General features: G+C 37.9%; 4 protein-coding genes and 1 pseudogene across 6 annotated transcripts in view; 2 read left to right on the forward strand and 3 right to left on the reverse strand.

Moving 5' to 3' along the window:
* SPIC (Spi-C transcription factor) overlaps window positions 1-3,482 on the reverse strand; it is an 8,976-nt gene extending 5,494 nt beyond the window's left edge. The window contains exons 1-4 of one of the 2 annotated variants that reach the window (XM_037848218.1): window positions 3,397-3,482; window positions 2,023-2,048; window positions 1,103-1,196; window positions 283-395 (exon numbers count right to left, since the gene is read on the reverse strand). In XM_037848218.1, coding sequence (XP_037704146.1) covers window positions 283-395; window positions 1,103-1,196; window positions 2,023-2,025 — 210 coding nt within the window. In that variant the 5' untranslated portion in view covers window positions 2,026-2,048; window positions 3,397-3,482. Of the gene's footprint in view, window positions 1-282; window positions 396-1,102; window positions 1,197-1,296; window positions 1,451-2,022; window positions 2,049-3,396 lie in introns of those variants that run through there. The other variant, XM_037848217.1, reaches the window with a different exon arrangement.
* A 52,222-nt stretch (window positions 3,483-55,704) lies between these two features.
* Window positions 55,705-57,423, forward strand: LOC119542580 (annotated as a pseudogene).
* Window positions 57,424-81,477: 24,054 nt separating this feature from the next.
* On the forward strand, window positions 81,478-92,258 carry ARL1 (ADP ribosylation factor like GTPase 1). Its single transcript, XM_037846924.1, has 6 exons — window positions 81,478-81,758; window positions 83,365-83,502; window positions 85,455-85,536; window positions 86,150-86,261; window positions 88,881-89,059; window positions 89,791-92,258. Exons 1-6 carry the CDS (start codon window positions 81,755-81,757, stop codon window positions 89,819-89,821), a joined length of 546 nt encoding a protein of 181 aa, XP_037702852.1. The 5' UTR covers window positions 81,478-81,754; the 3' UTR covers window positions 89,822-92,258.
* An 11,113-nt stretch (window positions 92,259-103,371) lies between these two features.
* UTP20 (UTP20 small subunit processome component) lies at window positions 103,372-220,216 on the reverse strand. 2 transcript variants are annotated; one of them, XM_037846286.1, is made up of 62 exons: window positions 220,016-220,216; window positions 218,983-219,063; window positions 215,802-215,868; window positions 215,557-215,689; window positions 214,922-215,110; window positions 212,994-213,075; window positions 211,935-212,072; window positions 211,321-211,476; window positions 210,587-210,733; window positions 210,351-210,485; window positions 201,238-201,315; window positions 189,941-190,119; window positions 185,927-186,082; window positions 185,696-185,784; window positions 183,262-183,367; window positions 181,947-182,097; window positions 181,259-181,321; window positions 179,957-180,115; window positions 175,425-175,501; window positions 172,652-172,731; window positions 172,179-172,422; window positions 168,762-168,947; window positions 166,122-166,212; window positions 164,973-165,058; window positions 164,258-164,383; window positions 158,434-158,600; window positions 156,630-156,838; window positions 151,579-151,722; window positions 150,761-150,840; window positions 144,288-144,514; window positions 143,835-143,979; window positions 142,612-142,699; window positions 138,228-138,371; window positions 137,981-138,031; window positions 137,718-137,870; window positions 136,362-136,517; window positions 135,870-136,010; window positions 135,287-135,424; window positions 131,401-131,540; window positions 131,030-131,112; window positions 130,603-130,853; window positions 129,416-129,555; window positions 129,044-129,200; window positions 125,108-125,206; window positions 124,076-124,243; window positions 122,331-122,497; window positions 121,528-121,669; window positions 119,863-119,979; window positions 118,313-118,483; window positions 117,920-118,051; window positions 117,439-117,549; window positions 115,499-115,578; window positions 114,439-114,508; window positions 114,123-114,305; window positions 111,865-111,996; window positions 111,231-111,363; window positions 109,494-109,681; window positions 108,680-108,751; window positions 106,083-106,361; window positions 105,672-105,798; window positions 104,321-104,466; window positions 103,372-104,040 (listed from the first exon to the last, which is right to left on the reverse strand). In XM_037846286.1, exons 1-62 carry the CDS (start codon window positions 220,058-220,060, stop codon window positions 103,885-103,887), a joined length of 8,331 nt encoding a protein of 2,776 aa, XP_037702214.1. In that variant the 5' UTR covers window positions 220,061-220,216; the 3' UTR covers window positions 103,372-103,884. The 2 variants fall into 2 exon arrangements, with proteins under 2 accessions (XP_037702214.1, XP_037702213.1); XM_037846285.1 differs by having other exon boundaries at window positions 130,603-130,874.
* Window positions 114,680-115,229, reverse strand: LOC119541926 (60S ribosomal protein L32). The gene has a single exon (XM_037846287.1). It carries the CDS (start codon window positions 115,168-115,170, stop codon window positions 114,763-114,765), a length of 408 nt encoding a protein of 135 aa, XP_037702215.1. The 5' UTR covers window positions 115,171-115,229; the 3' UTR covers window positions 114,680-114,762.
* Window positions 220,217-241,434: the final 21,218 nt, after the last annotated feature.

Genomic DNA, 241,434 nt, shown 5'->3' on the forward strand with positions numbered 1-241,434 from the left:
GGTTGCCATGACCTCAGGACCCTGAAAACAGCACCTCTTTGCATGATTGCTTTATAGAAATAATTCAAACCAGTCTGAGGCTAGATGAAGAGCAAAGACAAAGCGTAATCTCCTTCTTGACAGCATTGCTGATTATCAACCATGTTGATTGTCCAGTTGAGACCACTACTGATGGCCATGAATAAGCATTTTCACAGTCAGTTCTATCTTTAAGCTGGGTGGCCAGAGCAAACAGGAAATATACTTGCTACTGAGGGGTAGTCTCCTGGTAAATATACTCACGATTACAGTTCTCCAATTATAGACAGGTTCCTCTGTAGGCAGCATGCCATGGCAGGTGGAATTTCCCCTGACATGAGGGCAATGGTTGATGAAAGCCAGGTAATTTTTGTAATCTAATTAAAAATCAGAAAGAAACAGAAAAAGTCAAGGTCTACATTTGTTTATATGTAAAACAGCTTTCCTGGAGCAATTGCTCCCTCCTATGCCCCTAACCACTTTGTACTTCTCCTGTAGTTTATATCACATTACGCTGGAGTTACCGATACTTGTTTATATATCCCATTTCCCTTGTATGTTCCTTGCAGGCTGAGAGCCCATGATTCCTTTTATCTTGGTATCCCCCCCACCCACCATTTCCCTGTATAAATTCAAAAGGCAAAATATTTGCATCTCATTTAGACTCTATCTCTAGAGTCTAGAAAATTGTGAGAGGGTGTCTTGTTCTTCTGAATAGAATATATTTTGGGTGGGTGGAAGGTCTCTAACATAAATTATAACAATTGAAAAGTCTTTTCTGAACAGTTGAAATAATGTCTACTAGATAAATAAATGCCAACAAGATATCCTTAATAGCAGATAATTACATGTTTTTGTATTCTTGTGTGCAATGTCATTCTCTATATTCTCTGCATTTTTCTATGTGAGTCTTTAAATTTAATTAGGCTGGGTAACCCTGGATGCTTTTTGCCTGTGTTCAAGTTCATCCTAGAAGCTTTAGGTAAAAATGATCTCTTCTGTTTGGGTCATTATTGTTACATATGTAGGTGAATGACAAACCATTTAATGTACCAATGGAAGGAGGGAAATGGCTTATCTTTACCTGGGGAGAACTGAAGATCTCCGGTTGAATGCTGCCTCAGTATTTCAAAAGCATCTTCAAATGCTTGACCCAGCTTGTCTTGTTCAACACAAGTCTGTTGGAACAATGGCAGAACCCTGGGGTTATGAAATTATGAATTAAACTTAATTTCCCTGATATAAAATTGTATCAAGTCTGTAGGAGTGTTACTCAACCTCAGCACTATAGACGTATTGGGCTGAATAAATCTTCATTGTGGGTACTGTCCTGTGCATTGTAGGCTGGTTAGCAGCATCCCTGGCTTCTACCCACTAGATGCCAGTAGCTCCCCCCAACAGCAGACATTGCCAAATGTTCCTCGGAAGGAAAAAATCGACCGCGGTTGAGAACCACTGGTCTATAGAATAGTATACAGAAAATAGTATTCATTCTATAGTATAGTCTTTAACAATCTTGTAACATTTTAGAAAGAAGTTATAGAACAGAGAAGGCTGATTTGGGAAAAGGGATCAAGGAAATATCTTTAATCAAACAGAAGCTGTAAAACATTACTTAAAAGTGAAATGCTCTTAATTTCAAAAGCACCTCTTTAAGACCCAGAATTGAACTGTTTTACAAACCACTTCATCCCCTTATTAATAAGACCCAAATGTTTTAACTTTAAAATGGAGTGAGATTATTATTCTTGTTATTTTTGTGTGTGTGCTAATGAAGGTGTCAGGGATTGATTTAGGTGATGAATGTACAACTATGTAATGGTACTGTAAACAATCGAAAGTACAATTTGTTTTGTATGACTGCGTGGTATGTGAATATATCTCAATAAAATGATGATTAAAAAAAAAAAAAAAAAAAAAAAAAAAAAAAAAAAAAAAAAAAAAAAAAAAAAAAAATAAAATGGAGTGAGAGTAGAGAAAGGAGATTTTAAAATGCCAACTTACCATCCTTCATTAATAAATTGATGATTCTGAAAAAGTTTAATATTTAAAAAGCAAAATTAAATACAGTCTCTAATTTGTCTCTGAATCAAAAGATCTTGCTCAAAAATATTTTCTGAAAATATCTTATATAAACCAAAAGTACTTTACGAATTTCCTCTGATGAGTACAAAGTTTTTTTCTACAAAATTTCCTGCAAACATTTCTTTTTGCTTTTCTATCATTACAAAAAATTTCAATGTTAAAATGGCTAAATAAAGAGATTTAATTGACATTAAATTTTATTATCTAAATTGCTTAATTTATTCAGAGAATATAAGAGAAATAACTTAGGAGTAAACACCAAAACATTTAAGAAATTTCAAAATTTCTGAAGCATCAAAATCCTTTTTGCTTTGCATAGCTCTCCACTTATAACGATTTCTTTCTTAACCTCTTTGGTGTAATGGGGCCCTTTGACAAGCTGATGAAAGGCAAGCTTCTTTTCTCATGAAGAGTGCATTTACATCACAAATAAAATTTAGCCTACGAAGTCCATCCATGGGCTCCCCAGAATCCTATATTAAGAATCCCAGTCTATAGTTTTACAATATCTACCTTCTTTTTCCTGTAAATAATTTAGATTGTGTTTTAAATAAACAGTTGTTCTCACACAGTCCCACATTAAATGCTATTTAACTCTATGTTGTATAGAACTACACAAAAATCAAACAAACAAACCCACATTAGAAAGAGTGTGCAGTGGGTGCCAACATTCCTTATCAATCAGTTTAGCACATCTAGCAACTTTATTTATCCAACTTCTTAACATTTAACCTGCAAACACAATAAGCTTACTCTTACATATTTAACACTGTGCAATACACTGAGATAACATGATTAACATCAATAATATACATATCCATAATATATCAATTTAAACTCAAATATCAAAATTCTATTCCGCTCTTTGAAATCACTATATCAGCTAAAAGACAGTAGGAAAATAAAATGCACAAATCACTCTTTGGAGTCTGGTCCCTAATGAGTGTTATCAGTAGCACATATTTTTTTAAAAGTCACATCAATGTCTTTCAATCAATTGTGCCTCGATTTGTAAGCACCAAAGCAAGTACATAACATAAGCACAGTACTTTGAATTAAATACATGAAGCTGCTCTCTTTGACTAAAATTCCCCTAGTTCACTAACACAATCAAGTCTCTTTAAAGTTGCAAACTCAAAAGGAAGAAAAAAGCTTGAAAACATTATTGATGATTTCAATAACCCAATATTTCCTGAAACAGAAGAGGCAATCAATGAGAAATACTTATTAGGACAAAGAAAAAATTGAACAGTTACAATAATGTATTTTGAAATACATAAGCTGAACACTTACCAGGGAGTCAATTCCACCCTTTACAAAGATGTTTCATTAAAATCGGAATTGTAAAAGACAGAATTGTTCAAGAGCACTGGCAGAGTTGCATTAAATAGCTGTTTTTAAGGAAGTGCTACAAAGGGGAATTTTTTTTAAAAGATACAGTGCCTTATAATTTCTATTTCATGATACAGCCAGCAGACAACAGGGGCTATTATTTTGAAGGGGTGCATCATCTTCTACATCCTACGGGTCCAAAGCTCATAACTGAAACCCCTGCCCAGCACAGGTTGCAGCTTCTCTGGCCTATACAGCCTGAACTTTTCACTTGTACAACTCACATCCCTCCCTTCTTTATTATTTCTATTACTTCCCCCCATTTCTGGACCCTATCTTGCCTGGACTCTTAACAGTCTTCATTCTGGCCTCCCCAGCTTGGTCTCTTCTCTCCTACATCACTTGACTCATCACAGTTCACTGACCATGTTACTCAGAGATCTTCAAGGCTTAGAGCCCTTGGCATAGCATTTGAGGCTCTTTGTGTCTGGTCTCAGCCTTGTTTCCTACCACTCATTTCACAGGAGAGAAGTGAATCCAGGCTACTGTCCTCCCTCCACACCTATACCCAACAGAGGCTCCAGAGGCTCCAGAGGGACTGGGAGAAGCTTATAAGTGGCCCTCTGGTAGGACATGCCTTGAAGCTGCTGCATGTGCAGAGCAAGCCCAGTTGTATAATTGAGCTTAAGGGCTTACTTGGGATATCTTTTGGTGTCTCTGATAGAAATTGGGGGCGGAGGGGGTGCTCAAACCTGCCACCAAGCTACCTCCAGGCACTGCCCTGTAAACTCCTGACTCGCCGGTCTAGGCGCTGCTCCCTCCACCTGTAACACTCTCTTCTCAGTCCACGCACCTGCCCGTTCACCCATTCTATCTTACCTGTCCATCAGAGTCCAGTATAGCGTGCACATGTGCCAGTTGGAGATAACCTTCTCTTCTGAAACACGTTTCTGCATCTCCCTTACCTAACTCATAACCTTCTGCCATTTTAATGACTGTCACATTTGGCCAGAGGGGAAACTGCCTGAAGTTTTTTGGTAAACCTCCTGGGTGGGGAGGGCTTAGGAGGGGGGTGCGATTTCAAAGCTGCCAGAGATTTTCTGTTTTGCATTGTTGGAACCTGAGCTCACCTATGATATGGGACTATTGTTCTAGACCAACTTCTTTTTTAAGCCAATTTGTTATGCAAATGCAAGCACGCAGCCCCTCTTGTGAAATGTAGATGTTAACAATAACAAGTATGAAACCCTAAGCGCTAATGGTGATTAGTTTTTTAATCTGTACTAGCCCTTTGTTTACACCCTTGCGTTTCTTTCATTCATTCAGTAAATATTTATTCTGAGCACTGGACTTTGCTGGGCATTGCCCTGCATCTAGGAATACAGTCCTGAAAAAGTTCTGGTGAGAGGTGATAAACAAATAAGCAAGTGAGAAAATGATCAGAGAGTGATAAGTGCTGAGAAAATGATTGAACAGAGAAAGGTGACTGAAAGAATGTGTGGAGTTGTGGTGAATGGCCAGAAAAAAATCTCTGAGAAGTGAATGTGTGAGCTGAAACCAGAGGAGTAAGCAAAAGAAAAGCAGATTCAAAGGTCCAGAAGTTGCGCCTCCTAGTAGGGAAATGGCAGGTGCAAAAAGCCTCAGATGGAAACGTGGTTGGCTTTTCCAAGGCACAAAAAGAAAACTAGTGGGGCTGAAGCAAAATGAGCCTGGGGGCTGAGAGGAATATTATTCACCTGTGAAAAAAGAACGAAGTTCTGATACATGTGAAAACATGGATGAACCTTGATGACATCATGTTGTGTGAAATAAGCCAGACACAAAAGGACCAATATTATAGGAGCTCACTGACATGAAATTAGAATAAGCAAATTCATAGTCAGAAATTAAGAATACAGGTTGTCAGGAGCAGGAGTGGGAGGAGGAAATGATGAGTTAATTCTTAATTGATGCTGAGTTTCTGTTTGGAATGCTGGAAATGTTTTGGTAATGTTTACTGGTGATGGTAACAAAACATTGTGAATATAATTAACACCACTGATTCATATATTTGAATGTGGTTAAAGGGGGAAGTTTTAGACGGTACATTTGTTGCTAGCATAAGAAAATAACAACTACCAAAAACAACCGTAGGACTGTACAACACAAACAGCAAACCTTAATGTAAACTATGGACTATAATTAATAGTACAATTATAATAATATTCTTTCATCAGTTGTAACAATGGCACCACATTAATGCAAACTGTTAAAAGTGGGGGCAGATAAATGGGAGGTCTGTATTTAGTACAGGATCTTTCTTTAAACCTAGTCAAAAAAAAAAAAAAAAAAGATTGGAGAGGAAGGAGAATCTAGATCTCCATCCATCAAGCCTAAAAAGAATCAAAATTCACATATGGTAGCTGTTGCCTCCATAACCCCATTTCACAGATGAAGAATCTAAACCAAGGCTCAAAGATGTTCATTGATTTTCCTAAGGTCCAATTGCCAATGAGAGGTAGACTGGGCTGGATTCACACCTGGGTCCTTTTGACTTCAAGCACATGCTCTCAGCCCCTGAGCTGGAGCCCTGGGCCTGCAGTTCAGGTTCAATTCCAGCAGGGTTCTCACTCTAAGACAGCTTCACAGCCGCCGGCAGAAGCTTGCCACCTAGTACAGGCTTGGGTAAGTATTTGAGCTGAAGGAAAAAACAAACAAGTGAACTTTCTAAACCAGCATTTCCTCAGCTGAAGTCTCCAGAGTTTTCTTCTACAGGATATTAGTAAATAGACCCTGAGAAAATTGTTGGTGGAAGCCAAGATCACTGCTTACAACTTCTTTAGTGAAGCCATTGAGTACATTGAATGTGTTTTGATACAACCCTATACTAGAGATGAGGAAAGAGAAATGCAGTTTTTGGGTCCTTTGTAGAGCTAACCTGGGAAGATGCTTTCAGCAACTGGAAGAGAATATGTGATGGTCCTTTTAGCATTTTAGACATCAAACCTCCCCCTTCCTTTAGAATCTTATGAAAGACTTCTCTCCCCAGAAAAATACCTTTAGCACATGTTTTCAGGCAAATGCTCCTAGTAGCATCCATGGGCCCTAGTTGAGGAGCCCCTGCTATATTTTATTTTCAGAGGCCTCTTATTTAAGCACTAAGGTCTGCCTCTTGAGATATTAGCACACAACACACACACACAGCATTTTGGGGGGTGGGGGAAGAAGGGTAATGGAGAGGGCAAGTATATCATTTCAGAAGTGAGTTCTGAAGAGAAGACAGATTCTCTATTGCAGAAGTTCATTGTCCTCAGTGGCAACTGAGATTATTTTAGAAAATCTTAATCAACAGAAGTGTTAGTGTCTAAATCATATGGTGCCAAGCTTCAGGTGGAAGACTGCATTTCTGAGAACAGGGAATGAAATAGCAGAGGAAAAGGGAGACTAAGTTTGAGCTCTTATCATTTCTTGCAATTTCTATTTAAATAATTCAATTATTTAGGGTTTTAAAACCTGTGTCTTAATCTTGGTAAGATCCCTGGAAATCTAATAAACAAATAGTAACAATTGTTAGCAGACTGGGGAGAAGGTGCCAGAAAATTTCCCATGTTAGAGTAAGAGAACTCAGAACCCTGATTTTAATAATTACTTGTCATAGATTATTCTTTGGAGTATATTGAGAGTTATTTTGTGACCCAACATAGTCTATCTTGATGAATGTTACATTTACAAATGAAATAATATGTATTTTACAGTAATTGTATGTAATGTCCTATAAAAATCACTTAGATCTAGGTGGCTGATAATGTTCAAATCCTATCCTTACAGGTTTTCGTGTTTGTTTTTTGTTTGTTTGTTTTTTGGTCTTTTGCTTCATGTCTTTTGAAGTTCTGTCATTAGGTGCACACTCATTTATAATCATTATATGTTTGATGAACTAAGACTTTCATAATCATAAAAGTTCTGGATTTCATTCTGGTAACCCTCCACCTCTCGAAGGTTACTTTGATATTAACTCTATCAACTTTCTCATCCTTAACGTTTGCATGATACATATTTTTACTTTCAACCTGTCCAACTTATCTGTGTCTTATATTTAAAGTATGACTTTTTAAGTAGTATATGATTGGGTATTTTTTTTTTTTTATCGAGTTTGACAATCTCTTTTTAGTGTTTAGTCCAATTTAGTAACTACTGATATGGTTGGGTTTAGGTCTGCCAACTTGCTGTTTTTTATTTGTTCCATTTATTTTTTGTTCTTTTGTTCTTCCTTTCCTGCCTTCTTTTGCATTAAATATTTTTATTTTGTTTTATTTCCTCTGTTAGCTTTTTATAATGTGACATGATATACTTATGTAATTTTTGTGGTTCCTCCAGGGATTACAAAATGCACCCCTAATTTATCACAGTCTACTTTGTGTTATTATACCATTTTATGTATAATATAAGAACCTTATTACAGTGCAATTCATTTACAGCCCCTCCCATCCTTTGCGCTACTCTTGTCATATATTTACTTCTACCTATGTTATTGCAATATGTTATTTAAACCTCCTGATAGAGCTGTGAGGTAGGATTATCATCCCTGAGTTCAAATTGTGGCTCCGCACCTCTTAGCTGTGTAAACTTGGACAAGTTACTTAACCTCTCAGTTTCCCCTTTTATAAAATGTGAATAATAATTTTACTTACCACATAGGATTACTGTGAAATTTATCTGAGTGAATCCATATAATGCTCTTGGGACAGTCCTGGCATTTAATAAATGTCTAACAAATGTTAGCTCCAATTTATAATTATCCCTGTTTTACAGATGAGGAAACAAGAGGCTCAGGAAGTTAAGTAAATTACCCAAGGTCACACAGCTAGTGAGTGGTAGAGGTGAAGGTTTTCAAACCAGTTTTACCTGACTCCAACCAAAGACTTAACCATTCTACCTGACTTTGCTTCCTTATCTATTGCGAAAGAATGAGAATGTGATAATGGCCTTATGAGAGGTTTTGCTGAAATAGTGCATAAGAAGGGTGGTAAATATACACTATGGTAGTTGTTACTACCACCAAAATTGCTAAAAATTTTACCTGATCTGGGACAGGCTGATCAGGTGATAGATGGCAGAGCCACAACTCAAACCTAGATCTTCTTTTGCCAAATCTGGTGCCTGTTCCCAAGAAGGTGGATGCCCAAATAGTCTTCATAGTCTCTATGTACTTACTCTTTTTACTTTAATAGCCCCTACCAGTGTTCATAGCAATGGAAGAGATGCCTCTGACTCAAGGGCTAGTAGAAAACCACCCAACTCCACAGAGGTTGAATCAACAGAACTACGGTCACGTCCACACAGAGGCACCAATGAGGTAATGATGTGTAAGTCCTTGTGTTCTGCACCTCGACTAATCCTGTGCAAGGAAACTCTCTGGTCTTCCCAAAACAGCTAAGCTCTGACAACCTATTGGTATGCCCGATGGCCTTCTAGGCAGCAAGAGATGAGCTAAACCCCAGGCAAAGACTTTATGCATTTTGTATCCTGGACCTGAAGAGAATGCACATCTCTCCACTGTAGCCCTTCAGGACTCAGAAGCTTCTAACCCTAAATCGACCACCAGCCTGGGAAAGAGAAGAGGGGAGTGATACCTCCTTCCTTTTTTGTGGGTTCAAAATGCTTATTTTCATTTTCTAATTCACTAAGAAGACAGGCTTGCAAATGATTCCTTTCGGTTAGTAATATTTTTTCTAGCAATTTATGAATGGCAACTCTCTAAGATTAGCAGCATCCCATTCCTATAGAAGTTAGCTGGTTAACTGTGGATGGGGAAGTAAAAAAATCACGTCTTATCAAAATATCATAAGAGAATATGATTAATACCACTGAATTGCATACAGGAGAGTGGTTAAAATGAGAAATTTTGTGTATATATTTCCTAAGTTGGTAGGGAAATACTTATTTATAAGTAAAGTTTATTGCACAGATTCACTCTCAATAAAATTTAAAAACACACACACATATGATAGACTACAACACAAAGAATGAACCCTAGTGTAAACCTTGGACTCTAGTTAATAGTATAATTATAATTATAATAATATTGGCTCATCACTTAAAAAAAAATGTTCCACACTAATGCAAAATGTTAATGATAGGGAAAACTGTGAGGGTGGTATATGGGAGCTCTACTTTCTGCATGATTTTTCTATAAAACTATATCAGCAATAACTAATTGCATAACTAAATAAATAAATAGAAAAATAATACCATGAGAGTATAATGCCCAGAATGGATTAGCTGAGCTCTATTTGAAGTGTTAATTGGTTTACACTATGTTGTATACCAAGTAAGATGGCTTCCAGTAAGAGCAGCCTGTGGCAGGCTCTTGGGGAAGGACTTGACTATTTCAATGGTCAGAAACTACTACATTGCAGCCCACCTGGGGAACTGGGAATACTCAGGAGCTGCCAGATTGTCAATAAATTCTTCATGACCAGATGCTCAGGACTTTCTGTTCGGAAACAATTTCACCAACTTATTTTGTTTTTGTTTTTAAAGCTGTGGTTTTGTATTGCTTTTAGTGATGTTGTTGAGATTAACCAAAATTAAGACGTTTGTCCAAATAACTGGAGATGTGGATTGGTGGGAATTCTTCACATTACTTCCATATTGGTGGAAGTCTAAATTGGTAGGAAAATAATTATTTATAAGTCAAGTTTAGTGCCAAATCCACTCTCAGGCCTATACTTAAGAAATAACTCTTGCACATGAGCATAGAAGGATGGTGCTGAAAGTCATGTTTATAATGGAAAAAACTGCAAACAACTAAATATACACATATGCACACGCTGACAACTACACATACACACAGGAGAATGAATAAACAAATTGTGGTATGTTCATGTGATGGAATGATATAGAACCATGAAAACGAAGGAATTACAGATAAATGCAATGACAGGGAAGAATCTTGGACATATAATGTTCATTCAAAAAAGGAAGACCTAGGAAGCTACTTACAATATGATAGAGTTTCCACAAAGCTCAAAAACAAGCAAAACTAAACAGTATATTTTTAGCCTGCCATATATTTGTGTGTGTCTATGTGTCTGTGTGTGTGTATGTATAAAGCAAGGAAATGATAAGCACAAAATTTGGAGCTGTGGATACATGTGGGAATAGGGAGGTGGGAAGATGGTCTAGGGAGTAATACATGATTTAGTAAAAATATTTTAACTATTATTCCATTATATGAACACCCCACAACATTGTTAATGTAGTTAATGCCACTGAATTGTACACTTACAAATGGTTAAAATGGCAAATTTTATGTTATGCATACATTACCACAATAAAAAAAAAATTGTGTGCACCAAATAGATGCTGTTCTGGATGATTGGGGTACCTCAGGATAAAGCAGACAGAGACCCCTGTGTTTGCATTTTTGCAAATACAGCTAACAATCATGGGCATGATGAACCCATAAATTACATAGCAGAGTAGAACATCTTCTACTAAGTAGTTTTTGGGAAAAAAAAGTAGAAGCTCAGCGTGATAAGGAGAATCAAGAATAGTGGATTCCCTTCTAAAATAGGGTCACCCCATCCCTGCCCCACAGCTTATTAAACCTTATCAAACTACATATAGTCCTGTCCTCAGGAGGAATTCTAATAAATGTATCCCACCACCACCACCACCCCCCACCTCCCCAATCTCCTTACATTTGTAGTAACAGTTCTTTGTAGATTGCTATTCCCGGATTTTGCCTTCCTGGCCCTTCCTTAATCTGGCTTTGTATCTCACAATGAGGATAGTCTCCTTAGTGATTCCTGAAATATTCTAAAAGCCATTGGCTACCACGCCCTACATCCACCTCAATCGCGGTGACTTTGCCCAGAAACAGGGTACTTGCTTCTGGGGGACAGAGTTTGGATAGTTTTCCAAAAGGCTCCTCCCTCTGGTTTCATGATTAGCAGCCTTCCTTCTGAATGACTCATTCATTCTCTTTTTGGATATTCTTCTGGCCACTTTCTTTCAGCAGACTTTGCAGGTTGGTTTTATTCTCCTTGCTGTGTAATCTAATGGGGCAATGTTGCCTTTCCCTTTTTCAAGTTCCTGAGAGACTCTCCCCTTGGATCTCAATCGATGACAGTCCTTTCAGGCACAGGTGCATTCAGGCTTGTTCGTATCCATTACCACCAATGCCAGCGTTTGAATGGAGTTCTTTCTCTTTTTCACCCAAACTGGGGGATTTATTTCACGCATGCAAAAGGAAAATAATTTAACTCTTTTTTTTCTCATTAAATATTTTTTGTCTCTTTTTTCCCCTCATTAAACAAAATAGAGCATAGATGCCTTACCAATATGTTTAAAATGTGTAGGCATATTTGATTTTAAATTATTCCATTGTGACACACCAAGAAACACGAATGTAGAGAGTCCATATATTAGATGGTGAAATTATTCCCATTTGTATATAGAGCCTTAAACAAGAACTATCCATTTGGAATTTATTAAGGGCTGAGATTGGGGGGCAGAATCCATTTTCCAAATTGTCACAGTTTGTTTCTGTCATAAATTTGCAGAGATTATATTTTCTTTTTTAAGACTTCACTTACTTTTTAAGTTGACCCTCTTTTATCCCGTTTCTTTTGTCTGTTGTTTTTATTAATTGAATGTGTTATTTGAAGCACAGAAAAGCATATGTGTAACACTTTAAAAAAAAAGTGTGATGAGCTTTGGGGCAGGGATGGGAAGTGAAACCCCTGAGATACATATTCCTGTATCCACAGAGGTCTCTTACTCATTCAACAAAAATCTCAAAATGTGGTATATACATTAAGTGGAATATCCTTCAGCCATAAAAAGGAATGAAGTTCTAATACATGCTTCAACATGGATGAAACTTGAAAACATGATGCTAAGTGAAAGAAGCCAGACACAAAAGGACAAATATTCTATGATTCCACTGACATGAAATATCTAGAATAAGCAAACTCAGAGGCATAACGTAGATTAGAGGTTGCCAGGGGCTGCAGGGAGAGGGGAATGGGGAGTTATTGCTTAATGGGTACAGAGTTTTTGTTTGAAGTGATGAAAAAGTTTTGGTAATGGATAGTGGTGATGGTTGCACAACATTGTTAATGTAATGTAGTGTTAATGGCACTGAATTGTATACTTAAAATAGTTAAAACAGTTAAAATGACAAATTTTATGTTATGTATATCTTACCACAATAAAAAACAAAAACAAAAAAATTATTGCACTCCAAATAGATGCTGTTCTAAATCCTTTGTGTACATCAATGGACAGAGCAGTCAGAACTCTCTGTCTATGACATTGCATTTTTTTCCAGGGTACAGATAAGCTTGGGCATGATGAGTAAGTAAATTACATAGCGTAAGTAGTTCATGAAAAAACTAGAAAGCTCAGCAGGGTAAGGAGAATCAGGAATGGGGGGGTAGTTCCCCTTTAAAATAGGGTCATCAGGCCATGCCACGTTAAGAAGATGACATCTGAGCAAAGACTTGAAGGTGGGAGGAGTGAAGCACATGGACATCTGTGGGAAGACAATCCAGGCCAAGGGAGTAGCAGGTGAGATTGCAGGTCATTGGCTGAGAGGGGGAATGGGGTCAGAAGACTAGGTTGCCTTCTTAGGGAGGGAGTGTCTGGTTAATTACAGGATTGTTCTGGTTGCTTGGGGGCAATGATGAAAGTGATCTTTATTCCACCCTTGCTGCAGGCAGAACTCACTTCTGAATACTTTAAATGTTGTATGGATATTTAAGGAATCTCGGTTTGAGAGTGCACCAAATTAGAAGTCTGCTCAACGTCCATTTGTTTCCATCTCTCCTAATGCCATTAAGCGTACAATGTGACTTGCTCAGATTCCAGGCTCTCCAAACACCCTCTGAAGGAGATTTAGCTTCTCTTCCGAGGTCAGAGAATGCGCTGACTAGATAGATGGACCACAACTATTTTAGATCCTATGATGGTGCATTCTCATCACAAATAATTCCATGGATTTGGATCATGATTTGGTTTCCTGTGAAGCCAACGATGGCATTGTGATAACACCAAGGGGGGATCAAAGCAGACATTCTGAATTTCACATCTATGCTCTTTCAGCCATGCCCTGTGGCCCAAGGGGCACCTGTCTTCCAGATAATGGATCTTTTCATGGCAGTTTGGTCAAACTTAACAGTTGGGCATTTATTCCACACTCTCAGCTATGGTCAGCTGGCCAATTTGTATATCTCTTTGCCAATGTCTCAGTGACTAAATCACTGTTGTTCCATAATGTCTTGATATTTTCTATGGTAGATCCCCTCTCCTTATTCAGAATAAGGTTACTCTCATCCCTTGTTCTTCCATATAAATTTGAGAATCAACTCCCAAAGTTCCATGGAAAATCCTTTTAGTTTGGGGATTGATAGCTTTATGATAGTAAGTCTTTCTACAGATGAACACAGGCTAGCGTTTCCTCTATTTAAAGTTCTTAATGTTTTTCAGCAAGATTTTATGATTTTTTGGCATGGAAATCTTACCAATTCCTTATTAAAGTCATTGTAATGCATGCTACAACATGAATGAACCTTGAAGACGTGTTCAGTGAAATAAGCCAGACATAAAAGGACAAATATTGTATGACCTCACTTATATGAAATAATTAGAATATACGTATTAATAGTGTCAGATATTAGAATACAGTTAATAGGTGGCAGGGGAGAGGGTGGGGAATAGGGAGTTAATGCTTAATTGGTACAGGATATCTCTTTGAGGTGATGGAAAAGTTTAGGATATGGATGATGTTGGTGGTAGGACAACATGGTGAATGTAGTTTGCAGCCTGAATTGTATACTTGAAAGTGGTTAAAATGAGAAAATTTATGTTGCATATATGTTACCACAAGAAAAAAATTTAAAACCCAAGAACTGTACAACCCAAAAAGTAAACCCTAATATAAACTATAGATTTTAGTTTATAATATAACTTTTATAATATTGGTTCATCAGTTGTAACTAATGTACCACGCTAATGCAAAGTGTTAATAACAGGGAAAACTGTGGAGAGGGGGGATATGGGAACTCTGTACTTTCTGCATGACTTTTCTGTAAACTGACAATGGCTCTGAAAAATTAATTTTAAAAATTTATTCCAAAATACTTTCTATTATAGACAATGTCTTTTTAATGATGCTGGTGCTTAGAAATACAATTGATCTCCAGAAATTGTCCAAAAATTCCTTCTAGCCCATCTTTCACTGAAGACAACTAGAAATGCTGGAGAAAAAAAAATTAACTTCTGTTTGGAGGTATCAAAGCTAACAAGGAAATGAAGAATTATTATACCATGAATCAGGAGAGGAAGGAAATCCAGACATGAGCCTTCTGGGGAGCATTTGCTGATTCTGGAAAAGTTGACTGAGAGCCGGAGCACAGCTTGTGACATCTCACAGGGATAGAGGGATGAAAGTTGGAGTCCAGGGCCCGCCAAGGGTTGGGGAGAGCTAAACTGCCCCTCTAGCGCTTTGGGTCAGAAGTCTGAGATCTTCACTTTAGGATTAACGTTGACCTAGAAGTAGACCTGCCCTCCCAGAAACTGCAGCCAGGGTTTGTACTTATCATCCCTGAAATTAGATTAAGACTATGGCTGTTGCCCGTGCCTGTAGGCACTTCCCGGCAGGAGATAACATCGTGGCCTCAAATATCCCTAGGCAGTTTCACAAATAATGACTACTCTACATTTAAAAAAAACAGGTTGCCAAAATTGGAACAACCTATTTGTCCATCAACTGATGAATGGATAAACAAAATGTGGAATATACATATGATGGAATATTACTCAGCAGTAAGAAGGAATGAAGTCCTGAAGCACGTGACAACATGGATGAGCCTTGAGGACATAGTGCTGAGTGAAACGTCAGACACAACAGGACAAATATTGTATGATTTCACTAATATGAACGAATTATAATTTGTAAACTCATAGTCATAAAATCTAGAATACAGGTTAACAAGATAGAATGAGGCTAGAGAATGAGGAGCAGTTACTTAATAAGTATAGAATTTTTAACTAGGTTGAAAAACGTTTGGAAATGGATAGAGGTGGTGGCAGCATGTTATTGGGAATATAATAGTGCTGAATTGTCTGTGAACGTGTTGAAAGGGGTAGTTTAGAGTCATGTATGTCACCAGAAAAAAAGCTAGAGGTTAAAATATGGGAATGTGTAACACAGTGAACTTGTGGTGGACGATGTCTCTGAATAACACTACAAATATAAATAAGTTCTTTCATGAACCAGAACAAACGTACAGCACTTTTATGAAGAGTTAATAATAGAATGATTTATGGGGGGAAAAATGTACCTATTACAAACTATGGACTATAGTTAACAGCAATATCTTAATGTCCTCTCATCAACAGGAACAAATGTACCACACCAATACTAGGGTCAACAATGGGGAGGGCGGTAAGGGGTTTGGGGTGTTTGGTCTATTTTTTATTTTTCTTTTTGGAGTAATAAAAATGCTCTAAAATTGATTGTGGTGGTGATTGCACAGCTATGTGATGATACTGTGAGCCATTGATTGTGTACTTTGGATAGATTACATGGCATGTGAATATATCTCAATAAAATTTGCATTAAAAATGCACATAAGAACATCAGGCAAATTAAAGGAGAACCAGTAATAAAAATGGACAATAAAAAATCCACACAAGGGCTCCAGATATTGGGGTTGTCCCCCACAGACTTTTAATTAGTTATATGTGCAAGGAGTTAAAACTCAAGAGGGAGAATTTCAGCAGAGAATTGGCAACTAATTTTTTTAATGACAAGGGGTGGAAGGACACGGCAGACGTGAAAAAGAACCAAATAAATTCTACAACTGAAAAATGCAGTAAGCAAAAATAAGAACTAAATACATCTGTTCATGCCTTTTCTGTTTTATAAAACAAAACTCTTTTGATGATCTTTTTAAACATTTTGACTTTGTTGATACTCGTTTCTTTTCTTCTATTCATTCTCACCTGTATTATCATCTTCCTTATAGTCTCTCTGGATTTATTCTATTTCTTTTCTAATTCCTTAATTGGGATATATGCCATTAGTTTTCAGCATTTTAAAAAAACTGATATAAGCATTTAAGGCTAAAGTATCATTTTCATTGTATCCCACAAATTCAGATAGAGAACATTTTCATTATCATTCAGTTCAAACTATTTATTAAGTGTCCATTATGGTTTCTTGTTTGACCCAGGAGTTATTTATAAGTATTTTTAAAATTTCTAGTATATCATGGTTTTCAAATATGTTTTTGTTATTAATTTTTAACTGAATACTGAGTGATTAAAGAATGTGATCTATAGCAGGGGTCTGCAAACTTTCTGTAAAGAGCCAAATAGTAAATAGTTTAGGTTTTGCAGACAGAATATAAGCTCTGTTACATATGCTTCTTGCTTATTTTTTACAACTTTTAAAAAACGTAAAATACAATCTTAGTGCCTACGCTACAGAAAACCAGACTATGGGCTGGATTTGGCCTATGGGCTATAGTTTACCAACTCCTAGTCTGTAGGCATATTTTCTTTGAAATAGTTTGTAACTTACATAACTTATAAATGATCATATTTTGTTAATATTCCATGTGCACTTGAGAAGAATTGTTGGATGCAGAATTTTAGATATGTCCATTAGATAAAGCTTGTTAATACATTTTTAAACTTTTATCTTTGCTTATTTTTTTGTCTGCTTGAACAATCAATAATTGAGAAACGTACTGAAATCTCCTACTATGATGGAGACTTTATCTGATTTTCCCTATAGTTTTATCAATTTTTACTCTGTTTATTTTGAGGATATTTTATTAGGTACACACAGGTTTAAAAATATCATTATCTTCCTAATGAATTGAACTTGGTATCATTATGTAGCAACTTTTATGGGTTGAATCATGTCTCCTACAAGACATGTTCAAGCCCTAACCCTCAGTCCTGGGAGTGTGAACTCATTTGTAAGTAAGATCCTCGAAGATCCTATAAAGATGAGGCCAAGTTGAATCAGGGTCGGTCTTAATTCCATACAACCATAGTCCTTATATCTAAAGGAAATCTGGGCACAGAACTAAAAACCCCTGCTGGAAAAAGAAACAGATGGCCACATCAGGAAGAGAGAGATTGATTGCCAGCAAGTCATCACCAGAATGGCTTCAGATTTAAGGGAAGGCATGACCTTCTGATACTTTGATGTTGGACTTCTAGCCTTCAAAACTGTGAGACAATAAATTCCTGTTGTTGAAGCCAGTCGATTGGGTTATTTGTCATAGCAGCCCTGGCAAACTAACACAATAACCCTCTATCCCTAATGACTTTTTGTCTTGAAAATCTGCTTTGCCTATTATTGCTATAACCCTTCCAATTTCCTTTTGCCTAATATTTGACTAATACTTGGAAATATGGAAGAAATCATTGAGGGGAAAAGAGACTGTTTAATAAATGGGGACAGAGAAAATGGTTATCCTTCTGGAATAAAAATGAAATGACTTCCTTGCCACATACCAAATTAAGAATCAAATCCAGATGGAGTAAGAACTTAAATGTAAAAACAGAACTTTTAACTTTTAACAGAAAATATGGTAAATATCATTATATCTTGAGGATTGAAAAGAATTTCTTTAAGGAAGACCCACACAACAAATACTAATTCAAATAAAATCCATACATTTCCCTCTAATATGGAGGACTTCTATATCAGTCAGCAAGAAATAGATGGCAAATTCAAATTAAGATGATTCAAGGAGGGTTTATTTATAAAGAGATTAATAACAAAAGAATGGGCAAGGTGTTGGGAAACCATAAAAAGCAATGCAGGAAGCTTGGGGTTGGCAGTAAGGGAGCTGCTACCACACCAAGACCAAAGAGAAAACAAGGAGGGAGGGGTAAGAGGGGTAATGTGAACCTGAAAGAGGCAGAATCTTCTAGAGGAGGACTTTTGTCAAGGAACACAGCACCTAACAGGGAAGGAGCCAGGAAGATAGAAAGCTTGATCTCCTTCCCTCCAGTTTCCTGCTGGGGCTCCTCTTACAGATCAAACCCAATGAGAAACTGGGAAGTATGAAGCCTTTTGATAGGGTCCATACATGTCAGCCTCCTGGGGCAGAGAGCAAGTGGAGGTGGATCTAGAGAGGCAAACATAACTTACATTAATTAAAAAGCATCTTAAAGAAAGTGAAAAGATGCATCTAGGAGAAGACAACCCAAAGGAAATTCAGATATCAAAGGTAGAAGTGTTAATTGGTACAATCATTTTGGAACATAGTTTGGTATTTTACAATTTTGAGCATTCACAAATAATCACATATAGCAAAAAGAAGGAAATAACTCAGATGTCCATTGACCGAATCATGGGTAAGTTGGACTTACGCTGCCACAAATCAAGGAATGCCTGGCGCCACCAGGAGCTGGAAGAGGAAAGAATATTCTTCTATAGGTCCTTCAGTCTTCGAGGCTTCAGGATTGTGAGCAAATGGTTTCCATTGTTTGAAGCCACCAATTAGGTAGAACTGCTATGGCAGCCCTTGGAGAGTGACACTTCCCCTTCCTCTGGTGAAAAGCCATAGAGGAGATGTGAGTGCTGTAAATGCTGTTGCGAATTTATTTTAATGCTTAGAAGAAAATTAGAACATGATGTACTTACAGAACATTTTATTTTATACTCTGTAAACAACTGAATAACAATTACCAGTCACTTTAAATTTGTAAAAAGGAAAAGTAATAAGGTATGTAAAACTTACTTGCCACTTTCATTTCAATTTCTTCACAGCAAGACCAAATTAATTAAACATAAAAAAAGAAAAGATATTCTAAATAGTTGAAGCTGAGACTTTTTTATACTAACTGGAATTGATACTGTTCTTAGACACATAGTTCAAGGAAATTGACTCCAAATTATTTTTGTGTCTCGATGCTATAAACCAGTGGTATATTACTAGAAAAAAATATATCATGTATCAATGTGGTTTAGCTACCAAAACTCAGAACTCAGAATTGAAAGTAAAGATTCATGAAAGTCTACATTCATGATTAAATTGTAGAAAATTATATATGTTTTAAAACAAGAGGTTACTGACTTCTCAAAAAGGTAACAATGGATCTGTATTAATAAAGAGTAGTTTTTAACATTATCAACATTTGTCTTCATTTATGGCTGTATTCCCATTTATGGACAGCTTTTTCAAACAATTCTTAAAGTTCATCTTCTGTTAAATTTTCTCTTTTTGTGCTTTCTGTACCACCTCACCATCAAATACTTTGAAAACCTTCACTGTTTTTTCTTTTTTATATTTCCCAATTATTTTCACACTTATAGTAATAATAAAAATTCTCCAGGTTAATGATGCCAATAACTTCTTTCTCAACCTCAGCTATCATTGTTTTTGTTTCTTTTATTTTTTAGCTCAGATCTAGGCTTAAATCCTGAATTGCAATCTTCAATTCTTCTGCATCTATGATTCCATGCCCATCTCTCTTTTTTTTTTAAAAAAAAGTCTTTTAATTCTTTCATTTGGTGTTGCATTCAATTCAATTTTTTTAAATCATTGTTGTTTATATATAATTAACATGTGATAAAGTTTATATATTTTATGCATACAACTCTATTCAAGATTTTGTGGAAGGACATAAACCAGTGTAATAAGGCAACAAAAAGGAATAAAGGGCATACAGATTGGTAAAGCAGTAAAAATATCTATTTGAAGATTAGCTATGCATAAAATCCTAAGAAATCCTCATAAAAGCTGCTAGTATTAGTAAATTAATTTAGTATATTGAACATTAAATTTTAGCAACAATTGAACATTAAAATTTTAAAACGTGATATCATTTACAGCATTTAAAAAATATAAAATACTTATGGATAAATATATGTAAGACTTGTACACTGAAAACTATAAAACATTGTATAGAGAAATTAAATAGCACCTAAATAAAAGGATAAATATAAAATGTTCATGAATTAGAAGACTCAATATTGTTAAGATGTTTGTGCTCCACAAATTTATTTACAGACTCATGACAAATCTAATAAAAATCTCTGCATATGTCTTGTAGAAATTTACAGGTGATTGTAAAATTTATATGAAAGTGCAAAAAGCCTAGAATAACCAAAACAATTTTTCAAAAGAAGAACAATTGGAGACTTCATGTAAGGATAGATAAATAGGGCAATGTAATAGAGTCCAGAAATAGTACCTACGCATGTATGGTTGATAAATTTTTGATAAAGATACAAATGTTATTCAAGCAAGAAAGAATGTTTTAAGCAAATGAAATTGCAAAAATTTTATATCTATATGGAAAAAATAATGGCCCTTGACCTTTATCTCATATCATATTTGAAAATTAGTTCAAGATGGTTCAAAGATATAAAGGTAAGAGGTAAGAAAATAAAACTTTACTGAAAACATAAGAGAAAATATTTGGGACCTTTTGTTAGACAAATATTTGGAAAATAGGACACAAAAATTACAAAACTTGAAAGAAATGATAAATTGAACCTCATCAAAATTTAATCTTTGCTCTCAAAAGATAAGAAAATTAAAAGGCAAGCCATAAACTGGGAGATCATATATATGCAAAACATATTTCTGATAAAAGTCATATACACAATACATAAAAACTCTAAAATTTACTGAAAAGATGAAAGCCTAAGTTTTAAAGAGGGGCAAAATATTTGAACAGACACTTTGCTAAAGAAAATATATGAATCACATATAAATACATGAAAAGATGCTCAACAACATTTGTCATTAGGGAAATACAAATTAAAGCAAGAGATGCCTCAACACACTTACTATAATCAAAAAGATTGACACCACCAAGTGTTACAAAGGATATGAACCAATTAGAACTCATACATGGCTGGTGGGAATGTAAAATGGTACAGCCACTTTTGGGAATCATTTGTTAGTTTCTTTTGAGGTTGGACATGTACCTACCATGTGACCCACTGCTAGGTATTTACCCAAGAGAAATGAAAACATATGTCAACACAAAGACTTTTATGAAAATGAACATAGCAGCTTTATTCATAATAGAAAAAAACTGGAAACAACCCAAATTTCCATCAACTCATGAATCAATAAACAAATTGTGGTGTAGTATATCCATGCAATGGAATTTTACTCAGTGAAAAAAAGGAAACAAACTATTGATACAGGCAATAATGTGGATGAATCTCAAAAGCATTATGCTAAGTGAAAGAAGCCAGACACAAAAGACTATGTACTGCAAGATTCAATTTCTCAGAAAATTAAGTATAGAACTATCATATGACCAGGCTGGCAATTTCATTCCTAGGCATATACTGAAGGGAATAGAAAACAGGGATTCAAACAGATATTTGTACAACAATGTTCATACCAGCAGGATTCACAATAGCCAAAAGGTAGAAATAACTCAAATGTCCATCAACAGATGAAAAGATCAACAAAATGTGATATATAAATACAATGGAATACTGTTCAGCCATAAAAAGAAATTAAGTCATGATATGTGTTATAACATGGATGAACCTTGAAAGCATTTTGCTAAGGGAAATAGGCCAGACACAAAAGAACATATATTATATGATTCTACTTATATGAAATATCAAGAGTAAGCAAATTCATAGAGATAGAAGGTAGATTAGAGGTTACCAGGCAGAATGGAGAGTTATGGCTTAATGGGTAAAGAGTTTCTGTTTTGAGCAATGAATAAGTTTTAGTAATGGAAGTGGTGATGATTATATATATACATATATATATATATATGTATGTATGTATGTAAGCACAATTTAAAAAGAAATTAGGATGAAAACGGCAGACTCCAAGAATGGTTTATTTCCCCCTTTTGCCTTGTTCTTGCAATTCCCTATTTGCCTTTTGTAGAAAATCAAATATTACTTAATATATATCTATGAACATTCAATAGTGGATAGGAGAGGAAGATAAGCCTCTGTATTGAATTTTTATTTTCCTAAAACAGAAAAGTACTAAATAAATTATGCTCCTACCCATATTTTTTTACTTTATTTAAAAGGATGAAGTTTCTAGAAGATAAATACTGTAAAATCTAGAGCTAAAATTTTAATCCATAAATTACTGACCTTGCTTTTGCAAAATCTGTATTCATACTTTGAAGCAAAACTCATTTACATCTATAATTTCTCCTGTACTTCCTCTAATATCTTTTCTCAATTTAAGAAATCGAGAAAAAATGGTTAAGAGCTCAGGCTTTAGAGACAAACCCCTGGTTGGTTGAAATTTCAGCTCTGTCACTTACCAAATTCAACCCTTTCTATGCCTAATATTAAAACTGTATCAATGACAATATTATGGACTGCATTTATTATGAGGCACAGAGAGGATAAGCACTTGCCCAAGGTCACATTGCATGGTCTACCTAAGGAAAAGTCTCACCCCTATAGAAATACTTTGAAGAGGCAAATTACTCCTGATCCTTTCATAACCAGGAAAGCAAAATTCAATTCAACCCACAAGCATTGACTGAGCATCGTTTAGGGACACATGCCAATACAAGTAGGACAAGGCTTCTGCCTTTTAGGCTCTGATAGCTTCTACGGAGGTGAATGAGGAAACAGCCTGAATAATTCAGCACAAGAAACAGATACGGGAAAAGAGTTTTGGGGAATGAGTTATGCATGGAGCCAGGGCTGGAATGAATCAGGGAGGAGAAATATCAGAAAGAAAATTTCATAAAATATACTGTTCAGAATCTTCTCAAACCATGGACTCTGCAAACATGGAACACAGTAATAGTTCTTCCAAAGTGAGTGGCAGAACTAGAGTGGTATACATAGGGTGACTAGCTGTCCCTGTTTGCCTGGGACTGAGGAATTTACCAAGACATGGGATTTTCAGTTTTATAACTAGGGCATCCCAAGCAAACCAAGATGGGTCCATCACCCCGTGTGTATGTATTATAGCTGTGACAAGACCAGCTAGAATTTTTTGATTACTTACAATGTGCCAGTTCCTCTTGCATGTATTATCTCATTTAATCTTCCCCCAAATCCCTCAAGGTCAGTACTATCATTAGCCTTATTACAAATTGAAGGAAACTGAGGCACCCAGTTTTCCTAAGTCACACAGCTAGCAAATGGGGACCAGAAAGTCTCATTCTAGAGTCCACACTCTTCACTACTGTGCTATCCTGCTGGGCAAATGTCAAAATAGTCAGCTGTGTTTGGCCCCTGAGAATCCTGGACACCCCCCTCCCCCAAGAACCCCCCAGGAACATCAGAACAGACTGACTTGAGAACCAACACATTCAAAAGGTCCTCAGTATGGCAGGTGAGAGTGATCTGAACCTAGTTTAAACAGGTTGCTTTTCCAGGGCAAAATTCCTCCTGCTTTTGAAGTTCTAGGTCTTGGGAACACTTTGGCCTTACTCATTCCCAGATAACTGGTTTAGGTAGGAGACCATGCAACTTTGCTCAGCCATTAATTTTATTTTATCTTTTAAAAAAAAAAATCTCTTTGTTAATTGAGAACATACTATGTGCCAGACATTGTTCTAAGCACCTTATACATACATATTAAATAATTTATTTTATATTTCTGTGCTGGTAATAAATATGCCTGCCAAAGAAGAAATATTTGGAAGTTAGTTTCTCATTTCCTTTCAGAAATGACAATGGCTGGCTGACAAATATATTAAATAAATCCTTGGAAAATGGGAAATACGTCTATCCTTCAGTATTTTTCCTCATATATAAATGCTTTTTTCTCATAGCTAACTTCTGCTTTTGCAATATTCTGATTTATAACCTATTTGTGTCCCTTTCAAAACATAATTTCCCTTTTTTTGTTTGAGGTCTCCTATGAACTTGTTCTTGGTGATTCGGAAACTCTGTGACTGATGAAAAGGGGCTTTGGAAATGTCGATGTTTGTTTGCTTGTTTTTAATAGGTCTTACCAGGCAGTTTTTGTGCCCAATGGAATCACGCTTTAGGGGAGTTTCTGTGGTCTTTGGTGAGTTATCATCTTCATGCCTTAATGCTTTGAGGGAGAATGGATTCAAAGGGAAGTGACAGTTTTTCCAATTCTCAGTCATTCCACCAGAGCCTTGAATTTCTGCTGCCAGAATGCCTTTGCTTACAAAGGGGATTTCCATTTCTCTTCAATTTTTATATTACCAGAGAACTAACAGTCATAAAAATTCATGGCCCTGCCTAACCACCCCATTTCAGAAGCTTCACTTTTCCCCTTTCAAAATCTCCAGGGAAGGGGAAACTACAACCTTCCGTTGGATACCAGATCTAGTGAATTAACAGCCCTTACAGTAAAGAAAGGCAATGGCAGCTCAGATTCCAGTGAGTTCCATCAACAACAGCAAATTATGTTTATATCATTCTGTACCTGGTACCAACCAGGTTGCCAGTAAGTCCTTCTCCTTTTTTTAAACTTTTTATTTTGAAATAATTTCAAACTTTGAAAAGTTGTAAGAATAGCATTGATTCAACAATTCCTAATGTTTTGCTACATTTTCTTATCTCATTTTTTATTTTATTTAGACATATCATGTTTTATGAACTATTTGAAAGCAAGCTTCAGAATCATGTCCCTTTATGTCTAAATATCTCAGGATGCATTTCTTATGAGTAACGGCATTCTCTTATGCAACTAAAATATAATCATAATATTTGGGAAATTTAATATTTTTACCATACTATTATTTAATATATTGTATACAGTCAAATTTCACCAACTGTCCTTTACGGGATTTTGCCACCCATCCCCCAGTCTAAGATCCAATTCAAAATCATGCATTGTGCATTGTGATTGCTCTTTTAGTATCTTTACATCTGGAGGATAGCCTCAATTTCCTCATCCTTTATCTTTAATGATATTGGCTTTTTTTTTTCATTTAAAAAATTTTATTCAGGTAAGATTTATAATATAAAACCATTTATGTTACATTTTAACCATTTTTTAAGTGTACAGTATAGTAGCATTAATCATTTACAATGGTGTACAAGCATTACCATTATCTGGTACCAAATTTAAAAATAAACGCTTTTACCAAAAACCCAAACAGAAACTCCGCACCCATTAAACAATAACTCCCCATATCCTCCCCCATCAAGTCCTGGTAACCTCTAATCTGTGTCTATGAATTTGCCTATTTTAGACATTTCAGGTGAGTGAAATCATACAGTATTTGTCCTTTTGTGTCTGACTTCTTTCACATTGCCTAATGTTTTCAAGTTTCATCCATGTTGTAGCATGTTTAATTATTTCATTCATTTTATGGCTGAATAGCATTCCATCATATGTGTGCACCACATTTTATTTATCCATTCACCTGGGGATGGGTACTTAGGTTTTTTTCCACCTTTTGGCTGTTGTGCAAAATAATACTATGGACACTGGTGTGCATCTGTTTTCATTTCTTTGGGGTATGTACTTAGAATCTAAGTTTAATTGCTGAGTTGAGACACTGGCATTTTTGAAGAGTGCAGGCCAGTTGTTTTGCAGGCTGTCCCTCAATTTGCATTTTCTCATGATTAGATTCAGATAATGCATTGGGAACAGGAATGATACACACAAATTTGTATCTTCAGTGTATCACATCAGAAAGAACACGATCTTTGTTTTCTCCATTATTTTTAGTGATATTAATGTTAGATGCTTCTTGAACAGAGGTTATTTATAATCACACAAATGGATCTTATAATCCTTTCCTATCCTGTATTTGTGATATGAAAAAACAATATGGCTTTTTTCCAAACCTTATACCGATAAAACATATGTGGGATTGAGGCTGGGTGGCTAAACTCGCAGACTTTGGTGCCAGATTGTTTCAAATCCCTGATCCCACTTATCAACTGTGACCTTGATTAATCCCTTAGTTTCCGTATTTGGAAATTGAGCACAATGAGAGTACCTGCAGTTCATTAGCCTCCAATGAGGATTAAATGAAGCGATGAACGTAATAAAGCATTTAGCACTTGGCCTGGAACAAAGTAAGTGTTCAATAAATATTCATGATTGTTACTATAATTAACCCAAACAAGGGCAAGCAGAGACAGTTCTCACTGAATAAACAAGTGCTCCTCTACCTTTCTCAGCCTCTTTTGCCGTTAGGATGGGTTCATATGATTAATTCTGGCCAAAGGACTCTGCGTGGAAGTGCCATCTGTCACTTCCAGGCTGAGACCCTTAAAAGCTGGTGTGCAGCCTCATCTCGCTTTTCCCCTGCTGTTGACCTTGGAGGCTGCATATTCCAGCTGGACTAGCTACAAGATGAAGATAGGTTGCCCATCCCATGTAGAATTTAGAAGAATAAGAAGTCACCCTTTTATATCTTAAGCCAATGAGATTTCAATATTTATATTTTATTGCAGCAGAACATAACATTTCCTTGACTAATTTAAATAGCATGCCACCATAATGTGTGGATAACTTGACAGTTATTCAAAAGACTAAATATACTGTTGATTGCATGTTTATTGATACTCATTAATTGATCCATTCAACAAATATTCATTGAGCACTAACCAAGTGCCTGACACTGTTCTGGCAAACAATGAGCAAACCCATGCAGGGTTCCTACCATTGTGAAGGGAATAGTCTATTGGGGGAGGCAGGCACTGGTCAAATAACAATGTAAACGGATGCACAGTTGTAGCAGATGTTATGCTATGAAAAAGCTATGAAGAAGAGAGAGGACTGTTGTGCTGCTGAGAAATAAGGTCTATTATTAACTTGGTAATCTTGAACTTCTTATTTAACGTCAATAAAACTGTTTCTCTTACTGTCAAATGAGTACCTTGATCTAGATGATCCCTTCTAGCTCAACACTGTGTATTTCTTTGTGAAGTTCTCTTTTTCCCTATTTGTATGTGCACTTTTTCAACCAACAACAACAAAAATTGAATTTAGCAGAAACTTTGGCTAGCAGACAAGGAAATGCAGCACTTTCATACTGCTGATTTAAATAGAACAGTCTTATGTGGCCTCCGTCAATGTTTTTGCTGAAACTTTGGGATAATGCTTACTAATCATTTTCAGGGGGACTTTGTGAGCTATGAGTAAGCAAATTTCTCGAGTAAGAAAGGCAGACAGCTTATGTCTATTTATCTTCGAGGGAGAATTTGAAAAGTACCTGAAGAAAACTGGGGGTGGGAGGAATATCTTTTTCTCCCAGTACCTGAAATCTCATATTATCCATAACTCTTCAGAAAGTCTTTGGATGACTATGAAAGTGTTTGCTTCAGAATGCCACCTTTTTCTTTTTCTTTCTAATATTTGAGAATGAATGTGTTGATTAAATTATAGCTGGAAATCTCTGAGGAATGGGTAAGGGAAGGAGCTCAGAAAGATGTGGAGTATGAGGGACATGGTCAGAGAATGCAGATGTGGGTGGGGGTGCAGATGGGATGCCCTAGGTAGGCCTTGGCTGCCAAGCTGAGCAGACCACCGAAAATGAAGGATCAAAAAATAACTTCCCATCCCACCATTTCCAAGGGCCAACAGTAAGTACTTGGCAAGTTCATATCCAAATAAGTCCGCTACCTATTCCAAGTACCATAATAATGTGGAATAGTGGTCTTATACAGTCTAAAGAAAGAAACATAATCTAAGTCTTTCAAGCAAGAGTAGAAAGGAGTGTGATTTTTTTTTTTTTTATTTAATGCAATGACTGAAGGACTTTGCTACAAGAGTTTTGTATCATCCACATACTCTAGATAGGTGTCAGAGAGGAAAAGAATAGGAAAAATTAGCACAAACTTGAATTCATGTGACTTTGATTCCCACGGTGATGCTAGCAAAAAAGTCAATACGTAACTGAAAAATAAATTTTAAAAAATTACATGACTAAGCAAAACTGGTATTTATAAGCCAGTTCTTCTTTTTCTAAAGGACTCGAAACTTGCTAACATAATAGGAGCAGTTTTCTCATGCCCATAGCACCATTTTCACATCCCACATTTTGCCAGTTTGGTATTTCCTTCCGTATTGCTTAAAAGATTGTCAGATATTGTGAAAGGGGAAAAGAAGTCAATTAAAATGCATGTACACTGTTCTTGAAAAATTCTGACAGGACAAGGAGAATTTAAAACATCAAAAACAATTATATGTGGGATTTGGGGGAGGGCAAGGAATTTTGATTAATGGTCCGTCTCCTGGGACAAATGTTATATTTATATTAAATAAATTAAATATTAAGTATTTTTTGCATTCATTCAAGTGAAGTAATTCACTTTATTGCATATTAATCTTGAGTTGCCTCAAATGTTATGTCACATATAACTTGTAAGGAAGTCTAAGAAAAAAGAAAAAAAATTCCCATAGTAATAAACTTGCCTATTATCACAGAAGGAACTTTGGGGATCTGGTCATTTTCAAACTTTTTTTTAATTTTTTAACCAGTGGAACTCATTCTTAGAACAGATGCCCATATGGAGGGGGGCCTGAGGACCTGCAACCCCGTCCGGCCCTCTAGGGGCACCAAAGAATTGTTTGCAAAACATTAATATCACACACATGGGTAAACTGTGTCACAGAAAGGTTAAAGGGCTTACTCAAAGACTTAAAGGTAGTTAGGAAGAGAACCTGGGACTAAAAACCTTGGTCTTTAGATTCTCAATCCTGTATACATTTCAAAGAAACTTTATTTGCTTCACTGCTTTATCACCAGAATAGCACAGGAGCACAGGCACCTAATAAAGACTTACTAAACATTTGTTGAAAGATTATATTAGGCTGCCTCTATCAATATCAAATAGAGATCATTATGAGGCATATTAGTAACTTTATAAAAATAAATAAATAATACAATATAAACTATTTTTAGTGTATTTTTAATAATATTTCAGGTCAGGGAATAGTTAGTCTCAAAATAAGCTTTAGTCCTTGGCAAAGAAATGTGGATTCATTTTCATTTGAGAAATATGTCTGAAGCTCAATATTGTGCCATGCTGAAGTGAATCGAAAAGAGCAAGTAGCTGCTGCCGACTTTGCCTGGACACTCTTGGTCTTGGCATGACCTGCTCCTTCTCATCTTTCACTTTTCAGGATTCAGTCTTTGAGGCCTTCCCTGACCCTTCTACCTAAAATAGTCCCTTCTCCCCAGCCCATTGTATTTTCTCACCTTACCCTACCCATTTCCTCTACAGCACTTAAATGCAACCTGTAGGCATCTTGTTTATTTATTTGTTTGCATAACAAGTTATATTAAGCTATATTTTCCACATCCCACCAGAGATTGAACCTCCTTTGGAGCAAGGCAGACCTATCGCTAGGCCTCAGCAAACATTTATTGACTGAATAAGTAATCAAACATGTAAAGGGCATGCAGCTACCCAGTGATGAGCTTAGAATTTAATAGGAATTTGAATAGAGGTCGTGCTTAAAGGGCTGTAGGATGGAAGTTCCCCAGCTCTGGGGAGGCAATTTAGAGGAAAAGAAGACTAATATCAGGCACTTGCATGAACACCCCAGCCTCCCTTCTTTCCACCGAGGGCACTTAACTTCTCCAAACCTCTATTTCCTCAGCTGTAAAATAAGAACAATAACATCAACTTTAATGTCCATAAATAAAAGTTCTTTTCTCCATGTGTGCCATCCCGTGAGAAGAGCTGACTTACACGAGTGGGTCATTGTGTGTGTTTGGGGGGGTGGGAGGTAGAGAGTAGGGTGACTCAACTTAAGCCAATGAATATAGCTGCATTTAAACTATTGAGACCCAACTGGGAATGTTCTGAAGTTAGTTGGGGTGGGCCCACCAGATGTCTATTTCCATGAAAGATCCAGGAGCTTCTGGGGAAGACTCTTACTCCAATGGAAAGGAGACACTAGTTTCTAGAGAAGAAAGCCAATTTGAGTGTCGCATGTTGTTTATTGCTCAGATTTGAAGAACTTGCACACATATCAAAACCAAAAACTGAACAATTCTTTTTGATGCAAAAGTTTCATCAGGACATAGTGGGGAAAGGGAAAACTTGCTGTCCTGTATGGTGCGGATATAGGATGGCGTGAACCTCCCTGTGTGATAAGACTTGTGATCTTATCTTACCAAGAGGACGTGTCTGTGGGCTTTCCAGGAGGTAGCTAAGAACCTTCAGAAGACAGAGCCTGAGAAATACTGTTTATTGCAATGAATGAATTTCCACCTTTTCATTTCACTTCTTTCTCCCATGCCTCCCCGATAAAATATTTTGCAGCTGTTAAAAAGAATGAGGAAAATCTACATGTACTGATACAGAATATTTGTCAAAACATATTGTTAAGTATAAGCAGGTACTGAGCAATGGAAACAGTATGCTACCATTTATATCAAAGAAAAAATACATATATATGTATATGTGCCTAGAATACATTTAGAAGGATACACAACATACCACATTAATAGTGATTAATTCTGCAAAGGTGACTGCAGGTATGGAAGTCAGTGTGGGAGAGAGACTGAATTTTCATTCTTTACATACATTCTTTCATACTGTTTGAATTTTTGTTTTGGCCATATGTACATATTACTTTTTAAGAACTTTGCACTGCAGAAATAAAATTTAAATTTAAAATGGATTTTCTCATATTGGCTATGTACTAGTCATACCAAATAAAATGAAAACAAGATCACTCTGTTTAGAAAATAGTATGTAAATCTTTCCATATATTTATATACCTATACTGAGAAATATATAACATTTTTTTTTTCAATAATGGCACTTCTTATTTTGGGCAGACCAATTTCTTTTCCAGAAGCAAAACAGCAATTGTGCTTAAGTGGTCGCATTCTGAAATCAAATCATTTGGAATCCAATCTTCGTTTTCACACTTACTACCCATGCATCTTTGCAAATTACTTACTTGAGCTTCAATTTCATTGTCTTTAAGATGTAGGAGAATAATGGTATCTACTCTATAGGATTGTTTATGAGAACTGAGTAATGTAATGCACTTGAAGCTGTTAGCACACTGATTGACCCAAGGTTAGCACTTGATAAATGTTGGTGGCTGTTATTAGAAAGTATATGTGATGACAACATAGTACACACAGCAGTGAGGAGGTTTGGGGGAATAAAGTCAACATTTGTTTTCCTTTTTGAAATATGTGGACATGACAATGACAAATAAAGAGAACAAAACACATTTCCATTTGTGTAATTAACAATCTAGGAATTTCCAGTCACAGGTTGGTATTTAAATCTTTCCAGCAGGGAGACACAGGTGGTAGACTTTAAAAAAAGGTGTCTTTTGATTTTCAATTCAATATATTGGCAGTGGGCAAGAGTGGGGAATGGATAGGAATAAAATGGCAGCCATATGGAAGAGACTTTATATTACCTCTTTCATCTACTTGTGTTTGTTGACCCTCTTACTACTCTTACTTTTCCCATGTGCCACTTAGTAAAATGGAAAGAATAACGAACTGAAGACAAGGATAAGAGGAGGTCAGCCCTGACTCTGTAACTATTGGGCGGGGTGACCTCAGGGTCAGTGTCTCCATATATAAAACAAGTAGACTGGACCAGATGATCTCAGGTTCTTCTAGCTCTAATAACTCTATAAAAATGTCATGTCTGCTTCAGCCCTTCTGGTCTCCACCAATTCTGTGCCCTGTGTTGCTCTATTCTGATGAACTCAGATTAGGAGCTGACCCAGAGCTTTGCAAAATCCTAACTAAAAATAACCTCCTCCCATAAATATTTTAGCAGAAGCTAGAGAACCCAATAAAATTAAATAACAATAATCAAAAATCAGTATCAATGCCTGTTTTATGAGATTTTTCACTTCACATATTTATTTTGTGGAGGGAAGTATTCAAGATGGGTGCACTGAAGAATGCCAATCCTTTGGCATTCAAACAAAACACACTATTTTAAATTACAAAATTCTACTAAGAATAAGATTGTATTTGTATCTTTGAACCAAGTGATACACTATATTTACTAAGTTTACTTGTTTAGCATATATTTTTTAACATTTGGCAGACATGTTATACCTTATGGAACAGATGATAATAAAGATTAAAATGTGTTACATTTGTGGAGCTAGGGCTTTACAGTTTACCAATAGCTTTCACAACAAATTTCAATTTTAATAACTTACATACAAACATCTTTCTGGTCAAGAATTTGATAATATACTATATATCTCTTTTCTCTTGCTAAAAATCATAAATCAATATGTTGGTTAAAGTTTATCTTATAAAACAAATGGTGCCAGATGGTTTAAAAAAAAAATGGTTCAATGGAAATGCAAAATAGAGTGGTATAGTTTGAAACGCTCTAACTCATTTCCCACAATAGTGAGTTAGGCAATATTCAAAGAACTTCCTTATTTTAACTTTAAAATCTAAAACAACTTCTCTATATCAATACTAAAGATTCTTTGTTTTTCACTAGACAGGGAGTTCACTTCATTATATGATATGCAACATGGTATTTACTTTAAGGCGGGTTGTTTAACCTGTCAAAAACCTAAGACCAATCTTTTATTCTATGTAATTGCAAGTTTTCAGGCATAATACATTATGTGTTTTGGTTTGGAAGAGTGGAAAAGAAATAGCAGATGAAAAATTTTTTTTCATAAATGGAAGAGAGAAATTTGAATTTTAACACAAACTAATTTTTAATATCATTAACTTTTGAATAAATTTAAATGCTGTTGCCTAATTTAAATAGACTGGGAAAATTCCATTGACTATCTCCTCCATGTTCTGAAAAACAACAATATAGAACAATCAAACATTAGATTTCTCTCTGGAGTAGTAATGCTGTTAAGTCATTCAATCTTTCATTCATTCACTTATTCAACAATGATTTATTGAGTCCTTATTACATATTGCACCACACCTTAAAGCAAAGAAAAAGAAGTACAAAACTGGGACTTACATATGCACAATGACAACCAGTAATTAATGGTCATAGATGGCGAGTGTCAAATTCAGACTACCAATAGTGGAAAGAAAGATTGAGGGCTGCAGCTAGAGCAGTCAGGAAGATTTTGCCCAGGAGAAAGTTTGAAAAGATGGATTCATATAGAAAGAAATAAATGGAGAAAGCATTCCAGGGAGGAGAAGCACTGTACAGAATGTGATAGCATCAGGCACGCAGAAAACATGTCCAGAAGGCAGCAAATAGGCATGGAAACACAGAATGTTATAACTACCTAAAGGATGGGTCATGCACTAGCGGTATCACTACTCCTCAGGAGCTTGTAGAAATGCAAGATCAGAATCTGATTCTGCATGTTCAAGATCTTTGGGTGCTTTGCACATGCAGTAAAGACTCAGGAGTTCTAATCTAGGCCAACCCTTCATTTTGTGGAGGAATCTGAACGTCAGAAAGGTTGGTTGGCTTCTCTGATGATAATAGCACACCTTACTTTAGAACTGAAAGCTAGAGAGTCCTAGAAACAGTTTAGTTTTCCTCCGGTTCCACAATGTTTGCCTCGATTGGCAAGAAGTTGTGAGTTGTACCTGATTATGGATGATTTTGAATGCCAATTAAGAAGCTTATTAATTTAACAAGTACTTACTGAATTCCAATGTGGTAGCATTGGGCCCTGTCCTTAAGGAGGCTACAGTCTTCAGAGAGAGAAAGTAAGTAACCAAAATTATAAACACCTTTATGCAGTGAATTTTAAAGATTTATAGCAGAATTACCTGTAGAATTACTAAAATAATTTATTTAAAGAATTAACAAGAACTATTCAGCAAACTTTTATTGAGTACCTAGTACATGCCAGACTTGTATTAGATGCAAAATGGTGGTGTTCGGTGGTATTTGAGAGGAGGGCACATAAGGAGATGAATCAGTTATGTGGCTACTGTCCAAGAGTAGGAATTGATGAAAGAATGAATAGGGTTTGTTCACTGTGAGGTGGATGGGAGGCCAAAGAAAGGAGCAAGTCTGTGCTAACCCTGAGGTGGTAAGATTGGAGGTAAAATTTGTACCACTGTGAGTGGGAAGTTGGGAGAGTAACCCAGATTTGGGGACTGTTTGTTTGTTTTACTTTTTAGAAAGAGGAGAGATAGATACTTTGGATGGATTTCATGGTGTGTGAATATATCTCAATAAAACTGCATTAAAAAAAAAAAAGAGGTCTAGCCTTTGTCCTGGCTCCTGGGGAGGTAACTTCTACATCCTTGGAATTTCCTGTGATAGTTGTGTATTTTTGTTATTCATGGAGGGCCCCAGACCACACCTGCTAGTTCATATGCTAATGAGATTCCAGAATTGATAAGATACATCATTGTGCTGGGAGGGTGACAAATCCCAACTCCATGTTGAGAGGACAGGGGACAGGGACGATTGGGTTGGAGAACCTCCCAGACCTCGCTCTATGCATCTCTTCTTGTGGTGTCTTTTGATTTGTATCCTTTTACTAAAATAATACTATAATTGAAAGTATAGTGCTTTCAGTGAGTACTATAAGTCAATAGAGGATGCTGAAGAGACATTGCAACAGGAAGAGATTTTCCTTCTGGTTCCAAGATGCTTGCTTGGCAGGCTCCTGTAATGCCTGCAAGGTCTCCAGCATCCAGCTCCCACAGGGTACAGCAGTCAGCAGCACCCAGTGCCCAGCAGATTTCCCTGGTTCTTCCTTCAGGAGGGTTAAGATACTTCCACCTTATCCTGGTACTCTAAAGGGCAGATTTGTCATTCTCCCCTCCCGCCCTCCAGAGCCCAGAGTCAAACACTGTCTGATTTCTATCACCATCGAATAGTTTTACTAGAATTTCATGTAAATGAAATTAAATGGCAGGCACTCTTTTGTGTCTGACTTTTTTTCATTCAACATCATGTTTCTGAGTCATCCATGTAGTTGTAGGTATCAGTAGTTAATTTCATTTATTATTGAAAGGTATCCTATTATGTGACTGTACTGTAATTTGTTAATCTGTTCATCTGTTGGTGGAAATCTGGCTTGTTTCCAATTTTTGTCTACTATGAATGAAGCTGCCATGAATATATTTTTTGAGTACCATGAATATTCTTGTATAAGTATTTTGTAGAAATATATTTTCATTTTTATTGGGTAAATAACTTAGGAGTGGAATTGCTGGGTTCAAAGTTGATGTTGTTGGTGGGGATATGTTTAACTTTACAAGAAACTGTCAAACTATATTTTTAAAAAGTTTGTAGCATTTTTTTCATTCCTGCCAGTTACATATGAGAGTTCTAGCTGTTCAACATTCTTCTAAGGTTTGATATTGTCAGTCTTTTCAAGTTAAGCTATTTTGGTGGGTGTGAGACTATCTCTTTGTGGTTTTGAATTGCATTTCCCTCATGACTAGTGATGTTTAACACTTTTCCATATGCCTATTGGTCATTTATATCTTCTTTTGTAAAGGTATGTCTGCAACTTTTGTCTACTGCATTGTCATTTTATTGAGTTGTAGGAGTTGTTCTTCATTTATTCTTGATACAACTTCTTTGTCAAACATATATATTGTATTTTCTCCCAATCTGTGTCATGGCTTTTCATTTTTTTAAATCATGACTAATGATGAGCAGAAATGTTTTGATTTTGATGAAGTCAATTTATCAATTCTTTTTTTTTTATGGTTAGTGATTTTCAGTCTTAAGAAATCTTTGCCTGCTCCAAAGTTGTGAAGACATTCACCTATATTTCCCTCTAGAACTTTTATTTTGTTTTAGATTTAGATCCTTTATCTGTCTCAAATTAATGGTCCAAGGTACACTGCTGCTGAATATTTGCCTCTTATGGGAAAAAATTATACAAACTGACAATGTAGTGTTAACTTAAAGACCTTCCTCCAAATTTTGACAGTACCTCCAACAACTTATAACTTGGATAGTTGAACAAGAATTTACATTCACAAATGTTGAACATGCCAGTACATTAAGAGAGAGTACCTGCTACATAAGAAATTTCGGAAAGTTCTGTTTTATTTATCCCTCCTTGCAGTTTGGGGTGAAAGAAAAATCATGTGTGAGCCTATATCCTGAGATTCATTCATAAAATATTGTGATCTTTTTTCTTTCTGGAAGAAAGAGATGCAAAAAGTCACACTATGCTTAGAATTCAGATTGTGTGCTTTAGACTGAAATTGACTCATAATTTCATATAACTTTGTGACTGATTTGCAAATATTAAGTTGAAGAATATTTTGATTTAATCTTATCCTTCCTAAAGTATACTGTTACATCAGTGATCCCCCATGATTCACATGTTCACATGTCTGTTGTGGTTACTCCACCCAAAATCTGGTTCCATGTCAAGACTGATGACACCACACACACACACACACACACACACACACACACACACACACAGAGTATGAAAAGACTTATTACTCACATAATGAGGTTTTCTGGGAGAAAGCAGGGTGGCTCCCAAGCATATCCAAAATGGCTTGAGGGAACAAGGAAAGGCTCTTGGCTAGGGGGGTTATGATGCTTAGGAGCAGCTGAGGGTTCCCAAGCATGGTTTGAACTTATCGTTAGTGCCAAAGGCAGTGCCAGATATGGAGTAATGGGAGATGAGGAAGGGATGAGACTTAACAGTTGTCAAAAGTCAAGCATCAAAAAAGGAGTCAGGCTTTAATCTTAGGCAGTCAACTTCCACATTTATTCTGTGTTTGGACATGTGACTCGCTTTGGCCAAGGGGACATCAGCAAATGTGATGCAAACAGTGGGACTTGCCAGATAGAAAAAAGTTTTTTTTTCTAGCCTCCAATAACATTCCCTCACTGCCTTGCTATCTTCATTATTTTGTTTGCCATTTTCTCCAGCTTTCACCAATAGCCTTTTCACTATTTTCCCACTCTTCACCCACCATCTGGTTCCAAAGCCAATGGCGTGTATTTTAAATTCTTATGCACTCCACTTGGGTTCCAATAACTGTGTCAGTTATCTATTGCTGTGCAAAAAAATGTTTAAAAATTTAGGGGGCTAACAAAAGAATAATGTATTATTTCTCACAATTATAAGGATTTGCTGGGCACTTCTTTTTCTGGTCTGGCTTGGAGTTACTCACATAGCTGTATTCAACTGGTAGACTGGTTGGGTTAGTTGGCCTCTCTCTCCATGTGGTCTTGTATCCTCAAGAAGGCAAAAGTGATCTTGACAAGGCTCTGGCAGTGCTCCAAGAGGGCATGTTCCAGTGTGCAAGCACTGATCAAGTCTCTGCTTCCATGGGAAGGATGTTCAATTTTTGGGAAGAATTTAGAGGAAATAGAGGGCTCCGGACTTGCTGAGTTGGAAAATAAAAGTATTCTTAAAATACATGCCATTGGCTTTGGAACCAGATGGTGGGTGAAGGCTGGGAAAATAGTGAAAAGGCTATTGGTGAAAGCTGGAGAAAATGGCAAACAAAATAATGAAGATAGCAAGGCAGTGAGGGAATGTTATTGGAGGCTAGAAAAAAAAAGTGAACTGTTGTGGAATAAATGGAATGTTGCCCCTATGGTAATGTGATGTATAGATAATATACCGAATGAACTTGTGGTGCTAGCTAAGCGATTTCAAGGCAAAATATTGAAAGTGTCAATTGGCTGCTTAAAGCTGCACATAATAAAGCACGAGAAGAGAGAGGCACTTGTTCTGAATTAGTAAATTGGATTTTAAATTTGGGTCCTGGTAGAGGTTGGGCGCAACACAATGGGAAAAAGGCTATAATGTATGAGAAAAGGTAGTGCATTTCTCACAAGCCCCAGGGGCGGGGGGGTGCCATGAGAGGCTGATGGGATGTGCAGTCAGCTCAGGTGGCTCAGTCAACAGGTAGGGAGCAGGAAAGCAGAGCAAGAGGAACCTATGGGCCTGTACCTTTATTGTGGTCCAGGAATGGAGGTTAGTAGATTTCCTGCAGGAGTTAAGGATTAGTTAGTTTAAAGCAAACGTGGGCAGAAAGGGAAAAGGACTGGGGTTCCGATTGTGGTGGGGATGCTTGGCTTATCATTTGGGCTTTAGGTGAGGTATATGGGTGGTATGGGTGGCGACTGCAAATGTGGGTTTGGGTTCTGGTGAGATTTATTATGTCCCAGAGCTGGAAAGCTGTTCATTTACTAGTCCAAAGGTCAGTGTTGAAGCAAGTGGCTTAGCCAAAGTAAAATGAAGGTCAAGGCATCACACAAAAAAATTTTATAGTTACAATGGCACTAAAGAGAGAACTGTTCATTTGGTAAGAATTTGGAGGAAATGGAGAGGGCCCAGGGCTTACTGAGTTGGAAAATAAAACTCTTCCTCATCCCAGGCCTGTCCAGCTAGCAAGAATCTCAAAATTGAAATGGACTCAGGATGAGATAAAATCAACAGTATGACACTAAGACTCTGTGTTAAGACATCAGAAAGATTTACAGTTGTGGTTGTTAGACCCTCTCAGGTAGATAAAAAGACTTTTAAAAATTTTAAGTGGATTGTTCAACATCAGCCTGACACTTCCTAAGAGGTCTGTTTCTTAAAGAATTATGAATGTGGTTTTTGGGGCATGGAATGATTCTCAGTAAGATTCTATGGCAGGCCACAAAGTTTTTAAGAGAGTCATATTGTTGAACTCATTGCCAGTTTAGACTAAAAGGGACAGAAACAATTCCAAATGAAAAGAGACTTGTGAGCCCACAACATACTAGAGGCAAGAAGCAGGTGAAAAGTTACTCAATTCCAAAAGGAACCATTTCTCAGGGTGGAGCCAATTGCCCAGAGGGTAGTACCAGGAGCCACAGATTACAATGGATTGCAGAGAGCAGAACTGTATCATAATCTGAGGGACCTTCCCTGTTCCTGGAGAAGGGGGTCTTGATAGTGTCTAGCAGTATTTCAAATTTCTATAATCCATAATCTAATCCAGTGCCAAACCTTCCACTCCTCCTCTAACTGAATGGGAGTGTCTATTGTAGTTTTCCTCTTTGCCTCAACCACTGAAGGTTGGGAGAATGAGCACCTTATTTGCATCCAGAATTGATGCAGATCACAAAATCAGGATTTCAAATTAATCCATGATTGGATGAAACTTTTGGGGTCTTGGGAGGGAGGCAGTATATTTTGTCTGTGGGAAGTGTGTGAATTATTGAGACCACAGAGTAGACCGTGTAGTACATTACACAATTGTTACAAATAATAGCTCCCAATGGCTCACTCTTCCAAGTAGCCTGTGTACACTTATCCCACACTGAGTCCAGGCTTGGCCATGGGGGCATCAGCAAACATGATGCAAACAGAGACTTGATAAGTGTTTTCACTCTGGGGTTTGCCCTCTTGGAATGCTGCTATAACCATGTGACAAAGTTCTATACTCTTCTTTTTTGAAAAGCATTTGTTAACATTTAATGAACACCCCCCACCCCCCGCCCCATGTGGTTTCAAGCTACCAGGGCACAGTTTCCCTCTTATACACTTAATCTTCTCCTCATCTGCCAAAGCATTTGGGCTTCAAGATGACAGGCTGCTTTGGGAGCTTTCCCCTCCTCAGACTTTGTAGTAGCCTGATTGTGTCATATCATGGATGGGTGCAGCTCCGGTTTTGTATTTGGCAGCATTTACCTATGTCTGCTCACTGACCAAGGTCCACAATTTATCAAGGTTGACAGTTGGGCAGAACCTCTGGTTCCTCTTCAAGTGATGATATCTCTTCATAAGCCTCTCCAAAGTAACCTGGGTGAGAAGATATTTGTCAAAGTTGATCTCGTGGTGATGCTTGCCGCTAATTACCCTGGCCTCCGGGGTGCTTCCAATACAGCTGTGGTGTGGTTCATGTGGCCCCAGAGTTTATGGGTCCTTCTGAATCTGGACGGCATGTCATTGGCTGAGGTGAAAGAGCTGTGTACTCTTCTTGAGGATGAAAGACTTCATGGACAGTGGCCAGCTACTCTAACCAAACACATCAGCTGAATGTAGTTGCATGAATAAGGCTTGGCAAGATGAGCAAATAAATGACTCAATCCATGTAATCAGAAATAAATTGTATTATTAGTTTTGGAGGAGTCTGTTATGCAGCCATAAATAATTGAAATGCCCCCATTTCTATAATGATAATTAGAAGAAAGTCAAGTCCTGAGAGAGAAGCACCCACTGCTGGTGCAATAACCTGTTAGAGAGAAAAGCTAGCCTTGTCCTTAGGAAGAGGAGGAAGGTTGGGGAGGTTGGTTGGAGTCTTAAAGAAGAGAGTCTCTGTAATAAGGATCTGAGACCATAGGCCTTGGGCTACTGTAGCTTATGTTGTGTCCTCCTGTAAAACAGAGGACCTGAGATCCAGTCCTGCTTCCTCAGCTCTCAGGAGCAATGAGGAACATAATAGCTAGTTGTAATCTAGGCAGAGCCATTAATACTGTACTTTCTGCCAGACACATCTACTCCAAGGGACAAATACTACTATTAGAAAATACTAATATTGGGAGGAGGATGGCAGGTGCAAATAATAGGAATATGGATGAAACAAGAATGTCTATGAGGGGATGACTGTTACGGGTGGGTGCTAGGTATATGATGGTTTAGTGTAATTAGATGTATTAGTCAGAGCTCACCAAGTGTGCCAGTTTGACTTACTATGTCCCCCCAAATGCCATTATCTTTGATGTAAGCTTGTGTGGGTGGACCTATCAGTGTTAATTAGATTGTAATTCTTTGAGTGTTTCTGTGGAGATGCGCTCCACCCGACTGTGGGTGATGACTCTGATTGGATAGTTTCCATGGAGGTGTTGGCCCGCCCACTGGGTGGGTCTGAATTAAATTACTGGTTCACTATATAAGAACAGACAGAAGGAGCGAGCCTGCTACAGCCAAGAGGGACACTTTGAAGAAAGCACAGGAGCTGCAGATGAGAGACAGTTTGAAGACGGCCATTGAAAGCAGACTCTTGCTCCGGAGAAGCTAAGAGAGGACAAATATCCCAGGTGCAATTAAGAGTGACATTTTTGAGGAACTGCAGCCTAGAGAGGAACATCCTGGGAGAAAGCCATTTTGAAACCAGAACTTTAGAGCAGATGCCAGCCACGTGGCTTCCCAGCTAACAGAGGTTTTCTGGACACCACTGGCCATCTTCCAGTGAAGGTACCCAATTGCTGATGTGTTTACCTTGGACACTTTATGGCCTTAAGACTGTAACTGTGTAACCAAATAAACCCCCTTTTATAAAAGCCAATCCGTCTCTGGTGTTTTGCATTCCGGCAGCATTAGCAAACTAGAACACCAAGGAAACAGAACCATAGGAATTTAAGGAATTGATTCATGTGATAGTGGGGGCTGGCAAGTCTTGAAATTAGTAGGGCAGGCTGGTAGGCTGGCAACTCAGGCATGAGTTAATGTTGCACTCTTGAGGCAGAATTTCCTCTTCTCCAGGAAACCTTAGTTTTTGGTATTAAGGCTTTCCACTGATTGGATGGGGCCAACCCACATTATTGAGGAGGATAACCTCCTTTACATAAAGTCAACTGACTGTAGATGCTAATCACATCTACAAAATACCTTCACAGCAACACCTGGATTCATATTTGATTAAATAGCTGGGTGCTTACTATATAGCCTAGACAAGTTGACACATAAAACTAACAAACACACTTGTCTAATTTTTGTATTTAACATTTTTCATAATTTAAAGTTTTCTAAAAACCTAAATTGTTAATTTTTTGTTGTGCCAAACTACATTTATTTTTCAAGATAAATTTTTTTTAATGAATAAATAAATATTCTCATTCCTATGTGGAAGAATCATGCTCAGAAGTAATAAAATCCTTGCTCTGGAAATTTCATATGCTAAAGCATCCTCCATCTTTAACATAAAGGGGAAAAATTTTTATTCCTACATATAACCTAGAATGAAAGTACTTAGCATAGTATAAAGGAATAGTTCTTAAACTTTTCTGGGTCAAAAAGAGATCTTTTGAGAATTTGATGGAAATTCTGGACTGTTCTTCTTAAAAAATATATGCATGTAGACACACAGATAAAATTCTGGAAACAATTTCAGTAGGTTTGCAGGCTCCTAGAAGTCTATCTATGGACCCATAGGTTGCCAGGTTAAAAACCCTTAGTCTCAAAAAGAATAAAATACTTAGGAATAAACTCAACCAAAGAAGTGTCAGACCTGTACACCTGTAAACTGCTGAAAGAAATTTAAGAAGTTCTAAATAAATGGAAAGACATTTGCACCCATGGATTGAAAGACAATACTATTAAGACAGCAATACTAGTCAAATTGATCCCCAGATTCAATGCAATCCCTATGAAAATTTCAGGAGCCTTTTTTTGCAGAAATGTATAAGCTGATCCTAGAATTCATATGGATTACTGTTTCATCAAAGACATTCTTAAAAGAGTCTTTTTTAAAAAATTTTAATTGCGAGTGCAGAGTGGTGAAGAATACAGTGACCATGGTACAGTTTGGTGCCACTGCATAGCTTGTACTAAGATGCCAGCAGTTTTACTCACTATTGCATTTGCACTTTTCATGCAAATGTCAACACAGTGAAAAAGGCAAATAATGTTTTATTATTGTTATGAAGATAGTTCTGATCTTGCAGATTCCCTGAAAGGGCCCCCATCCTCCCCCCAAAATTCATATATAAATTCAAAGCACCCAGAACAGCCAGAATAATAATGAAAAAGAACAAAGTTGGAGGACTCAACTTCCCGATTTCCTGATTTCAAAACTTATTGCAAAGCTACAGTAATCAAGATAGTGTGGAATTGGCGTAAGAATAGACATATGAACCAATGGAATAGAATGGAAAGTCCAGAAATAAATCCACATATCTATGGTCAATTTTTTTTTTGAATTCCAATAGGATTGCTTTATTTTTACTGAATAGCTAAAATAATTTGTGCTGAGGAAGTAGGAGATGGGAATTCTATGCGAGGAGGGTAATGCTGGAGAATGGAAAACTTTGAGGGTGAGGCAGGTCTGGGGAGTGGAGCTCTGTAGTTGGGGTGCAGTAGTTTGAATTATGTACCCCAACATAATCATGTTCTTTATCCTAATCCACATTCCTGTGGGTTTGAACCCATTGTATATAGGATCTCTTGCAGGTATTTATTTTTAGTCAAATTGTGGCCCAACTGAATGAGGGTGGCTCTTAATCTGGATTACTGGAGGACTTCTAAAGAGAACCCAAAAGTCACAGAAGCCAGAAAGGAGAGGACATCTCCACATGATGTGAGGCAGAAATACAAGTCAAGAGATCCCAAAGATTGCAGCAAGTCAGCACTAGAATGCAGTAGACCACAGGAGGAAGTAAACTTTCTAGCCTCCGAAACCATGAGACAATAAATACTGGTTGTTTAAGCCAACCCACTACATGGCATTTGTCATAGCAGACCGGAAAATATGCATGAGGCTTAAAGTACATGCTACCGGGTCTCTAAGGAGGGGAACCCCAGGATATTGGAGAAGAGTGAAGTGAGGCAGAAAGATGTCAAAGAACTTTGAATTTTTAAACTTTGTGTATAGGATTGGCCCTAGATGCAAGGAGAGTTGGAATCTCTTTCTCCTGCTGTCCTCTCCCATTCCGTTTGGCCTCCTGGTATTAGCACCCAAAACTCAGGTTGTTTTTATTAATACTAAGATTTATCTGCATTTGAGTCAAGTAGACATTTACAGTCTAGCTGGGAAACTAGCCATACTATATGACATTGCTTTTTTTTAATCCTATTTTTTATTGTAGAATATAACATATATACATAGAAGTGATAATTTTCCAAGTGCAATTTAACAAGTAGTTAGCAAATTTCAAAGAATATTATAGGTTACAGTTCCACAATTTCAGTTATTTCCTTATTATGAATTATAACATATATACAAAAAGGTATAACTTTCAAATTACAATTTAACAAGTAGCTATAGAAAAAATTTCAAAGGATAGTATGTTACAGCTCCACCATTCCAATTCTTTCCTTCTAGCTATTCTAATACCCAAGCAATTAAGAAAAAGAAAATGATGTGAAGATTCAGTATTCATAATCCTTTGTTAAATTCCATCTTGTCTGTTGCTACCCCTTCCTCTAGTTTAATCACTTTCCCAATCTTCAGGAATGTCTAGGCAGTGAGCACCCTAACCTGTTCATGTTGAAAAGGGGTGTCAACTTTATGAGCAAAGGGGACACATCTAGTTGACGTTCTTGAAGAGGCTACTGCTTCTGGGTTTTGGGACTTAGCTGGCACAGGAGCTCACTGAAGGATTTAAGTTTCTGAAGAATAAACTTAGTGAGTGAAACTTTTATAGAGTCTCAAATAGGGTATTCTGTAAATTTTTCGGGACTACTGTTGATTTGGGCTTATCATATTGTGGTCATTTGGCATATCTAGGTGAAGCTTGCATAGGAGTAACCTCCAGGACAGCCTCTTGACTCTGTTAGAATTCTCTCAGCCACTAAAACCTTATTCTGTTGCTTTTCTTTTCCCCCTTTTGGTCAAACAGGCATTCTCAATCCCTCAATGCCAGGGTTAGGCTTATTCCTGGAATCCATGTCCCATGTTGCTAGGAAGGCTTATTCATCTTGGAGGTCCTGTCCCATGTCAGGGGGAGGGTGATGAATTTATTTGCAGAGTTAAGCGTAGAGAGAAAGTCCACATTTGAGCAACAAAAGAGGTTCTCTGGAGGTGACTCCTAGGCATAATTATTGGTAGGCCAATTGATTTTTGACAAAGGAACTGAGACCGTTTGATGGAGAAAGTATAGTGTCTTCAACAAATGGTGCCAAGAAAACCAGATAACCACATGTAAAAGAAAATATGAACCCCTATCTCATATCATATAACAAAATTTATTCAAAATGGATCAAAGTCATAAATATAAGAGTTAAAATTATAAAACACTTGGAAAAAAACACAGGTGTAAATCTTCATGACCTTGGATTAGGCAATGGTTTCTTAGATATGACACCAAAAGCACGAGAAACCAAATAAAAATAGATCATTTAGACTTTATCAAAAACAAAAGCTTTCGTGCATCAAAGGACACTATCAACAGAGTGAAAAGACCAGCTCCAGAATGAAAGAAAATATGTGCACATTATATATCTGGTAAGGGTCTAGTATTCAGAATACATAAAGAACTCTTATACATCAACAATAAAAAAGACAAACAATCCAATTAAAAATGGGCAAAGGATTTGAAAAGACATTTCTCCAAAGAAGCTATACATATGGCCATTAAGTGTGTGAAAAGATGATCAATATCATCAGTCATCAGAACAACTGAAATCAAAACCACAATGAAATACCCCTTCACATCCACAAGGATAGCTATAATTAAAAAAACGAAAAGAAAAGAAAAGAACAAGTGGTGGTGAGCATGTGGAGAAATCAGAGCCCTCATACATTGCTGGTGGGATTCTAAAATGGTGCACCTGCTATAGAAAAGAGTTTTGGCAGTTCCTCAAACAATTAAACATAGAGTTACCATTTGACCCTGCAATTCCATTTGTAGGATATAACCAAGATCTTTGAAAATATGTGTTCCTGCAAAAACCTGTACATGAATATTTATAGCAACATTATTAAAAATCATCAAAAAGTGGGAAAAACCCAAACAAATAAAATGTGGCACATCCATACAATGGAATGTTATTCAGCCATAGGAAAGAAGTAAATACAGATACATTCTACAATGTGAAATGAAACTTGAAAACAGCATGCTAAATGAAAGAAAAAAGAGCAACATATTGCAGGATTCCATTTATATGAAATGTCTAGAACAAGCAAATCAATATTGACAGAAGCAGATTAGTGGTTGCCAGGGACTGGGAGGGGTGGGGGGAATGGGAGTGACTATTATAGGGTAGGGGGTATCTTTTTGCAGTAGATAAAAACATTCTAGAATTAAACAGTGGTAGTAGCGGAAAATCTAAATATCTTTAAATATTTTAATCTGTAAATATACTAAAAACCACTGAATTGTACACTTAATTATAGTGAATTTTATTGTATGTTAATTTAAAAAAACTCAATCTAAAGAGAAATTCTGTTGTTAGCAAAGTACATTAAAAGAAAACATTTGAAATACTATGCATATCCTGATTTGTGAAAAGCACACACCTAGTATTTCAAAAAAGCTCCTAATTTAAAAATACAAGTATAAATATAATTACAAATAAATTATATTTCATAGATTTTTGTTTCACAGAATAAAATCTGAGCAAAAGAATACAACTTCCACAACAATGGAACACACAGAGATATTAAGTTCTTAACTTTGGGAAAACTAGTAAATTCTTGAGGCATGGTCACGTATTTGAAAATCAGTTTACAAATGTATAGATCATGGCTCCATTACAGAAGGCAGCATAATCTAGTTACTCCAGACCTGGAAGTCAAATAACCAAGGTTGTCCTGGCTCTGTCAGTTTGTTTCCGCTGCTTCATTCATATATAAAGTGGCTGGAATTGTGTCTGAGGTCCCTTCTAGCTTTAAAATTGTGAACTTATATGATCTTATTGTGACTTTTTAGTCACAGGAGTTTTGGAATTGCTTTACTTGCTTTGACTGCTTTAAAACATTACATTTTAAAAATTTAGTAGTTGTTAGACTGTAAGACCCGAAAAGGACTAAATTATCCATTTACCTTTTACTAAACTGGACCAATTGACATACTTGTATTGAGAATTGCAGTCTAAAGCAACAGCACCACCTGGTGACTTCCTTCAAATCTGATGCCTCCCTTGAAAAGGATAGTTTGACCTCTCCTATCAAATTATAGCAGGTGGCTCAGATACGCCTATTTTGGGCTTAATAATATTGCAGAATACAGCTTTAAGAATTTAATACTTATGGCAATGTCTTCAAAAATTTATTCAATAATTCAACAAATTCTTTTAACAAATATTTGTTTAGTGCCTATATGCAAGAACCAAATAGTTTTCGTGATGGATGGTGGTGATGGTAGCTCATTTTTGAATGTAATTAACACCATTGAATGGTGTATTTGAAAGTGGTTAAAATGGTAAATGTTAAATTGTATGTATGTTGCCACTATAATATTTTTTTTTAATCTTCATTTTATTGAGATATATTCACATACCACGCAGTCATACAAAACAAATCGTACTTTCGATTGTTTACAGTACCATTACATAGTGGTACATTCATCACCCAAATCAATCCCTGACACCTTCATTAGCACACACACAAAAATAACAAGAATAATAATTAGAGTGAAAAAGAGCAATTGAAGTAAAAAAGAACACTGGGTACCTTTGTCTGTTTGTTTCCTTCCCCTATTTTTCTACTCATCCATCCATAAACTAGACAAAGTGGAGTGTGGTCCTTATGGCTTTCCCAATCCCATTGTCACCCTCATAAGCTACATTTTTATACAACTGTCTTCGAGATTCATGGGTTCTGGGTTGTAGTTTGATAGTTTCAGGTATCCACCACCAGCTACCCCAATTCTTTAGAACCTAAAAAGGGTTGTCTAAAGTGTGCATAAGAGTGCCCACCAGAGTGACCTCTCAGCTCGTTTTGGAATCTCTCTGCCACTGAAGCTTATTTCATTTCCTTTCACATCCCCCTTTTGGTCAAGAAGATGTTCTTCGTCCCACGATGCCGGGTCTACATTCCTTCCCGGGAGTCATATTCCACGTTGCCAGGGAGATTCACTCCCCTGGGTGTCTGATCCCACGTAGGGGGGAGGGCAGTGATTTCACCTTTCAAGTTGGCTTAGCTAGAGAGACAGGGCCACATCTGAGCAACAAACGCATTCGGGAGGAGGCTCTTAGGCACAACCATAGGGAGGCTTAGCCTCTCCTTTTCAGCAACCGTCCTCCCAAGGGCAAAACCCGTGGTAGAGGGCCCAACCCATCAAACCACCAGTCCCCCACGTCTGTGGTCATGCCAGCAACCATGGAGTGGGGTAGGCGAATACCCCTGCATTCTCCACAGGCTCCTCAAGGGGGCACTACATCTTTTTTTTTTCCTTGTTTCTCTTTTTTTTTTTTTTAACTTTCCCTTCTTTTTTAAATCAACTGTATGAAAAAAAAAAGTTAAAAAGAAAACAAACATACAATAAAAGAACATTTCAAAGAGACCATAACAAGGGAGTAAGAAAAAGACAACTAACCTAAGATAACTGCTTAACTTCCAACATGTTCCTACTTTACCCCAAGAAAGTTACCTAATATAGCAACATTTCTGTGAACTTGCTCCTACTATATCCATCAGAAATTAACAGACCATAGTCATTCCTGGGCATCCCCAGAACGTTAAATAGCTTATCTGTTCTTCTTGGATTATTGTTCCCCCTTCCTTAATTGCTCTCTATTGCTAGTTCCCCTACATTCTACATTATAAACCATTTGTTTTACATTTTTCAAAGTTCACATTAGTGGTAGCATATAATATTTCTCTTTTTGTGCCTGGCTTATTTCGCTCAGCATTATGTCTTCAAGGTTCATCCATGTTGTCATATGTTTCACGAGATCGTTCCTTCTTACTGCCGCGTAGTATTCCATCGTGTGTATATACCACATTTTATTTATCCACTCATCTGTTGAAGGACATTTGGGTTGTTTCCATCTCTTGGCAATTGTGAATAATGCTGCTATGAACATTGGCGTGCAGATATCTGTTCGTGTCACTGCTTTCCGACCTTCCGGGTATATACCGAGAAGTGCAATCGCTGGATCGAATGGTAGCTCTATATCTAGTTTTCTAAGGAACTGCCAGACTGACTTCCAGAGTGGCTGAACCATTATACAGTCCCACCAACAATGAATAAGAGTTCCAATTTCTCCACATCCCCTCCAGCATTTGTAGTTTCCTGTTTGTTTAATGGCAACCATTCTAACCGGTGTTAGATGGTATCTCATTGTGGTCTTAATTTGCATCTCTCTAATAGCTAGTGAAGCTTAACATTTTTTCATGTGTTTCTTGGCCATTTGTATTTCCTCTTCAGAGAACTGTCTTTTCATATCTTTTGCCCATTTTATAATTGGGCCGACTGTACTATTGTCATTGAGTTGTAGGATTTCTTTATATATGCAAGATATCAGTCTTTTGTCAGATACATGGTTTCCAAAAATTTTTTCCCATTGAGTTGGCTGCCTCTTTACCTTTTTGAGAAATTCCTTTGAGGTGCAGAAACTTCTAAGCTTGAGGAGTTCCCATTTATCTATTTTCTCTTTTGTTGCTTGTGCTTTGGGTGTAAAGTCTAGGAAGTGGCCGCCTAATACAAGGTCTTGAAGATGTTTTCCTACATTATCTTCTAGGAGTTTTATGGTACTTTCTTTTATATTGAGATCTTTGGTCCATTTTGAGTTAATTTTTGTGTAGGGGGTGAGGTAGGGGTCCTCTTTCATTCTTTTGGATATGGATATCCAACTCTCCCAGCCCCATTTGTTGAAAAGACCATTATGACTCAGTTCAGTGACTTTGGGGGCCTTATCAAAGATCAGTCGGCCATAGATCTGAGGGTCTATCTCCGAATTCTCAATTCGATTCCATTGATCTATATGTCTATCTTTGTGCCAGTACCATGCTGTTTTGGCAACTGTGGCTTTATAATAAGCTTCAAAGTCAGGGAGTGTAAGTCCTCCCACTTCGTTTTTCTTTTTTAGAGTGTCTTTAGCAATTCGAGGCATCTTCCCTTTCCAAAGAAATTTGATAACTAGCTTTTCCAAGTCTGCAAAGTAGGTTGTTGGAATTTTGATTGGGATTGCATTGAATCTGTAGATGAGTTTGGGTAGAATTGACATCTTAATGACATTTAGCCTTCCTATCCATGAACATGGAATATTTTTCCATCTTTTAAGGTCCCTTTCTATTTCTTTTAGTAGAGTTATGTAGTTTTCTTTGTATAGGTCTTTTACATCTTTGGTTAAGTTGATTCCTAGGTACTTGATTTTTTTAGTTGCTATTGAAAATGGTATCTTTTTCTTGAGTGTCTCTTCAGTTTGTTCATTTCTAGCATATAGAAACATTACTGACTTATGTGCATTAACCTTGTATCCCGCTACTTTGCTAAATTTGTTTATTAGCTCTAGTAGCTGTATCGTCGATTTCTCAGGGTTTTCTAGATATAAGATCATATCATCTGCAAACAATGACAGTTTTACTTCTTCTTTTCCAATTTGAATGCCTTTTATTTCTTTGTCTTGCCGGACTGCCCTGGCTAGCACTTCCAGCACAATGTTGAATAACAGTGGTGACAGCGGGCATCCTTGTCTTGTTCCTGATCTTAGAGGGAAGGCTTTCAGTCTCTCACCGTTGAGTACTATGCTGGCTGTGGGTTTTTCATATATGCTCTTTACCATGTTGAGGAAGTTTCCTTCAATTCCTACCTTTTGAAGTGTTTTTATCAAAAAGGGATGTTGGATTTTGTCAAATGCTTTTTCAGCATCCATTGAGATGATCAATTGATTTTTCCCTTTTGACTTGTTAATGTGTTGTAATACATTGATTGATTTTCTTATGTTGAACCATCCTTGCATGCCTGGAATAAACCCCACTTGGTCATGGTGTATGATTTTTTTAATGTGTCTTTGGATTCGATTTGCAAGTATTTTGTTGAGGATTTTTGCATCTATATTCATTAGGGAGATTGGCCGGTAGTTTTCCTTTTTTGTAGCATCTTTGCCTGGTTTTGGTATTAGATTGATGTTAGCTTCATAAAATGAGTTAGGTAGTGTTCCATTTTTTTCAATGTTTTGAAAGAGTTTGAGTAAGATTGGTGTCAGTTCTTTCTGGAAAGTTTGGTAGAATTCCCCTGTGAAGCCATCTGGCCCTGGGCATTTATTTGTGGGAAGATTTTTGATGACTGATTGGATCTCTTTGCTTGTGATGGGTTGGTTGAGGTCTTCTATTTCTTCTCTGGTCAGTCTAGGTTGTTCATATGTTTCCAGGAAATTGTCCATTTCCTCTACATTATCCAGTTTGTTGGCATACAGTTGTTCATAGTATCCTCTTATAATTTTTTAAATTTCTTCAGGATCTGCAGTTATGTCACCTTTTTCATTCATTATTTTGTTTATATGGGTCTTCTCTCTTTTTGATTTTGTCAGTCTAGCTAGGGGCTTGTCAATCTTGTTGATCTTCTCAAAGAACCAACTTTTGGTGATATTTATCCTCTCTATGGTTTTTTTGTTCTCTATGCCATTTATTTCTGCTTTAATCCTTGTTATTTCTCTTCTTCTACTTGGTTTAGGATTGGTTTGCTGTTCATTTTCTAGCTTCTTCAGTTGATCCATTAGTTCTTTGATTTTGGCTCTTTCTTCCTTTTTAATATATGAGTTTAGTGCTATAAATTTCCCCCTTAGCACTGCTTTTGCTGCATCCCATAGGTTTTGGTATGTTGTGTTCTCATTTTCATTCGTCTCTATATATTTAGCAACTTCTCTTGCTATTTCTTCTTTAACCCACTGATTGTTTAGGAGTGTGTTGTTTAACCTCCAGGTATTTGTGAATTTTCTAAGTCTCTGATGCTTATTGACTTCTAATTGTATTCCATTGTGGTTGGAGAATGTGCTTTGAATAATTTCAATCTTTTTAAATTTATTGAGGCTTTTTTTATGTCCCAGCATATGATCTATTCTGGAGAAAGTTCCGTGAGCACTAGAAAAGTATGTGTATCCTGGTGATTTGGGATGTAATGTCCTGTATATGTCTGTTAAATCTAATTCATTTATCAGATTGTTTAGGTTTTCAATTTCCTTATTGGTCTTCTGTCTGGTTGATCTATCTATAGGAGAGAGTGATGTGTTGAAGTCTCCCACAATTATTGTGGAAACATCAATTGCTTCCTTTAGTTTTGCCAGTGTTTCTCTCATGTATTTTGTGGCACCTTGATTGTGTGCATAGACATTTACGATTGTTATTTGTTCTTGTTGAATTGCCCCTTTTATTAGTATGTAGTGGCCTTCTTTGTCTCTCAAAACATCCCTGCATTTAAAGTCTATTTTATCTGAGATTAATATTGCTACACCTGCTTTCTTTTGGCTGTAGCTTGCATGAAATATTTTTTTCCATCCTTTCACTTTCAATTTCTTCATGTCCCTGTGTCTAAGATGAGTCTCTTGTTTTCGTGATGGATGGTGGTGATGGTAGCACATTTTTGAATGTAATTAACACCATTGAATGGTGTATTTGAAAGTGGTTAAAATGGTAAATGTTAAATTGTATGTATGTTGCCACTATAATATTTTTTAAAAAAAGGACAAAATAGTGAACAAAATAGACAAATGTATCACCTCCATATATCTTATATTCTAGTGAGGGGAGACAGGCAATAAATATTAAGCATAATAAGTAAATTATAATATGTTCGGTAAGAAGTTCTATAAAAAGTCAGGATTTTGGAAGATGGGCTAGGTTGCGATTTTAAATAGGATAACACTGAAGCAAAGACTTGAAGGAAGTGAGGTCAATTTTCAATGGTTGTCTGAAGAATAAAATACAATTATTTAGAATCTTAATATGTAGTTTTAATTCTAGCATGCTGTTATAATTCTGCTTCATCAAAGATTTCTTTTTAATAAGTGGAACTCTAACATCAGGTCAATTTCAACAGGAATTACTACTTAAATTTTTTTTTTTTAATGAAAGCAGTTGTTAAGTTTACAAAAACATTATGCAGAAAGTACAGGTTTCCCATATACTCCCTCTCACACACACTGCTTTCCCTATTATTATTATTAATGTTTTGCATTAGTGTGTTACCTTCATTACAATTCCTGAAACAATATTATAATTACCCTATTAACTTTAGCACACTGTTTACATTAGGGTTCACTCATGTTGTACAGTTTATGGGTTTGTGTGTGTTATGTACAACCTAAAATTTCCCTTTGCAAACACATAATTCAGGGGTTTTAGTTACATATGCAAAGCTGTGCCTCCGTCCCCATCATCCATTGCCAAAACTTTTCTATCAGCCCAAACAGAAACTCCACTCGACCACTGAGGAAAGACTACATTTTGAAAAATGATGTTGCCCTAAAAATACATTTCTTTCCTACAGAGTGATAGCCATCTCTAGTTAATGTAGTGGGTTGAATCACGTCCCCCCAAAATTCATGTCTACCTGGAACCTCAGAAAGTGATTTATTTGGAAATAGGGACTTTTTAATTGTAATTATTAAGATGAGGTCATACAGGATAAGGATAGGCCCTAAATTCAATAATGGGTATCATTTTGAGAAAAAGAGAGGACAGATAGAATACACACATGGAGGAGGAGAATGCCAGGTGAAGACAGAGACAGACAAAGGAGTGATGTGTCTATAAGCCAAGGAATGCCAAGAATTGTCAGCAGTCACCAGAAGTGGGGAGACAGGCATGGAACAGACTTTTCCTCAGAGCCTCCACAAGGAATGAACCTTGCTGACATTCCAGATTTTGGACTTCTGGCCCCCTGAACTGTGAAGGCAAAAATTTATGTTTTAAGTCACTATGTTTGTGGTAATTGGTTACAGCAGCCCTAAGCCACTAATACAGTTAGTATGAGGAAATATGGAGGAAATGGCAGTTTTATTGTCATATTTTTTCACTGCCTTAACTTGACCTTTATGTATTGAAAATTGTGCTCCCATAAAATTAGGAACTTTGATCTAGTTTTATAAATTGAAAGTTTTATAAATTGGATGCTGGGTGTTGGAAGGGCTGGAAGGAGGTAAATGACATGGTGGAATTGTAGCCTATAGCATCCTTTGGGATTTGCTCTATAGCTGCTCGTCGAATTGTGCCTTGAAGGTCTTCACCTTTCTGTATATACCTTGTATTGCAAAATAGGGAAGGGACTGAGACTGAAACTGTAACATAAAGTGGTTTTTGAAATTACCTATATAACTGCTTGTTGAGCTGTACCTTGAGAGTTGACACATTTCTGTATGTATGTTATATTTTACAATAATGGAAATGGCTGAAGTTGTGGAACTGTGATCCATGACATTCTTTGAAATTTGCTAACAACTTGTGAAATTGTACTTTGAAAGTTATCACTGTTATGTATATTTTAAAATTCACAATAAATTTTTTTTAATCCCCAAAAAATAATCTTAGAAGAGTTAATACTGGCAAATTCAATGTAAATTAAGTAGAGGTAAAGTCAGAATGGTACCTAATTGAACTTATAAGCACTCAAAAGGTATGAAGTATGTGTTCTTAAGACAAAATTTAGACAGAGATCAGTAGAAAAATAGCTAGCAGTATTGCGCCAATGCAAGACAAAATATACTCTATTGTGACAGCAAATGCTCACAGTGCTGTAGGTACGGCATGCTACCAGGAATCTGCATATCATCAAAGACAAGTATATGCAAACAAATGGGAATGAAACCTAGTTTCTTAATGCTTGAAGATTTAGTTACTGGTAAAAGGAGAATGAGAAGAAACTGTGTCCATTTATATCAAATGCAGTATTATATTTACTTAGAGACCTATGCCTCTAACCAAGATAGCCCAAAGGCAAATAAGAGGAACTTAGTCTTAACTGTACTTAGAAGTCACTCCTAGTATCAAAGACAGGAAGATTTCACTAATTAAACTTAGGCAAATTTCTTTCCATGTAAAGACCTAGAAAATGAGCACTGAAAATTCCATTGATTCATTTAAATTATTAGTCAACCTTCATGCCATTTTGTCACCGCCCGAGGAGGCTTTACCAGTCAAAAGACCAAAGAAAACGTCCAGCATCTGTTGAAACATGGACTTTATTTAGGGCTGACTCAAAGGGAGACAGAATTTAAACAGCCTTTCTCACACCCGGCAGCTACCCCTTTCGCAGGGAAAATCAGCCGTGCAATTCAGAGAACAGCAAGCCCTTTTATACGGGTTTTAGACAAAGACATTCCTAAGGGTGGGGGGAGCATAGATGCAGGAACAGGTCACTCTGACCTGAGTGCACGAAGGACTAGAATAACACTTGAACAATTACATTTTGCTCTTTTTGTGAGACTAAGAGTCTCTCACTTCCTGCCTGCTTCCCATAAAGTTACATTTGAAGGTCGATTTACCCTTTTTCTCCTTACTGGCTTACAAAGACAATAGGTTAAACATTTAGCTGCCTTGGTCATGCAGACTGCTGTGCACCAAAGATCTGCAGGCCTGTTTTGCTCAGGCTTGCCACAATCCACCCCTGCACAACAGTTTGCATTGACCATAGGACAGACTTTACATTCATAATTTACAACAACAATAAAATAAACAACATAGTAATAATATACTGGTACAGAGAGATGATAAACCTGTTACCAAGTGGTGCTATGGCGAGGTTAATGAGTTCTACCATTTAGCACAAGTACCGCCTGGGCTAAAATAGCTCAAGGATAACACTACCAGGCATTCTGCTTTATTCTACATCTAGTTTCCTTCCATGCCTGCCATTGGTGGGTATTCTGCCACCCTAGCATGGCATCCCAGGTGGTTTGGATGGCCAGAGTGATTGTCCACGGGAGGCCAGTGATGCCCAATGATGGCAATTCAGCACATACACAGCACTGGTACCTATTGTGGGCTGAGGTTACAGCAGAAGCCCACCATAGAAATGTATTTCCTGCAGTGCTATGGGCGAAAAGAAAGATGTTTGTGGGGTACAATAAGGGGTAAATCTTGGTGATTTAACAATACACAATATGTTTCCATCCATAGATAACAGTGTTCCAGGCAAAGGAGCATTGTGTGGGGGTTTGAGATACCACACCTTTTCCCCGAGGTTGTACAAGGTTTTCAGGGGTTAGATCTAAAGTTAACCGGGGCATAATGAAAGTCCACATAGTAATACACATTGTTCCCTGGGGTATAGGGGGCCCAGGATTAATAATATACACCACTTTAGGCATTTTTTTTAATAAATTGTGGTCGAATATTCAAGTTTTGGGCAACCCCGACCCCCCATGGGCTTAGGATGCCCAGCCAATGAGGCTGCATAGGCCAGGACCAGGGCCAATTGACCTTATTCTCCCCAATTTCTAGTGTTTGTGGCACAGGCAAGAGCAGGTTATTATCGTTGCCTTGCTGCGGCTTGAGAGCAGCTTGCCCTTTTATATGAATTCGTAAGGCCTGCATGGGCCCTGCGGTTACCATTTCCACAGGAGCAGGAGCAGCTGCTCTGGGTCTGGAGTTAATGTTAATCAGAGCTGGATGCAGTCGTCGAGTCCATTGTTGTAGGGAGTTTTCATCATCCTTTAAGTGTTCCTTTAAAAGACCATTCATTCTTTCAATTAACCCTGCTGCTGTGGGGTTATAGGGCAAGTGAAACATCCAAAGGACATCCTGTTTTGTAGCCTAGGCCTGGGTTAACTGCCCGGTGAAGGGGGTCCCCCATTTGCTGTCTACATGTGTGGGGACCCCAAAAAAGGCATTTAACTTTTCTAAACTATGTATGGCAGCTTTTTGGTTGGCTTTTCCTACTGGGAAAGCTAATAAAAATCCCGCAGTGAGAGGAGAGCAGTGGAAAGAACAGGGTGTACCAAAAAGCAGGTGCAGTTAGAGCTAGGCTAGCAGAAAGCGAACCAAAACAAGAGTAAGATTAAAAGTATTAGGAAAGTCAGAAGAGGTTGGTCTCAGGGAGATGGAGGAAGACAGCAAGGAAGGAGTGAATATCTTCATGAAGAGCTGCAAACCAGCCAAGCATGCAGTGGGAGCCGGACCTGTGAGGACGTAGTGACGCCACCACTGCCGCAACAGAGTTATTTGGGCTCCCCCATGGCCACGTCTGTGGATTTTAAAACTTACGTGGATCAGGCATGTAGAGCTGCAGAGGAATTTGTCAATGTTTACTATGAGACAATGGACAAAAGACGTCGGGCGCTAACCAGGCTGTATCTGGACAAGGCCACTTTACTATGGAATGGAAATGTTACTGGGCTGGAAGCCCTGGCTAATTTTTTTGAAATGTTGCTTCTAGTGAGTTCCAGGTCAATATGTTAGATTGCCAGCCAGTTCATGAGCAAGCTACCCAGTCCCAGACTACAGTTCTTGCTGTGACCAGTGGAACTGTGAAGTTTGATGGAAACAAACAACACTACTTCAACCAGAACTTCCTACTGACTCATCAGTCCACTCCTAACAACACTGTGGAAGATTGCAAGTGATTGCTTCCATTTTCAGGATTGGGCTAGTTGTTAAAAAGGGCAAAAAGTACATTCTCCTTTGGTCCATTAATGCCAGCAAGAGAAATTTATGTGAATTAATTCATTTCATTGTAGAAGCACTGTAAACTGGTATTTGCTGAAATTAAATTTCTTTAATGTTTTTTGATTCCTAGAAGGACCTTTTCTAGCAGCTGCCAGTTTGGATTGTTGCCATTAACAGCTTTAATGCTAGTTTCTTACCTGCCTTATATACATTCCACTACTAATGTTGTTATAGTAATATTAAACCTATGATCTCTGTACTAACATACTCACTGTGAACCCAACCTACACAAAAATGAAACTCTCTTATAATACCATTTATGGTCTATCAGCACAATATAACTCTCTGGGGTAAAGTGGTCTTTTTGGTTATTACATTAATTTTGTTATAAAACACATGCCTACTTTCAGAAAACACTGGTAATATGGTTTTAATATATGGCTTTTTCATACCAGTTCAATGAGAAAACTACTAATTTTGGGTTTGCATAACTATTCTTGATATGTTGGAATTGCACATAGACCTGTACAGTAGTCATCTTTTTTCATGTTAAGTAATGTTTTTTGTTGGCATGTTTTTTTTGTGAAGTCACTTAATTGACCAGAAAGGTACAAAATGATCTAAATTGATAACCTGAGTATCGGATACATTTAATGGCTTAAAAGCAAAGCTTCTTAAAAAGATTTTTCTTGGCATTTCCAGGTCTTTAATTTTAGGTAATAAATGGTAGTAAGATTGATGGCTTTATGGAGTAGATGGGGAATAAGTAATTTAGAGATTTGTGGTTGGAGCTAAAATTGAGGATGGCTGGCCAAATGCTAAATTTTCGGTACTTTTTCTACCTCCTAAAACTGTAACCTATTTTTAGGATTTAAATCACTAAGGTAATAAATTGTCCTTGCCAAATGGTCATAAGTGTTATTTTTGTTCTAAGAATGATTTTTTTAAGGTTTTTATATTTCACCTTATACCAAACCAATGTCCATCTTAATTTGTTCAAGAACTCGTAGGGGTAAAATTGTCAGCAATAAGCCTAACCTTGGCAGCTGGAGTCTAACATGAAAGCTGGAAACAAAGCCATTGGCAGTAACATCAGGACACATCTCTTTAAGGTACCCTGAACTTCTAAGTCTTCTATGTGAACTTTAGACCAAATATTTCCCATATATTAATCGCCCACAAAATAAGTGACTTTTTCTCTGTATTTTTACACTGTCAATTGCATTATCTTTTCTTAAAGTTTAAAATTTTTTAATTTTATGAATTGTTCTTCCATATGACATTAAGCATATCTTAGTCTATTAGAAAGCACTTTTTACTAAAGAGAAAATGAACCCATAAACTTCAAAGAAACAAATTAACCCATAAACTTCAAAGAAACAAATTGATTAATTTGATGTCTGAACTTTTAAAGGGAAAAAAAAGTCACTGTGGTTAAACTTTAAATGTTTTTTTTCCTCCATTTTTTTTTTCATTTTTATTGAAATTGTTCAGATACCATACAATTATCCAAAGATCCAAAGTGTACAATCACTTGCCCCTGGATACCCTCATACAGCTGTGCATACATCACACTTAATTTTGTTCAATTTTTAGAAACTTTTCATTACTCCAGACAAGAAATAAAGTGAAAGATGAAAAAAGAAAAAAAGAAAAGGAAACTCTAATCCTCCCCTATCCCTAATCAACCCCCCTCAATTGTTGACTCGTAGTATTGATATAGTACATTTGTTACTGTTCATGAAAAAATGTTGAAATACTACTAATTGTAGTATATAGTTTGTAATAGGTATATAGTTCTTCCCTATATGCCCCTCTATTATTAACTTCTAATTGTATTGTCATACACTTGTTCTGGTTCATGGAAGTGATTTCTAGTATTTGTGCAGTCGATCATGGACATTGCCCACCATAGGATTCAGTTTTATACATTCTCATCTTTTGACCTCCAACTTTCCTTCTGGTGACATATATGACTCTGAGCTTCCCCTTTCCACCTCATTCACACACCATTCAGCGCTGTTAGTTATTCTCACATCTTGCTACCAACACCCCTGTTCATTTCCAAACATTTAAGTTCATCCTAATTGAACATTCTGCTCATACTAAGCAACCACTCCCCATTCTTAAGCCTCGTTCTATATCTTGGTACCTTATATTTCATGTCTATGAGTTTACATATTATAATTAGTTCCTATCAGTGAGACCCTGCAATAATTGTCCTAATGTGTCTGGCTTATTTCACTCAGTATATTGCCCTCGAGGTTTTGTCATCAATCCATTTTTTTTTAATATGGTTTTGTTCACTCACCATACATTGCATCCCAAGTAAATAATGGATGGTTTTCTGCATGGTCATACATTTATGTGTTCACCACCTTCACCACTATCTATATAAGAGCATCTACATTTCTTCCACAAGGCAGGAGGGAGAGTCAAAGAAGGTAGAGAGGCAAAAGAAAGAGGAAAAAAAAATGACAGCTAGGAAGCAGCAAAAGAAAAAATAACCTTAAATCAAAGTAGAATAAAGAATCAGACAATACCACCAATGTCAAGTGTCTAACATGCCTCCCCTATCCCCCCCTCTTATCTGCATTCACCTTGGTATATCACCTTTGTTACATTAAAGGAAGCATAATACAATGATTCTATTAGTTACAGTCTCTAGTTTATGCTGATTGCATCCCTCCCCCAATGCCTCCCTATTTTTAACAGCTTGCAAGGTTGACATTTGCTTGTTCTCCCTCATAAAAGAACATATTTGTACATTTTATCACAATTGTTGAATACTCTAGATTTCACCAAGTTACACAGTCCCAGTCGTTATCTTTTCTCCTTTCTTGTGGTGTCTCACATGCTCCCCACCTTCCTCTCTCAACCGTATTCATAGTTACCCTTGTTCAGTGTACTTATGTTGTTGTGCTACCATCTCCCAAAATTGTGTTCCAAACCACGCACTCCTGTCTTCTATCACCCTGTGGTGCTGCCTTTAGTATTTCCTGTAGGACAGGTGTCTTGTTCACAAAGTCTCTCATTGTTTGTCAGAAAATATTTTGAGCTCTCCCTCATATTTGAAGGACAGCTTTGCTGGATACAGGATTCTTGGTTGGCGGTTTTTCTCTTTCAGTATCTTAAATATATCACACCACTTCCTTCTTGCCTCCATGGTTTCTGCTGAGAGATCTGCACATAGTCTTATTAAGCTTCCTTTGTATGTAATGGATCACTTTTCTCTTGCTGCTTTCAGGATTCTCTCTTTGTCTTTGATATTTGATAATCTGATTATTAAGTGTCTTGGCGTAGGCCTATACATATCTCTTCTGTTTGGAGTATGCTGTGCTTCTTGGATCTGTAATTTTATGTTTTTCATAAGAGATGGGAAATTTTCATTAATTATTTCCTCTATTATTGCTTCTGCCCCCTTTCCCTTCTCTTCTCCTTCTGGGACATCAATGATATGTACATTATTGTACTTTGTTTCATCCTTGAGTTCCCGGAGACGTTGCTCATATTTTTTCATTCTTTTCTCCATCTGCTCCTTTGTGTGTAGGCTTTCAGGTGTTTTGTTCTCCAGTTCCTGAGTGTTTTCTTCTGCCTCTTGAGATCTGCTGTTGTGTGTTTCCATTGTGTCTTTCATCTCATGTTGTGCCTTTCATTTCCATAGATTCTACTAGTAGTTTTTTTGAACTTTTAATTTCTGCCGTATACATGCCCAGTGCTTCCTTTACAGCCTCTATCTCTTTTGCGATATCTTCTCTAAACTTTTTGAATTGATTTAGCATTAGTTGTTTAAATTCCTGTATCTCAGTTGAAGTGTACGTTTGTTCCTTTGACTGGGCCATAACTTTGTTTTTATTAGTGTAAGTTGTAATTTTCTGTTGTCTAGGCATGGTTTCCTTGGTTATCCAAATCAGGTTTTCCCAGACCAGAACAGGCTCAAGTCCCAGAGGGAAGAAATATTCAGTATCTGGTTTCCCTGCAGGTGTGTCTTAGAAAATTGCTCCACCCTTTGATGCCTCGGGTCACTGTGCTTTTCTGCCCAGCGGATGATGCCTGTTAGCCTATAATTCTTGACTGGTGTGAGGAGGTATGGCCGTGTTCCCCCAGGCTCTGGGGTCTGGTTCTGAATGGAAAGGGCCCCACCCCTTACCTCTTAGAGAAGATAGACCCCCTAGGGGGAGGTCATTAGCATTTCAATGGTCCTTCTCTCTCTGCTTGTGCTGTCTCCGCCCTTCCCGGAGTCACAGCCCTGGAAACTGAAAATGACTGGGCTTTCTCCACTGAGCCAAGAAAGAAACAGATAGTCCCCTTCAGACCCAGTCCAAGGCGACCCTCCAGCTCTCCCAGGTCAGTCGTCACCCAAAGCCTCTGTCTGTTTTTTGGGGATGCATACCTGTAGTGAGCAGTTCACACTCGCTGCTTAAAACCCCAGTTGGAGCTCAGCTGAGCTATATTTGCTTGCTGGGAGAGAGCTTCTCCCTGGCACCACCAGGCTTTGCAGCTCGGGCTATGGGGGAGGGGGTCTCAGGACTTGGATCCGCAGGTTTTACTTACAGATTTTATGCTGTGTTCTTGGGCATTCCTCCCAATTCAGGTTGGTGTATGATGAGTGGATGGCCTCGTTTGTCCCCCCACAGTTGCTCTGGGTTATTTACTAGTTGTTTCTGGTTTTTTGTAGTTGTTCCAGGGGGACTACTTAGCTTCCACTCCTCTCTATGCCGCCATCTTGCCCAAGCCTCTCCTCCATTTTTTTTTTTTTTTTTTTTTGAGACAAAATAAATGTATTTTTAAAAATTCACTGAGTTAGAAGCATTTAAATTGGGCATCATCTTGCATGAAGACTTTTGTAGAATATATTGCATACATTCCTGCATAATTAAATGAAATATCCTAAGAATTGTTTTCCCCTTTCTTGAGAACTCAGGCATCATATCAGTTTTCATACTAGGTTTTTTTTTTTTTTTTTTTTTTTTTTTTTTTTTTTTTTTTTAATCATCATTTTATTGAGATATATTCACATACCACGCAGTCATACAAAACAAATTGTACCTTCGATTGTTTACAGTACCATTACATAGTTGTACATTCATCACCTAAATCAATCCCTGACACCTTCATTAGCACACACACAAAAATAACAAGAATAATAATTAGAGTGAAAAAGAGCAATTGAAGTAAAAAAGAACACTGGGTACCTTTGTCTGTTTGTTTCCTTCCCCTACTTTTCTACACATCCATCCATAAACTAGACAAAGTGGTGTTTGGTCCTTATGGCTTTCCCAATCCCATTGTCACCCCTCATAAGCTACATTTTTATACAACTGTCTTCGAGATTCATGGGTTCTGGGTTGTAGTTTGATAGTTTCAGGTATCCACCACCAGCTACCCCAATTCTTTAGAACCTAAAAAGGGTTGTCTAAAGTGTGCATAAGAGTGCCCACCAGAGTGACCTCTCGGCTCCTTTTGGAATCTCTCTGCCACTGAAGCTTATTTCATTTCCTTTCACATCCCCCTTTTGGTCAAGAAGATGTTCTCCGTCCCACGGTGCCAGGTCTACATTCCTCCCTGGGAGTCATATTCCACGTTGCCAGGGAGATTCACTTCCCTGGGTGTCTGATCCCACGTAGGGGGGAGGGCAGTGATTTCACCTTTCAAGTTGGCTTAGCCAGAGAGAGAGGGCCACATCTGAGCAACAAAGAGGCATTCAGGAGGAGACTCTTAGGCACAAATACAGGGAGGCCTAGCCTCTCCTTTGCAGCAACCGTCTTCCCAAGGGTAAAACTTATGGTAGAGGGCTCAACCCATCAAACCACCAGTCCCCTATGTCTGTGGTCATGTTAGCAACCATGGAGGTGGGGTAGGCGAATACCCCTGCATTCTCCACAGGCTCCTCAAGGGGGCACTACATCTTTTTTTTTTTTTTTTTCCCTTGTTTGTCTTTTTTCTTTTTTTTTTTTTTTTTTTTTTAACTTTCCCTTCTTTTTTCAAATCACCTGTATGAAAAAAAAAGTTAAAAAGAAAACAAACATACAATACAAGAGCATTTCAAAGAGACCATAGCAAGGGAGTAAGAAAAAGACAACTAACCTAAGATAACTGCTTAACTTCCAACATGTTCCTACTTTACCCCAAGAAAGTTACATAATATAGCAACATTTCAGTGAACTTGTTCCTACTACAACCATCAGAAATTAACAGACCATAGTCATTTCTGGGCATCCCCAGAACGTTAAATAGCTTATCTGTTCTTCCTGGATTATTGTTCCCCCTTCCTTAATTGCTCTCTATTGCTAGTTCCCCTACATTCTACATTATAAACCATTTGTTTTGCATTTTTCAAAGTTCACATTAGTGGTAGCATATAATATTTCTCTTTTTGTGCCTGGCTTATTTCGCTCAGCATTATGTCTTCAAGGTTCATCCATGTTGTCATATGTTTCACCAGATCGTTCCTTCTTACTGCCGCGTAGTATTCCATCGTGTGTATATACCACATTTTATTTATCCACTCATCTGTTGAAGGACATTTGGGTTGTTTCCATCTCTTGGCAATTGTGAATAATGCTGCTATGAACATTGGCGTGCAGATATCTGTTCGTGTCACTGCTTTCCGATCTTCCGGGTATATACCGAGGAGTGCAATCGCTGGATCGAATGGTAGCTCTATATCTAGTTTTCTAAGGAACTGCCAGACTGACTTCCAGAGTGGCTGAACCATTATACAGTCCCACCAACAATGAATAAGAGTTCCAATTTCTCCACATCCCCTCCAGCATTTGTAGTTTCCTGTTTGTTTAATGGCAGCCATTCTAACCGGTGTTAGATGGTATCTCATTGTGGTCTTAATTTGCATCTCTCTAATAGCTAGTGAAGCTGAACATTTTTTCATGTGTTTCTTGGTCATTTGTATTTCCTCTTCAGAGAACTGTCTTTTCATATCTTTTGCCCATTTTATAATTGGGCTGTCTGTACTATTGTCATTGAGTTGTAGGATTTCTTTGTATATGCAAGATATCAGTCTTTTGTCAGATACATGGTTTCCAAAAATTTTTTCCCATTGAGTTGGCTGCCTCTTTACCTTTTTGAGAAATTCCTTTGAGGTGCAGAAACTTCTAAGCTTGAGGAGTTCCCATTTATCTATTTTCTCTTTTGTTGCTTGTGCTTTGGGTGTAAAGTCTAGGAAGTGGCCTCCTAATACAAGGTCTTGAAGATGTTTTCCTACATTATCTTCTAGGAGTTTTATGGTACTTTCTTTTATATTGAGATCTTTGGTCCATTTTGAGTTAATTTTTGTGTAGGGGGTGAGGTAGGGGTCCTCTTTCATTCTTTTGGATATGGATATCCAACTCTCCCAGCCCCATTTGTTGAAAGACCATTATGGCTCAGTTCGGTGACTTTGGGGGCCTTATCAAAGATCAGTCGGCCATAGATCTGAGGGTCTATCTCTGAATTCTCAATTCGATTCCATTGATCTATATGTCTATCTTTGTGCCAGTACCATGCTGTCTTGGCAACTGTGGCTTTATAATAAGCTTCAAAGTCAGGGAGTGTAAGTCCTCCCACTTCATTTTTCTTTTTTAGAGTGTCTTTAGCAATTCGAGGCATCTTCCCTTTCCAAATAAATTTGATAACTAGCTTTTCCAAGTCTGCAAAGTAGGTTGTTGGAATTTTGATTGGGATTGCATTGAATCTGTAGATGAGTTTGGGTAGAATTGACATCTTAATGACATTTAGCCTTCCTATCCATGAACATGGAATATTTTTCCATCTTTTAAGGTCCCCTTCTATTTCTTTTAGTAGAGTTATGTAGTTTTCTTTGTATAGGTCTTTTACATCTTTGGTTAAGTTGATTCCTAGGTACTTGATTTTTTTAGTTGCTATTGAAAATGGTATCTTTTTCTTGAGTGTCTCTTCAGTTTGTTCATTTCTAGCATATAGAAACATTACTGACTTATGTGCATTAATCTTGTATCCCGCTACTTTGCTAAATTTGTTTATTAGCTCTAGTAGGTGTATCGTTGATTTCTCAGGGTTTTCTAGATATAAGATCATATCATCTGCAAACAATGACAGTTTTACTTCTTCTTTTCCAATTTGGATGCCTTTTATTTCTTTGTCTTGCCGGATTGCCCTGGCTAGCACTTCCAGCACAATGTTGAATAACAGTGGTGACAGCGGGCATCCTTGTCTTGTTCCTGATCTTAGAGGGAGGGCTTTCAGTCTCTCACCATTGAGTACTATGCTGGCTGTGGGTTTTTCATATATGCTCTTTATCATGTTGAGGAAGTTTCCTTCAATTCCTACCTTTTGAAGTGTTTTTATCAAAAAGGGATGTTGGATTTTGTCAAATGCTTTTTCAGCATCTATTGAGATGATCAATTGATTTTTTCCTTTCGAGTTTTTAATGTGTTGTAATACATTGATTGTTTTTTTTTTTTTTTTTTTTTTTTTTTTTTTTTTTTTTTTGCCTTTTCAACTGATTTTATTGTTCTGTATCTTTTTTTTTTTTTTTTTTTTTTTTTTTTTTTTTTTTTTAAATCATCATTTTATTGAGATATATTCACATACCACGCAGTCATACAAAACAAATTGTACTTTCGATTGTTTACAGTACCATTACATAGTTGTACATTCATCACCTAAATCAATCCCTGACACCTTCATTAGCACACACACAAAAATAACAAGAATAATAATTAGAGTGAAAAAGAGCAATTGAAGTAAAAAAGAACACTGGGTACCTTTGTCTGTCTGTTTCCCTCCCCTACTTTTCTACACATCCATCCATAAACTAGACAAAGTGGTGTTTGGTCCTTATGGCTTTCCCAATCCCATTGTCACCCCTCATAAGCTACATTTTTATACAACTGTCTTCGAGATTCATGGGTTCTGGGTTGTAGTTTGATAGTTTCAGGTATCCACCACCAGCTACCCCAATTCTTTAGAACCTAAAAAGGGTTGTCTAAAGTGTGCGTAAGAGTGCCCACCAGAGTGACCTCTCGGCTCGTTTTGGAATCTCTCTGCCACTGAAGCTTATTTCATTTCCTTTCACATCCCCCTTTTGGTCAAGAAGATGTTCTCCGTCCCACGATGCCGGGTCTACATTCCTCCCCGGGAGTCATATTCCACGTTGCCAGGGAGATTCACTTCCCTGGGTGTCTGATCCCACGTAGGGGGGAGGGCAGTGATTTCACCTTTCAAGTTGGCTTAGCCAGAGAGAGAGGGCCACATCTGAGCAACAAAGAGGCATTCAGGAGGAGACTCTTAGGCACAAATACAGGGAGGCCTAGCCTCTCCTTTGCAGCAACCGTCTTCCCAAGGGTAAAACTTATGGTAGAGGGCTCAACCCATCAAACCACCAGTCCCCTATGTCTGTGGTCATGTTAGCAACCATGGAGGTGGGGTAGGCGAATATCCCTGCATTCTCCACAGGCTCCTCAAGGGGGCACTACATCTTTTTTTTTTTTTTTTTTCCCCTTGTTTGTCTTTTTTCTTTTTTTTTTTTAACTTTCCCTTCTTTTTTCAAATCACCTGTATGAAAAAAAAAAGTTAAAAAGAAAACAAACATACAATAAAAGAGCATTTCAAAGAGACCATAGCAAGGGAGTAAGAAAAAGACAACTAACCTAAGATAACTGCTTAACTTCCAACATGTTCCTACTTTACCCCAAGAAAGTTACATAATATAGCAACATTTCAGTGAACTTGTTCCTACTACAACCATCAGAAATTAACAGACCATAGTCATTTCTGGGCATCCCCAGAACGTTAAATAGCTTATCTGTTCTTCCTGGATTATTGTTCCCCCCTTCCTTAATTGCTCTCTATTGCTAGTTCCCCTACATTCTACATTATAAACCATTTGTTTTGCATTTTTCAAAGTTCACATTAGTGGTAGCATATAATATTTCTCTTTTTGTGCCTGGCTTATTTCGCTCAGCATTATGTCTTCAAGGTTCATCCATGTTGTCATATGTTTCACCAGATCGTTCCTTCTTACTGCCGCGTAGTATTCCATCGTGTGTATATACCACATTTTATTTATCCACTCATCTGTTGAAGGACATTTGGGTTGTTTCCATCTCTTGGCAATTGTGAATAATGCTGCTATGAACATTGGCGTGCAGATATCTGTTCGTGTCACTGCTTTCCGATCTTCCGGGTATATACCGAGGAGTGCAATCGCTGGATCGAATGGTAGCTCTATATCTAGTTTTCTAAGGAACTGCCAGACTGACTTCCAGAGTGGCTGAACCATTATACAGTCCCACCAACAATGAATAAGAGTTCCAATTTCTCCACATCCCCTCCAGCATTTGTAGTTTCCTGTTTGTTTAATGGCAGCCATTCTAACCGGTGTTAGATGGTATCTCATTGTGGTCTTAATTTGCATCTCTCTAATAGCTAGTGAAGCTGAACATTTTTTTCATGTGTTTCTTGGTCATTTGTATTTCCTCTTCAGAGAACTGTCTTTTCATATCTTTTGCCCATTTTATAATTGGGCTGTCTGTACTATTGTCATTGAGTTGTAGGATTTCTTTGTATATGCAAGATATCAGTCTTTTGTCAGATACATGGTTTCCAAAAATTTTTTCCCATTGAGTTGGCTGCCTCTTTACCTTTTTGAGAAATTCCTTTGAGGTGCAGAAACTTCTAAGCTTGAGGAGTTCCCATTTATCTATTTTCTCTTTTGTTGCTTGTGCTTTGGGTGTAAAGTCTAGGAAGTGGCCTCCTAATACAAGGTCTTGAAGATGTTTTCCTACATTATCTTCTAGGAGTTTTATGGTACTTTCTTTTATATTGAGATCTTTGGTCCATTTTGAGTTAATTTTGTGTAGGGGGTGAGGTAGGGGTCCTCTTTCATTCTTTTGGATATGGATATCCAACTCTCCCAGCCCCATTTGTTGAAAAGACCATTATGGCTCAGTTCGGTGACTTTGGGGGGCCTTATCAAAGATCAGTCGGCCATAGATCTGAGGGTCTATCTCTGAATTCTCAATTCGATTCCATTGATCTATATGTCTATCTTTGTGCCAGTACCATGCTGTCTTGGCAACTGTGGCTTTATAATAAGCTTCAAAGTCAGGGAGTGTAAGTCCTCCCACTTCATTTTTCTTTTTTAGAGTGTCTTTAGCAATTCGAGGCATCTTCCCTTTCCAAATAAATTTGATAACTAGCTTTTCCAAGTCTGCAAAGTAGGTTGTTGGAATTTTGATTGGGATTGCATTGAATCTGTAGATGAGTTTGGGTAGAATTGACATCTTAATGACATTTAGCCTTCCTATCCATGAACATGGAATATTTTTCCATCTTTTAAGGTCCCCTTCTATTTCTTTTAGTAGAGTTATGTAGTTTTCTTTGTATAGGTCTTTTACATCTTTGGTTAAGTTGATTCCTAGGTACTTGATTTTTTTAGTTGCTATTGAAAATGGTATCTTTTTCTTGAGTGTCTCTTCAGTTTGTTCATTTCTAGCATATAGAAACATTACTGACTTATGTGCATTAATCTTGTATCCCGCTACTTTGCTAAATTTGTTTATTAGCTCTAGTAGGTGTATCGTTGATTTCTCAGGGTTTTCTAGATATAAGATCATATCATCTGCAAACAATGACAGTTTTACTTCTTCTTTTCCAATTTGGATGCCTTTTATTTCTTTGTCTTGCCGGATTGCCCTGGCTAGCACTTCCAGCACAATGTTGAATAACAGTGGTGACAGCGGGCATCCTTGTCTTGTTCCTGATCTTAGAGGGAGGGCTTTCAGTCTCTCACCATTGAGTACTATGCTGGCTGTGGGTTTTTCATATATGCTCTTTATCATGTTGAGGAAGTTTCCTTCAATTCCTACCTTTTGAAGTGTTTTTATCAAAAGGGATGTTGGATTTTGTCAAATGCTTTTTCAGCATCTATTGAGATGATCAATTGATTTTTTCCTTTCGAGTTTTTAATGTGTTGTAATACATTGATTGTTTTTCTGATGTTGAACCATCCTTGCATGCCTGGAATGAACCCCACTTGGTCATGGTGTATGATTTTTTTAATGTGTCTTTGGATTCGATTTGCAAGTATTTTGTTGAGGATTTTTGCATCTATATTCATTAGGGAGATTGGCCGGTAGTTTTCCTTTTTTGTAGCATCTTTGCCTGGTTTTGGTATTAGATTGATGTTAGCTTCATAAAATGAGTTAGGTAGTGTTCCATTTTTTTCAATGTTTTGAAAGAGTTTGAGTAAGATTGGTGTCAGTTCTTTCTGGAAAGTTTGGTAGAATTCCCCTGTGAAGCCATCTGGCCCTGGGCATTTATTTGTGGGAAGATTTTTGATGACTGATTGGATCTCTTTGCTTGTGATGGGTTGGTTGAGGTCTTCTATTTCTTCTCTGGTCAGTCTAGGTTGTTCATATGTTTCCAGGAAATTGTCCATTTCTTCTACATTATCCAGTTTGTTGCCATACAGTTGTTCATAATATCCTCTTATAATTTTTTTAATTTCTTCAGGATCTGCAGTTATGTCACCTTTTTCATTCATTATTTTGTTTATATGGGTCTTCTCTCTTTTTGATTTTGTCAGTCTAGCTAGGGGCTTGTCAATCTTGTTGATCTTCTCAAAGAACCAACTTTTGGTGATATTTATCCTTTCTATTGTTTTTTTGTTCTCTATGTCATTTATTTCTGCTTTAATCCTTGTTATTTCTTTTCTTCTACTTGGTTTAGGATTGGTTTGCTGTTCATTTTCTAGCTTCTTCAGTTGATCCATTAGTTCTTTGATTTTGGCTCTTTCTTCCTTTTTAATATATGCGTTTAGTGCTATAAATTTCCCCCTTAGCACTGCTTTTGCTGCATCCCATAGGTTTTGGTATGTTGTGTTCTCATTTTCATTCGTCTCTATATATTTAGCAATTTCTCTTGCTATTTCTTCTTTAACCCACTGATTGTTTAGGAGTGTGTTGTTTAACCTCCAGGTATTTGTGAATTTTCTAAGTCTCTGATGGTTATTGACTTCTAATTGTATTCCATTGTGGTCAGAGAATGTGCTTTGAATAATTTCAATCTTTTTAAATTTATTGAGGCTTGTTTTATGTCCCAGCATATGATCTATTCTGGAGAAAGTTCCGTGAGCACTAGAAAAGTATGTGTATCCTGGTGATTTGGGATGTAATGTCCTGTAGATGTCTGTTAAATCTAATTCATTTATCAGATTGTTTAGGTTTTCAATTTCCTTATTGGTCTCCTGTCTGGTTGATCTATCTATAGGAGAGAGTGATGTGTTGAAGTCTCCCACAATTATTGTGGAAACATCAATTGCTTCCTTTAGTTTTGCCAATGTTTCTCTCATGTATTTTGTGGCACCTTGATTGGGTGCATAGACATTTACGATTGTTATTTCTTCTTGCTGAATTGCCCCTTTTATTAGTATGTAGTGGCCTTCTTTGTCTCTCAAAACATCCCTGCATTTGAAGTCTATTTTATCTGAGATTAATATTGCTACACCTGCTTTCTTTTGGCTGTAGCTTGCATGAAATATTTTTTTCCATCCTTTCACTTTCAATTTCTTTGTGTCCCTGTGTCTAAGATGAGTCTCTTGTATGCAACATATTGATGGTTCATTTTTTTTGATCCATTCTGCGAATCTATATCTTTTAATTGGGGAGTTTAATCCATTTACATTCAACGTTAAAACCGTGAAGGCATTTCTTGAATCGGCCATCTTATCCTTTGGATTATGTTTGCCATATTTTTCCCTCTCCCTATTAATATCCTTTATTGTACCCATACCGAATCTCTTTAGTACTGAACCTTTCTCCAAGTCTCTCTGTCCTGTCTTTGTTTCTCTGTCTGTAGGGCTCCCTTTAGTATCTCCAGTAGGGCAGGTCTCTTGTTAGCAAATTCTCTCAGCATTTCTTTGTCTGTGAAAAATTTAAGCTCTCCCTCAAATTTGAAGGAGAGCTTTGCTGGATAAAGTATTCTTGGCTGGAAATTCCTCTCTCTCAGAATTTTAAATATATCGTGCCATTGCCTTCTCGCCTCCATGGTGGCTGCTGAGTAGTCACTACTTAGTCTTATGCTGTTTCCTTTGTATGTGGTGAATTGCTTTTCTCTTGCTGCTTTCAGAACTTGCTCCTTCTCTTCTATGTTTGACAGTGTGATCAGTATATGTCTCGGAGTGGGTTTTTTTGGATTTATTCTATTTGGAGTTCGCTGAGCATTTATGATTTGTGTATTTATGTTGTTTAGAAGATTTGGGAAGTTTTCCCCAACAATTTCTTTGAATACTCTTCCTAGACCTTTACCCTTTTCTTCCCCTTCTGGGACACCAATGAGTCTTATATTCGGACGCTTCATATTATCTATCATATCCCTGAGGTCCATTTCGAGTTTTTCAATTTTTTTCCCCATTCTTTCTTTTATGCTTTCATTTTCCATTCTGTCATCTTCCAGGTCACTGATTCGTTGTTCAACTTCCTCTAGTCTTGTACTATGAGTGTCCAGAATCTTTTTAATTTGGTCAACAGTTTCTTTAATTTCCATAAGATCATCCATTTTTTTATTTAGTCTTGCAATGTCTTCTTTATGCTCTTCTAGGGTCTTCTTGATTTCCTTCATATCCCGTACTAGGGTCTCATTGTTCATCTTTAGTTCTTTGAGTAGCTGCTCTAGGTGTGTCTCTTCTGGTCTTTTGATTTGGGTGCTTGGGCTTGGGTTATCCATATCGTCTGGTTTTTTCATATGCTTTATAATTTTCTGTTGTTTTTGGCCTCGTGGCATTTGCTGTCCTTGATAGGGTTCTTTTAGGGTTTGTAGACCAGTTGAAGTCCTTATCTCTAATTTATCAGATCTACAGCTTCGTGGAGTACACTTTCTCTAACTAACCAGCAGGTGGCGTCCACGAGCCACCTGTTCTCCACAAGCCAGATCTCCCCTGCTTAGCCTTTTTGGTGAGTGGGGGAGTGAGTCTTGTGGGGCCCAATTGGTGTCCCAAGCTTGCGTGTGTAGTTGGTGTTGCCTGCCCTGTATGTGGGGCGTGTTTCTGGGCAGTCGGGGAGGGGGGGTGGCCCTAACAATCAAATCTCCCTGATGATCCTAGAGTTTTAAAGCTACTGCAATAGTCTAATCCTTCAGTTCAGTCCTGCCACAGTTTGTCTCTGCCAGTGACCCACAAGTCTTTGGTATTGGCGTATGGCTCCTGAGACTTGCAAGTGGGCCCCTCTTCCAGGCTGTGCACCCCGGGTCCTCTGTTGAGGGATGACTGTGCTATGTCACAGGTGAGTGCCGTCCCCCCAGGGCAGTTCTGGGCTGCTGGGCTGTGTAGGGAGGCTCCCAGTCTGCTCAAATGATGGCTGAATGGGGCTCTGTTAATTCACACTGCTCCCCCTTCCCAGCTCTGGGACATTCAGCTGAGGTTGCAGGGAAGGCTAATGTCCACGCCCAGTTTTGTGGTGTGTGCCTGTTATTTGAAGCACTTCCGTCACACTGGGTTGTCTGGGGCAGCTCTGGGCTATGGGGCTGGCGATGGGCAGGAGTGTTTCCTGTCCACCAGGATGGTGGCTGTGAGCGGACACCCCCCTTTTCTTGGGAAGTTGTGTTGTTTAGTGAATTTTCTCAGCCACTGGATTATTGCCTTTTGTCTCAGAGCTCTCTTATTTCTGCTCTTGACTTGACGTGCCCAAATTTCAATTCTTTGAAGCTTTCTGTATTGAGCTTCTTAGAGTAATTGTTTTAGAAAAAGCAAAAAGGATTTAAAAAAAAAAAAAAAAAAACAAAACGGCCCTCCTCAGAGATCTAATGGGTTATTGAAATGCTAATAGACAAAGCAACCAGGGCCATTAAGGAAAGGTGCCCTGGGCAGAGAGATCAGCCTTGCTTCGGGATTTGCATATGCGCCTCAAGGCCTGATCTCCGCCCTTCCCCTTTCTGTGTTCACCAGAACTCCAAAAATCCTCTGCTTTTACTTTGGAGCTTCTCGTGTTGTTTTCCTTCTATGCCCGTCTCCTCTCTGCTGGGCTGGCTGCTCTCAGAGTCTCTGGTGTCTGGCCTCAGTCTATCTATGGTTGGAGTTTGAATCAGTAGAATGAGTTTCCGATGAGAGCAGCCACTGCAATTCTCCCTTCTCCTTCCTGGAGCTGACAGCCCCTCCTCCCCCGGGACTGAGCCTGGCAGGGAGGGGCGCGGGTCCCCTGGCCGCAAAAACTTACAGATTTCGCTGATCTCAGCAGTTCCACGTTTTCATGAGTGTTGTATGAAGTATGCCCAAAGACAGATTGCTCTGTGGTGTCCAGTCCACGCAGTTCCTGGCTTTTTACCTACTTTCCTGGAGGAGTAACTAAAACATACAGCTCACCAGTCTGCCATCTTGCCCCGCCTCTCTCCTCCATTTTTAAATGTGCTTTTAAAAATGTTTTTAAGTTAGATGTGCCAACTTTGTTTCTATATTACAACTCAAAATTAATGTTTCTTATCAATTATAAAACCAGTAAGTCATTTCCTCTTGCTCCATTATATTTCTGATAATACTAACAAAATAGAACTAAATATAAAAAGGGGCTGAAACTGAAGTTTAGAAATTATCCACTCCTTATGGTACTGATCAAAACTTACATGTTATATTTTACTCAGAGTTAAACTTATTTTTCATTTGGAATGGCTTTTTAAAACCACAGCTTAAGCAGCAGCAATTAGAATACCATAAAATTATCCTTTCCATTATGGAGAACAGTCTCAAGTAGTAACTGAATATACCTGGCAATAACTGAATCAAACAGTTGTGTATTATTCACAAATTGTTCTATGTTTTAAAACATCTATGAGTTGCTTTCTCCAAGTTCTATAGAACTTTAAATGGCTGGAACTACTCTTATGTGGACTAGACTATGTTTCTGACATGCTCATATTTTTGTAACTTGGAAAAAAATAAAATTTGCCTTATGAAAAGTTTTCTCAAAAAAAAAAAAAAAAAAGTCCCTTAGCTGTGTCTACAGCCGTAAAACCATACCTTGCACCTTCTGATAGAAGAAGCGGCCTGATGTAGTCTACTTGCCACCAAGTAACAGGAATTTGGTCCCGGCCGATGTGTCCAAGTTGGTGAGGAAGCATTCTGGGCCATTGTATTGAACAGGAAGGACAGGCATCTACTACCTTTTTTAGTTTCTGCCAAGTAATGGGCAACTGGAACTGCTGTGCCAGTTTCCATAGAGTTAGGCGCCCTTGGTGCCCAGTTTTCTGATGTAGCCATTCAGCTGCCTCATGTGTCATTGGTGCCAAACTGTGGATTTTCGTCAGGGCATCTGCTTTGATGTTGCCAGGCAAGGAGTTAGCATTATGGGCTGATACATGGAAAACAGTTATCTTATGCCTTTGGCAGGCTGTCCAGATGTCTTCCCACATTTCTTTCCCCTATAAGGGGTGACCGACCACTGTCCATTGTTCTTGCTTCCATGTAGCCATCCATACTGTCAGGCCTCGGTAAACAGCCCAATTATCTGTACAACAGTTAAAGCATCCCCCAGCTCATGGACAATCACCATCCACACTGCCCATAACTCTGCCCATTGGCTGCTTTGCAGAGTTCCCGTTTCCCACCAGATGGTATCAGTGCCTGGCTGGACAGCCACTGCTGTCCAGTTAGTTGGCTGCCCATGGGCCAACCCATCTGTATACCAAGCAGAGTCAGGTACACTTCCCTGTCCATCAACGGTGGGCATTGGGGGAGGAGCTACCTCAGGAACCTGGGAGGTAGCAAGATAAACTGTTCTTCTATATAGGAGACTGGTCTCTGGATTTCATGCATTTCTGCACTTAAAGGGCTGTTGTTGAAAACACTGCATTGTAAGAGGCAAGCTTTCCACTTTGTTAATGTGCTCAACTGAGCACTCCCAGGATGTGGTTTGCTTATGGTGTCACAGATCAACCCTTGTATAGGTACGGCTGTTTGTAAAGTCACAGGACATTTTTGAGTTAGCCCTTCTACTTATAATAGGGCATTATAAGCAGCACACAATTGCTTCTCTAAAGGACTATATTGAAACTCTGCACTTTTCCATAGTTGAGACCAAAGTCTGATAGATACATGTTTAGCATGTTGCCTTTGCCACAAACCCCACCCAAAGCCAATGTCAATACTGACCACATCCAATTCACAAGGCACATCAGGACCCACCCCCCTTAAGGCTTGTGCCTGTGCCACAGCATGCTTTGATGTCTCAAAAGCAGCCTGTTGGGGAATGTCCCAGTCCCACGTTTTTCCCTTTCAAACTAACAAATACAAAGGTTTAAGAATTTGTGCCAGGTGAGGTATAAAAGACCTCCAATAACCCAATAGCCCTAAATAAGCCATTAATTGTTTGAGGGGTACATGGGGTAGGGTAATTCTGCACTTTAACAATAACAGCAAAAGGAATAGTTTTTGTCTTACCCAACCAGACAACACCAAAAAATTTAATAGAACACCCAGGTCCTTGCATTTTTTTCTCAGTTGGTCACCCATCATCTATTCTCAAAGTGGGTCACCACTGTTTTAGCAGCCTCTTCCAGGTCTGGAAGAGAATTGCTAGTTAACATTATATCATCAATAAATGGAACACAGTGACAGCACCAGGAAGCGTCCATTTTGTTAAATCTCTAGCCACTAGGCTGTGGCAAATAGTGGAGCTGTGAATATACCCTTTTGGCAACACTGTGAAAGTCCAATGTTGTCCTTCCCATGGGAAGGCAAACACAGTTTGACTGGAAGAATTTAGAGGAATGCTGAAGAAGGCATTGGCAAGATCTAACACAAAATGAAACAAGCCTAATTTTGTGCTAATATCTTGGAGCAATGTGGCGATATTCAGCACCGCTGCAAAGGAGAGGTTACCTTATTTAGCTCTCTATAATCAACAGTCATTTTCCAAGAGCAATCAGACTTCTTTACTGGCCAAACCAGACTGTTGAAGGGGCTATGGGTGGGAATAATAATACCCACCCTTTCTAACTCCTTTATCATAGCTACAATTTCCTGGTGTCGTCCAGGTAACTTGTACTGGCGAATGGCAACTGTGCGCCTAGGAGGAGGCACCTTTACCGGTGACCATTTAGCGTGTCCTCTCAGAACTGTTTTTACAACTTGACACCGGAGGCAGAATTCTCCTATAGTGGTCTGCAGGGTGACATTCTGCAGAATATCAATCCCCAGGATATATTCCGGAATAGGGGATATATATGTACTGTGTAAGTTTGGGGTGGTAGCCGGCCAATTTGCATTAGAACCTGTTTTTGAGTTGCTTTAACTCCTTGGCCTCCATAACTGGCAATAGTTAGTGTGGGGCCTCCACTTCTTCGTTTCCTCCCATATATGAGGGTACATTCTGCTCCTGTGTCTACAAGGGCTAAAACTCTATGTTCATTAGTGGGAGACCAAAAAATAGTTAATTCAATGTGTGGCCTCCGATCCCCAGTGCTCCCATCAATTGCTCTTATTTGGGAATCTCAGCCTCGCCCCTAATCCAGGGGAAATGAGGCCTCCCAAACCTCCTCTGCTGGTGGAGGAGAGGGCTCTGCTCATGTACCACGTGCCTTATAGCCTAATGCAACTTTTTTTCCTGAAGGTTTAATTTACTGCTTAGTAAACTTCTGCTCTTGGGGCAATTTACTCCACAGTTTAACTAGTACAGGATTTGGCTGCCCATCAATTTCTTCTATTTCTGTTGTAGCTGCTATGAGATCCGCCCACATTTGCTTATGTACACCCTATTTGGCCCGTCATGCTCTCTGGGGACTTGTCTCTTTGCTCTAAACCCAGCCTTGTTTTTCCTCAGATGGTCTGTTTCTCCCAACTCCGCAATCTCTTGGGCAACTTCCACAAGAGGCTTTCCTATTAGGGGCTTGAGGAGGGGCATTAAAGTTCCATACCATTGATTAGTGGCCGTGTGCAGAATTGTTCCACACAAACCTCGAGTGAAAGTGACATCATCTGGTCCCACAGTTGCATTAGCATAAATTGAATGTTTCATGCCTAAACCCTGAAGTATATCCTGAAGCTCCTCTATGCTATTCCATTGTAGCGGGATGTGGGGTAAGTCCCCTTCCTGTGGCCACACAATTTTACATTGACTAGCCACTGAAAAAGTGAATGAGTCTGTATGGTAGTTCCAAGTGAGTACAATCACTGGTGTAGGGAGGGGTGAATGGAAGTGGTGGCTAACTTACTCATTTCCCACACAGTGAGCAGAGTGCTGTCTGCACCATCATCCCATAGCCGTAGCAACCAGTTTACTAATGGCTCTCTAGGCTTTTGTCGATATTGATTCCCAATATCCCTTAATTCTGCTGGGGAGAATTCCCGTGATGTGACAAGTACCTTTGGCTCATCAGGGGCCTGCTCTGCCTCACCCTCCTCTCCTTCAGTAGAGCCCACTGGCCGTTCTGATTTAATTTTGCGTTGGACCAAAGGACAAACAAGCTTATGCTCCTCTTCAACCTCCCATTCTGACTGTGACTCTTCCTCTGAAGAGAAATCCATAAGGTCCCAAACCTTAGGATCCCAGTCATGTGAGTATAGGATGCGTCTGACTTGCATTTTGTGCAGCTTGCACCCTTTCACTTTAGCATAACAGCATGCAAGCATGGCTAAATTTTTATCTACTCACTTTAACCTTTCATTCAAAGCATCCCTCAGCTCGGCTTGTGCCAGCCGCATATCCCTTTCCAGGTTTAGTTTATCCTTCAGGTGACGTATGGCTGCCTTTTCTTCCTCAGTAGTGGCACGTAAGGCTTCTAACAACAGCCATCCCACCGCAGCTGCAATCTGGCAGCCCCTTTTATCCTTCTGGATTCCCAAGGCACCTGCCACCTGCTGCAGGATATCTAATAGTCCCACCAGGGAGATGCACATGCCTCCATAGTCCCTCAGCGGCCCCCATTCATCCAGGAGGGTAGCTACCCCTCCCCACATTGAAGTGTCAGACCACCCTGGTATCCCCCCCGGGGTCTCTCCCTTCCCCAGGTTCATGCCTGCAGAAGTGGGGGCCCCTTTGGTCTCCTGGCTGGGTCGCCAATTGTCACAGCCCAAGGAGTGTTTACCAGTCAAAAGACCAAAGAGAATGCCCAGCATCTGCTGAAACATGAGCTTTATTTAGGGTTTACTCACAGGGAGACAGAGTTTAAATGGCTTTTCTCACGCCAGGCAGGTACCGCTTTCGCAGGGAAAATCGGCCCTGTGATTCAGAGAACAGCAAGCCCTTTTATATGGGCTTTTAGACAAAGACATTCCTAAGGGTGGGGGGAGCATAGATGCAGGAACAGGTCACTCTGACCTGAGGGGTGGTGCAGGAAGGACTAGAATAACACTTGAACAATTACATTTTGCTCTTATTGTGAGACTAAGAGTCTCTCACTTCCTGCTTGCTTCCCATAAAGTTACATTTGAAAGTCAATTTACCCTTTTTCTCCTTACTGGCTTATAAAGACAATAGGTTAAACATTTAGCTGCCTTGGTCACACAGACTACTGTGCACCAAAAATCTGCAGGCCTGTGTTACTCAGGCCATGGTTTGCCACACATTTGTTCTGCTGGAAGCAAATACTAGAATATCAAAAAATACCTGGGTAAAGAAACAGTTACATTTTAATACTTAATGTCATAAACTGTGGGCTAAAATAACACCCTGAGTGAAACTTGATCCTTTTCTACTGAGGGGACCAAGTACAGTTTCAATTTCAGTAGCTAAACTTCTAAGGGAAGATCTGAGCAAATAATGCTAATGAGAGAGATCCAGTCTTTTATGAAACTATTAGGCCCTACAGACTGTCAAAAAAAAAAAAGTTCCTCTAAAACTTACACATTTTATGAGATGACTATTTTCACATACTCCATAGGCCTAGCATAGGCCTTGGACTTAGTAAGTGGTTTGCTAAAATTTTAAAGGGTGACAACTTAATGTCCTGGGATTTTTTGTTTTTAGATCAAAAGTTTCCATGAATGATGAAGAGGTTTTTGTTTTTTTTGTTTCCTTTTAATTCATCCAGGAAATTCGACCAGACCTTTATAGACTAAGCAAAGGATCAAACTGGTAAATTTTGAAAAATCAAGTTTTTGATCAAATTGCTTAATGGGTTTTTGTTTGGTCTCTATCATCTCACTACTGTTTGGACAGTTGTTTGTAATTAAGTGCTTAATATTATGAGAGGCTTAAATGCCACCTAATGGTCAGTTTTAGCAATACTGTTCATCTGTATACAGCACTTCAGTTTACAAAGCTTCCTCAGTTATTTGGTTCAGAATATATAGTCTGAATAGAAAGTCTGCAGCATATCTTTCCTTTCAACTCTCTTCTAAAGGAAATCTATATTCTAACGGAACTTTGTGCATTGCATTCGAAACATAAATCTGACATGGGCATAGGTTTGAAGCAGCAATGTCCAAGAACAGTCAAATGGCAGTAGCTGATCTAGGCAAAGAGAAGGTTCATGAAGGTGGATAAAAAAATAGGTGAGAAAAGTTAATGCAATAGTAAGCAACCTGAGATCCAACAGTTGGGCAAAGTCAATGCAATCGTAAGCAACCTGAGATCCAACAGTTGGGCAAAACATTGCTTACAAAGGACAGTCTTAAAAAGAGCCATAAGGTCCAGGTGTTTAGGTAAGGAGTCACACTCCCCTTTTAAACAACAAAACAAAAATAAAAAACAAACAAAAATGTTCCTTGCAAGGAAAATGTCTGTGAACCCATGATTTGCAGGGCAGGGTGGGGAGGTAGTAAGCAAATCTAGTTTAGTAGAAAGGTTTGCTAATCAGTTCAAAAACAAAACAGGCAGCCTGTTACGGTGCTCGCGAGTTAAAGTACGAGACAGCCAAACAGAATTTAAAGAGCCTTTATTAGCCGGCCAGCAACTGCTCACCGTCACTCCACGCAGGGAGTTCAGTAAGCAGCCCTGACCTGTGTGTGCTGGTGACTTATATAGACAGAAACCATATCCTGGAAATGCAAGCAAGCCATTTTAACAGAAGCAGAGTTGGCAGTTAGCTATTAGTTACAAAAGACAATTTAGCAAGGTTTAGCTAAGAAAAATGTCACAAAAAGTTTCACTTGGAACTGGTGCAGTTATTGATTGTTAAAGGGTTATGCTTGGCTGATGCGTGCAACCGCAGTTTCACCTCCCCTAGACGGTAAAGTCTCACTTCCTCCTCCTCGTGGCCTAGTCCCGTTTACACAACATTTTTACTTTGCAGATGTTATAGGATTAAGGGGAAAGGGGCCCCACTTCACAGCCCATGTGCTTCTGTTGAATGGATGAAGATCTCTACTAAAAATAAACCCCAAATCTCCAAAGATTTTATATGGAATATCTGGAAGGAGACCCAAGAAAGTGTTAACAGTGCTTACTTCTGGGGAGAACTGGGAGCCTAGGAGTTAGGAAGGAAACGGACCTTTCTGAATTTTTAAAATGACAGCTCAATCTTTCAAAAATAAGAGCATAGGGAAATCCCCTCTCCCAGCCCTTCAGGTGTTGCTTCATTCTTTCTCCAGACACACCTCAACTGTCAAAATCTATATTACCCCCAGTTGATCTTCCTCGAGGGAATAGGCTCCCAGTGGCAATGATCAGGACTAGCAGGTCCAAGCTGAAAATCCTGGAAAGGTGGCCAAGTAACCGAAATAGGGGGAGAGGGCCTCTAACGCTGACCCTTTAGGCCACCGCGACGCTACAGAGTTCCACGGTTAGCGGTCGCAGGAGTAAAGCGACTCTGCATTGGTGGCGCTGAGATCTTCCTGTTATTATTACGTAGTCCTATTTCCTCTTTAAAGAGAACTCCTGGGGAAAGTCGGGCTGCCCCCGCAGGGCGCTTCAGAATCTGCAGCCTCTCAGATGCCGCAGTCTGCGCCAGTGACCTGTCGGGCCGCCTCGTGGAGGCCAGGCTCGCATTCTCGGTTGGGGGATTCGCCACTGTTTGGTGCCAGAATTTAAAATAAAATTGTAACTTCCCTGTTTTCAAAGCCATTTCTGTCCAGGGAAACAGAATAAGGAGAGATTACGAGGAGAGATTACGAGTCCTTGATTTTTTTCTTCTGACATCCCACAGTATCTACACCCAGCGCGCCAGGGACTTGCGTCGAAAGCGACGACGCGAACGCTCACGCCGCCGTTCCGCATGCGCAGTCGCGACGTCCCCTCGCTCTTCCCCCTCTGCCAGGAGTCCGACGTGGAAGTTGGTAGTGGACGTGGCCTCCAAGGAAACCGCCTCGGAGTTGCAGAGGGAGGCAAAAGGGAGCTGCGGTGGCGGCGCTGAGGCTCGAACAGATATCGCTGCCGGGGCCTATCTCTGAGGATCGGCGAGAGCGAGCAGGCCCTTCATCATGGGTGAGGGGTCTGAGAAGGCGCCCGGCGCGCTTGAGCGGGCTGGGGTCGGAGAAGGGGAGGGGCTGTCCTGGGAAGCCGAGAGTAGCCGCGTTCTGAGGGGTCTGGTCGTTGCGTACTTACTTTCCCTCGGATCTTTACCCGCTTCCTGTGTTCGCTTCCGCTCTGGGTCCCTTTCCACCTTCATCCTGGCGAGAGCCGGGATAGCGGGCTCCGCAGAGTGCTTCGGCCGGGGAGATCAGCCCCTAGATTTTCCGCTGGAGCATGTACTCTTTCCTTACTCCCATGTTCAGCTCAACTTTCTGAGCAGAGCTGGTCTGAACGACTGGTAGCGTGTCGGTCGCAGATTCGCTGAGGTGTCTTGGGTGAAAGATGAGATCTGACCCCACAGTGGAAGTACTCCAGGACGCTGGTACTGTATGGGTTTAAAAAATCCAAGTGGGGAGATGTTATTCATAGTGTTATATAACCATCTTTGACATTTGTCTGCTTTATTGTAGCTTTTCCTGTTTAGTAGAGTAAGATGAAGAAGGAAATGGGAGAGGGTGTTACTAGTCAGTGGATGAAATTCTTAATTTCATTTTTGGACTGTTAATTGAGGGAACTGCGTTATCACCACAGCTCCATAGAGCCCAAATGAAGAATGCAAAACAAAACAAAACAAAACAAAACCAACAAAAAAAAGAGTAAATCCCTCCACTGGGGAGTTTACTTCCAGCTGCCGAACAGCACAAGCACCTTCCTGACTTCCTCCTTCATTTTCCACTTCTGCTTCTTTTCTATCTCTGGGACGTTCCTCTGGGAATTTGCCAAGTCACACCCCCTTCTATTAAACTTTACCAACGTCCTCTAGCGTTGTAGAGGTGTGTTTATTTTTCCGAAACTCACAGTTCTTAATTGTGCCATTTGTTTGTCAAATAATCAGGTATTGTGTGTGGCATCATTTTTATTGTCATTTCTAAAATACTGTTAAAGTATCTGGTGGGAAAGGGACTGTGCTTTTATTTTATATTCCACAATACCTTGCATGTAGGAGGTTTTTAGGAAACATTGAATGGTGCATTTCATGTAGGTTGAGTTTTATTTTTGTAATGGATTTTCCATCATAGTTTTTGCCATTTTTGGCTTCCACGTTTGAATTTCTTGTGCCAGTTGTTCTGTTGCTTAGAGAAGTCTCAATAATTGATAGTAGTTATGGTGGTACTGCTGCTGTATGACAATAGTAATTGCTTTGCATATACAAGGACACCGTTGCTCCACTGTCATTCTGACTGGCTCTTTAGGTTTAAAGAGCTTAGTGATAGGATCATGTATCCATATTCTCTTGATTTGAAAGTGCACTCCGTGAGGGGAGCAATCCTCTTTCTCTTATCCTTTAGTGTTTCCTCCGTCCTTACCTGTCACAGGGTCTGGCACATGATAATCAGTAAATGCCTGTTTGATGTTGAATAATATATTTAATTGGGAACGAAAATACGCACTTATAAATTGAGGAAGATATACTACTGCTTAATTTGGTGTAGCTCTCAAAGGGCAAGATTAAACATTTTGTAGACCTGGTTCATAAAATGAGATTGAATACGTCTTTTTGTTTTTATTGTCTTTTTAGGTGGCTTTTTCTCAAGTATTTTTTCCAGTTTGTTTGGAACCCGGGAAATGAGAATTTTAATTTTGGGATTAGATGGAGCAGGAAAAACCACAATTTTGTACAGGTTACAGGTTGGAGAAGTCGTTACTACTATTCCTAGTAAGTGTTGGTGTGATAAACTAATTGTAGGAGCTTTCTTGCTCTCATCCAATATAACTATTTCTGAAGTCTAGATTTGGAATTGGTAAATAATTCATATAATAAAGTAATTGTACAGGTTTGTAAACTTCTAGTATGAATATACTGTTGGTAATGCTGTTTTGTCATAAACCAACAGGCAGTTTGGTATAATTTAAGGACCTGTAACCTAGTCCATGTCCAGATTTCACTGTTCATAGATTAGAAGTCAGCTTTGATTAAATTGCTTTATCTCATTGAGAGCCAGTATCTTTATTAATAAAAGGAAGGTAATATTCACTGGCTTTGAGGGGGAAATGAGTATATAATATATAATAGTGGTTTATAAACCTGTGTAAAGTATTACGTAAGCCTTAAGTGATATTGTAACATGTGAAGTGGGTTTCTTTCTGTTTGTAACTATTTTAATTAAGTTTTTAGTTTCTTATAATTTGATTGTTAATTTTTAAAGATCTGAGTTGTACAGACCGAGTGGTGAAGTAATCTGAAACTTAAAATATCAAAAGAAACACCCCCACTTTAAATCAGTTACTGATAACTTAGAAATTATTCTCGAACAGTCCTGTTTGACTAAGTAAGAATTCTGTCATTTATGCCTTTTTCATTTGTTGACGTGAATAAAAATACATTTAAACTAATTTTGAATTCATAGAGTTTGTTAGAGGGTATTTCAATTATGCCTACAAAGTTATGGTATCACACAGGGTTTTTCTACATTATTTAAACTTGAAGATTAAAAAAAAAAATCAGCTTTATTGAAGGTAGAGCTTTTTGAACTCTATAACATCTGCTATTTCTTTTTGCTACCTTCAATAAATTTCAGTTCCTTTGGTTTTTGCTTCTCACAACTGCCCATATATGCTGTTGGATCTTTTGGTGGCACTTGCAGTGCACACAGAGAGTAGATTTCATTTCAGTGAATGCTGTTTTATACCCACCTCTATCTTTTGCATGTAAATTATGTTCTTATTCATGATGCAGATATGGTGGTTGTACTTCTACCTAGTTCAAAGGGAGAGATCATGAACTTGCACTTTAGTTTTTACTCAGGTTGTCATAGAACAGTATTTTTTAGTTGCAGTAGACACCCTTGCCACATACTCACAAGCATCATGTACTTTTATGAACTTAATTCTAAAACTGTAATAGCTATAAGTCATTTTCCACGTTGGTTTTTTTTTCCCCCAAGCTTGTAAAATATTAGTAATCTTTGTATAACTCCAAACTTTTTTCGCCGTCCTCTCCACCCTACCTTTGTTTTTTCTCAATGAAAATAATAGTAGTCTTTCCTCACCTGTGTAGGGCCAGAACTTTACCTAAGAAGGATAGCAGAGAAAACAGTTGGGTTGCCTCCCCTTTGACCATGCAGTTCAAGGTGTGCTCTTGAGTATTATCTGTGGAAGGTCAGTGAGATGGCAAGCCTTAGAAAACTCAGCTTCCGTAAAAGCAGTTTGCCACCATTGCTATGTCCTTACCCACTTAAAATTTAGAATGTAGTCTTTTCATGGTTTTGATCCCTGGTTATTTACTATCAAACAAAATTACAGTTTTTGTAATTTACCTGTACTTTCTAAATATAACTTCTGGGCACTTTTTGTATGCCAGTACTGTGTCATGAGGGAAGCTTAACATAATAGAATTTCCATGGAGCTAAGAATTATGTATTTACAGAGCTGGCCAGGGATTCTTGTATAACCTAAAGGTGGTGCTGTTCTTGCTAATTGGTGTTGTGTGCGTATATATGTGTGTGTATGTGTGTATAGTACGGCATACTGTCTTGTCTTGAGTGATACTGCAACCAATAATGTGATTCAACAATTGTTATTTAATTGCTGAAACTCAATTAGATTGAATACCTTGAAGGTAGAGTGTGTTAGTCTATATATATACTATTAATTTGATTTCTGTTTCAGCTATTGGATTTAATGTTGAGACGGTAACATACAAAAACCTTAAATTCCAAGTCTGGGATTTAGGAGGACAGACAAGTATCAGGTATGATACAAAGACCAGATTATTTATTTTGTGATATTTAAGATTTATTGGCTCTTTTAAGGGTTAATAGCAGTAAACCAATATGCATCTTCCTTTGTAATTTAAGTAGGAGCTGCCTAGTTTAAACTGAGGTAGTTTTTGAAACTGCCCTTAGCACGTCTTTTGAATTAAAGTCTGTTAGGAAGCCAGGTTTTTTCAGATATCTTTTAAATGAAAAATCTTTTCACAAAAATTTCAAGGCCCAATTATTTCAGTAGTTTATAATTGAGAATGCCCTTCTATTTAGTTCTTGTCAGCCCCACCTTGTGAGACATCACTGTTTTAGAAATCATAAAAATGCTTTGCAGGCCCAGCAGTTAGGACTAATGTGGACATAGATGCACTCCTGAACTCAGGTCCCTGCTTGGTGTTCTGTGCTTACATGGTAGCTGTGAATGTTTGGTGACTGTCATGGTTGCTCACTCTGGTATCACCTTAAAAGATTAGTAGCGCATTTCCCAAATTTTCTGGCTTTTTGTAACTCATATTTCTTGAAACTGGTTTTGAACCTATTTCTAATTTTAGCCATTTTTTCAGCTGATTATATATTCTCGCATTTTGAATTTTTCCCTAGGCCATACTGGCGATGTTATTATTCAAACACAGATGCAGTCATTTATGTAGTAGACAGTTGTGACCGAGACCGAATTGGAATTTCCAAATCAGAGTTAGTTGCCATGTTGGAGGTAAGAAAACTATTAAAATGTGGGGGAATAATTTACATTGCTTCCTGTTTCTAAGGTATATTATCAGATGCAAGAATAATTTAAAAGAATACAGGCTTTGTATGTGTGCCTTAAGTATCATTTTCTTTTATGCAAATTACTTCCTATTCTAAAAATATGGTTGGGAGAGAGCAAGTTGGAGGAAAAAAAAAATCCAACCTTCTAACTTCTTTTTCAGGAAGTTCAGGGCAAACTCTTTCTTAAACTGAAGTAATGTAACTATTTTAAGTCTCTCTGATGAGGGGACTTTTTAAAAATGTGCTTTTATTTTAGCTGCCTGAAATCGTTTTTGGACGCAGATAAGGGAATAAATAATAATAAATATATGCATGCACACATGTACATATAATTATTTGTTTTAGAAGTTTTAACATTTAAAGAAATGCACATTTCTGGGTTTCTGTCACATTTCTGGCCCCTGCTTACCTCTCCCAGGTTTATCTTTCTTCACCCTTCACTGTGTTTACAGTGCTTCAGGCACACCAGCCTCCTTTCTGTCCTTTGAACACACTGAGCTTGCACACCTGACTTAGGGCCTTGCATACTTTCTGATCCTTCTGCTTGGAGTGCTCTTTCCCAAAATCTTTGCATGGTTGGCTTCGCTCTTATCCAGTCTTAACTCTAATGTCTGTTTGAAGAGAGGAGTTTCAGTTATTTTCTAACCCCTTACCTTACTTTATTCCTTATAGCACTTACCATTTCTTTACATTATTTAAAAATGTATTTGTTTACTTAACATCTGTCTCTTCACTAGAATGTAAGTTCCTTCAGTTTACTCTAGTATCCTTTATGTGTGGAATAGGGTATAGTGATTAATTAAGAGTTCAGTACACCTTATTCACTGATATTAATAAGGTCATTTATTGACTGACTCAATTCAGAGGATGCATTAAATAATCAAATAAAAAGTTTTAAATGAAATTTTCCAACGTACTGTGACAAATTTAATTAATAATGAAATTTCCTATGGTGGCTCTAGAAAATTAGATGGGTAAGTTTATTTTTCCCACTAAAACCATGATTCTGAATTGTCCTTTCACTAAATGTTTAAATATAAGTTCTATGCCACTTGATACCTAGGTAGAAGAATTCTTGGAAAAGGGCTTGGATCACTAATTTCTTAGACTACTGACTTCTTAATGGCTTCCAAGTTATAATTGCAGACCTGTTAGTTTTAAACTTTTGCTTAATTGTTTCTACAAGATAGCATATTTATTATAAAAGCTTTTTAGACCAAATTCAAGTGTAAGGAATTTTAAGGGACTGTTTAATTGCCATTGGTATAATGGATTTTTAAAATGACAGCTTTATTTTTATATAATTCACATGGTATAATGGTGGTTTTTAATCATATAAAGTATTGGTTAAAAGAAATGGAATATAAACCTCAGTTTACAATTTTTGAGTTGTGCAGAATTGTTAGATGATTTGTGGTGTTTAGATTTGACTTACGTAATCTTATGGAGAAAGAACTGAAAGTTGGGTTTTTCCTTTAGGAAGTAACTTTTAATTGACTAAAAGTATTTATGTCATGTAAAGTAGGAGTAGAGTACAAGTCAGGACCATTAACATTAAAACATGTAGACACAAAATCACTTTAGATTTCATCTTTGTACACAAAAAATAATAATTCTAAATAGAGTAAAGAGGTAAATGTGAAAAATGAAAACCATTTTTATAAAAATATAAAAGTGAGTATGTTTAAATTTACTGGCTGGGAAAGGACTTTCTAAATCACAGGTTTGGGAGGAAGTACAGAAGAAAAGATAAATTTAATTATATTAGAAACAAGCAAAAAAATCCAAAAACCTTAGGTGTGCCAAATAATATAAACAAGAGTAAAACCGAAAACTGGGACACAGTTTTGCAACCAATGAGTAAGGATTAATGTTCTTAATCATATAAAAACCTTTTGCAAATCAGTAGAAAAATGAGCAAAAGGTATGAACCTACAATTCACAGGAGAAAAACATATTGCTAATAAACATTTGCATTTCTAATACCCTAATAATAAATAAACATAATAAGATTCTATGTTTGGAAAAAATACAAAATTTAAAGTCCATGAAGGCTGGATTGAAGATGGGCACTTTTATACACTGTTGGTGGGAGTAGAAATTGTTACAGCCTTTCTAGAAAGCAGTTTATCAATATATGTAATGAGAACCTGAGACCTTGATTCCATTTTTAGAGAATTACCTTAAGAAATTAGAGATTCATGGAAAGCTTTATGTATAAAGATTCTGTCACTTGTATTTGCCTAACAGTCAAGTGAAAAGAATATAATTAAAGTCAATTAACAGGAAAATAGGCAATTTATAGTGCATCCGTAGTGTAGAGTAACTTTAGCCATTAAGAGTACTTGCAGAACAAAAGGACTAGTAGAAAATACCCAAAATGTTAAGTGATAATGTTTGGAAGTTAAAATTATGGGTGATGCTTCTTTATACTTTTCTATATCTTCAAATAATTTATAATGAACATGAAATGATAATTAATAATTAGAAAATATGACTTTTTATTTTTACTCAATGAGAGTAAATTGGTTGGGTAAAATTAAATATCTTCAATTTTATTTAGGAAGAAGAGCTGAGAAAAGCCATTTTAGTGGTGTTTGCAAATAAGCAGGACATGGAACAGGCCATGACACCCTCAGAGATGGCGAACTCACTTGGGTTACCTGCCTTGAAGGACCGAAAATGGCAAATATTTAAAACTTCAGCAACCAAAGGCACTGGCCTTGATGAGGCAATGGAATGGCAAGTATCATGTTTCCAAAGCTATCTATGCATTTGTGTGTGTGTGCATGCAGTAATTCCTCTTTAGTCTTCAGGTAAAATACAAATTTTACAGCTTATCATACTAAGTTCCTCCAGCCTTTTCTATCACTTGGTCTTCATGTACATCTACCTTTATTTCAACCATACCTCCCTAATTATGGTTCCTTAAATAAGCCAGATGTCTGTCTTTTTCCCTGCCTCACCGCACCCCCCCAATCAGGACTTACGTTAAGGCTCTTTTTTTCTCAAGAGCCTTCCCTGTCATGCCCCCACTCCCATTGCCTCATTACACACACACACACACAAATGAAGTTAGATGGCCTTTGTCACAGATCGGTGACATCGTACTTGTTGCACCATCTTATAATTGTTGGTTTGATTTGTCTGTCTGCTCACTAGATTATCAATTCCTTGAGGATTAAGACTGGTTTTCATTTGTGAATCATCCACATCTAGCCTGCCAATAGTAGTAGCTGGAAAATAGTAGATATTTGGTCTTTTTCATTCAAAGAATAGATAAAGTCAAAGCCTAAAGACTCTCTTGGAAATTGCGTCTCTGACTTCCTATTGTAGTCTGTGTTAACCTTCATCAATTTAAATGCTTTGGAATCCACCCCCAGTATAATATTTATATTATAAATGATCATCCTCTGTTCCTGAATGTTAAATGTTTGAAGCTAATTTAACCAAACTTCATTTTCTGTTTACAGGTTAGTTGAAACATTAAAGAGCAGACAGTAATTCACCTGCTTCTGCTCCTCTGAAATGATGGTTACATCACATATCCCTTTGGAAACAGTCACGTGCATGTCACACTACTAAATGTTTAAAACTACATGATTGTTGGCATATACTGGACTGACTACAACATTTGTAATAAATATAGAAAAATGAGTATTTGGTTGGAGGGGTAACTCGTCTTGTTGAACCAACTGAATATCTGTCTGTATAATATAAAATATTCCTTCCTTGCTTTCTTTTGTTAAGGTATATATTCTATTTGTATGGAATTCTTACTCAAATGCAGTCCTATTGAAGAATGTGCTCTTGCTGGGGAAAAAAAAAACCCTCTTATTTTTGAATTAGTGGTTGCAGCTTGTTTGTATAAACACTAATAAATATCTTAATTCAGATTTTTTTCCTCCTAACATGAATTTAGTCTTTCCAAAGATTAGACTTAGTATCGTAGACTAGGATCACAGTGTGTGTAATAGTCTTCATTTACTCAGCTGATTACTTTATATTAAACTGTTTCATTTAAAAACTTTTGATTACAGGCATGAATTTGAAATCATTTTGGTGGTAAACTTCACTGACTTATCTGTAATAGTCATTTTATAGTAATTCATGATTTTCAAAAAAAAAAATTTGAAGATATACTGACCTAATTGATTTGTATGGGAACCCTGTGAGGTAGGTAGGACAAATTGTAATGTCTTAATTTAATGGACATGGACCCAGGGTTCTGATGGATTGGCTTGCCCAAGATCACATAGTAGGGAGGGATGGGGACAGGGCTCAGAGTGGGACTTCTGGGCCAGAAGGTTGTTCCATATACTACCCCATATATCCTTGAAAATGCCAACATTGGCAACATAGACAACTTAAATGATATTGTGCTAATAGAAGTCCCAGTACATTTGAAGTAATGTCTATAAACTTATTTGTTCAATATAGTAGAGGTGATCAATGGCATAGATAGTAAAAACAATACTATATGATTATGTTTGATGGAATTTACAACACATTAAAGAAAAAAAATTTACATTGAAAAAGATAACCTACCTTAGCAGGCATTGTAAAAGATGACTCCACTGTGTTACTTTTTAAAAAAAATTTACCTGAAATTGGACATGTAAATTTGATTGGTGAAGAGTATATAGGGAGGGAGAAATTAAGTATTCCTGGTTTTAAAAATTAGGTTTATTGTTAGGCTATCAGATAAGTTTAAAAAGCAAACTGAATTCATGTACAAAGGGACTTATCAAACTACCCAGTCCACCACGAGTTGTCTAGTGTGGTAGAAGAATATAGTCCTTAGTAATTACTAAAATTTGGAGGAATTTTTTTCATTTGAAAAAATCGGACAGCCAGCATTTAAAAAATCTGGTGCTGGTGAAGAGAGCTTACTACCATGGTACCCTTCAGGTATGAGCACTAGTGTTCCCAATGTGCCTAGTATTATATACCGGGATAGCACAGTGTTTCATAATTCCCAAGTCCTGATGGTCAGAGACAGTCATTTTCATCCTTATAACCCTATATCCAGTATGGTACCTGGCACATTATGACTCCTCAGAATATGTTCATGGTTGGAATAGGGGGATATGTATTTGTCAGCTGGGAAAATGGTACCTCTGAGGTTTGTACTTGGCTCCCCTTCTGGTCAGTGGTGCAGGTTTGGAAAATGGGATCAAGGATGCAGTCTATGGCCATACAAAAAACAAGTTCACCTACACACTGAGGAGCTGGGCTTGTACCCAAGTGGCTAAGTATTCCCCAGCGGTTCAGGAATACTGCAAGGAATGGAAGTGAGAGGGAGTGAGGTCCTGGCAGGCAGATGCCAGATGGCCCATAACCCTCATTGCAAAACCAAGGGCATGAAGCTGTTGCAAATGCCAGCACTTAGATGATCCTGATCCCTCTGGTTTATCACAAAATAGGATGAGATAAATAGGATGCATAGTAAATAGAGTATAAATTACCAGGCACTTGCCTAGCAGGAAATAACTGCTGCACAGGTGTGTCACAGGAGTTTCTTTATATTTGCCAGATAAATCTACTGAGTGTTTTGTGAGAAGCCTGATTATGGGAAAAGTGCTAAACATGAAATTAGAACACATATGTTCTAGGCACAAATTGTCACTCCTTCAATTTCTTTTAATGAAAGAGGCTTTGACAAATGATACCAAAGGTTTCTCTGAACTCTAAAATTTTAGTTTATAATTTTGACTGGTAGTTTGGCTGTGTCATGAGATAACTAACTATATAAAAAATGAGAAATTCACTGTAATAGAATTACTTATCTGAACACATGAGATGCATTTTAGATTGTAGAAATGTGAGTTCCTTGAGGGCAGGGACCATGCCTTATTTACTGTTAGTATCCTTTAGATCTAGTGTGGTGCACCTGGCATGTAGTAGGCACTCAATAAAGATTTATTGATTTAAAAAATAATGCTCAATTTCCCTGAGTTATATTTGCTCTTTCTGATCTTTATGTTGGCATTAACTTGTTTTGTTGTTGGTTTAAAAAGTTTATCAAAGCAGTACGTGCACTTGCTTTAAAAGATTTGTGTGAAAAAAAAGGAAGTAGCCACTTTCAATTCTTAGCTATATCCTCTGGTTTTTGATATTTCTACTTAACTTGCTTAAGACACTTAAGTCTTAGTTTTACAATTTAAGACATTATTGGTTTTTGTTATGGTGGCTGAAGGATAAGCTCTCTTAGAAGCTCTTCCCTCCTTTCTCCACCCTCAGCTCACAGACACTTTGCTTTTTCCCCTTTCATCTTCCCACCGTATCCCATTTTTGGATTAAATCAGGTCAGTGTCAACATTATTACGACTAAACATTTGTTCACTGCAGCACCAAATAGTACAACTATGATTATATAGTACACCTGTTTTTCTTCCCCCCCTCCCTGGAATTGATCTCTAGGTAAGATGCATAGCTTTAGTCTTGAGACTTCTCTTGTATACTATCTTGTTGGATATGGGTTTTTGGATTCCATATCTTCCTTGTTTTGTAGAAGTAGCTTTCTTAGGGAGATTACATGGGAGATAGCGTTTTTTTTGAGTTTGTGCATATCTAAAAATGTCCTTATTCTAACCTCATGCCTGAGTGACTAGCTGTAGATTTCTAGGCTAAAGATAATTTTCCCTCAAATCTGAGTATTTCTTGACTGTCCGCTAGCATATAGTGTTGCTGCTGATAAGTCTAATCTCTTTCTGTTCATGTTTCCTTGCATTTGACTTGTTTTCCTTTCTGTAAGCTTTTAGGGTTGTCTCTTTACACAAGCTGTTTAGTTCATGTCAGTTTCAAAGTATTTCAATGTGCTAAGCAATCTGTAGATGTTAGGAGAGGCAGTCTTCCATGGACGCGAAGCATCCCTGCACATCCTTGCTAAGTGCGTCAAACTGCAAGACATTGCTGATTCCTGAGCCATTTTTATAGCTAGTCACATAAGCAGTTGAGTAGTTCAGAGTGCCCACTACCAGACTGCCATGTGACTACTCACTCCCCAGGGGAAGGAAAAATGGCTGGTCTATACTGTTTGCTACAGAAAGTACTGAATGTTAGCCCTGGGTCCTTCAGTTGTATCACAATCCACTTTGTATAATTCTGTCATCTGGGTTCATTGAGTGTGGACGGGAACTGGTGCTACTATGTTCCTGCTACTGCTCTTTGCTGTGCTGTGAATAGTAAAATGCCACACTCTGGTCCACTGTCTTGTCTCCTGTTACCAACAGTGGACATTGGTGATCTTCCCTGACAAAGTTGGCACTCCAGCGTAGTGCTGAGATAGACAAGGACTGTATGAGGAAAGGCAAGAGCATCTTAGGCTGGATTCGGGTATGAGGAAGCTCTCTGGAAGCCCATAGCTAATTTTTTGTATCGTTTGTTTTTTATCAGAGCAGTTGTAAATACACAGAAAAATCATGCTGATGGTACAGAGTTTTTATATGTGCTCCCTTTGCAGTTTTCCCTGTTAATATTTTACACTAGTGTGTTACAATTGGTGAAACAATATTATAATACTATTAATTATAGTCCATAGTTTACATTAGGGTTTACTCACTCTGTGGTGTTGTGTTGTACAGTTCTATGCTGTTGTTTTTAAATTTTTATTCTAGTAACATATATAGCCTAAAATTTCCCATTATTCAGATGTTAATTATAGTCACAATGTTGTGCACCATCGCCAGCATCCATTACCAAAACTTCCGTCACCCCAAACACATCTGTGCCAGTTAAGCATTAACTGCCTACTCCCCCTCACCCCGCCTTGACTGCTCCCCGCTTCTGCCCCTGGTAACCTATATTCTAGTTTCTGGTTTGTGAATTTGCATATTCTAATTGTTTCATGTAAATGAGGTCATATAATAGTCCTTTTGTGTCTGCCTTATTTTACTCAACATGATGTCTTCAGGGTTCACCCATGCTGAGCATACAGAATGCTCATACAGAATGCCATTCCTTTTTAAGGCTGAATAATATTCCATTGTATGTATATACCATATTTTGTTTATCCACTTATTATCTGATGATAAGACACTTGGGTTGCTTCCTTCTTCTGGCATTTGTGAATAATGCTGCTATGAACATCAGTGTGCAAATATCAAAGTCCCTGCTTTCAATTTTTTGTGTGTCTACCTATAAGTGGGATTGCCAGGTCATATGGTAAGCCTGTACTTTCTGAGGAACTGCCAAACTTTTCCACAGCAGCTGCACTATTTTACATTTTCATCAACAATCTACTAGGGTTCCTATTTTTCCATATCCTCTCCAACAATTGTTATTTTCTGTTTTTAAAATAACGATTTCAGTGGGTATGAAATGGTATCTCGTGGTTTTGATGTGCATTTCCCTAATGGCGAATGATGTTGAGCATCTTTTCACAGGCTTATTGGCCATTTGTGTATCTATTTTGGAGAAATATTTATTCTAGTCTTGCCCATTTCTTAATTGGGTTGTCTTTTTGCTGTCAAATTGAGTTGTAGGAGTTCTTTATATATAGAGAGAGAGGATATTCATCCTTATCAAACATGGATTCCAAATATTTTCTCTTATTCTGTAGGTTGTCTTTTTACTTTATTGATAAAATTCTTTAATACACAAAAGTTTATTTTGACAAAGTACCCTTTATCTTTTTTATTTTATTGTTCATGCTTTTGGTGTAAAGTCTAATAAATCATTGTCTAACACAAGGTCCTGAAAATGTTTCCCTATGTTTTCTTCTAGGTGTTTTATAGTTTTGGATCTTATATTTAGGTCTTTGATCCTTAGCTAATGTTCTTGCCCAAAAGATGGTGGTGGTGGAATAAGTGCACTGTCCTACCTGATAATTGGTATGAATTGAATCAATGGATATAGGCTGAGCAGCGAGCTTTTGGATTGAAACAAGCAGCCCAAAAAGTGCCATGTTAGTAGCTTGCTTTCCCAAAGGATAGGGGACAGGGAGAACACCCCAAACACCATCAGAGAGGAAGGCATAACTGAGCCCTGTTTTGACAACTATGACTATCCCTAGAGGGCAACATGTCCCTGGACAGAATACCACAGTGTGGACCTATCATGAGAGGAAGAGGAGGGTAGGAGTGCTTTGGTCAACAGACTGGGGAGTCTGAGTGACATGGGGACAAGAAACCTTATGGACTAAGGGTGAATGAAGCAATGAGGCTGTCTCACACTGCTTCAAGCCACTAAACCTGCTATTCAATCGGGACAGACTCAGACCCCACATGGCATATTACTTTGGATTTCCATTTTAATGACAACATTATGGATAACCTAGGGTGACTTCCTTGAGTCTGACAAAATCCCATAGAATACCATGAAGGAAGCTATTCAAAGCTTGAGGGCTGTAGCTGCTGCAGACTGGTTGTATAACGGACAGAATGACAGCCACAGTGATTAGTCCTTCCCTTGGAAAATGGTAAGTTTTGAAGATCTGCTTCCCCAATGTGGAGGACTCCAATAAATTGGTTGTTAATAAACAGAGTCCCTGTGTGGGAGGCTGTGATGATTAAAGGAAGCCTGACTGGTTTCATGTTAGGGTAGCAGTTACCCTGTTGCTTCTACTACCATCTGGTTTCAGTGGTTGGGTAGTACATTACAGACCATGAGAATAACGATCAGTTGACAGAATTTGTCAACTCTGAGTATCCCTATGGTGGCCCACTTGGGCAGAGTGATAAGGGGCATCATAGGCTGTTGCAAGTTCTACCATTGTGCTCCAACAATTTTTTTTTTAATTGTAGTAACATGAAATTTTCCATTTTAACCATTTTCAAGTATTGTGCCCTGATGATTTTTTTATTTCTTTTTAAAATATCTATATAAAAAATAAGCAATTTATAGATCTTTCTCTAATCAGAACCTCAAGTGTGTATGTATATATGTGTGTATATATATATATCATACTATACATTATATATATATATATCAGTACTGTATAATATATGAACATTTACAACCAGTACATTCATGTTTTGTTTAGCATTCCAAGGCCACATGGCTAAGTCAGTATATAATCAGTATACTAACAGGTCATTTAGAAAGGAAGAGCCACATCAGACTGACAACATATGACATCAACATTATGCCACAGTTAACAATAAAAATAGGATTTGTATCACGATTATGGACTATAAGGAAAATAAATCATCTCCCTGGTACTAAATTCTTAGCATTTTTATCAAGCCTCCTAATTTTTCTCTGCTCAAGTAGTTACAATAGGTGGGTGAATATAGCTCTGGATGAAAAAGGGATTTCAAAAATCTCACTCTGGTAAGCATGCTGTGCTTACAGGGGCTTGATTCAGTTATTATATTAAAGAGTTCACAGTCGGACTCTGAGAGGGAAGGATCCAGACATACTGTGTTTTCCATCAACAAGATGAACCCAGGGTGAGAGAACAAGTGTGTTCAAATACTCCATAAAATGGATTTATTCTGAGAATGTTCCTTTATAGATGCCACTGAATGCTACTTGAGGAACTTGAAAAACCTGGATCTGTTTTATGGAGTTAACTGTCTCCAATTTGCAATAATCCTTTAATTAGACTTTTTAAAAAGAACTCTGAAAATGTGTACAAGTAAGTAGATATTTAGTCTCCTTGTTTTTAAACAAAATTAATGTAGCTGGAAATTAAAAGTAAGATCCAGCAAGTAGTATCTACCAGCATTTTTGTTCTTGCTGGGTAGGTCTTACAAAAGTTCTGCTTCTAAACACGTGAACTTTGTACAGCTGCTACCAGATGAATGGATACTTTGGCAATTGTGTCCTGATGATTCTTGATCTGTCTGGGCAGCCTGAGTGCAGGTGGGGGTGGCGGGGCAAGGGGAGAGGGTGGCTACTGAATGAGAACAGAATATGTGGCCATGGAGAGAGAGCAACAACCCCAGCATCTGAACCTTAGATCCTGAGAGGTGTGGGGAAGGGGGCATGAGTAACTGCTTTCTTTGTCTTCTGGATCCAGTACTGCAGGCTGGCAGAACAATTACATGGAGTGCCTGAGTCAAGAAGCAGCTTTGTCTGGTAATCTGACCCATGAGGTATGAGAACAGAAAAACTCATGTGGACCAACTGGCCCTGAACTATTCTGCTGTGCTGACACTATCAATGGCAGGTCCTGAACATGGACTCCCCTTGTACATGAACAAACACAGACTGGTGCGACCTGGTTTCAGTCTGCTACGAATTCATGTGCTTCTCCTATGACCTGAATGGGCATGGGTTATGCCATATATAGCCAAGACTGCAACTACTTGGTGGCAATGCCCACATGGTTTAACCAAATCAACGTTAACTGACCCAAATCAGGTTTAACAAACTCCTGACTGGAGTCACCTATGCCCTTTGGGTTATATGTTTGTATGTGGAAGAGAGGAGGCCAAAGAATGTCTTTCCATTGGGAATGAAAGTTGCTTTTTGGCCTGTGGATTGCCCTTTGTAATTACTGGCAATGACACCATCCCTTGGACCATGTTCCCGTTGGGCCCCAGGTCAAGAGGGCTGCCCCAGGCTGCCCCGCCTGGGGGATACCACACATGGCTGGTTCCAGATAGTAGTGTGCCCTGGCATCTCAAGTCCACACCTTGAGACAGTGGTCAGAAACCTCCCCTTCACGATAGATATCAGAGTCAGTGAGATGCCACAAGGCCTATAAGGTCAGCAGCACAACCTAAACTCTTTTGCATGGGTTGTAAATAGATAATAGACTGGCCATAGACTACATCTTGGCTGGAAAGGAAGGTGTATGGATGGTCATTCAACAACACCTCTTGTGTTTGAACTAATACTATCCATCAGATGGAAGAATCCACACATGCCTTCCTTAAGAAAGGAAGTTAATTGCTATCTGAAGTATGGATTTGGTCCCAGCCTTTGTGTGTCTAATTTAAGTTGCTCATAGAGTCGCATGCTCATGTGCAAATCTGAGTTCAGTCAATAACTTGTGGAACCGAGGGGTGGATTATAGGGCAAGGTAGTCTGCCATGAGCCCAGAGTATCCCTGCATGTCCTTGCTGAGTGTGTCAAACTGCAGGGCCTAACCATCCTCTGACCCTGAGGCATTTCCATAGTTAGTTAAATAGCAATTAAGGAGGCCACGGAGACCACACTGTGATGACTGTGGGACCACCCGCTCCCTGAGGAGGGGCACTGGCTTGCTTACCACTTGCCATAAAAGAGGCTGAGCACTTAGCCCTGGGTTCCATAATTGCCACACAACTTGTTGCATCTGGAACTGACATCCAGGCTCATTGGAGGCTGGGAAGCCAGTGCTGCCATGCCAGTGCTCCTGGTTATTGGTTGTGCTGTGACCAATAACTGTCTTGCTCTGATGCACTGAATCCTTTTGTCTGCTTTTGGCACCTAATGAGACTGGCGTTTGTGGTAGTTGAGAGCTGTATGTACCCCAGAGAAACAGGTTCTTAAACTCAGTCCATTCTTGTGGGTGTGAACCTGTAAGTAGGAGGTTATTTCAGTTCAGGTGTGGTCCAGCCCAATCAGGATGGGTCTTAGTCCTATTTATTACTGGAGTCCTTTATAAGCAGAATGAAATTCAGATAGTCTTTGGGAAGAAAGCATTGCCTTGATGATGCCTTGATTTGGACTTTTCTTAGCCTGAGATCTGTGAGCCATTAAATTCCCACTGTTTAAGCCAACCCATTGCATATTTGCTTAAGCAGCCAAGGAGACTGAAACAGCATTCTTCTCTGACAGCAGACTTGTGTCCTTTCTTTTGGTTTATGTAAAGTTTCTTTATTTAATACTTTCTCCTTCCATTTTCTTTCTACAACTGAATTTTTAAAAAACTTCTCTCCTATTTTCTTCATTTTGGCCTTTTTGCTCCCCTCCCCTCCTGCCAAGAACCAGATTTATATCCCAACCCTTAAACTGTTTTTATTTAGGCAATTATATTTTTAATTTCTAAGAAATTTGTTTGTTTTTCATAACATCCTGTTATATTGATCTTCCTGTTGAAGGCATTGCTCAAATGTCTGGAAATTCTTGGTTCCCCATTTTTAAGTGGTAGTCATTGACATTTGTGGAGGTTCTGTTCGTGCAGTGGGTCTTAGTAACTTAAAGGCTTCGCTGCTGGTAATCAGGCAGTGATGTGGCTTTTTTTATTGAGGGTTTCCCAAATGTTAGTGTATGAAGGTCTTTTTCAGGGACCAGAGAAAAGCGGGTGGTGGAGGAAGGGTCCTTTTTCTTACTGGCTTTCAGAGTAACAGAGAATCCCACAATTCAGAATGTACTTTCGTTTAGTCCTCCTTTTCAACCTGTCTACCCTCTGCCTCCAGCAAGCCCGATTTTCCTGGGTCTGTAACTTCCCTGGTCTCCTGGAAAAGGAGGGTCAGCTGGGCTAAGCAGGGTTGGTGAGGGAATTTGTGGCTTTAGCAGCTGACTCATTTTAGGTCCTTTTCTGTCCCCACCTTTTTCCATACAGGTGCCTCCAGATGTTGTCACTCCCAGGTGTTTGGCAGGCACTGAAGTTCCTAAGTCAATTACCACTATTCCAATGGCCTTCATTTTCTCCCCAAATTTCAAATCTCTTTTTCACTGTAGTCGTCTCTCTTTGGTTCAATCACATTTAAGAGGGGTTTGCAAAGTGGTGGCCAGGAAAATGTAGTGCTCAGATCTGCTGTAGGAGCACAACTGACTGAGCATCCTAGCTGCTGCTCTTCCGGATCCACCACTGAGGCCAAGCTTCCACAGGCTGCTCCCAGCCCCTGACTGGGCACTGCCAAGTTTAACTGAAAATGTTTTGTTTGTTGAAAATCAACCAAACTTCCAACACATGGTAAGTCAGATCATGAGGAAGCCATTGGTCATAAGGCGTTTACCTGGAAGGTCTGATGAAGCTGATCTGTAATGGTTCTCAAACTTTTCAGCCAAGAATTCCTAAAATGGAGGTAAGTAAATACTTTATGCAGGGGAGTATGGCCCGAAGTGGCCTGCAAATTCTTCTTTAAAAATCATGAAAACTTTGCTTCCTACTTTTTGGTACATGTTTTAATAAATGTTTTTAAATCACTCAGAATCAATTAAGTCTTCCAAGATAGCCCAGCTTTATGCTTGTGGCATATTACAGAACCCTTGGAAGTGTGAGTGTTCCAGTTTGAGACACAAGCTACATCAGAGCACAGATGCTTAAGTGAATGTTTGACATTTGATTCCTATGCCACATGCTATAAAATTCTAACACCATAGTTACAAATTGAAAGAGCATGGGCTTTGAATCCTGATTCTGCCAGCTGCAGCCTACATCCCTTGGGCAAATTATTTAATCTGAACGTCGGATTCCTCATCTGTAAAATAGGAACCAATTTTAGGAATCTCTCAGGCTACTAGGATTAAGCAGAATATATGCAAAGCACCTGGCTCATAGGATGGGAGCTCGCTCTCTTCCAAATATATTTAGGCATTAAAGAGTATTTCCACATCAGGGGTAGAGTGAGGCAAAAGACACCATGTGAGTAAACCACAAAAACTGCTTTAGTCACTTCTGAAAGTATGGTAAAACTCAACCTTAAATGTGCTTACTAAAAGTTTCAAAGAAACCACTATTTCCTTGTATGATAATATAGTGGTTTAGACCACACATTTTAAAAATATATTTCCATTATGAATTATTTGATGCACACAATATAATGTATGTAACGTAGACAGAAGTAATGAAGCATAATGATATGAAAACCAAATCTAAGATATAGAACATTATAGAAAAATTGAAGCTCCTTGCCCCATTTATGTGCTTCCTCCTCAGTCTTATTCCTTTCCAGAGATACAACCCACTACTTTGAACGTTTTAAAATCATTCCCTTGGTTTCCTCTGTAGATTTATCACATATATACCCATATCTGTATCTGCAAGCTTTCCCATTTATTCCAGTGGTATTAACTATATTTATTCTTCAATGACTTGCTTTTCTTCACTCAACATTGTTTCTAGAATCAATATTGATGAGTGTAACTAGCTGATTTTCACTACTGTATTGTCTTTTAGTGTATGAATATACCACCATTTTATTTATCCATTCTCTTGTGAATGGACATTGAGATAGCTTCTAGTTCTTGACTTTTATCAGCGGTCTGAAAACATTCTGGTAAGCATCTTTGGATTCATGCTTTTAAGTTTTGCTAGCAGAGGGATAGTTGTACCCATCTTCACATTTAAAAGATAATGCAAAAATGTTTTCCAAAGTGGTTTATAAGAGTTCCCATTGCAACTGCATGGACTCTGTGAGTATACTAAAAGCTGTTCACTTGCACATTTCAAATGGGTGGATTGTATGGTATGTGAATTACATCGAAATAAAGCTGTTATTTAAAAAAAAAAAAAAGTTCCCATTGCTTCACCAGGCTTGCCAACACTTGGTATTGTCAGCCTTATCAATCTGATGGGTTCAAAATGGAATCTCCTTCTGGTGTTAACTGGATTTTCCAGATTACTAACAAGATTGAACACAGGAGTGATATTCGAAGTGTTTAACAATTAGCCATAGCTGGTGCAGAAGACTCCCTGTTATTCTGTTAATACCTGAACTTCTAGATCATGGGGAGATTTTGGAATCTAGTAACCCAGGCAGCCAGGGTGGCACTTGGGAGGTTTTAGTTTGCTAAAGCTGATGAAATGCAATATACCAGAAATGGATTAGCTTTCACAATGGGGATTTATTAACTTACAAGTTTGCAATTCTGAGGCTGTGAAAATGTCCAAATCAAAGCATCATCAGGGCGATACCTGGACCCTGAAGACAGGCTTCTGGTATCCTCAGCTCTTGTCAAATGAGAAGGCACAAGGTGCATCCTCTGGTCTCTCCCGGGTTTCCTTGCTTCCAGCTTCTGGCTTCAGTGACTTCCTCCCTGAGTTTCTACATGTTTCTCTTTTAGCTTCTGTCTTTCTTATCTTCTGTGAGTCCTTCTCGCTAAGCTTCTCTGTCTTTTCTCTTGTCTTTTAACCTCTTATAAAGGAATCTAGTAAGAGGATTAAAACCTACACTGAATGAGGTGGGTCACATCTCAACTTAAGACCCTACTCACCAAAAGAGCCAACGTACAATGCATCCACACCCCTAATAGGTTTACACCCAAGGAATGGATTAGCTGATCTTTCCTGAACATGATCTTTTCTGGGGTACATACAGCTTCAAACAATCACAGATTTCTTAGTAACCATTACCTAAATACTTTATGTAAGAACTGGTACAGCCATATCAGCTAAAGATTAACTCCAGGTGAATGCCTTTTCATGTTTCAGCATCATTTGTTTCTTCTATGCAATGCCTATTCCTTTCCTTTGCCAATTTTCTACTGGGTTATCTTTATTGATTCATGGTCCATTATAAAATACCTTGTCTGACTATATATGGGTATATGTCATATCCCAGTTTGTGTAGATCTTAATTTTAATGTAGTAGAATTTATTACATGTTCCCTCTATAGACAGCAATTTTGTGCCTTCTTTTTGTTATCGGACAGGGCCAAGTCCCCCACCTTGTTCTCCCTTTTAAGTGTCATAGTGATTCTTGGCTTATTTTTCTCCACATCAGTTTTATAATTAGCTTTTGAGGTTAATATGAAGAACTCTTTGGATTTTGCTGAGATTCGTATTTAACCACTGGGATCAACTTGGGAAGAACATATGTCTTATGATACTGAATCTTGCTATACATGGACATGGTTGTACTACTTCATTTGTGCAGATCTCCCTCAACGTCTTTTGATAATGTTTTATAATTTCCCTCCAGAAAGGTATTGCACATCTTTTGTTAGACTGATTCCTAATCTCTTTTACATTTTTTCTTGCTGTTTTAGTTTGTTAAAGCTGCCAAAATGCAGATACCATAAAATGGGTTGGCTTTTACCATAGGAATTTATTAATTCATAAGCTTACAGTTCTGAAGCTGTGAAAATGTTCAAATTAAGGCAACATCAAGGCAATGCTTTCTCCCCAAAGACTGCATGCCAGTGATCCTGGACTCCTCTGTCATATGCTAAGGCACATGGCTGCATCTGTTGATCTCTCCCTTCTCTTCTGGGTTTCATTGCTTTCGGCTTCTGGCTCTAAGGCTTTCACTCTGTGTCTCTCTCTGTATCCATCCCATTTACAAAGAACTCCAGTAAGAGGATTAACTGGGGCATGCCTTAACTGAAATAACCTACTCAAAAGGTCTCACCCACAACAGGTTTACACTCACAGAAATGGGTCAACTCTAAGAACATAATTTTCAGGGGTCCATAAAGCTTCCAAACCATCACACTTGCTGTAATAAACCGTATCTTTTGTTACATTTTTAAACTCTATATTGCTAATATCACATGCATTTTAGACAGTGAAGATATAGCAGTAGTATGAAATGTTTTAGGCATGTTTTAATTTAAAAAAAATACAAGCATGATTAAATTAAACTGTATATTATACAATCTATGCCAAACTTTAACTTAAATTTATATAACCAATAAAAACAGATGTGATTTCAGACTAGCAGAATACACCGGAAAGTTTCTGCTTTGGGAGAGTTGAGACATTGGATGTTAATCACTGCTTGGGTCTCAGCACAGGGAGCACTTTACTCCACCATTGCTAAATCTTTCAGACTGTGGCTTTTTTGTCTCTTTGCCTTATAGCCTGGACGCAGGAACTCTATTTTTCTCTTCTTTGCTTCACTTTTATTTTTATGTTTCTTCAGCTTTTTCTTGGCAGCAATATCAGGGTTAGTCACAAACTTGGAAAAAGAACAGAAATTTTATATTACTTTTTAAGTGTTGTTAAACCAATAAAAATCAAATATGGAAATGTACTGTACTGTGTTCATTTTTTAACATCATGAATGCAATTCAAGCCCATTAAAGAAAATCTGCAATCTGGGAAAAAGCCCCAGCTATAAAGTCCCCATCTCTCCAACAGAACCAATCCCTCCTTCCTTTCTGTGTGCCAGATACATACATGGTTAAAACCAGTTATTAAGCCTAGTGACATGCCACATTTTCGAAGAGCAAACTTACCTCCAAAGCCTTCCTCTTTTTCCGGAGTGCCCTTTTCTCATTAGCTTGTTTCTGCACAGAGGCAAAGGCTAATGAGAAGCTCTCGAGCCCAACCAGCTTTTTGAGTAGTTCTATGATTTCCTGGGATAGATTCTTCAGTAAAGGGTCTAAGCACACACAGAAAATAATGATCAGAGATAGTCACACAAGAAAGGGCACATTTAATGACAACAAAATCAACTACATACAAAATCTGAACTCATGCATCATCATCACGTTTATCTCTTCAACATTAAACACTGATCTAAAACTGGCCTGTTTCTGGGATGGGAGGCACAAGCAGCACTCCCAGCCTCCATCTCATCCAGGATGCAACTAGAGACAGAGGCCAGGACATCCACTTTCCAGCAGAATTCTAGCTCTGAAGACACCAGAGTAACTTGAGAACTGGTAGAAATATTTTGGGTTACCTTTATTAACCTGATCAGCTCTGTGCAGAGCGTCTCTCCAACCCCTTCCAAATCCACAGGTCACAGAGGCTTAGCTCTGCCCACAAGAACCTTGGTTGGGATCAAAGATGCCACAGTGGTCTTAGATTGCACTGATGCCCAGTAAGTATTAGGTGCTCCATAAATGTTGGCTGAATGAGAATTAACGCAGACCAGAACCTGGTTATGTCATCAGGCCCAACCTTCTTCACCTTTGCTTTTTCCTCTCTAACAGCCCTCAGTTTAAATATATTGACTCAACTTTTCCTTGAAGTTGTATGACTAAAACGGTACCTGCTTTGACGTCTACTTCATTTATTTTTAAATTGTCTTAACATCCATTTTACTTCCTCTTTTTCCAAACCCTAATTCCCTCTTTTTCTATTAAATTCAACAGAGACGATTAGGATCTGTGAGGGATATGTACTGAATGTACCAGGCAAGGAAAAAGAAAACTGGGAAAAAATACTATATTAAACTAAAAACTATTTAATGCAAAAATAATACTGCATATATTTTCATCTTATAATACTTCAGAGGAGAATTAAACAACATTTTATGCATAACTCATTACTAGTTCATAGTACTATGAGATTTAAAACCACCCAAACTATAGTTTTCTTTGAATATTTATGCTTAAGGGTAAAACATTATCTTTTAGGGCAGAAAACATTCACTCTTAGCCATGAGAAAACATGGATGAGAGGGCAGACAAATATAATACAAAAAAGTTTCGTTTGTTCTCAATTGTCTTGATGCCTAACAAGTTTTCTTTCCTAAAAACAGTCTGGGTGGCAGTGAGGAGAGAATGGAAGAAGGAAGCATTCAGGAAAGATGTCATGGCTCCTAAAGTGAAAATATTCAGGAGAAGGGAGGCGGGTTACCTTGTTCAGAATACGTGTTGTTCAGTTCTCGAAACAAAGGAGCTATGATCATTGGGAGATACGGTTTTATCTTGTCTATTCCAAGATCCATTGCTATGGCTCCAAGGAATTTAAAGATGCATGTTCTCTGAAAGTACAGAGAGTTTTTCACCTGAAATGTTTTTCTTATACTTGCAATTATACAACTACTTAGTTAATTTTGAAAAACCAGGTTCAATATATTTTGGGACAAATATTGCTGCAGTTTTGTGTTAAAAAGGTAATGTTTTTACAGGCAGTTTTCCTTGGGAGGATCATGAATGCAAGTAAAATACTTTTCTAAAGTGCTCCTTAATCTCGGTTTATGAAAATAAAGCTACAATGGAGCTACGTTTAATGACAACTTTCGGTCATTCTCCACATCAATCGCACCTTTAATGGGTTTCGAGGCGAGTAAGCAGCTTCCAGCTTTGCCATCCGGGACAACCTTTGGATCAACCACAGCAGCGTGGCTGGCTTGCGCGGCTCTTCCTTTGCCTCTTCGTTCTCGTCTTTGTCAGAGTCCACCTTTTCATCCGGTTCCTCTTTGGCCACACCATCTCCTAAAGCTTCTTGTTCTTCCATGCCTCCTTCTGTCTCATCTTGCTTATCCTCAGAATCAGGTACCAGTAAATACAAAACTTTGGCAACAAACAACAAATTCTTAACAACCTTCAAAGAAAACAAAGGAGAGGATTAGGACTTTGACTTTGAAATATATATGGCTTGGTAAAGGAGAAGCTAAAATAGGTATTCTACAATGAGAAAATAAAAACAAACAATTGGGTATTACGTTACTAAATTGATGATACCCCAATTTCTTGATAATTCTCAAGTTCTTCCTTATAGTGTACCCAAACCCATCTCCAGGTAACTTTTATCCATTTGGCCCAGTCCTACTCTTTATGTAGCACAGAATAAAGTAAATAATTTCATTCCTGACCATCTGTTTATATTTTTAAACAGAGCTTTCATTCCCTCTCCATTAAATTCTTTCAACCATTCCTCATGAAAATAGTAAGAATTTCATTTATTGAGCACTGACTAGTTGCTTTATATACAGCGTATCAATTCAACCTTAAAATATCCCCATCAGGTACTACTGTCAGGAGAGAATACTGAGGCTCAGAGATATTAAACAAGTTACTCAAAGATAATGTGAGTGGTCAGCCAGGATTCAAAGGTCTTGAGAATTCAAGCTCAAGTCCTTAAAACTGAGATCCTTTCTCCCCATATCCTACCAGTTCAGTTACTTTGAAGAGCCCAGAGGATGGCTGCAGTGTTATAATAATGCACCTATCTACTACATCTCTAATCCTGTGACACCTGTGAAGTCTGAGGTTGGTATTTCACACCCATTAGGTGAAGGAAGAAACCAAATAGGTTTGGGGTTCCTTCACTGTCCTGGCTGCTCTGCCAGACACGCTAGCATTTGTCAACTGTAGTATTCAGAAACCCACACGCTGCCCCAGGGCTAGCCTGGCCAGCAAGGGTTGATGCCTAGATAATATGCCAAGATTATAATCTCTTTCGGCAAGCTTGGTCTTCATGAATGCAACCCCAAGTCTAGAGGCCTTTCTCCCCTTTGGCAAGCCACTTCACATTATTAAGTCACCCAAAGATTACAGTGAACTAGAATCTCTAATTCCTTTCCTCCTGGGTCAGTACTAGTAAATCCCTTCCCCATGCTGGGAGTTTGTATGATCTGTTAAGTCTAAGAGTAGAACATTTTATATTGTCTCTATTAAAATGGATACTGTGTGAGACTTGACCCACTGTCCAGCCTGGTGGGATTTCTGTGGCCCCACTTTGCCAACCACTGAAATCACTATCCATGCCTTTCCTGACCCTACCATATCATGAAGTATGTTATATCTTCATTTTAAAAACTGACGGAAATATCAGTATTTATGGCATGCCACTTGAGACCACTCTTTAGATAAAGGCACTCAACTGATTTTGAGTGTACCCATTATTTTATCTTCATTGCTCCATCTTGCCCATAATGACTCATGAGAGATGTGATCACAAGCCCTGCTCATAGCCAAATCCCATATCCACGATGGTTCATCATCTACTAGCTCAACTCGCTATCAAAAGCAGAAAAAATAAAAAGGAGCAGGAGACCAGTCATTCAAAAGTAATTTATTGTGATTGGGAAAGCTATATATATCACACTCCCCTTTGTCCAGTGTATAGATGGATGAGTAGAAAAATGGGGGCAAAAAAAAAAAGGCACCCAGTGTTCTTTTTTACTTTAATTGTTCTTTTTCACTTTAATTTTTATTCTTATTATTTTTGCATGTGTGGTAATGAAAATGTTCAAAAATTAATTTTGGTGATGAATGCACAACTATATAATGGTACTGTGAACAAATGAATGTATGCTTTGTATGTATGCATGGTATGTGAATATATCTCAATAAAAATGAATTTAAAAAAGTAATTTATATTTACTGTATATTTATAAGTTCCTTTTCTATATTTATGTTTTATTTATAGTTTTATTTTATAATATGAAAATACATAACAATTTTCATCTGCCTCCTGTTAAGCATAGACAATTCTCAGATCATGCTGTAACATGAGCATTATTTTTTGTGTTCTCTTTAACCTCCAAGGGTAAGGGAGGAAATAAATACAGTTTAACAGGAAAAAAAAAAATCATGCAATTGATCAACCAAACATGCTCTTGAGAGCATCAGTCACAACGTGGAGTAGCTCTGTTCGGGCTGAATGTGAAAAGGTTAACAGCCAGCCTCCCGCTCCATCATCTTTACCAGGAATTTACAAGGGAGCCAAGAGTAATCCCAACATGCGTAGATGCGTATACCTGAAAGTACATTTGACCGTATGTTTACAGTTCATCTAACTCCAAGCATTGAAGTAGGCTGAAGAAACCCTCAAACAAATATCAAAATATGAGCCTATCCCCACATTGTTGGTAGAATAGTTCCCTTCTATTATACTGGGAGGATTATAATTCTTACCTGCTCTCCCAGAGACTGATCCAAGAATTTGGAATGCAACTGATGGCAAGAGGCTAGAGAGATACTTCTCATCTGCAAAAAGAAAATGGACATTGCAGACACAACATAGGACATTTCTAATTGGTTTTTTAAACTCCAAAACACAAACCACAATACCCAATGAGATACTAGATTTTGCTCTGAATGACCACCTCTGTAGACATGGAGAGAGAAGGTTCATGACCAAAAACTGTGTAACTGGTTCCTTCTCCCCCTCTCCAGCATCTCACCCCAAAGAAAAGGGACACTTTCAAGTTTGGGGAGGAACAGATAATAATCCTCTAGATTATTAGCAGAGCACTTTGCAGTGTTCAATTTTTTTTCCTTTCTCTTTTCTTCCTTTCCATCTTCCCTTCTTTCAATATTTATGGAGTCCCCACGATGAGCCAGACATTGTGCCAAACCCTAGGAAATCAGAGAAGGATACAACATGACCCCTACCTAACATTTTCATGACTATGATGTCATTTACTGCTAGAGAGTATAAATATAATTTCCCAATATTGATAAAGAACTTTATACATATAAAGAGTAACATGCTAACAAGCAAACCAAAAGTCAGACTAGTCTGAGGGTCTAAAACGCATCTTTGAAGAGTCCTGGCCTTTAGGACGACCTCACTTGAGTTATTAAAACTCCTGCTGATTCACATGTTCAACAAGTTGCCGGTTGGAAGAGTTTCCACAGACGGCCAGCTCCAAGACGGTTATGTGAACCACAATGAACCCCCTCACATAGGTCATGAGGGAAGGAAAAGATTTTAGAGAAACCTTACCTTTTGGTCCAGATCACTTGTCAGAAACCTGACTGCTACAGGTTGCGAGAGTTTCTTTTTAGTCTTTTTGGCAGACCATTCTCCAACAAGCTCCTCTGGTTGGCAAGAGGCAAAGAGCAATCCAAAAATCTGGGCTGCAGTAAGCCACACCCAGCTGTGCGGATGTCTCAGGTGACAGTGCACATGGCCTAAGGGAACCAAAAGGCATTTCAGACATCCCACCGCGTTCCTGATTCTGTGGTGGTAAATTTGACTATATTTGGCATTTATTGAATACCTATTATATGCTTGGAGTTGGCAATAGAAACATAAACAAAACAGTCCTGCTTCGAAGAAGCTCACAAAGATCTAGGGGAGTGGTGGGCTGGGGAGACACTAGAAACAGCTAGAAAAGCAACACCTTATGTGGCAAATGACACAGAAGGGGTACGAGTAAACCGAAATAGAGGCTGAATTCCACAAGAACTAGTTTCAGATTCAGATTCAACTGTTAATAAGGTGGCATTAACAGTTACAGTCGCTAAATTAAGTGTTGTAAATACGAATAAGGATACACATTTGTTACTTCTAACTACTGAAAGTGGTGGCTCCAAGTAGCTGACTGGAAAGCCATCATTTAAGCGCCAGATCCAAGAATAAGTGTGTTGCATTACACCTCACAACAATTCAGGGGTGGAAAGGTCATTTCCATTTTACAGATAAGGAAACCAATGTTCCACAGAGGTTGAGTGACTTGACAAGCTGTGAAAGATACAGCCAGAACTGGGTCCCAGCTCAATCCGTCCTCAAAGCTCTCTTAAGCATAAGGCTATACCACCATTCTCGATATGTCAAATCTGGAAAGCAGAGTGGAAAAGCCTTATAACATGGGTACTGGAGAACAGGATTAAAATTCTGGATTAACCATGTTGTATCTGAGTTTTAGTCTATGCTGCTATGCTTTAAGAACATGATTTTACTTTTGCTATATATGAAACCTTTTAATAACCTAGCCATGTTTCAGCAGAGCCATACCAGAATAGGTCAAAGAGCAACAATTACATTATTTCTCACATAATTGGAAGTTCTGGTTCTTAAACTTGGGGGACTACTTCAAGCACTCATTCCAATGTCTATTTTCCACAGACTAATCAAAATTGAGTATGTTAAAAAAAAAAAAAAACTGGGATCTTACTTTTCATTTAAAAAGTAGTAAATAATAACTTAGATGTCCCATAGAAGTGAAATAGTTTAGTAAATTATGAGACATTTATATGACAGACTATTTATTATACAGCTATTTAAAAGGCTATCGACTAAGTTTGTTATAATACTGGAATATACTTAATTAGATATAAACAAACAATATAAAAGTTTATATGGAACTATGCAATTTCTTCAAAAAACCTATGCCTATTTAAAAAAAAGACGGGATGGAATTATATACCAAATTATCTTCAGGTAGGAAGTGGGACTTCGGAAAATTATTTTCCTCCCCCTTCCCCCCAATAATTATTTATTTTAAATGAAAGGTATCCCTTATGAAGTCATTACTTATGAAGTCAAAAATATAATTTTTTTTCCCAGAAAATTTCCATTGTAATCACTCTGAAAGGGCTCTTTAAATTTTTTTCTCACAGACATTATATACTTCCTTAAGAGTTCATATTCTTATTTCCCACTCCTAAATCTGTTTTCACTAATGTTATCATGACTAACATGTTTGTTATTAGATTTAAATGAAAAAGAAATACTTACTCCAGATTTTACTCAAAATCTCAGAGGGTTTGGTCAATTGAACAATATTACATTCCTTAATGAGCTTACTTATCAGTATAAGAAAACTGAACAGAAGGCGATCTGCAGCTTTTTCTTCAGTCTCTTCCATTATCTAAAAACGATACGGATGTAAATCAATTAAGACAAAACTTTGAAACCATTTGATGGACATTTTTACTCTGGTATGTAAATCTGCACTAGGGTTCTCAACCATGATACTACTGACACTTTGAACCAAATAATTCTTTGTTGTGGGGATGTACTGTGCACTGTAGGATGCTTAGCAGCATCCTTGGCTTCTACCCACTAGATGCCAGTGGCCTGTCCACTCCCCCAGTTCCCCAGTTGTGATTAACAAAAGTGTCTCCAGGCATTGCCACATGTCCCCTGGGGGACAAAATCACTCCAGGGTGGGAACCACTGATCTTCATACACTATGAAAGTTAATTTACTTTAACCCTATTTTCAAAAGAAGCTCCAACTGCACTGAATTCTTGCTTTTATTAATAAAGAAAATTTTTTTGAATGCAAAGAATATTTAATCTATTAACTACACCACCTCACATAAAACTGTAAAAGTTAGCAAAAGTTTATTTCATTGCAAATTACTCACATCTTGAAAATTCTCGGGATTGATTTCTCTTTCAATGATAGGAAAAAGAGTTCCAAGTCTCTTCTGAAAAGCAACTCCTTCACTTTCCACAAATAAGCCACAGATCAGGGCAGCCAGTTGTCTATTCAAGCTCTACCAAAAAGAAACCACCACAAGAAAATACCACAATTGAACATATCCTGGGAGAGGAGACTGTTAACAAAATTGTAAAATGAAGGTGAGAATTACTATTCTCAACATTCGGGGACAACAAAAATATTTCTTTAGGAGGATGCTAGAAATCAATAAAATAAGGAGGCTTTAGGGCAGACATGAAAAATGTGGAGAAATCTTCATACCCAAGAATAACATTTAAACAAAAAAAAGTGGCATTCATTATTATCCACGGAGCACTTTAATAAATTTTTTTCTATTTAAAAAATACAAAACAAAAAACCAGAAAAAGTTTTATTTTCTCCCCTCAATTAAGTGGGCATACAACAAGTTAGTCACTAATATAGGAAATGTGTTGTTTATATTCCATAAAGATGAGCCAGAGATGATGATGGCAGAGTGAGCAAGTAGATACTATGACTGATAAATATCATATTCAAGGAATTAGACAAGCAAAATTGGAAACAAAGGTATTCATCAATAGGGGGGTGGTAGAGTAAATCATGATAAATCCATGCAGTAGAATACTTGTCAAACAATACTGTGGTAGGAATATGGGTGATTTTTATGTTGCTTTCTATAGCTTCTTATATTTTCTGAAATTTTACTATAAGAATATATTATCTGTACAATCAGATAAAAATGATAAATCTATTTCCACTTTGGGTAAAAATGAATTCAACAAATGAAATAAGCTTCAGTGGCAGAGAGAATCCAAAAGGAGCCGAGAGGTCACTCTGGTGGGCACTCTTATGCACACTTTAGACAACTCTTTTTAGGTTCTAAAGAATTGGGGTAGCTGGTGGTGGATACCTGTAACTATCAAACTACAACCCAGAACCCATGAATCTCGAAGACAGTTGTATAAAAATGTAGCTTATGAGGGGTGACAATGGGATTGGGAAAGCCATAAGGACCACACTTCACTTTGTCTAGTTTATGGATGGATGAGTAGAAAAATAGGGGAAGGAAACAAACAGACAAAGGTACCCAGTGTTCTTTTTTACTTCAATTGCTCCTTTTCACTCTAATTATTATTCTTGTTATTCTTGTGTGTGTGCTAATGAAGGTGTCAGGGATTGATTTGGGTGATGAATGTACAACTATGTAATGGTACTGTGAACAATCGAAAGTACGATTTGTTTTGTATGACTGCGTGGTATATGAATATATCTCAATAAAATGAAGATTAAAAAAAGAAAAAAAAAAAAGACATAATGCTGAGCAAAATAAGCCAGGCACAAAAAGAGAGATATTGTATGTTACCACTAATGTGAATTCTGTGAAAAATGTACAATGTTTTATACTGTAGAATGTAGGGGACCTAGAGATACCAATTAGTGGAGGGGGAATGATAATCTAATAAGAACAGATAAACTATGGAGGGTAATCTCAATGTTATGGGAATGCTCAGGAATGATTATGGTTTGTAAACTTTCTTGGATATAGTAAGATCATGTTGGAAGCAATAGAGTTATTTTAGGTTTTTTTTTCTCTTATTCCTTTGTTTTCTTAGGGGTTGTTAATTTTCTTGGGGTATGGTAGGAACATGTTGGAAGCAATGTAGTTATTTTAGATTATTTGTTTTTCTTACTCCTCTGTTTGGACAGGGTTTATTAATTTTCTTGGGGTATGGTAGGAACATATTGGAAGCAAAGTAGTTATTTTAGGTTATTTGTTTTCCTTAATCCATTGCTTTGCTTTAAATGTTGTGGGGTTTTTTGGTTGTTGTTTGCCTGTTTGTTTTTAATTTTTTGATAAACAAAGTTAAAAAATTGAAAAAAATCAGTAGAAAAATGGGAGTAAAAACTAAATGACAAATAGGCTGGGATGGGGGATGGTTTGGGTATTCTCTTTTCACTTTTATTTTTTATTCTTATTCTGATTCTTTCTGATGTAAGGAAAATGTTCAGAAATAGATTGTGGTGATGAACGCATAACTATATGATCATACTGTGAACAGTTGATTGTATACCATGGATGACTGTATGGTTTGTGAATATATTTCAATAAAACTGAATTAAAAAAAAAAATGAATTCAACAATGTATAATATGTATTCATTAAATTATAAACACCAGCTAAGAGCTGTCACTGAAATATGACCTTTTTTGCTCCAAACCAGGTGATGACCATATCAAACAGCCAATCTTTTTTCTCAAGGTTGATTTTACTGAGCAAGGATTTGATTGTCAGGGATGCCATCTTTTTGCACACAGCAGAGTCATCATTCACCATCATTAGACAAAGAGGAATAAAGAACATTCCGCAGTTCTCATGGAGCAGTCCCTAAGAGGAAAGAGGACTTTATGAGCACACTAAGATTGGGATTCTCACAGATGCACTAACAAGAAAGGACCACAGGGTTTCAGTGCTTAGGGGGAAACACATGTGAAGAGCTTGTTTTTGTGCCTCAAAATACCTGAGGGAATGTTTCAAAGAGATATGCTATCATTTCCAAGGTGGACTCTCTCCCAGTCTCGTGTTCATAACTAGGGCAAGAACATCAGATGGACTTGTTAGTATCTTTTAAAGTTACCAATAATTTCAAAAAAAAAAAAAAAAAATCTTATATTAAGCTGTCAATCTATTTCTTAAAAAAAGGAAAGCACCCTAGTTTTCAGTTTTAATGCTTTACGTATCTATCAACTATTGCGCAGTTATAAATGTAAAATTGTTAGTTTTTTTTTTTTTTTTGACTTTTTATGGTTTTATTTCACACAAATACAACTTGCACACCAGCTGTCTATTCATTTTCTTCGCTGCGCAGTCGGGCATTGGGGTTGGTGACTCTGATGGCCAGCTGGGCTGCTCGTTCCACGATGGCTTTGCGGTTCTTGGAAGAAACATTGTGAGCAATCTCAGCACAGTAAGATTTGTTGCACATCAGCAGCACTTCCAGCTCCTTGACATTGTGGACCAGGAACTTGCGGAAGCCACTGGGTAGCATGTGCTTCGTTTTCTTGTTGCTCCCATAACCAATGTTGGGCATCAAGATCTGGCCCTTGAATCTTCTCCGCACCCTGTTGTCAATGCCTCGGGGTTTCCTCCAGTTACGCTTAATTTTGACGTATCGGTCTGACTGGTGCCGGATAAACTTCTTGGTCCTCTTTTTGACGATCTTGGGCTTTACGAGGGGTCTGAGGGCAGCCATGATGCCGGGTAGGAGATGGCTGCCACCTCCGTGGGCAGCGCCGAGGAAGAGCAAAATTGTTAGTTTTTAACATTCCACTAGCTAATGATAATTAATAGTCTAAACTATTATAATAGCATAAAGTTAATAGTACAAAGTTTATAAGACTGGATTGAAACTTAGAGAACTGCCATATAAAGCCAAGCAAAAGATTCGATCATCAAGCTAACAATTTATACAACAGCATCACCAGAGGATATACCATTATTTTTAGGCTCTGTCCTTTTCAAGACAGCATGCCATATTAAAAGGAAAGAAGAAATGATCCCTTTGACCTTGTGTAGCTTACTTCAGTTGAGCGAGCATGAATTCCAAGTTTGGTCTCAATTTGTCACCAAGGGGATAGTCAAGAACATATTTCAGAAAAACCTAGGAACAAAAGTTACATAGATGGTTATTTAGATCTCACACTCCAGGGTTTGTTTCTAGACTGCTTTCTGGGACACACTGGTAGGTTACCCAGACCTTTCAAGAGGGTGAGTGGCTTTCCAACCAAGTCAGGCTACGTCTGCTTATTAAATTAACAAGCATGCCTCTTCTTTCTTTCCCACCTCACTTATCCAAGTCCTGCCCTACATGCCTGACTAAGAGTCAAGTCCTGGCTCTCCACTGGCATGGTTGTGCAGGGCTCCCAATCTAGGCTTCCATATTGGAAGCTGATCTCTCTGATAGGCAGTATGTGGTGGTGGACTGAGAATAGACTGGTTCAACCCCATTTCTTCTCCCAAATAATAATATTAATAATAATAATGGTGACAATAATACTGGTAATAATATAACAATATAGTAAAAATACTAATGCATTTACTGACTACCTTCTATGTGCTGGGCACTGTGCTAAGTTTCTTGGTTAATCCTTGTCACTCCAGCAAGAAGCAGGTGTTATGACAGGAAGAGGGTACCATGAGTACAGAGAGGTAAGTAACTTGTTCGAGTGACAACGCCAGAGTTCCACGCCTAGTCTACCTGTGCCCAAAGGCTGTGCTTTCAAACCACAATACTATCCAGCCTCTAACTTTATTAATAAACCGTAAGAATAAGGTACATCATTAAACTTTTCAAGGCCTGCTTTTACAGTGGTCATAATAAATAGAGGGATACTATTTCTTTTAACGGGTAGTTGTAAGAAGAGATCATGTATGTGAGGTGTTGGACATACCGCTAGTGCTTAATAAAAGACAGTCAACCCTCCTTCTTAGTTAAGCGAATTTTCTGCAGATTTCATGTTTTTGCCCCTTTCCACTCTGGCCTCTTCAGCAGCCTATGAGCCTTCAACCCCAGGTTTGTATTTCCGATTCAGACTGTCCTACCCTGGGTATGAAATGCGCTCATAAGATCAGAGATATACAAATATATAAGCACAAATCTGATTATGTCACTCTCCTGTTTATTGATTTCCACAGCATTGTGCCATTCTTAGAAAAAGCCCTAAATCTTTAACAAGACCACAAGGTCCTGCTTGAGCTGCCTTCCCTTCTTACCTCGCTCACCTTCATTTAGCTCCTTGAACAAGCTAAGCTCTTAACCCACTCCAAGGCTTACCTGCCTCAGGGATTTGCTGCTCCCCTTACCTGGAGGTCTAAATCTTAGTCTTCCTTCAAATCTTGCTTAAAAGTCTGTCCTGAGGAAAGTCTTTCCTGACCCCCTCACACTAAGTTGGGTCCCAAGGCTATCACATGCTCCTGCTGCACATTACCAATTCTAAGATGCAGTTTTCCAAATTTCAACATATCTGAATCAGTGCAATCAGTATGCATCTTATAATTGATGGTATCTTATCTTGTGTCATGGTGTTTTCTTTCTTCGAGGTATATAAAATAATGATGCCTTACAACTAGTGAAACAAGATAATACTTTTTTCTCATGGCACTTACAATGACTGTAATTCAATAGCTATTTGTGGAATTTAGGGGACCAATGGATGGAAACCTTTGCACAGGATATCAGGCTGTGGAAGGAAAACGTACTTCTTCTTCCCTTCTGAAACATGCCATCTGCAATGACTCCATGCAATCGATATTCCTTGTTAGCTGAAAGATACCCATAAGACAAAGCAGAGGCCCCTCTCAAACTTGGTATGTAAATGGGTTCTTGAGCCTCAGAATAAAGCAACAAGATGAAACAAGCTAGTCTACAGTATTCAGTTAATGTTGACATCTCTCTGCCTACAAACAAAACAAATAAGGCAAGGCACAACCCTTGCTATGGTAATCAGCTCTCTCTACAAACCTGTCTGCACTGGACTCTGACAGGTTCACTTTGTGCAGAAATTGCCAACTTGGATACTTTCCGCATGACATCATCTATTTCTGGGACCAACAATTTTCTTGATAAAATGGCCTAAAATATAAAAGGAAAACACAGACTCATTTCATGTGGTTACTGCAGATGGACATAAGAGGACTGGATGTTAAAGTAGTCTTCAAACACAATTAGTGTCATCAAAAGAAAAAGAACGATGCCCAATATGATAAATGCAGACAGAGTGATTTGTATAGAATTCCCCAAAAATGTTAAAATAGAACTCACATTCAAACATTTTAATAAGTAGATATGTTAGCTTCTAATTAACCCACCCAAATCAAAACAATCTTTATCAATTACTTATTTTCAGAAGTCTATATCTAAGTCAATTATGTTGCACATTATTTCAAATATCTGATGTGAAGTTCATAAACTGGTAAAAACCAACATTTAGGTGACACCATACCTTCAAAAGACCAAATGCAGTTGCTTGTCTTGAGTTATCATAAATGTCCTCCTCCGCATATGCCAGAAGGACTTGAAGCTGTTTTTTGGTTATCTGATAAGACTTCACTTTCTTCACAAGGATGGTCACACACTGCAAGTTACAACTGTGAGGTTAACAGCCAGCACATCCCACAAATCAGGACTCACTGAACTGATAAGGACCTAATACAGCACCAGTGCTGGTTTTCATATAGGAAACCCACTCTCTGGCCTTAGCAAATTAATCTGGAACAATTTTTGACCAAGACCACAAAGGACGAAACAAAAACTAAATTTGATGCTGACCAAAATCCTAGACTCAGCTTGAAATCCTGGTCCCAGCTTTCTCTAGGTGTAAGTGAAAACACCTCACCTTGAAACAATTTACCACCAGGTGGAAGTTCTGGCCCTTGGCAGCCCCGAGTTTTGCATAGTCCTTCAGCAAAAGGAAGAGGTGTCTTGTCAGTTGCTCCGCTTTTGTTTCTATGGAAGGCAGGGGGAACCTCAAGACCCAGATCAGGCATTGTAAAGCACCTGTGATCACCTGGAGGGGAAAAAAAAAAATCACTTTATGAACGAAGCTAACTGGGCCGACGGAATAAAATGCTCTGTCCAGCCCATTCTATAAAAACTGTGCTAGTGTTAAGAAGATAAGGAAGTTTTCTATCCCCTGCAGTAGAACATACTGCTTATTCACAGCAAGGGATGATATATCACAAGCAAATAAGAAAGGGTGTTCATTTATCATATTCTTACACTATATGGGTAAATAATTGGATGGGTTTATTGACTTCAGGAATTCCTTTTGGAAAAGTACATCATAAATGATTTGTATTAAAAAACGACTTCTGCTTTAACCCATTCTCACTAAGTTTGAATTACGTATACAAAGCACTCTACTGGGTATCTGAAAAAAAAGATAAAAAGGATACCATTCCTGCACACAAGAAGTCCATAACTGCTCAGAAATTAAGAATGGGAACAATTAACTATAATTTAATATCTGAAGTGCTGTAAAGGCGATGATAAAAAATGGTGGGGCTCTGTGATTACACAGAAAATCACTGAACCGCTGAGGCAAACTTGAGAGATGACCAAGATCAGCTGGTGTACCAGTAAGCTCTACCTAACACAGCCCCTACTGCTCCAGCTGCTGGGATGTCCTCCTGAGGCTGGATTGGATGAAGACAGAAGAAAGAGCTTGGGCTTTGGAGTCAGAAACACCTAGGCTCAATTTCCAGCCCTGCAACTTACTATCTGTAAGCTATTACTGTATATCTCTGAGATGTTACTTAACAGCCCAGCACCTTCATCTGTAAAACAGGCACTAGGAGGAAACGGGAGGTCTGTGGGCTTTGGAGTCTGACAGATTTGGGTCTGAGATGTTACTTAACAGCCCAGCACCTTCATCTGTAAAACAGGCACTAGGAGGAAACGGGAGGTCTGTGGGCTTTGGAGTCTGACAGATTTGGGTTCAAATCCTGGATCTTATCAGCTCCGTGATCTTTAGCAAGCCACCTAGCTTCAGCCCTAGTTTTCACATATGTATAATAGAAACAGTAATAACATATGTCGCATGGGTTGTTGTGAGGAGTAGAGACAGTGTCTTTAAGATTCATAGCACTGAGCAGCAGTAGTGATGATGATAATGCTGGCTTTAGGGACACCATTCACCCTCGTGAATTTGTTGTGAGGATCAAATGAAATAATTAATGTACCTGGAAGGGCTATCCAATCAGATGGGAATATTAGCTGGGGAAGAAATTTAATGCAGGGAATAGTGATGGTTCATGCTGCCAGAAATCCCTCTAAAAACTTAATCATCATGTGAAGTACAAGCCTAGAAAGAAAATCAAGGTATTTTGCATGACACAGCTCTTGTGGAGGAAAGGATGCTCCAACAGACTGCAAACCAATGCTCACCTTCACATCCATGGAACCCAGGCAGTCTATGAGAAGGGACACAAAAGGATCCAGCATTTCCAAAACATGTTCACTTGAAGACTTGATCTTGGAATTCTTTAGACTCAGATACAGCAGCTGTGAGATTTTAAGAAGATACTTCACATCAGTTGCCTACAGACCAAATGAGTTGGGTAAATGTGAAATGATTTTAAAAAACAAATGTGAAATGTTAAGATGTTTCTCTTTGGAAAGACTAAATTTTTTTTTAAAAATGGGAAACTGCCTAGAGATTTTCAGTAAGTCACCAAGGTGGGAGCTCACTGCGCAGCTGAGCTACTAAGTTCATTTACCAAATGGTTCCTCAGTGTCCACTGGGGCTCCACGCACTGGCTCAGCACTCAGGACGTGGCAACGACCAAGACAGACATGGCCCCTGTCCTGCTGGATCTTAGGCAGAGATCATTAACTCATGATAAATGACAGAAAGGAGAAATGCAGGGTGATGTGAGAGATCTGTGGGGACTGGGCAGAAGGAAGGGCAAATGGAAAGGTCCTGGGGTAGGAAGAGGAAAAGGTGTGTTGACCCTTGTATCCCTCCACTCTTAATCAACTGAAAGGAAGCCAGGGTGGCTAGAATCCATGATGGAACGTTAAAATACGAGGCCAAGACCTTGCAGGCCAAATGGAAGACTGGGCTCTCTCCTAGGAAAAATAGAAGCCAATGAAGGGTTTTAAGAAGGGAATACAATGATTATATGTGTGTTCTTAAAAGCTCATTACCTTTGAAAAAAAATTGAAAGTAGTTCAGAGGTGCTCACTGGCAAAGCAACAGTTGTGAGAGTGAGATTAAGTTTAGCTTTCACACAGGGTAGGTGTGCCTGGTGGGGTGGGGCAGTTCAGGCATTGGCAGAAGGTTAAAAAGCCAAACTGTAGTCGATGGTTGGTCCCCATTTATCCGCCCACTATCATTGCAAGGTAGAGACTCGGGGATAGAGGTTCCTAAAAAAATAGCTTCATAGCTTGTTACCAAACTTGCCCAGACTGGCTCTGCAATTAAAGAACAAAGGAAAGAGGCCTGGGCATAACCATTACAGTCAGGGGTGGAGGCTTGTTCCAACCCTTTCAAATGTTTCAAGTTCATGCAGGAGACTTGTTTTGAATGTTTCTAATTTGGGTGGGCTGCATTTTTTAAATTTGTGCAGGCCAGTTAGGCTTGTCAAATAGAATGTAACCTCTGAAGTATCCAGCCACTGGAGAAACAGGGGAGGGAGTTGCGAGTTAGGCGTAGGGAATAAATACTGCTGGGTCTATTGTTCTGGGTGCCAACCCCCCCACATTTTTGTTGGGTGCCCGTTCTTGCAAGATTGTGAAACAATTCTTTTCTTCTCCACAATTGGGTGAGTGTTTATTCCTTTTAGGAATAGTGCTTGTTTCTCACACAGTGAAACCATAATAAACATCAGGTCTGAATCATTAATTCTGGGATGGATACATCATCAGAATAAGTACTGGATGAGAAAAATAACAAATGGGCCAATGTACATTTGAAAAATGTTAAGACAATTTCCAATGGAATTGGATAAGACATTTCCAATGGAAATAAGCAATACTGAAATTCACAAGAGGATTAAAAAGTATGGAGTTGCTGTAGGCAGCAAATCTCATTTTAAGCTTAATTCTTACCTGAAGCCCAGACTCAATAAATATGTGCATGTTAGTTTTCCTGCTCACAACAGCTTTCTGCCTGCCTCGAACTGGAGTTGGGGGAAGCAGAAGACAGCTCTGGGGTGGTAGACGAGGATCCGGTGCAGGGGCTGCTGGACTTCTGTCAAACACAGGAATGAAAAAGAGGGGGAAAAAAACTGCTGCATACCAAGGAGGAACTGTGGCCCTCTGTGGTGATGAGGGTCCAGCACTAATTAATGCATCACTGGCATCTGTTCCCCTCATTTATCAGATTGGTGATCAGGGTTATTAGGACAATCCCCAGAAACAGAAGTCAGGGTGATAAACACATACTTAATTTAAGAAAAACAGCAAGGGGATACTCCCATTGTTTGATTTCTGAAAACAAATGCCAAGGAGTCTCTTTCAGAACACAGAAGCAAAATACAAAGGAAGGTTATTAATAGGTAAAGGATTTTTAAATATTTGAAGGTCCAAAACTCTGATAAGAACAAGAGGTATTTATTTTAAATCTCTCCTAACTTTGATTCAGTCAATATTTAAAACATGATATTGAGAAATGCCCAACAGTTGACTGTTAAGATAGCTACCTCATTCTTTGGAAAAATAATCTCATATTAAGATATATCACTTGGAAAGACCTCAGCCAAACACAAAACCACAGAGGACTACGATCTTATAACTCTGATGAATATAATTTTTTTTTATTAAAGCAATTAACCCACTTAAGAGTATACAAGAACGGAATGGCCTATCACGAGCAAGCCCCAAAAGGCAAACCCCTTCCTCCCCAAACTTACTTTTCTTTTTCTGTTAACAGAGGTAGATTTTCACTGACCAAACCATAACTGAGCAATAGAATGGATTCTGCTGTCATTTCCTGATTTACAATTAATCCTGCTATAATTCGGCGTAAGGTTTCATGAACTTTCCGGGCCAGTTTTAAACTTGTGGTATTTTGTAAGATCTAAAGGCAAACACAAATGTCATGCTGAGGTAACACAGAACTGCATTTGGATTTGTTGTAATGGCAGTTTTCTTTTATATAACTGCTCTGTAATGTATGGCTGTTTTTTCTAATGAAAAAACAAGTAAATTCTCATTTAATTTCAAACATGTAAAGTAAAAGTTACCCACAACCTCAACTCCAGAGATAACCTCTGTCAGGAGTTTATGTACCTCCTGATTTCTTACATTCCCTCTGTGCTCCCTGTGTTGGTGAGACCTCAGAGCACACGTCCCAAGAGATGATGTGCTCAGAGACTTCTAAGAAGACAACCCTTCAAGTGCATAAAAGTGGGTAATTTATAGGCAAGCACATGTACTCAGAATCAACCACACATATAATCACTCATGGGAAACTATGCTAATGAGTGCTGCAATGGCCAAGCCTGGGGGGGTCAATATTAGTGGGTCAAATCAGAGGAACTTGATGGGAACCCAGGATATTTGACCTCAGCAAAACACTCAATACATCATAGCCATTACCTTACACTGGACATAGTATTAATAATTTTCATTACGTTGGAGGGACTTTTATATAGTGTATATACAAAATATACGTGCTCTGTTGACTTTTTTTAAAAAATAAAACTTCTCATTTTAAATAATTTCAAACTCACAGGAGAGTTGCAAAAATAATACAAACCCTACAGAGAACTCCAACATACCTACCCTCCCCCTGATATCCAGGATCCACAAAGTTCTCTATTGACTTTTTCTGCCCTTAAAATATACCTAATGTCCTCAAATTGGGCTCAGTTAAGACTAAATGCATTCTAGCAGCAATTATGGAGTTAACTAACACTAAAACATTTGGAATTATAGTAATTCATATCATTAGATACTGATTTTTGGTGCTAGTTTTTTTTACACAAAACTGTAATAACGTGAATTAGTAATATTTATTGAATTTTTACCCCTACAATAAGCACAGAGAATAATACAAAGGTGGGTAAATTACAGTTCTTGCACCCTAGGTAGAAGGCAGAATGAAAGATGGGAAAGAATGAAAACTGAGAGCTTTGGATCAGAAAGACGTGGAACTAAATCTGGGCTTTCCTCCTTAACCATGTTCTCTCCACTTTTCTGAGCCTGAATTTTTCTTATATGGAAAATGGAAATACTATTGATCTCATAGGGTGGTTGTGAACATTAGGATAATGTAGCACAGTGCTTAGAACACATGATATATGTCCAATTCATGTCAGTTCTCTTCCTCTTGGCAATCTGGGAGTGGTGGTCTGACACCAAAGGCTGTGTTCTATGTTCTCAGCTGCTGACTTGACTTAGCTGTGAAATTCACCTGCATTTCAACTGTCATTGCCTCTCCTTTTGCATTCCATGGCTTATACCATGGACCATAACCCTTGGTTTGGTCAACCAACTCAGGGCTGTCATCTAGTGGCCATACAGTACTAGTGCCCTCAGCACTTAAGGAACTCTGCGGATCAAACCAGGGTTAAGGCTTGCCCCGCAAGACTCTTTTCAGGAATGCACGATATTATAAACCTTAGGATTGCCTGTTTTGCAATTATGTCCTTACCTCTTTTAATGGAAGGATAAGTTTTGTAACCTGATCTTTTCCTACAAACTTGCCCAGGATTTCATAAGAATCATAACTCTTGCTTCTTCGTGCCTCCATGATTTTGGAGAGGATCTGCTTTACTTCTTTCTCCTCAGCAATGGCACCAAATAACTCATGGTTAAAAATCTTTGAAAGAAAAAGGCCAAATGGCAATTATGTACACTAACAAAATATGCTAATATAAGCAGTTTTCAAAAAAAAATCATTGGTATGTACAAATCAAAGGAAAGCTAGTTGGACTAGATGGAAATTAGCTGGTAAGAATTTCTATTAGATTTTACTTGTTTTTAGTTTAGTTTGGGGAGCAATATCTAAAAAATAAACAAATACAGAAACACCTTGAAGATTATACAAATGGGAAGCAAAAGAAAAATCTGCATACATTTATATATATAATTTTATAACTATACAGACAGGTACTTCTTTTTGGAAACACTAAAAGGTAACTTAATTTCCCTGTAAGAATTCCTAATGATACTTGCAACATAATTATTGAAATTAATGTAAATAATTAAATTTAGATTCAAAATGCTAGTGTCTATATTTCTTATAAATGAACAAAAGAGTGTGTGTCAAATGTAGTCTCTTCATAACCCTACCCACAATTCATTATATTATCCAATTTTAAAAGTTGATTATTAACTTTTCACTACTTTAAGGCAAGCTCTGATGAACACACTTTTATTTAAACCTCAGACCATATCATCAATTACACCTTTAAAATAGATTCTTAGAAGTGGCTGAAAGTTATTGCTCATTTCAAAAGCTCTTGGTACATAATGCCAATTTTCTTTCACGAAACATCATACCATCTTATGATCTGCTAGCAACTGAGTACCTTTCTCAATTCACTTGTCTTAGCTTTTTATAAACCTCTACTAATCTAAGAGATGAAATAGTACATTACTTTATTTTCATATTATAGGATATTACTGTGTATCTTTTGTCCATATTAAAAAAAAAACTGGAATTTTTTTCACTAAACCTTACCTCAATCATTATGTCTAAACAAGAGTCCAAATCCCCAACATGTAGCTTGTTGGTGAGGCCATGCAGCAACATATAAACAGTGAAAGTTAGCACGTGGACCTACAATGAAATGCACGTAAGAATATGAATGGTCAAGAACAACATATTCGAAAAACAGAATGAGTCAAGAAGTACTGCAAAGAGATCACTCACAGTTTATATATGTTATTACTGCAGAGAGAGGTTTTCACAAATGACATATACTTATATCATTTAAAATCCTTTAACCAAATGATCACTTTGTACCAAAGATGCTCAGAAACACCTTACTATGCTTAGGACCCATTACTGTAATTAAATCAGGCCAGTGATTCATAAAGGAAAGCGTAAGAATCTTCAACATTTTTAAACCAACCTGAGAATTAAGTAGCTTGACAACAACTGATACGTAAAGTGTTATGAAGGAAATGAATACGATTTTGCCCCTCAGTAGTAACAATGGCTGACATTTACTGAGGGCTTACTCTAGATAGGTACCGTGTTAACAGTTTTACATTACTAACATTTAATCCTCACCTACCCTACCTATGATGTAGGTGCTATGTTAACAGCATTTTGCAGAGGAGAAAGTGGAGGCATAGAATGCTCAAGTAAATTGCCCAAGGTTGCGTAGGTAGGAAGTGGTGGAGTCAGGATTTAAAACCAGACAGCCTGGTGCCTGAGTTCCAGCTCTTCACCTCTATGCTATACTGTCTCTCAACCTTTCTGCATTCTTTATACTGCTCCCACTGCTATAAAATTATCAAGGTAAACATCAGCTAATGATCATAGGTTAAGACAACACACAGAACGAATTTTAAAGACATAGTTTCATATGTCAAGCTTTTTTTTTTTGCTTTTTAAGTACTTTTATCTATTTAAAATGTTTCCTGTGTGGTTTTATATAACTTTAAAAAAATCTTTTTTTTGGAGGGTGAAGAGGGAAAACCAAAGAGTACATTTTGGTTATGTCTACATTATTAATACTAAAACCCAAACTGATTGTTCTCTCGTTCCTATTTCAATGATTTTAACAAATATTGGGGTGGACTTGAAGAACAGATGGTTAAAGGGAAAAGGGCTACTCATTTAAGTACTAAAGATACTCCATTAATATGTGTGGAATAAATCCTGAAGGACAGAGATACACTACATTAATTCTTGTGTGTCCAGTGCCCACCACAACACCCGACACAAAGTAGTTGTGTAATAAATTTAAGTGATTGACTTCTTGACCAAAAGGGGGATGTGAAAGGAAATGAAATAAGCTTCAGTGGCAGAGAGATTCCAAAAGGAGCCGAGAGGTCACTCTGGTGGGCACTCTTATGCACACTTTAGACAACCCTTTTTAGGTTCTAAAGAATTGGGGTAGCTGGTGGTGGATACCTGAAACTATCAAACTACAACCCAGAACCCATGAATCTCGAAGACAGTTGTATAAAGATGTAGCTTATGAGGGGTGACAATGGGATTGGGAAAGCCATAAGGACCACACTCCACTTTGTCTAGTTTATGGATGGATGAGTAGAAAAATAGGGGAAGGAAACAAACAGACAAAGGTACCCAGTGTTCTTTTTTACTTCAATTGCTCTTTTTCACTCTAATTATTATTCTTGTTATTTTTGTGTGTGTGCTAATGAAGGTGTCAGGGATTGATTTAGGTGATGAATGTACCACTATGTAATGGTACTGTAAACAATCGAAAGTACGATTTGTTTTGTATGACTGCGTGGTATGTGAATATATCTCAATAAAATGAAGATTAAAAAAAAAAATTTTAAGTGATTGAAAAAATAGGAGGTAAGATGGAGAAGGCACACTCCACCCTGTCTCTCTACTCAATGGAGTTAGAAAACCTGGACAGGTAGCATGAAGCAGCCACAGGGATGACTACCAGAATCCAAGTACCCCCAAATGGTCTGTGAGTTTACCACTTTTTTCCCCCTCTAGTATCCTTCAGACAATACACAACGGCACCAGGACACATACAGAGAGAGCTCTAGAAGGCCCTTCTGGCTTGAAAAGCAGGAGCGGGAACTCATAATGTTCCAAGAGAGTGAGGAAATCCCTTGGGTTTTTCCATCCCCTTTCTTTTTTCCATTCTCCCGTACCCCAGCCCCAAGCAATCCAGTGGTAGTGTTGGCATCAGGCCGGTAACGGGGATTGGTAGGATCCAAAACTCTTAGGGAAGGGAAACTTCGTCTCTATTCAGAACTATAGTTCTCAGAGGATGGGCCAACCTTCGTTTGCTTTTCTTTTTCTCTGTTGTCCCACTGGTTGGTCCCAGACATGGACACACTTGCAGAAAAGTGCATGGAAAAGTAGAAGAAATAAAGCCCCAGCTTTCTAGTTGCAGGACAGAAACAAATGGGAAAATAGAAAGTGTCAGCAAAGAAATGGAAGATATAAAGAAGAACAAAATGAAAATGTTAAAACTGAAAAACACAAAAAAATTAAATAAGAAACTCATTGGATGGGCTCAATAGCGGAATAGAGTTGAAAGAAGAAGTCAATGAACCTGAAGATAGAGCAATACAAATTATTTGATCTAAATCATAAAGAAGAAAAAAAGATTGGGGAAAAACAATATGAACAGAGCCTCAGGGATCCATGGAACAAAACCAAAAGGTCTAACATCCATTTCATTGGTGTTCCAGAAGAAGAGGAGAAAGAGTGCAGTAGAGAAAAAGTATTTGAAACTAATGGCTGAAAATTTCCCAAATATGGTGAAGGACATAAACAGAATTCTACATCCAGTGACAATACTCTTCAGGACTTAAGATGAAATGAATACATTCACAGATGACTAAGAGCAACCTGCTTTACAAGATTACTAAAGAAAGTTCTTCAGATGGAAGGGAGGAGATTTCAGAAAGAAACATGCAACATAAAGACTAAAGGAAGAACAACAGAAATGGTAAAAGTCTGGGTAAAAAAAACAGACTACTTTCCTCCTCTTGAGTTCTTAAAATCTATTTAATAATTAAAAACAAAAATTACAGCATTGCCTTCTGGAGTTTTCAATATATGGAAATGTAATATATAAGACAACCATAACACATAGGGGAAAGGATGAAGGGACCTATTGCTGGTAAGGTTTCTACATTACACGTGAAGTGGTAAAACCTGATTCTAAGTACATTTCTAAAAAGTTAAGTATGTATATGGTACTCCTTAGAGCAAACACTAAAAAACTATACAGAGAGATACATTCAAAATGAATACTGATATTTTCAGTGTGTTAGATTTATGACCTACAGAATAGGAAACTTACCTATAAACAAATTAGGAGAGGGTGAAGCTAACCTGGAATCTTGGCTGGGTTCTTAAAAAGAGCAAGGTGCCATGTTTCTCAAACTTTATATTACCCAAGGGTCTTATTAAAATGCAGATTTGGAATCGGTAGATCAGATATGAATACCGCGTTTCTAACGAGCTCCCAGGTGCTGCAGATGCTGCTGGTTCTGGGACCACTCTTTAGGTAACAGGAAGCTAGACAGCAGTGAGAGTAACTACTCAAAAAAGTGTTTCATATGGTACCTGGAGAGTTCTTGTTATTTTTGTGACTTACAACAGCATGCTTTCAACTCTTAAATATGTACATTCTTTATTGTTCACATCTGTGGCAATATATTTCAATACACTGTTAAAGCATTTTATTAAGAACTCAGAGAATACAAACCATGATATCAAGTGATTTGAAAGAAACAGACAAGTCACGTGACCCAGGCCTATTTGGGTCTTTTAAAAGACATATTTCTTTAATATTGATTAGAAACTTTTCAACATTTTTGCTTGGTGTCTCAAGTGGATCAAACGTACTGAAGATAGGCCCAAAGCACCATGACCTACAGTGTTAACACTGCAAATATCTGAACTACAACCCAACTTGGATATAAAGCACACAAGGCAATTTACCTGATATCCACGGACAAGGGTAGTCTGTAATTCTTTTAAAACATATTGTAGATAGTGCACACCCAGATCCTCTATTATTTTTGCAAGAGTGCTGCGTGCAATGTCTCTAATTTCCTGTGCTCTATTCTTGAGAAGGGCACATACTTTCAGCAAAATACTAGAAAATAAGAAATTAAAAAATCATTAATTAAATATAAATCTAAAATCCTTTTATCTCTTAGTTACTCATAACCCAAAGTTTCCAATTAGGCTTCTAAACCACAGACAAAAATGACAGTACTTCTCTTTCTTACAAAAGAGAGTCAAAAGTCAAGAAGAAAAAAACCAATCTGTGAGTTTCACTGAACTTTTCTAATTTGTCACAAAACATACCTTGGCAGATTAGTTTCCAGAACTTCTGGTGGAAGGGACTGCATTAATTTAACCATGGCAAAAGCTAAAGGAACTCGAACCACTTCCTCATCATTAACAACCTTCGACTTTATAAGCTTGTGTTCTTCTTCCCTTTTAGTCTGCAAGAAAAGTTTAGATTAAACCAAAGTGAAAAGAAATGGATCATGGACCTCTTAAATACTTAAGCTTCTTTTGTATATCTTAAGCCCATTTCTAAGTTTAGTGGTTTAAAAAACAAACTAAATTGAGATATTTGAGAATAACTCTCTAAAAAGTATAAAAATGCAATAAATAAGAATGTTTTACTTTTAAAAGGAACAGACAGAAAAATGAAGCCAGTTTACACTGGTTTGGGTAAGAATGCTATTAAATTAGGAAAAAAAAAAATCACCTAAAATGTGCATCAATTTGGGACTTACATGTTTGAGTGATAATGCACTTTGCCCCAAAGTGCAGTGGTATCTTCTGGTTGGTACAAAAGAAATACAGTACCTCAAAAAAGAAGATTTATTTACAAACATACAAAATGACCAAGTCAATATTTTCACCAGGGGTTGGCAAACTTTTTTTGCAAAGGGCCAGAGAGGAAATATTTTTGGCTTTGTGAACCTTAATGACCATGTTGCAATTACTCAATTCTCCCCTTGTAGCACAAAAGCATCTTAGACAGTATACAAACAGGTGTGGCTGTGTTCCACTAACACTTTATTTACAAAATCAAGCTGCAGGGTAGAGTCAGCTCATGGGCTATGGTTTGCCAACCCATGTCTCACAGGGAAAAGAAAAGGCTCTGGCTTCTTGAAAATGCATTGCTAAAACATTATCTCTGTTAACTAGGGGAAAGATGAATTTTGAAGAGTAAAGAAGTGGTCAAGTAGAAAAGGGAAAGATAATCTAATTTTTAATGCCCTTTTTTGCAAATGTGAGTCATCTTAATATCTACTGTAGAGACAGAAAACCATATATCCACATCAAAATCATAACAAAGAAGCTGCAGCAAGAGATGAGCCTGAGGTTGATAAGGTAAGAAAAGGGAGGTATGATGTGAAGTAACACGACATCCAAAAGCTGAAGTCAATCAACAACAGCTAAGAGCTCAATCAGACAGGGTCCTGCCAACACCTGAGTTCACACAGACTCCCCCCTGGGCCCCACAAAATGATTACCGTAGATGCAAGGCATTTATGTAGCCTGGGTAGGATATCCCCAGTTATGGTTCCTTGGATATTTTTAATTGTTCTCTCCAATTCTTCCTTATTCCGAGGAAGGAAAGAGACGGACTTTGTGATATACTCTGATTCCTTAGCTGGTGTTTCTTCAGAATCAGCTGCATCAGGGTTTCCCTTCTCTTCATCTATATGCTCTAATTCCACAGCTTCATGCTCTGGTAGCTCGATCACTTCTATTGTGTCTATGTCTAGTAAACAACAAAAGTCACCTTAAATCAAATAAGGAAACAAAACAGCTGTGGTAAGTAGTCTCTTCTGCCAACATCAGGTTATGTAAGTGCTGTAAGTGTGACCTTTAATTCATGTTCATTAGTTACCCAAGAAAAGAATGGAAACCTAGTTTAAGAAAGTTTTAAAAACTTACTTTCTTCATTCTGAATTTTTCCCATTTGTTCTTCAAGAGTTTTGTGGTCAAAGTGGAATGCTTCTAACACTGTTACTAGCAAACTATTAAAAAAAAAAAAAAGCACACAGAAATGTTCATTTGATTATTAGTATTAATACCATTTCACTATTAAAAGGACAGAGTATCATTCAAAGAAGGAATTTAAAGACTTATAAACATTAAAATTATTTTTACCAGTTTTAGATATTTTGACTTTAACAAGCATTAGCATAACCTCATTAGTACTAGGTAAAAGTAAATTGAGATTACACAAAAACAAATTTAGAAATAATTTAAAAATGACATTTTAACAACAAAAGATGACAAATATATAAGAAGTCTGACCATACCTGACACCCAACTTTTGATTGATCTGTCCTGTCTGTAACACATGAATGAAATGTTTCAAGTAATATATATATGCTGACCAAGAGAGATGTTTGCAAACAGCACCAATAACCTCCGTGGCAGCAATGCTTATATTTTCATGCTGTGAAACAAATCAAGAGCATTAATGTAGAAGAAGTATTTGTTAATAAAATGGAAGGCTAGCTCAGATTATTAGAAACCTTAGAGAGTAAGGGATTCAGCAATTATAGAAAGGAAAGAATGCCCAAATTATACTCCATTTCTCCCCTAACTCTAGGAAAAGATGCAGTCAGTTCAAGGATGGACACCTTCTTTTAACCAAAGGATATTAAGATATTTTAGACTCTTTTCTACCTCTCTAATGCATACCATTTTAAGACTACAGACAATGAATGAAGTAAATACAATGTGTAAAAGTTGATAAACACCAAGTTAACTAGAGAATATGCTGTTCAGCACCCAAAAGTACACTGTCTTGGAGACTTCTCTTTCAGACCATGATGGAGAACAGGGACTAGATTTACCCTCATACCTTAAACAACTAGAAAACTTGACAAAATATACGAAAGAATCATTTTCAGACTTCTGACATCAAGCAATGTAGGATAGTGATCTCTGAGAGAATGGTAACACATGAGACTAGCCTTATAATGACCCCAGCTTATTGTCTGGTGAGAACTGTCAGGTCATACACAAAAAAGGGAAACCCAAAAAGAGCCCAGTGTTCTCTATAAGCTGGGGAGACAGAGTTGAAAATGTGGGGAAGTCATGGCAGCTAAAGTCCATAAGGCAAAGTACCAGAGAGAAGAGAGCTGTAGAGTCTCCCTTGAGTCTTCGCTAAATACTAACAGGCATATGTGAGTAAGGAAGGGATAGGGAGAGAACCACCAAAAAAGAAAAGGTGGAACAATCATCAAAGAATATACAGTGCTGTGAATGGTTCATGTTCCTAACAGCCAAACTGAAAAGCCTCATAATACTTGAGAAATTGGTTATTCAAGGCATTCAGAAAGATAGTGCCTCAGTGGTAGGGTCAAATTAGACCTAAACTAAAGGCTGCTCTGTACCTGACTAACACATTTTAAAGCCAGCCTCAGAAAGATCCCCGACTATTTACAAGCACTAAACTGTATCTGACAATAACTCTCAGGAATATTTAAAGAAATACAAGAAGGTCCAGATCCCAAAAAAGTAAAATTCAAAATGTCTAGCATCTAACCAAAAATTACTAGGCATGTGAAGAAGAAGAAACAGGAATCAACAGAAACAGACCCAGAAATGACATGGTAGATAGTTCGTAGACAAAGACATAAAATAATTGATATAACTAGACCCAAATCAACTTCTAGAGATGAAAATATCTGAAAGAGAAAATACATTGGATGGGAACAATGGAAAATTAGACACTGAAGAAGAAAACATTAATGAATTTGAAACTATGGCAATAGAAACTAATGAAGTAAAATAAAACCCAGAAAAAACAAACAAACAAACTTTGAGCTCCAATGAGTTACGGGACAATTTCAAGTAGCCCAAAATACATGAGCCTCCAAACACGAGGAGAGGACTCAAAAATACATGTGTTCATATTGAACGGGGGTGTCAACACTATGGGGAAGGTGGCTGCATCTGATTGTTGTTCTTAAAGAAGCTGTTGCCTCTGGGCCTGTCTGGCATAGGAATGCTCTGGTGAATTTAAGTTTCTGAGAGATAAAACTTAGTGAGATAATCTTTTATAGAATCTCAAATAGCAACCCAGGTATTTTGTAACTACTGTTGGTAAGGGCATGGCATACTGTGGCCATTTGGGATATCTAGCTGGAAAGTGATTAAACAAGAGGAAGAGGTAGCAATGACAATATAGGATTTAATAAAGGATTGAGAATACTGAAACTTTATATAAACATATATATATATATATTTATATTTTTAGATGCTAGGGTATTAGAATAGCTAGAAGGAAATAACTGAAATGGTGGAGCAGTAATCTACAACATTCTTTGAAATTTGCTCTATAGCTACTCGTGGAATTGTGCTTTGTAAGTTAGCACCTTTCTGTATATATCCTATATTTCACAATAAGGAAAGAACTGAAACTGTGGAACTGCAGCCCATAACATTTTTTGAAATTACCTATATAACTGTTTGTTAAGCTGTACTTTGAAAGTCAACACCTTTCTATATATATGTTATATTTTACAATAATGGAAATAACTGAAGTTGTGGACTGTAACCATAACATTCTTTGAAATTCTCTCTCTACTTGTTATATCATACTTTGAAAGTTATCACTGTTAAGTATATATGTTAAAGTTCACAATAAAAAAATGTATTAAAACATACATTTGAAGAAATAATAGCCAAAAATCTTCAAGTGTGACAAAAACTATAACACTACAGATCCAAGAATTTCAACAAACCCCAAGCACAAGAAACACAAAGGAAATGACATTAAGGCACATCATAATCAAACTGCTTAAAACCAGTGATAAAGATAAAATATTAAAGGGAGCTAGGAAAAAAAGGCACATTACATTCCGAAGAGAAAAAAGAGATAAGAATGACTGTTCATTGGAAACAATATAAGCTAAAAGACAGTGAAGCAGCTTCTTTAAAATACTTGAGAGAAAAAAAATCACCAACCTAGAATTTTATACCCAGCAGTCCTATCTTTCAAAATTGTAGACAAGAAAAGACAAAGAAAAGCTTAAAGAATTCATGAGTAGTAAACCTGTACTACATGAAATTTAAAGGAAGTCCTTCTATCAGAAGGAAAAATGATACAAATGGATATCTGGATCTACATAAATGGTTGAAGAGCACCACAAATTGTATATGTGTGAGCAAATATAAAAAAGGTTTTTTCTTATTTATGAAGATCCCTTTAAAAGATAAGCGACTGTTTAAAGCAAAAATAACAAGATACCATGGAATTTTAAATCAATGTAGTGGCAAAATGTAAAACAAAAATAGCACAATGATAGCTAATAAGCCAACAAAGGACATAAACACTCAATTAAAAGGCAAAGGTTGCCAGATGAGGTAAAAACAAGATCCAATTTTAAATGTCAAGTCACAAAAGGTCAAAAGTAAAAAGCTGGAAAAAGACATACCTGCTAATACCAATCAAAGCCAAGAAGTTATTTGTCCATCTATGCTTGTTTCTTATTTCATTGTCATCAATGGTTGCATATACTGGCTTTTTAAAATGGAGTTTAAGGGAACTTCTTTTTTTTTTTTTAAATCTTTACCATGTGCCAGACACTGCTCTAGGCACTATGTAGTATAATGGTTAAGAAAGTACTGAGTTAAAATATCAGTTCTGTGTGTATCTTTGAAAAGTTATATAATCTCACTTATTCTCAGTTTACTCTCTGGTAAGATAATGGTAAGACCAGTCTCTATCATATAGAGTTGAACTGTTTATATGGTTGAAGCAAGATTACATGTATAATGTACTTAGAATAGCATTAGTTACCTTGTACAGTGCTCAAGAAAAGGTAGTTACTGTTTTATTTAATTTCATTTCTTATGAGCCATTTGGGAAAACAATGACTATGATTGGCAGAATTTACCAGAATTAAGTTCTATGACATAAAAAGAAAAGAATGACATCTGTGATAATTTCCAGGAGTGGAAGCATTTTATGGTTGGCCTTTTTGAGTTAACAATAGTGACAATATACATGATAAACACAGCATTTATAAACATCATTGACCACTCATACTGCATTACTATGTGCCAGGCACAGTTCTAAGAGCTGCAGAACTATTCTAAGTCTCTAATTATGGTGACAACTCATTTATATTGTGGAAAAGTATGTAATAGAAGTATTAAGTTTATTAGTTTTGAGATTTAATGCCCTACCTTGAGCATTTTCTCATCAAAAATTGGAGTCATGGCATAAGGCATAATGTAATTCTGAAGAGATTTAGAAGACAACACAATTTTGCCTTCCATTAGCTGTTTTGCAAGTTTCTTCAAGGCTCGTGCTCTTCTGTGGATCTATCAGTAAGATAAAATTAAGATAAAATATGAATTAGTTACTGAAAAATCTTTCCTACAACCATCTCCATTTCACTATTATGTTCTTTTTCCATGAAAGTATTAGAGAAGTGAAATAATAGTCCATGTGTTACATGAGCAAACAACTGTACTTTGATTTGCTTCCACAGACGTAATCCATAGCATTTGTTTAATGATGGACTCTAAATCATTCAAACTTCTTAAGAAAAGGCAGAGAAATGTGATACTATTATTAACTGTGGCTTGTGAACCACCAAAGAAATCATACCCCAGGAAGTGAGTCAGTTTATATGCAAATTTAACTGATGACAGATTATGGGAAGCTTAAAACTTTCTGGAAAGCTAAAATAAGTTCTTTTAAATAAGGCTGAATTGCTTGAAATGCCCACAATGTAGGGAAGAGGAACGGAGAACTGTCTTTTACCTGAATGTGCTTCATGTTCTCAAAGAAGTCCATTTCTGGATCATGGTAATCAGTAAGCTGTACCAGGTCTTTAAATTCTGGTTGATTTGGGAAGGTTTGAATTAAACAGGAAAGCAGTGTTGTATAATCCTGTTGAATACTCTGCAAAGAGCAAGTTGAGAAAAAAACTTTATTTTAAAAGAATCATAAATTTGCTTCCTCGATAATACAAAGACAAAAAAAGGTCATTTTATTTTTTTAAAAAGGTAAAACATTCCCAGTGTAAAAATAATACAAATAACAGTTATATAAATTGAAAAGTAATTGTGCTTGTTGCCATTCTCCTTTAAAAGTTTGGTTAATACTTTCACAATCAAGTATTTTAACTAAATACACTAAACCTGACTGCTTTTTTATAAAACAATAGAAGTGGGGGGGAAAAAAAAGAAAAAGGAAAAAACAAAGTGCAAGATAGCACTTTAAAGACAAAGCTACAGTTGCAAATCCAATTACCTCTGTCTGGCTCTTCAACCCTTTTCTCAATTTCTCCAGAAGTGAACGGTGAATGATTTCTCTATATTCTTTCTCTGTGACGCTCAGGGCAGCCAGCCTTTTGATTAGACTCATCAAACATATGCTGGCATTATCACTTAAAGACATGTCCCCTAACTGGAAATAGGGGAAAACAAATTAATTATTCCATGTAATAACTATAATATGGAACATTATTTCCCAAGGAAAGAGTATTTATAAAAATTTGCCCATATTCTGCACAAAAATCCCTATTAAGAAATGTCCCTACAAGTACTTCATACCTCAGAAAGAACCATATGTAGACTTGTGAGAAATATTATAAATGAGCAAAAACTCACATTTACTGAGAAGTATCACTAATTTCAGAAAGTACTATGAAATGTACTTTTAGTTTTACTTCCTAAATCAGGCAGAATAAAAGGTTCACTAAAGCCAGTTTTCAATATTCAATTTCAGGTCATCAATGAAAATGGCCAACACTTGGCTTGCATAATTCTGGTTAGTTGCCTGAGTTCTCAGTTTGAGGAAGATAGGTAGTGATGAGCACAGTGATGGTATTCCTAACTCCGCCAACTACATGGAATTCCTTATGCTAAAATTTGACAGGATGTATGAAGAAATGACCCCCAAGCTGGGGTAGAGGGCATGTTTTCATATTACAGAATCCTTAACATTAGATAAATAACTATAAAACACCACAAAGAAATTACTGATGCTACTACATGGTTAACTATAATCAAGGGTTTTATTTTTCAATTCAGTAACCTGACACTTAATATAGTCTAAACTCCTTTTATTTCTACCATATCTACAATAAAAGGGCAAATTTTCAAACAATACTTTATGGCTACATAACTTTTTAAAATTGAGATATAATTTGTATAATGAAAATCACCTCTTTATAGCGTACAATTCAGTGGTTGTTAGTATATTCGTAAGGTTGTGCAATCATCACCACTATCTAATTCCAGAACATTTTCATCATCCCAGAAAGAACCCCTGTGCCCATCAGAAGTCACTCCTCATTTCCTGCTTATCCCAGCCCCTGACAACCACTAATTTCTATGGATTTATTTAATTTAACACATAAATTTTAATTGCTAAAACTGCTTCCACATATATTATTTGAAATATTTGTCTTTTGAATCATGAGGATAACAATATGTTCTTTGCCAATCAAAAACTGCAACTAAAAGAAACCTTATATTAAAAACCCTTGCACTCACTGTAAAAAAACAAAACAAAACAGAAAAACACCTTTGGAGAAATTAAGTTGTGAAGTTATATCATCAAAACAATAAAAAACAATTCATAGTTTTTGCTATAGAGACCTACCTCCAGGTTATAGAAACAATTATGCATAACTGGAATTAGGTAATTAAAATCCACGGTTTGCATTTCTTTAATATAGGAGGTAATGGTTTGGAATGTTGAGAAGCGAACATCAAAGTTGATATCATCAAGATGTCTTTGATCAAAGGCGTTAAGCTACGAGAAGTATCATTGAAACCATAAAAATTAAGGCATATAAATCTTAAATAATCAAAAATGAACAAAAATACTTTTGAAGTAAAAGAGAAAAAAAAAGTCTTTCTTACCTTGACAATATCAGTAATATATTTCAATTTACTCTCAAAATTAGAAAGACTCTAAAAGGAAAGAAAACACAATGTTATTAGTGAATAAACCTAAACTTTTGTGACTTCCTCATATCAATTCCCTGGCCCCACACAAATTCATATAGAAATACTATCTTGGCACCAAGAAAGCTAGTCATATACTTTACATGTTACAGTTATCTCCTAAGGAAAAAGGTGATTTGGGGCCAAAATGAATATTACAGACCTGGAAAACTGTACAAAGCAATTGTCTCGACAACTTGTTCTTAATGACTGAGAACAGTTTTGCTAGAGGTTTCAGGAAGCTTGTAGGGTCCACGCAATGTTTTAACAAATTTTGTATTGTCACCAGAATATCAACCTCTGTATCCTTAAGAAGAAAAATCAAGAAAAAATCATATTTCAGTAATTTATAAAACTAGTTAACTTACACTTTAATGTATTCCAGGATCAAAAACAATTAATTACGGATAGGAAGAGCGCTAATTTGCAAAATTATTCCATAGTCCTTTAAAAGCATTTAGCATTTTAAATTAACATAAAACCCACTCTAACGTCTATATTAGTTTCTTTAATTCTAATAGAGAATATAAACGTTTTGGAGACAATTTATTCTATTGCTAATAGAAAAAGAGTTGTCAAAATGAGCTTGGTGAAGAAAACTATACACATCTGGTTGTCTTCCGATTTGTGGTCTTTTAAACTGAACTGCTATGTGATATAAATGCGCCTGAGCTACTGGAGGACTAAAACAGGTTTGAAAATCATATCAGAAACTCTTCTTAGCTATGTCTAAATATCAAAACAGTCTGACTTTTCATACAAGTTTTGTCACTGTAATCAACATTTTAAGATTACACATGTACTTCCTGGTTTCCAGATTTGCTATTGATCAAAGTTGGAGAAAACAAACAAAACCGTGAAATGGGTTAGAAGCTAAAGAAAGAAAAAGAGGAGCTGTACATTTTTTTAATACAGAGGATCAGGATGCAAAAATCTAACTTTGCCTCCCTTTATTTATGTTCTAAGTTTCTCTTTTCTTTTCTTTTTTTTTTTTGGTTGTTTCTTTTTTTTTTAATTTTATTTTGAAATAAATTCAAAGTTATAGGAACAGTTGCAAAAACAATACAAACCCCATACACAGAACTCCAGCATTCCCTGATCCCCCTACCCCGATATCCCGATCCATTAACTTTAACATGTTGTTACACTGCTATTTCTTTCCTTCCCTCCCTCCCTCTCTCCCTATCTATCATCCATCATCTATTGCTCTGTCTTCTAAACATATGAGAGCTAGCTGCACACATCCTTGAACAAACACTATAATTCACATATACAATTCCCATGAACAAGAACATTCTTTTACGCAATCCCATTAAGCGCAGCTAAGAAGTACAAGAGATTCAACAATGACACAAAGCTTACATTCTATATTTCCTTTTCCTTATGTCTCAGCTGTGTCCCTTTGAGCCTCCTGTCCTCCATCCTCAGATCCCATCCAGCATCATCCTTGGCATTCAATTGTCATCTATTTAGACTGTCTTTTTTTTTTTTTCCTCAATTGTGGAAACATATATATACAGCCTAAATCTTCCCATTCCACTCCCTCCCTAGCCTTCCATTAGTGGGATTAATCACATTTAGAATGTTGTAATGCTATCACCTTCCCACCATCCATTACTAGAAATTTCCCTTCACCTCAAACAGCAAGCCTACGCTCATTTCTTAACTCCCCATTGCCCCTTCCCCCATTTCTCTTAACCCATACTCTACTTTTCATCTCTATGGTCATATTCTCTGATAATTTCTTTGTGTTTACTGTGGGGCTTAAAATTAAACTTTTAAATCCATACCAATCTTGTTTTTCTTTGATACCAACTTAATTTCAATAGAACACATAAACTATGTACTTATACTCCTCCATTCTCCCACCTTTATCTAGTTCTTGTCAAAAATTACATATTTTACATTGAGTTCAAAACCACTGATTTGTCATTAGAGTTTGTGTATTTTATATCATGTAGGAAGTAAATAGTGGAGTTACAATTCAAAAATTATTGACTTCTATTTGTATTCCATTGTGGTCAGAGATTGTGCTTTGAATATGTTCAATTGGTTTTTTTTTTTTTTTTTTTTTTTTAATTGAGGCTTGTTTTATGTCCCAGCATATGGTCCATTCTGGAGAAAGATCCATGATCACTAGAGAAAAATGAGTGTCCTGGTGATTTGGGATGTAATGTTCTATATATGTTAAAATTCTCTACATCTCTTTCTCCTTTCTATGTTTCTCTGTTGGTAGGGCTCCTTTAGTATCTGAAGTAGGGCAGGTCTTTTACTGGCAAAGTCTCTCAGCATTTGTTTGTGTGTGAAAAATTTAAGCTCTCCCTCAAATTTGAAGGAGAGTTTTGCTGGATAAAGTATTCTTGGTTGGAAATTTTTCTCTCTCAGAATTTTAAATACGTCATGCCACTGCCTTCTCGCCTCCATGGTGGCCGCTGAGTAGTCACAACTTAGTCTTACGTTGTTTCCTTTGTATGTGGTAAATTGCTTTTCTCTTGCTGCTTTCAGAACTTGCTCCTTCTCTTCAGTATTTGACAGTCTGATCAGAATATGTCTTGGAGTGGGTTTATTTGGATTTATTCTATTTGGAGTTCGCTGGGCATTTATGCTTTGTGTATTTATATTGTGTAGAAGGTTTGGGAAGCTTTCCCCAACAATTTCTTTGAATACGCTTTCTAGACCTTTACCCTTCTCTTCCCCTTCTGGGACACCAATAAGTCTTACATTTGGACATTTTATTTTACCTATCATATCCCTGAGATCCTTTTCGATTTTTTCAATTTTTTTCTCCATTCTTCTTTTGTTCTTTCATTTTCTGTTCTGTGGACCTCTAGGACACTGAGTCATTGTTCCACTTCCTCTAATCTTGTATTATGAGTATCCAGAGTCTTTTTAATTTGGCCAACAATTTCTTTTATTTCCATAAGATCTTCTATTTTTTTAATTTAATCTTGCAATTTCTTCTTTATGCTCTTCTAGGGTCTTCTTTATGTCCCTTTTATCCTGTTCCATGGTATTCTTCATGTCTTTTATATCCTGTGCCATGTTTTCGTTCCTTGATTGTAATTGTTTGATTAATTGTGCCAAATACTGTGTCTCTTCTGATATTTTCATTTGGGTGTTTGGGATCGGGTTCTCCATTTTGTCTGGTTTTATCATATGCATTAAGATTTCCTGTTGTTTTTGGTCTCTTGGCATTTGCTTTGCTTGATAGGGTTCTTTCAAGTTGTAAAAAGAAAATACCAATCTAATTTTTCAGAAATACAAGTTGGCGGTGTACACTTTCTCCAACTAACCAGCAGATGGTGTCTGCGAGTCACCTATACCCCTCAAGTCAGTTCTCCCCAACTCTGTCTCTGTGGTGTGTGGGGAAATTATTTTTGTGGGGTTCAGCTGGTGAACTCAGTTTGGGTTTGTTGTTGGAGCTGTCCGCTCTGAACATGGGGCATGTGTCTGGGTGGTCAGGGAGGCAGGGCAGCTTTAATATTCAAATCTCCCAGGTGTTTCTGGAGATTCAAGGCTGTTGCAAGAGTCTAAGCCTTCATTTCAGTTTTGCCCCAGATTTTCTGTCACTGACCCACAAACCACCAGCATTGATGTAGCATCCCTGGGTTTTCCAAGCGGGCCCCCCTTCTCAGCTGTGATCTTCCAGGACCACTGCTGAGGGAAGGCTGTGCTATGTCACAAGTGCACGTCGTCCCTCAAGGGAAGCCACGGGCTGCTGGGCCGTGCAAGGGTGCTCTCTGCCTGATGCAAAGATTAGCCCATAATTCTTGACTGGTGTAAGTTCTGAATGAAAGGCAGGTAGTAGAGCTGGGCCCCACCCCTTTCCTCTTAGAGAAGATAGACACCTTAGAGGGAGGTCATTAGCATTTCAGTGGTCTCTCTCTGCCTGTGCTATACCCTTGTCTGGGTCGCAGAACTGGGAACTGAAAATGGCTGAGGCTTTCTCCACTGAGTCGAAAAAGGAACAGAGCTAGTCTGAGGCGACCCTCCGGCTCTCCAAGGTCAGTCCTCACCCAAAGCCTCTGTCTACTTGTTGGGGATTCGTACCTCGTAGTGAGCAGTTCACACTCGCTGATTAAAACCCCAGTTGGAGCTCAGCTGAGCTATATTTGCTTGCTGGGAGAAAGCTGCTCTCTGGCACCACAAGGCTTTGTAGCTCGGGCTGTGGGGGAAGGGTCTCTCGATTTGGATCCGCAGTTTTTACTTACAGATTTTATGCTGTGACCTCGGGCATTCCTCCCAATTCAGGTTAGTGTATGATGAATGGACGGTCACGTTTGTCCCCTGCAGTTATTCCGGATTATTCACTAGTTGTTTTTGGGTTTTTTTAATTGTTGCAGAGGGACTACTTAGCTTCCACTCCTCTCTATGTCGCCATCTTAGATCCTCCCCTCTTCTTTATTTTCAAGTTTATATTTCTATATAATATCTTTCATGTTCTTTGAAACAAATGCAATACAGAATCTAACCAGTAAAATTATTGTTCACATTTAAGCCTAGTGATAAACTGCCACTTCAAAGACAGAAAGTAAATGAATTTGTACCTGAGCAATATTGCTTCGGTGGAGGAAAGGAAGGAGAAGTGTAATGAGCAGAGAGCTCTGCTCTTTGTCTTTCATAAACTTGCTGATCCTAGAGAAGGAAAAAACAGATTTGTAAGGAAGGTAAGAGTATTTCTCCAAGGAGTTAAACTTGTAGAAAAACATCAATGACTGAAGGCATTAACATTCTAAAACACAGGTGGCATTTAAGTATGTGTGCATGTATAAAAAGTTTAACTCAATTATATAGCCATACCTACTCTTATTTCTCTCCAGTATCAGACCCATGGCTGCTATTATTCTTTCTTTTGCAATATCTCCGGGTATAGGTGAGCTGTACTGAACTTCAAAGGTACAATCTGACAATTAGTAATTTCTACTGCCTAAGTGCTTTATGTACAGTATTTCAATTTAATTCCCACAACAGCTCTGCAATGTAGGTATCATCAGCACCATTTTGCTCAGAGTAAATTGAGATTCCAAGAAATTGATGTCACATAGCAAGTGAATGCTAGAGTAAGTCTTTCATGAAAACCCTGGTCTTTCTGGTGCTTCATCCTTTTTTCACTACCAAATAGTCTGTAATGAAAGTTGAGTACATTTAGCATGGTTTCACATTTTGCATAGTTCAAAAAAAATACAAAAAAATTGCAAAGATGTTTCTGGGAAGATTCTAATATATCTAATTCTAATTCTGATTCTAATTATCATTTAGATAATTCTAATTCTATATCTGATTCTAATTATCATTTTCTTGTTGCTGAAAGTAGCAGAAACAATACATTTTCAACTAAGCCTAACAGTCAATTTAAAGTATAAGATAGGATCACTTATTGTACTCACATGGTTTAACAATATCGCCCTTTATAGAAATTACTATTATATACTATAGGATCTATTGCTATATAGTCTTCAAAAACCAAACCTGATTTTTAAAATTATTTTTATCAGTTAAACTAAAAAAATTATGTGATCTCACAAAACTGAAAACTTTAGTTGAACAAAATATGCAAAGGTAAAAAAACCAAATCTATAAAAGGTTTCTAATGACTATTACAGCAGAGAAACATGCTTCTGCATTAACTTAAAAGTAGAGAGAATTCAAAATACTGAAAAGCCTTTTACTTTGTTATAAACACTTTCAAACAATTGAAAAACAAATTATACAAATATTTTAAACTAAGCCATGCATGGTGACTTTATCTTTCAAGTACTATGTTACTTACTTTGAAAGAATGCCAAGTTCCTTGCTGACTTGTGCCCTATTCTTTTTCTTTTTCACCTTTTCTGCACTTATGGTGGTTTTGCTGAGGTACTGGAGAATTGCAGGTACATGAGGTAGAATTAATCTTCCTCCTATCGTGATGGACTCTGAAATAGTGATCAATGTTTTGATTTTAATAAACTACTTGTAAAGCATAATTACACAGTATTGTCATAACAGATAAAGTGCTCAACTACTATGAAAATGTAAATAAATTTTAACTCTAAAGATTAAATAATTTTCTTCAAAATTGAAACAGCTATTACCACTAGTTAAGTTTTAAAAAGAAAAGAGAAAAGAAAACGTATGCATAGAAGCTATTAAAAGAGTTAAAATTCTATTGGTGTTTTCCTTTTGAGAAATAAGCAGCTACCTCAGAAGTCTATGAATCATTTGCTTTGTACAGAATGCATACCATATGCATTTTCTGCAATGTCAGTATATACACATCCAGTTACTGGCAAGCTTAAAACAGATTCTGTGGGTTCAAAATCTGGAAGGTTAAGAAGGTCATCGGCTATATCCATCACAATACTGGCTGAGGCTTCAGAGAGATTCTTTGCTGAGAGAATTGCAAAAACATTTGTCAGGATATCACATTCTGGGTGCCCAGGTTTCTGTTTGGCCAAGAAAGGAAAATATCTGCAAGAAAAACATTGAAATAATCATTTTACTTCTCAACACATTTATTTCTAAAAACATGTCTCACATGAATTTTTACACTGAGCTTAACAAATACATATGTATGTGTGTTTATGGACATTAAGTCACAGGAAATTATTTAAAGGGAAATTAACATTATCTAAAATTGGATGGATAATAAATCTAAGCACCTTACAAACATTATTTAGGCATTTATGTATATTTCCCATTTAATCCTTATAACATCTCTATGAGGAACTGTCATTATCCCCACATTACAGATGGGGACTTATCCAAAGCCACAGAGCTAAAAAGTGGTAAAGCTGAGATCTGTTAAAGGCTACCTACTTTATTTTTCATTTTTTATTAATATTCTATACTCATCAAACAACTCCCCTTCACTCCACCCTGTCCCTTGGTAACTTCTAATATATGTTCCGCTATAGAGATTTGCTATTTCTAGATACTTCATATATATAAAATCATACAGTATTTGTCCTTATGTAACTTGCTTATTTCACTTGGCATATTGTTTTCAAGGTGCATCCATGTTACAGCATGTCTCAGAACTTCATTCCTTCTTATGGCTGAATAATATTCCATGGTTTTTACATACCACATTTTGTTATTCATTCATCTATTGAGGGACATGAGTTGTTCCATCTTTGGCTGTTGTGAATAATGCTGCTATGAACATTGGAGTACAAGTTTCAATTAGAGTCCCTGTTTTTTATTTCTCTGAAATATATACCTTGGAGTGGAATATGGAAATTCTATAACTTTTTGAGGATTACCATACTGCTCTTCACAGTGGCTGAACCATTTTGTATTCCTATCAAAAACTCACAAGGATTCCAATTTCCCTCCATTTTCTTCAACAACTGATATTTTCTGTTTCCTATTTATTTATTTTTTCAATAATAGCCATCCTTGTGGGTGTAAAATGGTGCCCTACACTAGTTGTGATTAGAAGTTTCTTAACGACTAATGGTGTTGAGCATTTTTCATATACTTATTGCCATTTGTACATCCTCTGGTAAAAAGCGTGAATCCTTTGCCCATTTTAAAATTAGATTGTCTTTTTTTTGTTGAATTTTAAGAGTTATTTCTATATTCTGGATATTAAGCTTTATCAGATATATGATTTGCAACTATTTTCCTCCATTTGGTAGGTTGTCTTTTCACTTTCTTGATAATGTCCTTTGATGCACAAAAACTTTTAATTTTGATGAAGTTCAATTTATCTACTGTTTCTTTTGTTGCACATTTTTTGGTGCCATATCTAAGAATCCATTGCCAAATCCAAGGTCAGGAGGATTTGCCCTGATACTATTTTCTAAGAGTTTCATGATTTCAGCTCTTTTATTTAGACAACATTATTGTTGATCCATTTTGAGTTAATTTTTGTATATGGTGTGAGATAGGGACCCAACTTCATTCTTTTGCAGGCGGATATCCAGTTTTCCCAATAAGGTTTGTTAAAGTGACTATTTTTTCCCCACTGCCTACCCTTGTCAAATATCAACTGGCCATGGATGTGTGGGTTATCTTTTGGACTTTCAATTCTATTCCACTGGTCTATATGTCTGTCCTTGTGCTAGTACCAAACTTTTTTGATTAAGGTAGCTATGGTAGCCTGAACTGTGCAACCCAGAAGAAAATATGTTCCCAATCTTAATCACTATTCCTATGGGTGTGAACTCATTGTAAATCGGACCTTTTGAAAATGTTATTTTTAGTTAAGGTGTGGCCAACTAAACCAGAATGGGTCTTAATTCTATTATTGGAGGCCTTATAGAGAAAGCCACAGGGAGAAGCCAGAAGCTGGATGTTAGCTGGAACCCAGCAGAGAAAAGGAGAGGACATCACCATGTGACAGGAAAGCCAGAGAACCCCAAGGATTGCCAGCCTGCCAGAATGCTACTGACCTCAGGAGGAAACAAGCCTTCCAGCCTCTGAAACAGCAACAATAAGCTCCCATTGTTTAGCCAATCCAATTAGTGCTATTTGTCATAGCAGTCTGGAAACTAAGACAGTAGCTTTGTAGTAAGTTTTGAAATCAGAGTGTGAGTCCTCTAACTATTTTTTTTTCCTTGAGTTCTCCAACTTTGTTCTTCTTTTCAAAATTGTTTGGGCTATTTGAAGCCCCCTGCAATTCCATATGAATTTGAGGATCAACTTTTTGTTTTCTGCAAAGGACTTGCTGGAATTGTGACAGGGACTGCACTGAATCTGTAAATTGCTTTGGATAGGATATTCATCTTAACTATATTAAGTCTTCCAATCCATGAAGGTTGCCATATATTTAAGACTTCTTTAATTTTTTTAGCAGTGTTTTGTAGTTTCAGTGTATACAGTATTTCACACCCTTGGATAAATTTATTTGTAGATATTTTGTTCTTTTAGTGGCTACTGTAAATGGAATTGTTTTCTTAATTTCTTTTTTGGATTGTTCCTTGCTAGTGTATAGAAATACAATTGATTTTTTTGCATATTGATCTCACACCATACAAGTTTGCTGAACTCATTTATTAGCTCTAATAGTTTTCTTGTGTATTCCTTTGGACTTTCTATATACAGGATCATGTCGTCTGCAAATAGAGTTTTCATGATTGAGTGTGATGTTAGTTTTAGGTTTCTCATTAATACCCTTTATCAGGTTGAGGAGGTTCCCTTCTGTTTCTGTTTTTCTGAATGTTTTAACCATGAGAGAGTGTTAAATTCTGTCAAATTGCTTTTCTGCATTTACTGAGATAATCAGGGTATTTTCCCCTTCGTTTTTGTCACATGGTGTATTACAGTGACTGATTTTCTTAGGTCAAACCACCCTTGCATATCTAGGCTAAATCCCACTTGGCCACAGTGTATAACTTTTTAAATATACTATTGGGTTCAAGTTGCTAGCATTTTTTTAAAGGATTTTTGCATCTACATTCTTAAAGGAAATTGGTCTGTTATTTTCTATTCTTGTAATGTCTTTGTCTGGCTAGGATAATTAATGCTAGCTTCATAAACTGAATTAGGGAGTGTTCTCTCCTCTTGAGATTTTTGGTACACTAAGATTTGAACTGGTGTCTAACTCCAAAGTATAAGTCCTTTCTAAAAGAAACTTACTGAAAACAAGCTGATTTTCAACGAATGTGAATGCTTATATACTCACCAAAAAGCCAATGTACTGCAACCTAGGAGTTAGAAGTACAGATCAAACGAATGTTTGTTGTATCAGGAGGATATGTAACATTCAGAGGTTAGATTCATTTTCATAGAGGGAAAGGGTAAATCCATCTCCAGTAACGAAAGACTCACACAAAAGATATGAATCTCCCACCTAACACATTGGTAAGGTCAGGTGGAACAGAGGCTTTCCAGCCAAGGGCAAACCAATATTGGTTTTACAGCCAGAGATGCAATCCTAACAATTAGTAGGAAGGTCAAACTGGAAGAACCCAGAGTCTGGCTTTAGCAAAGTCATCATCTCCAGAAAAAGAGCTCAAGCACTTTAACATACTTGGCCCTGACGAACTGATATAAAAAAGTTCTAAGAGTTATGTTCATACATCTTATGTTCAACAAATATTGGGCACAGTACAAGCAAGCATCAAGGGAGATACTTTACATATATTATCTCTTAAATCAGTGAAATAGGTACTGGTATTAATTCCATTTTACAGGTGGCAAAACTGAGGCTCAGAGAGGCCAGTGTTGCCAAAGTACATACAGTGTTGCTAGGATTTAAAGCTAGGTTTAGGTAGCTTCAGAGCCTGTGCCCTTAACCACTGTGCTGTATGTTGCCTTTACATTTTTTAAGCAGAAAAGGAGAGAAAGGAGCAAAATCCTAGCAACAGCTCATTCAACTCAAATGCAACCCTAAAGGGACGAAGCTGTTTTTCTTGAACAACAGTGTAACGTGCCACAGTACACTGGGCATGCTCCATGCTCAAGAGTATGGCTAAGTCAAGAATTTCATGCACTCATTCAACATGCAAAAAATATCAACTAAATGTGGATTAAGAGCTATAACCCTCTGTGGAGGAAGACACAATAAATGAGAAATGGTCTCTGTCCTCAGGAAGCTTAAGGTAGATAAGGTATGAAGATAGATGAGTCCATTAAAGGCAATATGGAATGACGGGGCCTTATGGGAGTGGAAAGACCTCAGAAGACCAAGAGACAGAGCCACACAGGGTATGGTGACTGGAACCAGAGGAGCTATTGAAAGAGTGACTAGAGACAGTCACAGTTTACAGTGATTGTCTTGGCTTAAATATTTATAGCATCTTTCTTAACCCTCAGGAATGTTGCAATAAATTATATGATTAGTTTACCTAGCAAACAAGATTTTGTTGTCCCAAGTTCAGCTAATCTCAAAGACAGTACAACTTTACTGGGAAGCTTAAAGATTTGGCTATAGTGCAGCTCTAATTGCATTTATACAAATAAACAGTAAAACACAAAACTTCTGTGTATTAACTTTTAATATCTGATTAACACTGTACAAACTAACTATACTTCAAAATCAAATTTCATTTTTTAATTGAAGAGTAACATTCCTATCAAGTGGTTCTAAAATATTCATTCATTCATTCATTCTTCCACCCACAACTACATCTGCAAATCTATTGCTATAAAGGATTCCAAGGGATGTCAATTCTTCCAGAGATTTTCTTCAGGTGAGTATTATATATAAAAGAAAAATAAAAGATTCTGTCACCCAACTCCACTACTGCTATGGGCTCCCATTTCCTCTAACCAAAAATGAAAGGAATTGAGGAAGGGGATGAAGTGGCAACCCAAGGATGTAGAAGTAAACCATTGGTTAGGACCCAGCTAATACAAAGTTGACTCACAATTGTTAAGGTCTTCCTGGATGAAAGTCCTTCATGGCTTATTTGCCTAAAAATTACACACTATAAAACACTTCTCAAGTATACCTATACAGTGCTGCTTATAAATGTTCAGCGATAAAGGCAAGATGTGAAATTGCTTTATTGACTCGGGAAATAAATGAAAAGAGCCCTACCTACTAGTATAGTAAAACAGGTTTTCCTGAGGAGGACAATGTTAAAATTTTTGGTTTGTTTTTGAAGACTATTTAATGATATGGGAAAATGTTCATGTTATGATGGTACAAAAAGAACAAAATCAAAGCCAGTTACAAGTATGATCCCAATTCTGCAAAAAACAATGCCAAGGTTTAAACATCACTGAATCAATAATAAACTTTTTCATTTATTCTACCTCCCATTCCTCAAAATAGATAACAGCAAACTTACATCTGTTTCCATCATTCAGACAAACAACACAGGAAAGGTTTCCACTCTGCTCAATAAATATGCATTTGGTCTGTAACACATCTCTGAATTGTCAGCAAATGAAGGTAATGTAAACAGCACATAATGTACTCAAAAGGATGTTGATTTATAACCATGACAACTGTGTGTATATTTAGCTGGAATTTTACAAATAGAAGACAATGGTCTAGAAAATCTAGAAAGCCTGTGTAATTTTTCTGATTGAAAGTGGGAACTAGAGAAAAGATACAGAATGCCAATTATAAATCAGCTTTTCTTTTTAAACAGGCGTGCAGAAATGCTGTTTCGCCTTCTGTTCCTCCTTCTCACTCCTCTCTCCCCTTGCCAGGCCAAATCAAGCTGCTAACATTATCATACATTGGAAGAATACCCCTATCGATTCTGATACTTCTAATTTTAAAGTTTAGTGAAACTAGAACAACATAAAAAATGCATTAGCTTTGAAGTAATATATTTTCTACAATTTCAATTTATATTAAATTGCAAAAAGTTATTTTGACCCTTTGAAAAAAAATATGTCGTATCATTATGAATAGCTCAAACATTCCAAAGGATATATCATGAAAAATCTCCTTTCCTACTCTGGCCCACACAAACCTCAACTATTTATGGTAACCATTGTTAACAGCGTCTCACATATTCTACACATTTTCTATTTCATTTCAAGCACACACGTGCACGTGCAGTTTTCATGGATACTGCTACTGTTCATATTGCTTAACAACTTACATTTCTTTAACTATGTGGTTTGATATGTGCTTTAAATTCCATGTTTTAATTCAACTGTCTTATTCTCTTTAACTGCACTTAAAGTATTCCACAGTATGAAAAGACAATAAACTATATTATTAGTTCACCAGACAAGTTTTAACTGCTTGGTTTAAAACACTACCCTTTTTAAACAGGGGGTGGAGATGTGGGGAAGGAGTTATACCTTGCATTTCTGCTCCAGACACTAATTAATTTCAGCAGAGGAGTAGGAGAGTACTGGCTCTCAGATCCAAGTCTGCTGATCTAGGAGACAAAATACAAATAGAGCAAAATACAAATCTATATAGACTTACAGAAAGAGAGAAAAACAACTAAAAACCAGAACAAGAAAAGAAAACTTCCCAGCAGATAAGAGCCAAGGGACAGAGATTAAAATTCGAAGGAAACGGGATAAAATAAAGGAGTCCAAAATACCGCCACACAGGAAAACCTAGCAAAGATGGTGAATGGAATTGCTAAACTCTTGAAAAGAATTAACAGAAGAACCAGGTACTTTAGGTTTCAAAAGGTCAAAAATGACAGAGAGCTCAAGTAGCTAGAAATAATCTTTTCTAGAACAAATTCTGCAGTCTTCTAACTACAGCCACACCAGTTATCATCACCAAGTGGTTACAACCACAGAAACCAAAATAGGAAGTAACAGAAACACCTGCTTATTTTCCCTCACCCATGTCAATAGCGAGAGGCACGAAATGTGAGGTGCTACAAAAGTTATGCTCCGTTTGCTTAAGAGATAGAGTCATATTCAAATTAACCTTTAAGTATAAGTGCCAAGGTACTGCAAAAACTAGCTCTTGAGCTTTAGGTAGCAGTGGAGGCGAAGAAAAATATTCTAAAATGTCCAGAAATAAAGAAAGGCTCAATGTAAAAGAAAAGGCAGAACAAGCGTTCGTGTCTGAGTTTTCGACTATGTGGGTGGAGAGACATTAATGAAGGACAAAGCAAAAGGTACCCTGGCAGAATGTAAAAGTCTAGGTTTACCTGAGGCCAAACTGCACCATGAAACACGGCATCAATTTCTTCCGTTTGGAACTGATAGGACTCCCAATCCAAAAAGATATCAGTTACCATTTTGATTCCGAGACGTCTTAAATTTTTCAGGGGGTTAATAAACCTCAGCAGTATCTGTAAAACAAAGATCTTCTATTAGAGAGTATTGTTTATATTTTATCATTAATATCATTATTAAATTGTTGACTTTGGCTCTGACTCACTTGGGAACACTGATACTTTTCTCATTAACCAGGAAGGGACAGTGGAAACTTAAAAACTCAAATGGTGAGATGTGAGCCATTATCAATGCCCAGCAAAATCCCACTAAAGTATCCTTAGGAAAAAAACAAAATCATAATCAGAGTGGCTATTTTGTATTTTGCATTGCTTTACTTCTTATTCAAGAAATTGTCTCAGAAAAAATTCTGATTTTCAAATTAAAGTTATTTTATTCTTGTTGTTACACTTGTCTTTTTTTTTTTACCTTTGAAAATAAGGAGTTTAAATTATTCTTGTTAAAATTAGTCTGGGGACCCATAAATAATTTACAGTGGAATACTTTGTGATGTAAGAGAATGAGGCAACTGAATTAAGGAATGGGGAGACATCAAAACATGGAAACATGGAAATTGTATTTTGGAAAAAAAATAAGATCTGTGCAGGTATGTGTATGCTCATGCATAGCAGCTAGAGTAGGGTATGTCTGAATTAGTAGCATCCTTTATTTATAAAAGATATTGCCACTTCCACCGGCATCTTCTTCCCTGTGAGTTATGAAATCATATGAAATCATAACTATGCCGCCAATTTGTCCAGCTCAGAACCATTTTTTAAGCACCCCCTCCCCCAACAATGGGTCCAATGTCATGCTAGCCATGGTCCTGATCTCAACTTAAAATCTAACTGAAGGAAAATTCAATAAATTGTGTGACAGATTGAAAGTACCAACAATATCTGATAGGGCATGGATTACTGTAAATTTGAGGAGGGTATATAAAGCTTCATGAAAGAGACAGAATATCCACTGGATCTTAAAGGTGGAAGAGGCTTAGGCCAGGCAGATGAGAAAATAAAGGCCCCAGAGAGACTTCTCACAAGCACAGAGTGTGGTAAAACCTAAACAAAAGGAGGACTATCCAATCCCTAGTTTTTCTTCCCCTTTGATTAATATACTTTGGGCTCTAAATATGTAAGTGGCTACTTATTTTTACACATGACCTACATAAGTATTACCTATATCAAAATCTAAAAACCATTCTGAAATTTATGAAGCAACACAAACCCTCTACAAACCCTCTAATATAATGAATTTGATCAAGTCTTACGGGCAAGATATAATGAAGAAAATTAATATGATTTCAGGGGAAGCTACGTGTCATGAAAATCAGATACCCTGATCAACAGCTCATATTTTTAATACAAAAAAATATAAACAAGAATGTCACCAATTTGCTGTGCAAGTTTGAGGAATCGTGATATCTCACATATCTATTATGTTTGTACCTCTACTTTTAGCTAATTATTTAATTATACAAGTTATGGGGACACAAGAAATGAAAGGCAAGTACAGGATAGTGGCACAGTTATAAGTCATTCTCTTCTGCTTCAATTCCACTGGCAACATTTTCACAATCAACTATATTACATCTGGTGAAAGATAAAGATTAGTACTGATACTAGAAAACACAGTATCATGGGACCTGGGAGCAAGTAAGAACCCAATATTACCAAAATGATACCAGATAAGACACCCCCCACTCTGCCCCCACTGCTACCAGCCTCCCCTCCATCCCAGGACAATCTGCAATGTTCTATTCATTTTTGTAACCACAGTGCCAGCTGCCCTGTTTGCGCAATAACTGTTGAACAACCTGGAGAAAAGCCCTGATTCCAGGCAATTGTAGAAGATTTTAATTCCTAGAAGAAAAGCTGATATAACTAAGTTTATGCACATTTACAAGTTACCCTATTGCTTAAATGGACAAATACAAAACAAAACAAAACAAAAAAATAAGCCTTATGATACATATCTCAGTATCAGTCAATGCCCTGGAAGCTAGAAAAGACACAAAAAAGTAAATGTGTAACTTAGCTCAAACACATAAATGTAGAACTTTGACTCATTTAAGTAATATTATTGTGCAATAATTCATAATAGCACCTCAAGGAATTCCTTGGACTTATCCAAGAATTAAAAAAAAAAAAAAAGAAAGCTCACTTGTATTGGTCAACAAGTTTAACACCTCACTAATGAACTGTGAAATTGCATAAATCCTTTGATCCTTTGAGTTACTGAATGTTCTTCAGAAGTAAGACAGATTACTGAGTAACTTCTAAGTTAGCCCCAAATTTAAAAGTCTTATAGAGGATTTATAAAACCTCTAACTTTTCATAATTAAATATATTTATAAAATCACTATCACTCTCTGTACGGCACAAACTAAAATTCTCACATAATTCTTATGAACCTTAAACTCCTATATGACACCGGGAAAGAATTTTCCAAGACCTCTTTTTCAGCTTCCACTTTTTCCACAAAGCAGCCAAAATGTTCTTTTAAATACCCAACAGACCCAACAGACCTTATCACTCCCCTCCTTGAAACCTTTCTTTGGTTTCCCATTACACATACAGGTAAATCCGGCTATTCATCACAGCCCATAAAGCCCTACATGATCCACCCTACCTACCTCTCAGACTTTGATTTGCATGATTCTTCTTGCTTATTATGTTCCTGCCACTTCAGGTTCTGTCTGTTCTTAGAAGATGTCAAGATCGTCCCACCAAAGGGCCTTTAGACTAATCATTTTCTTTACCTGAAACATACTTCCCCTGGCTGAGTAGGTGTATGCTCAAATATCACCTCCTTTGAGATGACCCTGACCACCCTAGTAAAAACAGCACCCATCTACCCCCACTTTGGTCACCATCACATTAACTTGTTTTATTTCTAAATTTGAGTATCATCTATGTCTCACCTTAACACGCTCATGCTTTTCTCTACTTTTTTGAACATAAGAAATACATTTATAGTAGCTGTTTTAATGTCCTTTGCTAATTCTATTATCTGTGTTATTTCTGGGTCTATCGATTGATTCTTTTTCTCATTATGGGTCAAATTTTCCTCATTCTGTAATATTTGACTAAATGCCAGACACTGTGAATTTTATGTTGGTCATTTAAGTCATTTAAAGTTTCTGAGCTTTGTTCTGGGATATAGTTGATTTACTTGGAAAATGTTTGATCTTTTAAGCTTTGTTAGGTGGAACAAGAACAGCCTTTATCCTAGGGCTAGCATGGCTCCACTGCTGGGGCAATACCTTTCCATGCCCCACGTATTACTGGGCTTCTACTCTGGCCACTGGGAATGGGGACTACTGCCAGCCTGTGTCAGTCTGAGGGCTGTTCTATCTGCTTCATTTGGGTGGTTTTACCACTTCCAGCCACGATGGATTAACAGGACCAGATTTATCTCCCCCTCTTAAGCAATCAAAAAACTGAACAAAATATATAAAACAATGAATTTCAGACAGTAGACACTAGGCAGCTGAGTACAGTGATCCCCAAGAGAGGGAAAAAAACAAGCCCTAATTTCCCCCAGCTTACTGCCTGTAGAGTTTCTAGGCCTTATGCAGGGAGGAAGAGCCAGGTAGAGCCCAGCAATCTCCCTGAGGTGAAGAGATGGAGTCGGGAGTTTGGGGAGGCCAAGGCAGCTACAATTCACAAGGTAGAGTACCAGAGTGGAGATAGCCACGCAGAGCATGTGTTTCAGAGATCTGCAGAAACCCCTTATTTTATCTTTGTTAAGAACCTACCATTATTCTACTTATCTGAATATTCATCATTCTTCTTATCTGAATATTCATTTGTTATTTTTCTCCCCATGATACTGAGTCCTTATGTGTTTCATTCTTTACCTAGAACAATGTCTGGAACTTAGTAGGTGCACCATAAGTACATGTTGAATGAATGAATTGACAGGAATTTTTGTGTTTTGTTCACTGCTTAATCTCCAGTGCGTAGGACTCAAAATTGTTGAAGGAATGAATGAAAGAATGAAGGAAACATTACGGTGCCTACAAAAATGGAAGGTATGTTATGAATCTCTGGATCTTGATGATGAGAGAATATTATTTTATTACTAAAGATTTATATCCATTCATAGCCCCCAAAAGCTTTTATATTGACCATATTTGAGAGGTCATTCCCTGGGTTTATCCATAAATCAAATGAAGTCAACTTTAGCCAAATTTAAATCGTGTCTGTTTCTCACTGAGAGACAATGGCAGAAATCATCAGGTCTAGGGCTTTATCAAGTCCCACATTTCCCAAGAAGCCTTCAGTCAATAGACAGTAAGTTCTTCTAGACTCCAAAGAACATACTAATGACCACAAACCGTGTTTCAGTAGAACATAAACACATTGTCTTGAATACAATTCAAAAAATATTTACTGAGCACCACCTTGTGAAGCCTCTTGGCAGCTGGCCAGCTGGCTTGTCTTGCTCAATTTTGCTGCTTATTTTTATTCAAAACACTGCACCTACAGTAGGCAAGCATTTGCCTTTTAAAGAAAATCTGGGCAATTCTCTCCAAATAAGGATGATGTTAAGATTGTTCTGTTTACTCCCCAATGATTCTGGATAAATAATGGTTGGAAGATGCCCTACATCTCCAGGCTCTTGGAATTAAAATCTAAGAAAGGTCAGCTTATATACCTCTACTTTAGTGTCTAATAGATAAAGACAGAATCCATCCATACACTCTACTATTCTATTTCCTGTTTAAATAAATATCACTTGATGCAATCTGTATTTTCTACTTGCTGTATATAAATATATATAACAATGCAGATCCCCATATGTGGAAGAAGTTTTAAAGAAATTTTAAAGTTTTAAAGAAGTTTTAAAAAAATACTTTCAAAAGGTTATGAAACGATTTTGTCTGGAAGGAGGTTAGTAATTCAGGTCCCAACCCAATTCCCAAGTGAAATGGATTCATATCAGCCCAATAAGAAAGCATTTACAGTAAAACGCTCACCTTTTCTCGTTGGTCAAGGATGTGTGATACGGCTGCTGTCATGCAGAGCAAAATCTGCAAAATCTTTGGTAAGTACGCACTGATCAAATGACTGATATTCTTCAAAACTATTTCAAGGCTATTTAAGATACCGTGCTGACGACCCAAAGGAAGAACTTTAGACAAATCCAAATCTTCTACTGCTTGAATGACTGCAGAATGGCACTCTCCTAGTGAAAGAACAGAGATATCATGCAAAGAGAAATACTAAAATGTGACTACTAATAATTATAGCTCCCTTTCAATTTCTCTCAATAATAGAGTATTTTTTTATTTTTATAATGCTTTAGAGTTAATTCTGCATATATTATCTTCTTTGATTCTTACCAATAGTCAATGAGCTACTAAGACTGAGGCAAGGCAGGTTTTGCTATTCCCATTTTATAGATGAGGAAACTGTGGAATAAAGAAGGATGAGAAACTTGTGCCAGCATTAAGTCTCTAAGCACGATTCTCATCCTATTTATAACATTCTTTCAAAACAGAGTGACTAAGTCTTTTATTCCACCTGGCAACTTCCCATAAATTGTTTTCATGCTCTGCTTTTACTGAGCTATGTGCTGAGTTTGGCAGTTTCAGACAATGGTTTGCTACATCATAAGCTCCTTGGAGGCTGAGAATCAAATGTTTTATTTCTCTTGTAGCCCACTCGTGAATTCATAAAACAACAGTCCCTTATAAACAGGCATACTGATTTCAGAATTACTTGCAAGACTTGAATTATTATTGCTTTGAGCTTTACTTTAAACCATCTGGCAACAGATCGATTGCTTACTAATTCAAGTACCTAAATGGTCTGTCCATAAGGGTACCATTTACATTTACCCTCCTATAAGGGGGCTATTGCAACTAAATGAAAACTTACGTATTCATTAAAGCCACCTTCCTTCACAGGGCAATATTACATTAAATGACAACCTATGAAACAGGTAGATCCGTTGTCATAGAAAAAACACAAGACAAACCCAACACAACTACCCTATAAATAAATATCTAAACTTCACTAACACAAAGCAATTATGGGACTAGAACAGAGATTTTGTTGTCAGAAAGATCTGGGTTCAGTCTGAATTCTATTACTTTCTAGATGATTGGCCATGGGCAAAAATACTTATCTCTCTAAGCCTCAGTTTCCTCATCTATAAAATGAGGACAATCAAGTAATGATACCTTGGGTGGCTGTGGCTGAGGATCAACTGAGTTGTATGTACAGTGGCCCCTCATAACATCAGGCATGAAGGAAGCACCCAATAAATTATTAATAATTATTAGTAGTAATTACTAACATTGCATACCACAGAGCACTGTAGTTCATTGTACACTGTTACATCCACCTCATCTAGACTGTGAGGTTCTCGAGGGAAGAGAATGTCATTACTCATTTTTCCATTCTCGACTTGGCAGAGGATTCAACAAATCATTACTCAAGACATGAATCACTAGTGAAGGTTGTTTTGCAGCACGCTTTAAATATCTTAGAAGAAATATATTCTTTGTCTATGGTTAACTATTCACCATTTTTTCAAATGCCCAAAAGCACAACAAAAAATACATATTTTCTAATCAGAGGATTATAAACCCCAGCTCAACCGTGAGCTTCACTCAACCCAATCTAATATTACGATGAATTTCATTTCAGCAAAAAGACCACCATGGAGGTTGGGAGAAGCAACCCTATAAGAAAGATGTCCAGGAGCACAGGAAGCCTGCTCTGAAGTCAACGGCAGAAAACGGGCACTCAGGGTGGGCTTTCCTGGATAGCTACCATTTTTGAAGTGCTTCACAGGTTCAAACAGCAGGTCTAAGAATAACTGGATCTCCTCTGGCTGGGTCCCTGCGAGGAACCTCAGAACAATGGACATGCGGGTGCCTGAAGCAGATTTCCCCTGGGTTTTACTCCCAGTCTTGTTCTTCATTCGTCCATACAAAATTCTAAAAAGTCAGAAGAGTGTTATTTGGTTGCACGTTAATTTCAAAACATAATACTAGTTGTTTTATTTTTTTCTAAAAGGCTAGAATAGCAACTCAGATTTAATTGGGTTTATTATAAAGCAAGGAAAAATGAAAACAGAACTTAGATATCTAACATAGGAAGTTAAAAAAACAACAAAACAAAACTAAGAGAAGCAAGTAGAAGAACATAACATAGTAAAGACAAAGACCAGAAATTAATATACTAGAAACAGAAAAGCAGTGGAGTTGATAAAGCCAGCAGGTGGTACTTTGCTGGAGGAAAAAAGCAACAAAATAGGCAAGACAAAGGAAGTCTAATGAAAGAAAATGATGTGAACATATAGATTCAAACGACATAAAACTAGCGAATACAACTATAAGCTATAAAAGGGAAAGATTTCAATTAAATGGGTAATTTTATGGGAAAATATTTTTAAAAAATAACTTAGCATAAAAGCTTTAGAGTAAGAAAACCTGAATAGACCAATAGTTGCTGTAAAACACGGCACTCATACGGTTTTATAAGTGAGTTTTCTAAACCTTCAAGGAAAAAATAATTTCCATCTAATAAAATTTCATAGCAGAGTGAAAGAAGGAAAAAGTCCTTCATTTATGAAGGTAGGATAATCATAACATTGAGATGGGTCAATGAACAAAAATAAAACTAAATACAAATCTTACTCATAAACATAAAACACAACATTCCTAAACACAATATCCCACTGCATTAAAACAATATTAAAACCAAATAAGGATTATCCCAGGAATGTAAGAGTCATTAGTAAAATCTATTACATTAATAAAGATCAATGGGTCATAGAAAAGTTAGGATCATTTTAATACATGTCTAATAGGCATTTAGGTAAAATTCAATATCCATTCTTGATAAAATTCTAAAAACCCAGTAATAGAAGCAACTTTCCTAACATGATAAAACTTTTAATTTAACATTTAAAATTCAGACATTACTTCCTTTTTGATATTAGGATAAATTATTGAGGCCCAAAAGAGCTTCTGTTTATGTGGGTTTTATCTATCACTATTTACCATAATAGAAATTAAAACTGAAGAACTGAAAAAAATATATGGATTTATTAATTTATTTAAAAAATAAGTCTCTTACATGTTAACATAAATAACATATATTTAATGAAAAATAATTATATTTTCCAACCCCTCTCTCCCTATTAGTGAGACTAGTAGCATAGTCTCTCTTATTTATTTAACTATTTATTTTATTTATTTGAAAATTTCTTTATTGTCTGGCTTGATGGAAGATAACTGGATTCTTATATTTGCTTCTGCATTCAATCTGTTATAATATATTGTGGTTAAAGAAAATCCAGCCTTATATACAATATGTAGTTGGAGAAGGGAGAAACAGTCTAATAAACTTTTCAGGTAATTATAGACATTCTACTTTGATACCACACCAAAACTCAAGGAGTGATAGTTTCTTAAAGGCTAGGTTGCAGTGCGGAATTTGAAACCGTGTAAATAAACTTTCTGAATTCTATTACATTAAAATCATTTGTCTACCTTATACTTTGAATGGATCTTTTACTCATACATGATTATGCAACACGCATTGGTTATTTGGAAAATATTGGCTCACTGAGTTATCAATATCTGTCAAATGTTGACACATTTCATTATAAATAAAAAAATTCATTCATTAATGTTTGTTAATATCACTATCTCATCAGAAAAGTCTTTTGAGTAATGGGAACTGTCAAATTCACAATGGCAGAAAAATGTCTTCCAAAACTCTAATTTTCACTTGAAACAACACCTTAAAAACTGCTACTCTAGAAATATTACTGTTAAAATCCAGTAACAAGAAAAGGACAGCCACCAGCTCTAGCATCACAGTTAATTCTTCTAGGCTATGCAGCAAATAGATTTAAAAAAAGAAAGAAGAGGTTTAATATGATAAAAGAGAACACAAAATTAATTTGCCAATATTTATTACAGGCTTTTCAGTTTATCTTCTAGCAGGGGGGAAAAACAATAAGAAAGAGATTATGTTGGATCAATACTGTAAAGAAAAATAAAGCAACATATTGAGTTTAGGAGAAAAAAATTTACATAAAGAGGTCAAGGGAGGCACCTCTGACAATGTGACATCTGAGCTCAGACACAAAAGAAGAGGAGTTAGCTGTCCTTGTACCAGGCAGAGACCTGAGCAAGAATAAAGGCTATGAAGTGGACTCAGAGGCATGTCTGCCTATCTGAGGAACAAAAAGGCCACTATGGCAGAAGCAGAGTGAGGAAGGTGGTAAATGTGGAGAGACATGGTTGTTCAGAGAGGTAGTCTGGGGCTAGATCCTATCAGGCCTTTGGGAGCAGTAAGGACTTTCCATTTAATTCTGGATAAAATGGGACAGCCAAGAGTTTTTTAAACAGGGGACTGATACCATCCCTAATGACCATTATTTACTATTATGATTTTATCCTACCTAGAAAGTACAAGAAAATCCAATTAAAACTATTAAAAATAATAAAGAAGTTTTATAATCAACAGCTTTCATAAATAATTAGTTATGTAGCAAAAATAAGTTAAAAAATAAAAAGAGGGAAAAATTCCATCTACAATAGCAAAATGCAGGAATAAAATAAAAAGCCAAAAAAACTAAAACTAAAAAATTTTACTTTAACACTTAAAAAAGAAAGACAGACTTGAATAAATGAAGGAACATACTAATGTAATTTCTCCCCAAATCAAGAAGGGATTTTTTTTTTTTTTTTTTTTTTGGCAGAGCCTGAGTAAATGTTCAGAAGTTCATCTAGAATATTTTGGAAAGGATTAAGGACATGACTTCTTCTGATACATACAGAAATACATTTAAGTCTTTTATTACTATTATTATTACAAACAAAACCACATAAAATTGAAACAGGACAAACAGATTAATCAAACAGCATTATAAACCCCTATACACAGACTAAATTATACATAAATATTTAGTGCCTATTAAAAGTGACTTCTGAGTCAATACAGAAAAAAAGGATGTTTTGCTTTGTTTTTCTTCAATAAATGGTGTTGAGATAACTGGATAACTATTTAGAAAAAAAAAATTAGGTTTGGTCCCTTTTTTCATTTCATATATCAAAATAAATTCCAGATGAATAAAAGAATCAAATTAAAACATGAAGAAGAAGAAGAAATCAGACAGGAATATCATTTATCTGTTTCAGAAAATGAAAATGCTCAGACATAAAAAGGCAATCCATGAGAAAAGAAACATAAATGACCAACAATCTTTTTAAAAAGTCATCTTCACTAGCAATTTAAAAAATGTGAAGTGATATGATATGATACCTTTCTTCACTAACAAACTAGAAAGAATTAAAACAAGCAAATAACAATAACAGCAACAACAGTCAGCAATAGCCAGCGTTGGAACCATGTGGGGAAACTGGAACAGTGGGGGAAGACAGGCATCCTCTCACACTGCTGGTGGGAACACTGCACAATTTGTATCAGAACATCCATCCGTCACTGACTGTCTCCCTTCCAGAAATCTATTCTAAGGACATCATCAGAGATTAAGTCAAAGGTTCATATGGAAAAAAATAAAACTTTGTTGAAAAGAAGGAAGATAGTTCCAGAAGCAATTTGGCAGTACATATCAAAACTTTAAAAATATCCTTCACTTTTCTTTCTAGGAATCGATCCAAATAAATATAAAGATTCACAGATGTTCAACATAAGATCTATTATACAAAAACGAAAACAAACACAATAACAAAAAAGTAGTTCAACAAAAGGGGCTTGATTAAATAAATTATGGCTTATCTATATGATGAATTATCATATGAGAAAAGTGGAAAAAGGTTATAAAATATTCAATGCCATAGGATCCCAATTTCCTCTTAAAAAACAATTTCATATTAAAAAACCATATCCAAATGGTTTTGGGTAGCTTGTATTTAACACAACCACCCTGTACTTCACACAACCACTTGCTTTTCACTTTTAGATATTTAGAATATTTTATTACTGTTGCTGATGCTTACTATTTACTATTGTTTTTATTTTGACAGACCATAAGGTTATTTTTGAGTGCTGGGATAAGGCGATTTCTGTTTTCCATTTTTATTGTGCCTGTAATGCACTAATAATCGTTACTTTATATACTGATTCATTCATTCATTCAAATATTTTTATGCCCATTATAGCAAACTTCCTAATGCAAGCTATAAACAGAATCAAATAGACATCAGATCAGAGCTGACAGGGGACCCAGAGAATATCTGATTCAGCTCCAGTTAAGGGAACTGAAGCCCAATGAGTTTAAAAGGCATGCCCCAACTTATACAATCATGTGGTTGCCAGGGCTGGATGACAAGCAAAGGTCTTTTAAATCCCAGCCTTGGGCCTTAAGAGCCTCCTCCCGAATGCCTCTTTGTTGCTCAGATGTGGCCCTCTCTCTCTAGCTAAGGCAAATTGGAGATGAAATAACTGCCTTCCCCCCTACGTGGGATCTGACACCCAGGGGTGTAAATACCCCTGACAGCATGGAATATGACTCCCAGGGAGGAATCTGGACCTGGCATCGTGGGATGGAGAACATCTTCTTGACCAAAGGGGTATGTGAAATGAAATGAAATAAGTTTCAGTGGCTGAGAGATTCCAAAAGGAGCCGAGAGATCACTCTGGTGGGCACTCTTATGCACAATATAGATAACCCTTTTTACGTTCTAATGAATTGGAATAGCTAGCAGTAAATACCTGAAACTATCAAACTACAACCCAGAACCCTTGAATCTTGAAGGTGATTGTATAAAAATGTAGCTTATGAGGGGTGACAATGTGATTGGGAAACCATGTGGATCACACTTCCCTTTGTCCAGTGTATGGATGCATGAATAGAAAAACGGAGGCAAAAAAAAAAAAAAAAAAGCACCCAATGATCTTTTTTACTTTAATTGTTCTTTTTCATTTTAATTTTTATTCTTGTCACTTTTGTGTGTACGGTAATGCAAAAGTTCAAAAATTAATTTTGGTGATGGATGTACAACTATATGGTGGTACTGTGAACAACTGATTGTATGCTTTGTATGACTATATGGTATGTGAATACATCTCAATAAAATTGAATTATTAATTTAAAAAAATAAAAAAATGAAAAATAAAAAAAAAAAATAAATCCCAGTCCTGGGATCTTTCCAATTCCTATCACTTCAAAGCTGGTGAGCTAAAAGGTCCGAGTTTTGTTTTTCTTTGCAACCAGCAAATACGATTTTTGGATTATTAACAGATTGTTTTTGTGTTTCACCATGTGTAATGAAAAGAGCAATATCATTAAATAATACCCAATATTTTGAAACCGAATTATTTTTACTATTTCTCAACAGTAAAATCTAGGGAAATATTGGATTTAATTTTAACATTGCTGTTAAAATAATACCATAGCAAGATTTTTCTTCATGTTAGGGACAAAATAGTCTAAATCAAAAGTACTTATAACAATTTGACTTGCCCAAAAGTTCTGATTAAAAAAAAAAAAAAACAGAAAAGAAAACTCAAAATGAAAAACTTCATTACAATTGCCCAAAGAATCATAATACTGTACTCACAATTATTTTTGTGATCAATTTTTTAAAAATCAGTTTTTAAATAATATAAATACCTCATCAGAATAGGAAACAGATCTGCTCGGTGGGCTGTTTTCACTACTGTATTATCTTCTGAAATGCTAAAATGCACTATCTCTTCCTTAAAGCTTCTATCTTCAAGCAATCTTTGTAAGTTTTCCCTTTAAAAAGAGAATATGGTACAAATCATCATTTAATAATGAACTGTATTTTTTGAAAATGCAAGCGAAGAGTGAAATGGTTAACTAAAATAAGGTAGTAAAAAGTAGTCCATATTGTGGTTGATGTCTACTTACAAAAGAATATCCTCACAAAAAATATTTTCCAAAATGACAGGTTTTCAAAATTAAAAAGGTAAAAGGTATTATAAGGGATTATACTTAGCTATTTAGTTAATTTAGTTGTTTAAAAAAGAATGATACAAAAGCTTTCTTCAGTTCTTAGAGTGATTATGATTCCTTAAGTGATTAAGTGATTATGAGTCCCAAGACATTATAGGATAATATTAGCAAGGAGAGAAAAATGATGTAACCTTCTCAACACATATTTTTCTACTTTATTATCTACGGAGAACCACTCTTAAGTGAATATACTTCCAGTTTTTATTTTTTGCTCAGAAATTGCATTATGATTATCTTACAGAAGAGGGAAATTTCCCAGGGCTTAAAGAAATTATTTTAGAAGCGGACCTCAAAAAGAGGAACAAAAATCAGCCAAGAAATAGTATTTCTTTAGCATCAAATAACTTACCTGTAAGGGAGGATATGTGGATGTTTATATGTCATTATGCAATCCAGGGTTATTTTTTGAACTGTTTGATCTTGATGTAGCAACAACTAAGAGTGATATTTATAAAATAAATTAATAAAGTTAACATACATGCATAATATGGATAGCAATTTACTTGTGTTAATTTGTTAAATCAGATTTTTTTAAATCTAAGTTTTTAGATAAGAGTTTAAGCTATTTCTGATAAAAGGTTTACATTTTCCTGCAGGTAAAGGAAAGAAAAAACAATGGAAATAAAATTTGAAGCCTTCACCTCACACACTAGACCCTCAGGTCTAATCAGTCTTTTGGCCACAGCCAACTCTCTGTCTGGATTTAAACCAACTAGGCTGGTCAGGCAATGAGGAAAATTCCTGATAATGCTGTGAAGGTTACAGCAGACAATCTGAGGTCAGGACAGAAGACCTAGCTCTGAGGATTTTCTGAATATTCAGTTCAGAATTTTACCTGCTATGGACAACTAAGACTTTTGAGCTCTGTCTATATAAGCAAGGTATACAGCTGAATTATGGACAGAATATGAACAAATTCTGCTGAAATGATGTAAGTTAAATCTAAAAACATCCAAATGAAAAATAAAATTGCATTTCTGATTTAGAATTATAAATAAAGCTTATTTCCATGCTTCCAACATTAAATTTGCTTGGCAAACTTTTTTGGAACTCGGGGTCATACCTTGCGACTGCAACAGACTATCATTCCAACTCTGCTTTCACTTAATCTAACATAACAGAGCCTGAAATCCCACACTTTCCATGAAAGCAGACTTAACTAGGAGGGAAAAGTAGCCAATTGCTGTTGACACAACTTCATGCCCTTCTAAAAGCAAATTCTCATGTTAAAATTAATGCTTTGCTACACTCAATGTGCAGTCACCTGAAATGCCTTCCAAATTAACTAAATTAGCACTGTCTAAAATTGTTTAAAAAAATTAGTGAAACTTAAAAAAAAAAACTTTTTTTCCATACTACAAATGGAGTCATAGACCCTGTATAAGGAGTTAACTCAATTCAACAAACAACCATTGAAAACCTAAAAATTATTCTGGCAAAGAAAATAATAAAGAAAAGTTCACAAAGAATTGTATTGAGAAGAATTTATTTTAGTTACCTGAAGATACAGCTCATATAATTTGGATTCCAGATATAAGGCCCGTGGATTAGAAAATTTAGAGAAAACTTGTAAATGAGCAATCAATTGCCTAAACAAAAATGAAACAGAAAGAGGGTGTTATAGAATAGAGATGATTTTCTCAAGATGATTACCCATCAATTTTAATCTGTCAAGTACTCCAAACACCCTGACTATCCCGATGCCAAGCAACAGAGGTCCAAGAAGAGGTAAGAGTGGTCAAAAGTCGAGCAAATTCATTACCTACTAAAATAGATTGAGGAGGGAGCTTCTACTGCATTTACTTGTCTGACTTCCAATCCATAAACTGTAAGAGTCTTTAAAAACACTGAGAAAACTGTTCTGTGTGTCTAATCTGTAGGATTTATAGAACTTTTAAAAAGTCTGAATGAATAAACTGTTGAAGAGATTTTGTCTATTTGCAGGACATGAGTAGGCAGAAGTGAGGAGAGGGAGAACACAAGCTGCATGGCCTGACTGTCATTCTCAGCTGTGACTTTGGGGACAGTTACTTCATTAATGTCTCAGGGTCTCAGTCTCCTCATTTTAATCAGAGGGAGATCTCTGGGGTTTACTGGGAGAATTAATAAAGGAAGTGCAAAAGTTGTGGTGCCTTTGCTCCTAAGAGTTTAGCTGAATTTTAGCTGAATATCCAACAGTTCTCTGATCCTGGGCAAAAGAAAGCAAAGCTGTGAAGGTTCTACTAGACAACAGCAAGGAAATAAGCTGGAAATTATGACCTCTTTAGACACTGTAAAGAAATAGGGGCTAAGGGAGCATAATTGTTTATAGTTAGCTTAAACATCCCTGTCACTGAGTCCTACAGTTTTACCAATAAACTTAAAATTGTCTATTGAAACATCCAATCCTCCCCCCAACACTTATTAAGTCTCTTCTATGTGCCATGTAGCCTTAAGGAGCCAGAGAGAACAGGAGCTCTAATTCACATATTCTTGATAAATATTTGCCAATGAGGAATGTGTTACATGAAGGATTATAAACTGGCTATGAATACATTGAGATGGCACCAGAAATACGTAACTATCAATTTACTCACATTTTCAATGATATGTCAAACACATATTTTCAATATATTAACATTATTCTAGGTGTGTTTACAAGGAGCAGAAAAACTCATTAAGAGATGGACGTGATACTGAAAGTTTCTGATTTACATGGAAAGACCTAATATCCATGGCAAGGAGTAGCATCATGATAGAGGTATGAATGGCTATTAAGAAAGTTTGAAGTTGGGTAAGATAAATTTCAGTTTAAAAAACAGGGAAAAGCTTTAGTGAAGAACTAGCACTGGATATGTGTCATGAAGTATGAATAGAATTTTGATTGGCAGAACTGAGGCAAGGGTGTTGTAGAAAGATGGATGGGCAGGAGCAAAAGTCCAGGGATGAGAGAGGAAGAGGTGCAAGTGGATAAATAGCTTATTCATTTATTCAACAAACATGTTACAAGGACTAATTTTTTACCAGGTATTTATTATGCTAGATATAAAAAGAACACAGTAATCTTTGTCCTATAGGAAGCAGTAGGGGACAGAAAGTTAAGAGGTGTGAGAAGGTAGAGGGAGAGAAGGAACTAGTTTCATGATGCCTGGCTATGATCTTTTTTGCCCCTGGGCTTTATCCATTAACTGGCAAGTTCTTCCCTGTCCTAGCTGCCTAGCAAACTCTTTTATCCTTCAGTGTCAAAGGCACCCTCTTGTTTGGCCTTGCCTGGGTCTTTTCGGTAGAGTTAAGTAGTTCTTCCCATTTTCCCATGACTCCCTTACAAATATTTCTTGTAACAGGACATGCATTAGACTGTGACTCCTGCACTGCAGTGTCTGTGGACAATCCATCATTGTAGCCCCAGCACCAAGCAACAGAGGCACTCTATAATACAGTTGCTGAAGGAATGAATTAATAAATGGCTTATGGGAAATACAAATGGGTATAGATCAAGGTCTAAAGTGTGAAAACAACACAGCAGCACTGAGCCAGTGGATCCCTAACACTCTAATTAAGGCAACCTTCAAGTAAGCTGAAGGCACCTGTGAAAGCAAAATCACATCTTCTCTAAGGTTTCCAACAATTTAGGTAAATCAATAACCCAGGGAATAAAAAGAGTATAACAACAGCATGGAAAAAAGTAATCAGGAGGAAACAAGTCAAAAGATAGAACAAAAGCGCTGATGTGCTCTTTTATAAGAGAAAAGATGTTCCATTATGTGTTCCCAAGCACACAAATAAAAATGCCCTGGTACTATGAAAGTAGATGACAAAGGGCAAAGGGACCATTTAACCGCTCCAGGCCCCAAGGCTCTCATCTGTAAAAAAGAGTTACAATTAAATGAAACCAAAAGTCCCCAAACTCTAACATTTTTTAAATAAACAAACAAACAAAAAAATGAAATAAGTAACAAGCAGCCAACCAAAAAACTCAGAAAACTGACAGTTTTTTTCTTTGGGCTGTAAAAGAAAATCCCACGAAGATGTAGCACCTATTGTAAATAAGGATCTGGTGTATAAGGTGTAAGGTTATTTCACAATCAAGCCATAAAATGTGTCTTCTGGTTCCTCCTGGTCCTGTGGATCTGTGATCTTTCAATACTGTGGAACTTACTTAGCTGCAGCTCTTCTGGTCTTTTTTTTCTGTGTGGGTTCGTCTTGGGGCACCATGTCTTCTTCCAACTCTTCGTCCTCTCTGGCAGCAGGCTCCTCTTCTATTTCCTCTGCTGCCACCCCTTTGCCTTTTCTTTGCAGATCTTGGGTTGGGGCAACTTGCAGATCTGCCGGGTAATACTCATTGCTGCCGTGGAAAGAGGGTGATACAGGACAGATAAAAGAGTGCATGCTGATCAGAAAGGTCCTCATTCTGTTTATGAGATAGGTATCCACAGTTCACAGAAGCACACACTGAAGAGACACCAGAGGTCCCCTAGTCAAGCCTCTTCTACAACACTATTCCTTTTTATTTGACCCCTCTTTACTGCCCTATTTGACAAGGCACTCACCAACTGCAGATGACAGATGATTCCATTTTCACAACTGTTGCAAATATTGGAAATGTCTACTTTCAACTGAGCTGAAATCAGCCTCCCTGCCTCCGGGGTCCACAGTGAAGGATAAATTATACTAAATGATACAAGTATGGCCTTAGGACCACTTTCCTTCAGATAGATTCTACTTTGCCAATTCCTTTCAAAAACAAAGCAATACAGCAAAACTCAGTCCTCCAGATGGGACTATCACCCCCATTACTGTTAGGGGCAGCCACGGCATGACAGAGACTCAAACTGAGTGTCTAGTTAATGATCGTCAGTAAGTACGATAGCTACCTAGAGACAGGTCAGATTTCACAGGTGATGGACACAGCCCCAACAAGACTACCCTCACTTCAGACACCAGTTGCAAGTTCAGGGGTTCCAAGGCCACCCACACTTTTGCGCAACTGGCTACAAATTTGGGGGTTCCCACTACCCTCTCAGACTTGATCATTCACTAGAACAACTCACAGAATTCAGGAATTCTCTGCACTTACGATTACAGTTTCATTATGGTAAAAGGATGTAAATAAGAAGTCCTCGAAAGAAGAAATGCATAGGGCGAGGTCTGGGAGGATCTCAAATGCAAGCTTCTCTGTCCTCTCCCCTGTAAGTCAGGATTTATAACCCTCCATGCACATCAATGTGTATTATCAAACCGGGACACCCACCAGAGCTTCAGTGCCCCGAGTTTGTATTGGGGTTTCACAGTGTAGGCATGACTGATTGGTTGAACAAACCGTCAGCCCAACTCCCCTCCCTGGAGGTCTGGCTGATACTACATGGCTCAAAGCCCTAACTGTATAATAACATGGTTGAACTTTCTAGCATGGCCAATTCCCACCCTAATTCTATAAATGTGGCCACCTCTACCCTGAGTCATCTCCTTAGCTTTAAACTATCACATACGGTCCAGAGGACTCATCATAAATAACAAAGACACTTCTATCATGGGAAATTCCAAAGATTCTAGATGCTATCTTCCAGGAACCAGGGTTAAAGGCCAGCCAATTTCTTTTTCATTCAACAGCAGTTCCTGATGTTTTTATGCAGTTGGTATTTACATGTGTCCTTATTAAATTCCATCCCTTTAATTTTAGCCCATTGTTGTGATTTACTAATATCAACTTGAAGCCTGTCATTTAGTGCATTAGTCTTGAATCTCTTTCATTCATTTATTCAACAATTATCCTGTCTATTAATGCACAGCACTGTAGCTAGAGATGCAAGAAAACTGATCAGACAGTCTTTAAAGTTCTCACTCAAAAACACACTAATGAAATAACAAATGTTTGAGGATAGCAGGCTAGCAAGACACCTGAAATGAGTTTCAGGTTAATAAACGAAACTAAAACTTGAGAGCTGGGACACTACGTTATTCAACTTTGTATTCTTACATATATAGATATATATAAAATGGATGAATGAATGAAATAAGCAAAGTTCTTCTGTAAGTTACAAACTGTACCTTCAATCATCCACTTAAAACATCCCCATTATAAAACTCAATAAACTACATATGTGGTATTTTTAACCTTTATCTCCCTGCACAAGATGTTCACTCAGTCATTTATTAAATGAGATAACCCACAGTAAGCACTTATAAGAGGGCCTGGCACACAGTAAGCACTCACTAAATACCCCTCACTTTTGAGATGCAGTTAACATCATCAGTCATTCCTTCCTGCTCCTGGTTTGGCTCTACTTGGAGAATGTATACATGGGATTCCTAAGTTAGTTCTAATAACAATGTTAGTTCTAATAACAAAGTAATCGAAACGTTTAAAAATATAAATTTCTAGCTAAAAAAACATAATATATGTCAAAGCCAGAATTAAAGGTGACATTTGGTTTTTCCATTAATCAGGATCATCCATAAAATTATTAGTTATAGGTAATCAGTGCCAACTAATCTTAAATTGTATATCCCAAACTGGTCTCTAACTCTTCTTAAATTTAGAGACCCATTTCTATTACAGACCCCTGTCTCCATCCTCTGAGCTCCTTGTACTCTTAGAATGAAGTCTTCATCCTTAAGCTAAGAGGTAATCTCTTTCTTTCTTTAGGGAAAAACTTGGTAAATTAACATGGTAAGACGTTTTCCCTGGATTTTTGCAGTCTCCTCCTAACTGGTTTCCCTGCTCCCACCACTGCCATCCTAGAATCTATTTTCAACAGAGAAATCCTTAAGAAATCTTAAGTCAGGTCATATCGTCCTTCTACTTAAACACTCCCATGGCTTCCCATCTCACTGAAAGTAAAACCAAAGTACTCACTGTTATTTAAGGGCCCTATACAACTTGGTCTCCCATTACTTTTTGACCTCATCTCTAACTCCATTCTCTCTGGATCACTCTGCTACTGTAGCCACTTGGACCTCCTTGCTGTTCCTTGGACAAGCCAGGCATGTTGTGGTTTATAGCCTGCTTAACCTAACCCTACAACATTTTCCATGTAATGAAAAATTCTGGGGAAACATACTTTATTGATTGCTTGGTATTGAACTGTGTGCCGCATCCCTCATCTTTCCAGTCAAAACAAAGCAATATCCCAGAAAGCTCTTGCTATCCTTTAAGAGTGCATTCCTCAGCATCATGGAAAACATCAAGAAGCTCAAAACATAGAAGAGAATCTCCTTCCAAAGCTAGGAGCAGGCAGGCTCTGCGGCTGGGTTAGGTCATGGAAGAAAATCTTTAAGCCCCAGGCAGGCAGTGAAACAACAAACAGGTCAAGAAATAACAAGGCCTTTTTATACTGACCTAACTCAATATGGCCTTTCTTATTTTGTAACCTGGAATTTTTATGAACACCCTTGTGAGCTGGTTAAATTTTGATTCATATAAAATTAAACAGTGAACAAACTAGTTTAGTCTGATGTCAATGATTTGAAAACATGACAGATATACAAAGAACTCAGCCAGTTTGGGAGGTTAATACTTCTCACCTTCTCATCCTTACTCCTTACCAGAGACATATTCCTAGAAGACAATACTTACCTGATAAATCTCAAGAAAAGTGGGGAAAGCTCCCGGGATCGTGGCTCTACTCTCTCTGGGAATTTTGCCAGAGCTCGCCAGAGCAAAAATCGAAAGTTGGTATGGTCCAGTCTTTCCCGACAGTCAGTTTTTGATGCTAACTGCTCATGATAAAGAGCTCCGACATCTCCTTCCTGGGTCTGCTCCCAATTTTCATCTCCAGTGGACTTCTCCTCATCTCTCATATCATTTTGCAGTTCTTTCTCTGCAAGAAAAGTCCTCATAACTACTACAGAAATGCTAACCCTTGTTCTGTGTGTTTCATCAGGAGAGGACATCTCTTTCTTTCATACCATAAAGAAACAATAAACCATATCCAAAGGTTACCAAAGATAAAACATTTCTCTTTTCCCAATTTCATGTGTAATTAAGCAGTAAAACTTAACACCTTAATAACCACCTTTCTTCCTAGCCCCTCATATCCTCTTACATACCAGCATGTGTAGCTGCCTTTTCTAGATGTTCATAGTAGACTTTCCAAAATTGTTTATTTTCCATTTCATGTGCATGAGAACTAAAAGAAAAGGTAACAAAACAAAATGATTTTTATTTTGTGATATCTCATAGGAAAAAAAGACCGAAAGGATGTTACTAAAATGTTAATTAGGCTGAGTATGGGATTGTAAACAACTTTTGCACTTTTCTGTATTTTCAAAATGCCTGCACTGAGCACAAATTACTTTTATAGTAAAAAATAACTGAAAAGCACTTTTCAAAAAAATAAGTAGATCCCTATAAGAAGACTACGTCTAAAAGTACAATGGGAGTGGGGCATGGGGTAAGGCTCATTAAGGGAAGGAAAAGGACTATGTTTGGAGAGAATATTTGGTTCATTCAAAGCCAACTTAAAAATGTTGGTTTTTCCTCTATCACATTCAAGTATGTTTATCATTAACACAAAGGCAAAATAAACATTTACTAACTACATGAATTATGCCTTTCAAAACTTAAAGAGGATAAATGAGATGAACTATATAAAATGTTTATATAATTTAATATCCTAACAACAATACTGCCTCAAAATTTTATTATTCTTTCCATCATTAATTTTCTAAGAATATACATAAACTTCATAGAAGACATGAACTTTATGTCATAGGTTACACATGGAAAATAAACTAATTTTCAAACAGAAAGATGTGCTCAACAGGAAGATAGCCCATACAGCTGAACACTAAAGGCATTAAGTAGTTGAAGAACCAATATTTTCTTTCTAATGCAATTTTATTGAGATATATTCACACACCATAAAAACCATCTGAAGTATACAAAGGCTCACTCTATCATTACACAGTTGTGAATACATCACCACGATCAGTTTTAGAACATTTTCATTACTCCAGAAAATAAAGAAAAAGAAAAAAGAAAACCCAAATCCTCCCATACTGCTTATCCCCCCTATTATTGACCCATAGTATTGGTGTAGTACCTTTATTACTGTTGATGAAAGAATATTAAGATATTACTAAGAAGTGCCCCCTTGAGGAGCCTGTGGAGAATGCAGGGGTATTGGCCTACCCCACCTTAATGGTTGCTAACATGACCACAGACACAGGGGACTGGTGGTTTGGTGGGTTGAGCCCTCTACCATAGGTTTTACCCTTGGGAAGACGGTTGCTGCAAAGGAGAGGCTAGGCCTCCCTATAATTGTGCCAAGAGCCTCCTCCCGAATGCCTCTTTGTTGCTCAGATGTGGCCCTCTCTCTCTAGCTAAGCCAACTTGAAAGGTGAAATCACTGCCCTCCCCGCTACGTGGAATCAGACACCCAGGGGAGTGAATCTCCCTGGCAACGTGGAATATGACTCCTGGGGAGGAATGTAGACCTGGCATCGTGGGACCGAGAACATCTTCTTGACGAAAAGGGGGATGTGAAAGGAAATGAAATAAGCTTCAGTGGCAGAGAGATTCCAAAAGGAGCCGAGCGGTCACTCTGGTAGGCACTCTTACACACAATTTAGACAACCCTTTTTAGGTTCTAAAGAACTGGGGTAGCTGGTGGTGGATACCTGAAACTATCAAACTACAACCCAGAACCCATGAATCTCGAAGACAGCTGTATAAAAATGTAGCTTATGAGGGGTGACAATGGGACTGGGAAAGCCATAAGGACCACACTCCACTTTGTCTAGTTTATGGATGGATGAGTAGAAAAATAGGGGAAGGAAACAAACAAACAAACAGACAAAGGTACCCAGTGTTCTTTTGTACTTCAATTGCTCTTTTTCACTTTAATTATTATTCTTGTTATTTTTGTGTGTGTGCTAATGAAGGTGTCAGGGATTGATTTAAGTGATGAATGTACAACTATGTAATGGTACTGTGAACAACCGAATGTACAATTTGTTATGTATGACTGCATGGTATGTGAATATATCTCAATAAAATGAAGATAAAAAAAAAAAAAAGATATTACTAAGAACCAACATTTTTTGATAGTGGGCTCCTGGTAATACACATCAGATTCCTTCTGCCTTCTGAGAGGCACGGTAAACAAAATAATGAAGTTGTAAGAGAGCATTTGCTTGTAGCCTATGGGTTTGACAGTTTTGAAAGGCAGTAAAAGGCAGACAAATTGGATCCAAATTGGATAGGGATTTGTTTATTCTGCTCATGGTAGACATGAACTAACAGTCAGGGTTCTGAAAGGCCATACCCAACATATTTCAAATTGACATGAAGCCAGAGTAGACCATCTGCAGACAAACATGTGCAGAAGGAGAGATTTCTTCATATGAGCCCCAACATGTGTTATTTTATATGTTGAATATTAAGGTCCTTTTTAGAGTTAAAAGGATTTTGGGATACTAGACAGCAAGGATTCTGAAGGTCTTTGTTAGGACATTAAAGTTTGGCTCAGTGACTCAGTACATATAAAAAAATTTACACAGTTATTATGAAATGCCTTTTTACTATACAAAAACCAACAAAAAGTAAAAGGAGAAAGTCTTCCTAATAACCTCCAAAGCTTTTTCAATGCACAAAGAAACAAGAATATAATATTTAAACTGTTGAAAACTGGCACCAGATGAGAGAAAAACCAATATTTATTCTTTCCTCACTTTGTCCCACAGAGGATTTAAGGTAGCTGTAAATACTGTATGCACCCATTTGTTTAAATCACACTAGAATGAGTATAATCCTGACCCCACCATTCTGGAGCAGTTATAACATTAGCAGCTTCATCCTTTAGCCCATCCTTTAGCTTACCTTATGAGTTCGATTACAGGATCCCAAAGAGCACTGAAGTTAACATATAACATACCAAGTAAATAACGAAGCGGCACCTGTAATAATAGGAGACTGGTTTAGTAATAGGTAATGAGCTACAATAGGCAGAAACAGAAGTATTGAAATGTAAAGGTGTTGACTCAGGTAACCTGAGGTTTGGGAAGAAGCTTGTGCTTCAAGCAGAGAAAGCTGTAGATACCTAATCCAAAATTCAGTGTATAATAATCTCCCTTCTCTACCCAAAATGCCACTTGCTATTCAGCATAGAATACTCACTAAAGCAAACACAGTATTCAAACTCATCTCAGATGTTCACACATTGGGACTTATTTGAATAAAAGGTTTGGCTCATGATTACATCCCTTCCTAACAAACAGTGCTATTACCTGATAAGACAGACAATAGTCAGCAAAGCATAGAGGCCAAAGAATCCAGGCAATGACACCAGGAATGCCAGCTGAGGCTTTGCAAGCAGGTGTCTGCATTCTAGAAACTACACTTTAAAGGAGTTCAGTTCAGAGAGTCTAAAGTTTACACCTATGCAACACTAACATCTCCACGTGCTTGCATGTACATTTATTATTATTTGGGGTTGGGGTGGGGTGATGGTATCTATTTTAGCAGCAGAGTCCTGATGAGATTAACACAGGGCCCTAACATGTAAAACAGCAAGAGCAAAGCTGTTCTATTGGAAGGGGAATGCCTCCGTCTCCTTATTTTCAAAAGTCCTGATGTATATTCAAGGATCATGGATTGAAAACTCCTGATACAAAACAGAGGGCAGACTTCCTTCAGCAGTGAACAAATATTAGGCTTTAAACCTGTCCTGAGTCCTTTGCATTGTTCCTCATGTACTACCTGAACACAATCGCTGGCACTGAAGAACTCCATAAATACTTGTAGACTGAATGGTACCTTATGCCAAAAAGAGTGGAAAATTCAAGTAAAAAAGAGATTGACAAGGGCCCAGGTGAAACATTCTCTGGCTTATAGGATGGGACCCCTGCTTGCCACCATCCTTACTGTCTCATCCTGTGCACCCCATGCTCCAGCCATACAGAACTGCCTGCATCCTTGAATAAGGTCGGCTACTTAGGCACTATTCCTGTGCTCATCTGGCTTCCTCAGCTGGAATAGCCTTCTTGGACATTTAATTCATTGTCTAAGACACAGCTTGAGGGTCACTTTCTCCTTGAAGGCTCTTCTTACAACTACCTGTCCACTCCTATCCTGAGCCCTTGTTCCAAAAGAATAGACCCCCAACTCCCCACCCTTCTTGTGCCCCACTGTACTTAGTGTCCACATAGCTGTTCATCCCTACTACACTATAGGTCTCTTGAAGACAAGGATGTGTTCTCAACTGTCTTCATACCCTTTGCATCAAATTGGGCATTAAAAACACAAGTGCTTGTGGAATGGCTGAATGAACACAGATTATTGAGTAAAACATTCTTTCCTATTGCGACATAAGCATTTTCTAAACAGAATTCATAGGTTGCTGGGGCAGCCTATAGAATATAGTCCCTCTAGAGATGAAGACACTAAAACACAGGAGTCAAGGTGACTAGCCCCTGAGCACAAAGCAGGATTCCCAGGGCTCTCTGGTATATACCACAATGCCTTTCTACACATAAAGACCCTCTGCCTTTAATTTCTATACAACTAGGCATTAGCCACTGAATTCTGGTATTTCAAATGAGTTATAATGTTTTTAAATCATTTTTTAAAGCATCTAACAACAATTTACCTGAAGCTCTGAGAGACAAAGTAAAGCCATGTAAAGGTATATAATGAATGCCCAATTCTCAATTTATATGCAGTGCACACTAACTGAAATAATTCTAGCCATGATCAATTGATAACTGATATAAACTGACTTTCCATCTCTGGAAACAACACAGAATTCTATCTAATTTCAAGCACTGGACTCTGAGTTAGATAATGAAGGTCAAATTCTCAATTCCAAAACATGCACTACTGTATAACCTTGAGCAAGTCACTTTAACATTCCTGAGTCTTGAGTTCCACATCTATAAAATGGGTATAACATTCTGAAAACCACAAAGTATTATGTAAATGATGCAAATGAAAGGTATTCTTAAAGGGCAGCAAAGCAACATAGGATTCTGATTTTTCAAGTTTGACATGTGGTTTTAAGCAGCAAAACAGAAAGGCACTGATAGTCTGCACTGCTTTGGACAAATGAATGCATTAACTAAGTAAATAATTAATATACATATTTTCATTTTGTTCAGTTTGAATTAGAGTTCAACAAGAACAGAACATTCACAACTATTTAATGCAAAGGAAACCTGAAATACATAAATCAAAACGAGCAATGAGGAGGTCAAGACCTGATTTTCAAAGGGATTTTGCTGGAAAATGTATTGCTTTGTTTTTGGATTACTTTCAAAAGTAAAATGTATTTCTCAAAGCAAAGAGGCAACACAGAATGGTGGAAACAAGCAACGCCACACTTTGCTCCCAGCTCCCCACCCTTCCCCACAGCCCCTAAACCCAGAGAAATAATGTCTGGCTTTTAAAACGTAAGGTATTTCTCAAACAAAAGACCATCAGGAAGTAAAAGAGCATTATCTTTCTTGGCATGGTAAAGGATAGAAGTCAGGATCAAGATTAAGAACTATTTTACTCTTGTAAGCATATTTTATTCTTATATATGTTATAGGCAGAATAAAAGGTATTTGTTTTTATTGTCACTTATTTCATGACCATTTTCTGAACCCTAAATGCCAGCCAACATCCATTTTTTAAAAAACACATGTCACTGGGCCACCAAGCCCTGTAATGGACATTGATAAGGAGGAAGCATGTTTCTGAACCAGTCTACTCTCAGCAGAGTTAATGGATATGTGCCTTTCTAGGGAGCTGCCTAGTATGAAAAAGCCTTCTTACGTATTTGAGTTATTTATTTTGTTCTAAAAGCATATACTGCTTTTGCAATAAAAAGAATCTAATAAAAAAATTAGGTGAATAACAGGAATCAACCACAATAATTTCTTCATTGTTCACTTATTCTATGAATAATCTGCTATTGAAAACTACCGAAAACTGTTGAAGTGGGACAAAGCACTGTTTAGATGATTAATATAAGATTTAAATTCCTCAAGAAATATAGTAAAGCTACTAAATTCATCAAGTAACTTTAAAGTAAAATTAAATTAAGTTAAAGAAAAAAGACCACCTATGTACTGACAATAAGCAGAACAATCATCTTTGTTAACCAGACAGAGAGTAACTGAAATAGGATGAGACAGAAAACATCAGTTAACATCAAATAGGATTGTCATGTACACCTGCTCCAAATCAACCACATCAACCGATAGCTACTTTCCTTGAACAAACCAGACCCTCTCAAGACCTCACTAACCGTACACATTCTCCTCCTCCAGCATGGAACATCATACACTTTTCGAGGTGCAGTACAAGCATCACCCCTTCCCAAAGTCCTTTCTGGACCACCCTCTTATGCATTTATTATAGCACATGCCCCACCGCATGTTTCCTAGTCCATCTGGTCCCTGAGACTGAGTTCTCTTTGAAGGTAGGGGCTGGGTGTTTGTATCTCCAGCACCCAGTTGTAGGTGGTCAATACATGCTCGATAAAAGATTAATAATAATAAGCATGACAGCTACCAATCAGGCAGCACTTAGTATGTGCCAGGCACTGTTCTACACATTTAGTATTTATCTCATGTAGTTCTCAGAACAACCCAATGAGTTAGGGACTACTATTTCCTCCATTTTTATAAATAAGGAAACTGAGGCACAGAGAGGTTCCAGTCCCAGTAAGTGGCCAAGTGGGGCCTGCAATATTGTCTTTTCTACCTACACTGCTGTGATACTGGTGACCAGAAGAGTCAGTTCTGCTTCTTTATTTCACACATTGCCCCAACACACCCCCAGAACAAACTCACTTATACTCTACCCCTTAAAACATTTTTTTTTTAAATGAAAGTTGTAGTTTGGAACTATTATATCAACAAAACCAGTGTGAATGTTGTTGTTGTTATTGCTTTTTTAATATATAAGAAATTCACTGCAAAAGTATTCAATTCATTAGAGTCTAAGACTGATGAAGTTGGAGAGCTGACAAAAATGAAGTATTACATTTCAAAATGCTCACATGGTATATGCTGTCAATGAATGATATAATAAGATACAGCAGAGAGACCCCAATCAGAGCAAACCCCTCAAGTAGCCTCTCCCCCGTTCCACCAGGAAAAGCATTAATTAACACCGAATGAGGACTGGTCGCTACTCCATCCATGCCTTCACTTACTCAGCACAAGAGAGGACAGTAAGTTATGTCTACTATTTAAAAGGCTGATAGAACCATTTAATTAAAACCTCTAAGAGAACTGGGAATGTGTCTTGTTTTGAAAACTTCTTTTGTATGTGTGTAGCTGCTTCCCTTTTCCAAAGCCAGCTAAACAGGTTTTAGATTGTAAATTAAGTTAAAAAAAAAAAAAAAAAGGACACTTGTTTTTCACCTCCTGTAATGGTCCACTGGGGACTGCAGTCTGCACCACATCATGTCTTAGTTTTCGCAAATGAAGGAGCTTCTCTCTGTAATCATTCACAGTTGCTGGAACAAGTTCTGCCTGGCGTAATACAGCAAAGGCAGACTGACGCTCTGAGAGCCCATCATCCTAAACAGCCAGAGAAGATAAAGAAGGCAGGTCAGTATTTTGATTTTCTAGAAGGAACCTTCAAGGGGACCAAAGTTTTAAAAGATTTAATGTTTTAAATTAAATAAGCAATACTTTTTGTTAAAAATCATTCACTTTTCCTCATAGCATTTATTTTTTGGTAGATAATTCAGATTTAGTTTTGAAAAGAAATGATAAGTAAAAAACAGGAAATTAATTCTCAAAATGAGTTGACTGGCAACTTTTTAACTTTATTTGTTAAAAGTTTTACTTCCACGCTACAATTCTACTTCTACTTATTTGCATTATGGAAATATTTCCTTATAAAAAGATATCTGGGCAAAGACGTTGACTGCAACATTGTTTGAAATACTGAAAAACTATAAACAACCCATTATGTCACCTAAAAAGATCTGTGTGAGCCCTAACCCCCAGTATCTGTGAATGTGCCCTTACTTGGAAAAAGTCTTTGCAATGGAATCAAGTTGAGATGAAGTCACACTGGATTGGAGTGGGTGCCCTTGTAAGGGAAGAAAGCCATGTGAAGCCAGAGGCAGTGTCAAGGACTGCCAGGAGTCCCCAGAAGCTAGGGACAGGCAAGGGAAGATCCTTCCTAGAAACTGAGAAGAAGCAAGGCCCTGCCAACACTTTGATTTTAGACTTGTACCTACAGAATCATGAGAGAAATAAATGCTGTTATAAGCCAACCAATTTGTGGTCTTTTGCTATGGAAACTAATACACCACCTAACCATCCATCAACTGGAAACTGGTTATATAAATGAAGTATTTTAAACTGTGGAGTACTATCCAACTTCAGAAGAAATGAGGTAGAATGAGAGGTACTACATGGGAAAAAAAACCATGATTCCATTGTGTTTTATAAAGACTCAAACAAGAATATATCATGTGTGTAAACAAAGAATGTGAAATGATATTCACCAATTAACTGTGGATTTTCAGAGTTGGTCATGTTGATGGGTGAGAATAAGAATTACCAAAAAAAAAAAAAAAAAATCTTTTAATGTTTATGAAATGTATGTAGTGTTTGAATTTTCTACCAATGTATCATTCATTTTGGTGATAAAAAATATATGTAAAATTTTGTTTTTAAAAAAGTATCCAAATTAAACAGTTAAAATACCTCCATCAAATCTGGAAGCCGAACATCAAAATGGTTTAGGATCCTTATTGTCAAAAGCCGAATCTAAAGAAAGTAAAAGGCACATTTCAAACTCCAAAGAAGAAACTGATTAATGATCAATGAGATTTAAGTTTCACACAATTAAGAAATACCCTTCGACCTGTCTATTTTACCCCCATTTCAATACCAAACAACACCTTATTCACACAGTACATGGAACAATTAATGACTAGATAAGACTGAGGAGGATGAGGTTGCCCAAAAAACCATGTTGTTTCTTTGAACAATGACACCAAAAGCATCTCTGTAAATAAGTGCAAAGACTCGGATTAGGCTTACAATTCAATTGAAATATGTGATTTTATTCCTAAGTAATGTATTCCGGTATTTCCATAGCTGAATGAGCAGCAGAATCACCAAGAGAGGGCTTGAAAAAACTATGCAAATTTTCAGTTCCACCCTAGCCCAACTGGGTCAGAATCTTTAAGGGCGGGGATCCAGAATTTGGATTTTTATTACGCGCCCCAGCTAATCTTGCTACAATTAGTTTAAAGGCCATGCTTCGGATTTAAACAGAAATCATCCCATAGCAGCATTTTCTGATTTAAGAAGGACTGACCTTCCACTGGCAGTATATAAACAGAACAAAAGAAGAGAGATGGAGAATATACCACAAAACAGTTATTACCTTGGAAACACCAGTTGAGATGTTTGCTTGTAACTTGGAAAATAATTCCATTAAAGCTTCCTCAGAAAGTGGCCCTTTGCAGCCACATAAAGATAATCTCTGATAATATAGATCAGCCAACAGCAACACAGATGGCTCCAAAGGAAATGTTCTGCAACAAGGTATTTATTAGACCCAAACTGCACCATAAACTGCCGGATACTCAGACTATAACATAAACTCTAGAAAAATTATCACTGATGAAGGAAATGTAAAAAGTGAGTCGAAGTTTTACAAGGACATTTAGTATCATTTTATAGATGAAGAATCTGAGGCCTAGCAATAGTGACTGATTTTGGCTTAAAGACACAGAGCCAGTTGGACCAAGAGGTGGGATTAAAATTCACTATGTAGACTACAAATTCAATGCTGCTTCTTCAGCCTATTCAGTTGCAAATGAGTCACACAAAAGGATAAAAAATTTGCTAAGTGTTTGTCATGTGCCAGGCACTGTGATAACACGGGAAGCAATACGGAGGAGGGGTTTAACACACAGGCTCTGGGGCAAGGCACCTAGGTTTGAATGCAACAGCAGCATTCAACAGCAGTGTAACGGAGTGAAAGTTGCTCAACCTCGCTAGGTCATCCTCATTCAACAAATATTCATTGAGTGCCCACTCGTGCCAGTGACTTTTCTAGGCACGGTGGATACAGCAGTAAACAAGACAAAGCTCCTATCCTAATGGGGGTGGAAGCCAATAAATAAAAAACTAATAACTAAATGAGAAGTTTGGCAGTGATGAGTGCCATAAAGAGTAAAGGTGGAAATCAGGGAAAGACAGCTAGAGCAGGAGCCAAGTCTGTTTGGGTGGGCAGGAGTGATGAAGAAGGCTAATTGATGGTTAGTATGTAGCAAAAGGACTGCAGGGAACTGTTCTCAAATGCTGATCATGTCAAGTTGGGGCAGAATAGGAAGCCAGTGTAGTGAAAAATGTGCATGTTGGAACAACTAAAGAAGTCACAGAAGGTCAACACTATGAAATGTTATGGTTGAGAGTAAATCAGCATTACGTATACTTCACATTCTACAACACTAGTTTACACCAACAATAAAATAATCTTTACAAAAATGAATCTGTATTGAAAGACTGTATGAAACTAATATACTTATTTTAATTAGAGTATCTAAACCAATGTTAAATTTTACTATGTGAATACAACTCAGGTATAAAACATTTCAAAGCAAGGATTTTTATTATATCTGAGATTTCACAAGAATAGAAGCTTCTATTTTTTACTCATTATTAAGGTGAGCAGAAAATATGATTTTACTTACAATACTAAATTCTTCACACGTTCCACAGGAACCAAATGAAGAAGTTCAGATGACTCTTCCAAACTTAGCAGAGTATTTATAGCTTGACAAAGAACAAATAAGTTTCCTAAAGGCAGAAAAACAAGAGAACCACATTACTTATTTCTTTGACACAGGAACTATCAAAATCTCATTTATCTGACAATTGTTACTTATAAAAGTTCTGAAATTAAAGTGAATTTAGGTCTTCGAAGGAATTATTGGCCAAATGTCAGAGCAGAAAGGAACAAAAAAGAGAAGTGTATAGTCTTATACTTTATCTCTCGTAAGAGAAAAATATATTCAGAGGTAGACAAAGCTAAAAGGTTCTACCCACTGACATTATCAAAAGTAGAATTTTTAAGGAGAGAAGCCTTGGACTTCTCAAAAACCAAGAGATCACCTTTGTATATCTCATGTCAGTTTTACTTCTCCAATTTATGATGTCACATATCCAATGGCTCTTACCCATGACCCACTCAATTACTGATATTAAAACACTCATTTAATCTTGACACCAGGGGCTGGCAAACTATGGTCCATAGGCCAAATCTGACAGGCAGCCTGTTTTTATATGGCCAGTAAGCTAAGAATGGTTTCACATTTTTAAAATGTTGGTTAAAGAAACAAAAAACAAAGAATATATCACAAAAACTGAGTGTGATCCACAAAGCCTAAAATAATTTTCTATCTGGTCCCACAGAAAAAGGTTGCCAGCCCCTGCCCTAGACTGTAGATCAGCACAATCCGACAAAACCTTCTGCAGTGGTGGAAATGTTCTATACTCACGCCGTCCAATATGGCAGCCACAACCACATGTGGCTACCTAGCACTTAAAATGTGGCAAATCTATTTTATTCTCTAATATATCCACCCAATGTCTAACACAGAACTTAAAGCGTTAATTTTTTTTCAATCAACAATTTTAATAAGAAAAAAAAAGTCAGTTACATGGTGTGAGTTCAGATCTAACAAAAGGGTGGTCATTTACATTTTATTTATTTATTTATGTATTTATTATTGTAATCGTCACATACCAAAAGGTGATCACTTAAATTTGTTTATTTATTTATTTATTTGTTACTGTGATTTATTTATTTACTTATTACTGTAATTGTTCACATACCATACAATTATCCAAAGTGTACAATCAATTGCCCCCGGTACCATCATACAGTTGTGCATCCATCACCCCAATTAATTTTTGTTCAATTTTTAGAACATTTTCATTACTCCAGAAAAGAAACAGACAAAAAAGACAAAAAAGACAAAAAATAAAAAAATAAAAGGAAACTCAAATCCTCCCATACCCCTAACCACCCCCCTCCATTGTTAACTCATAGTACATTTGTTACTGCTTATGAAAGAATATTGAAATTCTACTAATTATAGTATATAGATTGCAATAGGTATATATATTTTTTCCCTATATACCCCTCTATTATTAACTTCTAGTTGTAGTGTCATACATTTGTTCTGGTTCATGAAAGAGATTTCTAGTATTTGTACAGTTAATCTCAGACATTGCCCACCACAAAGTTTACTGTTTTATACATTCCCATCTTTTCAACCTCCAACTTTCCTTCTCGTGACATACGTGACTCTGAGCTCCACCACATTCACACACCATTCAGCACTGTCAGTTATTCTCACAACGCGCTACCATCACCTCTGTTCATTTCCAAACATTTAAGTTCATCATAGTTGAACATTCTGCCCATACTAAGCAACCATAGAGCATTAACATTAAAGGAATGAATGTCGACTATACGCAAGTTAGGGAAAAAAAAACAACCGTGCTAGCATAAAACAAAATTATCTACATTTAAATTGTTATTCTCAGGGCTGAGCGGGAGACCTAAGAGCATACCATAGGAAATGGAGCTTTGGGTAGCCTAGTTCTGCCTGGAAGAGTCCTGAAGGCCTTCCTAGAGCAGTTGTGCTTGAGCTGAGTTTTGAAAGGTAAGTAGGAGTTTACCACGTGACAATGACCTGGAAAGGACTCCAGGCAGAAGGAAAACAATGCAAGGGCAGCCGGAGGGTTGTAAGGGAATGTGTCTTGCTCAGGGTTAGCACCTGGAAATCCCTGGAGCATGGGGTGCATTCTTGTGCAAGGGTGGGTGTAGGAAGAAGGGAAACAAGAAACAGTCTAAAGCTAGAAAGGGTCTTATATGCCATGAACATCCTTTTGATATTTCACCTTCAGATTCAGCTTATGTTCAAGCCACCCTGCCGGTCACCACATTATGGGGTACAACAGGCACAAACCTCCATCTCATCCTTTTTTTTTCCAGATTTTCCATACAGGAGGTATGCCAGAAAACAATGCTTTTACTATTCTCTGGTATTCCACGTGTTTACAGTGACTCTGGGTGTGTGAGAAAAGAGAAGAGAACAAATGGTGATTGTAACTGACCTTTTCCAAAGCTCCCTTTGTCAACAGTCATGAAGAGTGATTCAATGAAGCATGTGACCAGCGGAATCACCTTCTCTTTCTCAAGTGGTCTATTCAAGAAGTGGGAAGAAAAAGGGAAAAGTTCAACCTAGTAACCAATGGCTTTTCATCTAATGGCAAAGAATGGTTAACAAATATTTCAGTCAGAACATTAAGTATCTTTTTCAAAATAAAGCAAGTTTCTTTTCTTACCTAATATGAGGTAACACTACAAGGGCTGCCCAAGAATGTGAAAGGTAGGTAGTATCTTTATTTGGGGGTAACTGAATTATAGATAAGAGATGCTCCAGTACTGGAATCTGTGCCTTTTCTCTCTTGGATCTAGTCGTCTTCTGCCTTATGCAGGATCTAAAAGATGAAAAGGTAAACAAATGCTTAAAATAGGAGAGAACAGAATTGTGCTTGCCCTCTGAAATTTGAAATAAAATTGGTTCCTTTCTATGTGGAGAATTTGGGGAAAGGGAGCGGTGTTGTAGACAGAACATAAATAATTAAGCAAATGTTAGTCATTAACTGCCACATTTGTCATTCCACTGCTTCCATCTTCCATGATCTCCATCAATAAAATCCACTCCTTACCTCAACTTGTAAGACCCTTCGTAATCTGGCCTCACCTACCTTTCTCACCTACTCTCATTCCAATCTCCTCCTTTGCTCAATGCTCTTTGGCCACATGGACCTTCTTTCTGTTCCTCAAACATGCTGAGCTCACCACTCCTGTCTCAGAACCTTTGCGCTAACTCTTCCTTCTGTCTGGAAAGCCTTTTGCCCACATCTTTGCATGGTTGTATCCTTCCCATCATTAGAGTCGTGGTCCAAATGTCCTCCTCCAGAAGTGCAGAGCCTCCCCTGTGCACCACCATCTCAACTCACTCTCCCTCTCAACATCCTGTTTTATTTTCTTTTTAGGATCATCTGAAATAATCTTGTTTAGTTGTTTATCTGCCTCACCATGTCCCTGCTCCCAAAAAATGTAAGATCTCCAGAAGAAGGTAACTTTCTCTTATTCATTGTTGCAAACCCAACATCTAGAAGAGTGCCTGATACAATAAGTATCTGCCAAATGGTCAGGAATAAATTTATCCTCTGAAAAATCCTTTCACATATATTATCTCTTTTTATTCTTACAACAGATCTGTGAGATGGATGGATGGAATATTACTAAGAACAATCAAACAATTGTTGATTACAGAGGGGTCAAGACAAAGGTGATCTTCACACAGACCTTACCTCTGTGGGGGGTGGCAGAGGAATGTTTTCTCAAAGAAACACAGAAGTTGTGACACTTGTCCTACTGTTAATATGCTTCCATTTATTTTATTTATTCTTATCCTGCCACATTCCAAAGAGGATTTGACATGGCTTGGACGACAATGTGAAGTCTGACACCCAGGCTGCCAGGCCCCTGGCTTCACCTCACAGAAACCAACAAGAAAGCAGTTACATCCCATTGCAAAGAGCCCACAGTTTTGGTCACTTCTAAGCAACTGGCCTGTTGCAGACTGGCTTGGTGTTGCAAAATCAAAAGAAAAGTTCTGAGGGAATAATTCTAAAGGAGTTACTCATTACCCATTCCTCAGGAATCAGAACTCAGTAAATTGTAAAAAGCCAACAAGCACGCCTTGATAGAGAAGCTATATTTAAGGTCAGCAGAAGAGTGATGAGGGGAGAGAATAGATTCCTCTACCTCAAGCTATCAGGCTCAAAAATTAACTCTGCTGTGTGACTGGGTGGACAATGGCATCCATCTCAGCAGATGTTTTAAAGCTTCAATGCTTAGTACTCAGAAGATGCTCAAGCAGTGGCCTTCTACTTCAATTACCCCAAAGCAAATCACAAATGCAGCAACAAGTTTAACTCAGTAAAACTAAGAAAGCTAAACATAAAAGCAAAGGAATGACAAGGGAACAAATTTCCTCATCTATAATTTCTACATGCATAACCACTGAATTACATGAAAAACAATACATACAGACTCCTTTGGCATATTTACATAAACTTGCTTTTCAACTACTAAAAGGTATGTATCATTTTGTTTCACTTTAGAATGTAATCCATGGTCCTTTTGACAATTTAAGCAATGCAAAGATACATAATTTAAAAATTAATAGTCAATTCTTTCTTCTTCTTATCATCCTCCTGACATTTAAAAAAAAAACAACAGTTAACAATTGAGATGCAATTCTCCCCAAATTGGTCTATAGGTTTAATGATATTCCTACTGAAATCCTATCAAGGTATTACATAGATTATGGCGAGCTTATTCTAAAATTTATATAACAAGGCAAAGGACCTGGAATAGCTAAAGCAATTTTGAAAAAGAATAAAGTGGGAAGAATAAGTCTACCAAATTTCAAGACTTATTTTATAGCTGCAGTAATAAAGACAGTACTGCATTAGAGGAGGAAAGAAATGTAGATCAATGGAACAGAGATTGTAGAAAGAGACCCACAATAATAAACCCTTTTGACAAAGGTGCAAAAGCAATACAAGGAGAAAGGATAACCTTTCCAACAGATGGTGCAGAAGCAACTTGACAGCCAATGGAGGTAAAAAAATAACAACAAAAAAACTTGACCTAAATGTCATGCCTCCTACAAAAAATAACTCAAAATGGATCATGGACTTAAATGTAAAACAAAACTATAAAACTTTTAAGAAAAAAAACAGAAGGAAATCTTTGGGACTGAGGGATAGGCAGAGTTCTTGGACTTGATACCCAAAGTACAATCCATAAAAGGAAAAAGTAATAAATTGGCCTGTATCAAAATTAAAAACTTTTACTCTGTGAAAATCTTAAGAGAATATAAGAGAATAAAATGATAAGTTACAGACGGGGAGAAAATATTTGCAAACCACATAACTGACAAAAGGACTAGTATACAGAATATACAAAGCACTCTTAAAACTCAACAGTAGGGAAACAAACAATCTAATTAGAAAAGAGGCCAAATATATGAAAATGCATTTCACTGAAGACGGCAAATACCACATTAACATTAATATCACTAGCTATTAGGGAAATGCAAATTAAAACCACAAATAAGATCTCACTATATACCTATCAGAATGGCAAAAATAAATCCCAAATGCTGATCATCCCAAATGCTGGTGAGGAGGCAAAGAAATTGGATTGCTCATGTACTGCTGGTGGGAATATAAAATGGCAGTTTCTTGTAAAACTAAAACATGCACTTACCATACAACCCAGCAATTCCACTTTTGGGCATCTGTCCCACAGAAATAAAAACCTATATACAAGAATATTCATAGCAGCTTTATTGTTAATAGCCCAAAACTGGAAGCAACCTAACAAGTGAATGATTAAACAAACTGCAGTACATTCATACCATAAAATACTACCCAGCAATAAAAAGGAATGAACTGCTGATACACACAAAAACTTGGATATATCTCAAGGAAATTATGCTAAGTGAAAAAACTCAATCTCAAAAGTTTACACACTGTGTGATTCCACTTATATCATATTCTAGAAATGACAAAATTATAAAAATGGAGAACAGACCAGTGGTTGCTAGAGATCAGGGATGGGTGGGGAGGGGGAAGGATGAAGGTGGTTATCAAAAGGTAGTGCGAGGGAGCCTGTGGTGATAGGTAGTTCTGTATCTTGACTTGGTGGTTACACAAATCTACATGTGATAAAACTACACAGAACTCAATACAGTCACACATACATGTAGACAAACAAATGAGTGCACATAAAACTGTTGAAATGTGAATAAAGTTGATGGATTATACTACTGTCAGTTTTCTGGTTGTGATATTGCAGTATAGTTAGGCAAGATATTACCACTGGGGGAAACTGGGTAAACGGTACATGGAACCTCTCTGTACTGCTTCTCCAACCACATATGAATCTACAATTATTTTAAAATAAGAAGTTTTTAAAATCTAACAGTAACCTCTTTCTTTCCCTTGTCATACTCCTGAAGTAAAACAAAGTTAATTGGCTTGTGAATCCTTTCATACTTTTTCCTATGCTTATTTACTTTAATTTGGCAAAATGGGATCAGGCTACATGTACTATTCTACAACCTGCTTTTATCACATCATAATATATCATGGACATCTTTCCAATTAATAAATATAAATCTTCATGCATATATACATTCATATATTCTTGATGCATTATATTTAAATGGGCAATCTTACCATCATTACAGGGAATAAAAACTTAGAACTTACCCCACTGTTGATTGTGAGAAAACCAGAGGGTACTTTTCAATTGCCATTGAACCAGCAGAGGGAGGTGGTGCTTTGTTCAGAATGAGTTTGGCCAAAATGGCCAGAGCTTCATCTTTAATTTCAGCATCATCAATCAAGAAGCAATTCTCAATATATAAGAGAAAGCTTGGTAGAAAGAGCTAAAAATAACAAAGGAAATCACACTTATTAACAGACAAAAATTTCAGATCACCAAATAAAGAGAAGATTCTAACATTTTTAAAGAGGAAAAAAATGACATTAGACCTCCGCATAGGAACAATGCATGCTAGGTTAGCAGTGCTTTCAAAATTCTGACAGAAAATGATTTAGAATTGAAAATTCCATACTCAGCCAAACTCCAAAAATTTTGTGAAGAGATCATAAAGACATTTCAGATGTACTATGTCTAAAATTTTTAACCACAGTCACTCTTTCTCAGGAACCTCTGGAGAATATGTTCCATCAAAATTAGACAGTAAACTATAAAATACAGAGAAAGATATGGGATCCAGGAAACAGATGGGAAGCAAAAGGAAGGTCCATGATGACATCTGTGCAGTAGGCTGAGAAAGCAACCCATTGAAAGGAAACTGCTCCAGAAGAGGGGAAAGAAAAGGGGGGGAAAAGGAGCTGTTAAATTCTGACAATTAGTGTTTTGAAACTTCAACGTCTAAGTGAGACTAAAGGAAGGGGTGTTTATTTGGTGCAAAATTTATATTTTCTGTAGCATACTATATAATTTAACTTGTATGGTCAGTTTATTCAAACACCATAATTACATGGAACCTTGAACAGGGAGTGAGATCTGGTTGGTTTGTATGGGTTAGCATGAAGCCCCAATATATCCCAGAGTAATTTGGGCAGAGAATAAAAAGTATTTGCAAAGCCCCCTTGAGGGACTGGGTAAAATGTGGAAATATTAAACTTCCCCACCTAGGGAATTCCTGATATTCACACAAGCATTAAGGACCACTGATTTGGAAGGCCGAGCCCTCGATCTTGGGGCTTGTCCTTATGAAGCTTTTTACTGCAAAGGAGAGGCTAAGCCTACTTAAAACTGTGCCTAAGAGTCACCCCCAGAGAACCTCTTTTTTTTGGTCACATGTGGCCTATCTCTCTCAGCCAACTCGGCTGGTGGACTTGCTGCCTTCCGTCCTATGTGGGACATGACTCCCAGGGGTATAAATCTCCCTGGCAACATGAGACCGGACTCCTGGGGATGAGCCTGGTCCCAGCATCACAGGAATGAGAAAGACTTCTGAACCAAAAGGGGGAAGAGAAATGAAAATGAAACAAAATAAAGTTTCAGTGTCTGAGATTTCAAATGGAGTCGAGAGGTCATTCTAGAGGTTATCCTTATGCATTACATAAATATCCCTTTTAGTTTTTAGTGTATTAGAATAGATAGAAAGAAATGCCTGAAACTGTTGAACTGCAATCCAGTAGCCTTGATCGCTGAAGATGATGGTATAACTATATAGGTTATACAGTATGATCATGTGACTGTGAAAACCTTGTGGCTCATACTCCCTTTATCAAGTGTATGGACAGATGAGTAGAAAAATGGGGACAAAAAGTAAATGAATAATGAGGGAGAGGAGTGTGGGATGTTTTGAGTGTTCTTTTTTACTTTTATTTTTATTCTTATTTTTATTTTTATTTCTTGGAGTAATGAAAATATTCAAAAATTGATTGTGCACAACTATGTGATGATACTGTGAACAACTGACAACACACTTTGGATGACTGAATGGCATGTGAATATATCTCAATAAATTGCATTAAAAAATTCTGACGGTTTGCCATGCGGAAGGCATTTTACAGCCGTTAGAAAATACCAGACCAGACATTTAAAAAAAAAATTCCAATTTTTTAAGGATGAGGCAATTATAAACTCTGAGAAACATGAAAGGGTATACAAAAAAGAAAATGAAATCATAAAATGCTCCTTGTTTATATGGATTAAATATATGGTGAATATGGATTCAATCAAGATTTGCTATATAACTCTATTGGGAATATGAGGGGGAGGAAAGGGGTTGTAAAAGAGCCAAAATCCACCTAACATTGGAAGAAGTCTACAGATAAGGAATAACTAAAATTAACACATTAAAAGAATGTTGCACATTTAGATGAATTAAAAATATAAAGTAAATACAGCAGCTAAAATTCACTAGATGCACTTATTCCTGGTGAGCAACGTAAAGTGGAAATCCAATGACTACCTTTTAGTCCCATTTGACTTTTTAAACTATGTGCATATACTACTTTGGTGAAAATAAGAATAAGAAAAGACCAAAGGGAGAAGGAAAAGATGCAGTTGCTAAGAAAAATAGAACAAAACAAAGAACCCTTACTGGGCAGGAGGAACAGGATCTTGGACATACATACAGAGAAGGTTTCTTTGAGATTAATGAGAATATACATTACTAACGTCTAAAGGGAAAAACGAAAAAACAGATACAGAGAATTCCATGAAGTACAGTGTAGGGTTACTAGGTAAAAGGAATGGCAAACGTCTGATGTGGCAGCGGAGACGGGAGAAAGATTAAATCATCTCAGGCTTTGATGAGAAAGATTTCCATCTCATTCCATCAGGTCTCTATTTTGTAGCAAGGAAATAAACCTACAATCTTTCTCCAGTGCAAACGCCTTAAGAAATTATATTCTATGCTCCAAATTCAAATAAAAGTTCTTTAAACTGTTTTTTCCATTATACCACATAGTTCTGCAACTTCCTAAATGATTATTAAAAAACAAGCTAAGACAGGAGCTGAGACAAAAGCCCAGAGACAGTTTGGAGAAAGCCACTGAGACAAGAAGCTAAACCCAGGAGAGAAGTTTCAGCAGAGCCAGCCATGTGCTTTCCCATGTGACTCCAGATGCCATCAGCCTTTCCTCAGAGAAGAGCAGCTGGCAGTTACCCAAGAACTATATGAAACAGCGTTTTCGGGGTCTCCAGTAACCAGTCACACATTGGACTCAAGTTTGGAATTGGAGGAAAAGCTGAGATCGCAGCGAACATTGTAAGTTCCCCGGACCAGGGGTCTGGCGCCCCTCCCCACCCAGACCTCACAGACTGTCTTGCTGCCGGCTTCCTGAAAGGGGGGGAAAAAAGAACCAAAAAACAGCAATCTGCTGAGGGCAAGAAGGGAGGCTCAACCCAGCCTCAACTGCAGAATTAACAAATTAATTAACTAACTTTGGGAGCTGGGGTGCTAAAGAAGGGCTGGGCTCCAAGAAGTGGGGGCACGTAAAAGCGGGCACCCATTTCCAGACTCCAAAAAAGCCATTTTTTTTTTCCCTTACATTTTGTCCCTTCTGGCTTCTCACTGATCCCTTATCTCTTTGCATTTCAATAGCCCCTGGCAGGGGTGGAACTGAAGCGGTTGGAGAGTAATTATCAGACAATAGCCCAAAGCGTATCTTTAAATGCTCTATACTGACACTGACAAAACTTCCAGGCTGGGAAAAGACGTTTAAAAGAGACTCTTTTTTTTTCCTTTTTTCTTTTTCTTGATTTCTTTTCTACTTTTTTTTTTTTTTTTTAATCTAAAAGTAATATATGTGGTTATTTTCTATCGGAAAGCCCAGGTTGAGGGACTAGGCTGGGCTTGAGGGGAGACAGAGTACCCACAGTGTCTTTGAATTCCGTATTCACTACTGAAGGCCTCCAGCCCCATCTTTAATTGGTAACTCAGGCTGACCAAGGAATCTACCTTGAGAGGCCCCAAAGAGGAGAGAGGAGAAGGGAATAGTGCCCCTGAGAGACAACTGGAGGTCTGCAGATTGGGAGAGTGGAGGGAGGCCCAGCTCAACTGGCAGTCCTCCTTCTGGGAATTCAGACCTCAGGGACTGGAATTCAGATTCCAGCTTCAGTCAGCCACGCCCCTGACAGGCTCAGAGTCACCAGGAGAACTAAAGGCTCCATACCTCCTTACACTGGTGGGGGAGCTGCGGGCTGGCCAGCGCCACCTGCTGGACAGGAGAGGAAAAGCACCAATTCTAAAGGCCTCATAGGAGGGTCTCATTCTCAGGAAAACTCCATACCCTCCCAATGAGACCTGGGCCTCACTAGACTGGGAAAATCTGACTAGGGTCGACCATATCCGAGGAGACCCACTCACAAAAAGGTTACATAGAGGCAGAGCAAGAAACAGAAAAAACAAGAGGGGAAAAATTCTGATCAACTAAATAGAACCTAAGTTAGAGGTCTAGAATAAGTTGAACTGAATAACAGAGGCCAGAGAACAAAGCCAACCAACAAGAAAACCACTAGGTAAAAGACAGAAAACAAGCTCCAAAATAAACTAATCAAGAGAATCAGATGCCTAGACAACTTAAGATAACAAGCCATACCAGGAAACACGAAAACATGGACCAGCCAAAGGAACAAACTAATAGCTCAGCTGAGACACAGGAGTGGAGGCAACTAATGCTAAATAAATTTGATGAAATGAAGGAAGATATAGCAAAAGAGCTGAAGGATATAAAGAAGACACTGGCTGACCATAAAGAAGAATTCATAAATTTAAAAAAACAAATGGCAGAACTCATGGGAATGAAGGCCACAATGGAGGAGATGAGAAACACAATGGAGGGACACAACAGTAGATTTGAACAGGCAGAAGAAAGGATCAGTGAACTGGAAGACAGGTCATTCGAATTCATACACACAAAAGAACAGCTGGTGAAAAAAATGGAAAAATATGAGCAGGGTCTTAGGGAGCTGAGTGACAACATGAAACGCACGAATATACGTGTTATGGGTATCCCAGAAGGAGAAGAGAAGGGAAAAGGGGCAGAAAGAGTAATAGAAGATATATTCACTGAAAATTTCCCAACTCTTATAAAAGACAGAAAATTAGAGATTCAAGAAGTACAACGTACCCCAAATAGAATAGATCCCAATAGACCTACTCCAAGACACTTACTGGTCAGATTGTCCAATGTCAAAGACAAAGAGAGGATTCTGAAAGCAGCAAGAGAAAAGCAATCCATCACATACAAGGGAAAGTCAATAAGACTATGTACAGATTTCTCTGCAGAAACCATGGAGGCAAGAAGACAGTGGCATGATATATTTAAGACACTGAAAGAGAAAAACTGCCAACCAAGAATTCTATATCCAGCAAAACTTTCCTTCAAAAATGAGGGAGAGATTAAAACATTTTCAGACAAACAGACACTGAGAGAGTTTGTGAATAAGAGACCAGCACTACAAGAAATACTAAAGGGAGTGCTACAGGCTGATAGGAAAAGACAGGAGAGAGAGAGTTGGAGAAGAGTGCAGAAATGAAGATTATCAGGAAAGGTAAAAGGAGAGGGAAAAAATAAGATATGACATATAAATTCCAAAAAACAAAATGGTAGTACAAAGTACTGCCCTTACAGTAATAACACTAAATGTAAATGGATTAAACTCCCCAATAAAAAGACACAGACTGGCAGAATGGATTAAAAAACAGGACCCATCTATATGCTGTCTACAAGAAACTCACTTTAGACACAAGGACAAACATAGACTGAAAGTGAAAGGTTGGAAAAAGATATTTCATGCAAACAACAACCAGAAAAAAGCGGGAGTAGCCATATTAATATCAGACAAGTTAGACTTCAAAAGTGAAACAATTAAAAGAGACAAAGAAGGACACTATATATTAATAAAAGGGTCAATTCATCAAGAAAACATAACAGTCATAAATATTTATGCACCAAACCAGAATGCCCCAAAATTCATGAGGCAAACACTGCGATCACTGAAAGGAGAAATAGATAGCTCTACAATAATAGTTGGAGACTTCAATACACCACTCTCATCAATGGATAGAACATCTAGACAGAGGATCACTAAAGAAACAGAGATGTTGAATTGTATGATAAATGAACTAGACTTGACAGACATTTATAGAACACTACATCCAACAACAGCAGGATACACTTTTTTCTCAAGTGCTCATGGAACATTCTCTAGGATAGACCACATGTTGGGTCACAAAGCAAGTCTTAACAAATTTAAAAATATTGATATTATACAAAACACTTTCTCAGACCACAATGGAATGAAGTTGGAAATAAATAAAAGGCAGAAGGTCATAAAATTCACAAACATATGGAGGCTAAACAACACCCTCTTAGAAAACCAGTGGGTAAAGGAAGAAATTACAAGAGAAATTAGTAAATACCTCGAGGCAAATGACAATGAAAACACAACTTATCAAAACTTATGGGATGCAGCAAAGGCGGTGCTGAGAGGGAAATTTATTGCCCTAAATGCCTATATTAAAAGAGAAGAGAGAGCAAAAATTGAAGAGTTAACTGCTCACCTGGAGGAATTAGAGAAAGAACAGCAAACTAAACCCAAAGCAAGCAGAAGGGAAGAAATAACAAAGATTAGAGCAGAAATAAATGCAATTGAGAACAGGAAAACAATAGAGAGAATCAACAAAACCAGAAGTTGGTTCTTTGAGAAAATCAATAAAATCAATGGACCACTGGCCAGGCTAACAAAAAAAAAGAGAGAGCAGATGCAAATAAATGCAATCAGAAATGGGAAAGGAAATATAACTACCGACCCTGCAGAAATTAAGGAGATAATGAGAAGATACTATGAGCAACTATATGCTAATAAACTAGACAACTTAGATGAAATGGACAACTTCCTAGAAAAGCATAAACAACCAACATTAACTCAAGAAGAAATAGATGACCTCAACAAACCAATCACAAGTAAAGAGATTGAGTCAGTCATCAAAAAGCTCCCAAAGAGGAAAAGCCCAGGACCAGATGGTTTCACATGTGAATTCTACCAAGCATTCAAGAACGAATTAGTACCAATCCTGCTCAATCTCTTCAAAAAAATTGAAGAAGAGGGAAAGCTACCTAACTCTTTCTATGAAGCCAACATCACCCTAATACCAAAACCAGGCAAAGATACTACAAAAAAAGAAAATTATAGACCAATTTCTTTAATGAATATAGATGCAAAAATCCTCAACAAAATACTCGCAAATCGAATCCAGCAGCACATTAAAAGAATTATACACCACGACCAGGTGGGATTTATTCCAGGTATGCAAGGCTGGTTCAACACAAGAAAATCAATTAATGTAATACACCACATCAATAAATCAAAGCAGAAGAACCACATGATCATCTCGATTGATGCAGAAAAGGCATTTGACAAAATTCAACATCCTTTCCTGATGAAAACACTTCAAAGGATAGGAATAGAAGGGAACTTTTTCAACATGATAAAGGCAATATATGAAAAACCCACAGCTAACATCACACTCAATGGGGAGAGACTGAAAGCTTTTCCTCTAAGAACAGGAACAAGACAGGGATGCCCACTATCACCATTGCTATTTAACATTGTGCTGGAAGTTCTAGCTAGAGCAATTAGGCAAGAAAAAGAAATAAAAGGCATCCAAATTGGAGAGGAAGAAGTAAAACTTTCACTATTTGCAGATGACATGATTCTATATGTAGGAAATCCAGAAAAATCTACAGCAAAGCTACTACAACTAGTCAATGAATACAGCAAAGTAGCAGGCTACAAGATCAACACGCAAAAATCTGTAGTGTTCCTATACACAAGTAATGTGCAACAAGAGGAGGAAATCAAGAAAAAAATCCCATTTACAATAGCAACCAAAAGAATCAAGTATTTAGGAATAAACTTAACCAAGGACACAAAAGACCTTTACATCGAAAACTATAGGAAACTGCTAAAAGAAATTGAACAAGACCTGAAAAAATGGAAGAACATACCATGTTCATGGATTGGAAGACTAAATATAGTTAAGATGGCAATTTTACCTAAACTGATTTACAGATTCAATGCAATACCAATTCAAATCCCAACAACTTACTTTACAGAAATAGAAAAACCAGTAACTAAATTTATTTGGAAGGGTAAGGTGCCCCGAATAGCCAAAAATGTCTTGAGAAAGAGGAGTGAAGTGGGAGGTCTCACACTACCTGACTTTGAAGCGTATTACAAAGCTACAGTGCTCAAAACAGCATGGTACTGGCATAAGGACAGATATACTGATCAATGGAATCGAATTGAGTGTTCAGAAGTAGACCCTCACATCTATGGACAACTGATCTTTGATAAGGCAGTGAAGCCGAAGCAACTGGGAAAGAGCAGCCTGTTCAATAAATGGTGTTTGGAGAACTGGATATCCATTTCCAAAAGAATGAAAGAGGATGTCCATCTCACACCTTATTCCAAAATTAACTCAAAGTGGATCAAAGACCTAAACATTAGCACCAAGACCATAAAACTCTTAGAACAAAATGTAGGGCAGTATCTTAGAGATCTTGTGAAAGGAGGTGGTTTCTTAGACCTCACACCCAAGGCACGAGCAACCAAAGAACAAATAGACAAATGGGATCTCCTCAAAATTAAACACTTTTGTACATCAAAGGACTTTGTCAGAAAAGTCAAAAGGCAACCTACACAATGGGAGATGATATTTGGAAACCACATATCAGATAAGGGTTTAATATCCCGAATATATAAAGCAATCCTGCATCTCAATAACAGAAAAACAAACAATCCAATTAAAAAATGGGCAAAAGACATGAACAGACACTTTTCTGAAGAGGAAATACAAATGGCTCAAAAGCATATGAAAAAATGCTCAACTTCACTGGCTATTAAGGAAATGCAAATCAAAACCACAATGAGATATCATCTCACACCTACCAGAATGGCCATTATCCAAAAAACAGAAAATGACAAGTGCTGGAGAGGATGTGGAGAAAGAGGCACACTTATTCATTGTTGGTGGGAATGTAGAATGGTGCAACCACTCTGGAAGACAGTATGGAGGTTCCTCAGGAAGCTAAATATAGATTTGCCATATGACCCAGCTATTCCATTGCTGGGTATATATTCAGAGGAACTGAAACTTAAGACACAGACAGACATTTGTAAACCAATGTTTATTGCAGCATTATTCACAATTGCCAAGAGATGGAAACAGCCCAAATGTCCATCAAAGGACGAGTGGATAAACAAACTGTGGTATATACACATGATGGAATATTATGCAGCTGTAAGACAGAACAAAGACATGGATCAAGTAATAATGTGGCTGAACCTTGAGGACATTATGTTGAGTGAAGTTAGCCAGAAACAAAAGGACAGATTCTGTATGGTCTCACTAATATGAACAGATATTAATGAACAAACTTTGGGAGTTAAAAGCTGACAAACAGGCGACCAGGAGATAGAAAGAGGGCAGAGATCAGCCATTTGATGCTGAAGGACTACAGAATGTTTAGGATTGATCGCATAGATCCAGAAATAGATAGCATAATGCTGTGTGATGGTAGCACGGTATTGTAAGTACACTGAACAAAGATGTCTGTGAGTAAAGCTGAAAGAGGTGGAATGGGAGAATGTATGACACCAGAGGTAACGATAGATGATAAAGACTGGGGCTGTATAACATGGCAAAAACTGGAGTGGCCAATGACTGTTACTAAAGATACAAATATAAAAATGTTTTTGCATGTGGGAAAGCAAATGAATGTCAACCATGTAGAAATTTGAAAAAGGGATGGTATTCAGGAAAAAACATAATCAAAGCAAACTGGAGTCTATGGTCAACAGTAACATTGTAATATACCTCCATTAAATGTAACAAAGGCAATATGCCATTGCTAAATTTATATGAGAAAGGGATATAGGGGAGTAATATGGGATTCTTGGTAGTGGTGTTATTTGCTGTCCTTAGTAGTATATTGTATTGTATGACACGTAATTTTTTTTTTTTTAACATTTTTTTCTTATTGCTAAAAAAAAAAAAGAAACAATTTTTCTTGTAGTAATCAGTATGTTCAAATGCTGATTGTAGTGATAAATGTACAACTTTATGATAATACCATGAACAACTGATTGTACACTGTGGATAAATGTATGGTATGTGAATATAAGTCTATAAAATTGTAGGAAAATATATATATAGGAGTAAAAGTGTTGGAGAAAACATGGTGAGAGCAATGATGCCTCACCAATATGGACTAACTACAATGTGTAAACTCAGAATTGAATCTTAGAACATAGCCTAACGTGGACACAATAATTGTAATAGTACCTAGATTGTAAGCACTTACAGCAGTTAACTCTATCCCTGAATTGTAAGGCCTATCTCTAAACTTTGAGATGCTGATCCCCTAGCGTATGTTGTCACAAACATTGGGACTGGTGGTTTGATGTGCTGAGCCCTTGAGCATGGGACCTTGCCCTTATGAAGCTCATTACCACAAAGGAGAGTCTAAAGTTGTATGTAATGGTGCCTAAGAGTCTCCCCGAGTACCTATTTGTTGCTCAGATGTGGCCCTCTCTCTCTCTAACTGAGCCATCTCGACAGGTGAACTCGCTGCCCTCCCCCCTACGTGGGACCCGACTCCCAGGGGTGTAAATCTCCCTGGCAACGCAGAGTATGACTCCCGGGGATGAATGTAGACCCGGCATCGTGGGACTGAGAGTATCTTCTTGACCAAAAGGGGGATGCAAAATGAGACAAAATGGTTTCAGTGGCTGAGAGATTCCAAATGGAGTCGAGAGGTCACTCTGGTGGACATTCTTATGCACTATATAGATAACACCTCTTAGGCTTTAATGTATTGGAATAGCTAGAAGTAAATACCTGACACTACCAAACTCCAACCCAGCAGCCTGGACTCCTGAAGACAATTATATAATAATGTAGATTACAAGGGGTGACAGTGTGATTTTGAGGACCTTGTGGATCACACCCCCTTTATCTAGTGTATGGATGAATGGAGGAATGGGGATAAAAACTAAAGGACAAATGGGGTGGGATGGGGGGATGATTTGGGTGTTTTTTTTTTCACTTTTATTTTTTATTCTTGTTCTGGTTCTTTCTGATGTAAGGAAAATGTTCAGAGATAGATTGTGGTGATGAACGCATAACTATGTTATCATACTGTGGACAGTGGATTGCATATCATGGATGATTGTATGATTTGTGAATGTATTTCAATAAAACTGAATTAAAAAAAAAAAAAAAAAAAAAACAAGCTAAGCTGGGCCACCTGCTCTCATTTTAAATGCCTTAGCATATGGAATAAACTATACTTGTAACTTAGAATTGAAATATAATTTCTTTTAAAAAAAAATCTTGACTAAAGCATCAAACACTTATTACGTTCCTCAAAAAAAATCACAGAATTTCAAACTTGATAATTTTATGAAAGATTAAAATCAAAATCCCCAAATTTATTATCTTCCTTACCTGCTCAAACTGCTGCATAGTAAACATGACTTCAGAAAAATCCAAAATTAAACATCTTTCAAATCTGCTTTCAAAAATCTGTGAACAGGTACAAAAACATTAATAAAAGAACACAGAGAATACTACCCTATTCCTGAAAATAAAAAAAATCCCAAACCTGCAAGATCCTTTAATTTGTAAGAAAGAAGTATTGGGATGCTTGATACAAGTTCATATAATCAAAGGAGTAAAAAAGAACTTGATTCCTGCATTTTCCACTGTGCAAAATGAAACACCCCATACTTGTTTCTTGGGAAAGCAGTTAGAATAAGGGAAGAATGGAACACATTTCAACCAATATTCTGCCCAAATGTACAGAATTCTCCAGAAGAACTTACACAGATGCAAAGGGACCAACATTTTCCAGTGGTTAGATAAGAGTCTGCCTCAGAGCTGCCTAATTCTTTTCCAGCCACAGGTAATTATGAAAGGGCAAGTAGCACAATTTTATACCTTCCTAAAAGGTGTACTACTATACATCATGAAACCAGGAAGAATCTAACTAGGAAGAATCGACTTTACTCCAATCCATCTTCTAAACTCTCTACAGTAAAATACAAATTTCATCAAATCATTTCCCTGCTTAAAATTCTCCCAGCCCCAAGCCCTCCACCCTACCCCAACCTAACTTTCAAAGCCAAGAAAAGCTTTGCTGATATCACACCACACCTCCTCGTGTGTCCGTGTGCCCAGACCATGTAAGTCTACGAACACATGACCTTGCTGTTCCTTCTCCTAGTGCTAACCCCTTCTCTTACTGGCAGACTGCTATTTAACCTTCAAGAACCTTACGCGAGAGGCGGGGCAAGATGGCAGACTGGTGAGCTGTATGTTTTAGTTACTCCTCCAGGAAAGTAGGTGGGAAGCCAGGAACTGCGTGGACTGGACACCACAGAGCAATCTGTCTTTGGGCATACTTCATACAACACTCATGAAAACGTGGAACTGCTGAGATCAGCGAAATCTGTAAGTTTTTGCGGCCAGGGGACCCGCGCCCCTCCCTGCCAGGCTCAGTCCCGGGGGAGGAGGGGCTGTCAGCTCCAGGAAGGAGAAGGGAGAATTGCAGTGGCTGCTCTTATCGGAAACTCATTCTACTGATTCAAACTCCAACCATAGATAGACTGAGACCAGACACCAGAGACTCTGAGAGCAGCCAGCCCAACAGAGAGGAGACAGGCATAGAAAAAAAACAACACGAAAAGCTCCAAAATAAAAGCGGAGGATTTTTGGAGTTCTGGTGAACACAGAAAGGGGAAGGGCGGAGATCAGGCCTTGAGGCGCATATGCAAATCCCGAAGCAAGGCTGATCTCTCTGCCCTGTGCACCTTTCCTTAATGGCCCTGGTTGCTTTGTCTATTAGCATTTCAATAACCCATTAGATCTCTGAGGAGGGCTGTTTTTTTGTTTTTTTTTTTTAAATCCTTTTTGCTTTTTCTAAAACAATTACTCTAAGAAGCTCAATACAGAAAGCTTCAAAGAATTGAAATTTGGGCACGTCAAGTCAAGAGCAGAACTAAGAGAGCTCTGAGACAAAAGGCAATAATCCAGTGGCTGAGAAAATTCACTAAACAACACAACTTCCCAAGAAAACGGGGGTGTCCGCTCACAGCCACCATCCTGGTGGACAGGAAACACTCCTGCCCATCGCCAGCCCCATAGCCCAGAGCTGCCCCAGACAACCCAGTGTGACGGAAGTGCTTCAAATAACAGGCACACACCACAAAACTGGGCGTGGACATTAGCCTTCCCTGCAACCTCAGCTGAATGTCCCAGAGCTGGGAAGGGGGAGCAGTGTGAATTAACAGAGCCCCATTCAGCCATCATTTGAGCAGACTGGGAGCCTCCCAACACAGCCCAGCAGCCCAGAACTGCCCTGGGGGGACGGCACTCACCTGTGACATAGCACAGTCATCCCTCAACAGAGGACCCGGGGTGCACAGCCTGGAAGAGGGGCCCACTTGCAAGTCTCAGGAGCCATACACCAATACCAAAGACTTGTGGGTCAGTGGCAGAGACAAACTGTGGCAGGACTGAACTGAAGGATTAGACTATTGCAGTAGCTTTAAAACTCTAGGATCATCAGGGAGATTTGATTGTTAGGGCCACCCCCCCTCCCCGACTGCCCAGAAACACGCCCCACATACAGGGCAGGCAACACCAACTACACACGCAAGCTTGGTACACCAATTGGGCCCCACAAGACTCACTCCCCCACTCACCAAAAAGGCTAAGCAGGGGAGATCTGGCTTGTGGAGAACAGGTGGCTCGTGGACGCCACCTGCTGGTTAGTTAGAGAAAGTGTACTCCACGAAGCTGTAGATCTGATAAATTAGAGATAAGGACTTCAACTGGTCTACAAACCCTAAAAGAACCCTATCAAGTTCAGCAAATGCCACGAGGCCAAAAACAACAGAAAATTATAAAGCATATGAAAAAACCAGACGATATGGATAACCCAAGCCCAAGCACCCAAATCAAAAGACCAGAAGAGACACACCTAGAGCAGCTACTCAAAGAACTAAAGATGAACAATGAGACCATAGTACGGGATATGAAGGAAATCAAGAAGACCCTAGAAGAGCATAAAGAAGACATTGCAAGACTAAATAAAAAAATGGATGATCTTATGGAAATTAAAGAAACTGTTGACCAAATTAAAAATATTCTGGACACTCATAGTACAAGACTAGAGGAAGTTGAACAACGAATCAGTGACCTGGAAGATGACAGAATGGAAAATGAAAGCATAAAAGAAAGAATGGGGAAAAAAATTGAAAAACTCGAAATGGACCTCAGGGATATGATAGATAATATGAAACGTCCGAATATAAGACTCATTGGTGTCCCAGAAGGGGAAGAAAAGGGTAAAGGTCTAGGAAGAGTATTCAAAGAAATTGTTGGGGAAAACTTCCCAAATCTTCTAAACAACATAAATACACAAATCATAAATGCTCAGCGAACTCCAAATAGAATAAATCTAAAAAAACCCACTCCGAGACATATACTGATCACACTGTCAAGCATAGAAGAGAAGGAGCAAGTTCTGAAAGCAGCAAGAGAAAAGCAATTCACCACATACAAAGGAAACAGCATAAGACTAAGTAGTGACTACTCAGCAGCCACCATGGAGGCGAGAAGGCAGTGGCACGATATATTTAAAATTCTGAGTGAGAGGAATTTCCAGCCAAGAATACTTTATCCAGCAAAGCTCTCCTTCAAATTTGAAGGAGAGCTTAAATTTTTCACAGACAAAGAAATGCTGAGAGAATTTACTAACAAGAGACCTGCCCTACTGGAGATACTAAAGGGAGCCCTACAGACAGAGAAACAAAGACAGGACAGAGAGACTTGGAGAAAGGTTCAGTACTAAAGAGATTCGGTATGGGTACAATAAAGGATAGTAATAGAGAGAGGGAAAAATATGGCAAACATAATCCAAAGGAAAAGATGGCCGATTCAAGAAATGCCTTCACGGTTTTAACGTTGAATGTAAATGGATTAAACTCCCCAATTAAAAGATATAGATTCGCAGAATGGATCAAAAAAAATGAACCATCAATATGTTGTATACAAGAGACTCATCTTAGACACAGGGACACAAAGAAACTGAAAGTGAAAGGATGGAAAAAAATATTTCATGCAAGCTACAGCCAAAAGAAAGCAGGTGTAGCAATATTAATCTCAGATAAAATAGACTTCAAATGCAGGGATGTTTTGAGAGACAAAGAAGGCCACTACATACTAATAAAAGGGGCAATTCAGCAAGAAGAAATAACAATCGTAAATGTCTATGCACCCAATCAAGGTGCCACAAAATACATGAGAGAAACATTGGCAAAACTAAAGGAAGCAATTGATGTTTCCACAATAATTGTGGGAGACTTCAACACATCACTCTCTCCTATAGATAGATCAACCAGACAGAAGACCAATAAGGAAATTGAAAACCTAAACAATCTGATAAATGAATTAGATTTAACAGACATCTACAGGACATTACATCCCAAATCACCAGGATACACATACTTTTCTAGTGCTCACGGAACTTTCTCCAGAATAGATCATATGCTGGGACATAAAACAAGCCTCAATAAATTTAAAAAGATTGAAATTATTCAAAGCACATTCTCTGACCACAATGGAATACAATTAGAAGTCAATAACCATCAGAGACTTAGAAAATTCACAAATACCTGGAGGTTAAACAACACACTCCTAAACAATCAGTGGGTTAAAGAAGAAATAGCAAGAGAAATTGCTAAATATATAGAGACGAATGAAAATGAGAACACAACATACCAAAACCTATGGGATGCAGCAAAAGCAGTGCTAAGGGGGAAATTTATAGCACTAAACGCATATATTAAAAAGGAAGAAAGAGCCAAAATCAAAGAACTAATGGATCAACTGAAGAAGCTAGAAAATGAACAGCAAACCAATCCTAAACCAAGTACAAGAAAAGATATAACAAGGATTAAAGCAGAAATAAATGACATAGAGAACAAAAAAACAATAGAGAGGATAAATATCACCAAAAGTTGGTTCTTTGAGAAGATCAACAAGATTGACAAGCCCCTAGCTAGACTGACAAAATCAAAAAGAGAGAAGACCCATATAAACAAAATAATGAATGAAAAAGGTGACATAACTGCAGATCCTGAAGAAATTAAAAAAATTATAAGAGGATATTATGAACAACTGTATGGCAACAAACTGGATAATGTAGAAGAAATGGACAATTTCCTGGAAACATATGAACAACCTAGACTGACCAGAGAAGAAATAGAAGACCTCAACCAACCCATCACAAGCAAAGAGATCCAATCAGTCATCAAAAATCTTCCCACAAATAAATGCCCAGGGCCAGATGGCTTCACAGGGGAATTCTACCAAACTTTCCAGAAAGAACTGACACCAATCTTACTCAAACTCTTTCAAAACATTGAAAAAAATGGAACACTACCTAACTCATTTTATGAAGCTAACATCAATCTAATACCAAAACCAGGCAAAGATGCTACAAAAAAGGAAAACTACCGGCCAATCTCCCTAATGAATATAGATGCAAAAATCCTCAACAAAATACTTGCAAATCGAATCCAAAGACACATTAAAAAAATCATACACCATGACCAAGTGGGGTTCATTCCAGGCATGCAAGGATGGTTCAACATAAGAAAAACAATCAATGTATTACAACACATTAAAAACTCGAAAGGGAAAAATCAATTGATCATCTCAATAGATGCTGAAAAAGCATTTAACAAAATCCAACATCCCTTTTTGATAAAAACACTTCAAAAGGTAGGAATTGAAGGAAACTTCCTCAACATGATAAAGAGCATATATGAAAAACCCACAGCCAGCATAGTACTCAATGGTGAGAGACTGAAAGCCTTCCCTCTAAGATCAGGAACAAGACAAGGATGCCCGCTGTCACCACTGTTATTCAACATTGTGTTGGAAGTGCTAGCCAGGGCAATCCGGCAAGACAAAGAAATAAAAGGCATCCAAATTGGAAAAGAAGAAGTAAAACTGTCATTGTTTGCAGATGATATGATCTTATATCTAGAAAACCCTGAGAAATCAACGATACACCTACTAGAGCTAATAAACAAATTTAGCAAAGTAGCGGGATACAAGATTAATGCACATAAGTCAGTAATGTTTCTATATGCTAGAAATGAACAAACTGAAGAGACACTCAAGAAAAAGATACCATTTTCAATAGCAACTAAAAAAATCAAGTACCTAGGAATAAACTTAACCAAAGATGTAAAAGACCTATACAAAGAAAACTACATAACTCTACTAAAAGAAATAGAAGGGGACCTTAAAAGATGGAAAAATATTCCATGTTCATGGATAGGAAGGCTAAATGTCATTAAGATGTCAATTCTACCCAAACTCATCTACAGATTCAATGCAATCCCAATCAAAATTCCAACAACCTACTTTGCAGACTTGGAAAAGCTAGTTATCAAATTTATTTGGAAAGGGAAGATGCCTCGAATTGCTAAAGACACTCTAAAAAAGAAAAACGAAGTGGGAGGACTTACACTCCCTGACTTTGAAGCTTATTATAAAGCCACAGTTGCCAAAACAGCATGGTACTGGCACAAAGATAGACATATAGATCAATGGAATCGAACTGAGAATTCAGAGATAGACCCTCAGATCTATGGCCGACTGATCTTTGATAAGGCCCCCAAAGTCACCGAACTGAGCCATAATGGTCTTTTCAACAAATGGGGCTGGGAGAGTTGGATATCCATATCCAAAAGAATGAAAGAGGACCCCTACCTCACCCCCTACACAAAAATTAACTCAAAATGGACCAAAGATCTCAATATAAAAGAAAGTACCATAAAACTCCTAGAAGATAATGTAGGAAAACATCTTCAAGACCTTGTATTAGGAGGCCACTTCCTAGACTTTACACCCAAAGCACAAGCAACAAAAGAGAAAATAGATAAATGGGAACTCCTCAAGCTTAGAAGTTTCTGCACCTCAAAGGAATTTCTCAAAAAGGTAAAGAGGCAGCCAACTCAATGGGAAAAAATTTTTGGAAACCATGTATCTGACAAAAGACTGATATCTTGCATATACAAAGAAATCCTACAACTCAATGACAATAGTACAGACAGCCCAATTATAAAATGGGCAAAAGATATGAAAAGACAGTTCTCTGAAGAGGAAATACAAATGGCCAAGAAACACATGAAAAAATGTTCAGCTTCACTAGCTATTAGAGAGATGCAAATTAAGACCACAATGAGATACCATCTAACACCGGTTAGAATGGCTGCCATTAAACAAACAGGAAACTACAAATGCTGGAGGGGATGTGGAGAAATTGGAACTCTTATTCATTGTTGGTGGGACTGTATAATGGTTCAGCCACTCTGGAAGTCAGTCTGGCAGTTCCTTAGAAAACTAGATATAGAGCTACCATTCGATCCAGCGATTGCACTTCTCGGTATATACCCGGAAGATCGGAAAGCAGTGACACAAACAGATATCTGCACGCCAATGTTCATAGCAGCATTATTCACAATTGCCAAGAGATGGAAACAACCCAAATGTCCTTCAACAGATGAGTGGATAAATAAAATGTGGTATATACACACGATGGAATACTACGCGGCAGTAAGAAGGAACGATCTGGTGAAACATATGACAACATGGATGAACCTTGAAGACATAATGCTGAGCGAAATAAGCCAGGCACAAAAAGAGAAATATTATATGCTACCACTAATGTGAACTTTGAAAAATGTAAAACAAATGGTTTATAATGTAGAATGTAGGGGAACTAGCAGTAGAGAGCAATTAAGGAAGGGGGAACAATAATCCAAGAAGAACAGATAAGCTATTTATCGTTCTGGGGATGCCCAGAAATGACTATGGTCTGTTAATTTCTGATGGATGTAGTAGGAACAAGTTCACTGAAATGTTGCTATATTATGTAACTTTCTTGGGGTAAAGTAGGAACATGTTGGAAGTTAAGCAGTTATCTTAGGTTAGTTGTCTTTTTCTTACTCCCTTGCTATGGTCTCTTTGAAATGTTCTTTTATTGTATGTTTGTTTTCTTTTTAACTTTTTTTTTCATACAGTTGATTTGAAAAAAGAAGGGAAAGTTAAAAAAAAAAAAAAAAAAGAAAAAAGACAAACAAGGAAAAAAAAAAAAAAAGATGTAGTGCCCCCTTGAGGAGCCTGTGGAGAATGCAGGGGTATTCGCCTACCCCACCTCCATGGTTGCTAACATGACCACAGACATAGGGGACTGGTGGTTTGATGGGTTGAGCCCTCTACCATAAGTTTTACCCTTGGGAAGACGGTTGCTGCAAAGGAGAGGCTAGGCCTCCCTGTATTTGTGCCTAAGAGTCTCCTCCTGAATGCCTCTTTGTTGCTCAGATGTGGCCCTCTCTCTCTGGCTAAGCCAACTTGAAAGGTGAAATCACTGCCCTCCCCCCTACGTGGGATCAGACACCCAGGGAAGTGAATCTCCCTGGCAACGTGGAATATGACTCCCGGGGAGGAATGTAGACCCGGCATCGTGGGATGGAGAACATCTTCTTGACCAAAAGGGGGATGTGAAAGGAAATGAAATAAGCTTCAGTGGCAGAGAGATTCCAAAACGAGCCGAGAGATCACTCTGGTGGGCAGTCTTACGCACACTTTAGACAACCTTTTTTAGGTTCTAAAGAATTGGGGTAGCTGGTGGTGGATACCTGAAACTATTAAACTACAACCCAGAACCCATGAATCTCGAAAACAGTTGTATAAAAATGTAGCTTATGAGGGGTGACAGTGGGATTGGGAATGCCATAAGGACCAAACTCCACTTTGTCTAGTTTATGGATGGATGCATAGAAAAGTAGGGGAAGCAAACAAACAGACAAAGGTACCTAGTGTTCTTTTTTACTTCAATTGCTCTTTTTCACTCTAATTATTATTCTTGTTATTTTTGTGTGTGTGCTAATGAAGGTGTCAGGGATTGATTTAGGTGATGAATGTACAACTATTTAATGGTACTGTAAACAATCGAAAGTACAATTTGTTTTGTATGACTGCGTGGTATGTGAATATATCTCAATAAAATTATTATTAAAAAAAAAAAAAAAAAAAAAAAAAAAAGAACCTTACGCAGCCCAAAAATAAGTCCTGTGAAAAGTCTTCTGTTCCTTCAACCCCAGGCAGAATTAAAAATTATATTTCAATATAGTTTTTTCTGCCTAGATTATAATCACTCACTCCCAAATCACCCACCCTCCCATCCCCAAAGCAATCAAAAAACCACAGGCACCATAGTGTTCAACCTGGAATACCTAACCCATCCCCAGTACATGGTAAACTATATATGCTTGTCGAATATTTCTTGCAGAATAGATTCAGCGTCCATCAAACTTTGTTGTGCTTATTTCCTTTATGGCATACAATTCACATCTCCTTAACAAGATTATAAAATCTCTAAGTATGAACCCTTTGTTATGCTTCATTTCAATTTCCCAGGAGGCTCACTAATGCTAAACATATTAACTATTCAATTAATATTTCTTGAAGAAACTTACTTTTGCTATGGTTTCTTTGATGAGTGTGTCTGGCAAGGAAACATTTTCGCCTAGGATCAAAGCAGAAATTACATCCAAAAGGGTCTCCCGGCAAGATGTGGAAAGATTAACTATTTGTAATGTCTGAGACAACACCTGTAAAATAAACAAAAACAAAAATCAAAAAAAAAAAAAATACATACTTACCAAACAGTTTTTAGTGAGCAGACCCTAAACAAATGAAGTTGGGTACTCACCTTACACACTTCAACAGGTTTAGTTATCTTTGATCCATTTCCATGTTTCACAAGTATCAGATAAGTTTCTAACAGCCTTTTAATCTGTTCAGAGCTTTCACAAGAATTAGCTTTAGTTACTTTTGAATGTAGATCCAGGAGTGATTCCTGCAAACCAATAATTTAATAACGAGAAGAGCTATAGAAAATCAAACTCATTTGTCAATCCAGCAATGAAAACATTGTGTGAAGTGGTTCAACTTTCCACATTATTTTGCTTTGGGGGGGGGGGGGAGGTGCAACTGCCAGGAGTCACAAATGATAATAACAGCTCACATTCACAGAGCAGCACCGTCTAAATTCTTTATGAATATTTGCTCACAATCCTCACAGCAACCCCGAGGACGAGAATATTATTACCCCCCATTTACCAGGTGAGAAGGCTGAGGAAGAGGGATGATAAATAAGTTTCCCAAGTCACACTGTAAGTAAGTGGCAGAGCCAAGATTCACACACAGGCAGCCTGAATCCAAAGCCTGTACTCCTAACCACTGTGCTCTACTGCATCTCAGGATATCAAATAAAAACAGCTATGACTGTGGTGGGAGAGGGAGGGAAGAGGAGGATCTTAAAATGCATATAAAGTATAAAGAAATAATCACAAAATACAATCTCCAGGAATGGTCTCCTAAATTAAGAACAACAATAAATTCTTATATTCTATTATATATAAATCCTTAAAAATTAGAACTTACTTGCAAACATTCAAAAAATGTACCAAAATGTTCCTTGTAGATGTAGAAGACAGTGGACTTGACCATGTTTTTGAGTGTTTCTCCAACTAAAATCCATGGTAGCTGAATTTCTGTTTCAGTAACTGGTCCTAGCTTTTGCAAAATGAGCTCCACTGCCTGTGAGAACCCAAGAGCCATTAAAGTTAACACGTAAATCCTATTTTTAAGAACTACACTGTGATTTACCAGTCTAATTACAGTAACCACTTTTAAAATCAAGAATGTGGTGGCTTTATTGGTTAAGATAGCTATGTATCCCAAAAGGAATTTCCAAAACAGGATGGGGAAATTTTATCATCAAACTACCTACTCCCCACCCCTACCCATTAATCAACTTATTGCCTCCTAGCATAGAGGATGAAGAAATCAGCAATAATTTTGTGAGTAAATAAAATAAAAATACTCAAATCACCAAGGGCTTGCATTAGGAATCATTGTAATTAAACCCCATGATGTTCCTCTTTTAGTGCTTTCTATTTATTCTAGACTATCCGCTCTCAACATCATTTGCATTCTTTTCTTTTTTCTTTTTAATTCCTTCCACTAGACCAAAAGTAGTCTTCTCAGTTATTTACCTTGCCTGTACAAGAGTGAAACATATTTCTAACTCCTCTGCACATTTCAAACAGCAACTGTCCAACTCCTTCTACCTTTTCCGGATGTTTATCAAGATCAAGAAACATTAAATTGAAAAGCGCATTTTTATCAGAAACCTAAAATACAAAATACAAGCAGAAAATTATATTCACAACATAAACATCCCCAAATGAAGAAATCTTGTTTGCTATTTTACAGTTCACATGTAAACAGAATTAGGAAGATGTTCTAAAATGAAGACACTACTTGTGATGGCTGGGTTCATGTGTCAACTTGGCTAGGTGGCCTAGCTGTCTGGTCAAGCGGGCACTGGCCTGACGATTCCTGTGAGGCTATTTGAGGCTGGTTGGTTTGTCGGATCATCAGTCAATTGACTGCAGCTGACTGATGACTCATCAAGGGGAGTGCTTCCACAGTGAGAGAATGCAATTGGCTGGATTTGGTCCGGGTGATCAGTTGGAGGCTTATAAGCCGGACGGTTAGAGAACCTTCACTTCTTCTTCAGCTGCTCAGTGAAGCTTTTCCTGGGGAGCTCATCGAAGTTGCCAGTTCGTTTCCTGAGGAGTTCGTCAAAGTTGTCGGTTCGTTTCCTGAGGAGTTCTTCAAAGTTGCCGGTTCGTTTCCTGAGGAGTTCGTCAAAGTTGTCGGTTCGTTTCCCGAGGAGTTCGTCGGACGTCTTCCTTGGAGTTGACAGCTTGTTGACCGCTCTGCAGAATTTGGACTCGTGCGCTCCCGCAGTTGCGTGAGTCACTTTTACAATTTGATAATAAGAGACATCTCTCACTGATTCTGTTTCCAGGAGAACCCTAACTAATACACTACTTATGACCTGAAACTACTGTAACAGTATACTCTCACTTGGAATGTCACACAAAGGAATGATTAAGTCACTGATGTGGGAAGTCTCAAGCAAAACTACATAAGGTGACATTCACTCTTTTAAAGTAAATTATAAAGACTTACAAGTATAAGCATAAAAGAAATCCAATATCAATGGTTTTGTTTTATTATATAAGCCTAAAAAACATCAGACTAACCTTTCTCATCAAAAATGTAAAGCTTTCAGCGGCAAAATTTCTTATATGTAGTTTGTTATGAGCCAGCAGTGTACTGTACATGCTATAAGAAAATAAGACATGTTTAATTAATCACAAAATTTTTATAACGATGTATTGTGCTACGTATACAAAGAATAAGCATGAGGTGTAAGACAAGAAGATACATTTTCGCACGATCAATGAGACCCCCACATGTTAATCAGTTAGAAGGCTGAACGGTCAGACCAAAGCTTGAGGTTTAGCAGTACTGTCTTCTAGGAAAGGTGCCATGAAAACTGAAACTCACAGTGATCCCTAAAGGAAGGATTCAAGTGGGGACTGGAGTGCATGTTACAAGAGATGAAAGCAATAGCAAAGATGGGACTGGGCAGAAGTGATCATGCTCAAGTGATAGTAAGGAGGCTGGTCCATCTAAAAAAGGAAGGATCATGTGGTCAGGCAGACAGCTGCAGAGAAAGCGCTGGACACCAAGTGGAGAAGTTTAGACTAACTTACATTTATTGAGCACTTCCTCTGTGTTCTTCATTTAATCAGTACAACTCTATGGGGTAGGTACTATTTACAGATGAAATTGACACAGAAAGGCTAAACAACTTGCTCATGCTCACAATTGTAACTAATTATTTGTATAATTAAATTGTTTAAATTGGTCTCTCCAATGTCAGGACAGAATGAATATGTCTCTTGTATTTTTACCATATTCCTAGTACCTAAAAACAGGTACTCAAAAAATAATGACCGAATGAGAAATGAATATTTTCAAAGATTAATTTGGTAACAGGGTACAGAATGATATGAAGGAAGAAAAAAGAAAATGATAGTCCAATTAAAAAGCTGCTTAAGTGATGTAAATTTGGGAGAACAAATGCATGAAAAAGGCTGGTAGTGGGGGAAATGGCAACCAGCGATTTCAAGTTCTTGCCGTGGAGCCAAAGACCTTGCAATGGTCCACAAGGCCCTTTACAATCTGGCCCTCCTCCTACTACTTCCCTGACATTGCCTAAAAACTCTTCCCTATTCATGCTGCTCCAGCCACTAAGACTCAGGACTCCTTGCTGTTCCTTGAACTCACCAGGCATACTTTCAATGTTCTCCCCTTGGTAAACTGCAACTCAGTAAGAGCAGGGATTTTCATCTGTTTTGTGAACGTATCTCAAATGCCTGACACATAAAGGCTGCTCAATAAACATTCACTGAGTAAGTGAATGAATAACAGACACAAGAGGATTTGGAGTCCTTGAAGATAACTGGGTCAAAGATGCTTCTCAGGCACCAAGCCTCAGTGACCAGAGAGAGGTGGTGCCATTGCCTGAAACTGGGCAACCAGAGCCTAACATATGGTAGGCATTCAATACATATTTGCTAAACACACAAATGAGGGAAAAGGTAAGGAGGGTTGGCTTGAATGGGAATGTGTTGAGTTTGGTTTCAGTAATGCTCAGGTGAAAATATCCAGGCTGTTGAAGATGTTACACTGAAAGGAAATAAATTAGAGCTTGAGAGCCTGATTTAGGACACACAAAAGTGACAGCTGAAGTCATGCAATCAAAGAAACTATATTCCCTAAAGAACTTGTTAGTTATTTAATGAAGTAACTTTGTTTCTTATATATTTTACCAAACGTAAGGGGTCTGGGAATATTTGTGGAGGTTGTGGAATCCAAGCCAGGTGCTGATGGGTGGGTATGGGTATGATTTCAATAGCTGGAGATAAGTGAAAGTCAGGTCATGGCTGACTTAAGACATATTTGATGCAGACTAGGGGAACAGATCATGAAACACTTTGTCTGGAGAACCAACTCTGTATAAGGATGTAATCAGAGAGCAAGCTGCAAAGGTAGTTTGGAGACAGACGGAAGGGAGGGGAAAAGACAACTAAAAATTATATTAGAGAGAAAAAAGAGTCACCTGTATATATTGGACATGTCCTTCACCATTAGTCTCCACAGGTACTTGTAAAGATACGACAGCGAGGTGAAAGCCCATTCTAACAGCTCCGTGTCCTGAGTCTCCAGGATTGGAGTGATAGTCAGAAAAAAATCTGGAAAATGTGGATAGAAGTCTGTCTGCAGATCTCGTGCCAACTGTACAACCAAACTGGATTAAAAATAAATAGAAGCAACTGATTCTGAGACATGTAGATCAAAAAATAAAGGCTGCAAATCTATTTCACAAATGATAGTACATAGTCTATGATCACAGATGAATTAAACCAAGATACTCTTAAACTAAGTCCCAAAAGAGGGATAAAATTCTTCACATCTTAAGAGTTCAGCAGGGAAATCAGGCTAGAGCAAGAGGTGCATTCCACCACAAACAGTGTTCAATAATTTCTATAGCGTCAAAGAAAAATGGCATTCTCTTAGGAGCATAAAGCAAATAAAGTATTCATCTTTTCCGAATATTCTGAGCTGACAGAAAAGGTAAATTCTTTTTGTTTCTAAATTACAAATACCTGATCTAAGGCATATGTAGCTATGAAACACAACCTTTCTAAAAATTCAGATCTCTGTTGTTGATCTGTCTCTCAAGATGCTACTTACTCCAAAAGGGGTTGATAGGCAAAACTGTTCTTAATTTGCAGGTGAGTCTTCAAACTCTGAACTATCTCTTTTTGATGATAGACCAACTGATTGAATGATTGGCATTTGTCATTAACTTCTTTGTAAAATTTCCCTGGGTGAAAAATAAAAAAAGAATGTTTAGTTTTTCCATTACATGATTTAGTAGTTTTGAAAATATAAAGAGCAAATGATAAGTCAATAAGAAATAACAAAATAGAAAATACCAAAGTGTTCCGTAAGGTTCAATTCTCTCCATTTCAGCAGGCCCTCAAAAAAATAAGTTTCAACTTCCTGCCAAGATCAAAGCAATTCATCAATCAGACAATTCAAAGAAAAATTATGATCAAAGTAACAAAGAATATTAATATCTTAAGGCAATAATGATAGTTCTTTTAAAAAGGGAACTAACACTTGAAAAAAGCAACCAGAAGTACAACACAGACAAATGACTTTAGAAGAACGATGTTTTGTTGATTTGGTTGCAGCAAGGAATTCTCTAAACACACATAACAGTCATACTAATACTAAAGGGAAATTTTTTTCTTTCTTCCCTTTTTTTTTTTTTTTTTTTTAACAATTTTAGGCCCAGAAAAATGTGCTGACTCTTCACAGTTCTTTCATTCTGCTTGTGGAAATATGAACTGCTACAATTTGGGGGGGAAATAATCTGACATTTCTAGTAAAATTATAAACTGATGTTTATTCAGCTTTATTCTAATAGGGGGAAAAACATAAAACAACCTAAAATCCATCAATAGGGAATGGATGAAGTATATGTACTATATGTACTGTGGTCTATTTATGTGGTAACTAAAAAGAGTTTTATCTATATTGAACTAGAGTAATGTTGATGGTATACTCCAAAATGATAAACGCAAGACACATAGTGAAGTGTATGGTATGATTCCATTTTTCTTTAAAATAGAGATCTCTATAAACGTTCACATATATTTGGATGATCATGAAAGAGAAGTATGGAAGAAAATGTACACCACATTGTCAATATTGGTTTCCCTGGCAATGGGGGATAGGAGGGGCAAGATAATAGGCTTTTTCTAAGTTTAACACTATGTTGTTTAGCTTGTCAACCCAAGTATATATTACTTTGTACCGTGAAAAGTAAAACCAATAAATAGTTACCATATATGTGTAAATGTCTGTATATATGGATATATATACACGGAAAGAAAGAGCACAAATACACAAGTACACACATAAACAGTATGCCAAATCTTCTACCTCAAAAAAAAAAAAACTCCTTAAATTCTGCTTTGGAAATCTTTAAAAATAAATTAGAAATTAAAATAATAGTTAGGCAGCGTAGAGAAGAAGAAAGAGAATCCCATTCAATTTTGTTCATTGCCCCTTAAGGGAGAAGGGAAATACTGAACAGTTGAAAACATAAATGTAGGTGGCCTTCTTGACTAGTGTTGGACTGTGCAATGTGACTTTGTAGCTCCTCCCTCCAAGAGACAGAATCCACTTCCTCACCCTTTGAATTTGGCCTGTCCTTGTGACTTGCTTTGACAATAATGTGTAATAGAAGAGACAGTGTGACTTCCAAGGCTAGGCTCAAAGACGTCTGGTAGTTTCTGCTTTCGTTCTCTTGAAAGAAGCCTGGCCTAGCTTTTGGAGAATAAAAGGTCATGAGAACCAAGGCCAATGAGCCTCAACCAACTGCCATACATATGACTGTGGCCATTTTGGACCCTCTGGCCCAGGATCCTATCCTAGGCTCTTTGCTCTGCTAACTTAACACTCTAACCCTTGGTACTTTCAATCTCTCCTGTGGCTTAAACTTTAAACCATATGCTGAATCCCAAATCTGTAATTCTACCTCCAATGTTTCCTGCATTCCAGATCCATATATCTAACTATCTTCTGGACACCATCGTTTGAATGGCCAAAAGAACACCGAACTCAATAAGCCCCAAAAGGAACTACTTATCTTTCCACTACAACCCTGTGCTCCTCTTCCTATAAATCTATCTTGGCAAAAGACATCCCCAACCACCCAGTTACTGGAACCAAAAACCTTGACCATATTCCCTTCCTCCCTGTATATTCAGCAAGTCACAAGTCCTATTCATTCTACTTCCTCAATATCTCTGGAATCTTTCCTCTTCTCTCCATCTTTACTGCCCCTACTATAATCATTTCTTACTTGGATGACTCTCAGATCTTCACAACTGGTTTCCCTGACCGCAGTCCTGCTCTTTCCTCCACACCAAAGCCAGAGAGATCCAAAACTTTAACCCAATCATGTCACTCCTCTACTTAACAATCCTGGAAAGATACCCCATAGCTTAAGGATAAAATCCAAATCTCTTGGCTTCACATATGCAGCCCTTTGTGATCCTTGTCTATCTCTCCAGCTTTACCTCTCATCAACTCTTCCCTTTCCCATGCCAGCCACCATCAAAACACACACACACACCCTATGTTCACTTGTAAATACACAAATTGCTTTGCAATTTCTTGAATGTAATATACACTCTCTAGTCCTTCTGCCTTAATAAAGGCTTATCTGTCACCATACAACAGCCTTTCTTGTCCTCTTTGCCATGCTAAAACCTATGCAACCAATAAGACTCAATTCAAGCGTCACCTGCTAGATCACTTTGACATCCCATCCAATATCCCCAAGGAATTTAGGTTAGACTCCCTTCATATGAGTTCCCAAAGCATTAAGCATTTATCTAAATAACTGCACTTAAACCATACTGAACTGTGTGAACATTAGAGACAATGTATTCAAAAGGACAGTGAACAGAGCCTGACTAGATCCAAGTGAAGAATAGTAAGAACTGAGGATAAATACTTAATTTAAAGGCGTATTACACAGAACTTTAAAAGGTTGGCAGAGGAATATTGACTTCATGCAGGAAAAAGATTTCTGACTAGAGGGGTAACCCAGAGTGTGGTTAGAACTGGAAAAAAAATTAGGTAGTCTAGCCCCTTTCTTTTTGTAGGGAAGAAATGAAGCCCCAGAAAACTAACTGGCTCAAAGTCAAGTTAAAATTATAGCTGCAAGAATATGGGTCTGTAGCAGTGTTCAGAATGCACATGGAAAGGGAGAGGCTGGAATCACAGAAACCTGCTGAGAATCAAGTCAAGTAATGGTCTGACACTATCCTATAGAATCTTCTGCAATGATGGAAATGTTTCATATCTCCATTTGTCCAACTGGTAGCAAATAGCCACATGTGACTATTAAGTACTTGAATCTTTAAATTTAATTTAATCCTAATTTTCCACATGTGGCTTACTGTATTGGACAGCACAGTTATAACAAACACATTTCACACTCAAAAAAGGAAGGACTTGAAAAACAATTCACTTCTACTAATAGTGAGAAAATAAAAAACAATTATCAATACTTGAAGATTTGGTTCACATTCTTACCTCATCATAGCTTGCGATTCTATCAATCCGATGAATAATATCAATATTCACATTCCCCAGTCGTTCAGCAAATGTAAGGAACTGGAGGGAAAGCACATTTAAAATATATTATCGTTTAATAATTATCAAACCTTGACTATCTTTTTGAGGGCTATATGTGGACAATCTCCTTTTGAAGTGTGGAAAGTTTATAGCTTCAGTCCTCAACTTCTGAATACTTTAATAAACGCCTTCATTTACTAGCATTACAAAAAATGGTATGTTTCGCTTGTTATAATGATTAATTTTGGACTTGTTTTTCTATCAATCATAAAATCAGTGGACAAAAATGATAAATCTCTAGGGATAAGAGAAAACCCAAACTGAAAGATATAAAGCCTTAAGCAAATGCATGAGTTCCTATTCAATGACAAAGAATAGTTCTACAAATGTTTGCATAACTTCTTCCAGTTATGCCTTTTCATACACAATTTCCACACTGGACTGTAGCGAACCTAGGTGAACGCCGGAGATGTGGCCCCGTTAAATCTGCTATTAGGCTTCATAACCCGTTACAAGAACAGGGATTTGGCTAAGTCGGTCCCAAAACAGCGGTTTTAAACTTGTACAAACTAAAAACTGTGTGGCAACGAAGTCCTGGACAGAAACTATCAAGAGGCAAACAGAGAAAGTGCTGTAGTTCTCTTCAGCTAGAAATCACTCACCTCCTCCCGCCGGCCCGCCCACCAATTCGGTCTTCAAAGGTCAAAAAGCAGGGAAAAAATAGGCCCTAAGCACTCTGCCTGTGTTAAAGAATTTAACCCTGGACGGAAGGGACTATGCACGGAAATCGGCCGCCCAAGAAACTTGACAGGTCAACCATACCCACCCCTTGTCTGAGACACCCAGAGAGTCTCCCTCTTTCGCCGAAGCCTCCGGACAAGCGACTCACAGTTGACCCAGAACTCTGCAGCCCCAGGAGTCCCGCTCAAAGCTAGTCCCACAGGTAAGGCAGCGGGAACCGGCACATCCCGACCCAAGCTCTCTAGCTCACCCGGTACGTGTTCTCGGTCTTGTGAGAAACGGGCTTTGTCTTCATAGCTTTAGAGGGGCAGCAGCCCGCGAAGGGCTCGGCAAAGGTCGAAGCGCTGTAGCCGACTGTAGGGAAAGGAAACTGGCTCACACACTTGCACTCTCCGCTCCACAGATGCCGAGACTCTTTCTCACGTGCGGCATAAACTCCTGGGCGCGGCCATGTTGGAGACCCAAATGAGCCTGAGCTGGTCACGTGGGCGGAAGACGCGTACGGAGCAGGCGCACCCTCCCCACGGAGACGGCGGGAGGGGAGGAGGGGAGGAGAGGAGGAGGGGCTAGCGAAGTGGGTATGTGGGTTTGAAGATCTTTGAACACCAATCAGGAAAGGCTTATAAGAAAAATGCGTATCTTTATTATAAAAGAGAGCAAGTCTGTCACCATTATCAGCTAACGCCATAATCCCTGCACCGTGCAAAGCTTTTTACGTTCATAATTTTACAGTAAAATAGCACATTGTGAACGCTAGATAATTATAAATGAAATATATATTAGTAAGCCCCTTTGACACACGGGGAAATGAAGGCTGTGCAGCTGGTAAGTGACGGCCTGAGAGAGGTCACTTTTTCTCCAAAATCTTAACCATTACACTCTAAATAAAATTGGACAATAGAAAAGGAGTAAAAAGAACAACAAAAAAATCTTATAATTTCATCATTCTTACACAACCATTGTTAACATTTTGGTGGTCTTCCTACCACTCTAATGGTCTATACATAACATGGTTAAAGCATAATTGTACAAACTATTGTGTGTATGTATTTTTCACTTAACATTTATTCATTCAACAAATATTTTGGGTACTTATTATGGGCCTGGCACTGTTTGGGGAGCTGAACAAAACAGGCAATAATGGTATTAACAATAATAATTCGCTTTGGAAATATTTAGTCTGAGGGGTTTACATCTTAGATTGACAAAGAGAGAAGTTAAGTAGGTGTTTGGGTACAAGTAATTGGATACATTGGCACCTGGAGCTTAGTGTAGCCTCAGAGCTGGAGGTGAGACTTGGGGAATTATCTCAAGCATGGAGTATTTAAAGCCATGGAACTGTATGAGATCACCTAGGGAGACGGTGATGGAAAGGAAGATAAAGGAGAGAAGAGAACCCAGGCTGAAATCTGGAGTGTTCAAACATTTAGGAGTAGCCAGGATGGCAACTGGGAAAGAGAGCCAGTGATATGGAAACTGGCTAATCGTAACATGCAATCAAAGCAAAGGAAGGTGTTGCAAAGCAGAGCAAATGGCCAACTATTGTATGTTGAAAGCTAAAGACAGGAAAGCAGCTGTTCCATGGGATAAGATAAAGGTCACTGGTGACCCTGACAAATATAGTCTGTGGATCAGAGGTAAAGAAGTAAAGGAGACATAACACTTCAAATTGCTGTTATTGGCATTACAGCATCAATATTTTCTATCTCATCATGGGGTTTATGTAAATATTTTTAATGGCTCCATAGCATTTATGGGTTTTATTTTAAATAAAATACTGAAGTGCCAATGTTTGGCTTTCATAGGCTAATAATTGGCCTTTTTTCTTGATGGTGTTCTTAGCCTTTTTGGGGAGTCTAGAAAGCTGTAGACCTCTCCCCAGAAAAATGCAGGTAAGCTCCTTCACGCTGAAATGTGAAGTGAGGGTAGAAACCCCATATCCTAACCAATGTTTCTAATGCCCAAATCACACCCATATAATTATGCATTTTTCCATCTTTGTTGTTTATTTTTGGAGTTACATGGGCCATAGGGAGGTATAGTGGTCTGAATGGTGGTCCCAAACATATCAGGGCCTAATGCCTGGAAATGTTGCCTTATTGGGAAAAAGGGACTTTGCAGATATGATTATGTTAAGTATCTTGAGATGGGGAGATTATCCTGAGTTCTCCAGGTGGGTCCTAAGTGCCATCACAAGTGTCCTTATAATAAAGAAGCAGAGGGAGATTACAGACCCACACAGAGGAGTCGGAGATGTGAACTGCTGGCAGCCACCAGAAGCTGGAAGAGACAAAGAATGCATTCTCCTCTAGAGCTTCTGGAGGGAGTCCAACTCTGCAACATTTTGATTTCGGCCCCGGAAAGGTGAATTTGGACTTCTGGCCTCCAGAATTTTGAGAGAATAAATCTCTGTTGTTTTAAGCCACCAAGTTCATGGTAATTCGTTATAGCAGCCATAGGCAATTGATGTAAGAGTGGAGAGAAAAATTAAACTTCAAGGAAACTGTTAAAAGAAAAACTTTTCATGCAGTTTAGGATCTCACAATTTTATCAAGTGATTCATGAATTGGGCAGCATCCTATTCAGAAACTAGGAGGGAACTCACTGAGGGAGCTGAAAGGGGAAGCTCACATTGGGCAAACATGTTCTGAGTGACTGGCATTGTTTCCATTTTACACAGGGAGGTCTTACAAATTAGAGAGCAGATATACATTGATTAGTATGGTATGGTTGTCCATTCTGATAAGCTATCTCCATTGGACCAAACCTGTGTTGCTTATCTGCAGTTCTGTATGGTGCATTCCGTTTTCTCAGAAAGCCCCTGCAGGTCAATTATTTTTTGTCTTCTGAAAAAGCTCTTCTTGCAATGCCCAATGCAGGTGGCCATTTATTGTACTTTACAAAACTAAAGGAACTGACATTCAGGAGTTGTGTTTACTATTTATCTTTTGCATTGTTACTTATTATATGAGCCTCATGCCTTGACTTAATTAATTGGATGAACTATATACCAATACAGTGTGGTGGTTAAGAGCACAGATGCTGGAATCAGACTGCCATTGATTAATGGTGTGGTGTGACTTTGGGTAAGTTAACCTCTCTGCACCTCATTTTCTCATCTGTAAAATGAGCCAACAATCATACCTACCCTATAGAGGGTTGTGAAGATTAAATAAACTGACAGATGCAAGCAATATGACTGCACAATCTTTGACAGGTTACTTAAACTTTCTGAGACCCAATTTCCCCATCTATAAAATGGAGGTGATAATAATACCTGTCTATCTTTCAAGGTGTTGTGTTGGCACAAAGAAAACAGAATCAATGTTTGTGGAATGGATAAATAAATGACCATTTATTCTCTATGATCTGAGTATCTGACAAGTCCCTTGAAGGAAGATACCATGTACTTTTTTCAACTTTGTATCACCAGTGTGTCCCTTGAACTTAAGAGTTGTTTAGTAAATGTCTTTGGAATTAACAAAGCATATAATGCTTTATTGAATCCTGACAAACTAAAGGGTAGTATAATTCCTGCCTTGGATGTGAATTGTGTTCCTCGATATGTAAGGTCTCCTGCAAAGCTGTTTCTGTGGTTCTATGGAATATCCAAAGCAGCCCTGTTTTCTTATAAACATCTCCTTGTCCCCAGTTTTGCCCTATGTACCAAGACCTTAAATACTCCATACCATCTTCTATTTCTTTTCTCCACTATGGTTCTGCCTTCTTCTATTCTAGCCAGGAAATCCGTATACCTCATTCTCTCATTCCTTCCTTCTTAAGCTTGATCAGGATCTCCTAGGGAGTTTGCTTCTCAATCTTTGTCTCCTTAGTGACCAACACATTGCAATTTCAAGCCCACAGGGAGAACATGGGGTGTTTTACCCAGCCTCAACATGGCAATGGAATCCAAAGAAGGCTCCTAGGTGGAGATAATATCTAAGCTAGGACCTGGAAGATGAGTAGGAGTTAGCCCGGCAAGGGACATCCAAGGACAGGAATGGTGTTATCCGGGTAGAGGGAATAATACAGGAAAAGTTCCAAATGGTTGAGTAGGAATTCAGTTAATTATAGTTCCTAACCCAAAGCCACACCCTAGAAAATTAGCTCTGGCCATTGATGTTATCCTTAGCATCCTGGGAAAGAATAAGGGTGAAGCGGTTTCTGTGAAGTGGGAACAGCAGCAGTACAAGGCTGTTGAACGACTACCTGAGATAGGGTGTGTAACAGTCTGGGAGGGGGCAAAGCAGGGTCCTGGTGGCATGGTCTTGGCTGGAAAGGGGATCAAGGGTGCACTATAACAATTTGGAACAAGGGCAAAAACAAGTAAGATCTCAAACCAATACAGAGGAGTGAAGTGAAGGAGAGGTAAGAAAGGACCAAGGAGGATGATTTATTAGCCATTTTACTTTCATTATTATTAATTTGGTAGTAAGGTAATCTGATCCAAAGATCATTTCCTTCTTGAGGAACAGTGTATTTTTCACAGTCGTGTATAGATCAGAAAATGCCAAGACCATGGGATTGGATTCAGAAGAATAGCTCATCCCAGTTCCAGATTTTTCATGTATTGGTTGGTGAATGAACTAGTGACTTAGCCTCTCTGAGCCTCAATTTCCTCATCTTTAAAATAGACTACTGACCAAATACACCTTTTCTCTTACTGTTTGTCCAGAAGATCAACTGATATCAAGCAGGCCAAAGTCACTTGTAGCCTATACAGAACTGTATAAATGTTAATTATTATTATTGTTCTATTTTGAATTCTATGACCACTTTTCAGTATTGGGACCGCTGAGCTTCTATTCTCTTTTCCTTTGTTTAAAACTCAGGCATCAGGGACATTAAACCAGAAATTGCAAATTGGCAGGCCTCATAAGCTCAGAGTAGCCTACAAATGTGTAATGTTTACCAAGCAATATTCTGGAAATATTCGAATTTGTTAAATATCTGGAGATTTTGGGTAAAAATCCAGATTTCCAGCTTCTCTTGAAAAATCAAGTGATCTGGCCACATTGAGCCCACATTCTGAGAAGTAACAACCAGCTAAAGTCAACTGGTAGCAGCCCCTTTAGATGTGGCTAGTTTGCCTCTGTTCACAGCACTCCCTACTGTCATACACATGGCGTGTAAGCAAGAAGTTAGGATTTAGGGGATGATTATGATTACTGAGTCACTATATAGATATTCCTTTTTAATTTCTGGTGTATTAGAGTGGACACTGGGAAACACCTGAAATCTCTGCACTGCAATTCAGCTGCCTTGATCTCTGATAATGATTATATAGCCTTTATCTTGGGACCTTGTGGTTGTAAAAACCCTCACCTGTAGCTTTTATCTGGTTTTTCAACTTTAGAGTCCAATGATCACTCAAGAAAGCCCCTAATGTTTATTAATGGAGAGCCTTGGGTCAGTCCAGAACTAACCCACCCCAATTCCATAGCTATCTTGATAAACAAAGCCGGATCTAACCAAAATGGGCCTGCCTGACATGGTCGGTAGCTTAAACTCTAAGCTGTAAGTGACCTATACCTCATTATAATACTAAAAATCATGCCCATCATCATATTAAGGTCTCCGTTTTCTTAAATACATTCTGTGACTCAGCATGTAATCAATCTGTGCATGCTCAGTCATTAGATCACCTCTACTTAATCATCTAGAGCCATTGTGTTGTTTATATTAAAACCTGCCCATCTTTTAATACTATAAAACTATCTGAATTACTGCAGTTCAGGGAGACAGATTTTTAGGCTGATAGGCCATCTGATCTTCTGCTTCGTGCCTAGCAATAAACTCCTTCTCTCTTTGAAACCCTGGTGTCTCAGGAATCGATCATTTGAATGCATCAGGCAGAGGACCCATTGTTTTTAATCAGTATCAGCCCAGACCCTGATTTAAGGTACCCATCTGGCCCCTGCAGGCCTTTCAGTTTTCAGCCCCTGCATTAGACTGATCCTCAAGTGGAAGGCGAGTCTTGTCTTTGGCTTTAGCCATGCCTTGTGTAGACAGCAGATTGTTGCTGCTGCTGCACTGTTTAATACAGTGAATGACTCAACCTTTTTAATGAGAAGTTGGTGCAGTTTTTTCAGTAGGTACTCAAATATTTGTAACATCCTTCCCCAGTCCCTGAAAACACACACACGTGCACACGCGTGCACGTGCACACACACGCACACACACCATTGCTCTATATATTTATCTTGTTTTCCTTCCTCATGTTCACTTACCGTTTGCATTTCTTTCATGGACTTTTTTTTTAAGTTCAGTTTTGTTGAGATATATTCACATTTCATGCAGTCATCCCTGGTATACAATCAACTGTTCACAGTACCATCATACAGTTGTGTATCCATCACCCCAATCTATTTTTTGAACATTTTCTTTATACCAGAAAAAGTAAAAATAAGAATAAAAAATAAAAGTAAAAAAAAACACCTGAATCATCCCCCCATCCCACACTATTTTTCATTTAGTTTTTGCCCCCACTTTTCCACTCATCCATCCATACACTGGATAAAGGGATCCAAAAGGCTTTCACAATCACACTGTCACCCCTTGTAAGCTACATTGTCATACAGTCGTCTTCAAGAGTCAAGGCTATTTGGTTGGAGTTTGATAGTTTCAGGTATTTACTTCTAGCTATTCCAATACCTTAAAACCTAAAAGGGTTATCTATATAGTGTGTAAGAGTGCCCACTAGAGTGGCCTCTGAACTCCATTTGGAATCTCTCAGCCACTGAAACTTTATTTTGTTTCATTTCACATCCCCCTTTAGGTCAAGAAGATTTTCTCACTCCCATGATGCTGGATCCAGATTCATCACCTGAGTCATATCCTGCGTTGCCAGCGAGATTTATACCCCTGGGAGTCAGGTCCCACATAGAGGGGAGGGCAGTGAGTTCACCTGCCGAGTTGGGTTAGCTAAAGAGAGGGGGCACATCTGAACAACAAAGAGGCACTCAAGGGGAGACTCTTAGGCACAATTGTAAGCAGGTTTAGCCTCTCCTTTGCAGTGATAAGTTCCATAAGGGCAAGCCCCAAGATAGAGGGCTCAGCATACCAAACCGTCAGTCTTCAATGTTTGTGAGAAGATCAGCAACAATCTAGGTGAGAAAGTACAACACTTCCGCATTTTCCGCCACTCCTCAGGTGGGCTCTGCATATATATTTTTATTCTCTGCCCAAATTTCTTCGGAATGTGTTGCTATTTAACACTAACCTATGCAAACCTACCAGGTCTCACTTCCTATGTAATTATGGTATTTGAACACACTGTACGAGTTAAATTGTTTAGGAAATATAGATCCTGCACCAAATAGACACCTCTTCCCTTGGCCTCACATGAAAGTTAAAGTTTTAAAATAGTCAGTATCATCTTTCATGGACTTTTAATTCCTTACTTTTCTTTTAAGAAAATAACCTTTAAGAGGATAACCTAAGTTAACTTGCTTTTAGAACAATTTAAATATCAACATATTTTTACATATCCATTTTCATGATGTCTACCTTTTAGTTCTATCCTTACCTAGACTGTGGATTTATTTAGGAAGCATAAGGAACCTCACAATTTGGATTTAGCTCCCCTTCTCCATTTTCCCACCCTCCCCTCTGTTATAAATTTGCATCTGAATTGGATTTTGTCTCTAGTGTTGCATTTCAGTTGTTGCATTGAGGCAGTACATCATAGCCCATTATAGTACCTTATAGTGCTTTGAGCATGGACTCTACTGCCAGGTGCTCTTTTGCTCTGCCACAGCTGTGTGAGCCTCAGTTTACTCATCTGAAAAACAGGGGCAATACAAGTACCCCTCATGGGGTTGTGATGAGGAGTCCATGACCTAATGCATTAGTTCTCGAAGGTGATGACTGGATCTGCAACATCAGCATCATCTGGGAACTTTTAGAAACGCAAATTCTCAAATCCTGCCCCAAATCTGAATCTGAAACGCTAGAGATGGAGCTCAGCAATCTGTGCTTTCATAAGCCCTCCAAGTGATTCTGATGCAGGCTCTAGTTTGGGAATCACTGACTTAATGTATGTTAAAGCACTTAGAATACATACCACATGGTATAGCAAGTGCTTATTATTATTATTGTTTAATCCTTATATGTGTTGTTGTTGTTATTATTATTTAATTCTCCTATCAATCCCTGTGAGGTAGGTGGTATTATTATCATTTTAAATATGAGGGATCTGAAACTCAGAGAGCTGGTAAGTGATGAAGGGATTTGAACCAGGTCTACTGGCTTCATTGGCCTTTCTATGTCTCCACCTTGACCCACATGTTGTGAGTGAACTAAAAGAAGCACTGCAGGGCTCAAACGGGTTTGAAGAAATAAAGGCTTGGCTGTTGTGGTGGACATTTGCAGATTCCCTGACCAGTATCTGTTCTCTCTTCCTTTGGAAGCAGCATCCTGATTTTCCCTTGAGGGATTCTTTTCTGTGTGTGTGTGTGTGTCTGAGGCTCAGGTTAGAGGGCAGGAAGGACCTGTGTCCTAGACTGGATTTCCCTGGCCACAGTGATCGGCTCAGAATGGACACATGCCCCAAGCTGGGTGAAGAGCCCTACCCGGAACTTTAGCTAGAGCTATGGAGAAAGAGGTGCTTTGTTTTCTTGGATTTGCAAGATAGTAGGAGACTGAAGCTGTTGATGGCCATTGTTGCACCGCCTGCTTGAGAATGAAACCCATGCAAAGGAAAACAGAGCAGAGAGAAAGGGAGAGAGAATGTGAATATCTACCAATTAGCTATTGAAGCCCTGGAACCAGTCCTTAGACTTCTCAATTACTTGAGTTCATTAATTCCACTTTTATGCTTAAGCCAATTGAGTTGGGGTTCCACACTTGCAACCAAAACAATACTTATACAGCTAATTTAAAATGTTTATGTTGCTGGAAACTTGACTGGAAACTTGAATTTTCTTTTGAATACAAACAATTATATGGAGACTAAGAATCAAAAAAGTCACGTATGAAATCTTGATGATAAGAGCCAACGTGGGAGAAGCCACAGGGAGCTGCCAGGAGCTGGGAGTCAACTGAACTCAGAAGAGAAGAGAGAGGACACTGCCATGTATGCTTTGTGATGGAAAAGGCCAGAAACCCCAAAGATTGCCAGGCAGCTAGAAGATACCAACCCAGGAGGAAGCAAACTTTCTAGCTTTTGAAACCCGTCTCTCAGCCCATCTGCCAGAAGAATGCTAAGCACTTCCAGATCCTAAGGGATAATGGAGACACAGATAAAAGGGGCCCATCTCCCTCAATCACCAAGGGGAAGAAAGCTGTTCACGAACAAGGAAAACGCCACCAGACTTTTAGCTGAGCAAGAAAACATTGTTACTGGGTTAAGCTACTGAAAACTTGGGACTGATTTGCTACAGCAAATGGTGCTATCTTAACAGATATCTGTTTCTTACATTTTGAAATATAGAAAAAGCAAAATTAATTCAAAATATGCATTCTGAGGGGAATCTGACAGTTCTCTCGGTCTGTCGTCCAGTTCCCTCACATACTAGCTGTTTGGCCTTATGCACTTGATTACGCTTCTCTGACTGTGATCCAGTATTGATGGGTTCTCACAGACTTCTGGGATCTGACTAATTAGAATAAAAGGACTAAGAGTTCGTCTACGTTTTTAGCAAAGATTATACTTTATATTAGCAGTTAACCCCTATTAAAATCGACTAAATACGCTCTTCAAGCCCAAATTCTTTGGCGTTAGAAATGCTGACCCAAACAATTGCAAGGAGTGAGTGATGAGGACCATAGGCTCCCAGTAAGCAATTCAGTCATGCCGTTGGAGATTATGTGTGTAATGGTTGGTGATTTAATGCATGTATTATATTAACTATAGCTACAGTAATATAGCTACAGTATATCTGCTTCAAAAAATGAAAACAGATGTTTCATTAAATAGCTCGAATGGATAAAAATATCATTACCCAGCCACAGAAAGTGGGAATTACCTCTTCAACACTCCTCAAAACACATAGAAAACTGGTAATATTCATTTCTTGAAATAGAAAACCAGCAAATACACTTAACATGACAATTTTGAAATGAAGTTTCTATTTCATGTATTAAAAAAAAAAAAAAAAAAAAAAAAGAGTCATTGTGATGGATTGGAAAGAATATCAGACCAGAAGTCAGAAAATCTGAGTTCTAATCCTGGAACTTCATTCAGCTGTGTGACTCAGCTGTGTAAATCCAAAGAATTAATGTGCTCATATTTGCTTTCAATGTTGTATTATATGAAGTCAAAGAATTATTACCATTGCTCCCAGAACTTCTTATGTATATATAATGGTAAGTTTTCAATTTGGTGGGTGTTTTAGTTTTCTCAACAGCTCAAGCAAATACCATGAAATGGGATGGGTTCAACAAAGGGAATTTATCTGCTCACGGTTTGAAGCTGGGAAAAATTCCAAGTCAAGGCATCCTTAAGGCATTGTTTTCTTCCTTAAGACTGTGGCATTCTGGGGCTGACTGCTGGCAACCCTTGGTCCTTACCTTATCACAAGGTGGCATCTCCTCATCTCTCTCTTTTCTTCCAGTTTCTGTTGTGTTCAGCTTCTTGCTTCCTGTTACTTCCTCTCTCTGTGTCTGAATTTCACTCTGCTTATAAGGACTCCACTAGTAGGATTAAGAGCCATCCTGGGTGAGTTGGCCCACACCTTAACAGAAGTGACCTCATCAAAAGGTTCTACTTCCTGTGAGTACTGGTTCACACTCACAGGAATGGATTACATTTAAGAACATGTTTTTCTGGGTTACATACAGCTTCAAACCACCAAACTGGGGAAGGGAGAGCACTTCTGAGTTTCTTATATACTATTCCTTAATCTGCTTGATAGAATGCCTTTAAAGATACACTTAAAATGCATCTCCCTCTAACTCCTTCTCCCTCCAAACCTGAAGTCCTTTGGAGAACATCATGGTCACTTGTGGTGGGATCAAGAAAGATAAGACCCTGGTCTTGAATCTTGGGAGCTCTAGAAATCAAGACATTTTGGATTTGTTGAGATCCAACATACATTTTAAAGAGAAGTGAGTGCCTCAGACATCAACTAAAAAAAAAAAATTCATTTACTAATGCAATGAATATTTAATGAGTGCCTACTATGCAACAAGCACTGGACTAAGGGTGGGAGTTACAGGGAAAGTCCTTGCCCTCATAAGTTTATCTAGTGTGAGGAGACAAAAAAAAAAAAAAAAGAAAGCATGTAAATAAATAGGCTGTCAGGTAGTAACAAGTACTATAGAGATAAATATAGCTGGCTGAGGTGGATAGAGAATGAGAAGAAACCGCTTAATTGTTCTGCAGAACTCATTTTCCTTTTCATCTTTTAGAAAAAGAACCTCTATCCCAAGAAGAACACAAATAAAAACAAGACAAACAAACAACAGCAACAACAAAAGTTGTTCTCAAGTTTTAACTAAATATACAGCCTTGCATTAGAGGCTATATTTCTCTCACCTCCTTGCGGGTCAATAGGATATGAGTGGAAGTGTTTTGTGTAGCATCCAGGTCATTTGCTGAAAGATGAAGCCACTTTCACACTTGGCTGGGAAAGGGCAATGAATAGAACATCTTTGGAAACCAAGTGTGGGAGATGGCTGAGCCCCCAACCATAGGCTGCTTGATGATTGACTGTTACATAAGAGATAGAAAGTTCTGTATAATATAAGCCACTTTGTTTTTGGATCTCTTTGTTATGGTGGCTATGATGAATTGAATTATGTTCCCCAATTTGGACATGTTCCTAATCTTAATTCACATTCCTGTGGGTAGGAACCCATTGTAAATAGGACTTCTCAAAGATGTCTATTTTTGGTTAAAGTATGGCCTAACTAAATGAGTGTGGGCCTTAATCTGGGTTACTGGAGTCCTTTATATGCAAAAGAAATTCAGACATAGAAAGACAAAGCCACAGGGAGAAGCCAGAAGCCAGAAGTCAGAAGACAAACTAGAGGGCATTACTATATGATGGGAACATCAAGGAAACCAAGGACTACTGGCCAGCCAGAATGCTACAAACCCTGGAAGAAGCAAGCCTTCTAGCCTACCAGACTTCCAATAAACTTCCAATGTTTAAGCCAACCTAGTATATAGTATTTATCATATCTGGCAAACTAAAGCAGTGGCTTAACTGGCACCTAATTTGCAGAGTGCCAGAGCAAAGAAGGCACATTTATTGCTATGTTATATAAGGGGATCATAAGAGGCCTCCCTGAGAAGATGACATTTAAGCAGAAACCTGAAGGAAAGGAGGGAAGGTTTCATGGGGCTATTTGGGGGAAGACGGTTGCAGGCAGAGGAAGGGCAAGGAAGGGCCTGAGGTAGGATTGTATTTGGCCTGGCTCAGAAACAGCCAGGAGCCCAGCATGGCTGAAACAGAGTTGAGTGTTGGAGGATAGGCAGTGAAAGGGTCCAGTGGGGTCAGGTCAGATATGGCCTTATAGATTGCTGAAATAGCCTCTTAGCAAAGAGCTGACAGAGCCCCAAAACAGAGGAGGGTGGAACAGAGTCCATGGAAGGGGAGGTGACATATGCCTTGTGGGACCAGAGAAGAGATTGCCATACTCTCTGGAGCCTCTATAAATTGATCTGGAATTACATATACAGGGAATGCAAGAGACAAAGACATTGTGGGGCTCAACTAATCTGGTGGACATATTCTGTTAATCAAGTAGTTTTTTAATGGTCAAATGCTGTCTGGGAAGATGTATTTTCCAGAGAACTAATAGGGATTAAACCCAAGTGATGAGTAATGTCCCACAAAGAAGTGACCAGAACCCTTAAGTCCAAAAGGATCTCCGCAGTCACAGACTTAGAAGCATTCATCCAACCATCATTTTATAGACTAGGCAAATCCAGGGAAATAAAATGATTCACTCAAGATGACACAGTAAATTAACAGCAGAATTGGGAGCTAGGATCCAGCAGTCCTGACCCCCAACTTAATACCCGTCTCATTAATCAACTTTCATTCATACTGCAAAAGGTGATGGTGGGTATTTCAAATCATAAAACAATTCTAGTGACTTTTGTAATGTATTTGGTTAGGAAATCCATTTGTTGGTGTAAGCAGCAGATTATCTTTCCTAAAGATTCTTGCACAAAACAGCCTGGGATTAAAAAAAAAAAAAAAAACTGCCCTGATTACATATAAATCAGATAATCTGGATGGAGATAATTAGTATTATCTTTGAAGTTTTCCAAGAATTTAGCATCCTTTATCTCCTTAGAGCCTCCCGGCAGCCCTGTGAGATAAGCAGAGCAGATGTAGTTTCCAGCATATTACAGAAGAAGAAATACCTGTGACAATAAGTGACTCAGCCGGATCACACACCTTTGCTTGAGGGTGCCAAGCTTTCTTGTTCCAGGTCCAAAGGACTTACCAGCACAGGCCTCTTCCCGGATGATCTATAGCTGACATTTTATAGTTTTTACTATGTATCAGACACTGTTCCAAGTACTTTGCATAATAACGACTCATTTCATTTTCCTGTAAGGTACGTTCTATTATTAACCCCATTTACTGACAGGAAAACTGAGGTACAGATAGACTAACTCACCCAATGCCTCGTAAGCAGGCAAAGCTGGTACCCAAATGTGTGCAGCCTATGTCCAGAATCTGTGCTCTCAGCCACTGCACTATACTACTTCTCCAACTAGAACTTGAAAGCAGTTTTGTGTATGCAGTAGATAATGGGCACACTTCAATAGTCTATGAAATTGACTGTGGATGCCTCATAGCTACTATGATTGTCACAGCCCCTCCTTTGATGTGTGTGGCCATTTGGTCCTGTTATCCACTTACACAACAGGGAGATGTGAGAACTTGGGTTTTCCAACTACCCACTTTGAGTAGAAGAAGCATTGTGCATTATAAAGTCTACTTTGGCATCAATGTTGAAAAGTTTTCCAGATAGGAGTGAACCCTCTACTGTTCTGAAGAAGAATCAATGCTGAGCAGTCATCACTTTACCCTTTTTTTTCTTGAATTCATTAGTAACATGGGGGATTATAGTGGACATATGTTGTTTTCATCTATGCCCCCTTCTTTTGGTAGCACTATCTTATTTACTTATTTTTTAGGGAATCCCCACCTTTCTTCATTCTCAGTCCTTGTACTTTTGATATCAACACATCCAGCCAATGAAAGCATTGCCTCCTTTTGTAAAAAAAAAAAAAAAAAAGTCATTGGTTCAAGGATAGGTGAGTGATCCTAGTCACTCCCATGAAAGTCCTCTAAGATTTTTATCTTGGCTAATATGACACAGTATAAGCCTGAGGCTGCTAGTGGCCTTCTTGTCCGTGAGGGGAGACTTGCCTGAGAATGAAGCTAAGACACACAACCATAGAACCAAGGGATAAAGAGAATCAAGTTTCTGATGACAAACTGGGGGCACCTGGATCCAGCAGTGTCTACCTTTGGACTTTTTGATAACATATGCCAATAAATTCCCTTTTGTGTTTAAAAAAATGTCTGAGTTGGATTTAGGTCACTTTAAATCTAGCGTTCTGACTAATGCAGGCATAGCTCAAATACCAGACTTTCTGCCTCGCCTGGCAACTTGGAAGATCAATGTATCAATGATGTATTGCCACAGTAAAGCTGCATGAAAGATCAACCACAAAACCTCAATGGCGTGCAGTGACTCTCTGGGTTGACTGGGCAGTTCTGCTGTTCAGGGCTCAGCTCAGCTGAGCTCAGTGGCTTAGTTCACATGGCTTTGGCTTGGCTGACTTGCCTACTTGGCTCTGCTTCATGTGGTCTCTTTTCATCCAGCTGGTTAGCCTAGGCTTTTCTCATGGCAGATAGGGGGCTGAGGAAGACTGGAACAGTGTCACACCAACACTTCCACTGTATTCCATTGGCCAAAGCAAGTCACATGCACAACCCATGTTCAAGGGTGGGAAAAATAGCCTCCACCTTTTAATTTCCCTTTGCAAATTCACAGTGGCTAGGAGAATTGGGGCTGTTTTTGCAATTGGTCTACCACACTCATCCTGTTCCCTTTATAGAATGATGGTGGTGAAGTGATATAAGAATATATGTTTGTGTGTGTGCGTGTGTGTGTGTATATATATGTATATATATATACTGGAACTCGTCCACATACTTATCCCACCTATTTAGATGTGTGAGTCTTTAAAACTTGGATATCAGCACAGAAACCCTGAGCTGAAAGAAAACGTAAAGATCATTGGACCCAGCCTTCTCATTTTTCAGAAGAAAAAATGAAGCACCCCCAATTCAAAGGACTTGCCTAGGGCTGCATAGTTAGTGGTAGAGGCAGGGCTAGATCCTTATCTGGTGACTCCCACTGCAGTGGTGGATTTTCCCTTTTGCATAGTGGTGTCTACATGCTTGAACCTTGGAGTCAATCTGCCCGGGTTGTAATCTTGGCCTCATCATTTATTAGCTAGGTGACTTTGGATGGTGGTAATAGTGCTTATTGTGGTATCTACGTGCTTGAACCTTGGATTCAGTCCACCTGGGTTGTAATCTTGGCTTCATCACTTATTAGCTAGGTGACTTTGGATGGATAGTACTTATTGCATGGGGCTAACTAGGAGGATTAAATAAGATAATGTAAATAAAGCACAAAATAAGTGCTCAATTAACTTTAGTTATCGTGTCTTAAAACATACCATTTTTCTATTTTTGTTCCTGCCTGTCTTTAGTCTGGGTTTAGGAGTACAGGAGAACTGAGAATATCATAAACTCCTAAACTTTAAACAACAGAGAATAAATTCATCTTTTAAAATTATGCTGGAGTACAATCCCGTGTTTTCTTATAAGAAGACATACTTGTAGGATAGTTCATTTGTTCATGTAACAAATATCTACTGAGGTTGTACTTAAGAGTCAGGCACTGTGTTATTTTCCTATGGCTGCTGTAACCAATTACCACAAATAGAGTGGCCTAAAGCAACACAGATTCTGGGAGTCAGAAGTCAAAACTGATCCAGCAGAGCTGCATTCCTTCTGGAGGCTTTCGGGAGAATGCATCTCTTTGCCTTTTTCAGCTTCTAGACACTGCCAGCATTCCTTGGATTGTGTCCTACATCACTCCAACTTCTGCCTCCTTTGTCACATCACCTCCTCTAACTCTCTTACTTCCCTCTTTTAAGGGTCCTGTCACTACATTGCACCCACCTGGATAATCTAGGATAATCTCCCACCAGAAGATTCCCAATTTAACTGTGCCTGAAAAGTCTCATTAGCCACGTAAGGCAACACATTCACATGTTCTGCGTAGATGTGGACACCTTCAGGCAGAGCCATTATTCAGCCTCCCACAGGCACTATAATACTCAGATAATAAGATGTGGGTCCTATTCTAGTTTGCTAATGCTGCCGGCACGCAAAACACCAGAGATGGATTGGCTTTTATAAAAGGGGATTTATTTGGCTACACAGTTACTGTCTCAAGGCCATAAAGTGTCCAAGGTAAACACATCAGCAATCAGGTACCTTCACTGGAGAATGGCCAATGGTGTCCAGAAAACCTCTGTTAGCTGGGAAGGCACATGGCTGGCGTCTGCTCCAGAGTTCTGCTTTCAAAATGGCTTTCTCCCAGCATGTTCCTCTCTAGGCTGCAGTTCCTCAAAAATGTCACTCTTAGTTGCATTTGGGATATTTGTCCTCTCTCAGCTTCTCCGGAGCAAGAATCTGCTTTCAACAGCCATCTTCAAACTGTCTCTCATCTGTAGCTCCTATGCTTTCTGCAAAGTGTCCCTGTTGGCTGTAGCAACTTGCTCCTTCTGTCTGATCTTATATACTGCTCCAGTAATTTAATTTAGACCCACCCTGAATGGGTAGGATAACATCTCCATGGAAATTATCCAGTCAGAGTCATCACCCACAGTTAGGTGGGGAACATCTCCACAGAAACATTCAAAGAATTACAATCTAATCATCACTGATATGTCTGCTGATATGTCAAAGAATATGGCTTTTTCTGGGGGACATAATACATTCAAACTGGCACAGGTCCTAATCCCAAGAGTTCACAGGAAGCAATGGGGAAAACAGACAGTAAATTTAGCTATTGGGAAAAGTCATAAGTACTATGACAGAACTTGTGCTATTGGAGTCCAAACGAGAGGCATTTAAATTAGAAAGAGAGAGAGGCATCTGGGACTTCTCTGCAGAGGATGTGACAGTGCTTTGCTATTGATTTTAAGCCACCTTCCCTCATTAGAATGTCAGCTCCACAAGATCGGACACCTAACCTCTCAAATTACTGTTGCAACCGCAGCATCTAGAACGGTGCCAGATATCTGGAAGGCTTTTTCAGGGAGGATGCCTAAGTTGAGAATAAGAGAAAAAAATGACCAGCTATGGTCCCAGGGCTCAGCAAAGTATAGTCCCTGAGCCAGATTTGGCCCATTGCCTATTGTTACAAATAATGTTTTTTGGAACACAGCTCATTTGTTTACATATTCTTCAGCAGTTGAGTTGTTGTGACAGAAACTGGCTTGCAAAGCCTAAAATTTATGTTATCTAGCCCTTTACAGACAAAGAAGTTTGCCCGTATCTGTTCTAAATCATAAAAACTTATATTATTGCATTTTCAGAATTGGTTTGGCAGCTCAACTATATCAGAAAGGACACAGATACAACCTCTATTCTACCATCATTGGTGTTTTTACTTTTCATCCTTTGGTTTGTTGCCTCATGGTTGCAAAACGACTGCTGCAGCTATTGTCATCATGCCCTCGCACTATCATCACATACAAAGGCAGGGTGGGGGCACAGTAGGGATGGCTTGCCTCTGTTCCACAATGTCTGCAGCTTGGCTGGGAAGACTTGAATGGCTGGAGTCTGGTTTCTTCTGGAGGCTTCTTCACTCATATATGCCTGTCTCCTGAGCTGGGATAATTTGAAGACTAGGCTCAGCCAGGACTACCAAACAGAGAGCCTACACATAGCCTCTCCAGTTGACTTGAGTTTCCTCACAGCATGATGGTCTCAGAGTTCTTAATTGGTAGCTCAGAGCTCCAACTGTGAGTTTTGGCAGCAAGTGAGGTGGAAGCTTTGTGAGCTTTTATGAACTAGCCTTGGAAGTTGCATAGCTTCATTCCCACTATACTTTATTGAACAGATATAAATCCAACCAGATTCAAGGGGAAGGGCTCTAGATCCCATCCATCTCTTGATGGAAAAATGTCAAAGAATTTGCAGTCGTGTTCTAAGACCACCAAGATTATCTTCTGAAATGTGAGTTTTTTTTCCAGTGGTCACTACATTTCTCTGTCATTTCACCTATGTTGAGACAGTGTAGACCTCTGAAACTGGCGGTAGCTTCTGACGTCGATATAGCAGCACTCTGTCAATGAAACTGAAAGCTAGTGAGCATCCCCCTGAATTTTATTTCTCTAGCCTTTCAACAGTTCTGTGAGCACCTAATTTCCTGTATTAAATGCCCTTCTGTTCAAAATAAGTAGATTGATACCCATTTTCCATTTCAGAACCTGACTCATATGGGCTCCAAAGTCTGCTTTCTTAACTACTGCCTCTCAAATTAATTCTAACCTTCACCACTTTTCTCATGCAGAGACTGTGTTCTAATTATCTTTATATCCCAAACACCTAGCATGGTACCTGGGATATTACAGGCATCACTAATATTTACTGAAGGAGGGAGAAAAGAAGGAAGGAAGGAAAACATCTTATCCTGGGCAGCATGTAAATTTTATAACAACTTTCTGGTCACCATACCCCAGGTCCTGGAGGGTCACTTGATACTGAACTCCTGCCAGCTTAGGGGCCAAGGCAGCATGCATAAACTTTGTGCCCTGTATTGGGCACCTCTTGTGCCTGACTGACATCTTCTCAACCTGCCTGTAGTCCAGCCATGGCTGCAGCTCCCAACTTCTAGGAGGTGTGAGCCGACAGCGCCTCACCTCAGCCGCGTTGCATGTCACTGTGCCCTGGGGTTGCTCTCACTTCACTTCTTGGTACCTGCAGAAATGTGTTCTGACTCTCATGTGTGCAACCCTGTAAGTGTGAGGGAATTGGCGTCTTCTAGGGCAACTTAACCATGGAGACTTGGGAGACAGTGCATAACTGCTCCCTCTTCTGACCCTGGGACAGGCAATTTTGATAGGGTAACTGACAACTCCTGGTTTGCCTGGAACTTTCCCTTTCTTGGCTTTAGCACTGAAAGTCCTGCATCATGGGAGCCCCTATGGTTGGTCAGGGGTCCCAGTGGGATCAAGCCTCAGTTGCCCACATGCCTGTATTGCCTTTTCCTTCTTCCAAGGGATTACTTCCCCAGATTAACTACCTCCATGTAAGCCCCTGTATCGGGCTCTGCTTTCTAAGGGGAATCCAATTAGTCTCTGTCCTGGTCAACTGTAATCTCACCTAGGCAATGGTGAGCATTTCCAGCTCTAGGAAATTGAGAAGGGCAGAAGCAGGAAAATTGAGTCAGGGTCCAAAACAAATTATCATTTTCCTGATGTTGCTACAAAATTAATCTTGAAGATATGATATAGTTTAAAGACAATATCATAATAATTATTATAAGGATTAATTGAACAACAAGGTATTAGAAAGTACCACAGATAAACAGCCAGGAGATTTAATTTTTAGTCTCACTTCTAATACTTAATGTCCTATGTGATCTTGGGTACTTTTCTTCCCCTTGGGCCTCAGTTTCCCCATTTGTAAAATGAAGTCCCTTTTTCTTTTGCCAGGGGTCCAATCCATGACTGTTACAGTTTTTCATGGGAGGGAAAGGCTTGAGGGGGCCAAGGGACCCCATTAGGGCAATAGGCCTGGCAGCTAGGCGAAGAGAGGGGCTGAGGGTTCACACCCACATCAGCCATTGAGTACATTCTGCAGAAAGATTTTATAAATAGATCACAGTGGACCATGAAAAACCCCAACTCATTTTCCTGACATTCTTGGGATTTATCTATTCATCCCAAGTCACCTCTCCATGATGCCAACTAGACAAGATTTCAGGGCCAAGGTGGATTGTTCAAGTATAGTTGCCTCTGAGGTTTAAGAAAGATCTTCCTAATAACTAAAGGACTTGAGGCCATGACCATCACAGGCTAGTCAAACAACTAGCCAGTGGTGTGCTGGAGCTTGTTGAACCTGCTTGTGAGGGCCAATTGCTAAATATTCAGGGATTTTGTGAGCCAAACAACCATTGGTAGCCTGAAATCAGCCACGGTAGGGGTATTGACACCATAGCAATTGGCAGTTGCTACAAATCAGTGCTTCTCCCCTTCCTTTCCCCACTCCCCCACTCTAGAAAGCTGGTTTGTCCAGTTTTGGACAAGGGTAGCTTCTTATCCAGGAGTGTAGCAGAACTAAATTTGTGTGTCTTATGAAGAATTTTTCCCCCTGCTTTTTAGTTTGTGGGCCCAAAGAGCAGAGTCATAAAAACCTGTCCCTCTCCTTTCCTCAGCAGTGGCTTTCCTTACATATTCTGTGAATTGTACAGATGCAAGTTCCTATATACATCTTGGCAGCATTCCACTCCCCCGAGCCTTGCATGTTCTGGCAGGTGCTGGGCTCTGCCAACAAACGCACAGAATCAGACCAAGGCGCCACACTGCTGCTTTAAGGGGATTTGTCCTCATGAATTGCCTGTTTGAGAACTTCGGGAAATTCTCTAAGGATTTTAGAAGCCTGGTTAGAATCCTTGCTCTCTCACTTGGTAATTCTGTGACTGGGCAAATTATTTAACCTCACTGAGCTTTCTCATATGTAAAATGGATAATACACACTCCAAAGGGCTTGGGGGTTTACCATGAAGCTCAGGAAGCTTAAGTTTCAAGGTACCTAATTTGTATGGGCTTCTCACAAGGAGGTCTCAAGCATGTTGTATTTGGGATTTTGTATTCTGAAAAGTCACCCCACCCCAAAGTGTGTAATCTTGGATCAGCTCCCACTTGTGAGAATGAATGACATAATGGGTGGAAAGCATCTAGCCCAGGATCAAGAATGTAGTACGAGCTCCATAGAGAGTTCTTGTTGTTAGGGTAGGGACTTTCTGTCAACACCCATCTCAAATAATCTTTCCCACAATTTGCTCCTCTTCTTCATGTAGTGTCAGCTTCTTGCCCATCACTTGCCACTTCCCACGTTGCCAAACCTGTTTCTTAAGGTGGAACATACAACTCCTTGCTGCATCCCTTTGAGTGCTGGGAAACTGTCCGGCAATTGTGTTCTTCACAAAAATGAATTAACATGAGAGCTCATAAGGGAATTGTCTGGAACTCCTTGGTACGACGTGGAATCAGTCATCTTAATACTTAAGGTAATATCTGACAAGGCAGGGAAACAAAGGGCAAAGGGAGCAAAGCTGTGATGTTTTGCCACTTATTAAAATAAGAGGCCAATTGTCAGCCAACCATGATGCAGAGACGCTTCCCTCTAAATTAGGACTCTAAATTACCCTAATAATGGGCCTTTAGCCCAAGCAGAGAGAATGCAGCCCTTGTTAAGTCTTAAAAGACACTTTGCGGTGCAGAGCCATTACACATTACTCAGGGGTGAGTAAAGGAGGTGAGGGGGCGTCTCTGAGCCTGGTGTGGTACTCCTTCCCGGAGCTATAAGAAAGGAACTTGCACTTAGATGCAACTAAGGTACAGCCATAATTGAGGGCCCATTGTGCACAAGGCACCATAAA

The sequence above is a fragment of the Choloepus didactylus genome, chromosome 8 (assembly GCF_015220235.1).
Source record: "Choloepus didactylus isolate mChoDid1 chromosome 8, mChoDid1.pri, whole genome shotgun sequence".
NCBI classification, from domain to species: domain Eukaryota; kingdom Metazoa; phylum Chordata; class Mammalia; order Pilosa; family Megalonychidae; genus Choloepus; species Choloepus didactylus.

What these genes read in the sequence shown, in the direction of transcription:
- LOC119541926 (XM_037846287.1), bottom strand. Translation starts at nt 115,170, where the DNA reads ATGGCTGCCCTCAGACCCCTCGTAAAGCCCAAGATCGTCAAAAAGAGG.
- UTP20 (XM_037846285.1), bottom strand. Translation starts at nt 220,060, where the DNA reads ATGAAGACAAAGCCCGTTTCTCACAAGACCGAGAACACGTACCGG. An exon ending in CTATGCAGCAGTTTGAGCAG is followed by an intron (nt 190,120 to 201,237) that starts GTAAGGAAGATA and finishes TGTTATTTTTAG; the next exon opens with CTCTTTCTACCAAGCTTTCT. An exon ending in CATTGCAGAAAATGCATATG is followed by an intron (nt 143,980 to 144,287) that starts GTATGCATTCTG and finishes TCACTATTTCAG; the next exon opens with AGTCCATCACGATAGGAGGA.
- ARL1 (XM_037846924.1), top strand. An exon ending in GGAGGACAGACAAGTATCAG is followed by an intron (nt 85,537 to 86,149) that starts GTATGATACAAA and finishes ATTTTTCCCTAG; the next exon opens with GCCATACTGGCGATGTTATT. An exon ending in AGTTAGTTGCCATGTTGGAG is followed by an intron (nt 86,262 to 88,880) that starts GTAAGAAAACTA and finishes AATTTTATTTAG; the next exon opens with GAAGAAGAGCTGAGAAAAGC.